General features: G+C 36.6%; 11 protein-coding genes and 1 long non-coding RNA gene across 31 annotated transcripts; 4 read left to right on the forward strand and 8 right to left on the reverse strand.

The window, feature by feature from the left end:
- Window positions 1–32,823: 32,823 nt before the first annotated feature.
- On the reverse strand, window positions 32,824–41,601 carry LOC110836691 (THUMP domain-containing protein 1). The gene is made up of 5 exons (XM_022078143.2): window positions 41,161–41,601; window positions 40,695–40,880; window positions 38,895–39,005; window positions 38,326–38,414; window positions 32,824–33,816 (listed from the first exon to the last, which is right to left on the reverse strand). Exons 1-5 carry the CDS (start codon window positions 41,350–41,352, stop codon window positions 33,228–33,230), a joined length of 1,167 nt encoding a protein of 388 aa, XP_021933835.1. The 5' UTR covers window positions 41,353–41,601; the 3' UTR covers window positions 32,824–33,227.
- A 543-nt stretch (window positions 41,602–42,144) lies between these two features.
- On the reverse strand, window positions 42,145–73,174 carry PMP34 (Peroxisomal Membrane Protein 34). 4 transcript variants are annotated; one of them, XM_022078148.2, is made up of 9 exons: window positions 73,035–73,174; window positions 72,641–72,705; window positions 52,653–52,713; window positions 52,455–52,521; window positions 50,458–50,609; window positions 48,659–48,787; window positions 47,231–47,478; window positions 45,896–45,963; window positions 42,145–45,576 (listed from the first exon to the last, which is right to left on the reverse strand). In XM_022078148.2, the coding sequence occupies exons 3-9, from the start codon at window positions 52,696–52,698 to the stop codon at window positions 45,432–45,434; spliced, it is 855 nt and encodes a 284-aa protein (XP_021933840.1). In that variant the 5' UTR covers window positions 52,699–52,713; window positions 72,641–72,705; window positions 73,035–73,174; the 3' UTR covers window positions 42,145–45,431. The 4 variants fall into 4 exon arrangements, with proteins under 4 accessions (XP_021933840.1, XP_087213994.1, XP_021933841.1 ...); XM_087357868.1 differs by lacking the exons at window positions 72,641–72,705; window positions 73,035–73,174 and adding an exon at window positions 54,391–55,076; XM_022078149.2 differs by lacking the exons at window positions 72,641–72,705; window positions 73,035–73,174 and adding an exon at window positions 54,136–54,264.
- Window positions 69,594–72,634, reverse strand: LOC110836692 (uncharacterized). Its single transcript, XM_022078144.2, has one exon. It carries the CDS (start codon window positions 71,957–71,959, stop codon window positions 70,637–70,639), a length of 1,323 nt encoding a protein of 440 aa, XP_021933836.1. The 5' UTR covers window positions 71,960–72,634; the 3' UTR covers window positions 69,594–70,636.
- A 250-nt stretch (window positions 73,175–73,424) lies between the features above and the next one.
- Window positions 73,425–80,612, forward strand: LOC110836695 (U6 snRNA phosphodiesterase 1). 2 transcript variants are annotated; one of them, XM_022078152.2, is made up of 5 exons: window positions 73,425–73,594; window positions 73,730–73,866; window positions 75,082–75,277; window positions 75,639–75,798; window positions 77,174–80,612. In XM_022078152.2, exons 1-5 carry the CDS (start codon window positions 73,425–73,427, stop codon window positions 77,366–77,368), a joined length of 858 nt encoding a protein of 285 aa, XP_021933844.1. In that variant the 3' UTR covers window positions 77,369–80,612. The 2 variants fall into 2 exon arrangements, with proteins under 2 accessions (XP_021933844.1, XP_021933845.1); XM_022078153.2 differs by having other exon boundaries at window positions 75,097–75,277.
- Window positions 79,469–92,365, reverse strand: LOC110836693 (uncharacterized). 3 transcript variants are annotated; one of them, XR_002545419.2, is made up of 8 exons: window positions 91,955–92,360; window positions 90,302–90,469; window positions 89,984–90,154; window positions 89,351–89,638; window positions 88,827–88,982; window positions 88,158–88,273; window positions 83,097–83,173; window positions 79,469–80,088 (listed from the first exon to the last, which is right to left on the reverse strand). XR_002545419.2 is itself a non-coding variant. In XM_022078145.2 (7 exons), exons 1-7 carry the CDS (start codon window positions 92,210–92,212, stop codon window positions 83,149–83,151), a joined length of 1,182 nt encoding a protein of 393 aa, XP_021933837.1. In that variant the 5' UTR covers window positions 92,213–92,359; the 3' UTR covers window positions 80,449–83,148. The 3 variants fall into 3 exon arrangements, 2 of the variants coding, with proteins under 2 accessions (XP_021933837.1, XP_087213989.1); XM_022078145.2 differs by lacking the exon at window positions 79,469–80,088 and having other exon boundaries at window positions 80,449–83,173; window positions 91,955–92,359; XM_087357863.1 differs by lacking the exons at window positions 79,469–80,088; window positions 90,302–90,469 and having other exon boundaries at window positions 80,449–83,173; window positions 91,955–92,365.
- Window positions 92,366–94,816: 2,451 nt separating this feature from the next.
- ND-24 (NADH dehydrogenase ubiquinone) lies at window positions 94,817–101,638 on the reverse strand. Of its 3 annotated transcripts, XM_022078176.2 has the most exons (8): window positions 101,260–101,638; window positions 99,070–99,135; window positions 98,913–98,975; window positions 97,347–97,534; window positions 96,226–96,433; window positions 95,673–95,749; window positions 95,182–95,318; window positions 94,817–94,952 (listed from the first exon to the last, which is right to left on the reverse strand). In XM_022078176.2, exons 1-7 carry the CDS (start codon window positions 101,413–101,415, stop codon window positions 95,225–95,227), a joined length of 852 nt encoding a protein of 283 aa, XP_021933868.1. In that variant the 5' UTR covers window positions 101,416–101,638; the 3' UTR covers window positions 94,817–94,952; window positions 95,182–95,224. The 3 variants fall into 3 exon arrangements, with proteins under 3 accessions (XP_021933868.1, XP_021933867.1, XP_021933869.1); XM_022078175.2 differs by lacking the exon at window positions 94,817–94,952 and having other exon boundaries at window positions 95,074–95,318; XM_022078177.2 differs by lacking the exon at window positions 94,817–94,952 and having other exon boundaries at window positions 95,074–95,318; window positions 101,331–101,605.
- A 332-nt stretch (window positions 101,639–101,970) lies between these two features.
- Window positions 101,971–103,676, forward strand: SmF (small ribonucleoprotein particle protein SmF). Of its 2 annotated transcripts, none has more exons than XM_087357874.1 (2): window positions 101,971–102,131; window positions 102,225–103,676. In XM_087357874.1, the coding sequence occupies exon 2, from the start codon at window positions 102,231–102,233 to the stop codon at window positions 102,495–102,497; it is 267 nt and encodes an 88-aa protein (XP_087214000.1). In that variant the 5' UTR covers window positions 101,971–102,131; window positions 102,225–102,230; the 3' UTR covers window positions 102,498–103,676. The 2 variants fall into 2 exon arrangements, with proteins under 2 accessions (XP_087214000.1, XP_087214001.1); XM_087357875.1 differs by having other exon boundaries at window positions 101,981–102,117.
- Window positions 103,411–117,992, reverse strand: Tgs1 (Trimethylguanosine synthase 1). 4 transcript variants are annotated; one of them, XM_022078171.2, is made up of 11 exons: window positions 117,724–117,991; window positions 116,495–116,657; window positions 114,585–115,797; window positions 113,906–114,416; window positions 113,270–113,524; window positions 112,413–112,686; window positions 110,631–110,770; window positions 108,134–108,564; window positions 107,135–107,266; window positions 104,196–104,494; window positions 103,411–103,813 (listed from the first exon to the last, which is right to left on the reverse strand). In XM_022078171.2, the coding sequence occupies exons 1-11, from the start codon at window positions 117,825–117,827 to the stop codon at window positions 103,706–103,708; spliced, it is 3,630 nt and encodes a 1,209-aa protein (XP_021933863.1). In that variant the 5' UTR covers window positions 117,828–117,991; the 3' UTR covers window positions 103,411–103,705. The 4 variants fall into 4 exon arrangements, with proteins under 4 accessions (XP_021933863.1, XP_021933862.1, XP_021933859.1 ...); XM_022078170.2 differs by having other exon boundaries at window positions 114,543–115,797; XM_022078167.2 differs by lacking the exon at window positions 117,724–117,991 and adding exons at window positions 117,014–117,172; window positions 117,341–117,690 and having other exon boundaries at window positions 113,906–115,797.
- Window positions 117,993–117,997: 5 nt separating this feature from the next.
- Window positions 117,998–125,722, forward strand: LOC110836701 (uncharacterized). Of its 5 annotated transcripts, XR_015537581.1 has the most exons (4): window positions 117,998–118,077; window positions 118,646–122,580; window positions 123,936–124,266; window positions 125,588–125,722. It is a non-coding gene; the product is annotated as an uncharacterized LOC110836701 (long non-coding RNA). The 5 variants fall into 5 exon arrangements; XR_015537583.1 differs by lacking the exon at window positions 118,646–122,580 and having other exon boundaries at window positions 118,012–118,077; XR_015537584.1 differs by lacking the exon at window positions 118,646–122,580 and having other exon boundaries at window positions 118,020–118,073.
- On the reverse strand, window positions 118,815–200,433 carry LOC110836697 (dynein beta chain, ciliary). Of its 4 annotated transcripts, XM_022078157.2 has the most exons (62): window positions 198,841–198,977; window positions 188,732–188,865; window positions 180,530–180,715; window positions 179,393–179,629; window positions 178,737–178,933; window positions 176,874–177,013; window positions 175,933–176,085; window positions 175,168–175,379; window positions 174,820–174,917; window positions 173,364–173,499; window positions 171,919–172,203; window positions 169,989–170,099; window positions 169,470–169,624; window positions 168,905–169,100; window positions 168,305–168,441; window positions 167,522–167,640; window positions 167,087–167,282; window positions 165,636–166,134; window positions 164,054–164,154; window positions 163,343–163,565; window positions 162,786–162,863; window positions 162,083–162,280; window positions 161,238–161,407; window positions 160,248–160,470; window positions 159,169–159,335; window positions 158,176–158,341; window positions 157,121–157,244; window positions 156,526–156,674; window positions 156,382–156,411; window positions 155,886–156,131; window positions 154,533–154,757; window positions 153,435–153,661; window positions 152,895–153,036; window positions 150,985–151,218; window positions 150,335–150,513; window positions 149,361–149,496; window positions 148,393–148,527; window positions 147,338–147,600; window positions 146,258–146,459; window positions 144,828–145,052; window positions 144,376–144,586; window positions 143,615–143,891; window positions 142,766–143,048; window positions 142,491–142,664; window positions 141,678–142,048; window positions 139,403–139,751; window positions 138,208–138,496; window positions 137,310–137,533; window positions 136,498–137,004; window positions 135,316–135,561; window positions 134,378–134,776; window positions 133,192–133,920; window positions 131,792–131,884; window positions 130,467–130,769; window positions 128,205–129,368; window positions 127,004–127,229; window positions 125,679–125,845; window positions 123,913–124,164; window positions 122,687–122,869; window positions 122,032–122,205; window positions 119,558–119,706; window positions 118,815–119,239 (listed from the first exon to the last, which is right to left on the reverse strand). In XM_022078157.2, the coding sequence occupies exons 3-62, from the start codon at window positions 180,674–180,676 to the stop codon at window positions 118,945–118,947; spliced, it is 13,926 nt and encodes a 4,641-aa protein (XP_021933849.2). In that variant the 5' UTR covers window positions 180,677–180,715; window positions 188,732–188,865; window positions 198,841–198,977; the 3' UTR covers window positions 118,815–118,944. The 4 variants fall into 4 exon arrangements, with proteins under 4 accessions (XP_021933849.2, XP_021933851.2, XP_021933852.2 ...); XM_022078159.2 differs by lacking the exon at window positions 188,732–188,865 and having other exon boundaries at window positions 198,841–200,433; XM_022078160.2 differs by lacking the exon at window positions 156,382–156,411.
- Window positions 185,280–200,583, forward strand: St4 (Sulfotransferase 4). Its single transcript, XM_022078173.2, has 8 exons — window positions 185,280–185,409; window positions 188,857–189,099; window positions 190,189–190,288; window positions 193,070–193,268; window positions 194,573–194,699; window positions 195,336–195,430; window positions 196,911–197,097; window positions 197,987–200,583. The coding sequence occupies exons 2-8, from the start codon at window positions 188,889–188,891 to the stop codon at window positions 198,088–198,090; spliced, it is 1,023 nt and encodes a 340-aa protein (XP_021933865.1). The 5' UTR covers window positions 185,280–185,409; window positions 188,857–188,888; the 3' UTR covers window positions 198,091–200,583.
- Window positions 200,573–205,296, reverse strand: LOC110836696 (brachyurin). Its single transcript, XM_022078156.2, has 7 exons — window positions 205,160–205,296; window positions 204,216–204,369; window positions 203,902–204,073; window positions 203,052–203,218; window positions 202,436–202,525; window positions 201,501–201,640; window positions 200,573–200,907 (listed from the first exon to the last, which is right to left on the reverse strand). The coding sequence occupies exons 1-7, from the start codon at window positions 205,205–205,207 to the stop codon at window positions 200,737–200,739; spliced, it is 942 nt and encodes a 313-aa protein (XP_021933848.2). The 5' UTR covers window positions 205,208–205,296; the 3' UTR covers window positions 200,573–200,736.
- Between the last annotated feature and the right edge of the window lie 1,434 nt (window positions 205,297–206,730).

Consider the following 206,730-nt stretch of genomic DNA (forward strand, 5'->3'; position numbering starts at 1 on the left):
TGACAGCATCACCAGCCCTCTGCCTTAGTCTCTTCCTCACAAGGTATCTGCCGGACGCGTTCTCTGCCTCACATTGTCTCTGTCGGACGTCTATGCCTCATCCGATCTCCGCCGGAAGCGTTCCTTGCAACGACGTAAGAAACACGGTCAAAGAGAGACCGGATGATCTAGAGACTGTGCACAGCAGAGTCCCTGTCCGTCAGTGAGATGGTACGTCAGAGACAGGCCACGCCAGAAAACGTGTCTGGCAGGTATCGGGTGGGGAAAAATATGAAGCAAATTTTCAAAAAATCATAAAATGCTGGATATCTTCCAAATGGCGCACAAAACTAAGAAAATTTGAAAAAATCTTACATTTTTTTAAAATTTTCGAAAGTTTTGGTTTAACGCGCGTTTTACACATTTTCCTGCATTTTTGGTTTTTTCGAAATTTTTTTTAAAATTCGCCTCACCCGAACCACACTAGAACAACTTCCTGCTAGATCTCGTCTCTGCAGGACTCGGTGACAGCATCACCAGCCCTCTGCCTTAGTCTCTTCCTCGTATCTGTCTGACGCGTTCTCTGTCTCACACACTCTGTGTCGGACGGCTATGCCTCATCCGGTCTCCGCCGGATGCGTTCTTTGCAACGACGGTGCGTAAGAAACACGGTCAAAGAGAGACCAGATGGTCTAGAGAGTCACTGTCCGTGAGTGAGATTGTACGTCAGAGACAGGCCACGCCAGAAAACGTGTCTGGCAGGTATCGGGTGGGGAGAATTTTGAAGCAAACTTCAAACTTTTTCAAAATTTTCAAAAAATCACAAAATGCTGGAAAACTTCCAAATGGCGCACTAAACTAAAAAAAATTGAAAAATTCTCACATAAAATTTTTATGAACATTTTTCGAAAATATTTGGTTTTGTGCGCGTTCTACACATTTTCCAGCATTTTTGGTTTTTTTGAAAATTTTCAAAATTTTTAAAAATTCGCCTCACCCGAACCTCACTAGAACAACTTCCTGCTAGATCTCGTCTCTACCACAGCAGGTCTCTGCAGGAATCGGTGACAGCATCACCAGGCAAGTCGAGGCAAGGACAGACAAGCCAAGGAAAGCGATGCAAGGCCAGCGAAGTCGAGGCAAGCCGAGGTAAGACCAGGCATGACAATCAAGGACAGGCAAGGCCAGTTACGGCCAAGCATGGCCATCAAGGCCAGGCAAGGCGAGGCAATTCATGCAAGTCCACACAAGGCCAGGTAATTCACGCAAGTCCACACAAGGCCAGGCAAGGAGAGGCAAGCCCAGGCATTGCCAATGAAGGCCATGCAAGGCTACGCAAGTCGAAGAAAGGCCAGGCAGTCCACGAAAGTCTAAGCAAGGCTAGGCAAGGAGACACAAGGTGAGGTGAGGCGAGGCAAGGCCAGGCAAATCGAGGCAAGGCGAAGCAAGGCCATGTAAAGTCAGGCAAGGCGAGTCAAGGCGCGTTAAGGCCGGCCTTGACTGGTTTTGCATTGCCTTGCCTGGCTTTGATTGGCCATGCCTGGCCTTGCCTGGCATTTCCTCGCCTTTCCCCTCCTTTCTTCGTCTTGCGTGGTCATGCCTGGCCTTGCCTGACCTTGCATCGCCTTGCCACGTCTTACCTCGGCTTGCCTGGACGTGCCTGGTCTTGCCTGCCTTCCCTGGCCTTCTTCGCCTTGCCTGAGTTTGCCGGGCATTGATTGGCCATTCCTGGCTCTGCCTGGCCTTGCAATGCCTCGCCTTTCCCCGCCTTGCCTGAACTTGCCTGGCTTTGCATGGTCTTTCTTGTACTTGCCTGGCCTTGCCTCTCCTTGCTTCGCCTTACCTCGAATTACCTCGCCTTGTCTGGCCTTGCCTGTTTTTTCCTGACCTTGAATCGCCTTACCTCGCCTTGCATGGACTTCCTGGCCTTGCTTGGCTTTGCATGTCTTGCCTGGCCATGTCTGTCCCTGCCTCGCCTTGCGCCGCTTTGCCTCGCCCTGCCTCGCCTTATCTCGTCTTGCCTGGCCCTGCCTGGACTTTCCTACCCTTGCCTGAATTTGCATCGGCTTGCCACGCCTTGCCTGCCTTACATGGCCTAGCACCGCCTTGCCGGAACTTTCCTGGCCTTTCCTGACTTTGCATCGCCTTGCCTCGCCTTAACTCGTCTTGCCTGGCCTTGCCCCGCCTTGGATGGCTTAGCATGGCCTTGCCTCGCCTTCCCCGCCTTGCTTCGCCTTGCGCTTTTCAGATAATTTCCAACATTTTTTGATTTTTCACAAATGTCTAAAAATTTGATTGTTCTTTCTAAACTCTCTCCAAGAGATGGCTGAGTGAAGGCATCAGGTGGCAGAATTTTGAAAAATTTCAAAAAGTCAAAAAATGTTGGAAATTGTTCAAATAGCTCACAAAACCAAAAGAAATTGAAAAATTTAAAAAAATTGAAATTAAACATTTCACAATTTTTTGGTTTTTCAGACAATTTCCAGAATTTTTTGGTTTTTCGAAAATTTTGAAAAATTTTAATATTTTTTTAACTCTTCCCAAAGGATGCCTGCTAAACTCGGTGAATGCCTCAAGCTGTCTCTGCCGGACTCGGCCTCTATCACACCCGGATGCTGCCTGCCTCGTCTGCACCAACCAGCCTCTGCAGGAATAGGTCTATGCAGGTCCGTGTCTGCCTCACGTGTTGCCTGACGTTCACTCTCCCCAATATCCAGGCCAGAACCGGTCTTTGCACGTCCCTTTCCCTGTCGGACGCGGTGTCTAACGGACTCGCTCTCTATGCAAGATGCGTTCTCTGTATCACCCGACATATGCCAGGCCGTCTGTGCAGAGACCTGGTTCAGCACAGACCTGGTGTGGCACAGCCCGAAACAAGCAGAGAAATGTGAGACGGAGAGAGTGAGGCGAAGACGCGGTGAGTCACAGAAAATGGGAAGCAGAGATCTGGTGAGGCAGAGACCGAGTCAAGCATGTACAGGCCGATGCACACACCGCATCAAGCAGAGACCGGTGAGGCACAGGACGAGTGACGCAGAGACCTTGTTAACCAGACACGGACGCAAGCACAGACCTCGTGAATCACACACCGTGTACAGCAGATACCGGTTGACTCACAGACTGGGTACGGCTGGGACTGTGTGAAATAGACAGTCCGGCGGAGTCTAGTCCTGATAGGGATGGGCCAGGTCAGATTTAGAAGAAATTTTTTTCAAATTTTTCGAAAAATCAAAAAACGCTGCAAACCCTCTGAAATGCGCACAAAACCAAAAATTTTCGGAAAATTCGAAAGAAAATTAAAAGTTGAAAATTTTCAAAAATTCTTAGTTTTGTGCGCGTTTTGGACGATTTCCCACGTTTTTTGATTTTTCGAAAATTTTCGAAAAAATTGAAATTTCTCAAAGGGGTACCCCTTTGAAAATTTTCAAAAATTGTCGAAATTTTAAAAAAATTAAAAATGGCTGCAAATGGCATGAAACGCGAAGAAAACTAAGAATTTTCGAAATTCTCGACAAAAATTTTGAATTCAGAATTTTTCAAAATTTTTTGGTTTTGCGCGCCTTTTGGACGATGTCCTACGTTTTTCGAAATTTTTTTATATTTTTGTCAAAAGTTTCTCCACAATATCCAGGCCAGAACCGGTCTTTGCACGTCCCTTTCCCTGTCGGATGCGGTGTCTAACGGACTCGCTCTCTATGCAAGATGCGTTCTCTGTATCACCCGACATATGCCAGGCCGTCTGTGCAGAGACCTGGTTCAGCACAGACCTGGTGTGGCACAGCCCGAAACAAGCAGAGAAATGTGAGACGGAGAGAGTGAGGCGAAGACGCGGTGAGTCACAGAAAATGGGAAGCAGAGATCTGGTGAGGCAGAGACCGAGTCAAGCATGTACAGGCCGATGCACACACCGCATCAAGCAGAGACCGGTGAGGCACAGGACGAGTGACGCAGAGACCTTGTTAACCAGACACGGACGCAAGCACAGACCTCGTGAATCACACACCGTGTACAGCAGATACCGGTTGACTCACAGACTTGGTACGGCTGGGACTGTGTGAAATAGACAGTCCGGCGGAGTCTAGTCCTGATAGGGATGGGCCAGGTCAGATTTAGAAGAAATTTTTTTCAAATTTTTCGAAAAATCAAAAAACGCTGCAAACCCTCTGAAATGCGCACAAAACCAAAAATTTTCGGAAAATTCGAAAGAAAATTAAAAGTTGAAAATTTTCAAAAATTCTTAGTTTTGTGCGCGTTTTGGACGATTTCCCACGTTTTTTGATTTTTCGAAAATTCTCGAAAAAATTGAAATTTCTCAAAGGGGTACCCCTTTGAAAATTTTCAAAAATTGTCGAAATTTTAAAAAAATTAAAAATGGCTGCAAATGGCATGAAACGCGAAGAAAACTAAGAATTTTCGAAATTCTCGACAAAAATTTTGAATTCAGAATTTTTCAAAATTTTTTGGTTTTGCGCGCCTTTTGGACGATGTCCTACGTTTTTCGAAATTTTTTTATATTTTTGTCAAAAGTTTCTCCACAATATCCAGGCCAGAACCGGTCTTTGCACGTCCCTTTCCCTGTCGGACGCGGTGTCTAACGGACTCGCTCTCTATGCAAGATGCGTTCTCTGTATCACCCGACATATGCCAGGCCGTCTGTGCAGAGACCTGGTTCAGCACAGACCTGGTGTGGCACAGCCCGAAACAAGCAGAGAAATGTGAGACGGAGAGAGTGAGGCGAAGACGCGGTGAGTCACAGAAAATGGGAAGCAGAGATCTGGTGAGGCAGAGACCGAGTCAAGCATGTACAGGCCGATGCACACACCGCATCAAGCAGAGACCGGTGAGGCACAGGACGAGTGACGCAGAGACCTTGTTAACCAGACACGGACGCAAGCACAGACCTCGTGAATCACACACCGTGTACAGCAGATACCGGTTGCTCACAGACTGGGTACGGCTGGGACTGTGTGAAATAGACAGTCCGGCGGAGTCTAGTCCTGATAGGGATGGGCCAGGTCAGATTTAGAAGAAATTTTTTTCAAATTTTTCGAAAAATCAAAAAACGCTGCAAACCCTCTGAAATGCGCACAAAACCAAAAATTTTCGGAAAATTCGAAAGAAAATTAAAAGTTGAAAATTTTCAAAAATTCTTAGTTTTGTGCGCGTTTTGGACGATTTCCCACGTTTTTTGATTTTTCGAAAATTCTCGAAAAAATTGAAATTTCTCAAAGGGGTACCCCTTTGAAAATTTTCAAAAATTGTCGAAATTTTAAAAAAATTAAAAATGGCTGCAAATGGCATGAAACGCGAAGAAAACTAAGAATTTTCGAAATTCTCGACAAAAATTTTGAATTCAGAATTTTTCAAAATTTTTTGGTTTTGCGCGCCTTTTGGACGATGTCCTACGTTTTTCGAATTTTTTTTATATTTTTGTCAAAAGTTTCTCCACAATATCCAGGCCAGAACCGGTCTTTGCACGTCCCTTTCCCTGTCGGACGCGGTGTCTAACGGACTCGCTCTCTATGCAAGATGCGTTCTCTGTATCACCCGACATATGCCAGGCCGTCTGTGCAGAGACCTGGTTCAGCACAGACCTGGTGTGGCACAGCCCGAAACAAGCAGAGAAATGTGAGACGGAGAGAGTGAGGCGAAGACGCGGTGAGTCACAGAAAATGGGAAGCAGAGATCTGGTGAGGCAGAGACCGAGTCAAGCATGTACAGGCCGATGCACACACCGCATCAAGCAGAGACCGGTGAGGCACAGGACGAGTGACGCAAAGACCTTGTTAACCAGACACGGACGCAAGCACAGACCTCGTGAATCACACACCGTGTACAGCAGATACCGGTTGACTCACAGACTGGGTACGGCTGGGACTGTGTGAAATAGACAGTCCGGCGGAGTCTAGTACTGATAGGGATGGGCCAGGTCAGATTTAGAAGAAATTTTTTTCAAATTTTTCGAAAAATCAAAAAACGCTGCAAACCCTCTGAAATGCGCACAAAACCAAAAATTTTCGGAAAATTCGAAAGAAAATTAAAAGTTGAAAATTTTCAAAAATTCTTAGTTTTGTGCGCGTTTTGGACGATTTCCCACGTTTTTTGATTTTTCGAAAATTTTCGAAAAAATTGAAATTTCTCAAAGGGGTACCCCTTTGAAAATTTTCAAAAATTGTCGAAATTTTAAAAAAATTAAAAATGGCTGCAAATGGCATGAAACGCGAAGAAAACTAAGAATTTTCGAAATTCCCGACAAAAATTTTGAATTCAGAATTTTTCAAAATTTTTTGGTTTTGCGCGCCTTTTGGACGATGTCCTACGTTTTTCGAAAATTTTTATATTTTTATCAAAAGTTTCTACACAATATCCAGGCCAGATCCAGTCTTTGCACGTCCCTTTCCCTGTCGGACGCGGTGTCTAACGGACTCGCTTTCTATGCAAGATGCGTTCTCTGTATCACCCGACATAAGCCAGGCCGTCTGTGCAGAGACCTGGTTCAGCACAGACCTGGTGTGGCACAGCCCGAAACAAGCAGAGAAATGTGAGACGGAGAGAGTGAGGCGAAGACGCGGTGAGTCACAGAAAATGGGAAGCAGAGATCTGGTGAGGCAGAGACCGAGTCAAGCATGTACAGGCCGATGCACACACCGCATCAAGCAGAGACCGGTGAGGCACAGGACGAGTGACGCAGAGACCTTGTTAACCAGACACGGACGCAAGCACAGACCTCGTGAATCACACACCGTGTACAGCAGATACCGGTTGCTCACAGACTGGGTACGGCTGGGACTGTGTGAAATAGACAGTCCGGCGGAGTCTAGTCCTGATAGGGATGGGCCAGGTCAGATTTAGAAGAAATTTTTTTCAAATTTTTCGAAAAATCAAAAAACGCTGCAAACCCTCTGAAATGCGCACAAAACCAAAAATTTTCGGAAAATTCGAAAGAAAATTAAAAGTTGAAAATTTTCAAAAATTCTTAGTTTTGTGCGCGTTTTGGACGATTTCCCACGTTTTTTGATTTTTCGAAAATTCTCGAAAAAATTGAAATTTCTCAAAGGGGTACCCCTTTGAAAATTTTCAAAAATTGTCGAAATTTTAAAAAAATTAAAAATGGCTGCAAATGGCATGAAACGCGAAGAAAACTAAGAATTTTCGAAATTCTCGACAAAAATTTTGAATTCAGAATTTTTCAAAATTTTTTGGTTTTGCGCGCCTTTTGGACGATGTCCTACGTTTTTCGAAAATTTTTATATTTTTATCAAAAGTTTCTACACAATATCCAGGCCAGATCCAGTCTTTGCACGTCCCTTTCCCTGTCGGACGCGGTGTCTAACGGACTCGCTCTCTATGCAAGATGCGTTCTCTGTATCACCCGACATATGCCAGGCCGTCTGTGCAGAGACCTGGTTCAGCACAGACCTGGTGTGGCACAGCCCGAAACAAGCAGAGAAATGTGAGACGGAGAGAGTGAGGCGAAGACGCGGTGAGTCACAGAAAATGGGAAGCAGAGATCGGGTGAGGCAGAGACCGAGTCAAGCATGTACAGGCCGATGCACACACCGCATCAAGCAGAGACCGGTGAGGCACAGGACGAGTGACGCAGAGACCTTGTTAACCAGACACGGACGCAAGCACAGACCTCGTGAATCACACACCGTGTACAGCAGATACCGGTTGCTCACAGACTGGGTACGGCTGGGACTGTGTGAAATAGACAGTCCGGCGGAGTCTAGTCCTGATAGGGATGGGCCAGGTCAGATTTAGAAGAATTTTTTTTCAAATTTTTCGAAAAATCAAAAAACGCTGCAAACCCTCTGAAATGCGCACAAAACCAAAAATTTTCGGAAAATTCGAAAGAAAATTAAAAGTTGAAAATTTTCAAAAATTCTTAGTTTTGTGCGCGTTTTGGACGATTTCCCACGTTTTTTGATTTTTCGAAAATTCTCGAAAAAATTGAAATTTCTCAAAGGGGTACCCCTTTGAAAATTTTCAAAAATTGTCGAAATTTTAAAAAAATTAAAAATGGCTGCAAATGGCATGAAACGCGAAGAAAACTAAGAATTTTCGAAATTCTCGACAAAAATTTTGAATTCAGAATTTTTCAAAATTTTTTGGTTTTGCGCGCCTTTTGGACGATGTCCTACGTTTTTCGAAAATTTTTATATTTTTGTCAAAAGTTTCTCCACAATATCCAGGCCAGAACCGGTCTTTGCACGTCCCTTTCCCTGTCGGACGCGGTGTCTAACGGACTCGCTCTCTATGCAAGATGCGTTCTCTGTATCACCCGACATATGCCAGGCCGTCTGTGCAGAGACCTGGTTCAGCACAGACCTGGTGTGGCACAGCCCGAAACAAGCAGAGAAATGTGAGACGGAGAGAGTGAGGCGAAGACGCGGTGAGTCACAGAAAATGGGAAGCAGAGATCTGGTGAGGCAGAGACCGAGTCAAGCATGTACAGGCCGATGCACACACCGCATCAAGCAGAGACCGGTGAGGCACAGGACGAGTGACGCAGAGACCTTGTTAACCAGACACGGACGCAAGCACAGACCTCGTGAATCACACACCGTGTACAGCAGATACCGGTTGACTCACAGACTGGGTACGGCTGGGACTGTGTGAAATAGACAGTCCGGCGGAGTCTAGTCCTGATAGGGATGGGCCAGGTCAGATTTAGAAGAAATTTTTTTCAAATTTTTCGAAAAATCAAAAAACGCTGCTAACCCTCTGAAATGCGCACAAAACCAAAAATTTTCGGAAAATTCGAAAGAAAATTAAAAGTTGAAAATTTTCAAAAATTCTTAGTTTTGTGCGCGTTTTGGACGATTTCCCACGTTTTTTGATTTTTCGAAAATTTTCGAAAAAATTGAAATTTCTCAAAGGGGTACCCCTTTGAAAATTTTCAAAAATTGTCGAAATTTTAAAAAAATTAAAAATGGCTGCAAATGGCATGAAACGCGAAGAAAACTAAGAATTTTCGAAATTATCGACAAAAATTTTGAATTCAGAATTTTTCAAAATTTTTTGGTTTTGCGCGCCTTTTGGACGATGTCCTACGTTTTTCGAAAATTTTTATATTTTTATCAAAAGTTTCTACACAATATCCAGGCCAGAACCGGTCTTTGCACGTCCCTTTCCCTGTCGGACGCGGTGTCTAACGGACTCGCTCTCTATGCAAGATGCGTTCTCTGTATCACCCGACATATGCCAGGCCGTCTGTGCAGAGACCTGGTTCAACACAGACCTGGTGTGGCACAGCCCGAAACAAGCAGAGAAATGTGAGACGGAGAGAGTGAGGCGAAGACGCGGTGAGTCACAGAAAATGGGAAGCAGAGATCTGGTGAGGCAGAGACCGAGTCAAGCCTGTACAGGCCGATGCACACACCGCATCAAGCAGAGACCGGTGAGGCACAGGACGAGTGACGCAGAGACCTTGTTAACCAGACACGGACGCAAGCACAGACCTCGTGAATCACACACCGTGTACAGCAGATACCGGTTGACTCACAGACTGGGTACGGCTGGGACTGTGTGAAATAGACAGTCCGGCGGAGTCTAGTCCTGATAGGGATGGGCCAGGTCAGATTTAGAAGAAATTTTTTTCAAATTTTTCGAAAAATCAAAAAACGCTGCAAACCCTCTGAAATGCGCACAAAACCAAAAATTTTCGGAAAATTCGAAAGAAAATTAAAAGTTGAAAATTTTCAAAAATTCTTAGTTTTGTGCGCGTTTTGGACGATTTCCCACGTTTTTTGATTTTTCGAAAATTCTCGAAAAAATTGAAATTTCTCAAAGGGGTACCCCTTTGAAAATTTTCAAAAATTGTCGAAATTTTAAAAAAATTAAAAATGGCTGCAAATGGCATGAAACGCGAAGAAAACTAAGAATTTTCGAAATTCTCGACAAAAATTTTGAATTCAGAATTTTTCAAAATTTTTTGGTTTTGCGCGCCTTTTGGACGATGTCCTACGTTTTTCGAAATTTTTTTATATTTTTGTCAAAAGTTTCTCCACAATATCCAGGCCAGAACCGGTCTTTGCACGTCCCTTTCCCTGTCGGACGCGGTGTCTAACGGACTCGCTCTCTATGCAAGATGCGTTCTCTGTATCACCCGACATATGCCAGGCCGTCTGTGCAGAGACCTGGTTCAGCACAGACCTGGTGTGGCACAGCCCGAAACAAGCAGAGAAATGTGAGACGGAGAGAGTGAGGCGAAGACGCGGTGAGTCACAGAAAATGGGAAGCAGAGATCTGGTGAGGCAGAGACCGAGTCAAGCATGTACAGGCCGATGCACACACCGCATCAAGCAGAGACCGGTGAGGCACAGGACGAGTGACGCAGAGACCTTGTTAACCAGACACGGACGCAAGCACAGACCTCGTGAATCACACACCGTGTACAGCAGATACCGGTTGCTCACAGACTGGGTACGGCTGGGACTGTGTGAAATAGACAGTCCGGCGGAGTCTAGTCCTGATAGGGATGGGCCAGGTCAGATTTAGAAGAAATTTTTTTCAAATTTTTCGAAAAATCAAAAAACGCTGCAAACCCTCTGAAATGCGCACAAAACCAAAAATTTTCGGAAAATTCGAAAGAAAATTAAAAGTTGAAAATTTTCAAAAATTCTTAGTTTTGTGCGCGTTTTGGACGATTTCCCACGTTTTTTGATTTTTCGAAAATTCTCGAAAAAATTGAAATTTCTCAAAGGGGTACCCCTTTGAAAATTTTCAAAAATTGTCGAAATTTTAAAAAAATTAAAAATGGCTGCAAATGGCATGAAACGCGAAGAAAACTAAGAATTTTCGAAATTCTCGACAAAAATTTTGAATTCAGAATTTTTCAAAATTTTTTGGTTTTGCGCGCCTTTTGGACGATGTCCTACGTTTTTCGAATTTTTTTTATATTTTTGTCAAAAGTTTCTCCACAATATCCAGGCCAGAACCGGTCTTTGCACGTCCCTTTCCCTGTCGGACGCGGTGTCTAACGGACTCGCTCTCTATGCAAGATGCGTTCTCTGTATCACCCGACATATGCCAGGCCGTCTGTGCAGAGACCTGGTTCAGCACAGACCTGGTGTGGCACAGCCCGAAACAAGCAGAGAAATGTGAGACGGAGAGAGTGAGGCGAAGACGCGGTGAGTCACAGAAAATGGGAAGCAGAGATCTGGTGAGGCAGAGACCGAGTCAAGCATGTACAGGCCGATGCACACACCGCATCAAGCAGAGACCGGTGAGGCACAGGACGAGTGACGCAGAGACCTTGTTAACCAGACACGGACGCAAGCACAGACCTCGTGAATCACACACCGTGTACAGCAGATACCGGTTGACTCACAGACTGGGTACGGCTGGGACTGTGTGAAATAGACAGTCCGGCGGAGTCTAGTACTGATAGGGATGGGCCAGGTCAGATTTAGAAGAAATTTTTTTCAAATTTTTCGAAAAATCAAAAAACGCTGCAAACCCTCTGAAATGCGCACAAAACCAAAAATTTTCGGAAAATTCGAAAGAAAATTAAAAGTTGAAAATTTTCAAAAATTCTTAGTTTTGTGCGCGTTTTGGACGATTTCCCACGTTTTTTGATTTTTCGAAAATTTTCGAAAAAATTGAAATTTCTCAAAGGGGTACCCCTTTGAAAATTTTCAAAAATTGTCGAAATTTTAAAAAAATTAAAAATGGCTGCAAATGGCATGAAACGCGAAGAAAACTAAGAATTTTCGAAATTCTCGACAAAAATTTTGAATTCAGAATTTTTCAAAATTTTTTGGTTTTGCGCGCCTTTTGGACGATGTCCTACGTTTTTCGAAAATTTTTTTATTTTTATCAAAAGTTTCTACACAATATCCAGGCCAGATCCAGTCTTTGCACGTCCCTTTCCCTGTCGGACGCGGTGTCTAACGGACTCGCTCTCTATGCAAGATGCGTTCTCTGTATCACCCGACATATGCCAGGCCGTCTGTGCAGAGACCTGGTTCAGCACAGACCTGGTGTGGCACAGCCCGAAACAAGCAGAGAAATGTGAGACGGAGAGAGTGAGGCGAAGACGCGGTGAGTCACAGAAAATGGGAAGCAGAGATCGGGTGAGGCAGAGACCGAGTCAAGCATGTACAGGCCGATGCACACACCGCATCAAGTAGAGACCGGTGAGGCACAGGACGAGTGACGCAGAGACCTTGTTAACCAGACACGGACGCAAGCACAGACCTCGTGAATCACACACCGTGTACAGCAGATACCGGTTGACTCACAGACTGGGTACGGCTGGGACTGTGTGAAATAGACAGTCCGGCGGAGTCTAGTCCTGATAGGGATGGGCCAGGTCAGATTTAGAAGAATTTTTTTTCAAATTTTTCGAAAAATCAAAAAACGCTGCAAACCCTCTGAAATGCGCACAAAACCAAAAATTTTCGGAAAATTCGAAAGAAAATTAAAAGTTGAAAATTTTCAAAAATTCTTAGTTTTGTGCGCGTTTTGGACGATTTCCCACGTTTTTTGATTTTTCGAAAATTTTCGAAAAAATTGAAATTTCTCAAAGGGGTACCCCTTTGAAAATTTTCAAAAATTGTCGAAATTTTAAAAAAATTAAAAATGGCTGCAAATGGCATGAAACGCGAAGAAAACTAAGAATTTTCGAAATTCCCGACAAAAATTTTGAATTCAGAATTTTTCAAAATTTTTTGGTTTTGCGCGCCTTTTGGACGATGTCCTACGTTTTTCGAAAATTTTTATATTTTTATCAAAAGTTTCTACACAATATCCAGGCCAGATCCAGTCTTTGCACGTCCCTTTCCCTGTCGGACGCGGTGTCTAACGGACTCGCTTTCTATGCATGATGCGTTCTCTGTATCACCCGACATAAGCCAGGCCGTCTGTGCAGAGACCTGGTTCAGCACAGACCTGGTGTGGCACAGCCCGAAACAAGCAGAGAAATGTGAGACGGAGAGAGTGAGGCGAAGACGCGGTGAGTCACAGAAAATGGGAAGCAGAGATCTGGTGAGGCAGAGACCGAGTCAAGCATGTACAGGCCGATGCACACACCGCATCAAGCAGAGACCGGTGAGGCACAGGACGAGTGACGCAGAGACCTTGTTAACCAGACACGGACGCAAGCACAGACCTCGTGAATCACACACCGTGTACAGCAGATACCGGTTGCTCACAGACTGGGTACGGCTGGGACTGTGTGAAATAGACAGTCCGGCGGAGTCTAGTCCTGATAGGGATGGGCCAGGTCAGATTTAGAAGAAATTTTTTTCAAATTTTTCGAAAAATCAAAAAACGCTGCAAACCCTCTGAAATGCGCACAAAACCAAAAATTTTCGGAAAATTCGAAAGAAAATTAAAAGTTGAAAATTTTCAAAAATTCTTAGTTTTGTGCGCGTTTTGGACGATTTCCCACGTTTTTTGATTTTTCGAAAATTCTCGAAAAAATTGAAATTTCTCAAAGGGGTACCCCTTTGAAAATTTTCAAAAATTGTCGAAATTTTAAAAAAATTAAAAATGGCTGCAAATGGCATGAAACGCGAAGAAAACTAAGAATTTTCGAAATTCTCGACAAAAATTTTGAATTCAGAATTTTTCAAAATTTTTTGGTTTTGCGCGCCTTTTGGACGATGTCCTACGTTTTTCGAAAATTTTTATATTTTTGTCAAAAGTTTCTCCACAATATCCAGGCCAGAACCGGTCTTTGCACGTCCCTTTCCCTGTCGGACGCGGTGTCTAACGGACTCGCTCTCTATGCAAGATGCGTTCTCTGTATCACCCGACATATGCCAGGCCGTCTGTGCAGAGACCTGGTTCAGCACAGACCTGGTGTGGCACAGCCCGAAACAAGCAGAGAAATGTGAGACGGAGAGAGTGAGGCGAAGACGCGGTGAGTCACAGAAAATGGGAAGCAGAGATCTGGTGAGGCAGAGACCGAGTCAAGCATGTACAGGCCGATGCACACACCGCATCAAGCAGAGACCGGTGAGGCACAGGACGAGTGACGCAGAGACCTTGTTAACCAGACACGGACGCAAGCACAGACCTCGTGAATCACACACCTTGTACAGCAGATACCGGTTGACTCACAGACTTGGTACGGCTAGGACTGTGTGAAATAGACAGTCCGGCGGAGTCTAGTCCTGATAGGGATGGGCCAGGTCAGATTTAGAAGAAATTTTTTTCAAATTTTTCGAAAAATCAAAAAACGCTGCAAACCCTCTGAAATGCGCACAAAACCAAAAATTTTCGGAAAATTCGAAAGAAAATTAAAAGTTGAAAATTTTCAAAAATTCTTAGTTTTGTGCGCGTTTTGGACGATTTCCCACGTTTTTTGATTTTTCGAAAATTTTCGAAAAAATTGAAATTTCTCAAAGGGGTACCCCTTTGAAAATTTTCAAAAATTGTCGAAATTTTAAAAAAAATTAAAAATGGCTGCAAATGGCATGAAACGCGAAGAAAACTAAGAATTTTCGAAATTCTCGACAAAAATTTTGAATTCAGAATTTTTCAAAATTTTTTGGTTTTGCGCGCCTTTTGGACGATGTCCTACGTTTTTCGAAAATTTTTATATTTTTGTCAAAAGTTTCTCCACAATATCCAGGCCAGAACCGGTCTTTGCACGTCCCTTTCCCTGTCGGACGCGGTGTCTAACGGACTCGCTCTCTATGCAAGATGCGTTCTCTGTATCACCCGACATATGCCAGGCCGTCTGTGCAGAGACCTGGTTCAGCACAGACCTGGTGTGGCACAGCCCGAAACAAGCAGAGAAATGTGAGACGGAGAGAGTGAGGCGAAGACGCGGTGAGTCACAGAAAATGGGAAGCAGAGATCTGGTGAGGCAGAGACCGAGTCAAGCATGTACAGGCCGATGCACACACCGCATCAAGCAGAGACCGGTGAGGCACAGGACGAGTGACGCAGAGACCTTGTTAACCAGACACGGACGCAAGCACTGACCTCGTGAATCACACACCGTGTACAGCAGATACCGGTTGACTCACAGACTGGGTACGGCTGGGACTGTGTGAAATAGACAGTCCGGCGGAGTCTAGTCCTGATAGGGATGGGCCAGGTCAGATTTAGAAGAAATGTTTTTCAAATTTTTCGAAAAATCAAAAAACGCTGCAAACCCTCTGAAATGCGCACAAAACCAAAAATTTTCGGAAAATTCGAAAGAAAATTAAAAGTTGAAAATTTTCAAAAATTCTTAGTTTTGTGCGCGTTTTGGACGATTTCCCACGTTTTTTGATTTTTCGAAAATTCTCGAAAAAATTGAAATTTCTCAAAGGGGTACCCCTTTGAAAATTTTCAAAAATTGTCGAAATTTTAAAAAAAATTAAAAATGGCTGCAAATGGCATGAAACGCGAAGAAAACTAAGAATTTTCGAAATTCTCGACAAAAATTTTGAATTCAGAATTTTTCAAAATTTTTTGGTTTTGCGCGCCTTTTGGACGATGTCCTACGTTTTTCGAAAATTTTTATATTTTTGTCAAAAGTTTCTCCACAATATCCAGGCCAGAACCGGTCTTTGCACGTCCCTTTCCCTGTCGGACGCGGTGTCTAACGGACTCGCTCTCTATGCAAGATGCGTTCTCTGTATCACCCGACATATGCCAGGCCGTCTGTGCAGAGACCTGGTTCAGCACAGACCTGGTGTGGCACAGCCCGAAACAAGCAGAGAAATGTGAGACGGAGAGAGTGAGGCGAAGACGCGGTGAGTCACAGAAAATGGGAAGCAGAGATCTGGTGAGGCAGAGACCGAGTCAAGCATGTACAGGCCGATGCACACACCGCATCAAGCAGAGACCGGTGAGGCACAGGACGAGTGACGCAGAGACCTTGTTAACCAGACACGGACGCAAGCACTGACCTCGTGAATCACACACCGTGTACAGCAGATACCGGTTGACTCACAGACTGGGTACGGCTGGGACTGTGTGAAATAGACAGTCCGGCGGAGTCTAGTCCTGATAGGGATGGGCCAGGTCAGATTTAGAAGAAATGTTTTTCAAATTTTTCGAAAAATCAAAAAACGCTGCAAACCCTCTGAAATGCGCACAAAACCAAAAATTTTCGGAAAATTCGAAAGAAAATTAAAAGTTGAAAATTTTCAAAAATTCTTAGTTTTGTGCGCGTTTTGGACGATTTCCCACGTTTTTTGATTTTTCGAAAATTCTCGAAAAAATTGAAATTTCTCAAAGGGGTACCCCTTTGAAAATTTTCAAAAATTGTCGAAATTTTAAAAAAATTAAAAATGGCTGCAAATGGCATGAAACGCGAAGAAAACTAAGAATTTTCGAAATTCTCGACAAAAATTTTGAATTCAGAATTTTTCAAAATTTTTTGGTTTTGCGCGCCTTTTGGACGATGTCCTACGTTTTTCGAAAATTTTTATATTTTTGTCAAAAGTTTCTCCACAATATCCAGGCCAGAACCGGTCTTTGCACGTCCCTTTCCCTGTCGGACGCGGTGTCTAACGGACTCGCTCTCTATGCAAGATGCGTTCTCTGTATCACCCGACATATGCCAGGCCGTCTGTGCAGAGACCTGGTTCAGCACAGACCTGGTGTGGCACAGCCCGAAACAAGCAGAGAAATGTGAGACATAGAGAGTGAGGCGAAGACGTGGTGAGTCACAGAAAATGGGAAGCAGAGATCGGGTGAGGCAGGGACCGAGTCAAGCATGTACAGGCCGATGCACACACCGCATCAAGCAGAGACCGGTGAGGCACAGGACGAGTGACGCAGAGACCTTGTTAATCAGACACGGACGCAAGCACAGACCTCGTGAATCACACACCGTGTACAGCAGATACCGGTTGACTCACAGACTGGGTACGGCTGGGACTGTGTGAAATAGACAGTCCGGCGGAGTCTAGTCCTGATAGGGATGGGCCAGGTCAGATTTAGAAGAAATTTTTTTCAAATTTTTCGAAAAATCAAAAAACGCTGCAAACCCTCTGAAATGCGCACAAAACCAAAAATTTTCGGAAAATTCGAAAGAAAATTAAAAGTTGAAAATTTTCAAAAATTCTTAGTTTTGTGCGCGTTTTGGACGATTTCCCACGTTTTTTGATTTTTCGAAAATTTTCGAAAAAATTGAAATTTCTCAAAGGGGTACCCCTTTGAAAATTTTCAAAAATTGTCGAAATTTTAAAAAAATTAAAAATGGCTGCAAATGGCATGAAACGCGAAGAAAACTAAGAATTTTCGAAATTCTCGACAAAAATTTTGAATTCAGAATTTTTCAAAATTTTTTGGTTTTGCGCGCCTTTTGGACGATGTCCTACGTTTTTCGAAAATTTTTATATTTTTGTCAAAAGTTTCTCCACAATATCCAGGCCAGAACCGGTCTTTGCACGTCCCTTTCCCTGTCGGACGCGGTGTCTAACGGACTCGCTCTCTATGCAAGATGCGTTCTCTGTATCACCCGACATATGCCAGGCCGTCTGTGCAGAGACCTGGTTCAGCACAGACCTGGTGTGGCACAGCCCGAAACAAGCAGAGAAATGTGAGACGGAGAGAGTGAGGCGAAGACGCGGTGAGTCACAGAAAATGGGAAGCAGAGATCTGGTGAGGCAGAGACCGAGTCAAGCATGTACAGGCCGATGCACACACCGCATCAAGCAGAGACCGGTGAGGCACAGGACGAGTGACGCAGAGACCTTGTTAATCAGACACGGACGCAAGCACAGACCTCGTGAATCACACACCGTGTACAGCAGATACCGGTTGACTCACAGACTGGGTACGGCTGGGACTGTGTGAAATAGACAGTCCGGCGGAGTCTAGTCCTGATAGGGATGGGCCAGGTCAGATTTAGAAGAAATTTTTTTCAAATTTTTCGAAAAATCAAAAAACGCTGCAAACCCTCTGAAATGCGCACAAAACCAAAAATTTTCGGAAAATTCGAAAGAAAATTAAAAGTTGAAAATTTTCAAAAATTCTTAGTTTTGTGCGCGTTTTGGACGATTTCCCCCGTTTTTTGATTTTTCGAAAATTTTCGAAAAAATTGAAATTTCTCAAAGGGGTACCCCTTTGAAAATTTTCAAAAATTGTCGAAATTTTAAAAAAATTAAAAATGGCTGCAAATGGCATGAAACGCGAAGAAAACTAAGAATTTTCGAAATTCTCGACAAAAATTTTGAATTCAGAATTTTTCAAAATTTTTTGGTTTTGCGCGCCTTTTGGACGATGTCCTACGTTTTTCGAAAATTTTTATATTTTTGTCAAAAGTTTCTCCACAATATCCAGGCCAGAACCGGTCTTTGCACGTCCCTTTCCCTGTCGGACGCGGTGTCTAACGGACTCGCTCTCTATGCAAGATGCGTTCTCTGTATCACCCGACATATGCCAGGCCGTCTGTGCAGAGACCTGGTTCAGCACAGACCTGGTGTGGCACAGCCCGAAACAAGCAGAGAAATGTGAGACGGAGAGAGTGAGGCGAAGACGCGGTGAGTCACAGAAAATGGGAAGCAGAGATCTGGTGAGGCAGAGACCGAGTCAAGCATGTACAGGCCGATGCACACACCGCATCAAGCAGAGACCGGTGAGGCACAGGACGAGTGACGCAGAGACCTTGTTAATCAGACACGGACGCAAGCACAGACCTCGTGAATCACACACCGTGTACAGCAGATACCGGTTGACTCACAGACTGGGTACGGCTGGGACTGTGTGAAATAGACAGTCCGGCGGAGTCTAGTCCTGATAGGGATGGGCCAGGTCAGATTTAGAAGAAATTTTTTTCAAATTTTTCGAAAAATCAAAAAACGCTGCAAACCCTCTGAAATGCGCACAAAACCAAAAATTTTCGGAAAATTCGAAAGAAAATTAAAAGTTGAAAATTTTCAAAAATTCTTAGTTTTGTGCGCGTTTTGGACGATTTCCCACGTTTTTTGATTTTTCGAAAATTTTCGAAAAAATTGAAATTTCTCAAAGGGGTACCCCTTTGAAAATTTTCAAAAATTGTCGAAATTTTAAAAAAATTAAAAATGGCTGCAAATGGCATGAAACGCGAAGAAAACTAAGAATTTTCGAAATTCTCGACAAAAATTTTGAATTCAGAATTTTTCAAAATTTTTTGGTTTTGCGCGCCTTTTGGACGATGTCCTACGTTTTTCGAAAATTTTTATATTTTTGTCAAAAGTTTCTCCACAATATCCAGGCCAGAACCGGTCTTTGCACGTCCCTTTCCCTGTCGGACGCGGTGTCTAACGGACTCGCTCTCTATGCAAGATGCGTTCTCTGTATCACCCGACATATGCCAGGCCGTCTGTGCAGAGACCTGGTTCAGCACAGACCTGGTGTGGCACAGCCCGAAACAAGCAGAGAAATGTGAGACGGAGAGAGTGAGGCGAAGACGCGGTGAGTCACAGAAAATGGGAAGCAGAGATCTGGTGAGGCAGAGACCGAGTCAAGCATGTACAGGCCGATGCACACACCGCATCAAGCAGAGACCGGTGAGGCACAGGACGAGTGACGCAGAGACCTTGTTAACCAGACACGGACGCAAGCACAGACCTCGTGAATCACACACCGTGTACAGCAGATACCGGTTGACTCACAGACTGGGTACGGCTGGGACTGTGTGAAATAGACAGTCCGGCGGAGTCTAGTCCTGATAGGGATGGGCCAGGTCAGATTTAGAAGAAATTTTTTTCAAATTTTTCGAAAAATCAAAAAACGCTGCAAACCCTCTGAAATGCGCACAAAACCAAAAATTTTCGGAAAATTCGAAAGAAAATTAAAAGTTGAAAATTTTCAAAAATTCTTAGTTTTGTGCGCGTTTTGGACGATTTCCCACGTTTTTTGATTTTTCGAAAATTTTCGAAAAAATTGAAATTTCTCAAAGGGGTACCCCTTTGAAAATTTTCAAAAATTGTCGAAATTTTAAAAAAATTAAAAATGGCTGCAAATGGCATGAAACGCGAAGAAAACTAAGAATTTTCGAAATTCTCGACAAAAATTTTGAATTCAGAATTTTTCAAAATTTTTTGGTTTTGCGCGCCTTTTGGACGATGTCCTACGTTTTTCGAAAATTTTTATATTTTTGTCAAAAGTTTCTCCACAATATCCAGGCCAGAACCGGTCTTTGCACGTCCCTTTCCCTGTCGGACGCGGTGTCTAACGGACTCGCTCTCTATGCAAGATGCGTTTTCTGTATCACCCGACATATGCCAGGCCGTCTGTGCAGAGACCTGGTTCAGCACAGACCTGGTGTGGCACAGCCCGAAACAAGCAGAGAAATGTGAGACGGAGAGAGTGAGGCGAAGACGCGGTGAGTCACAGAAAATGGGAAGCAGAGATCTGGTGAGGCAGAGACCGAGTCAAGCATGTACAGGCCGATGCACACACCGCATCAAGCAGAGACCGGTGAGGCACAGGACGAGTGACGCAGAGACCTTGTTAACCAGACACGGACGCAAGCACAGACCTCGTGAATCACACACCGTGTACAGCAGATACCGGTTGACTCACAGACTTGGTACGGCTGGGACTGTGTGAAATAGACAGTCCGGCGGAGTCTAGTCCTGATAGGGATGGGCCAGGTCAGATTTATAAGAAATTTTTTTCAAATTTTTCGAAAAATCAAAAAACGCTGCAAACCCTCTGAAATGCGCACAAAACCAAAAATTTTCGGAAAATTCGAAAGAAAATTAAAAGTTGAAAATTTTCAAAAATTCTTAGTTTTGTGCGCGTTTTGGACGATTTCCCACGTTTTTTGATTTTTCGAAAATTTTCGAAAAAATTGAAATTTCTCAAAGGGGTACCCCTTTGAAAATTTTCAAAAATTGTCGAAATTTTAAAAAAATTAAAAATGGCTGCAAATGGCATGAAACGCGAAGAAAACTAAGAATTTTCGAAATTCTCGACAAAAATTTTGAATTCAGAATTTTTCAAAATTTTTTGGTTTTGCGCGCCTTTTGGACGATGTCCTACGTTTTTCGAAAAATTTTATATTTTTGTCAAAAGTTTCTCCACAATATCCAGGCCAGAACCGGTCTTTGCACGTCCCTTTCCCTGTCGGACGCGGTGTCTAACGGACTCGCTCTCTATGCAAGATGCGTTCTCTGTATCACCCGACATATGCCAGGCCGTCTGTGCAGAGACCTGGTTCAGCACAGACCTGGTGTGGCACAGCCCGAAACAAGCAGAGAAATGTGAGACGGAGAGAGTGAGGCGAAGACGCGGTGAGTCACAGAAAATGGGAAGCAGAGATCTGGTGAGGCAGAGACCGAGTCAAGCATGTACAGGCCGATGCACACACCGCATCAAGCAGAGACCGGTGAGGCACAGGACGAGTGACGCAGAGACCTTGTTAACCAGACACGGACGCAAGCACAGACCTCGTGAATCACACACCGTGTACAGCAGATACCGGTTGACTCACAGACTGGGTACGGCTGGGACTGTGTGAAATAGACAGTCCGGCGGAGTCTAGTCCTGATAGGGATGGGCCAGGTCAGATTTAGAAGAAATTTTTTTCAAATTTTTCGAAAAATCAAAAAACGCTGCAAACCCTCTGAAATGCGCACAAAACCAAAAATTTTCGGAAAATTCGAAAGAAAATTAAAAGTTGAAAATTTTCAAAAATTCTTAGTTTTGTGCGCGTTTTGGACGATTTCCCACGTTTTTTGATTTTTCGAAAATTTTCGAAAAAATTGAAATTTCTCAAAGGGGTACCCCTTTGAAAATTTTCAAAAATTGTCGAAATTTTAAAAAAATTAAAAATGGCTGCAAATGGCATGAAACGCGAAGAAAACTAAGAATTTTCGAAATTCTCGACAAAAATTTTGAATTCAGAATTTTTCAAAATTTTTTGGTTTTGCGCGCCTTTTGGACGATGTCCTACGTTTTTCGAAAATTTTTATATTTTTGTCAAAAGTTTCTCCACAATATCCAGGCCAGAACCGGACTTTGCACGTCCCTTTCCCTGTCGGACGCGGTGTCTAACGGACTCGCTCTCTATGCAAGATGCGTTCTCTGTATCACCCGACATATGCCAGGCCGTCTGTGCAGAGACCTGGTTCAGCACAGACCTGGTGTGGCACAGCCCGAAACAAGCAGAGAAATGTGAGACGGAGAGAGTGAGGCGAAGACGCGGTGAGTCACAGAAAATGGGAAGCAGAGATCTGGTGAGGCAGAGACCGAGTCAAGCATGTACAGGCCGATGCACACACCGCATCAAGCAGAGACCGGTGAGGCACAGGACGAGTGACGCAGAGACCTTGTTAACCAGACACGGACGCAAGCACAGACCTCGTGAATCACACACCGTGTACAGCAGATACCGGTTGCCTCACAGACTTGGTACGGCTGGGACTGTGTGAAATAGACAGTCCGGCGGAGTCTAGTCCTGATAGGGATGGGCCAGGTCAGATTTAGAAGAAATTTTTTTCAAATTTTTCGAAAAATCAAAAAACGCTGCAAACCCTCTGAAATGCGCACAAAACCAAAAATTTTCGGAAAATTCGAAAGAAAATTAAAAGTTGAAAATTTTCAAAAATTCTTAGTTTTGTGCGCGTTTTGGACGATTTCCCACGTTTTTTGATTTTTCGAAAATTCTCGAAAAAATTGAAATTTCTCAAAGGGGTACCCCTTTGAAAATTTTCAAAAATTGTCGAAATTTTAAAAAAATTAAAAATGGCTGCAAATGGCATGAAACGCGAAGAAAACTAAGAATTTTCGAAATTCTCGACAAAAATTTTGAATTCAGAATTTTTCAAAATTTTTTGGTTTTGCGCGCCTTTTGGACGATGTCCTACGTTTTTCGAAAATTTTTATATTTTTGTCAAAAGTTTCTCCACAATATCCAGGCCAGAACCGGTCTTTGCACGTCCCTTTCCCTGTCGGACGCGGTGTCTAACGGACTCGCTCTCTATGCAAGATGCGTTCTCTGTATCACCCGACATATGCCAGGCCGTCTGTGCAGAGACCTGGTTCAGCACAGACCTGGTGTGGCACAGCCCGAAACAAGCAGAGAAATGTGAGACGGAGAGAGTGAGGCGAAGACGTGGTGAGTCACAGAAAATGGGAAGCAGAGATCGGGTGAGGCAGGGACCGAGTCAAGCATGTACAGGCCGATGCACACACCGCATCAAGCAGAGACCGGTGGGGCACAGGACGAGTGACGCAGAGACCTTGTTAACCAGACACGGACGCAAGCACAGACCTCGTGAATCACACACCGTGTACAGCAGATACCGTTTGACTCACAGACTGGGTACGGCTGGGACTGTGTGAAATAGACAGTTGGCGGAGTCTAGTCCTGATAGGGATGGGCCAGGTCAGATTTAGAAGAAATTTTTTTCAAATTTTTCGAAAAATCAAAAACGCTGCAAACCCTCTGAAATGCGCACAAAACCAATAATTTTCGGAAAATTCGAAAGAAAATTAAAAGTTGAAAATTTTCAAAAATTCTTAGTTTTGTGCGCGTTTTGGACGATTTCCCACGTTTTTTGATTTTTCAAAAATTGTCGAAATTTTAAAAAAATTAAAAATGGCTGCAAATGGCATGAAACGCGAAGAAAACTAAGAATTTTCGAAATTCTCGACAAAAATTTTGAATTCAGAATTTTTCAAAATTTTTTGGTTTTGCGCGCCTTTTGGACGATCTCCTACGTTTTTCGAAAATTTTTATATTTTTATCAAAAGTTTCTACACAATATCCAGGCCAGAACCGGTCTTTGCACGTCCCTTTCCCTGTCGGACGCGGTGTCTAACGGACTTGCTCTCTATGCAAGATGCGTTCTCTGTATCACCCGACATATGCCAGGCCGTCTGTGCAGAGACCTGGTTCAGCACAGACCTGGTGTGGCACAGCCCGAAACAAGCAGAGAAATGTGAGACGGAGAGAGTGAGGCGAAGACGTGGTGAGTCACAGAAAATGGGAAGCAGAGATCGGGTGAGGCAGGGACCGAGTCAAGCATGTACAGGCCGATGCACACACCGCATCAAGCAGAGACCGGTGAGGCACAGGACGAGTGACGCAGAGACCTTGTTAATCAGACACGGACGCAAGCACAGACCTCGTGAATCACACACCGTGTACAGCAGATACCGGTTGACTCACAGACTGGGTACGGCTGGGACTGTGTGAAATAGACAGTCCGGCGGAGTCTAGTCCTGATAGGGATGGGCCAGGTCAGATTTAGAAGAAATTTTTTTCAAATTTTTCGAAAAATCAAAAAACGCTGCAAACCCTCTGAAATGCGCACAAAACCAAAAATTTTCGGAAAATTCGAAAGAAAATTAAAAGTTGAAAATTTTCAAAAATTCTTAGTTTTGTGCGCGTTTTGGACGATTTCCCACGTTTTTTGATTTTTCGAAAATTCTCGAAAAAATTGAAATTTCTCAAAGGGGTACCCCTTTGAAAATTTTCAAAAATTGTCGAAATTTTAAAAAAATTAAAAATGGCTGCAAATGGCATGAAACGCGAAGAAAACTAAGAATTTTCGAAATTCTCGACAAAAATTTTGAATTCAGAATTTTTCAAAATTTTTTGGTTTTGCGCGCCTTTTGGACGATCTCCTACGTTTTTCGAAAATTTTTATATTTTTGTCAAAAGTTTCTACACAATATCCAGGCCAGAACCGGTCTTTGCACGTCCCTTTCCCTGTCGGACGCGGTGTCTAACGGACTTGCTCTCTATGCAAGATGCGTTCTCTGTATCACCCGACATATGCCAGGCCGTCTGTGCAGAGACCTGGTTCAGCACAGACCTGGTGTGGCACAGCCCGAAACAAGCAGAGAAATGTGAGACGGAGAGAGTGAGGCGAAGACGTGGTGAGTCACAGAAAATGGGAAGCAGAGATCGGGTGAGGCAGGGACCGAGTCAAGCATGTACAGGCCGATGCACACACCGCATCAAGCAGAGACCGGTGAGGCACAGGACGAGTGACGCAGAGACCTTGTTAATCAGACACGGACGCAAGCACAGACCTCGTGAATCACACACCGTGTACAGCAGATACCGGTTGACTCACAGACTGGGTACGGCTGGGACTGTGTGAAATAGACAGTCCGGCGGAGTCTAGTCCTGATAGGGATGGGCCAGGTCAGATTTAGAAGAAATTTTTTTCAAATTTTTCGAAAAATCAAAAAACGCTGCAAACCCTCTGAAATGCGCACAAAACCAAAAATTTTCGGAAAATTCGAAAGAAAATTAAAAGTTGAAAATTTTCAAAAATTCTTAGTTTTGTGCGCGTTTTGGACGATTTCCCACGTTTTTTGATTTTTCGAAAATTTTCGAAAAAATTGAAATTTCTCAAAGGGGTACCCCTTTGAAAATTTTCAAAAATTGTCGAAATTTTAAAAAAATTAAAAATGGCTGCAAATGGCATGAAACGCGAAGAAAACTAAGAATTTTCGAAATTCTCGACAAAAATTTTGAATTCAGAATTTTTCAAAATTTTTTGGTTTTGCGCGCCTTTTGGACGATGTCCTACGTTTTTCGAAAATTTTTATATTTTTGTCAAAAGTTTCTCCACAATATCCAGGCCAGAACCGGTCTTTGCACGTCCCTTTCCCTGTCGGACGCGGTGTCTAACGGACTCGCTCTCTATGCAAGATGCGTTCTCTGTATCACCCGACATATGCCAGGCCGTCTGTGCAGAGACCTGGTTCAGCACAGACCTGGTGTGGCACAGCCCGAAACAAGCAGAGAAATGTGAGACGGAGAGAGTGAGGCGAAGACGCGGTGAGTCACAGAAAATGGGAAGCAGAGATCTGGTGAGGCAGAGACCGAGTCAAGCATGTACAGGCCGATGCACACACCGCATCAAGCAGAGACCGGTGAGGCACAGGACGAGTGACGCAGAGACCTTGTTAATCAGACACGGACGCAAGCACAGACCTCGTGAATCACACACCGTGTACAGCAGATACCGGTTGACTCACAGACTGGGTACGGCTGGGACTGTGTGAAATAGACAGTCCGGCGGAGTCTAGTCCTGATAGGGATGGGCCAGGTCAGATTTAGAAGAAATTTTTTTCAAATTTTTCGAAAAATCAAAAAACGCTGCAAACCCTCTGAAATGCGCACAAAACCAAAAATTTTCGGAAAATTCGAAAGAAAATTAAAAGTTGAAAATTTTCAAAAATTCTTAGTTTTGTGCGCGTTTTGGACGATTTCCCACGTTTTTTGATTTTTCGAAAATTTTCGAAAAAATTGAAATTTCTCAAAGGGGTACCCCTTTGAAAATTTTCAAAAATTGTCGAAATTTTAAAAAAATTAAAAATGGCTGCAAATGGCATGAAACGCGAAGAAAACTAAGAATTTTCGAAATTCTCGACAAAAATTTTGAATTCAGAATTTTTCAAAATTTTTTGGTTTTGCGCGCCTTTTGGACGATGTCCTACGTTTTTCGAAAATTTTTATATTTTTGTCAAAAGTTTCTCCACAATATCCAGGCCAGAACCGGTCTTTGCACGTCCCTTTCCCTGTCGGACGCGGTGTCTAACGGACTCGCTCTCTATGCAAGATGCGTTCTCTGTATCACCCGACATATGCCAGGCCGTCTGTGCAGAGACCTGGTTCAGCACAGACCTGGTGTGGCACAGCCCGAAACAAGCAGAGAAATGTGAGACGGAGAGAGTGAGGCGAAGACGCGGTGTGTCACAGAAAATGGGAAGCAGAGATCTGGTGAGGCAGAGACCGAGTCAAGCATGTACAGGCCGATGCACACACCGCATCAAGCAGAGACCGGTGAGGCACAGGACGAGTGACGCAGAGACCTTGTTAACCAGACACGGACGCAAGCACAGCCCTCGTGAATCACACACCGTGTACAGCAGATACCGGTTGACTCACAGACTTGGTACGGCTGGGACTGTGTGAAATAGACAGTCCGGCGGAGTCTAGTCCTGATAGGGATGGGCCAGGTCAGATTTAGAAGAAATTTTTTTCAAATTTTTCGAAAAATCAAAAAACGCTGCAAACCCTCTGAAATGCGCACAAAACCAAAAATTTTCGGAAAATTCGAAAGAAAATTAAAAGTTGAAAATTTTCAAAAATTCTTAGTTTTGTGCGCGTTTTGGACGATTTCCCACGTTTTTTGATTTTTCGAAAATTTTCGAAAAAATTGAAATTTCTCAAAGGGGTACCCCTTTGAAAATTTTCAAAAATTGTCGAAATTTTAAAAAAATTAAAAATGGCTGCAAATGGCATGAAACGCGAAGAAAACTAAGAATTTTCGAAATTCTCGACAAAAATTTTGAATTCAGAATTTTTCAAAATTTTTTGGTTTTGCGCGCCTTTTGGACGATGTCCTACGTTTTTCGAAAATTTTTATATTTTTGTCAAAAGTTTCTCCACAATATCCAGGCCAGAACCGGTCTTTGCACGTCCCTTTCCCTGTCGGACGCGGTGTCTAACGGACTCGCTCTCTATGCAAGATGCGTTCTCTGTATCACCCGACATATGCCAGGCCGTCTGTGCAGAGACCTGGTTCAGCACAGACCTGGTGTGGCACAGCCCGAAACAAGCAGAGAAATGTGAGACGGAGAGAGTGAGGCGAAGACGCGGTGAGTCACAGAAAATGGGAAGCAGAGATCTGGTGAGGCAGAGACCGAGTCAAGCATGTACAGGCCGATGCACACACCGCATCAAGCAGAGACCGGTGAGGCACAGGACGAGTGACGCAGAGACCTTGTTAACCAGACACGGACGCAAGCACAGACCTCGTGAATCACACACCGTGTACAGCAGATACCGGTTGACTCACAGACTGGGTACGGCTGGGACTGTGTGAAATAGACAGTCCGGCGGAGTCTAGTCCTGATAGGGATGGGCCAGGTCAGATTTAGAAGAAATTTTTTTTAAATTTTTCGAAAAATCAAAAAACGCTGCAAACCCTCTGAAATGCGCACAAAACCAAAAATTTTCGGAAAATTCGAAAGAAAATTAAAAGTTGAAAATTTTCAAAAATTCTTAGTTTTGTGCGCGTTTTGGACGATTTCCCACGTTTTTTGATTTTTCGAAAATTCTCGAAAAAATTGAAATTTCTCAAAGGGGTACCCCTTTGAAAATTTTCAAAAATTGTCGAAATTTTAAAAAAATTAAAAATGGCTGAAAGTGGCATGAAACGCGAAGAAAACTAAGAATTTTCGAAATTCTCGACAAAAATTTTGAATTCAGGATTTTTCAAAATTTTTTGGTTTTGCGCGCCTTTTGGACGATGTCCTACGTTTTTCGAAAATTTTTATATTTTTGTCAAAAGTTTCTCCACAATATCCAGGCCAGAACCGGTCTTTGCACGTCCCTTTCCCTGTCGGACGCGGTGTCTAACGGACTCGCTCTCTATGCAAGATGCGTTCTCTGTTATCACCCGACATATGCCAGGCCGTCTGTGCAGAGACCTGGTTCAGCACAGACCTGGTGTGGCACAGCCCGAAACAAGCAGAGAAATGTGAGACGGAGAGAGTGAGGCGAAGACGTGGTGAGTCACAGAAAATGGGAAGCAGAGATCGGGTGAGGCAGGGACCGAGTCAAGCATGTACAGGCCGATGCACACACCGCATCAAGCAGAGACCGGTGAGGCACAGGACGAGTGACGCAGAGACCTTGTTAACCAGACACGGACGCAAGCACAGACCTCGTGAATCACACACCGTGTACAGCAGATACCGGTTGCCTCACAGACTGGGTACGGCTGGGACTGTGTGAAATAGACAGTCCGGCGGAGTCTAGTCCTGATAGGGATGGGCCAGGTCAGATTTAGAAGAAATTTTTTTCAAATTTTTCGAAAAATCAAAAAACACTGCGAACCCTCTGAAATGCGCACAAAACCAAAAATTTTCAGAAAATTCGAAAGAAAATTAAAAGTTGAAAATTTTCAAAAATTCTTAGTTTTGTGCGCGTTTTGGACGATTTCCCACGTTTTTTGATTTTTCGAAAAAATTGAAATTTCTCCTATGAAAATTTTCAAAAATTGTCGAAATTTTAAAAAAATTAAAAATGGCTGCAAATGGTATGAAACGCGAAGATAACTAAGAATTTTCGACAAAAATTTTGAATTCAGAATTTTTCAAAATATTTTGATTTTGTGCGTCTTTGGACGATGTCCTACGTGGGACAAGTGACTTCTCAAGACTTGGGACAAGAACTTCTCAATACTTGGGACAAGTGACTTCTTTTGGCTTGGGGCAAGAACTTCTCAAGACTTGGGACAAGTGACTTCTCAAGACTTGGGACAAGCACTTCTCAAGACTTGGGACAAGAACTTCTCAAGACTTGGGACAAGTTACTTCTCAAGACTTGGGACAAGAACTTCTCAAGACTTGGGATATGTGACTTCTCAAGACTTGGGACAAGTGACTTCTCAAGGCTTGGGACAAGTGCCTTCTCAAGGCTTGGGACAAGTTACTTCTCATGGCTTGGGAAAAGGGACTTCTCAAGACTTGGGACAAGAACTTCTCAAGACTTGTGACAATTGACTTCTCAAGACTTGGGACAAGAACTTCTCAAGACTTGGGACAGGTGACTTCTGAAGGCTTGGGACAAGAACTTCTCAAGACTTGGGACAAGTGACTTCTCAAGGCTTGGGACAAGAACTTCTCAAGACTTGGGACAAGTGACTTCTCAAGGCTTGGGACAAGTGACTTCTCATGGCTTGGGACAAGTGACTTCTCAAGACTTGGGACAAGTGACTTCTCAAGACTTGGGACAAGAACTTCTCAAGACTTGGGACAAGTGACTTCTCAAGACTTGGGACAAGAACTTCTCAATACTTGGGACAAGTGACTTCTCAAGACTTGGGACAAGAACTTCTCAAGACTTGGGACAAGTGACTTCTCAAGACTTGGGACAAGAACTTCTCAATACTTGGGATATGTGACGTCTCAAGACTTGAGACAAGAACTTCTCAAGACTTGGGACAAGTGACTTCTCAAGACTTGGGACAAGAACTTCTCAAGACTTGGGATATGTGACTTCTCAAGACTTGGGACAAGTAACTTATCAAGGCTTGGGACAAGTGACTTCTCAAGACTTGGGACAAGTGACTTCTCAAGGCTTGGGACAAGTGACTTCTCAAGACTTGAGACCAGTGACTTCTCAAGGCTTGGGACAAGTGACTTCTCAAGACTTGGGACGAGTGACTTCTCAGTACTTGGGATATGTGACTTCTCAAGACTTGGGACAAGTGACTTCTCAAGGCTTGGGACAAGTGACTTCTCAAGACTTGGGACGAGTGACTTCTATCTCTAACAGTCTGTGAAGGTCTCGGACTGTGCCTCACACTGTCTCTGCCTCACCCTCCTCGCCGGACTCGGTATGTGCTTCACTTGGTCTGTACCTCACTCTTTTTCAGCCGAACAATATCTTTGCAGAGACGGCACATAAGAGACAGGGTCATACAGAGTCCGGTGCCTGCAGAGACGTAGTCTGGCAGACCAGTTCGAAACTAAAGGAAATTGAAAAATTTGAAGTTAAAAATGTTTTCAATTATTTAGAGAATTTTTTGTTTTTGAGAGCGGGGTCCCTCCTGACCTGCCACCGCCTCCTCAGCCGATTCTTCATGCGTTATCTCATACTGAATACTAGTGGGCAGGGTTTGCCGCATGTCCACGCGGGGTCGAAGCTTGGGAGCAGACGCCGCTGTGGCCTCGAGTATTGCGCTGGTCAGCTCCTCGACGCACTTGTCGATTGCCTCCTTGTCGCTTCTCACGGGATTCCCCGGGAGTCTGCTTTCGAGGCAAGCCAGGAGTGCACCCCAGTCCATTCGCGCGAAGTCGGGGCGGTCATGTAGGTTCTGAAAGGATGACCGGCACGTGGTGTCGATGAGGACAGGCAGGTGATCCGAGCTGAGTGCGTAGCAGACAATCAGATGCACAGGTACGACGAAGTCCTTGACAACTGCAATATCATGGACGTCGGGGGTTCCGTTGTGTGTAAGAAGCCGTGGTTGGGGAGTCCGGCCCGTAGATCAAGCAGGAGTTTCTGTTGGCATAATCTCGCAGGAGCGAACCCCTCGCAGAGATCGGCCTAGAATTCCAGTCCCGGGGTTCAAGAGATTGGGCTTGACAGATACCTGGCATGTCAAAGGGTTGGCTTACAAGACACTGCTACTGACATACGTTTTGCAAGTCCATGATCCGGCTGGACAGGGACTCAGTTTCGAAGGACACGGTTTACCGAGCCTCCAGCTTACTAGGCACACTGGCCCTTTGGAACACTGGTGTGCCTGGACATAGGCCTGAAGGGACAAAAAATTTCAATATTAAAAATTACAAAAAATTAAATAATTTTTAAAATAATAAAAATCCTAATTAAAAAAATACTTTTGAATTTTTTTGTATAATTGTTTAATTATGAATTCTTTCAATTTGAAAATTATAGTTCCAGTAGGGTGGCTCCACGGCAGGCTGGTGGTCTCTGCGCTAATGTTCCACAAAGCCGTTGTACCTGCATATCATGAAAGGACATGCCAGGGGGGAGTCAAGCACTGGTGGATGTCACCATGGAGGCCCAGCAAGCCATTTTCGGTAAGCCTGCTCGGCAACCACGACTGGGAAGCCCAGTTGTCAACAAGCCATGGGGCTGGCATTCTTTGGCACAGGAATTTGGTGGCCCAGGAAGCCGACGATCAGGAAACCTGGAGGTGCAACAAGATGGGTGCCATGAAGATAGTGGAGAATTAAGCCAGGGGATTGTTTATGTTGGGTTAGATTAGGTTAGGTTGGATTAGGTTACATCAGTTTAGGTTTGCATAATTTAGTTTGGGGTAGGTGAGTTTGGCTATAGCTTGTTATTGTTGACTTGGGCTTATTATGGTAAGTAAAGTAAAGTAAAGCTGTCTCCCTATACACAGTGCGGCAACTGGAAAACGGGACTGATACAGATAGCTCCTACCCATTCTTAACCTCGGCAGTAGATGGGGGTGAGTAGTCAGCATCACACCCCAGCCACACTTAACCCCTGAGAAAGAACCCTGGTACCCACTGGATAGGAGGCTGGGTGGGCCCCAGAGCCGGTCCGGATGTAGAGCCTGTAGGATATTTCCTTATGTTAGGCTGACGATTCATCCAGATTGGTTAGCCTATGATGTTTGTTCTGGGGTTGGGTAAGATTTTACCTTGTTTTGTGAGTGAAGAACATCTTCTTGGTAAGTCACCTCTGTCTGATCAGGTGATTAAACTTCACTGTTGGGCACCAATGGAATCTAACTATTCCCACTTTTGCACGACAATGGGACCTTAGTTCAAACCAGTGCAAAAATAATCTATGGTCATTTGGGTAGATACTGTTGCAGAATAATGATTTTGGCTTGCATTACTGCAAAAACAGCCATCTCCACAATGGTCTAGTATACATTAGTGCAAGAATGTCCTTTTCTGCAAAAATAAACTAAGATCATTTTCGTGCAAGAGGACGCTGTGTGACGTGGCATGACAAATGCCTCTGGAATGTTGACCTACCCCAAAACAGTAAGTCCTTCCACTCTTGTCCATCTGGACTTCAGTTTGCTGCAGTGGTTCGACTGTTCTTGTGGTGGATACAGGGTTTTCATCTAGGCTGTACTAGTAATTCACGTGTTGGCACAGTCTTGAGTTTGTCATGGCTGTGAGTTCGTAGATGGCTGTGTTCTGGGTTGTAGCACCGTGTTGTTTGGTACAAGTTTACCGTTATTTCAGAGGTCCCTGTAGCCCCCATCAGGTTGATAAGCCTGCCATGAAGATTGAGATGGAAAGACCTCTGGAACATTTGTAAACAGCCACCAGACTACATGGTGCTACAACCCATAAGAAAGGTGGCATAGCTTAAAAAGAAATTAAATAATAATAAACACCACAATATTCAAAAAGTAATTGAACTTTGTTTTCTGAAGGACTTGTTGGAATAAAATAATCTGTAAGTGTAGATTAGAAAAACTGTTTTAATTACAGAACACAAAATCCATTTATATAAGCACGAATTCCAGTAAGAGCACATAAAAAGAAACTCTGATATTAACTTTCATATGCAACAGGTCGAAGTTTTTAAACAAAGAAATAATGAACACAGTATTATTAGTAAGAATAATAACATTACAACTATAAATATACATTTGGCTTTTATTTTCAGAGCTGCTAAAATCAAGCAGGAATACTTTGTTTATGAGAGGCTGGAAAACACTGAGACCAGTGAGAAACATAGACTTAAAGACAAGGACATGGTCATCACAATAAAAAAAAAACTTTTTTTAAAAAAATGGATTTATGAAACACAACCCTGTCAGAGTGGTTTACATTGTCCTGATAAACACAACTAAACAAACATTTTACACATCTGCTTCTGCATGTGCTACTGGTTTATCACTACTTTTATTTCCTGTTACATCCATCTGCTCCTCAATATTCACACCAATATATTTATTTCCCATTTCAGCCAACTGGTCCCCAACATTCACATGCCCAGGTTTTTTCTTTGGATCATCTACATCATCACTTACTTTAATTTGATTTGCTTCTTCTTCTAATTCTGAATCTACAATTTTACTTTTATCTCCTTCCCCATCTGGACATGTTTCTACATCCTCTTTGGCCACCATAACTTCCTCCCCAATCTCATCACTTTTCCCTCCTACTATTTTAGCCTGACCTTCACCTTCCCCTCCAACAACCCTTTCTCTCTTCTCACCTATTACCTTGATTCCACCCTCTGGAGCACACAGTTCAAGCAAGTTGTATTTGCGCAGCTCAAAATAATCTGGAAGAACTGAGAGACAGCACATGTTACGGATCACCTCCACAATAATGGCTAGCTGAGGGTGCTTCAAATCTGCTCGGTTTTCAGGGTGCCTCCTCAGAACCATCTCTGCCAAGTCACGAATCAGATCGTCACGATTGACACCGCTACTGTTTCGACGACTGTAACATATGATAAATCACAGTTACTAAAACATGTACTTCAAGTGTAAATGAGATTGAAGAATTAAATATAACATTTTTGTGTTGTGTGAAATACCACTACAACAGCTGAAAAATATGCAGCTTATCAACTACTGTATTTACATACCACACATGCCATTTCTCAAAGTTCGAGTTTCACAAAATATAAATTCAAATATGATATTCATCCTTGGTCCACTACATTTGCATAGTTATTTCACTGCAATAGACAAACACTCGCTTTTTCACTAAATATCACAATACCGTGTGGTAAATCAAATCATGATGGACAAAGCACATTTTGCTGCCAAAAACAAGACATTAAATATGATATACACCTGGGTCTTAATGAAGAAGTTTTAGAAGAACGTTGTACAAAAGAAAACTGTATGAAAACAACACTGTTATGAAGTTAGTAAACATTTTACCAATTTTTGCCTCCTAGAAGTAGTGAGCCATATCACAAGAGAAACACATAACCACCGTCAGACTTCTGAACAAATAAAGAATTCACTACGTCTGATGTACTTTGCAGCCATTTATACATTTAACTGTATACAATGTTCTTTCTCCTCTTACCACTTCCAACATCCAAGCTAGTTTTTCCTTTCCATTCCAGTATTAACTTTCGTTGTAATTTGAAAATGTGGCATCACCTATATTTTGTTATATTCTTTCTTATAATTTTCAGCTTCCATAACCTGACTACCTGAGTGACTTCAGACTCTGCTCCATGCATGAAGTTCGTTTCGAAACCTTATAATAATGACCACGAAAAAACTTTATGGATTTTAATTCTGCCTTCCTTCTTACACATGGGTTGGTTGTTTTAAAAGTGTGTCTGCATCTTCAGCTATGTGCACCTGTATAAAATTTGATCTAAAAAAAATTAAATCCGCCTAACCCGGTGACATTCATACTACAAAGAAGAAACCAGGTACAGCAGGTGCAGAAGTTCTTGGCCGGTGGAGGAGCTAGCGGATGGACCTACTCTGTGTACTTGAGGTGGCAAGGTCAGTGTATGTGTTTTGTTTGGCCATTCAGTCTGATAAGCTCCTCATCCTTCCTGGAGGCAGATGAAACATTATACTATCATACAAGTGACTCGCTCCTAGCCTTCCCCTTGAATATTCCACCGGCCAAAAACTACTGTGACCACTATAGTATAGGGATCTGTCATTCCCCTTTTATTATTTTTTTATTTAGTGTTCCGTCTGACGACAGGTCCATATGAACAGGATCCTTCCATCCTTTTCTCGGACTGGGACCTGTTCATATACGTTCTTGGCAGATGATCCAGAAGTGGTTTGCCATTGCCTTCTTCTGTGTGTGAATGGAGTAATTGTTGGGATGCTACGGAGAAACCGGGAAAGCCCCCGGAGGAAAACTCCGTGATGCCTAGACCACGGCCTTGCCCAACACAAATTATAAATTCGGGCACCGCCGGGAATCGAACCCGAGACCCCAGGATTACAAGGCCAGCGTTCTATCCGCTAGACCACCCCTACTCAATCTTAATCTCTGCACTAGATAGGGGTGAGTGGTCAAATTCACATCCTGGCCACGCTTTACCCCTGGAAAAGGACCCTGGCACCCACTTGACATGAGGCTTGGTGGGCCCCGCTTTGGGGCCCGCCAACCTTGCAATAGAGGTCTATGTCAGGTGGGTGTGTCAAATCCAAAATTGTCAGAGCATTACTTCATCCTTCCTAATGAAGCTGAAGGACTGTCACACTTCATTCAATGGCTTCACTGCCTGCAATTTGTTAATCTCTGTGTGATTTCATTCATCTTGCCAGGAAGTGAAGAGAGTATGATAAAGACAGGCTGCCTTTTTTATGGCTGTATTAGTGGCCTGTATGACCATGCAACCAGCAAAATAGATTTTAGTTCTGAGAATTATAATTCATCTCAAACTTCCAAGAAAATGCAAAATAATTCCTGCTGAACTTCACGTGGCTCATAGAACCATAATTCAAAGTCTAGTATGGACAAACTTCTCACAGCATGTTCCCAAGATCTGACAGTATCCATAAACAAATCATCTCATCTTCCACCCACAGGCAGGGAGTTTTTATTGTTGATATACAGACATATGTCCTATCTGCCTGGAGAGAAGCTACGGCTATAACGCCTATAGCTAGCTGCAAGGGATCATCCCCACTGGGCTTCAGAATGAGATACAGCGTATCAGCAATGTATACTTGGAATGTGATGCTGTTACTGTCAGCTAATATGCAGGTGTAGACAAAAGTACAGTTCCACTTGCCTGACATGTACCATGGTTCATTCGAAATGACATTTGAACGTATAGTTTCGGAAAGACTAACTGAAACCTCCCATGATAAATCTTGTGTAGCTTTCTTGTTCAGATAATGTCATGTGCTCCAGTGCAGTTAACACAGTGAAATAGGTTTAGAAATGGTGCCTCACCATGCCAAGTCTTGCCTATAATGTCACATACAAGGTCGGATGCACACTGCTGTATGTCCAAATTTTTGATAACAGAAGCATAACAAAGAGTGTAGCCAGACATTTTTGAAGGAAGTCAGTTTAAAACTTTAATTTTACAAAGAACAATGCGCTGGTTACTCAGCCTGGTGGGAATTTCCATTGGAGGTGCTTTTGATTCCCACCACCCCACGCCATAAATTGTTGGCGTCACTAACAGTCAATTCCTTGTCAAGAGCAGTCACATTTCAGTGTCGCTGTCTATTACTAAAGATTTCAATAAAGTTTTATAAGTAGTTTTTCCAAAACTGTGTCATGTTGAATGCATCCCAGTATCCCTTGAGAAGATCTGATTCTGCTGACCGAAAGCTAGCTGATAAGATTAGTGGAGGTGTTCGGGCGTATGAGATACAGACCAATTATCTCATCATTAAAAAAAATCTGATTATATGCTGTACCCTACTTTTATAGAGGATGCAAATTATGAAAAAAAAGTTAAGCTTATATTCATGTAAATATGAGAGACTATCAATGCTTGAATACAGTGAAACCTCTATCCATCGTTCCCCGAACTATTGTTTTCCCGGATGCATCGTCCGTTTCGTTCAGTCCAGATACATCCCATATAAAATAATGTTACATTTTCCTGCTTCTATCGTTCCTCGAACTATCGTTTTATCGCATCAATCGTTCAAAAATCTTAGTCCTGGCCCACAATTTTCCCGCAATGATCGTTTCTGAGAAATTATAACAAAATTTAGGCGATGTTTTTAGAATTTAAAATGCTGGGTTTTGAGATAAATTAATACTGAAAGACACACAATGTTATTGGAATACACAGTAGCGGTAACCTGTTATGTCGCCCAACCAGCACATTCTTTTGGAATGAGGGTCAGCGGTGCAGGGGTGATAGTTGGAGTGAATGGCGGTGCTCATTGTCAGAAATTTTATGAGTTTAATTAGGGTGCACTCATATTTCGTTCCAGCGATGCCAGATGGCATGTGCAGTGTGAATTTCTTCACAAATGCTTTTATTATAAGTACAAAGGAAAGGCGGGCGACACTTTTCATTCTTCTGGTTCATCTTGTGTCTTCTACAGCTACGTTTCGTTGAGTTCGGCAGTAATAGCATTTCCATTCTTCCTGTTATTGTTCGCGAAGGGGGTGGGAGTGGTGAGGAAGAGGAAGACGACGACGAATGCGAGCCCGAAGCTGTGCCAAGTTTTGCTGAAGCATATGCTGCATTGGCAAAAGTGAAGTCGTTCTTTTATGTGCATAATATTAGTGAATGTGACGAGGAAAACATTTTGAACATGTAAAGGGCTCTGTTTGGCCTAAAACGTAAAGTTTCGAAAAACCAGTTGTCCATTAAAGACTTCTTTGGTAAAAAGAAGTAACTTTGAAAGAGAAGCATTCAGCTTTTTTAAAAATTTTAATGTTTTCCCGTATTCATCGTTTTTATTTCCCACCCCCGCCAAAAACGATGCATCGAGGTTTCACTGTAGTTACAATGGTTCATAAAATTATGAAATTCACTGTCATAGGGGACAAATACAAGTTACTTGTACTTTGAAACTGCCTTCTTCATCCTGGCATTACATCTCACATTCAGCCCTCCACATGTTAGCCTCCAATGTCAAATATTTCCTCTCTGAATGTCTCTGGCAATACATCACTGCTTTTTTCTCTCTCTTTTTGGACTACTTCATGTTTTTTAAAAAGTATTAATAAATCTTAAAACCTTGAACATTAACTACCTTTTGTGAAGGATGGATCTTCATTCATTTCCAGGTAAAAGGGGAGAGACATTTGGTTGGATCCAGTACGTAGGTAAGGCCGAGGGCCTACTTGACACTGTAATTATTTTTGATAAATCTATTTCTGAGGGCCACACATATTTAAAAATCAAAATTTGCAGAGAATACAAGCTGAAACTATGCATTCTTGTATGGATTACACATTTCCAGTCTTGCTGAATGCTAAAGCAGGTGGTACATATATTGAGCATTAAAATGTTAATCACTATTTGTTACTTACTTGAATAGTACAGCAAATGTCTTCCCTTCCTTTGAGAAATATTTGTCCAATAAGTTATCGGCTGTCTGACGTATATCCTCCAAATAAGCCTAAAATAATAAATTAACATTAGTTTAATGAAATTAACCTGATCAGTTCTAGGTGTAACAAATATAATTAAAATTAGTTAACAAACATGTTTATTATAAAAAGGATAGAACATGTCTTATGAAGATTACTTTTAAAATAAGTCAGAGAAACACACATTGTACAAGTTTTCTCGCTTGCTTGCATGTCAGGCAAAATCTCCTTTTTATGTCATTTTCTTCCCCAGAGAAATATATGGAAATTATAGTTTGTCATATTCAACAGGTGGCCAGACTCTTTTCTTATTTAATAACTTTTGAACAATATGACCTAAAGCTATAAGGAACATCATACAGAACAGAACATAAGGAACAGAAATGAGCTAACAGTTTCTCAGCCCATCACAAGATCCTATCTTGATCCAGCTGCATACAGTCTACAATCGTGAGATTAAAATTTACACCTGTTACCTAAATAAAGTTGTGAACTTGTTGAATGCATACCTTACATGTAGCCTCTATTGGCAATAAGCGCAGCAAGAAGCGTGTTTTTTGTTTCTTTGTAGACTCCAGATCTTTCATAATGTAATGGGCCAGCTGAACAGGTTCTGGCACCTGTAATGGAATATGTATGGAAAACAGAAATGAGAAACTGATGCTCTCCATATAGCAGAGTAGTTCTTGAGTAGCTAACAGTTCCTCAGGACCCAAGAAATTCCCTGCCTTTTACATAAACCAAACATTCCCTACTGCCAACACAAGAGTCATTCACTGGCCCTTATCCTGAGCCAGATGAATCCAGTCCACACTCTTCCACTGTATTTAATTAATCTTTCATTTCCTCTTCTTCCCACATTCCAACTTTAACTGGGTTGTCTGACAACCAAGCATCTCCATTTAGGTCTATCTTCTCACAAATCCTCTTCCTCAATTTCTTCCTATCATTTCTAACCTTTTGTTCTGTATCAATCATCAACTGTGAAACCTGAACAATCACAACAGCCCACCAATGGTCTGTACCTTGAACCAGATAAATTAATTCCACACTTTCCCACCCAATTTATTTAAAGCCTGGTCTCAACTTGTCAAGTTATCTTACCAAAATTCTATACCAACTTCTTATCTCTCCCATGTGTGCTATATGGCCTGCCCATCTAATACTCCCTGATTTGATCATCCTAATAACATCTGGTAAAGGGTCAAATTATAAGTTTATCCTACAATTTTCTAAACTTCTCTGTAATTTCTTCCTTCTTAGGTTATAATTAAAAAAATGTTTCACAAAATGTTGCAACACATCAAATGGTCATGTGACAGGAATTGTTGGTACAATAGAGATGTAGACAATGATCAGACCATAAATGATGAAACTATATGAAGATGAAAAACAAAATATCTGCCTGAATATGCCTCTTTGCACATATAATAGCAGAAAATTAAAGTTAAAAAGGGCTTTTAATCTTTACATATTTTCAAGATCAAGGCATGGCATTTTTGAATGCCAAATGATTTCATGGAAGAAACAATAACAGTAAATTCTGGCAAAAACTGAACTTGCCAACAGTGGAGAAACCTAAAATAAGAGAGACCATTTGGGAAACCAAGGCTATGGGAGAAAGGATAATATTACAATGTACCTTGGAGAATAAAGTTGTGATGAATTAACTAGACTGAACTAACAGTCTCAGGATAAGTCCTAGTGATGACATTTTCTAGATAACAGTAATGAACCTTCAGGTTCCATAAGAGGGCAAGCTGACTCATTATCACCTCAAGAGAGGCCCTGCTGCAATTTGGAGTTACATGATGAAACTTCTTCCTTGTGTATTTATGTCTTTAGTTTATTTAATGGTGCTCTTTCAAAATCTAAGATTATTATTACAAATGATAGGATAATTATCTAAAAATAAATCTGAAATTATGTGGAAGGAAGCAGTTGTAGCCTAAACTTAAGGCCCTATCCTGGAATTCCAACTGGGGGTACTGAGAAAAACCACAAAGAACCTCAAGTTAGTACATCGGGTCTCTGAGTCAAGATAAGAAACTGAATCCTTCTGAACATGAAACAAAATTCCAACACCCAGCTACATAGTTCAGTCTGCCAAGCATTTTTAAGTGTCCAGCAGCTGTAAGTAGAACTGGCATATTCCTAGCTTAAGCACAAATTTCAAGAAAAACAGAAATAGTCTCTTTTAAAATATTTTCTTGTGTTGATTTACAATAGAACAGAAGACAAGAAGTTGTTTGAAGGTTTTCAGGCATTTAGAATTTAAAATGACTATATATGAGAATATGATTATTTACTGTAGTTTGGATGAATATGCAATTGTTTGCTCCTGAATCGACGGCTTGAAATCGGCATTTGCTTGGAACTTTCTTCCTCTCAGCTTTAAGTGAATCTAATTCCTTACTCAATGCAGTCTCAATGTCTTCATCTTCAGATTCATCTTTTGCAGTACCTCGAACTGCAGAAGTACCAGCAGAAGTCTCCTGTAAAGTTTAAAAACATAGTACACATACACATTTTTATTACATTCCATGGATTCATAAGATAGTCAGATGCCAATATGATGTGGAAAAAGTCATAATAACAATACAATACATATTATAAAGTACAATTCATACTATTATATAAATTTCACATAATACAAAATTGCTAACCATAGCCTATCTAAACATGGATTTGACCATACCCATTCTAGTAACATAATCTGGAAAAGAAATTAGATGTAATGTAACAACAACAGTAATAATTAACTCAACATCTAACCTTCTCTTCGCCATATAGACAGTCGGCATATTCGTTGAGAATGTTGTAGGATTCTCTGATGCAATCTTTTTCTCTGCTGTTGCAAGTGCAGAGGAAACCTTTAAGTCCAGGCTTCAATACGAATTCCCTTTTCTTTTTAGCTTTCTGTGACGTGTAAAAATTAGGCTTCTTTCTTTTCTGGTAAGAATTCATCCTGCAACGCAACACAATAATGTCCACCTAATTAACATTTGAAAATACTTCGCGTCCACCAATCAAATGTCAAATCTCGATCACTTTTTATGGTCGATAATTGTTAAATTAACATATTCACAAACATCTGCATGAAATGAAATATTTGAAAATCTAACTCAATATAGTTTTTTTAGACACACATAAATTATACAAGTCTTCTCTTTCGTGTCCAACTGACAGATGTACTGAAGCTATTGTCAGACTCATCACGCTGTCGTCGAGGATTTTCAATAAAAAAGTTTTGAAATAAGTAAAAAGGTAAAAATCAGTGTCATCTATATATTTCCTAACGCAAATATCATATACTATGTTCGGATTCGGTAGTTCAACCGGTAACAAAGTTCTTAACCTATATAGGAATCTTGTCTGAAATTGAGATTCTCACAGCGGTGAAGTGGCCAGGTTGATGGATACCAACATTTCGTAGGAACATACTGCTTCCACCTACAAATTTATTCTCGAAGATGGGGTCTGCATGTTCCTACGAAACATTAGTTCCATTTTACCCTCAATATCATTCCACACATGCTCCATCCTTACTCATGTATCATCTGAGGGATGGACAATGTACCTCTTTAATGGTCCAATTCCACAGAGAGACAGTCTCACCCCACTGCAACAATGACAATGGCAACAACCACCTGCTGAATAAGAACAAGTGTGTGCGATTAGCTACTGTTAATGGGGTCATGGAAAATGCGGACCTTCTAAGGAAGAAATAAGGAAAACCATTTCCACTAACCAACACTCTTAACAGGAACAATAACATCCAGGTTTACTTTGTACATATAAAATACAGGGAGCAAACTTCTGAGAATACAGTACATGAATTTCATAAGGGAACATATTTCAAAATGACAGTAAAACAAAAACTGTTTCATGGCTTAGCCATACAAATGCAATATAAACATAAAACCAATATCATCCATTACAAAATTCCACCATTATCACTAATACACTAAGACAATACTACAAATGCTAAGGAAAATAATTAGCTTCTTCACAACCAGCAAACTTACATAAACAGAAATCAATTAATGAATAATGCTGGACCTGGGCCAAAAATATTGTTTATAAGAATGAAAGCAACATACCTGTACCTCTCTGAACAGTGAAACTAAAATTGCAACACCACAGAACAGGTATAATTTATCTGTGGAATACGGACTTTAGCTTTACAGTTCACTTGACAGGTTCTTCCTCCTTTCTTCTGCCCATTCGCCAATATCTCATTTACAAAGTATTACGACACAATATATGTTTATTCTATGCCAAGGGTTTTCAACCTAAACAAACTTGGGTGCAAATTTGCCCTTCCTTAGTGACTTGCAAGCCACAAGATTACACACAAAGACAATTTACTGAAACATAATGGTAATACATTAAAAATGTGATTAATTAGGCCTACTATTGCAATCAAGTTCACATATCACTCAATAATTTTATTTAAGAAAATGAGTTATCAGTAAGATATTAAATAAAGCTTTTGCTTGAGTAATCTTTCAATATCAGGTTCAAGTTCTGTTCATTTACATTAGACCAACTAAATATAGCTATATCATAAAGATATATATTTACAAACACTTTTAAAACCCAACATAAAAAGAAATCATTCTCAAATTAAATTGTATAACAGTTGTTAATAATACATTAAAAATTAAATCCGAGGCGTAACAGCTCCAGAGCCAAAGCCGACTAGCCTGACTGCTGGCCTCACGTTCACATGCCTAAGCAGAGATGAACGATCATCCAACCAGATATAGGGTGACGTGTGGTCAGCACGACAAACCCCCAGCCATTGCTAGTTGTCCTGACCGGATTACGCTACTCATTGTAGCTCCCCAATTTCCTCACCATGCTGGGTTGGCACCGGTCCCATACACTGGTCGAAAGCTCATGAGAAAATTTCTTCTCCCCCAAGACTCGAACCAGCGTGCATTCCGTATCACCAGTCTGAAGCATGATGCCTCAGACCGCACGGCTACGGCGTGGGACTAATAATACATTAGACCATCTAAATATAACTATAAAGTAAAGTAAGTAAAGCTGTCACACTATATGCCATGTAGGCACTTGGGGGGAGAGGTGGTAGAGCTCCTACCCATTCTTAACCTCAGCACTACATGGGGTTGAGAGGTCAGTGTCACACCCTGGCCATGCTTTACCCCTGGGAAAGGACCTCAGTACCCATTGGATAGGAGGTTGGGTGAGCCCCAAAGCTGGACTGGACAGAGAGGCTAAAGAAAAAAATTCTCTGCCCCTGGTAGGGATCGAACCTCCGGTCATCTAGTCCATAGCCAGTTACTACACTGACTGAGCTACCCTGACACATCTAAATATAACTATATCATAAATAAATATATATGGATGCACTTTAAAGACTCCATATGTTTCAGCATATATCACCAATGATAATATAGAAATGTATTGGACAATATGAATCTAACAAATAATAATGAGAAAAAGATATCAATTACATTTATATATAAAGACAAATATGTCACAAGATTCAAAGGCACTAACATTAAAACAACATTCACATCAAATAACATCATTAACAAATTACTACAACATAAATTTGCAATCCCCAAAAATGGTACATGAATATATGAATTAAAATGTCTTGACTGCAACAAAGTATACATTGGACAAACAGATGGTAACTCTATAGGTGGATACAAAGAACATATTATATCAAAAATACACAAAATTCCAAATATGCAACCTATATAACTAAGACACTCATAGACACCAACATGAAACTATGACAAACACTGACTTTGCTAACAAAAGTTTGCAAGTTGAATATCAAAGAAAGCTGACATATTTATTACAAAAAGGGATAGACAGTTTCTTAACAAAAATATGATGAATGCAATTTATTGACATCTTCAAGGAAGTAGTAAGACATACTTATAACATCAGACTACAGCATAACAGTAAACATTTATATCGAGACAGCAAGTGCCCAACCACAAGGAGACACACATCCTTCTCCATTTCGTGTCCAAGCTACAGGTAAATTAAAACAATATTCTACGCCCATTATTCATATTATATATTAAATATCATAATAAGACTTCTCAAGAATTTTAATTTGGCCATAGCCAATACACAATGTATTAATTTACATATAACTCAAAATATGGATTTTCATACTACATTTTAATGACATATCACCACAACTATTTTATTATAAACATGAAATGAACTTTTATTTTGGTTATTTCATTACTTTAATATGTGTACTGTTAATCTTGTACTCATCAGGCAACCATAGTAGGAGCTGTTACGTACTGTAGTTACAGAATGTGTTAACCCCTGATGATGGCTAATATAAGCTGAAACAATGGTTTTTAAGTATACACCTTCACGATACAATTATACATTTAGATGGTCCAATGTGAATAAGTGGAATGAACATAACCGTAGGACATCCCTCCAAGTGTCCATCAGTAACATGCATCCTAGCTCTCGACATAACCTTTATTTCTCCAAACAGATGCTTGTAGTAATAGGTACTGCCAAACAGTGATGATATTAAAAAGTGTTTTTTCTGATATTAGGCAAGTGAAGGAGCACTATAAACTGTACTATGATGTTCAGTATAATGAAAACTGATGCATACTGAAAACTGAACTAATTTTAAAGCAATGTAATAGCCTTTGCCTAACATAATGAGAAAGACTGAATCAGTATAAATGCACTTGCATTTTGTACACTGACCATCCACACAAACGTCAAATGTGTCTGAAGATGGAACCTGGTAATAGTAATAGTAATGACAATTTTCTAAGAAAGCATGAAAGTATACAAGGAAATAATCAAGAATTCTGTTGAGAGTTTTTACAGAAGTATATATAATGTATATTGTTGCTTCCATCATACACACAAATTCATTTTATCTGTCACAACTCATAGAGTATAAACATTATATATATTTCAGGAAAGATATACTGAAAGCCTGTTTTTCTAGGTCTGGTTTGATTACAATACTCCACTAATTACACAAAATTCACACAAATTTTTTTTAGTTTTTAAGATACTTTTTGGTGATTCAGCAAGACTTTGAATACAAAGTTTGCTATCTTCTCATATGCTGCAAACATCAATGCTGCTGTCAGGATAGTTTGCAAGAGTTTAGCTTCCATTCCTTTGTACAAGCCGATAATACCATACTTCCTGCAACAAGTAAATTAATTATTCTAGGGTCAGTCAACAGTGGGTCCTAAGGCAATCTGTCAGGTTATGTTCCTCACTTCAAAAGTAGACTGTAAAAACAATATTTTCTATCATGCCTCATATAATTTATGTGAAATGAAAATTCACACTAGGTCAAAATGTAACTGGATGTAAATTAAATTTTGCAAGAACATAACAGAAAGATTAAAAACTGGTATACCCTTGTGTATGCTGTAAGGAACATTAACTCTGTGTCTTCAGCAATGCTCTTTTAGGAGCGGTTCTCGAACAACAAACGATTTGTTTTAGGCTGACTTACTTGAGAATGTAGACTGTCAGTTTAATTGTGCCAGCATTCTGAGGAAGATCCTGATAGTTGTGTCCATGCTGAAAGTAAATATATGTTTAAACTGTGAACACACTGTAATAAAGTCAAATATTCGGATGAACTAACAACAAATTAATAATCCCCAGACACTTTTAATTTGCACAACTGTTACTTAATGACTGCTACATTAACATTTTTGGTACTAGGGTCCAATACAGATCAGGACCTTGTCTACTATACTCATCATGTCTCAAGACAAGCGGTCAGATTTCTTGGGTGGAAAATCAGTCCATTGTTAAGGACTATACTTATGGGGGAAAAAAACAGACAGACACACCGGTCAGCCCAGAATACAAATGGCCCACAACCGTGCTCATCAATATTCAACCAGGATGTTTTAATTCAATTTTAATCTTTTCTTTGTTTCTCAAATTGAAAAGTGTGAGTTTATTCGAGGAAAATGCTTTAACATTGGTTTTCCTTGCATTTTGTCAGAAGCAAAAACACGTTTCCATGTAATTCAGGTTTTATTGCACTTTATCAAGACAGGGATATTGTTGAAAGGAACAACTGCAGAAGAGGTCACAGTGGATGAATTTTGACATACAACTTTAATATTCCACTTTCTGAACAACGCTGGCAAAAATAAGTGCAGTACTTCTGCATGCCACATTTTACATGGATAGCTTATATAAAACAGTGATTAAACAAATTACAGTTTTTAGAACTAATTTCATATGAAGTGACAGGTGTATATTTTAATTCTATAACCAAGTACCAGCCTGAGAAAATGCCAAAAGAAACTAAATCCACTGAATCCCAAATAAGAACTGGAGATGCTATACGTTGAGATATTTTACTGGACAGTGTTTACTGTTGTGCTGGTTTACTGGCATTTCAAAGTGTTAGTGTGTGACGGTGCCTGGCGCTGTGGCATAATTTATGCAACCAGGTAATATCTGTGACCATCTGGCAGTAGTAATGATAGGAACTGGCATTTTAAATGGGAGCACCAGCAGAGAAAATTTGTATTATGTACTCAATTGCACAACAGAATTTTGAAGATGAGAATTAAGGCTTGCAGAGGTGACCTACAGGCTTAATGTGGGATCTAAACTACCTCTCACCTTCAAATACTTGCCTTATCAATGGTGAGGAAAGGAGAAAACTTGCAGTAAAATCCACACTGGAACTAACCAGTCTCAAAAGGCCAGCTCCATATGCCATACATCACCAAGCTCCGTTGGTAATGATGATTTGTATATTTATAACTGAACCCACTGTAGATATCAAAACATCATAAGGGACAACACTCACGATTCTTACCCTTAGTTTGGTTTGGACTAGCTGCAGAGGATAGGTTATTATGGTGGCTACAGCTTTAGCCACTGCTCCCACAAAGAAATAAATCAGCGCAGACAGAGTCTGGTCACCATGCAGGGCCTGTAACCTTCTTTTAATTGCTTCATAGGTCATGAACTGTATAGCTGGATTTGACACCAGCATGAGAGATGGCAATGTACCATTCCACAGGCTGGCTACACCCTCTTGCTGCCCCATCTTCTTAAGGCCATCTGCACAAACACAAGTCAAGATGTCATTCTTTGTGAAAATAACTACCTAAGCCCATTAAGAATAGTCCTTCTTGAGCAACTGATTCAACTGGTAAAGATATTCCTTCCCTTTCTGGAACCTGAAGGCTCACCACAAAGTTCACAAGCCTGCTAGTGGATCCTATTTTCAGCCACCTTAACCCAGTCCACACTCAAACTATATATTTTTAAGATCCATTTTACTACATATATCCCATCATCAAGATCCTGTATCTCCTACATGGTTTCTTCCCTTCCTATGTTTCTGACAAAAAATTATGCATGCAATCTCCATATTAAATGGGTTTCTCATGATCACTGCATGGCACATCCTCAGGTTGCAGATGAAGGAGGTCTCCATATATAAAAGGTTGCTGCAAATGAATTAAATAAACACTCAGAGACAACTGACAAGGGTGGTCCTCCTGCTTGGGAGTTAGATGGAGGCTAACACCTTACTGTAAGAAGCAAGCCTTTTATGAAATGCTACACAGAGCCACAGTGTTTGGGAACAGGGTGTTGATGAGAACATACAGACGTAAGAGGGATGAAGAGACAGGAGGTTGGAAAAAACTGCATGATGAGAAGCTTCAGTTGGAAGACCTTGGCACAAAAAAAGGAGTATAATATTAAAATGGACCTTAAAATAGTGTGGGAAGGTGAGAACTGCATTAATCTTGCTCAGGATAGGGACTGGTGGTTGGCTCTTGTAAACATGGTAATTATTCTTCAGATTCTATGAGTGCTTGGGGATTTCATGACTGAGACACTATTAGCTTCTCAAGGAGACTATATGGAGTCGATTACTTATTTACCCCATGTGTACAGAATGTCCCGACAACCAAATGTCATGGTCAAGTGGCTAGGCTAAAAATTATGTTCAGATTGTGGTCTTCTGGGTTGTGACAATGTGCAGTGTAAGTGATTACCAACATATTGGAAGAACCTGTTGCCTCTGAAATGCTGGTAACCACCTATAAGAGTATTATCTTCTATTTGAAGGAAATCAAATTGTTATGTCTGTTATAATAAAAAATCACCTCTCTCTAGTGCCAAACATAGAGCTGTACCTTTATTTATTCCCCAGACATCTTCGTAGAGCATACATACTTAAAAGTGTTCTGATCCTCCCCCATAACTAAAACTAAACAATGACACATACCCAACAGGCCACTATACTGATCTGCCACATGCTCTGTTGATCCACGACCAGTTCTGGAGCCAAGTCCTTTCATCTTCAGGCGTGTATTCACAACCCAGAGAGGTGTGGTTGTCAACACATTCACGACACCTGCAAGAAAGACTGATAGATTCTTATGTTCTGTAACAATTTTTTAAACTGCAGAGTATACACTACGTCACATGAGGTGGGGAGTTGATCATAAAGGCTGTGTAAGAATTATTTTATATAAAATTTGTTTTGCTTTTTCATTATAATGATCATTATTCACATGGAGTCCAGTGACTTTATGTCAATAATTGAGGATCTTATTCCCCACCAGAAATATATGAACGTGAGTCCGATTCTCAACAGTTATGAAGCTGTGGACAGAAATTCTGAATTTTGTTCTGAATGACACAAAACATGATTACAGATGTACTTCCAGACTGACAGGGCACCCCAAACTTCAGATGGCATGTGAAAGCAATTTCTGACTGATAGACCAGATGTGGTGGTCCACACAAATGCAAATGCAGTCACTGGACCTCACTCCCTCTAGATTTTCACGTATGGGTTTACACAGAAAACATGGTGTAAGAATCAAAAATAAATAAAACAGAAGAACTACAACATGGAATTTTCAAAGTTGTAAGATGTGTAACTGGCCTTGATGTCCCACTTAAAATTTAAATCATCTTGAATTTCAAATAACTGTAGTAGCATAACCATTGAGAATTGCATATATTATCATATGACATTTCTGACTGGGAATGAGCTCAGAAAAAATATCTTGAAGCATCAACAAAGTCACCAGACAACCAGTATAATATTGATCTTCTATTGACCCAAATGAAATGGAAACAATTCTACAATAAGAGGTATTGAGTTTGGGATCATCAAGGGAGTAAAAAATATGAATTATGGTCTTCTGTGCTATGACACTCACTGTGTGGTCTTGTACGTGTTTAACAACTTTTTGGAGAAACACATCATCTCTATCTTCAAAGTAAATTTCACTGGAAACCAATTACAAGATTGCATGACTCTTCAAAATGGTGTATGACACTACCTTGCATGATAAAATTTAAAACATTTGTTTTCCAGTATTTTGACTTGACACTGAACACATTAAAGCTGGCACTTGTATGACTAATGGAAAACAAACTGTTTACTGTTTTAAATGGAACTGTTCCATTATGTGGTAAAATATGCCACACATTATCAGTGAAGATGTTACAACTTATGTAAACTGCTGTAACACATTTTATTTTTCAAGAAATTCCACAGAAAAGAAAAAGCGAACTGCAAGAAATTGATGACTTCCGAGATACAGCTACTGAATAAAAAAGAAATAAACTGCCTGAGTGAAATATAATATTACATGCATGCCAAACTCAGTCCTAATGATTTGTGACTAATTTGGTATCATGATGTAAGGATTTTGTCTGGAGTTCAAATTATGCACACAACCAACCTTTAAAAGGCTATAAACAGAATCTCAACTCAAGATAATAGAAAATGTCCATATATTACAGATGCTGAAATTAAATAAAAATGGTTTGGAAAGCCATGGTGTCACAGTCATGTAAAATTCCAGCATTTCAAAAGCTACTTCTGATTCAATCATGTGGACTGATGTTTTGATGCCAATAAACAAATGAAGAACTTACAGCCAATTGGTTAATTACCTATCATCAACACTGAAAGGATTAATTATTCATTATTTAGCCTGAAACATTAATATCCAAAGCTGTTCATCATTATCCTTACAGGGTTTCACCACTAACATATCAACCCACCAGCCAATGATGCCAAGAGAAGGTCCCTTCTAGCATTCTGATGAGCCGACGTTGCCCCGAGTGCCTTGAGTCCATGAAATGTGTAAAAGTACACAAAGTTGGAAGCACAGAGACTTTCCAGCACAGGTACCATACCCCGGTACAATGTGGTGCTGTGAACAAAAAGCACGACTCAAAGGTTAGATCATCTGACTGAGGTCTTCCTTTATGACGGATGGGCAGGTAATGCAATATGCGCAGGAGAAAATAATGATTACAAAATTTCAGTTGGAAACCTGTATGTCAAGAGATCACTTAAGAGGCCTAAGTAATAAGCAGAAGTCACTCATGTTTTAGCACTATATGATGGAGGAATGGGGGGGACATGGAAGTAGATTGATTTCAATACGAGGTAAATTCTTGATCAGATCAACTGCCGGGTATGATTGCATATGGAGCACAGTGATTACCTATCCAAGCATGGCATTCAGTCAGAGTTAACTCCTTTTTCTACCTTTTTGTGTTGCTTAGGTCCTGAGCACTCTCTCTCCTGTATGATACCTAAACATAAACCCATACAGAATTTCTGAAATGTTTGTGGTCATGAGTTCCTGACCTACTGCATACAAACATGGTGACACAAAGAAATAAGGCCAATGCAAGGCTGGGTCAAAATTTATGCTTATGAACTGTCACATTTTTTGAATAAATAACATGATGACAGTGATGAAATCCTGTCGGGCAACAAGCCATGTCAATTCAGAACAGAAGTCCATTTCAGACTCACTCACACTCTCTCTCTCGCGCGCGCGCACACACACATAAATTGCTGACCCCTTCATATGTGGTCAATGACCAATGAGGGAAAGAGGGTGGAATCATGTAAAACCCATCTTGAAACACTCGCTGAGAGCTGTGCAGTACCTGAAACTTTGGGTCTTAAGAAGGGTAAAAGAGAAAGAAAATATAAGAATAACAATGAAAGAAAGAGAGAAAGTCATTCATCTGTTGCCGTTCGAGAGGTTCCGTCATTCGCAAAGGCATTCACCCCTCCTTTGCAGGTAATGGAACCTCCTGACCAGCAACGCATGCCTGTTTCTCTCTTTCTTCATTTTCCTTTTTTCTTTCTCTCTTTTTCTCCTCAGGACCCAAAGTTTCACGTACAGCAGCTTTGAGCAAATGTTTCAAGATGGGTTTCACATGACTCTGCCCCCTTTCCCTCACTGGTCACTGACTGCACATGCAGGGACACCAATTATATATGTAAACAACCAACTGTGGTTACCCATCACATCATTCCCTGATGATGGAGACAGACAAGAATCTCTGAAATGTTAGACTTCTGTTCCAAACAGATGTGGCCGATCACCCTAGAGGATTTTATCACTGTCAGTCGCCATGAAAGCTTGAAGTTGAACATGATGATAGCTCACAAACTAGTAAACAATGTATAATGAAACTTTGTCCAGTACTGAAATTAAAGGTTGAACTTACTCCATTGTCCAATTATAAAGGGAATGAGCACAGTAAACTACACCACAAATTATGGTCCTGTTGAATTTTGAACTGTTTATAAACTCTACATTCTCTTCTAACTGAGCACAGCAACTTTATTAGGTGTTCTTCAAACCCTAGTTTCCGTGAAGATCACCTTATGGGCTGGTCATGTGTCAGTCTGTTTACATCATTCACTTCCACTGTTATGTTACAATGATTTAGGCTCACATTAGTCCAATAATGGCCTAAATGCAACAATGGCTTTGTATAACATAAGTACAAGAATGACCTAGGGCACAACAATGAACCAGAATAACATTAGTGGAAGAATGACCTACACAATGTGGCATAAAGAACACCTTTCGGATATTGGTGTACTCTAAAGAGTATACCTTTTCAATCTTGTATTGATTTTAGAATGAGAAGGGTTAAAACAATGGATAACAACAGAAATGTATGACAAAATTATACACCACTTACTAACAGAATACATCCAAGATAGTCTCAAATTCCAAACTTACAATCCCTCTTCTTTTGCCAGGTCAACAAGTATACTGAATGTGTTCTTTGCTTCTCTGCTTTCTTCCACTAGAACAAATTAAATACAAATAAGCATGAACATAAGAACTTTACAATAAAGTGCCCACATAATCCTACAGATAAATATGGAACTTTAGCAGATACAGATTTATACCTAACAATTACACTTTAATACATACATTGTAATCGTGACCTCACAGTGTCCAGTGGGAAGAATGTGGTCATTGCAACAACACTGCCCTGCAACATAAATTTAATGCAGATTAGACTGGATACTGAACCACACCATGTTCAATCAATAATGAATTAAGACCATACTCAGGGACTGAAATATTGTAGGAAACTTATCAATATGTGCTCCAGCTGAGGATGAACTAGCATTCTATTTCATGTTGTCGTTCTGGGTTTTGGCACTATGTACAATTCTACGTAGTAGCCAATGCTTAGTTGAAATGTCTTCATTTTCAGGGTTGAAGATGGCGTCATTATGTTTCTCTGAAATGTTAACTTCTACTTATGAGTCAACATGGTACCAAAACCCAGAAGAACATTATCATCCTCGCCACTACGAAAACCCCAAATCAAAATTACATATGGCTAGTTTTATTGTAATTTATGTAATTTTTAAACCAAATTAATACTTCAGTTTTGCAACACATATTTCTCTTGCAGCCAAATGGGCAGACATGCATTGCCATCTGTATATTTACTAACTTTAAAATTCAAGTATAAAATAATTCATACAAGTTATATATAATTGCATTGTATATTTACAAAAGATTCTACCACAATTTGTTTGAGTCAGAATATATAATAACAAATGTAATATTTAGCAATTAATATTAATCCTTCCTTCTATGAATTTTTAAGACAGAAAACCAAAGAAACCTACGAAAATTTCACACTGACAAGTTACATAAACTGCATTCTTCACAAAATATTATTAGGTTGACTAAATAAAAGAGGATTAATTGGGTAGGAGATGCATGGTGGAAATGAGAAATGCAAATAGATTTTAATCAGCAAATATGAAGGAAAGAGATTGCTTTATACATCTAGATGCAGATTAGAGGAAAATATTGAAATGGATCTTCAGAAAAAATATGGGAGTTCCATTTATCTATCATTAAAACAGTTAATCTGTACCTAACATGAAAAATGTTATTTATTCTGTTTGAGTACATCTGGAATACAATTGTACCTGTTACAGTATCATATAACAAAGACAAGAGCCAACGTTTGACAAATTTTATTTTTGGAAATATTACTTTTATGTCAACAACCATCATCTCTCCACAAAGTCCTGGCTAGATTACAAATGTCAATAACTTTAATGTCTTAGAACATTCGTATTGACACAATCATGTTTGTTCATTTCAGATAGAGATTATGCTGCAACACTTGATCAAAAATGACACCACTAGAAAATACAAGGTGTTTACAGGTTTGCTGAGGCAGTGTCACCTCTAATTACGCAACATATTTACTGGTAGTGTACAGGACAGGCCACACACAGGATATCGGTATAAAATGATAGTTCAACACAGATTCAAGAATAATTTCTCAGAAACTCAGGGCAGTCACAAGATTACCAAGTGAACGTCAGATAAAGTACACGAAGTACCGCAAAGAAGACTTAATTTGTTTGCACACAAAACTCACTTCAGGCTCTATAACCCATTCATTCTCTTAAATGCAGATTTCACTACTGAAACACACTCATTTGAAACAGTTAAAAATTCAATGTGTGGTATGGACTAATGCACAACATTGTGATTTGATTGGCAAATTAGCAGACCGTCATTACGATCATATCATGACAGGTGGAGAACATTATGGCTTCTCTGATGGAAAATTCCGTAAATAACATTCAGTAACCAAGAACATGTTATAACCTGCAAAACAATTTCTACTTACGGCTGCCCCTGCAACGGCATGCACAAGAGTCCGGTATGTGAACAGATCATTCAGTAAACTCATCTTTTTGGTACAAACCCAGGCAACGTGACTGAAGAATGCCCACGAGTAAATACGAAAGAAACTATACTTGTACAATTTGTACAAAGAAAACTCAAATTCGAGTGCGTTTGCAGAATTCTTGAAGTCTGACTCGTATAAACGACGTCATGATAAAACGTATTCAAGGCTGACCACAATATAATGTTTGCTTAATCACAGAAAACTTTGAAAAATTGATAGTCACGTTTCCGGCCATTTTACATTTTAATGTCACAGCGAGCACTTGACGACCCATTACCCCCACTACGCAAAGAATTACATAACGTGGTAGAATCATTATCCATCATATAACTGGTTGAAATATATTCCAGAAACTCGGTCCGATTTTTAAAAAAAGACGCCTGTCACATAACTTGTCCCGTATCGAATCCACGCTAAAACCAGTAAATGAATGCAACCAACGTACAGTGTGCAGTTTGCTCAAGTGGAAAAAATTCTGAACCCAAGAATGGCTTTTAATTTTAATTATTTTTTAGTGTGTATTTAAATACTTTCAATAAACTATTTATGCATTGCCAATGAAGTGCAGAAAATGAAAGCAAATGTCTTGTCTCCCCCTCCTGCTGCCCAGCTGTCTCCACATATTGCTCGAGAATTGCCTGTAGTATTTTAATTGGTTGGAGAAAGTTGCATAATGGGGAGCATCATAAGGTTTACTCCTCGCCAAATGAAATTACACTGCATAAGTCACGGATGAGATGAAATCGGAGCAGTTTAACGGGTTTTTTCACAGGAGACCTACATTCATTTTGGTATGAATTTGATAATTACTCACCACTGTGGTATTAATAGGCCTACTGCATTGTCGTTTACAAGACAAAGTTGTTCTGCTCTCAAAGCCTTCTTTGGCATACCCTCCAAAATGAATTTAAATTATAGCAAAAAACAATAAAAAGGGAGGAGTGAAAAATTAATAGAACAAAGTGAAGACTCTTCTTCACTACCTGTAGCAATTGTATAAGTTGTTTCCTCATCAGAACTAGTGATAGGTGCCACTGAGTTCAACAATATTCAGAACTATTTTGTGGAAGCTTTCATGCACAGATAATACCAACTGTTTTTATGGTAATGGTAATTACAGATGTTTCCTGGTATGCCCTTTCACAGTCTTTAATTCATGCTTCTTGAAGCTATTCAGACATCTGTCCTATGTGTAAAATGCATTACTTAATAAAGTTGGGCCTATGAACGAAAATGTTACGTCCTCTAGCAGCCAGGCATACATAACCCTGGATACAGTTTCATGTATATTTTTACAATGACCTTGAATACCACTGTTGCATTTTCTGCTCCCTGCCCTGCTAATGTCACCACACATGATGTGGTGTAAGAACACCTACATAAACTTCTCTGGGAAACTGTAATTCTTCTTCAACACCCAGAGAATACATTTGTACAAATTTCTCCAAAATGTCTAATTTTTTTTGCTCAACAATCATTAAGTTGTGGTGAAAACAGTTTCACTGCATTTTTACCATGTTTTAGATGAGATCAGGACAATTATTGAGGGCAAAATTTACTAATGATGTAATTAAAGAGATACTAATTTTGTGACTTCTTATAGCTTTGCAGCGGAATGCCGAATAGCTGTTTTCTAGAAAATGTAAATTGCACCACTGAAAAAATAACTTGAGTAGGAGCAAAAATGCCAACAGTAACTATTAATGACATTCACACAGTATAATGACACAAGTTTTTTGGTGGAATAGTATAGCACTTTTTCTATTTTTTCTGTGCAATTTTCAAGTCGCATTATATGAGTGTGTAAGCTGTGTATAGTAAAAAGTTCAACAACAAACTTGAGAACATACCTATATCTACAACTTTCATTTCACAAAGAAAGGGAAATAACATGTTTACTAAATTTTGCCAGTCTCGACTCTATGCATTGACTGAGCCTTCCCACACCCAGCCCTTCTGGTAAATGCTGTGAAACTCCTTAAAACAGGCCATGACTTCTACATACTTATAATTTCTAATCGTTCTGTTGTTCAAACACTACATAATATATGCAGTTGTAAGAATGTTATTAAATAAATTGAGAACCAAGAGATGGTGAGTAAAAAAACAACTAGTGTTAAAACCTCTCGAATATGGCCAATATGAAGATTAAGAATGACAGGAGGATATTGAAGTAGACATTAGGTTAAGGATTGTGTCTAATGATGGTGGTGTCAGTATTTGGTAGTGGAGTTTCCTTTACCAAAGAACACAGTTAAGAAACAAAACATTGATAATTCTCTCTTAACATCATCTAAGCATGGTTTGCAATGTCTTACACAGACATGAAACACTTTTATTGTTCTGTGCAACAAGTACTATAATGGGTAACACCATTGTCTGAACTTCAGCAAAGATGCTGGAGATCACATGAATCCATTTCCAATGAGAAGACATGAAGACAAACAGAAGTACCTTCACTTGTCTGAATGCTAGGTTACTGCCGTTAGTACTAAGCATGGTTACAGAATGGAAATTAGTGGGAAGCTTGAATACACCAAGTGAAAATAAAGATCTAGCAAGAAGCAGTTCTGGGAAGAATTTATGATGCCTGGCTTCCTTCAAAATTTTTCTACAGATGTTAGTGGAAATTATAAACTGACACTCATACAATTTTATATTCTATAATTCCCATTAATATTACAGATCATGTAAATTACAGTGAAAAACTAGTCATTCCAAGAAGTAATCATCCAAATGCTCAACACACAGAACATAAAATTGCACATCCATTTCATTTTGAATGACAACTTTCTCACTCATACATAAAAAAACACTTATGATTCATTCAACTTATTTCTATAATAATGTGATAAAATGTGAGCATATACAAAATAATCCAGCAATACTGAATTCATGCAAAGTAAAATTAAATGCTGGAATGAAATTGTGTAAAAGAATCAGCACTTGGTTGTTTGTACCAAAAAAGCACACACAAGGCTGTGAAATGCAGTTACAATTCAAAGAATAAGTTTGCTCATAATCAAAACCAGTACAAACTGAAGAGACTGATTCTATAATATATTTCTTGTTCAGTTTTATGTACATTAATCATATACAGTGCATTGTTCGTACACTTATTTTAAATCAGAGCTGGAAGAACATCTCGCTAATATCACACTAAAAGTCAACAGAGCAAACTGTTGGAAAAAAGTGATTTTGAAGTTCTTGATACACAGAAGTCTTATCCAAAGCAAAATATGAATTTAACACAACAAAAAATAAACATTTCAGAGTGGCTAATGAAAATATGTTCAGATTTTATAAAATTTCTTCCACATGTTTCTGTTGCCCAAACTCAACAATATTCCAAGACACTTCATAAAAGATTTTTTTTGCATCATAAGACAATGTTTCCAGCCCCAATCAGAATTCAAACAATAAGCACACAACTTCAGTTTTTGTACAAGAAATATACAAAACCACACAAAGAAATGCTGGCAAAGGAAGGGCTTTAAAATGGAAGAGGATCTATATCAATTTCATCTCCTGTCTGTTTCATTTTAGCCCATCAATATGACATACTTGTCTTTAATTATTTATGGAATAAAAACAAGTAATAAGTTGATGATACAAGAGAAATGCTGATTCTGGAAGGATATATATTTATTAATGCATAATATTAACAATATGAATCTCCTATTGACTACAACATTTCAATGACAAAGTAAACTAAAAACACAGTACGGGATTCAGTATTAACGAAGTGGTCAGTTTATCTGAAGTTACTTTAGTCTCATATGCCTTCAACAAGTGTCCTAAACATACTATTTTACCATCTATGGAAAGTTTTCTTTAACAACTTATCAGGTTATTCAAAAATGAAGTAACTTAATTTACTTGTAGTACAAGTTTGATCAAGGTTTTACCACATAAATGAGAGTTGACTGAAGCTTTTATTTATACTTGCATTTTAAATCTGTCCAACACACAGCAAAGTGCAGACAGTGTGCAATAAACAGGGCACATTATGAATGTTGTATAACACTGCATGTAAATTCCATGTGATGCAAAGGTGGACAAGTAAAACAAATGAAAGGCCACTGATCAATGTCATAACAGTATCTTTCAAAATATATTTCCCTCGAATCTATAATGCAACTAAATCGTTCAAGAAGCACACGAAAAGTACAAAATAACTTAAATAAACACACAAAAATTATATAAGAAATCCATGCATTCATATTTAACAGGGCTATACACAATTTTGAGGACTTTATGATGATCAATTGAAAGTGGTGGAACATACATTATATCTGAATCTGTATCACACATAAGGTAACAAAAAATGCAAAAGTTGTAGCATGATTCTTTAAAAATTATTTCTCACATATTTTAAATATAAAAATTATTTATGAATGACAAAAGTAGGTGTGATAAATTACTAACAAAATTGAACACCACCAGAAGACTCACCAAGGAAACCATATAACTACAAATTTGAACTCGCTGACTTACAGATATGTGAACTATTTCTGTAACAGGTCATCAATATGAACTATATAGCTCACAGGCCCTAACCATAGTCCTATCATAACATAATTTTGTATTTCATAATTTAAAATATTAACATGCAAGTAGGTGATATATAAAACCTTCTTGGGGGGGGACAAATTCTGACATCTTAACAATTGCACATTCTTTGTTACCTCCTATGTTATGTACGCAAATATTCCAAACCTGTACCTACTATATATAAGCCATGAAAATATAATGGTAAATATTAAGATTTCAACAAGTTCACTTACTCCCTCTTATCAAGTCGTCAAATATTCTGAACCTATACCCACTACAAGCTATCAGAACATAATAGCAAATTTAAGATTTTTAACAATTTCACATTCTTAATCATGAGACAAAATATTCTGTATTAATGCCTGCTATGCATGAGCCATGAAGAAAAAACAGTATATTTAAGATTACTTATGAAACCTACTATGTCCTCTGCTCATGACTAGCTCTCCTATAAAATTACTGGACTTTGGAGGTTTGGAAATCACCTACATGTGAAATAAAACAGCCAAAAAGAAAAAGCATCTGCCACAGTACACAAGAAATAATTGGTGAACTTCCACATGTGTCTTTGCAGATACTAGTTTTGGTAATGAATTTTGTCTTTTTTACATACTGAGATCTACACATTCATTCTGTGTTCAAAAAATACTATATTAATAACTTCATATTATTTAAATAAATGAAAGAGGACTTTTATACTTCAAATATGTACGAAGAAATATAGTTCCATGATAAACATCTCATTCAACCAACAAATTGCACAGATATTTATTTTTCTCTTCCAAGTGAATACAAAACATCATAGCAATTCATCACACATTAAGCTGTGACATAACTACATAAAATTATTAATAAGCAAACACACAATTCCAAATATATGTTTTCATAGACAGCATTGTACACGTTATGAAAACCTTACGTTTTCATTTGAAGATAATGATACTACTTGTTGCAGACTGTTCTTCTGGTCAAATTTTTTACATCATTGGCATCCATCCATAACTAAATATCATTATGTTAACTCAGTTTCCTCCACAACATATTTTGGTAAGTGACTGTCAACTTCAGCATAATTGCATACAACAAACAATCAACATGAACATTAATCAAGTTAAAATTGTTTTGCCAATGTTTAAGACAAATTAGCAGTTTCCATCTGGTGGGTACAGTGATAGCAGAGGACTGCTGTCAGTACAGTTTTATATCTTCCATCATTATTAATTCAGCTTTTGAAAAGAAGGGGCCATGTTACAATCATGAACATATAAGAATATGTAAATTCACTTGTAAAATAAAACAACAGTACTACAAAATAGCATACCATTCTAACCTGAATTCAAATACAAGCACATAAGTAAAACAATGACTTGAACTACTGTGCATATATCAGTGACAGTACTAGAATACAGCACCAGAACTTCAATGTATCTGACACACAGAATAGCCATATCAACAAGGGAACTTTATTCTATTTCTAACATATCATCAATGTTAGAAATGCTTCTAATGTGAGTGACTGTAGTACATAGCATGGCTGACAATTTTCATGGCTGTTTAAAGTTGAAAGCAATATGGGAGAAAGGAAATAAAGGTTCAGAACAGATAAAGGGAAGGATGGAAGGAGTTAAGGGATAAAAGTATGAAAGAAAGCACTAATAAATAGGATATTAGGTGACAAGGTTGTTCTGACTACTTCATTTGTCAGAATAATCATCATTCATTAGTGGCTATATCAAACACATTCTAACTTTGGTCCTGAGGTAATGTTCACTTTACTGAAGGCTAAATTAAAGAAACCGGCTTTCTATTTTTTAGACACAAACTGTGATGAATAAGTGAACAGTCATAAGGTATATGAATTCATCAAACAAAACATACAAAATAATGAGAAAACCAGAAGAAATTAGGAAACACAAATTCTTTGCATTTTCCTTATTTAACCCTTTAAAGCCCAGTGGTAACCACATGTACCACCTGCTTAAACAAATAGCGACTGTGCATTTTTATCCACGGGTTTTGTATGTTTCTCAGTGTACACAAATTACTTCCTTAAACAGCATTAAGAAATTGATCTAAGTAATGGAAGTGGTGTGTTTTCTTTGAGGTATAAAATTAATTTTTAAATATTATTCAGGCAAACTTTGGCTTCAACAACTGATTATTGGCCTACTTATTCACCACTGACAATGAAAAACTAACTTATCGGAATTTGAACTCTGCTGCAAACCATGAAGGGCAAAGGGAAATTTGCATTTTAAGATTTCTAAACCTGTTGGTCATTCTGCAGGTATCCTAAGCAGATGATACCACAATGCTGTAAATAGACCACAACCCTTCCTTGCTCATTCTTTGTTTCACTATATAAAATTAATATAACATTAATCAATTGCAAAAGCCTCACAACAAAAGTGTAGAATTCATAACTCCACACATTCACAAAAGAACTCCATACATGTACAAAAGAAACATAAAACTGAACAGTTCTTGAAATTCTGAACTAATTGTTTCTTAATAACAATATACAGATAAACATTTATTCATGTGGAAAGCATGGATTCTATAACTCATAATAAAAATTAGAAATATATCTTCTATAACCTTCATACACATACTCAAATTTGACAGGTTTTAGTTTTACATATTCTTCCTTGATCACTAAAACCAAACTTTTACAAAATGAAACATAGGCTTCAAACTTAATTAAATTATAATATAAAACTAATTAGATTTTTCAGATTACACTTTCATAACATATAGTAACATTAATGAATGCTTACATATTCCTCTTTGGCCACAAAAGAAGACAGATTGCTATCAAAGATATCCATGATTCTGCAACTTAATTAACTGTATTTAGAGATGAATGAAAAATATAGAAGCTATAAATTACCCTTAAAATGACATGACAGCAATGATGAGTGTCTATCAGTGCAAATTTTCCAGTTTTCCAAACCAGTGATCACAGATAAATCTGTTATCAGGTGAAAACAACAGTGAGGCCAAAGATCAATCCAGACGAGAAAAAGTTCTGAAAGCTTTACCAATAATAATCTATATAAGGATAATTTAATGCCCCTTTGTACATTACATCTTTTACATATGCTATGCAAGTTGAACTTTGTTACCATGTGAATGCAGTTCATTTCTAGGACTTATAAATGCATTAATCTTCGTATTTAACATTAACAACAACAACAACTAAGCATTGCACATAAAACCCTCTCCTCTTCTGGGGCTGAAGAGAGAAACATATCCCTGAATCAAACAAAGACAACAAAAACATTCAGTAACAGAAACTCCCCTGCTATAACAAAAACAAATACACATAAACACAGAAGTCATATATGGCACTATGTACTTGGCATACTGTACACTTTATAAGTGGTGTACATATAGGAAATGATGACAAAACTGAATATACTCATACTATTAGGAACTAAAATACAAATAGCATCTTCTTTATGTATTTAATTAACAATTCCTTTGGAGACAGCTATTGACTGGTGGGTGATATTCGGATTTACTCCACAACTTTTAGAAATAATAAATATATAATATAAACTGGTAACCTAACTTGTTGGGACTAGATTTACTATAAATGTAAAGCAATGGTTTTGGCAAGAAACGGCAGGCATTAAATGAACCCTGGGTTATGTTCTTGTACTATAGCAGTGGTATCAAAATAAAATTCTTAGGCCAAAAGTAACATGACAATTCAAATCCAATGTCCCAAAACTCAGAGGAATGATATTAAAACTGGATTCAAAAGAGTAAACTTGGAAAACAAAAGGAGAACAGAGACTTAAACAAAGTACCTATGAAACAGAAACAGGGAACTTCTGAACACAAAGTTTCTATTAATACTAATAATACCTTGAAAATTATTATATATAGTACAACAGAATTTATAAAGAAATGAATATACATATAATGAGATTTCAGGTTCTCACAGTGGTGAGTGCAATGACAGCTGTCTTCTGGGTTGAAGTGCTGTGTAATCTAAGAGAAATTTACCAACATTTCAGAGGTCCTTGCTGCTTTCATCACCAGAACTAATCACCCTGACGATGGAGGCAGTAAGGACCTCTGAAATACTGGTAAACTTCTACCAGACTACATGGTGCTAAAAGCCAGAAACATCCATTTTAATATTCATATCTTAAAATTCTTTGTCTATGAAAAATTTTAAAATGTTTAAACAACATTCGATCCATGGCCTGTTCCATTCATAAAACACATGCCTGCTGATAGCAAACCACCCCTCCTTCAAGATACCTGAAATTCTAATTGTAACTGGTTTTACTTTGTTAAAATGGGGTATACATTTGAACTGTGGAATGCATGCAATTTAATTCCTGTGAAGACTGTAGATACTGAGATCAAAAATCATGATCATATAAGGTTGTACAGTCACAGAGATTACAATTGACCCTCCATCATAAAACTTTAGACAACACTGGCCCAAAGATACCTGCAGGGTACATCTTCATGTGCAAACACCTGACAAGTTTAATTTATTCTTAGGTGGAACTATATTATTACAAACTTCTTAACAGAGAATAAATTAAAAAAGTGAACAGACCCCAAAAATAGGACATCATAAACTTATTTAAGGAGAAATAAATTCATGAAACATGTTAAAACAAGAGTCTTGAACCATGTGCTCCTTGGTACCCATGAAATTTTGAAAATATAACTATTTATTTGTTAGTTACTGATGACTGCAAAGCATATGGTGATTTCTGCTCTATGAACTGAATCTCTGTCCATTGCCAATTAGTACTAAATGTTTATACTGTGATCAGATGTCACATTAATTGAGGGATTCAGATATAAATAATGTTATTATTTCCTAAGAAAATGGTATACTAACCTGTTCCTTACGTAAGGTTATTTTTGTGAGATGGAGTGTGCCAAAACAATGTTTCAGAAAATGTCTTGATGTGAGAACAAAGGTACAAATATATTTATAAACTAATTATTTCAATTTGCATATTTGGAAGATTATTAATGTGCCCGCTATACATTTTAAGTTTCTCCTAGCTGCCCATCACCAAAAAAAAAAGTTTGTGATCCATGCTAAAGCATTTCTGAAATTAGATTCATAGTTACCCAGCAATCAGTGAGCCTAAGGAGAACCAAAGCTTATGATGGAGAATGATCACCTACACATAAAATTAAAGCATGCATAGAACAATCAAACCAACCAGAAAATGTTTTAGCACTCATATTTACAATAAATACATCTAATAAAATTCTTCCCTATGCTTCATCTGTATATGAAATATGGAATACTCTGCAAGTATTTCCAAAACAAGACATATACATATAATTTTTTCACTTGTATCCGAGTGAAAATTCTGTATGATTAATTACAAATTTTGTACTGACAATAGGCTTCTTTGATTTCCTCTAATAACATGGGACATGTGAGGGAACTGTCATGTGCACAGTACTTAAAAGTTAATATTTATATATGAATTTACTATAATTCTACATCCGCTTTACTATTATTCTTGTAAAATAGTCAATATGTGTTCAATACATAATGCAAATGTTACAAAAAATGTCTGATTCAAGCTCTATACTCTTTCACAAAAATTTCAGAGGAAAAATGTCATTTTGAATGGCAGGAAGTTTGATTAGCTCCAAATATAGATAATATAAACAAAGCAACAAATTAAAATGGCACACTTCATTCTTGTTAATAGCTCATATAATGCTGTGAAGTATTTTATTTTCGAATATTTCTGTCTCCTGGGTTGTTGCGCCGTGTAGTATAGTACATGTTTACGAACGTTTCAGAGGTCATACTGCCTCCGTCATCAGAGTGATGAATCGTCCTGATGACAGAGGCAGTATCACCTCTGAAACATTGGTAAACATCTACCATACTACACAGCGTAACGACCCAGGAGACAGAAATCTTCATACTCAACGCTGTGAAAACCACAAATCTTACATATTTTATTTTCCTAAGAAATTATTTGCAAAGCAAGAGACTGACATCAACTGGAGGAATACATAATCACCACCACCAACAACACTGGGTAAACAGATAAAGCTGTCCCTAGTACTCATTAAGCACGCAATCATGAAAATGTATTTGGACTTTCTTGACCTTAGCAATAGATGGGTATGAATTGTTAGCTTCACCCCCAGGGAGGGCCCAGCTGTCAGCCTGGACATGGAAGCTAAGGAAAAACTCTTTTGCCCCTTCAAGAAAATTAACACCAGACATGCAGACTGTAGACAGCCACTACACTGACTGATCTACCCAAGATTCATCATTACTAGAAGAAAGTAAAATATACACTACTGTATGACAAACAGATACAAAACCCTCAGAAGGAGTCAGAGTTCTGCATTTATTTTCTCAGCTTAGCCAATCTCTACCTCCACCCTTCTTCAGTAAGGCAGCAACAATATTGCAAGGATAAGCTGAGTTGTCAAATTGTACTCATGTTGGATTTCATGATGATTTTATAATGCACTGAAAAACAATTTTCCTTGCCATTACACAGTATTGTTTCTATCTTCACTGTTAAAAAATGTCTTCCACATGTTAATACAATGTCGTAACAATCACTCATTCATGTTTCTTTAAAAAACAGTATGACTATAAAGTGATGGTCAGCTAAAGGCAGTGTGGCTTAGCAATGGGGAAAAGATTTTTATCAAAATTATGGGAGGAGAAGAATTGAAATCTTAACTCACAGTTCACATATTATCCTGGGGTTAAGATGTGTTTGCCATGCTTTAATATCTAGTACCTTGCAACAACAGTAAGCCAGGAAATAGTGCACATAGAATGATACAATGTAGTTATGACACTGCTATAATTTGAGCTTTTCCGATTTGCATGTTTCCCTTTAACCCAGTGCCCCATTTAACATATCACCTGGTCTCCTCTCTGTTTGAAGTCAAATATTTTCACCATCTGCTGTGACAATGTGAACACATTAGACATGTTTCCTTTTCACAAAACTTAAAATAGCATCTTCTGAAAATGATAGTTCTGCAGACTGGTAACTATATCAAAGATGTGAAAAGTACAATCAAAACTGTTTGATGGCAGAGACTGTGCATGATAATGTGACATTTGACATTTCAAACATCAAAAATAATAACAAACATCACTGAGTGTTTTGTTCATTCAATACCATAATAAAAAGAATGAACAATTTTGTCTGGAAGACCATACCAATGTTTTTAAACATTTAATTTGGAATACTAATTCTGTAATTCTGCAGTCACTGGGTTTTACATCAAACTTAAAAGTACAACAATAAAAGCATATGGGGCAAAGGGTTAAAGAGTAATTTAAATATCAATCCAATTTTACTTAGAATTGTATACTTTGGCATGGATTTGATAAAACTGTTACTGATTCAGGGAATGACTCGAGAGTGGAGGCTTCCTCTTACTCCACACCAATTAATACACCTTCAAAATTTCTGTATAAACTTAATCTCAAATAATTATTTATGAGACCCATTCAAATGAAACTCATCCAGGGAACTGTTTTGGGCCAATGAGTAGGTGCTACTAAAAAGAGTCCCCATGGACAGTGAGACACAGATGCATGAGTTTATGGATGCCCTCTGCAAAGAACTTCCTAGGCTGCAGCTTGAACAATTCCACCACTGAGACCCTGACATCTATGACCTGAATGTATCATCTTTTAAGGCTCTCCTAAGGAGGCTGAATGCCTGGAAGTCACATGGTAAGAGATCCAGGCTGTATGATACCACTCGAACATCTGCAGCACTAGAAGGCAGACAGAAATATATTTCTGCACCCACTGTGGTGCCACCACATTTAACCTGTAAGAAATGCTGTCAGCATACAAGCACCACTGTATCCCCACCCTTAATGTTTTCAATATCAATGCCCCCAAGACCTACATGTATTTTGGCAATGAAGGGCTGCAGATTCAGGTTGGATGAAGATATCAAGGCTGTGGTGGCGCAGTGGTTCAAGAAGCAACCCAGGAGTTCTTTGCAAAGAGTATCCATCAGCTGGTGTGTCAATGAGATGTCTGCCTGGACACCAATGGGGGCTCTTTTTAACAGCCTCTACTACTTCACACAACACAAATTCCCAAACAGCTTTTTTCAAACAACCTTTATATTTGAGTGCACCTATTTATTGATGAGGTATTTAAAGTTAAGACATGCACCAAATGTTATTATTCTAGTTCAATTTTCATCCACAACCAATTCTCCAGAAATATATTACACCTCACCATAAATGAGTTAAAGACTGATAAAAAGTGTCTCTATGAAGCATATTGCACACTACAAGTGCATCTTCACATGTGTTTGATGAAATTAAGATGCAGGTTTTTCTGAAGCCTTACACACAAATTTCAGTAGAAATGTATCCTTCAAAATTTACAGTGAAGTGACTAATGAGGGTTCAAATTATATCTAAGCTATAAGTAAAATACCTCCACCAACAGCCCCAGAAGAAATTAACCATCACCATTAAAAGAGCAATCTAGCAACTTTCTCTAAGCTAGGCAATCTGCCAAACAACGTTGTGTACCAACATCAATTTTAGTACTGTTTTAATTAGTACTTACAGTGGCCCCTTGTCTCATTACTGCAACTTGCTACTTGAGAAGGTACAGCATTATTAATATTAAATCTTATTTAATAATGCAAACATATTTCCATATTTTACCTTAAATAACAATGACTAATTTCAAGTAGTACAAAACTGGCACATAATGTGATGTTTACATTGGACACACAAATACGTTCACTACCATGTACATTGAAAATATTTGAAGAGAACATCTATTTCTGAGGTGGCTCATGATTAATCCTTACAAGACTCATGATTATGAATGAATGTTTTGTGACATAACCCCCTCCCCCCAAAGGTTTAAAAATGTTTATGAATGGTAATAAAGCAAAACACAGTGATCAAACTCATACTAATCCACTCACTGGATGTGTTCTGACATTTGAGTGACCCAGGTGAAAAATAGAATAGATGGCTCAATCTCCGAAGCCCTAATGATAAAAGCATGAATGGAATTGTTACTGGAGTTGCACATAGCTGAAACCAAATTAGACATGACACTTTATCTCCATTAATGGTGAGAAAATAAAAAACAAGTGGATAAAAACTATATATTAATATCCTGAAAAAATTCAACACCAACAAGGACAAGTCACTTCCATTCTTCTGCCAACTGAAATGTGACATCTAAACACAAATTCTGAAACAGATGCACAAGGTATGGTGTGTTATCTGTGTATCAGACAATCCAGCCCTTGATTTAAGCAAATTTAGTAAGCTATTACTGGTGATAATGTCAGGATTCCATACCCAAATTCTTTTTCCCAGTGCTTTACAACAAAAGGAAAACAAATATTCACATACTTTAAACAAATGCCCAAATTAAAAGAAATATTCCAATGTTGATACCTCTCTCTTATAAAACATGAGAACATGAAACAAAATATCAGCGAACAGAACACAGCGCATCATTATTAGCATTTGATATAAATAACAAACTACAACAAAAATTATTTTGAACATCAAAATCTGCAGACACAGTACAAAAACTATGTGAATATCTATTAGGCAGTCAAGGTTATCATAAATTTAAATTCTCTTGAAGAGACTCCTGTAGTTGTTCCAATATTTACGGCAGTATAAGGTAAATGTGAGGGGAAAATCTACAGCCAACTTATCGTTTTAGCACCTACTACCATAACTTTCCCACAAGGGACCAAAATTACTAAAGCCACTGCAACTGTTAGTTGTAGTGCAATGTAGGCAGTGCCTAGATTTTAATGTGAAATGTGGAATGGTAGAAAGACTGATCAATAATGGAGGTTTTCACACCTAAGGAGAAACACTAGTGGGTCTACATATGTCACAATTTCTAAACTATTATGTGATGTTTTTCCACAGTACCCCATGTATGGACATATAAATTGACATAATCCTGCAAAAATCATTAATGCTGAACAAGCAGTACTTATAATAATTAAGCCAGTCCAATGTGCCAAAAAAATTTACATACAAATCTTTAGGAAATTCTTAAAAATCCCAAGAAAGCACAGACTACATAACAAAGTAATAAGAAAGCAAAGTAATTTACAAAATAAAAAAGTTTCAGAATTTCCTAGCAGTATGAAAAAGTTTAACAAAACACTGGTCAAAGTGAAAGGAATACATAAAGGCATGACGACTACACGATACTGTACATGAATTTCTACTTGAATGCAGAAATACTGGCAGAATTTATAACTGAAAAGAGAGAAAAAACTATTTTCTGGAAGTAACATACTACAAAATAAAAATTAAAGATATTGGCAGATATGCATCAACATATCAATATGCCTTCATAAGTTCATGAAACTATGTATGAACATATATTGTTACATACATTTCTTTCTATATCCAAATAACAGAAAATACTAAAATTTAAACTTTCCTTATCAAATTTGCATATTAAATTTTATATGTATATATATATATATATATATATATATATATATATATATATATATATATTAACAAGTATGTAGGTAAATAAAAAATCTGTAGCATGCAAATCAAAATAACAAAAATATTCACTATGTTTACCAAGGTAATTCCAGTTTCAGTACCGTATTATTGGTTGCTACATTTCATAAAAAGTAAATAAGATAACCTCAAAATATTGTCATTAATCCTTTGCACTTCCATACCCAACAGTGAAAAACACACTAATCCATACAGAATATAAATACTGGATCACAAAGGATTAGCATGATAAGTATAGTTACTGTCACATTTTACCTCATGGTATCAGTTCATGAGGAACCTAAAATTCCAAATAATTAATCAGTATGCAACTAGTACACAGTCTTAGCCCTCTGATTATTTACTATGGCTAAATCTGAAATTAAAAATATTTTGTCATACATCAAAATCAAAATGTACAAGCAGTGTTTTAACATTCCACGCTAAAATGTAAGTAAATACAATCAGCAGATAAATAATCCATTTCCTTGTAGCATTTCATTAAGAATGAAAGGTTAAGACAACAAATGAAATGTTACTAACTCCGGATGTTTTGTAAACAATCCTTCCTTCATAATATTTGAGGTTTTCACAGCGGTGAGTATGAAGCTTTCTGTCTTCTGGGTTGTTGCGCTGTGAGTCTGGCCCATGTTAACCAACGTTTCAGAGGTCATACTACCTCCGTCATCAGGGCGATTCATCAGTTAACATCGACCAGACTACACAGAGCAACAACCCAGAAGACAGAAAGCTTCAATCCTTCCTTCATTATAAATTGATAACGCTAAAATTCTTGTTTGGTTACCAGACAGGCAATAATGTTAATTGTGAGCACCGATCAAGGTGTACTAGCCTGACACTAGTAATTACTTATATCCAATTTTGAATGCAGAAAAAATCATACCACTGGGATTCTACATAATTAAATTTACACAGATGAAGTAACTTGTCTGATGATGGTAATCAAAGCTTATTATTATTATGCTGAGATCCGTGAACATAATTCATATTTCACAGCAAACCCAATCTGATTTCAACTACACTGATCAAGGCTGAATATTCTGTGAAGGCAACATTCATAAATAATAATTGAGATTTGTCACGATGTCAGTTCCTCCAATAACTCCTCTGTCGAACGACTTTCCCGTCGAAATCTCTCCATGTACTGTTTTGGTACTGTCCAATCCAGTAGGATTTCAACATTTTTACGTAAACGTTCACCTTCATCTGCAAGATCCGAACATGCCTTACGACCTGAGCTCTCTATAGACTCACAAAGAACTTCATCAATGAGTCGTCTACCAAATCCCAACGCATCAAGACGTGCTGGAGTTGATATGCGTTTCAGCAGTACAGCCAGAAGTACACGCATTCGGTTAACAGGCATGACAGGATCTATGGGGGAGTTATCTGTACCCTTGGAAGTGGATTCTGTTTTTGCACTGGAGGAACGGGCTTCTAGACACTTCAGTGAATTCTGCTCATGACTGTCAAGTTCATTTTTTGTCTTGAAGAAACTGCGACAGCCAAGACAAAGGTATGGCTTGTCTGTCTTGTGAATGCAGCGCATGTGTTTCTTCAAGTGCGGTAACTGGACAAATCCAGTGGAAGGACAAAGAGGGCAGCGGAATGGTTTCTCACCTGTGTGACGACGCAGGTGTAGCTTAAGGGCTGTAGAGTGGGAGAATGCCTGACGACACACTGGGCACCTGTATGGCTTATCGCCTGAATGAGTGCGCTGATGCACAGTCAACTGAGATCGTTGAGCAAAACTGGCTTTGCAATCTGGACAAGCATGAGGTTTCTCATGCAAATGGGTTCGCAGGTGTTGCAGAAGATGCCCTTTCAGATCCTTGCGACATACTGCACAATGGAAAGACCTTTGGTTTGCATGTAGACAAGCAAGGTGCTTTTGTAAACCATCACGCCGTGCAAAGGTTTTCCCACACTCATGGCACACATGATCACGTTGCCCCAAATGACGTTTAAGATGAGTTTTAAGGTTGGTTGCACAAGAGTAAGCAGCTGGACATCGGTCACAGCGGTAAGGACGTGCCCCGGTGTGAGTTTGTGAATGCTGGGCAAGCTGTCCAACACGAGCAAAGGTTTTTTTACAAAGGTCACAAGAATAAGGGCGTTCACCAGTGTGTGTACGCAAGTGCAGTCTCAGTCGTTCCTTTACAGGAAATGTCTTGCCACAGTAATGACAATGAAAAGTTGGGCCATCACTGTTATGACGACCCAGAATGTGTGTGCGGAGCCCACCTGCTTGACTAAAGGCTGCACCACATTCTGCACATGAGTAGGGTTTCTCTCCAGTATGCACACGTCTATGCTTTGTGAGGTCAGCACTTGTAGCAAATGCTTTGCTACAAGTTTCACACTGGTGGCGCTTTTCCTTTGTGTTTGATGCACTAATCATTTCTTCATTTCAATTACAAACACCTTGATCCTAAACTCAAATCTAACCCGTTCAGGACATATGTGTAACTACAGCTTTGGTGAAAAATAAAATTTACTACCTACAAAGCTACAAGGACTTAACATGTTCTAATATGGCAAGATCTTTGGTTCATGTGAACAAGAAGTGCAAATGTTTTCTTCTTTAAACATTTACTGTAGTCTAATTATCCTACATTAAGACATGTGAACAAACCTAACAAACTACATGTATAAATAACCTCCATATGTATATCTTAAAATCTTTTATATTTACTGTTATGACTTCCATGTTCTGTGTTTCTCCTTCATGCTTATGGCCAATTATTTTGGTAACTTACATGCTCAGGATTTACATCACTTATTCAGAATGAAATATGTCTTTGGCCTTGTAGGTGGGATGTTACAGCTTTTGTGGCACATTACTTGACTAGATACGTAAACTATTACAAAATTGTATTTCACTTCATTCTGAATCCATGTAAGAATATTATAATTACATTGCGCAGTACTTGTGTACTGAAAGACATATAACTAAATTATATCATTTTTAGGAGCATGGGAACCATAACTAAACATTCTTGTTTCATAACAGAATATAGATCCTTAAGGAAAGTTTTGATAACTGGAACTATAATTTATATTTACGACTAGTATGATGCACCTGCTTATCTTTGGTTCTGCAGTAATATGCTGTTAACTTCTCAAATGTTGAATATGCTTCTCAAACTGCAAGTAAAATAACGAAGAGAACATAATTAATGGTACATGTTTACTTCAACAGCACCGATTATTAATAAGACTACTAACAATTGCCATTGGTCCTAAGCTCGTTTGCACCCTTTAAGCTTTTTCTAATTTTAAATTAAATGCAAAAATTGCTTGACACACTTTGATAATTTGATTATTAATGATAGTGAAGGTGTTTCATTCAAAGCTCGAAATCCATCTTCAGTTGTTATTATAATGACTGGTACCAATGAAACTAATACCATATAAGCAAGATGCAGAATTAACCACGATAAAAAAAACTCTTCGTGAAGTACACAGAGCCTTACTTTTCAAGAGACTTGCATTCCATTACAAATTGTTTTCACAGTTCAGTAGTGACTTTGGGTTTCCAAAACCCTACATCTTAAATTTCCAGCCTTCCACCAACACATACTTTCCGTCCATTTTACCCAACACCACAATATGTTGTTAACAATTGCTAGTGCACAAGTAAACCAGCACTGTTGCAAACAACTTGAAGTCGTTTGCAACTACTAAACCTATCCCCCAAAGAAGACATAGTAAGTTTCATAAACTAAACGGTGCAAAAATAATATAAAATAATTGCCAAAACTATCCACCAGCTTCGCTACCAATATATGAAATTATTTCCTCCCTAGTTTCATTTACCACGGTTCCATCAGTTTCGTTTAATTCATTGGTACACGTGTAAAAGAATGGCGGATTGCTCGAAAAGTGCCTTGGCTTTTCTAAACGCTTATTTAAGTGATGAAAGCAGTGATGAAGAAATTCCTGGACCTAAAGTTTCCACCAAGAGACAGGCATCAAAAGACTGGCCTACTCATAATCCTAATAAAAGGAGATCAAATAATGAAGATAAAGAAAAGTAAGCATTCAGGGCTGTATTCTCATATAACCTACAAACACTGAATAACATAAAAATTATATCCTAGTGTTATTTTTATTGTTCAGACAAGTATATTAAAAATCAGTTTTACTTGCATAGTTCTGATGTGTGCAGGTTACCCCTTCCTCCAGCCCTGATGTCGCTCTTTCCAGGATCCAAAGACCCAGTGGACAATCCAGTGGAACACGACGGGCGTATTCGTTCCTTCCCACATGAGAGAGGGAACTGGTCAACATACATTTACATACCTTGTAAGTTTAAGTGATGGCCCTACAGCCAGTACAATAGAGACATCAGCATTGCATTAAAATTACTGTAGTAGGTTTTTATCCCACACAACAAAGTTTCCTAAGAAACTGAGCATAGCTTCCATAATAGCTAACGTTAGGTTTGGAAGCATTAATTGAAGGTCTTGGAGTCAAATAGCTGTCATCTTAAATTTTAAGATAACTAAGAAATGTATTTCAAATAGAACCAAAATTATAACACTATTTTGATTTGATTCATACTTCTTTGTTATACGTGGAAGAGTTTCAATACTGGCATTACATCTGCTGAGATACAAATAAGACTACTTAAAAATGTAGTTTTTATGCTTCTTGAATGTTATGTATGCCAAGAAGCAATTAGAGATCAAGTTCCTCAATAACCTGCACAGCGGGTGAGGTTTGATGACATATTTCATTGCTGCTGTCCCTCTACATGCCATGTAAGCACTTAGGGGGAGGAGATGGAGAAGATGTTTAGCTCTTATTCATTCTTAACCTTGGCACTCAGTAGGGGTGAATGGTCAGTTTCATCCCCTGGCCACACTTTGCCCCCAGGACCCAGAGCCAGTCTGGATACAGAGGCTAGAGGAAAATCCCTCTGCCCCTGTCACGGATTGAACCCTGGTCTTCCAGTGCATAATCAGTCACTATACTGAGCTATCCAACTCTTATTGCATACTGCTGTAAAAGATGTGGACATCTACATTTTGTTGGATTATTAAGCAACAGTTTCTGTATTTTTTATGTAATAGACTTTGACAAGATGCTTGAGTGTGCTTTTTTATAAGAAAATCACAAAAAAAAACTCCAACAGGCATGTATGAAATAAAAATGTCTTATTTTTTCTGGTTGAATCTGAAGGTGTAAATATTTGAAAAGTGAAGAATGTTCTCACCACTTTTAGCTTTGCAGTCTCATCACCATAACTGTTAACATGAAGTTGTATGTTCACACTCCATGTCTGTAAAGCAGGCTCACAGGATAGCTTTAGGGTAGAATAGCTTATTGCACGTCCATTGTTATGGATGATAATGGGGCTGCAATATTATAACCGTCAGGCACAAAGTTCATGCAAATAATTAAAAATGTAGTACCTACCTTAAAGAAACCCAACACATCTCCATGGCAGAGATTAGTTTGTTAATGCTACTTAGGGCTTCTTTTTTTTTGCAAGTTTCTTGCATGTTCTTTCGTAAGGGATTATAATTCCAGTTGAGCCTGGGCCAGCAGTCAGCTCATTTGTTGATGTTGTGCTGGAATGCTGCAAGATGTCAGTTCCTGTTAAACCTATAGATGATCATCATATCAGTTTAACACGGACAGTGGTGTTGAGGCATCATTGGATTAACTCGTTCATGGAGTCTGTGCAACATTGTATCAAGGAACTTCCAAGGTCTGTTATTGCTCCCTTGATGTTAATGTAAAATGTTTCACTGAAACTGTAGTAGTGAACATCAGTCTAACCCCTTTAATTCAGTAATTCTTAACCTAGAGATGAACTATCATGTTTTAGAGCTTTTCTGTAACTTTTCAGTTTCCCTGGCCATGAGCTATCATTATAAATAGAAATCAGTTTATCCCCACATTTCCTAATTATCCTGCCATTTATTCACAAACATCCAATTTGATGCCAACAAACCTATGTTGTATTCATGTTATTCATATTATGGAATATAGAATTGTAGACTTAAACCTGTTAAAAGCTTCTTGAATTTGAAATATTGTAAATATAATACTCTAAACATTTTTTATAGCTTTTCACTCGGCTTCAACAACGTTGGGGTGTACTGTAATGAACAAAAAACACGTACCTTCATCGGATTAACAGTGGCAGCTGGTCATAAGTCACTGATTGCAGCAGCTGACATACTAAACAAGTGCCTTGCAGATTTCAAACTTCCTCCATTCTACAAGGTATTCTTACAAATATCATTTGTTTCACCTTAATGATTATATTATTTATCCTGTTCCAGATCCAAATGGAACTATTAAGGTTTCATTTTAAAATTGTAAAAATATAAATATAGAAGATAAAAATTGGTCTCTCAATTGCATTATTGTCCTCATTTTCTTTCCAAAGATATTTATGTTTTTGGGATTTCCCATCCATCTTCAATATTCCAGCTTTTTCTAAAAGAAATATCCCTCTGTTATATGGAATACATCCTTGTTATAAAATACTCTCAGGTGATCAGCCATGTCGATGTTCAGTTAAAAACCAATGTCTCCATCATGGTCAGTGATGGTTAAAGATAGTTAATAAATGGCTGGCATGTGGAGGTCAGTCTACAGTAATAGAAGAAATACAAAGCATAATTACTAGGTTCAAAGTAGACGATTAATAAGAGATGTGGGTAAAAAGATGTTTTTAAACTTTGTGCACCAAAAATTAACTGCTTAAAAACCCAAAACTAGAAGTGAAATAAAATATACAACTGGCATGATAATTCCAGTCACTTGTGATTTCCTTGCATTTAGCTGTATGTGGGTTTTAAGTACCTTCCATTATTTATGCCAGATGCATAATAAGCAAGGGCACCAGAAACATGAATTGATGTTAATGATTTTTCTAAGACACATACTTTAGAATGGATTTTGTTTCTAAAAAGTATATCACACAAAATATAAATTAATATGTTAGCAGGCTGTTTCAAAGACCTGGTGTCTTTAAAATATGTCCAAATTCCGACATATGAGGTTGAAGTTTGTTTTGACAATTTGAATTTTGTTGAATATAAAGCTAGTCTTCTTGGGCATTTATGCAAAAACAAAATCTGCATGAAAAATCCTGATATTATGACTTGAACTAGCTTATTTAACCTCTGCGCCGTTGTAAAATATGGTGTTTAAACTTGACTGTCATGACTATTTCTAGAAATCAATAGTACATTCTTATGAACCATGCACAAGAACCAGTTCTTTGCCTCTTATTTCAAATAGTTAAACACAAACACCTTAAGACCTAAGTTTATATCTTGTCCATGTGAAGTGTAATACTTGAATCCATAGTCATCCATTTTGGAAAACACAGCACACGCACACCTCTGAAAAGAATGGTCTGCATGAAACACTTTATTTTCACAAAAGATTTTATTTTGTTGAAAGTAAGAGTATTAATGCTGATTTCTGTACCTCTTACCATGACAGTCCTTGCTACCATACACCTAATGACCACTCTTTATCACATCTGATTGTAGAATAGTAGCACTGAGTTCTTAAAGAAACCTACATTAAAAATTGTATTGTTAGGAAGTCTCCCTGCAAATACTAATTCTGTGATTTCTTTTAGGAACCATCATTTCACATGAGTTTAGCATGGTGTGTTGGCAATAATGTGGAACAAATTGAGAGGGATGTACTACCACAATTACAAGTGGCCTTCCAGCACTTCATGCATGCTCAAAATGACCAATGGACCCTTAATGTAGTCCAGCTCCAATGCAAGTCTGGAAACAAATTGTCCTCTTTTCAACTTGCCACTTGACTACAATGGTGATGACAGCAGTTTGTTGTCTGGCAAATAGATTAAAGCTCACTAAATCTCAGTGTGGAACTGTAGAATCATAGCAGCCACAAGCATCTTCGTATGTCTCTTGTCCTGTATATCTGAAATAAACAATTTAGCAAGACAAATTCTGCATGGTGCCAGTATCCAAAAGCAGGTTCAGCATCAACTGAAATAAATTAATACACCCCCGGTGGCCAATTTGCCATATGAATGATTTTTGCTTCCTTTTGTATAGTATTGTAAAGACATGCATTGTAACATGCAGAGATAAACATCTTAGCAGAATCAAAAACTGGCAACAGCAAAGAGCTGATAAAGTTTGGCTTTGTACAGTTTACCTCTTCTTTTATATGGAATAAGTGGAAATTAATACTGGTACCTTATAATACTCTCTTATCAGATTGTTAAGTGGATTGTGTATCTTACACACATTTGGATACAGTAATAAGAACAATAATACAAGTAGTTTCTGCTGTGATAATAAACAAAGTGGATTAGGTACAGTTTTTGCATAACCCAAATGAAATGAACCAAGTTGTAAAGGATGTTAAAATTGTATTTAAAGGTCGCTGAAAGTGTTTAAATTAAACAGAGTTCTGGTAAAGACCTTACCCCATTTACCTACTTTGAATGTGTGTCAGTCCATGCCATATAAAGTATTACATGACAAAAATAAAGATGGAACACATATTTATTAGCAGAAAATTTTGTACTGTGTAAGACTAATGTGTCCAAGGCACAAGCAGGGTGATGAAGGACAAGGAATGCAAGAGGCAGACTATAGGGTGCATACTAATATGACTACTATCAATGCAAAACATTTACCTGCTCATTTTCTGGTGAATGAAAGACCTCTTCAGTCTTAATATTCACCAGACATAGTGTGCTGCCTTCACTGTCATAACTGAGGCTGATGATAATGCTACCTCATCTGGACCACCACCATCCTTTTCCTTGTACTGTTTTACCAGAAAATCTGAGTGCTGGCAGAAACATCAATGATCTTCCTGAGTTACCTGTCTTATTGCATCACTAGTTGTGTGAAGTAATTTCTTTAATGACAAATCTGATGTCACATTGTGTTTCCTTAGTATCATCTTTATTCTGGCCCATGCAAGTTCTACTGGGTTTAGGTCACACATATAAGAAGAAAGCCAAAAAGATGCATGCTTATATCCTCAGGTGCTGTGAATATTGAAAACCTTCTCTTTTAACTTTAAAGGAATGGGCACTTTGTAAAGGCTGTCCTTCTATTTGGAACAAAACCATTAATGCCCCTGTATGGAACATGATAAGTTTGTTTCAGAGTTCACATTCATCTGGATATCCATAATGTCATCACTTTGCCAGAACTTCCTAAACATTAGATTGCTGTAGACCCATTACATACAATATAAGGCACCCCTCTTCCAAATACTGCTTTATTTTTATGAGATGTTTTAATCTCCATTCAATAGTATCCAACGTCTCAATCAAAATGTCGCATTTCGAATGGCATTTCCTCCTCTTAAATCCAAATCTTTTTATGACTCTGCCTGATAACTCTGGGCCCCCAATATGTTTTTTTCCTTAATTTGCAACAGCTTTGAGATGGCTGGGACTCTTTTCTTGGACACAGAAATCCTGTAATGTGTTCCTTATCACACACCTGTCTTGATTGTAGAGCAAGACACACCACTGCACACAGTTGCTTGTTTGCTTACTCTCAACAGTAGTAAAAGTAAATACTTTTGTTTTTCTTTGTCGAATTTCTCTATAATGTGGGCTGTTATTTTTCTCCCCTCACCATGAATGGATGTGTTTGTCTTTCAGGTCACTATAATGTACTACTTTCATTGCATACTACACACCTGGTTCAAATCTGTTTGTGGTAATTCTAAGATAGTCTATAAACAGTACATGCAACAACAGAACACATGACAAACTCAGGCTATCTGTACTTGGAACCAACAGTTTTTGAACTGAGACAACATTGTACAATCCATACATTATAGCTTCCTTGGCTGCACACCTGCTTACATCCCTCTCCCCCCCTAACCCTTCAAATATGGTCATATTTATCAGTCCCTTACAGTATTTTGTTGTTAAATAACATTTAATTCAGCACTGTAGTAACTCTTTGCTAATACATCCCACCACTGTCATTATTTTAACATAACCCAAACCCATACATGTTACAGTGGCAGTTGAAATGTATAAAGCAATACAAAACAGTTGGCTTAAGTAGACAATTTACATTAGCAAAGATTGCCTACTCTATTGAAAAAACTGCTTTTGGTATTAGAATTATTTTAAACCTACAAGAATATACTTATGGAGACATTTCCAAATTACACAGTTGTGAAAGTCCATAATTCATCAAAGTGTGTTTTAATTTCAAGAAGTTCTTTCCATCACTCTGTGTACCACATTTCACTTTTTTTCTTAATTTTTCTCATTATTCAAACCACCAATTTGTTACCTCTGTTCCAAAAATATCAACTGCCTCTGGATCCTACCAAATCCTACCATGGTCTTCAGTCACTCTGAGTGGGACATGTGTATGTCTTTTTTTTTTGCAAGGTCCCAGCACTTGAAGTTCTGAAATAACTGGTGACCACTCAGCACAACTGGCTACTGTTTTGGTGAATCGGTTGCAGACTTTTAAGTCTTTTTGGAAAACTGAGTCACATGGTGAGAACCGTTGAAAACTGAACCTGATTTAGAGCATAAAAGAAAAAAATTACATATTTCACCAATAACAGATTTTATACAAAGGTAAAAACCTTGCTGGAAGATTTACCTGTGACTGAATTTATAAAATTATGAACCTGAAGAAGATGCAATAACTATACAAAACGATGGAAAGATTTGTTTTTGTATTATCAATGAACAGGTCACCTAGGCCTATTCTGGGAAGGATGACAATCTTATCACATGTGGTATACTTTCTGAATCTAAATCAAGCAGTAACTGCTGTAATAGCAAATAATTATAAACTCGTAAACTATTATTATTTTTCTCGTCTTCTTAGTTAAGCCTAACTTGAATTAACAAAGCAATGTGTACTCAATACATCAAGGATGTTAAAAATATTTATTTGAAGATCATGAAAGTATTCCTGACTGACTGTTAAAAGTAATAATTAATCAATATTGGTAAGGACTGTTTTCAATTTCACACAACTTTTTATGAAATATTTATCTTACATTGTAGTAAAATAAAAATGTACAAACACAAGTGTGAACAGAGCCGTTATTTGTACTTTAAATATCATAAGTCTATGTGCGCATGTATAAAGAAAGTCACTTTTCGCACATGACACCTACATGACTTACAACACAGATTCTGTTTACATTCTTAAATCTATCTATAATACAAAGGACCTACATCTCTTCTAGAAAATTTGTATGCACAGAGAACAAACATAATCAACTAATATCCAGTTATAGTGCATATATTTCCAGAAATATCCTCCTGTCCCTTTTCTCTTTAACTGAAAATAAAATTGAGAGGATACCTTCCTGGCCAATAAAGAAGGGTATTATTGTAATGTCAATACAATGCAAAATAATAAATGGGACAAACTTTAGCACAAAAATGATCTTACAATCATAAAACGTGGCAATGCGACGTCTTGTAATTCCTTAAAAAAAGATGAGAAATAAAATAATTTTAATTCAAAAGCAAAATGTCAACTCAAACAACTGGGCTTGAGGCATTATCAATACACATATAAAACCATTACTTTAATTCAACTAAATGCTGCAAACCTGTTTTTCATAAACTGCAACTAAAATTGCCACATACTAAACCACAACATGAAAACTAACAACTGCAGTTACAAAAGATTCCACTTGTATTATACTGAATTTTGAAATGTTTTGTTATTTATTGCAGAGAATACCTAATATAGATAAATTATATATGTATTTTAACAATATATAATATAGAACAGAATATCTCTAAAAGAATACCTTTGTTTGTGGTTTCAATATTCGATATTACGAAGTACACTCAAGTATGCAGGGTGCCCACGTCTTAAAAAAAATTGCAATTTACAGCAATGTGTGTGTGTGTGTGTGTGTGCAGTTATACAGTCAAACCCCAATACAGCACCATCTATATACTGCCATCCTTGCACTATGCCCACAAAAGCCTTAAAACAGGAATTTTCTTTGTAATTTCAAATGGAATCCCCCAGTAAAGCACTACCCCCACTAATCGCCATACAATTTTATTTCTACCAGCTATGTAGGTAGACAACTTCCTGTAATATTCAATTGTAAAAATACTGTATACCAACAATTATACATTAACAAATAAAATCTACTTTGGTAAGAAACCACTTACAGCACTTTTACAGGAAATGAACAAGCTACTGGGAGGGGCACCAGCAACTTTAAAATAGAAACATTACCAAGAATAAGCTGAATATAGTAACAAGTAACATTCCAAGAAATCTGGCAGAACAGTTACAGATCGATCGCCCACCATTTTGCTGTTTGACGGTGTAGCGGGATCTTCAGTTATGAAAGTGTTCTCCACACACTTGACCAACATTCAGTACACAAACACACTTTAGTCTTGAATACAATCAGACTGGTCACAGTAAGGAAGTTAAGTACTACAGAGATACAAGTGGGTACTGTACAATCAGTCAGTTGCATATGACATGAGGAGAATGGCAGTGTAAAGTGATGGAATAGATGACATGTACTCCTATAAAGAAAAATATCCTTGTGTAATCCAGCAAAATATAGCCAATTATTTACCCCTTTCATGGGGTAAACCCATCAGTTCACTGGAAATATTCTGAGTGAAAAGAAAAGGTTTTAACTTTCTGCCACTTGATGGTCAGCAAAGTGTAGTGCTCCAACAGGGTATGGCTGTATATACACACAATTGTGTATACATAACTTTGTGTAAAAACACACAAAGTTACCTGGTGATGTACTTTTGTACCTCAAAAATGTGTTGAACTTCCCACAAATATCAGTATCAATTAGGCCACTCTGGGCAATGCCCCACTTAAAATATTAACTCGTAGTTTAGATATGTTGAGAGCATATATAATCATACATGTGTGTGAATACAATATCAGATTACATGGTGAGTCATTCCCAGATTATGTTTCTAATTTAATGTTTGTGACATCCCAAATTTTAACTAAGAAGGTGCTTTAAGCTGCAGACTTGTCACTATGCTATCCTGTCAATGAAGAAGTCTCCAGTTTAAGAGGTAGTTTGTGGGTATGGGAAGCAGTTTTACAAAAAATACTTAGCATTTACATGTTAGAACAACTTTAACATTATTAATAGTAACACCAGTTTCATTAATGCTAGAAACCTGATACTTGCATTTAACAATATTAAAATGTACCAGAATTTGGAAAAGTCATTTTACATTTTGTTTCAGAGGTGCCCCAGAAGAAAAGACATGAGCTACCACTGCTAAATAACAAAATAAACAAACTGAACTAAATATATTTTATAATATAAAATTTTAAAGCAATTAACAAGACATCACAGTAAAAATAAAGAATTTCCATGCTGGAAGAATACAAATAAAGGGCACCCAGCAAACTTGGCTCTAAAAACAATGTTCAGTGCTTCTACTCATATTTATTATTCAGAATGCACTTTCTGTTTGCTCCGAAATATGAATTAGTGTATTATATAAAACCTCTTTTGTGAAAGTGTAGCCACATATTTCAAACCCATACTTTCAGTTGCTTTTGTGTGTTGATAATCCATTATTCTTCACACCAGCTGCTTTCACATGTAGCCATGGTATGTTGCACTGCAACCAACACAATGAACCAACATAGTGAAAACACATCACTTTTCTAGAAGATCCTATGTTGTGCAAAGAAAAATTCTTAACGAGAACTTAATTTGAATCAGTAAGAAAAAGCAAACAGATTTTTCAGTGATAAAGTAGTTTTCCTCACCTATGCTGATATTAAACCAAGTCACCAGATATAATTCATGTTCCAACAAATACAGTGAAATTCTGTAATTATTTCACCAACCTCACAGAAAAAAAATAGTTTATTGGCACAGTACATTTGGAACACTTCTTGGCTGACCTCAAAACTCTTGCCAGTGAAGACAATATTATGGGGGAAAGAAGGAAATTAAAAAAACCTGTTGTAGAGGTTTGCATGGGCCTAGGACTAGTAGTGCAGAAATGATCAGGTCCAGGCCTGGTTGAAACTTTATATACAACATTTCAGGTTTTCTTGGGCCATTATTCTCTTTCTGCAAACGTGAAGTTATTCACAGCTGCACTTATTTTATGTTTGTGACATAGGCTCTGTAAACAAATTCCAACTTGATTTCCTCAGGGATTTTCATAGCTGTCCCTTCCAGAAATAGTTCAAGATGACACCTTACAAACACTAAAATAACCTCAGATGGTCTTAGAGCATCATCATATGATTCATTCAATGATTACTAGCATTTATGGATTGAAAGAAATGTATATTATGATATGATAAGGCAGACTGTAAATAGACTGGGCTTCATTCAGGCTGGAATGAAAGGAAGTCAGGCTTAGAAGCGGTAAAGGTAATAAACATTAAGATAAATTTCAGGCTTGGGCCAAATGCTCCTTGGGTTGGACCAGGTGAAAATTCAACATTTTTGGCCCACGCAGACCTCTGGATTGTTTGATGCTATACATGGTCTTCCATGAATCTAGTGACACTGGTTTAATTGTAGAGGAAAATTTATCAAGATCTAGATTATGATGATCTGCAAGAATTTTTCTAATGGAGAAATAAGCAAGTCAAAAAATTCTTGACATTGTGCTATGAGAAGCTTTGAAAATGTCAATGAAGAATTGGTACAAAGTCATGTGTGAACTAGGCTTCCAGCACACAACAGACATCAAATTGCTGCAAAACAAAAGGGAGAAGAGGGTGGGGAAGATGAGAGTGAAGAAGAAGAAAGTAGTGAATGTATAAGTCACAGAATGATGCTAGTGTGATGACACTGGGTTAGAGGGGGTTCAAATACAGTGACATTACTGCAACCAGGGAAATTCATACTGCTTTGACAAAGAATCTAAGGCAGTTCAAAAAACAAGTGACCATTACAACCTGTTTCTCAAAATAAACATCAGTTGTGGGGAAAGTGCAATAATTCATGCTATTTTGTGAATGTATCAAACAAAATATTTTGGATTAGCTGTGTTTCTTATTATCAATGCATCTTCACCCCTTAATTAGCCTGGATAATCAGGAGTTTACTGTGCTACAGAATGGGAATTCAGTGAAAAATTTCAAGACAATGCCATAAGAGCAGTAAAATTATCAAATTAGTTAGTTTTCCATTTTGTAAAGGTTCTAATAAAATTATAAATAAAAGAAAACAAATTACTTAACCATAGTGTATGTCAGTATTTTTTAAAGTAATAAAATGTCACTTGAAAACTGTTCAGTCAAAGATGTGTGACATTTAAATCAGAAAATATGTTGATATGTATGCACAAGCGAATCATTTCAAGCAAAATCTTTATTTCTGTCTGCTCTAGGTGTAAAACAAATGACAATACTTCAATAAATGAATGAGGTATGTGACTTTCTGCTAAAGAAGGCGAGGGAAACACTAAACTAAACTGAATGAACACAGAATAATATTCAAAGCATAGAAATTTTTTGTTAGTGAACTACAGCAATATTTCTACACTAAACAAAGTATTCTAAAACTCTCATGCACAGCTGACGGACATACCACCACAGGAAAAAATGTCATTGTGCTATGCCTATCAATTTGAAGAAACTGATACACTGACAGAATAAATTACAGCAGTAAACGTTTATTGTTTTTAATTTTTATTTAGTTGTTAATGACAACAGTAAGATAGATGCAAGATTACAGAAGGCTTCCAATGGTTATTTATTGTTTATTATGAGTTGGAATGAAGTTTGGAAGGAATGTTGTTACACATCTCTAAAATGTAAATTCTGTAGATTACATATCAAACACTGAAACACCATATGAACAGAAAAATACAGGGTGATTCTAAAAGGACTTTACAACTTTGAAAGTGTATAGAAATTTAATCAGAAAGCTTACAGAATCGGCTGAGGTGTCATTTTGTAGCAAAACAAATCAAGTTTGACTCACATTGTGCTGTAGTACCGAATTCCGTCACCGCGAGCGCAAGCGGCAGTGCATTTCAAAATGGCTACTTTCACAGGTGCGGAGCGCGCTCGCTGTGTGGTTTGGTTTGAAGAAACGAAATTTTCGACAATGCTTCAACGGAATTTTCACACCCAGTATGGCAAAGATCCTCCCAGTAGACCTACAATTTACTCTTGGCACAAGAATTTTGTTGAGACTGGTTGTTTTGTTCGTCATGACAACTCTCCAGTCGCCCGCGTGTTTCTGATGCTGTCGTGGAACGAGTGAGGGAGAGCTTTGTCTGTAGTCCTGCGAAATCAACGTGACGTGCGTCTCGCGAGACTGGCATTCCACAAACGTTTGCACTTAAAACCATACAGATTTACCATTGTGCAAGAAATTACTAAGATAAAGTGGCTCGTCAGGAATTCTGTGCAGAAATGTTGCATCGGATAGGGGAAGACGAAACATTACTGGACTACATAATCTTTAGTGATGAATCAACATTTCATGTCAGTGGTAAGGTGAACACCTGCAACGGCAGGATTTGGGGCAGCGAAAATCCACGTGCATCTCTGGAACATGTTTGTGACAGCCCAAAGGCGAATGTGTTTTGTGCCCTTAGCAAAGTTCCTTTTCCATGAGAGAACCATCAACGGTATCGTGTATCTGGATATGCTCGAAAATTTTCTCATACCACAGTTAGACGAAGATGACCAAGAAGGACACATTCACTTCCAGCAAGACGGCGCACCACCTCACTACCTCACATAAGTCCAGGATTTCCTCAATAACCATTTCCCAGGTCAGTGGATTGGTCGAACAGGGCCGATAGCATGGCCACCTCGTTCTCCAGATTTGACACCTCTCGATTTATTTCTTATGGGGTTTCATTAAAGATCGTGTGTTTGTTCCATCCTTACCTACCAATCTCACTGAGCTCAAGGCTCGAATCACCGCCGCAGTTGCATAAGTGACACCGCATATGCTGGATCGTGTTTGGCAAGAAATTAGATTTCAGGTGGGATGTCTGCCGTATCACATCGAATTAAAATGATTGTTTGAGGTAAAACTTGATTTGTTTTGCTACAAAATGACACCTCAACCGATTCTGTAAGCCTTCTGAATAAATTTCTATACACTTTCAAAGTTGTAAAGTCCTTTTAGAATCACCCTGTAGTTTTCCCTTTTAAACTGCAACATGTATTCCACTAACCAATGCAAGAAATAATTACTGTGCTACTGAATCAATGTTTATGGGAGCAAAGCAGCACTACAAATGTCCTATATTACATTTCTAAAGTCCAAGCATTTAAATATTTAATGTATAATATTTCCATGCACACAGATCTACTGAAGCTATGTAGGACCTGAAAAACTACTTTATTATGAATAATTATTAACTGCATTGAAACATCTGTAATATTCAGTTTCCTAAAAGATATGCATGAACAGATTAAAATTCAAACTCCAAATTAAGACACTTGTATCTTTGTTCTGTCCATGTTTACCAACAGCAACATCTCTCTCCCAAATGTACACAAAAAGCAAAACTGGTTGTTTTGGTTTTTAAAAATAAGTACATCAACAAATGCCTACAGTAAAATAAGGTCCAGGTTCTAAAAAAAGATATCCCCCATGTAAGTTTATATATCTTATTTTCTCTACATTTACTAATATAAACATTTTACTTTATCCAAAATGCAAATGAAAAGCAAATATCTGAACTAGAAATAAGATACAATTGTGTGATTTATTCTCAGAAAAAAAGTGCATTAATACACACCTAGAAAACATTTTTTGTTCAGAATTTTATCTTACACTGCAATGAAGATATGCTACATGTTAAGGTACAATTGTCCCTGGTGCTTAAATAAGTACATCATGCAGACATACTGGGGAGTGGATGAGTAGCTCCACAATTACTTAACTTTGGCAATAAGTATCACAAATTATATTCTGAATTCAAAATGGTCATAATGTTATAAATAATATGAAATCAATTTTTCAGCCCAAGAATAACATTACAAAAAAGACTTCACATGTTTCTATTGATACATTCAGAGGTACCATATACCATAGAAAGTTTCAGTGAATACAAGCAAATACAAGATAATGCAAATTTGAGGTTCTCACAGTGGCAAGTATGAAAATGGCTGTCTTGCGGGTTGTTGCACATGTTGTTTGATAGAAGTTTACTGACATTTCAAGGGTTCTTAATGCCTTCGATACACTGATAAATCTCTACCAGACTACATGGCTCAAAAACCCAGAAGACAGCCAACTTCAATATGTATGTTATTTTAACACACAAAGGTTTCTGACATGCACTGTCTAGTCTCATTATGAGATTAAAAATCATGAATGAATTAAGGCTAAACTTGAAACTTTCATGTTCACACAAGCCTAATTCCAATTTAACACACTAAATATGCACATAAATTTCAAGCCGATGTACTTTGAACATCTCCTGATGAGACCTCTTGTCTTCTGCCATTAGTATTACAGCAGATCTTACAGGCAACAAACAAAACTCATTGGTCTTAATCATGAATAATTTTGGTATGAGCAATACACATAAATATTAGGACAATCTTCATGTAAGGTTATAGACAGATTTATAAACCAAAAGACTGAGGGTGTTCACCACTCACCGCTGCTTCCCTTGATTCCGTCGGCTTAGGCGCCTTCCAGCCTGAGTCATATTCAGGGTGAATCGATCTGTGTGTTGTGGGTTTTCTCTCAATTCACGTGTATCCGTTGATTTGGCCTGTTTACCAAACACAACACCTTAGCTGTACATATTAATTCTAAATGATAATGGTTTCCCCAAAAATGTTTCATATTTTTGAAAATAATTCTATTCAACTTGACTTTTAATTTATCTATTAATGCGAAGCTAAACACACACAAAAAAAAAACCCTGCAGAACCATAAATAATTTTTGCTTTTACTTTGTAAAGTATTCACAACACCAAAAAGCAACTACAATGTAATGACATTAAACTGAAATGATATGTTGTACACTATTTTTCTCTCTACGATAAGCCACTTTTAAAAATCTGACAGAATTCAATATGGGAATCATGTAAAGGGGGGTTTATTAGTGACTAGTACATGCCAAATTATACTGAATTTCATAAAAATCTGCCTAGTAATTTCAGAGATTAAACATATAGACAGACATAGCATTCCAAATATGCACCTTGATTCTTTCATCACCTTCCAGAAGAATGCAAAAAAATATAAAAATCTTGTGGGATTGTATCTACATGAACTGAATATAAAATGAGAAGTTTCATCACAATCATAGGTTCACTTGCCTTGTTAACCTTTTCCATAAACTTCTCAATTAGATCTGGACAGTTCAGATTCTTCTCAGGTTCCCAAGAGTCCTCCTTATGAGAGAAGCCCTTCCAGTGAATCAAGAAGTCTCGTGATCCATTTTTCTTGAAATGAACCTCCATAACTTTGTCCACCTACATAAAAAGACCAATCAAACCACGATACTATAAAGGTGCATGTTTATTATGGAAATCAAAGAAAACATTTTGTTTTAAATTTAATGAAAACCGTCATCCTGGCTGGGAACTACATCGACAAGATGCTACCATTTGTGAGAATGGAATGGTCCATACGGTCAACAACAAAATTTCACGCAAATGGGGAAAACTCCAAAATAGTAAATTTGAAGATATTTTTGCTATAGCTCACACGTGTAGTGGTGGCAACTAAATGTGCAATGTGTAAGTTGAAAGACATGAACAGAAAAGAAAAAAACACAAGCAAATGCCCACTACAGGGGTAATACAAACAAACTTTACTTTAGATTATACACCATACTAACCTCGTATTCCTTAGTTTCATCCTCCCCATCAGATGACTCATCAATCTTCTGTCCCCCTGTCTTAGTCTTCTTGGGGATCCTATTATTACTGCCCTTCCCTGCCCGTTTCTTAGGTCTGTTCTCATTTGTTCTCTCATTTTTGTTTTTGTCTAGGAAGGTCTTAATAATATTTGGACAGTTCAGGTCTTCCTCATACTCCCATGAGTCATTACCAGGTCCATACCCCTTCCAGCGAATCTTGAACTGGCGCTTCCCATGGTTTTGCTTCATGTCGACAATGCTTTCCACCTTCAAACATAACACAGTATTACAGCATCTGTCTGGGGATGATCTGATTACAGGTCAACACAAGCATTATCACTGCTATCAAATTAACCTCAACTTTGTTGCTATACAGGTACTTCAAAATAGTCTTGAATCTGCAGATTCACATCACACAACTTTTCAAGCCACGGAAAAGTTCACTTCCTTGTGATCCAACTCAATATTCTGAATTTTTTGTACCGATCTACTTGTTCCAACAACCCAAAAGATCATCTACAAAAAAGTAAGTTTAATTTGCTATTTAGTGTGCAAGATATGACCTACAACACAGAAATTGCTGGCACAAAGACTACCATTAAATATACTCACTTCATATTGTACATTCTCAGATTCTTCACCAGAGGGAACATTTTTCTTTTTCTTTTTTGTTTCTGTAGCACTATCCTCTGTTCCTGCATTATTCCCTTTCTTTCTACCATATCTACTTTTCTGTTTTGAATCGGCTTTTGCATCCTCACTACTGGCAGATTCAGCCTCACTCTAGACAGATAGATGTAGAAATAGATTATGTGAAGTCTGTGGCAACAACCTCTACAAACGTATCATTTTAATTAGTTATTTTGTGTGCAAGATATGACCTATAACACAGAGACTGCTGACACAAGAATGAGCATTATATCCACTCACCCCATATTGTACATCCTCAGATTCACCAAAAGTAACATTCTGCTTCTTCTTTATTTCTGCAGTAGCACTGTCCTCTGTTTCCATATTATTCCCTTTTTTCCTACCATGTTTGCTTTTCTGTTTTGTATCAGCTTTTGCATCCTCATTAGAGGCAGATTCAACCTCACTCTAGAGAGATAGAGAAATAGATTATGGGCTGTTTATAAATCTACCTCTTATTGTTCTTTCCTCAAAAGTTCATACCCACTGCTTTCATTCTGCTTCTGTTTCTCTGTTTAAGGTCCATGTCACAACATTAAATGTTAAAATTTGTTTCAAATGCACTTTATAATTTCCTTTTCCTCCCTTGTTTTGGGATGTCACATATTATTTACATAGTTCAACTCCAACACCAGTCCTATAGGCAGGGGGTAACATCAGGTATATGAATGCTTGGTGTGGTGAGGTAAAGTAGCACTATGAAAGCTGAGAAGGCACAAAAGGAACCCTAAATATACTGGCTAATGGGAGTCTCATTATGCTGTGACAGGACCAGCAGGCTTGTGGTGGATAGTTATAATACTTTAAACAATTTTCATCAAGAAAGCATTTTTTGTACACAGTAAATTAGCAACTTCTCTGTGGAGATCTCATCTATGCCTAGTGATGACTTCATGAATCTATTCATTTGATTAAAAACTTAATAGTTTTCAGCTAAGCCTCATTAAAGCAAATACACACTCAAAGATAAGCACTGGTACGCAACGCTCTTAAATAAACTTCTACACATGTAACTTCTCTGAGCAACGGCCAAAATTCAAATTATTTTCTTCTGCAAAATTACAACTTATTGATGTTAGATGAGTTTCGCAGAAAACTGTACTATATGACGCAACTAACCAAAAATATGTAAACCACACTGCCTTTAAAAAGTTCTATCATAACAAAAAACTGAAGAAACTTCACTGAAAACTACGAACTTAATTTGGTTTTATCTGGTCTATGTAACTTTCCAATTTAATTACCAATTTTGGGACCAACAACTTCGGTGGTTTAAGCATCCTGTACAAACTGAGTAATGTACATATATTTATATCAACTATGGGTTTATTGTGTCATTGGCATTTAAGTCAGCACAAATTTAATTTCTATTGTTAGCGAGGTAATTCCACATGTACATCATACTACTTATCTCTCTTAGTGCATTCCAAATGGATTTTTTTTATACATCCATTATTTGTTGACAGTAGTCAGTTTACTTCCCACCAATCACACTTTGACTGTAATCAATGGTTTAGCAGTATGCTAGTGACACACAAACCTGGAACGTGTGTAAGATTCAGTGCAAGGGCAATGAAGGTTAATAACTTTGGCAGGAATTAGCTGTACTTTTTGTAGTGATCTTTTGTGTGCTGTATAAAGCTTGTGAACATCAGGACAACACTGTGGTTCATAGTCCAACGTGTTTTAAAACAAATTCTTTTCCACTTGTCTCGGCAGATTCTCATTTTTCATTGTCAAGGTAGCATTAAAACTGTTTGTTAATATCTTCATTTATTAATCTATTAATTCATTTCGGCAATAGCATGTTACCATCTGCCTCCACACCATTAATCATAACTACTTGGCCATCATAATTTGACAAATACTTCAAAAATTTCCACATCTACTTACCTCAATCTCAGCTGTATCGTCTACACCAACATTTCGCTTCTTCTTTTTAGCTTCTGTATGACCGTCGTCCCCCACATTACTTCCTTTCTTTCTACCCCGTTTGTTTTTCCGTTTCAAATCGACTTTCGCACCCTCACCAGAGGCAGATTCATTATCGCTCTCAGTGACATTTTCTTCGCCTTCTATATCTTGATGTGTGCTTTCACCGTCATTAACACCAACTTTTCCCTTCTTCGACTTCATGGACAGCCGCCTCATTTTTATTTATACGAATATATCGAATGCGTATAAACAATTCTACGACGCCAAACTGTAAACAGACGCTACGGAACAGAATAGCCAATATACTTCGTGGGGCACTTCAAAAAGCCTATACCATAGATGAGCGAGCGGCTATAATAACGCACAGCGGCTAACCTGTTCGAGCGGGAAAAATAATTGGAAGCTATGTTATGCGAGGTGTGTTCTGATTCGCTGTTCATGAATTTACAGTTTCAAATGTAATTTGTCGGAAATACAAAAGCCAAAGTTTTTATGAAAGTCTAACACTATTTGTCTTAGACTCTAAAACACATATTGGTCATTGCTAGGAACGTTCTCCGAACAGACGTCCACACAAATTAGTCCGATGGACATTTCATTTTGGAGAAAGATCTGAGGTTCTCACGGCAGCGAGTATGAAATTGGTTGTCGTCTAGGTTGCTTGCTGCCTCATCCTGTTGATGGAGGCAGCATATACCTTTGAAACGTCATGGCACTACAACTCAGCCATTTTAATTATAGACTTAACGGCCAGTGGTTTCGAACAGCAAAAAATCTGAACTAGGGGAAAGGTCTTTTTTTAATAATGCCGAACTAAATAAAACGGTAATGGAAGGAATGCTTTCCCTATATTAATACTTCTGTAGCATGGAGATTGTGCTTTCCTCAAAACGTTAATTTTCATCATTACTTCGCTGGTCCAAAGATTAAAATGTCTTGTAAGAAGTCAGCGATGGTAACAGTTACACAGCGCTATTAAATATGTCAATAAAAATAGGAAAATCCGAAAAGAGTTTAAAGACTCATGGTTCACGTAATTTCGTTATATCTGCATACTGCCGGTTTAACCAAATTAGGCGGTCGTCTACAGCGGCAATATTGGGAGAGCTTAAAACTAAGTTAATGAAAATAACGTAATGGAATGTTTAAGCCTTTTTATGCCCATATTCGCGTTCGTAGATTTGTAATATGTCGTAAACAAGACTGTATTTTATACATATGGTAGTGTTTTTAGTGGTCTACATGTGACCATTCGAAAAAGGGTGGGGGAAAGAGAGCGCAGACGCAAGGCTTAAGATTCGCCTAGAGCAGAGGTATTCAACATTTTTTTGTTCGCGTACCCCCAGGTATAATTTCTCTTCAACTTTGTACCCCCAAAGCTGTTGGTGTATAATTCAAGTTATACATATTATATAATCTACATCGAAAATAAATTACATTACTGATTATTCAGTGTTTATCATAAAATAATATATATATATTTTTTAAATCTCACGTACCCCAGGTTGAATACCACTGGTCTAGAGCGCCAAATATCCTTGAGCCGATCGTGCAATTACATTAGGATGCTTTACTTTGAAATCTAAAGCAATATTGTCAAAATAGGTGGAACAAATTTCTGTTATTTTCTTTCTCAGTGTCATTTGCAGCAATGGCAAATGTAACTGAAGGACTGTGTCTTAATGCACTGTTCCTATCGAATCATTAATAAAACTATTAAACAAAGACGCCCAAGAGTACAGCTTTGTGGAACTCCTGACAATACAGAAAGAAGAAAACTTTCCTAAGACACAAGGAAAGTAAGTTCTAATCTATAAACAGCCTGCTTAATGTAAAATAAAAACACTAAAAATTGTTTAGCTTATCCAATAAAAGATAGGAATTTTATCGAAGGCCTGGGTAAGATCAACAGGGTATGATACTAAATTAGTTACCATAGATTTTGATTTAATAAAATCATGCTGATTTAAGTGTAACTTAGATTTACTGTTGAAGGAATAGTGACCACGTATACTTCAAAAAACGTTGGAAATATTATTTAAAATTGAGATGGTTCAATATTTACCAATAAGACCTCCCTGTTTCCTTCTTTATGATAGGTAAAACAGCCACCTGCTTCGATAATGATGGAAAGTTCCCAATTAATAAATGGAGATTGGACAATACAGAATGACTGAAAATTGCCCGAAGTGAGTCAATTTTACACACTTTGAATTAGGAATGTACATTATTAATCATTTCATAGTTCATTGTTCAGTACTGTCAGTATGAATGGAATACTCTGTGATGACTGCCACATCATCTCTCCCTTGGCTGAAGCTGAAGTGGGAGCAGGATCCAGTTGAACATTGTAATATGATGCAGTGTTTATAATGACAACAGCAACTGGATGTAAATTTAAAATTATTTATCTTTCAGCCACTCAGTCGCCCATAGTTGGACTATTTCATGTCTTGGTTTATATCCTGTCTTCTTACACAACTTAAACATTAGAAGGGCACTATTTACAAATACTTTGGCCCCACTTGGGCAGAGGATTTTTCCTCTACTCTGCATCCAGACAGGATCTGGGGCCCACCCAGCCTCCTGTCCAATGGGTACTGGGGCACTTTCCTGAGGGTAAAGCACAGCCAGGGTGTGACAATGACCATTTGCCCCTATCTAGTGCCGAGGTCAAGAATGAGTAGGAGCTACACCTCTTCTCCTCACAAGTGCCTAAATGGCATGTACAGGACAGCTTTACTTGTTTACTTTATGAAGACTATAAGCTGTATAATAGCGACTGCAATCAATCAATCCTTCAAGAACATGAGCCCACAGTTTAACACTAATTTTTACAGTACCTTTAATTCACTTTATACAGCTACACCACATTCCATTGGTAGTAGCCATGTGGACAGCACCAATAACATGCATATTTAACTGTGTAATGGACAGAAGCAGTCTTTCTGCCAACCTGAAAGATATCACAAATATCAGGGACCTGTACACAAGGTATTACAAAAATTCCCAAAGCATGTATTTTAAAATAAATAACTCTATGCCTACATAGTTTAACAATAAATAAGGGGCCAAAATATGTTTATGTAAACATTCTGTATTTATAAAACAATACATGCAGTACAGCAGTTATGTTAATTACAAGCTAAAAATATTAAGTGAATACAAGAATGAATAACACCAACATTTCTTGCAGCTGGTTCTATTAAAGCCAATACATTTCTTTTATTACAAATCTGATCTCACACCAAATCCAGGACCTGGAGGTTCCCCTTTTAGACTAGTCAGTTCACCTATGGGTTCAGCTGCAAAGCGCCCATTTCTGAAACAAACAAAAACACTAAATACAGCTTCTTGCTGTATTTCAACGGGCTTTTCGCTCTAGTAGCAACTCATATTAAATGTCTTTTCTTTTCTTTGTTTCCTTATATATATATATATATATATATATATATACACAACATAATTAACCATCATATGTTTATATATGGAGCTAGATGGGGAATAAAATGCATTTTATAAATTTAAAGTATCAGTTTTCTCACAATTTTGCTGCAGTAAAATGTTAACATACATGCTCTGCATAATCTGGAATGATATCAAGTAAATGTTCCACATTAGAAATATTTCTGTTAATATTTGCAAACACAAGATTGTACACAACCCGTCATCATACCTGGGCCCTGCTTTGGGTATTTGGTCTTTCTTCAAATCTTCCAAAATTTCTTCAGTATCTTTCACTGTCAAATCCTCCTGCATAAAAATAAGTAATTAACAAAAGGATATCACACGCCATCTCAAACAAGCACTTTTCCTCCAAACAATTAAATAATGAGGGATTAGCTGGAATTATAAATTAATATATGTAAAAGTTAGAAATCCATTTCTATGCAATAATTTCACCCAGTGTACCAGTCACCTTAAAAAAATCCAGATATAACTTCAAAGTCTTGCACTGGGGACAACTATTACATATAATAATATTTCATTTAATACAATTTGTATATATAAATAAGAATGTGTGACATAAAATTCACAGATAAATAACTGTTTTTGCCATATATTTGAAACATATATCAACATTTTTTCATGTTCTATACTGATGTGAACAAAAATTAAATTGACTATCACATTTTTACAGAAAATAAACCAGAGCAAAGAAAGGAAGTAGGTGTAATTTAATGTATAATTATGGCTAAACGCTGAAAGATGTACAAAGGCAAACTTACAAAATAGTCATCATTGACTTGTATCATTGGAGCATTAACACAAGCACCAAGACATTCCACTTCTGATAGAGAGAATCGTCCATCAGCACTCATCTCTCCTGGCTTAATATTCAGCTTCTTCTTGATACAGTTCAAGATATCATCTGATCCACGGAGCCAACATGGTGTTGTGGTACATACTTGTACATGGTACTTGCCTGTTGGATTTCTGTCACAGCATAAAAGGAAACTATGTTGCAGTGCTTAATATTCTTTGATCATTTTCAGAACATCTGGGATTTGACCTTCATGTCATTCTATATCAAATCATACAGGCAAGTAACCTGATGTCTCAGGGTTCAATGAAAATTGTTACCAACATTGGGATGATCAGTGTAAGAATGGCTGTGAAGTTTTGCTTGTCATATTTTGTAATCAAGACCATTCATAAGAAGGGTTCAACTTGTCACTCCCCACATCAAAATGTCTTGGCTGACATGAAAAAATGCTTATTCTGACAAAATTTTGTTGACGTAAACAATCTAGTGACAAAGGAACCAGTATTTATATAGCTGATTTGTGACTGTATATAATAAAAGGCAGTAATTAAAAAATATATATTTTTCAAACATCCCCCCAAAATTAAATCTTCTGTCTTCCTTTCAGGTTATGTATCCATTTCTCATCTCTTCCATGCATGTTAGATGCCTGGTCTATCACACCCTACTTCATTTTATCTGCCTTATAACAAGACAACAGATAACATTATACTTCATATATATTTTTAATGTGTTTTTATAAAGCTGACAGGAAAACAAAAGATTCAGAACTGAATGGCAGTAATCGTTCCCCAAATTTAGTCTGCTCTTATTTTCTTCATTAGGGTAATTGTTATTTGTTACTTTTGCTCCCATATATTTGAACTTCATAATATTTTCCAAGGATGTACTAGCTATCTTTGTATTATGAATCTATCCTGAAGTTTGGTGAAGACATATGAATCTATTACTTGGTCTTCTCCGCATTGATTTTTAGATCACATTCCAAAATCCGAAAGAATTTCCATGTTATGCCACATCTATGCTGCAGTTTTAAATTAATTTCCACAGAAGTATACTTTCAAAACATTCAGAAAAGTGTACCTGTTGAACATGGTGTAGAAAGTTGCAACCTCATACACTCGCATTTTCGGCATATTAAGAATCTCAGCCACTTTATGCATTGCAGTAATTGGTAACCACCCATGCTGCCTCTGTGCTAAGTCAAGCAAAGGAATAACTGCTGCCTTCTTGTGGCCTTCAGGATATATAGCCATGATGGCTTCTGCACGCTTTAACATGGGATTATAATAAAACATGGAATAAAAGTGATAACCACTAACAGTGCACATAACATTAAGAAATACAGAAACTTTAAACAGGGAAAATAACTTTAAAAATTTTCATACAGTTTAATATCATTATAACGAGTATATTTATGGCAAATAACACATTTCAAATCCTCTGGTTCAAAGAAAAAAAGTTTAAAATATCGAACAAGTTAGGAAATGCAGATAAACAATAAGAACTATAGTTCACTCACCTGAATGTAACTTTGTGAATGGCATCAGTGACACAAAACATGTCCAGATGGCTGTGTATTTCACAGGTAACCATAGAAACTATAATAACCACTATAAACATAGTAGCAAAGTTAGTCTGAGGACTTTAACCCAGACATTGCCATGCATAGAAAGGTTTTTGGCCTTCAAGTAAAATGTCCAATTTTAGTCAAAATTGGAATTTGTTGACAGAATGTAGTATTATTCTTCAACCTCAAACTGAATAAAAATCCATTCAGCGATTCTCCAGTTGTTATATGTGTGAAAGCTAATAAACAAACATTTGCAATTTTTTTAAACTTAAACAGTTTACACATATTTCAACAACTATTATTTCTCAATTTTAATACAATTTTTAAATTGATGATCACAGGTAATACAATACTATAGTAAGTAAAGCTGTCCTATTATACGCCACGTAGGCGCTTGGGGGGAGTGGAGGTATAGCTCCTACTCATTCTTAACCTCGGCACTAGATGGGGGCGAGTGGTCAGCATTACACCCGGGAAAGGACCCCCGTACCCACTGGATAGGAGACTGGGTGGGCCCCAGAGCTGGTCTGGACGCAGAGGCTAGAGGAAAAATCCTCTGCCCCCGGTCGTCCAGCCCGTAGCTAGTCACTATACTGACTGAGCTATCCCGGCTCATATAATACTAATATGAAAGGTAAAAAAATAAACCTGACAAGCTTATTTAGTAAAATATTAAAATTAGTGTAATTGTGGAAACCATTCTACAAGCGAACATGGTTTAGGTAACAGAAAAGATATATAATATGTGGAGTATAATAGGAAAATCTTACAGATTCCCCATCATATCATACTACATGTTCAACTGTTCACTTTTACATATTGTTGATATAAATGACTCACATTTGAACATGCACATTTTGACTGATGTACAAGGACTGTACAGGAGGTGAAAAAGTATGAGAATTAGTATCCAGTTCTATAAGTCCATCAAGACACAAATCTAATACTGCAAAGTCTACAAAGAAGACTAGACCCAGTATGTTGCTAATGCCATTCAAGTTTCAGTCTCTTGCTAACAAAATAAAAACAGTTTCTTCAGTTATTACCAAGCATTACATGATAGTGTATTTCCTTACCTTCAAATTCTCTGAAGTAAATTCAAAATGCACATCAGGATTGTTCTCTTGTGTGTCTCTGTGCTGTAAGGAATGCAAATGCATTTTTTCATTACACAACTATAGATTCCTTTATAAGTTTTCAAATTGTAAACCAGAGTTAAATATAAGCACTTACCACAAACAAAGTATCGCTCAAAGCACAACACGTACTTTGCAGATTTCTTGTATTTGAATTCCGTAGCTATTAAAAGAAAAACCTTACATTAATTTCAGTATAATGCCTGCGTAGTAAAATTATGGGTTTGGATGCATATGAGAATGACATCGATTCATTACTATTTCTATGATGGCAGCTGTTCCTAAATATACTGTAAATACCGAATAGAATTTATTTACATTCCATAGATAGTTTGAGGCCTAAGCCAAGGATGTAGAACATGTCAAGACACAAATACAATACTTGTTTCCAATACTAATATAAATTACAAAGTTATGACAATAATTTACACTCAACTACAGTATTACCGCAAAAAATAATTACACAAGAAACATACCCACTATTATTTACACATATTTATAGTAGCTGAGAGTTTTTGGTTGAGGTAAATTCTTCTATGGAGTAGGAGCGAGACAGGAGATACTCTTTTAGTGCTGGCTTAAACATCTTCTTTATATTATGATTCAGACTTTTCATAGTGGGGGGGGGGGGGGGAGGAGGAGGAGGAGGAGGAGGATTGAATAGCTTAATTCTTGTACAATAAATTCCTTTTTGATATTAACTGAGTTTAGTGTTTGGCATATGATGGTTATATCTGTATCTTGCACTTATATTGTGGATATTTGAGTTTGTAAGACATTTTTCTATGTTGTCCACAACAAATTATTATAATGTGAGCAAGAATTCATTGGCTAGTAGAAGAATATTAAATTTCTTAAACAATTCCCTATGTGAGGCTCTCTCTTTAATGCCTGCCATTATTATAATTATATTCTTCTGGACATTAAATACTTGTTTGCTGCCCGTTGTTTCCCCAGAAAATAATTCCATATGACATAATTGAATGAATGTATGCAAAGGAGACTAATTTTAATGCTTTTGTTTTTATGACTGGTGTGACAGTCTTTAAAGTGAAACGTGCTGAGCTTAGTTTGAGCATAATGTATTGAAGATGTGTTTTCCAGTTGAAGTTATTATCAATTCAAATGCCAAGAAATGTAGCTGTTTCTGCTTCTTCAATTGTATTATCCTCATACCTTCTACCTAGATTAACACAATTTTTGTTGGTGGTACAAAATTTAATTAAATATATTTTGTCAAAATGTAATGTGAGTCACCTGGCTTTAATCTGTTTGTTCAAGTTAGTAAAGGCATCTTCATGCAGATTTGGAAAGTTTCTGGATGTGAAATAATAATATTAGTATCATACACAAAAAGTAAAGGTTTTGACTAATAGTTAATGGATGGCAGTAAATCATTGATATATATGAGGAAAAGCAGAGAACCAAGTATTGAACCTTGAGGAATGCCATGTTTTATAATGCAACAATCTGAATAGGTGCTATTATTTGAATCCGGTGATTTTATTTCTACTTGTTGCTTTCTGTCATGAACGCATAATTTAAACCACTGACCACATATATTTTGAATTAGTTCTGACAGTAACAATTCATGACTTACACAATCAAATGCTTTACAAAGATCACACGATATTCCGCTAATATGGAATTTATTATTATGAGCACTTAAGATTTCATCTGTAAAATTGAAAATGGCTTTATAAAGTGAGTGGCTAAATCCAAACTGTTCACTTGCAAGGGAATTGTTTAAGTTAGGACAGTCACCTATTCTCTTATACATGACATTCTCAAATATTTTGAAGAAAGCTGTTACCAATGAAATTGGTCTGTAGTTAGAAATTCACCATTTTCACCTTTCTTATTTATAAGTTTGGCGTTTCAATATTTAAGTCATTCTGTGAAAACTCCTACATTATTGAATGAATTATTGATTGAATGAAAAGATAACTTGAAGGAATTAACATAACCTGCACAGATTTTGAGTAAAGTTATTTCATCATAACTACATGATTTTTGTTTTTGATTTAGGAGAATTTATTGTACTTTTAAAGTAATTTACTGTTGTGAGCATATGATATGTGTTTAGGAAGGTTTTGTGAATTGCTAGAGTAAGGTACTTTGTTGGGTCTTCTGTTGTTATGGTTATAGTGTCATTGTTCATTCTTTCTATAATCGTTAAGAAGTACTGAAACGACTTGCTACACGTTTTTGGTATTTTAATACACAATAATTAGCCACAACGATAATAAAAGCAAAGTGTATCTACTAATTAAAAAGTTCATAATACCATTATAACATTACTCGAATAGTCAACCACACAGCATTTAATACAACATATGCAAACCCTTCCAAACTTACAAATATCTGACCGACTTTTCTTGTACTGGACAGCATCTTTATACGTAGTATATAAATTTCGAGGACTAGGAAGGTCTTGTGTCATAGATTACTGTACCAGCACCGTCGTCTGCTATTCTCCCACAGCCTTTCAAATTCGTCTTGAATGTTTGTAACACCCGAGAGAAACCGTATCTCTTAATATTTTTCAGAAATTTAATTTAAAGGACACTTCGGATTATATGCAGAAACTTGATGCTATATTAAGGGTAAAATCATATTATTATAAATAATAATTTTCTTCTTTGCACAAGCCAAGAAATCAGTAGAGACCACAGATCACAAATTTTAGTTTCAAAGAAAATTCCCACCCATTTCTTATCTTATTCTGTCTTCATAAATTATGTTGCAGGTTTTTCGTTTTCAGACGTCGCTTGGTCGGTGTTCCAGAATTTGTTTTAGTACTCAGTCGTCAGGCATTCGTTTTATGTGTAATCTTCATTTTTATCTGCATTTTATTTTATGTACTATTATACTAACTCTATTCCCAATTCATTTCTAATGTTTTGATTTCTGAACATTTTTGTCTGTCTTTGATTGACCTTAGGAAACGCACACCTGCTATTTCTAATTGGCTTATGCTTTGCTTATGTTCATGTTTCACCGTCTTACAAACAGACGGGGAAGGCCATGACGGAATACAATCTTTGCTGTGATGATTGTCTCTGATACTTCAGAACGTGAAACGCATTTGGTGCCTCATAGCGTGGTTTGTGTTGTGAGATAGTGCGGTGAACGTAACTAAAAAGTAAATAAATAAAGGTATTGTTTTCATGGCTTATCTTAAAAATTATTATATATTGTAAATTGACATTTTGGTGTGTTGTTTAAATTCGAATATATTATTTTTTATAGGATAAGATGGCGGCGGCAATGCCAATAAACCCCAAACCTTTCCTCAACAGTCTTGTTGGGAAACCGGTAATGGTGAAACTGAAATGGGGCCATGAATATAAAGGATTCTTGATTTCAGTAGATGGCTACATGAATCTTCAATTAGCGAATACCGAAGAATATATTGACGCATCACCAACAGGAAACTTAGGGGAAGTGTTAATCAGGTGTAATAATGTTTTGTACATTCGTGGTGTAGAGGAGGAAGACGAAGAAGGAGAAATGAAAGACTGAGAGTTGTAATTACGTTAACATTTAAGGCCCAAGTTTGTGAGTGTTTGTTATGCCTGTGATGAAAAATTGCACAAGGACAGCAGAGTTCAGTTTGAGAATATACTTTGTTCTTAATGTTACAGTGTGACTTTTAAACAGGCATTTGAATTTCTTTTGAGTATATTGTATTGCCATACACCTTTCACACAGGACATATTTCTGCACCTTATCCTTTATGTTGACAAAGTTTTATTTGAATTGTTAGCAACTCATACAGCCAGGTTATATATGTATATTTCTCAAGTGCTTAGGTTGTATGTTGACATCGATTAATTAGGAGCCTGCACCAGAAGAAGTATGTCTTCAATAAAACACTATCATAGTGACAGGCTTGTTATTTGTATTGTTCAAAAACCACAGCTTGTACTCAAATTTCTATTCCTTGGTTATGACTAGACAGATGACTGCAGGGAAGATCTTTGATCTCTTCTAATGTGTTTAGATGCAAGTGGTGGGTTTTCATGAAACATGGTATGAACATTATGCCACTTATGTGATACATTTGTATTTTTAAAGTTCATGCCTTCAGTTTCTTCCGAAAGTATTGTGTTTATACACACATTCTAGTTGGGTCCAACATGTGCACAAGACTGTAAGAGGTACATTTCAATACAAAATATTTTTATTTGTTGGAGTGTCACCATTAAAAAAAGTGCAATTTCCAAGCAGCAAGCATAAATTCATTAGGATGGCCTAATTGCACATCAAGTACTGTTTTTTTATCATTCTGCATCAGTGTGGACAGTGTTCTCATTTCTACAACTTTCATATTTGCTTACCTTTGCAAATTTCTCAAAATCTATACACTTTTGTGTGCGGCAAGACTGTTCATACACTACTTTCTCAACATCTCAAATGTCATGCCAAGAACAAGTAGGAGCCATAAAATTTTAATAAATACTTTTTTATTAAAAGTACATATATTTGGCTATAAAAGAAATAAAATGATACATAAAAAGCAGTACATGACTGTAATGAACATAAACCAATTAAGACACATTTATGCAAATGACATTGCATAGCTTGTGGAATATGTGAAGCTATGATGGTTGTCAATAAATAATGTATGTATGCAAGATGTAGGATTTTCTCCCGAGATATATGGGATTCTAATTAAAATATGTGAAATGAGTTTACCAAGCCTTTCAATGTTTTTATTTACCCTATACTTACTCATGTATTAATTCTCCATAATATGCAGTTATTGCAACCAACCTCTTATCTAGGAAGTTTTGTTCTATTTCTACCTGTCCTCCTGGTCCAGCTAGCATCACCAACTGCAACGACACAACAAAAAACATTCAAACTTGTTGAATTTGAGGAGATAAGCTTCAGGGCCCTGATGGAGGCAGAAAGTACCTCTTCTACCTGACTACACAATATTACAATCCAGAAGACAGCCATCTTCATACATATGGATGTTGATCTACAACTTTCCAATATGGTGAATATTTAATGAAATGCAATAAAAATTTCTGTGATTACCTTCACAACAGTTATAATCTGAATCAAGCCAAATAAGCAATGACAAAAAATGAGAAAGTTATATGTAACTCAAGCAAATTCAATGAGAATACAGCTTTAAACTTGTGTGTGTATGTATATATATATACACACACACACACACAGTAAATGGCCTTGGATGTTTAATACACTTGCCTGGTCTGTGTTGATATTGCGAGGAACATAATAAGCAATGTTCTCTGTGATGCTCAAAGAAACCTTGTACAACTGTGAGCCTCCAAAAGGTTGCATTATACTTTCAATGTCATAGGCATCTGTATTCAGGTATTGTGGTCCTCCCCAAGGAGGGCTGAGGAAGACCACATCGGCATGTAGAGAAGGGGCCAATCTCAGGAAATCTCCCACCACAAATTCTATTCGGTCAGCAACTCCATACACATCAGCATTATGACGAGCAAGAGCTATCTTCTTTGGGTCAATGTCTATTGCTATTACTGAAATTAATTGAAACAGGTGTGATATACACTGTTAGTATAAGAACCCATAAAATAAAGGGACCCCAATGTTAAGTCAGCCAGCTACCTCAGTGACACTCAGCAAGAAATTTTTTTTTCACTCATACAAAAATAATGCACTGCACTAGGGTTGTGAATGTGAAAATTTGTGACTTACAATGATAGGTCATCAGTCTAAAGTCAGGGATTTCAATGAAAAGAGGATCAATGGAAAGTAGACATAGCAAAGGGGAGACTTTTAAAGCATATATTTCAGAAACTAAGGCCCAAAGGATTAAAAGGAGAGGAGTATCTGTATTTTCCACCGATTTCTAGTGATCCCTCACCCAAGTCTGATAACATTGCCTTGTTAGTATCGTTATTGTAAAATTTTTTACAGTGACAGTGGTGAAGTCTTTCTAAGCAATCAGTTGTGCAACTAGTGTATGAGTTCCCACACTGACAGATGATTGCCTGAAATGATTTCACAACATAAGAGTACCTTCTTTGGACATTGACCACCGTCTGGATAAAGAAACGTGTGATGTCCAGATTGATGGTTCTGTTCTTGTCTTCACATAACAGAAAGGTTGCCTACCCAGTGTGACCATTAGATAAAGCTAGTTCTTATCACTAGGCCTAGGATGCTTTGCCTGTCTTCCAGTAAAACAAATGGGTACCGATGGTCTTCTGGGTTATAATGATTCCCCGTAGTCTTGCAGGTGGTAACCAACGTTCAGAGGAACATTTCACCCAGCAGACCACAGTTCACATTTTCACTGTCATGAAAACCTAATTTCAGAAAGGGTATTTGTTCTGTGGGATTATTAGATGGAGGTAATGTGAAGCATTAATCTTGTAATATGTTTCAGATGCTGGCTCTGCCTCCATTTTCAGTGACACAGACAGCCTGCGATATGTTCTTTTTATTCAGATGTAGACAGTGATGTTATCATCTAACTATGATTCTAAAGGGTTCTGATAACAGCATACTACATTTAAAATTACTGTGTTTCTGGACTTTACTGTTTCTGAAATGTGTTTTTAAATATCAGACAATAGACAAAGTCCAGAAACCCTGTAATTTTAAATCATCTAACTTGTTCAAAGAGTTATTTGTACTACATGTGGTGACAAACAGGCAGGCATTTCACTGTAAATGGTGGAAAGTGGATGTGGAACTAACAAAAAACAGATGTTTTGATTCTTATACATGTTAAAAGATGTTAAATTAATTAATAAGTAATCATAACACATTTGATAAAAAGGAAGTACAAATTATTTATAATGTGCTGAACTGTGAAATTTGTATTATGTTATCTATCAATAGCCACTGTTTACAAGATGTGATTTAAATCCTGCAATGCATGTTTCAATTTAATGTAAACAATGAAGAATAAATTATAGACATAATCAAGATCCAGTAAATTAGAACATATTATTAATAGCAAAATATAACTGCTTCAGAATAAAACTTTGTGAGACAGTTATTCTCATATATTGTTTACTAACAACAGGATGCAATCCATAAGATTAAAATATTTCTTGCTTATTTTGGCATATGGAGCATAAACAATGAGGGATGTAAAAAAAAACATGATAATGAAATACAATAATCTCTTTGATGCAATGTTTATGTGATACTACTTGATTACTTCAATGCATAAACAGAGAAACTAATGTAAGCTATATAAGTACCGGGTCTACAATTTATGAGGCTGTGGTTGTGCTTGCATTGTGTGGTTGGCCGGTGCTCTATTGATGTGGGCGGGAGTTGTGCGCGTTCTTCCGGTGGGTGACCGACAAATCAGTTTCAGTGCTGCTAGTAACAGCGAACTACGAATATTTCTCATCACTAATACATGTTATTACATTAATTGTTCTTATCTTAAATCACAAAAGATGTTCAAAGTGACTTCCTTGTGCTTGCAAGCAAGCTTCACATCTCGTTAAGATGTTTTGAAATACTCGACGAAGCTCTTCTTGGGAAATTCCCGCCCACATCAACAGAGCACCAGCCGACCATGCAATGCAAGCACGACTGCAGCCTCATAAATTGTAGACCCGGTATTTCATGGTGGTGATAATGTGGATCATGGTCTGCTGAGAGCACAACCCACAAGACCACAATTCAAAACTAACATGAACCTATCAGTATATAAGCCAAAATAATGGCATTTTCTGGATGTAGTGGAAATTATGTTTGGTATTTGAAGATTTAAAAAAACATTTAAATCTCTGCCATACCTAATTCAGTACAGACCTAACATGTCTCCAGTCACATTGAATTTGCCAAAATGTGGCATATAATTCTCAACCCAGTTCCTTTTAAACATTAGTGTGTGGTGCTATAGCAAAATTTGTCCAAGGTATTTAAATTGTAGTAAGATATCACTGTTTCCTTATATTGGAAGTGGCAGTTTTTTATTTTACTATGTTTTATGTTAGGATTAGCAAAGGGTTAAATTAACTGATATGATAGGGTCAGGGTACAGTAAATGGGATGCCAAAGTATTAAATTAATTGGTCTGCTATAATTAGGATAAAATATATTAAAATGCTGCAGAACAGTTGCCTTTTCCAAATAACAATCTAGAAGTATAATAATAAGTTGCTATAATACTGTACTAGTCTACTTACCATGAGCACATGTGAAAGCAAATTGAATTGAGTTGCCACCAGCACCGCAGAAAGCATCCACAACAATATCACAACGACATCGCTCTGCAATATGTTCTGCTATGCGCTCTGGTGTTACTGAAAACCAGCTCTCTGCAATCCAGGAAAACTGTTATTGAAAATACTTCTACTGTTACAAATAAGGTACAACAGATGACTTAAGAAACTGTCCCACAAAGAATGCAGGGTGGAATGGCAAGGCAACTGTGAATTATACCACATTTATCCACCCACTTTTCTGTAAAACTTTTTCATTAAACAGTTGGATGCACATAATATTTGAGGATTTGACTTGGAAAGCACAAAGTGTTACATGTGGAGGTTTTCAGGGCTGGTATGGTTAACTGTAATAATTTTGTCTGCATCCTTTATGACTTGGTATGTTACAGTTTGTTTTATGGAATGGGATGGCAGAGCATATATACTACATTGGTCAAAAACATTCTGTGTGGTGATGTTATTTTTAATGGCCATATTCAGAAAACCATTCACAAAGCATATCATACTAATCTAACTCCTTCCCTCACACTATTGAATTCCTTCATATCTGGACACATGGAGGAATGTTCACGCAGTTCATCCTACAGGAACTGATCTTACAGTGAGATTTATTTTTGCTGTTACAACTGCCAAAGCCAGCATGTTGTGGCATGTACTGCAAATACCATGCAACATAATACTGGCTACCTCAAAAAGCATGGCACTCTTTCAAATACATATTATAAGGTGCTAAAGAAAACCCTACAAAAATGGCAAAACCAGAATACAGTACTGGGAAGAATTTGGCATCCTTACATGCCATGTAGTTTATGTTGTAATATTCTTTTAAAATATCAACAAATGTTATAGACACAGACAGTGGTTGAAATACATTTGTTACGGTACTTTTTGATAACTACTGTGAACAAAGCAAATTGGTAAATCATATGAATATTAGGAAGGGTAATTCTAAAGCCTTACCATCATCAAGTTTAATTCCCTCATCAAACCTGGAGAAGAGCTGATAGCGTCGGACCCAGTATTTTCTAAGTATCTTGTTTGAGGCAACCTCCTCTGGTAGAGATGTTAGTGACATTCTCTTGTTCTGCTTCTTTTTCTTCTTTTTCTGCTGTTGTGATTTCTTGGTAACTTTCTCCTGCTCTTCCTCACAGAACTTTTCCGTCAAAATGGCATCATCTGTCTTGGATCTCATTAAAACCGAATGGTTCTCTTCTTCAGCAGGCGATGTTTCTGTCTTGACATCCAGTTTGGGTTCCTCCTTGTTCCCCATCAGCACACTACCCTCCTCATCTGGCAGCTCCATGTCCTCATATTCACTTTCAGCAAGGTCCATATCGCCATCCACACTGGGACATATCGCAGCTGCCACAGGTAACCTTTTCTCCCTGTGACTGAAACATTTTTATTCAGACTAAACCATGTGTTATTTCAAGAGGCACAAATTTAAAATGTGCACAAAGAAACAAACAAATTCAGATATAATTAGAAGCAGAACATAAACTGATAAGGCGTTTTTTTGTGTGTCTTTATCAATGTTCCCACCTTTACCATTAACAGCAATATTAAGGTAATTTCAAATATTGTAGTGGATCCATCACCATACAATTACAGGATTTATTCATTATAGTTTTCTGTGAAATCCCACACAGGATTGCCGCTTTCGAGACCTTGTCTATAAACAAGACTTCTTGTAGACTTTGTATGGCCAGGAAATTGACTTGACAGTAGTAAAAATATGAACACAAAGAGAATCAACTTTCCTCTAGTCAACAGAGCTGTACATGAATTCAACACATCATTACTATAACACACCAGCAAACAGGGTGGTCATGGTAGTGTACACTCAGAAATATAGGGGGGGGAAAAGCCAAAAACATTATGCTGGTGTTGATTTGTAAGTCTGATCCATCTGTCATTTGTGGAGAGTATATTCAGAGCAGAGATAAAATTAATGTAATGGAAAATATATGGCTTGACATTCTTTTCTATTCATATAATTTTGTCCTGTTTTCTGTTACCTGGGATCATCTAAGTTCCTTTCACAAATGTGAAAGCATTAAGGATAAATCTCAAAAAAGTATATGAAGAATACTCTGAATTGAGAAAAAACACTAAATGCAAGAGAAAACATGAAAATGTGTAATGCTTAGTTAAATCCAATCCTAAAATAGCAGCCAATGTCCATCATGGTTTACTGTACAAATGCACTGTTCGTGCAACACAGAAAAAATTGAAATTTAAGTTCTGAAGGTGGTGACTCTGGTAGCAAGTAATGCAAACAATGCTATGGTGGTGCTTATGGGCCTTGTAGTGTGTGCATAAAGTAGGAGTCTGGAGTCAGGCAGAGAGTTCTGTGTAGATGCATTTGGAATCTGGCTTCAGTTACCAAGAAGATGTTTTCACATTTAATTTACTTTATAAGACATATTATAAATGTATCTTCAATACAATTTGCAAAGATAATGCTGTAATAAAATATTATTGTTCAGCACAAAATAGTTCATTCCCATCAACTCTGCTAGACTATATAATAATTCATTCACCGTCGATACACAAACTTAAAATGTTGTTAAAATTTACTTAAAATTACATAAAATTACAACATTTTTTAGAATTAGATCTTGATACATTTCACATTTGACGACATGTTTCGGTGTATTACACCATCATCAGGTCAATCAATTTAAAAACTGTTTCAAAGGCTGTTGTACATCCTGCTCCGCGTATATTGATACGTTTGACTGTTTTGATTTCTTCTTTTTATGCTTGGATGTTTATATCTGTAAAATTAATTTTCAAATCATGATTTTTGGAATTGACATAGGAAATATAAATTTACAAATTTGAAATTTAAAGGGTTATTACCGTAATATAACGTAATACAATGCAGAAGGATCATTGTATTACGTTATATTACGATAATAACCCTTTAAATTTTAAATTTGTAAATTTATATTTCCTATGTCAATTCCAAAAATCATGATTTGAAAATTAATTTTACAGATATAAACATCCAAGCATAAAAAGAAGAAATCAAAACAGTCAAACGTATCAATATACGCGGAGCAGGATGTACAACAGCCTTTGAAACAGTTTTTAAATTGATTGACCGAAACATGTCGTCAAATGTGAAATGTATCAAGATCTAATTCTAAAAAATGTTGTAATTTTATGTAATTTTAAGTAAATTTTAACAACATTTTAAGTTTGTGTATCGACGGTGAATGAATTATTATATTGATTAAACACAAACATGACGCAGTTAAGATATAAATCTGCTAGACTAGTAGCTGAATCTGACTTTATATATGGATCATAAATACAATGGTTATATACTGCAATATTTTTATATAGAAGTACCTACATTAGAATACAAAACCTGTCTTAAATGGGAAAATGTGCAGGTCCTTAGAAATTCTGTCACAGGCAGGATTTACTATATTATCATAAGAAATACCTGGTTAATGAGCTGACAGGCCGAGAGGACTGAGCAAGCTGCTCCTCATCTGAGCTAGAATGATTTTCATAGCCTAAAGCTGCCTTTATAGATGCATCCTCAACAGAATATTGTGCTTCCAGCTCCAGAAATTGTTTTGCCTGCGCAATACAACACATCACCTTTCAATGAATAGTTACATACACTTTCCATGACTCAAAGCATTAGTTTTATTAAAAAATATTTTTTAATTCTCATTGTGACCGCTGAGAACTCCTGGCCCAACCAACTTTTTTAAAATAAAAAGTCACTGAGCCTGTACCCATTTTCTGATTATTAAGCTATTAAGACCTGAAGATTACTTACAGCAAACACAGTTTCTCATCTTTTAAAAATTATAAAATTATCTAGTACATCTTGGAGGTCACAGAATGGTTAAGCCCCTCCGCCAAAAAATTACAAAATTAGAAGCAATCTCAGTCATCTGATCACATTAACAAATAATTTGTCTTATGTGACAGTCAAATCAAAATTGTTTTTGTGATTTTAGGTTAACCTTTGCCGTATTATTTAAATTCACGATGTCCGTAATTACCCTCCACTCCACTCAATACCAAGGTCAGCCACCAACTTTTTACTTCTGCTCACACTTCCTTTTTCAGTTACTATTTCAAAATTTACTGAGAAGGTCCAAGCCAATTAATTTCTTTACAATCCCTACATCTTTTACAAGTATTGTATACCACACTTCCACACAGCTTAACTTTGCTGGAAAGCCAATGAAGGACCTAAAGAACTCTTATTATTTAACTATATTGATACCATGGAAAGAAGTCTCATCAACAGTGGGGATGATAATGCTCAAGGCTTCCCCCCTCTCTGTCTACTGTTGTGTTCCTCTCCAGAATACGTCAGTCACTCCGAAGTTGTCAGTGAAGGTTATCATTACCAGCATTCATGTCAACACAATGGGTAGAGACAGCAGAAGGGAGATGTCAAAACTCATGAGGCTTCTTACTGCAACCTCAATATACTGTTGTTTTTCGATAAATTTAAGTTGCATGCAGGCATATTGATATAGATTTCTTTACTATGCATTGAGTATACCGATATATACATATCAACAAAGAAAAATTCCATCAAATAAAATTGTAAATCACTTAGCCATTGGGAACAATTCTTTTTAAGTAGCCCTCCTACTGATTAGCATTCTGACAAATACAATGCACCAATACATTTAGTGTCAAGGTGCTGTATGGAGTATGAATGCATCTAAATGTTCTCCACTTTCTGTGTCCTGCAGTGTGTGAACATACAGTAAATCTTTGGTTTCCTGAGGATTGTAAGCTTCTGATATTTAATGGGGACTGATTACATATAGTTCATGGTTTATATCTCTCTTTACACCTATGACAAACTTCCTTTGTATGACTGCAGAGATCATAAACCAAATGTCAGTGAATAGTGACTGTTTGTCAAAAGTGGGATTTACTGCTGTGTAAAGACAAAGAGATGAAATAACAATAACATTAGAATCTGATACCTCACACTCTGAGGCAATAATACCAATGTTGACTGTATATTACACTTGTAGGAGTAAACCTGAACCAGACACAAATGACTTATGTTGGTAAAAGCTAGGAATGGAGGTGGATGGTGGAAATTAAATTCTGTGAAAAAAGGTAAAATAAACATTTTAACCAAAAATGGCATAAGTGACAGGATTTTATTGTAAGATAAACACACTTTAGTGGTCCCTACATCACTCATCAAAGGGATAAGTGATTAAGTCACAAATATTACCTTGGCAAGTGCAGAAGTAACTGTGCATGAAGCCAGTAACTGATGTTGCTTCTGTGCCCGGCGCTGGTGGATATTCATCTTTAGCTGACGATTTTGGTCACGAATGTTGCGTTTCCTGTATAAAACTGATCCATGATGAATGCTTGGTACCAAGGACATCCCACTTGATGCTTGTGAAGGAGTGCTTTGCTTGTTTGGAGCAAAGGCCAAACCCATGAGTGTAAATGCACTCTTAACACGACCCAGCCCAGACTCATCAGAGTCACTTTCATGACTGAAACAATATGGAGTTATGTTACAGATTTTGTGGTTGTCAAGTGTGTGTAGGATAGAATGCATGTCTTAAAAGACTCTCCTACTTTACTGCCAAAGTCACCTTTATAAACAAGGCTCAAAACAACTAAATCATGCTGATTTCACTGTTTAACTTTGTCTGATGTAAGCCTCTATTCAATTCAAGACCAAGTCAAAGTATGTAACTTGTAAATAATATGAAGTAAATATCATATATGTATGGAGGAAATGCCCATACTGAAATTTAAATTAAGTTAATTTAAGTGCAGTTTTTAACTTTGATTTTAATTTGTTCACAGTCATACATTTCAGGTAATTTTAAATAAATGAATAAAACTGGTCATTACCACAAATTAATGTGAATGAAACATACACAAAGTAATGCTAGTATAATATAGGTGTCAGGAAAACAATGAGAAATTTAGTTACAATACTTCATACTATCTACATCATGTAACCTAATGGATATCAAAAAGACAAAGTAGAGAAATGATAATAAAATTATTGGAATGAAGCAAAGGATGAAGGTAAAAATATTATGATGAATGGGAGTAGTCAAATACCTTCTTTTCAGAGTTACTGGTTTCTCTTCTAGGGGTTCATCTCCAGAGCCCCTGTGAACAGATATTCTCAAGATGGTGCTTCTATCCACATGTCTGTGGGAATCAGCATTTGATTCAAAGTTCCCATCGCTTTCTGTACCTGCTGCAGTGTTACCAACATGATCACTAGTGTCATGAGGTTCTATCACATCGGACGGATGAGAATCAAGCATGCTGAGACTCTCAATCAGATGGCCCACAGAGTCCATAAAAAGCCTGAATAAAATAACAAGACGAATGATATCTACTTTCCTTTATAAGGCTGCACTATGGAATACAGTTTCTTAAACAGTAAACTGATATTTGGGAATGGCAGTAACAAATTAAAATTTCTTTTATGAAGATTGCCAAGTTAATCTCTGTACTACTGCATCTGTCACAGTGTTGATTTTTACTATTTAAAAATGGCAGTTACAAGTGAACATTTAGTTTTCCTTCTTTCCACTTGCAGTTTAGATGATGTTTCTTGTGAACAAGTTTTTAACTGACTAAATCAAAATAATAAAAAAAATCCTTAAAGAGGCATGAAGCACAGGTACATGATAGGACCCTCAGGATTTATTACATACAGTTTAAACAGTAGCTGGAACACTGTACCTTGACCTGCCTCTTCTGCCCGAAGCCCTCTTTAATAATGGAAGTAGATGAGACTGTGTACTGACAATCTTTGATGATTCCTGTACATGTGTTACATTAAGTAACCTTACAGTGTCTTCTTTTTCTTCCACCACCATATCTGAATTGCTAAGGTGTTCCTTTTCATGATCTAATTCATCAAAACTGTGACATGTTCCAGCACTCGCTTCTAGCTTTCCAAAACTTGAAGAACATTCATCCACTGAAGCAGTTCGTTGTTTTGTATCTCCACACATTCTTTCCATTTTAAAATAAAGCTGTTCCTTTGTTTGATTAAGTTCCCCAAAACTCTGATCAGTTCCAACACCTAATTCCATCTTTCCAGTACATGAAATACTTTCCTCAAATGAAGGACTATGTGGGTGTTCAGTCACTGACACAGAACATGAGCAAGGTAAATTCTCTTCAGATTCTTTATTCAGATCCTCAACTTCAGAGTAACAAGACTTATGCTTGGATGAAAATTCTATTTCTGTAGAATAAGAGTAATCATTAGTAACAACAGCATTGGCAGTTAATGAAATATCATCAGTTGAATAACAATTTTCAATAAAATTTAAATTAATATTATCTTTGATACAACTAGCAGAAACATTACCTATATTAGGTTTTATTTCATGGAAATAACTCTGTTTGGCACCTGAAAATTCTTCTCCCACTTGAAATAAAGGATGATTGGTGTCTAACGTTTCAACTGTAGCGGCTTCAATTTCTTCATTAGCTTCCTTCTGTTCCCAAGCCAGAAAAGCATTATAATGGACATAGTATTGTTCACTGAAGTGTTTCTTCCATAGTTCCTGCCAGTACTGATCTGCTTCATCTGTTGTGCATGGAGCACTTCCAGAACCAGCTGAAGAAGATGACAAGGAACTGCTATGAACTGAATCTTCTGTATCACAGCTGAAGTCCAGTGATGAAATTGTGATCTTGGTCACATTAGTCATTGAATCAGATGTTAATGCTGTGTTAGCAACACTACCAGCTACAACATTATCATCTCCACTTCCATCTCCCGAAGAATCATCTGTACTTGAAGGTGATAATGGACTCCAGCTGTCAACTGCGTTTATGTCACTGTTGCACATTAACATATCCTGTTTGGCCTCTGTTTCTGGAGTTTCACCAGCTGATAAAATGAGCAAGTTTTCATCTTTGCTTGCAGCATTAGTCTTTATGATTTCTGGAAGCTGGAGTTCAAAGGAACCTTGCATATCAGTCTTTTCAGTCCTTGGACCTGAATATCCATCAACATCATCATCTAAGAAGTTCTTGGAAGAAAGGTCAACACCTGTCTCCACACTATCAGAATAAGGGTTATCTTTCGATACATCCTGTTCATCTTTGGGAAAACTGTTCTGGAATGAACTATGGAATGTACTTGAGTGAGGGTGGTAAGTAGATTCTTCTCCACGGAATGCAGTATGTTGTTCATCAATGAAACTGCATTGGTTTGTTTTACTTTTAGAAGAATCATCAAGAGGAGGATCCTTAATTTGAATGACTTGACCATCCTCTGGCAAAACCTTATTACTTTCAGAAAATACAGTACCATCAGCATTAGCAAAATAATCTGGATTAACATATTCACCATACTTGGTTATCCAGCTTTGCCATATAATTCTTTCCCCATTAGCTGACCAATATCGTTCCCAATCTTCGTGACGTGATGATGATGTATACTGAATGTCCCCTCCACACTCTGACAGATCAGCCCCACTGTCACTAAGCTGCAAACCACCACAGGCAATTCCTACCCCACCCATACCTTCTCTTATGCTGTCATGCTCATGTTCATCTGTAGAATAGTTGTTGTCAGTGTGAGATGCACTACAGTAGCAACTCACTGCTTCTTCCTGAAAGTACAAATCACACGTACCTCAGTATCTTTGGCATTTGTACAAGTACTGTTACTTGGTCTGTGGTCTTCTCTATAGTGTCATATGTGATTCCTAGGGTTTCAGAGGAACTTATCATCTCTATCTTCCTCTACCCTGAAGATGGAGGTAATAAGTTTCTTCAATCACTGGTAACCACCTAAAGTGCTATGTGGTGTCACAACCCATAAGGCCACAATCCAGATCTTCACCAATGACAACCAAAATTCTTACAACTAATGCAGATATATCAAAACATCATTGAAGCAAAAGAGGAATGCATTTCCTTGATTCTATAACATTTCTGTTAGGCTCCACATTTTTTAAAACTAATGGCAACAATTATTACTGAGGAATATATTCTCAATAACATCCTGGTATCCAGGGTCTAATTAACAGGAAAGAGTGAACAGACATACACTGGCAATAACTAGTCTTAGTGCACCAAATGCCACAAACAAATATTAAGAAATTCACACTCAGCTTACCATACAGCACAATAAAGTGAGTACACTTTGGTTCATATCCAGGTAATCCTGGGTATGAATTACAGTCCACAGGATAGCTGATCTCTGGACCAAGATTCTTATTTAAAGTGCTTCCATAAGACATTATAATTGAAACATAATTATATCCTTAAAACCAATATTAAAAAAAGTTGTGATAATGTACTTACTGTATCGTTCTTTCCAACTGTTCTGACAGGACGATTTTCATTTAAGGCAGTGTTAACATGAAAGGGTAAAATATTGGCCTCATCATATTCATCATACTGAGTGCTATCATCCTCACTGCCATCTGCCTTCTCACACATTCCTTTGGACAGGTTATTACCATCACTAGAAAGGGTTCATAATGAAGTTCACATGCCATATGATTAAACCACTCACAAACAATACACAGCTATTCTATACTACTGTAATCACTAATGAACAATAAAATTCAATGTTTTCTCAGACAGATCTCATTCTAACCTAGAACTTCCTCCAAACTGCCACAGAATTATAAATGCATGTTTACAATACAATGATCAATAACTATGAACATGTTGGATTCATTTATTTGGCCTAGTAACTGTAAACTGTCATAACAAGGCAAGCCTTTGCCTGTTCTAAGAATTAACCCTCATGTTTTCTTCTAAGATGTTATACAACTTTCTAACCTATTTTTTTTATATTAAAATTCTTTGGGGTACCTTGGGTTCATTCAGAGAAGATACATGCTACTTGTCCTCTTGTTCCTTGAGCCTTTTTTCCAGGTTCACTAAATAATGTACTTTTATGCACACAGTCATATCCAGAAATATGTGCTAAAATTTGAATATATTTCAATCATTCTCTCAGCTCTGTGGTCACTGAATATGGGTTTAATTAAAAACCAATGAAACCAAAATTCAGTAACAGGTTAGATGGTTAAGCAATTTTAAAATACGTATGTTAGGAACAATAACTGTAAATACAAATTAAATTCAGAAAGTTATAACTGGTTATACCATAGTAATAGTTCTCTTAATTTTACTTACGGTAACACGCCCTATAAGAATAGTCCAACCTATATAAATTCGGACCATTACACCAGTCCTGATATTTCAGTTACTGTGACTTGTAATTTCAATTACGAAAATAACTAATTAACTATTCCTGTTATAATATCACGACTTAAACACCAGTGAACGAAGTGAACTAAATTCTAATGATATGCCAAATAAACAATTTACTTATCGTTTTACATCGTTTTCGGTTATAATTTTTCATAACATATCTGAGGACTGACTTCATCACTAACATAACCTAAATGCAGAAAGGGCGAAACTGAAAATATCATCTGCTATGTCAGCAGACTTTCGCACGTATTATACTCAGACACTTAAACCATATTGCAAAACAATAAACGAAGCTACGTTACCGAATAAACACTCTGCTGCACAGACAATAGATGTTTTCGTCACTGGGACGGCCAGCTAAACTTAGATGCACTTCAGCGAGAGGTTCCCATAAATATTCACACATGTTAAGTAGTAAGCTTGTATCACATGCAGCTACACATCATGAAGAGGCATGTGTTTACTGTCAAAATGGACAATTTTCTGCTTTCATTGCATAAACCTGAAAATACATCTCTTACCCATACACACTACACTCCCTATCAATGTCGCCAAATAAACGGAAGAAATGTCCCTATTTGAGACAATTATTGTAACCATAAACTTCTTCTTCTTCGCTTCTGCAAGTGGATCTTATTTATTGCATGATTTTGTAGGTAGGACTTGTGGGTAGAAAAAATATGGAAACTTAAAATGAGATTCGAAACCGACATCGCGTTTTTTAAACGCCAAGACACCAGAATTGAGTCAGTCGTGCAAATTTCTAAACAACATTCTGTACAGGAATTATTCTTTATTCAGTGCAGCAACGATATGTATGAAGAACATTTTCCTTGAAAGATATTTGAAACGTGCTTTCCCACTGATTAACAAATTTTTCCGTCAAAACTAATTATGAACGTCTTTTGGGCAGACTTTATGAATAAAATAAAACGTTCTTATTAAGAACATGTTCATACTAACTTTAATAAAAGTTCATGAAATGTTTAAAGAAAGGCCTTCAAACATTGATGTAAACAACAATTACACAGCCACAACAATAGTATAAAATTAATTAAGAGTTCTTGCTAGTTTCACTGTATGTCAGCTCATAAGTTTAAATTTTATTTATTACTATAAGTAGTTTCCTGTTTCATCTGATGCATACTCTTCTGTTAACCTTTGTATTAACTTGGCTGCACATGACATTACTGGAATTGAAACTAACTATTGGTATTTTAATAGCATATGAAATACTGTTCAGTGGCTGGACCACCAGAAAATAAATACACACACACAAGGAGACCAATACAGATATCTTGATGCAAAATTGGGCCATTTTATGAATGAGGGAAAGGAAACAAGAAGTCAGCATGAAAGAGTATCCCAAATTCTGATAAAAATAATGCAAGTATTTCAACACTATTTAGAGACTATTATTGAGTAACACTAATATACAATAATTTCAGCAATAGATCACAACAACTGACAGGTACTAAGACTATAATTCTGAATGAAACAACTAATGATCAACAAGTTAGAATCTAAATCTGTAGAAGAATTGCTACTCCAGCCATTGTCCACTTAGCTGCTTTTTCTTTTGTTTTAAGATTGAAAGTACAGATGTATGTTGGTCCTCGAACACGTGTTTTGTAGACAGGACACTCATACATATTCCGCATATCCTGTTTGTCTTGTGTAATTGCTTTTATGAAAATCACAGGCATGACTGGGAACAAATCTTTGAGTCGAGACTCCATGATAGAACCAGTCTGAATGTCCCAGCGTGCACCTTCCATGAACAAGCCATGCACATATGCTCCTTCACGAGGAGCTGACCTGTAACATTTCAATATAGCAACGCCATTTACAGCACACATTCTTCATAACAACTAAACTAACTCCTTTGGCAGCAGAACCTAGATTTAACACCATTAATATCAAAACATGCCACTGGATGTGATCTGAAGCCGGTTCTATCCTCTGATCCTCATAACCTTGTCTCTTAAATGTTGTTGTAATGATATCATCCCACCTAATTGATTTAATCACCATAACATAACCAGGTGATGAAAACAAATTATGACATTCTGCATTATGAAACTTCACACAGTCTACTGTATCTGAATATTCTCCCCAACATTGCATTTTACTCACATAAATTCATCTTTCTGTTTCTTGGACACTTCACAGTGGAGACACATTTTGTCCAATGGCCACTCATTCTTACGGGCTGTTGATTGCTTAATAGCTGTCAAAAAAGACTGAGGATTGAAGAATCCTGCTAGCCATATAGTTGCTGGAAGCTGAAATAAAGAATAACAACTAGTAACCTACTACTAACTAACTAGATGGCTTACCGAACCCGAAGGTTCATCACCGAATTAACCAAAGCCCTCCAACGGACCCTGTCCTGGGCCAATGAAATCCAGTCTCCTTCAACTCCTATCTCCCATAGATCCCGCCTGAGATTATCCTCCCATCTTCGTCTAGGTCCCCCAGCGGTCTCTTCCCCTTAGGCTTCCCAACCAATACCCGGTGCACACCTCTTGTACCAACCGTGTGCGCTACACGCCCCGCCCATCTCATTCTTCTCGACTTAATCACCCTGACAATACTGGGGGAGGAGTACAGATTTTTAAGCTCATCATTATGCAGTTTTCTCCATGCCCCACTGTCTTCTCTCTTAGGCCCAAATATCCTCCTCAACACCCTGTTCTCAAACACCTGCAATCTGTGTTCCTCCCTCTGAGTGAGATGCCATGTTTCGCACACATACAAAGCAACAGGCAAGATTATTGTTTTTTATACTTTACTTTTCATGTTCTTAGAAATCAGATGGGAAGACAAAATATTTTGAACTGAGAAGTAGCAAGCATTTCCAGAATTTAATCTCCTCCTAACTTCCTCATGAGTATCATTTTGATTTGTTATTGTTGTTCCCAGATATTTGAACTTTGTAATCCTTTCAAAGGACTTATTAGCTACCCTAAGATAATTTTGCCCGTCTGTCTGCTGACGACGAGATACCAACATGTACTTAGTTTTTTCTGAATTCACTTCTAGCCCCACCTGTCTACTAGCCTCTAGTAAAACTTCTGCATTCCTCTATATTGTATTCATATCATCCCCCAATAAATTAACATCATCAGCATATGCCAATAGCTGATGTGTCCCATTCAATTGCAAACCCTCCTGCCTATCTTGGACTTTCCTGATGGCATATTCTAGCGCAAAGTTAAAGAGCAGTGGAGACAAAGCATCTCCTTGTTTTAGACCGTTCTTGATGAGGAATGTCTCAGATACATATTTACCTACTCGAATTTTGCTACAGGTTTCATTTAAGCACATTTTTATTAGACTCACTAGCTTCTTTGGTATACCAAATTCAATAAGAATATTATATAACACTTCTCTCTTCACAGAGTCATAGGCTTTTTTGAAATCTATAAATAATTGATGTACGGTCCCACCGAACTCCCATTTTTTCTCTAGTATCTGACGAATGCAAAAAATCTGATCAATTGTTAACCTGTTTCGTCTGAACCCACACTGATGATCCCCAATAATTTCATTCGCATATGGGGTTAATCTTGCCAAAAGAATGTTGGATAGAATTTTGTATGAGGTTGATAGCAGAGAAATTCCTCGGTAATTACCACACTCAGTCTTGTCCCCCTTCTTATGAATAGGAATAATTATGGATTCCTTCCATTGTTGTGGCATCTCTTCCTTATCCCAAATTAACTGAATAAGCTTATGGATCCTCATATGCAACCCTTTGCCACCTGCTTTAATTCATTCTGCTGGAATCTGATCAACTGCACTGCCACTAAATCTAACTTATAATTCTCTAATTCCCTACTCACTGATTTCAGTGTCCCAGCCCTATAGAGGCTCCTAATGTTCCAAGTACCAAATCTCATGTCCTTTTTCAGTTGCCTTGGTCATGCCAAAGAGTCCGTCCTGGTCCGAGGCTTAGTTAATTTTTTTCATAACGATGCTTTTTTTACGGTGAAAGGTTGTTAGCCTTATGCCCAACCCCCAACCTGGAGGACCAGGGTATCACTCTTAGTCTAGCACATCACCTTAGACTTGTCCGGCTTGGGTGACCCTACCATGAGCTGAAGCTCCGCCCAGCATAGCCCTAAGGGTCATTTGAGCATACAAGCCTCCTCACCCGGCAGATTGCCTTCGACAAGGTGGTGATACCTTCGAGAAGGAGTAACCTACTACTGTACATTAAAAAATGAAACATTCTCCTGAGTATACGCACTGCACCATGTACAGTTATAGAGATAAAGCTCCACACATTCATAATCGTAGCACAACTTTGAAGGAGGATCCAGAAGTGGTGTAGATCTCTGTCCATGCTGGGAATTTAACACTAGCTGTCTAGTCAGTATCCAGTCACTTTACTGAGCTATCCTGGCTCACATATTGGAACAATGTATTACACAGGAGGTTTAAATCTGATTTGAAATTTTGATTACAGCGTATATATTTACACTTGTCGCATCCCATGAAATGACTATCAAAAAATGACAGAGTTATGAAAAACAATTAAAGTTTGGGGACAAATTTCAGCCACCCTTGCATCTAAACTCAAGCAAGAATAAAAGACACCTCACATTAAAGTCTGATGACCAGGCTTCCAATTCCTTTAGTCGCAGCATCAGATCAGCAAACCAGGGTCCCAGGGTCAGCATAGATGGATATGCCCGTTTTGTCCAGTTGGGTGGTACTTGATCCAGAAAGAGGCATGATTCTAAGGCTTCCATTTCTTCTGTGATGGTCAGTTCACCCTATAATTGTATGTTAGTCAATTTAACCTTTCAATGCTGTAACTGGTACTTGTGTATAAACTGAAGGAAAAGAATATCAAGCAAAGGAAAACAAGCTTAGGAAGACACACAGAATAATGTAAGGACTCTATTTTGTGTACCTAAAACAGGCCTAAATAGGACAAATACCAGATTTCATGAAATTTGGTCAACTGATTCAAAAGTTGAAAGAAACACATCGTGATCTCATAAGCATACTTCTTGTCTTAAGAGAAAGATTTCTGCTATAACCCAGAAGACTACTACTACTACTACTACTACTATGGCGTAACAGCCCAAAATCGAGCCCTAGCCTCCTCATAACCCAGAAGACAGCCACCTTTTTAAACTCAAAAGGTACATGAAGAAATGTTACAATAAGTTCTGATGCACTTCCTGTCAGTCACTGCAAAAGTATAAACAGATGTTCTTGGGAAGGGGCAGGGAGATGTTATGTACTTACCCTTAACCCAAGATCTAGTTCTTTCAAGGAACGTTTCAGCTCAGCCATGAGGAAATTCATTCGTTCACATTCTTGGAATGCAACTATGATGTATGGAGTCCTTTCCTCAACCTTTGCCATAATCTCAGCAATGTTGAATAGCTCTGGAACTTTGTCAATTATCTCTTCCAACACTTGTTTTACCTGAGAAATTATATTACTAACTGATAATGACAGAAACAATCATCTTCAACTGAAAGCATCTGCTTTACAAATACAGGTAAATAAATGTAATTTCTGGCTTTGTAAAACAGAATCCTGTAAGTTGTTATTAACTTTATGGAAGAACTTGCTGCCACCTACATGTTCAAGATATAAGTAACTTTATAATGCAGAAGACAGCAAAAACATCTTTCACTTCTGTAACAACTTCAGATTTCATATTTCATGTGTTTGTGAAGACCTGTGATGACACCATGACAAGGAAGTTAGGTTGCCCAACATTTTTAAGTTCTACCCTACTGTATGATTTGGTACTATAAATAGGACTAGTCAGTTGTCCATAAATAGAGATTGGTGTTTCTTTTAAATTTGGGATACTGTGACATGGAGTCATCAGACAAACATAAAAAATGTGAGTTTCAAAGAATTTAGTATTTATGAATAAGTTGTAAACAAAAAGTTCTTTGAAACTCATATCTTCATGTTTGGGTGATTACACCATGTTATGGTCTTCCACATTTAAAAGAAATTACCAGTCTTCAGTAACTGATAGCTGACTAGTGCTCTTATAGGTCTTTACAGAGCTACAAATCATGACCATGACATTTTAACTCCTTCAGATGGTTAAGAAGTTGGCCACAGTTATTTGTGCTCAAACTATCACTGAAAGAACTACTGGACACATTTTTATACACCTATAATTGCCATCTTATCCACATAACAATCCTTCATATTATTTAACAGTGGTTTTCTAATTGCATACATTACACAGTGTTGAATGGGACATGATAGGAACATTATAAATGATGAACTGAAAAGAGTATTGAAGGAAACAGCCATGGTCTTTTTTGAGGTACAATCCTAGTAGTTTCCTGAGGTACAAGAGGAAAACCATTGGAAACTTAATACAGGATAGTCAGTCTTTCAGCCTAGAGTTAAACCCATGATCTTCTGATGATCTCAAACTGAAAATCCCTTATATTTTTCCCAAAATCATTAAATGAAGTTTACACTATTCTACTAACCTTATCTTCTCTTGTGATTGTAGTGGCTCCTGCTGCTCCAGAGTCCCGTGGTTGCATCTCAAACACTGTACGGAATAAATTTTCTGAGGCTGTGGTGAGGAAACCAATTTCTGCGTTTGGATGTAGACCATATAGACAGGGGGACTCATCTGGCAAGCTATCATCAATATATCTGTGATACCCTGCATAATCCATATTTGTAGGAGTGGGAAATCCTGATACTAGTAATAATTCAGTATCTAGTAGTTCATCCTGTGGATCAATACACAATGTTTAACATACAAGATGTTCTGAAAAATGCATATAATGCCAGTTTTTCTTCAAGTGCTTCAGACTTTAAGGTGAAGTTTGCAGGTATTTTAAATTAGCATTTACACAATTTATTTTTCACTTTCTGTATAAATTTCCACTTCTACAAAATTGCATTAAAATGTACACATATAACCTAAAAGTTTTATCCCATCATCATGTTTGTAATTATTAACATCACAGAAGTGATATATATATAATATGTGGGTACGCACACAGTCTATCTCCATAAGAGGATTCACATGGTTTATTAGTACCAAAAAAATTAAATTTAAATGAAAAAAACAAACAAAAACAAACAAACAAACAACAACAACAACAATTTCAGTTCCTAATTTAATGTACTACTAGAGTTGTTCCCACCACACAGCTTCACATAGCTGCCATATTGGCATTACTGATTGGGGAAATTAGTAAAAAGGGTGGGATAGCATCCAGTGACATGTTGTTCAAACAAAGCATTATGAATACCTATCAACTGACTCAAAAATCTTTACAGGGGATAGATAAATGCTTGGATAAATGTATGACAGATGGCCACATGAACATGATAATTATCCAAAGAAAAGAAACATTACTAAACTTTTCTTCTGTCTAATATTTTATCCAAGTTTTGAATTAATACATGATTTTGCCTTCAGCAGCTTATGGTTTTTCAGCTGATTAAAAATCTTCTCTATTATTGAGGAAGCCTAAGGTTCACCTCTGTTATCACATATGCCCATTGTTGGACACTATCCTAAATCAATTAAATCCAATTTGCATCTTCACAGATTCATAATATTCATTTCAATATTACAATAGAACCCCTTGATTTAAATTTTTAAACATTTATAACACTTTGGCTGTTCACCAGAAATGTTTGGTGTTTCCCAAGAACATCTGACTTTTTACATTCTAAATTTAATTTATTATGAAATCAATACAAGCAAAAGAATAAGCATATGAGAAATGTGATTGTGATACTTGGGAGCTTGACCATGCAGTTGAACAAAATTCCATAGATGGAACATGTACTCATACCTTAGCAAGTTTATCTCATCCAATATGCACACTAATGGAAAAAATGTGAGAGGTATCTCATCAGTTGCAGCCAGAGGGTTAATGATCAAAGTCAGTGTTCCTCAGTGAATAATTTTAGTGTTTAATTCCCTCCACTTAGAATTTTCTACAGTTTTACATGAAATTACTTTGTCCCCTACAATAATTTAAATTGGAGATTTCACTGTATCATGCATATGCCCAAGTCTCCTAAGTGGTCTCTTCCCTTGCTGTGTTGCCAATAAAAATCTCTTCTCCTATTATATTTCATTGTATTTTCACAACTTGATCAGATTGTACATTGCTGTTTTGGTTCTTTGCTCAGATTACCAGCTACTACTTTGTGAGAGCTACAACAGCAGACTTATGCCCTCTGTGGAAGAAATTATAGAAACAAGCACAAAGAAAAGGATTACCTGCAACCATTCCTGTAAGAATGTGCAGCACAGTCGTCTGTCCCAAGCATCTGTAATGTGTCCTCCGTACATAATTTCACCAAAAAGGTACCGCAAATCTTCCCAAGGAATTTTTGAGCTGTTCTCCAAGTAGTTGTACAAGACACTTATGCTAATAGTGAGATCGCCTAAAAGCAAATTTAAACACATTATAATTAACCAAATTAGTTTCACTGATATACTGAATTCAATGGAATGTGTTATAGTACCTCAAATGAAAACTAATCACAGGCTTTCTTCAAGTCATGCAGTATATTTATTCTCAGGCAACCAAGTGTTAATGTGGAGCAAAAGTGAAGAGCTTTATGAACAGTATATTTTGTAAATTTCTGCAGTGTATTATTCTTATTGTGGGTAGTTCTATAAATAATGAGCTGGGATAGCTCAGTCAGTATAGTGACTACCTCTGGGCTGGACAACTATTGTTCGAGGATTTTTCCTCTAGTCTCTGCATCCAGACCAGCTCTGGGGCCCACCTAGCCTCCTATCCAATGGGTACCAGAGTCCTTTCCAAGGGGTAAAGCACAGCTGGGGTGCAATGCTGACCACTCACCTCCATCTAGTAAAGTGAAGTTTGTCCCACTATACGCCATGTAGGCGTTTGGGGTGAGTGGAGGTATAGCTCCTCTCTTCCTTGACCTCGGCACTAGATGGGGGTGAGTGGTCAGTATCACGCCCCGGCCGGATTTACCCCCGGGAATGGAACCCGGTACCCATTGTAGAGGAGGCTGGGTGGGCCCCAGAGCCAGTCTGGATGCAGAGGCTAGAGGAAAAATCCTCTGCCCCCCATCGGGGATCGAACCCCGGTCGTCCAGTCCGTAACTAGTCACTATACAGACTGAGCTATCCCGGCTCATCACCTCCATCTAGTACTGAGGTTAAGAATGAGTTGGGGCTATATCTCCTCTCCCCCCAAGTGACCTACATGGCATGTACCAGGACTGTTTTACTTTTTAGTTCTATAAATAACTTTCATATTATTGGCAATAAATTAATATCAAGACCACGAAAATGCAAAAGCACAGACAACACATTTGGAATCTATATGTACTTTGTGACACATCATTGCAGTCTTATTTCATTAGACAAACAGTAGGTTTTATGCACCCTTTACTTTTAATCTTCCTGTCTCCAAAAGGTTTATAAAACAGTAAAAAAGTATATATATATTCTTCACTTTTATACTACTACTGACTTAATTTTGTTATGGTTTGTTTATATATACAACTTAAGGTCTATTAAAACTGTTCTCATCAGGATGTCTTGTATGTTTGTCAGATTCTTACCGACATTGAATGGATACACCTTGTTCCAGCCTTGGGCACCAAATTTTCTTCGTTCATTAACAACAGCATGGAAGTAGCAGAGTACAAACAGTATTGATTTAAATTCCGCTTCTTTGGTACACATTTCCAGTGTTTCTTGGTTGAAGTTGTCAAGAGCTTTGTGTAGATTCGCCAGCATACCAGAAGGTGGTTCATTCGTGATTTTGATGGATGACTCAAGCAAACCCTATTGGCAATAATAAACACATTGCAGTACTTTATATGCACCTCTTGTTTCAGATTTACAGTTTAATGTTTAAATACAGTTTTATTTTGGAGACCATTTAAAAAAAAGAATGATAAGAAATTACTTGCCTTATTTTATAAGAAAAGTAGGTTATAGTATCATTATAACCATGTGTCACCCATCTATGTCTGTCCCGCGCCGTAGCCGCACGGTCTGAGGCATCATGCTTCGGACCGGCGATACGGAATGTGCGCTGGTTCGAGTCTCGGGGGAGAAGAAATTTTCTCATAAGCTTTTGACCAGTGTATGGGACCAGTGCCAACTCAGCATCGTGAGGAAATTGGGGAGCTACAATAAGTGGCATAATCCGGTCAGGAAAACTAGCAATGGCTGGGGGTTCATCGTGCTGACCACACATCACCCTATATCTGGTTGGAAGATCGTTCACCTCTGCTTATGAATGTGAACATGAGGCCAGCAGTCAAGCTAGTCAGCTTTGGCTCTCTGGAGCTGTTACGCCACGGATTTAATTTAATTTAATTTAGTCACCCAACTATATGTATGTGTGTGTGGTTGTGTAAGCCGTATCACAAAATGTTTACTTTTACAGACATCTGGGTGATATTAGCTTTAGAATGAGTGGTTGTACACCTCACAGGTGTTTCCATTTACCACAGTTTCTGTTAACTTACAAATTTATATATTATAGATAAAAAGGCATGATGATAGTGCAAGAATGTATCTTAAAAATTTAGTGGAAATGGAATTTCTATTAGTGGAAATATTGCATAGAAATGGATCAGTAAACTGTATAAAAATAACAGTAATGAAAAATGATGATAACAGCAACAACAAAACACTATTTATGTGCTTGACAACAGCAAGACAGCTAATACAGGCAGAAACTAGAAAATAAAATAAATAAATAAACAAACAAACAAATAAATAAAAATAACAAAAATAACAACAACATACCTGAGGAATAATGTGAAACTCTGGGCCAGGAGCAGGTTCTGCACTCATAAATAGTCGATAATTTGGATGTGCTCCTTCTTCACACTGTTCCATCTTCTTCTCAAGTATTGGAAGCCATGCTTGAACTAAGTGTATATTCTGCAATATGACCCAATGACCATGAAGGGAAGCTACTTCCATAGCATGCTCTGCCACTGTTTCTTGTCCCTGTCCTAGGGACACATTGTGAAAGTTTCGCTTATCAAATGTGAAGCCCAACTTTTTGCCTAGCTTTTCTACATCTTTAAGTGGATCTACACCTGGTGATAAAATAAAGAATACAGGTATTGTGGGACTTGTCTCCTCAAATGACCTCGTGAACTCCATGGATCTAGATTCTGTAAACTTAGTGCCTAATTTCTCTTCTACAAATGCTTTAATGGCATATGTCATACGATCTGGGCGAAGAGCACGCATCATGCACAACTTCTGAAGTGCTGATTTGTTCTTCCATTCCTGAGGAAACTTTTCCTTCTCTGGATATTCAGAATCTACAAATTTCTTCCATCTTTTAGCTGAACCTTCAATGTCACGGTCCAGGTTCTTGAACTCGATCATTAATGACAGGCTCTTAATCCCACCCCAACTTGTACTGGAGAGGAAATCCACAGGACTAATCAGGTTTGTAGTGATGGGGAACCGCAACAGAAAATCCAGCTCAGTGGCATCAATTTCTTTACTTGTCAACAATACCTGGAAAGCCATCTGTGCCAGAAAGATAAGCTTGTCACATTCAAAGAGTCCCCTTGAAGTATACATAAAAACCATGTATGAGATTGAATCCAGGAGATTTGTGACACATTCTCCAATGTCATCAGACTTAACTGCTCTTGCTATGGCATTCTGGAAAACCATGCTGAAAGCTTTCAGTGAGAACTGGTATATGGGGTTGATTTTGTGAAGGTCATTAAGGATGAAGTATAACAAAGAAGCTCTAGTTGCAGCAGGACGATACTGTTCACGAGCTTCATCAATCCTTTTGGATGTTACTTTGGCTTCTTCTACTTTGATTTCAATTTCAGCTGCTGTTTTCTTGGTGGTCTCCAGATTAATCACCAATGCAGTATCACTCAGAATATCTTCACCAGCAGCAGCTAATCTAGTCAGTAAATCATCTTCTAAGGCCTGTGCAATATGATGGTTGATTAGTAATCAGTAGTATAACCTTCTCCATGCCACAACTCCTTGTTTTACAAAATGTTTGATTGTCTGCATGAAGCAAAGAATATGACTGTTTTCTGGGTTTCTGCTATTTAGTCTGGTAGAAATTGCTCATCACCCTAACAATGGAGGTAGCAAACACCACTGAAACGTTGGTAAACATCTATACAGCAGTAGTGCAACCCAAAAGACAACCATCTTCATACTCACTGCAGTGATAACCTCAAATCCTATTTGTCCATTAAGCAATCATTCATCAAACAGAAATTAATTCCACATTAATTTATAGAAGTATAAATAATGGTAAAAAAGGCAAATAAAAATATTTCAGTTATATGTAAAATGTAGGAAGACAAGATAATCTGATATATGTAAAACTAAAAAATGGCCAAAAACAGCACAATTTAATGGCAGTGGGTGGCTGTGCAAAAGGTGGGAGGGATGGTGGACAGAAATGAAAACATATAAGCAGCTGGGAATATTTTTATATCAAAATTCATTCTGCACACCAAAAAAGGATTGGCATTTGGTCTTTACAGTCATCAAAAAAAAAAAAATCAGTTAAATAAAGTTCAAATTGTGTTTTTCAGGACTGCAACACCATGTGGTCTTCCACGTGGTTACTGACATTTCAGAGGAACATACACAAATGTTCGAGGTAGAAGTAACTTCAATAAGCACCTTCATGACTGTGCTGTCACAACCCAGAAGAGCACAATATGACTTCTGATGAAAACTTCAAATCTCATATGTTATTACTTATGCATTTGCAAAACAAGGATTTAGTATAATAAATATTGATAGAACTAGTCATGAGATACTTTAGCCTCAAAAGACTCAGAAATGTCATGAAAGAGCTCAGACAGGGTAGTCAGTTTCTGTGCTAATCAGGAACCTGTGTATATGGGAAAACCACAAGAAAAGGAAAATGAGGAAGATGGAAGAGAAAGAGGATGTGGAGAAGATACACCCAGGATATAATGTTGTGACTTCTACCTTCCCACTTGAATTTGTTTGTCAATAGGAATGAAATGAAAATACAAATATAAGGCAGTAACCAACCTTCAATGTTATCTTGAAGTCATTTTGTTGTTTTGTTAATTCTGACCTTTGTTTTTCAAGGTCTGGTCTCTCTGCCTTTACCACCTCTGCCAAGAGCTGTTCTTCAAGACCATCTCGTGTGACTGTAAAGTTGATTAGAGTTGTCTGAGCCTGCATCTCAGGCTTGTAGTGGGGATTGGCTAGTTTTGTCTGTAGTATCAGGCGAAACTTTGGATTGAAGTTCATCTCCTTATCACCAATCTTGATGGCTCGACCCCTTTTGATGAGGTTACGACCAAGCAGGGGATCTAGCACGGCATCCACCTACAACAGCATTTGTCAATAATCTATTACTCAGAAGTACAATATTGAAGAAAGACAGCATTTCTCTAAAGCAAAAATCAATTAGACTACTTTCAATAATGTTCATGTGAAGACCTAATCTATGCATAAACAATTGTATGCAGACTTGTCTTAATTGTAGTGAAACTACCAGAACAATACATACATCTTTTATAAAATATGAGTAAGGTATTATTTAATATTTAATTCAACAAGGACATATGCACCCCTAGCTGATAATACACTTAGCTAATCAATAAAATCTCCACCTTTTATGGACACTGAAGGTATAATGTTGTGTTCATGAGAGTCAACTACTGGACCCCATCCTGGGCTATATAAGTCCAATCCACTCCCTCATATATTAGCCACTTAAGATACATTTCAATATTATCCTTCCTCATGTCTAGGTTTTTTGGTGACTTCTTTCCTCTAGATATTCCAACTAAAATTTTCTGTGCATGAATGTTTGAAATAACAAATATAATTATTTTGGGCAAAATTTAGTTGAAAAAAAAGACATTTAGTTATTAAGTGACTAATATTTATGGCTACAGTACAGCTGTTTCATGAACATAATAAATAGTATGCTTTGCTCAGTGATATTTAGTAAATATCAACATAAATGATACACATTCAATATTATTATTATTATCATCGTCATTGCAAGTAGTATTTTTTTTGATTTGTTGGTATTTTGGTATAAGGGTGAAAATACTCACAAAATGTTTATTTCATAAAATTACTGCTTAGAAATAACTGTCCAAAAACTATGAAAAAGAGGAACTTATATCAAAAAAAGTTTATTCTTATTTCAACTTAAATCCCCCCCCCCAAATCATTATTAACCTTTTATATTTTGTTTTCTTCCACTAGAAAAACTTCTGATTAACATCATTTCCATAACATATTTGCTAATTATGAGTGTTTTAATGAATCATTAAACACTCTTTATGTTCTTCTACCTCTACCTTTGGTAATCTCTAAAATTCAATCATACATACAGTTTCACCAATATTCTCCAGAAGAACTGTTGAACCATCAGAAAGAGCATTCTCAATGACTTCCAGATAATGTTTGTGGGAAAGTCTGATAACCTGTGTAAGAAATGTATGGAAACATAATTGTAAAAAATGTAAAATAAAGATATTTCTCAACTGAATAACTATGGTTACAGTAAAAAAAGTTACTACAATTTGAAACATCAATGACTAGACATCAGTAACTTAGACATTACAATTAAATAAATAATTATTTACTTATTTTGGACAGCTGGGATTATAAAGTAGACTAATGCATAAAGACTACTGAAATTCATTGAGGAACAATTTCTTTCATATCTTAGTCCACTGCTCTGTTTTTCCTTTTTATCTCATCCCCTCCTTCCTCTCACATTTCTTTCCTATCTTTTCCACATATCATTCTCACTACCCCACTCACTTTTCCGTGCTAACATAGCTCTCTTAAAATTTAATGCAGTTCTTTCTGTATCAGTGTTTCTCAACCTATGGTATGCATACCACTGGTGGTACGTGAGCCAATGTTGAGTGGTATGCGAACTAAGTAAGAAAAAGATAATATTAACATAAATAAGTTTTCCCCGAACACATCTGGTTAGTGGTACATTTAATGTGTTAAATTAGAATTAGTGGTATGCCAGCAAAAAAGGTTGAGAACCCCTGCTCTATATCATATGAATGTTGAAAGATTTGAGGTTTTCACAGCGGTGAGTATGAAGATTTCTGTCTTCTGGGTTGTTGCGCTGTGTAGTCTGGTCGATGTTAACCAACCTTTCAGAGGTCATACTGCCTCCGTCAGAAATATTCATATCAATGTTATTTATTAGTTCTTAGTCTCAAGCATTAGAATCAATCAATTTTTTCCTTAAAAATGCTATAAAAATTTGAGTGTATATCTAATTTGGGGCACATGCTTTGGAGAAGTAGAATATTTCTTTTGACCATTCTCATATCTGGCTTTAACAATATCTAGCATCCCACTGTAGCCTTCAGAACATTCCATTTTCCACATTTATGATGGGAAAAACTAGCATGAATTTTAATGCAGGCAGTAAAACAAACAAAATTTACTCATGAAAATTATGGTTTAAGTGCCACTGCCACACTATTAATATCTATAAAAGTAAAACCTATTCAACAAAACCCTTTACTTTCTTATGATGGAAAAATTTGAGTTTGGAATTTTCTGGGCTTGATCCCATAAACATTTAAAAACATCTAAAAACAACTACAAAACCTGCAAAAAATGGAAACAAATAGTCCAAAAATGATATTTCTCCCATAAATACTTTACAAAACCCCACAGCAACAAAACTTGAGGTGGTACATATATGCAAATATACATATAAAGACTACCACTGTTAATAATTATAGACACATCATACCTTGAGTTCACTGCCATATTTATTTTTTATCCATTTGATACCTTGCAGCTGTGGATCAATCATCAGTGGCCATCTTTCTGAGTTTGTTAGCACAGTCGCATTCTCAGAAGACATCCTGTCATTAGGAAGTCCTTCATTGTTCCACTGTGCAATTTGTGCATCATCTGTCAACAGCTTCATGGGATCAAGATCAGGGGTGACTGGTATGGCAGGGACCAGTTTCTTGAGAAATGGTTCCCAGTATTTCTTGAGTAGGTCAATTCTATACATACGAGTAAAACATCCCATGTAGGAGATGAATGCTGTTACCATCAGAATGTCCCCAGGAAGTGTTACTAACTGCTTCCTGTAATTGGCTACACTATCCCTCCAGCGAATGTTTTCAGAGGCCAATCCATTTACCAGCCGATTAGCCACGTCTATGGTCTTTTTAGTAGTATCAGCTTCAGCCTGACACTTCAGTTTGGCATTTGATGCTTCTTGGAACTCAGCTGTCAGTACAGCAAGTTGTTCTTCAAGGGAAGCAATCTGATTGTTGAGAGCTTTTAAACGTTCCTGGGCAGTAGACAGCTCAGAATTTGCCTGGAGCAAAGCTTGCCGTTTCGGTTCTACCACAACATAAACATCATAAAACTTTATGATGTTGATGACCCAGGCACACAATCCTGCTGCTGCAAATGATTTGCTCAAAACCTTCTCTGGTTTAAACTCAGGATCTTTCATGTATTCCTGGAGGGGAAAATAAGCAAACATACAGCTTCCTACATTTGTTTAACCACATTTTTTTTCTTAGGGAAACAGTTGCTGGATCCCTGATGTGACAACAGACCCAGTGCTTTTTACAGATGTAAACAAATCAGGTTAAGTTTTAAAATGTTCACAGGCATGTTTACAATCTATGTCCACACAGAATTTTACATGCATGTCCCAAAAGGTTAATTAGTTATATCCATGAAAAAGTTTCAAAGGTGTCACTCCCATCTCAGAAATTTGCATGGCCTCCACACTGGAATTACTGACAGTAAAAAACTAAAGAGTACAAAGATGGGGCAGTTCCTTGTGGAATGAATATTCCAGATTTTAAAAATGTAAGCTACAAGCAAACAATTTACACAAAGAAATATTGGAGATTTAATTATGAAACATAAAACTTCTGAACAAACTAACACACTCATTAATTTCTAACCTGAACAGCCTTGTACACATCAGGATGAATTTCTTCTTTAGCATAATGGATGAGGTTCTCTAGGAAGGCATCAACCTTTCCCATTATTAATTTGCATGCTTTCCAGCTACGATCCTTGGGAATACGCCCCTTACTAGACAAGAGGACAAGCACAGCAGCCGTCACATTCACCACTGCAGGTGGTGGGGATCCAAATGACTTCAGCTCTGTCAGGTTTGTTTTGTTTAATGTATTGAGCGCCTCCTGTGCTGCTGTGAGTGCTGGTTCTGCTCTACGCAAGTCTTCCTCACACATTTTTTGCTTGATGGAAACATCTTTTTCAATCTCTCGTACTTTCTTCTCCTCCTCTGCAGCATTTGCTTTCTCCTCTGATACATACATTGTCTTACTACGAACAATCTTTTGTAAATAAGAAAAATAAAATAAAATTAGGCTATGTTTTTGTACAGACAGATAAAATTTTGACTTACGTCATTTTTGGTATGATATTCCTTTATGAGATAAAAACTTGAAACAAATCAATCCAGAAGTTAAGTTGAATGAAAGTATTCTCTAAAAACTTCATGATTTTCATATGATAAAATCATTCAGAAATAAAAATGTATACATATACATACACATACACACAGAAGCATGCATATGAGAAACACAATCTGCAAAAAAAGTTTAGTTGGAATCAAAGGAACTAACCACTTGTGAAATGTAGGAACAGATGGAAGAAAAATATTAAAGTGGATCTTGGGTTACAAAGATGTAAATGTGATTGAACTAGTTTAATATTGGATTCTACAGCAGGATTTTATGATCAATGGTGATGAACTTTCAGGTTTGGTACATGCAAAGTTTTCATGAATAAGTAAAGCACTAACAGTCAATGACTCAAGGAAGATTCTGTACCAGTTAGTTCTACTGAATAAGCAAATAAAACAAATTCATACTCGAATTAGATCATCAGCAGCAATATTCTTCTCATTTAACTCAATTTCTTGTTTTGCAAGGACCAATTTCAAATCATCCACTTGTGCTGCTGTTGTTTTTAACTTCTCTAAACCATTTACTAGTCGCAAGATTCGACCCTTCAGGTCGTTTGTCTTTTCCGAAACAAGTTTCCCATACAGACTTATCTGCTCCAGGAATGTTTTTGGTGTGGTATAGTTGTAACGCTTTTCATTCTCCAGGTACTTCTACAACAATAACAACAAAACTGAGTAGAGATCATCTAACAGGGACATCTGTGGAACAAAATACTGCAGATGATTATAAGCATTGTAGTTTTGGTAATTTCTGTTCTTCTGAGTTCAAGAAATGATTGCTGAGGAGACTAAAGACTAAGTGGAGAGATCAAGTGACAGAAAATATACATAACAAGGTCAAGAAAGAGTGGACACAAGTGAGAAGAGCATTTGCGCAGAACAAAAATGAATGGAGATTACTCTAAAAAAAGAAGAAGAAGAAGGTACAATTATCAATGGCTAATGACAGTTTTATTGATCTCTAGAACTGAATTTATTATGATTAAATATTGGCCTGGATATCAATTATTGTATCTGAAGTTCTGAATGGCTTCCTCAGCTGATACCATAAAAATCCTCCAAAATTTATCATACACAATTATTCTGCCATTTTTTATTAAAGATGTATAAAAAGCATAATTAGCTTTTAAGTAAAGCTGTCCTGCTACACATCATGGTGGTGCTTGGGGGAAGAGGAGGTATACTGGTCTACTCATTCTTGACCTCAGCACTGGATGGGGGTGAGTGGTCAGTGTCATGCCCCAGCTAAACTTTATCCCTGAGGAAGGGACCCCTGATACCCATTTGCTAGGATGCCAGGTGGACCCCAGAGCCAGTCTCAATGCAGAAGCTATAAGAAAAGTCCTTTGCCCCTGCCAGGCATCGAACCCCACTCTCCAGTCCATAGTCCAACACTATGCTGACCGAGCTAACTCAGTCCACAAGGAACTTACATTGTATGGAAATAGGGAATTCAAACCCAAATACTATGAACTATATATGCCAGACTTTAACATTAGGGTGTATGGTAAGCTGGACCACATGTAAGCTGTGATGCAAGGCAGATAATGTTAAGCAAACCAAACAACAAACACATATGCAACTAACATGTGACATATCATTGACAGATGTATGGACATAAGCCATGAAGAGTGAGATAGATTGTTGAAGTTCATCAGGAATATCTTCAACCTCTTGAAGAAATTGGGCAGACACTGATTCAAGTGCTTCTTGAGGCCACTCATGGAACCAGTCAATAGCAGTGCAATTTGTGATTGATGGAAACTTCCGGGAACGCACTCGGAGTGTTGACCCAACTGGAGAGAAGCACAGAACTACCTTCATTTGACGACGTACTCTATCAATGAAAAATCGCCAACAGTTCTCTTTTGAATCTTGTAAACCATTGCTTTTTACTTCATTTCGCAGAGTCCCAACTATATTTTCCACTTCATCATCAGTAAACAGGTCAGGAATCTCACCAGATGCCAACATATCATTGATCAGAACAAGGAAACGTTCTTCTGCTACTTGTGCATCTGTCATTAAGAAAACAATCCCAACACTCTTCAGGCCAGCTTTAGTATATAATCCAGATAAATCAGTTTTCATATCCTGAAACATGAATCAAACATAGTAACTATGTGTTTTTTCCAAATTCTATCATATTATTCTAAATATTACTATAATATTCAATTAAATTCCATGGCTGAAATACCATAATCACCTGGACTTGACTGTGACCAGGTATCAGCAAAGAAATTATAAAGAGTAGCTGAATATCAAATGGTATTTGAGTAACAAAACAGAATATGTTGAGGTAGTGGTCAATTTACTGTTTATTAATTTATTCGACTGAGCTGTGTCAACTGAAAGCATTATATCATGTCAGTGAGAAATCACTGGATTACAGTTGCTACCTGTAAGGAATATCCTTTCCTCAGCTGAATCTGAAACACTTCAAGTGATGAGATGAAAGCTGACAGCCTGGACAAAGACTGCTTTCCAGAACCTCCTACTCCAACCAAAAGTGCATTACCCCGTGGCCCTTCCAATATGCGACTGATACGGCACACATGATGCATTGCATCCTCAAACAACACCAGATTCATTGCTGCCACAAGATCATTGTACTGAGAGAGAGCTGCAAGAAAACAATGTTTTGGTAAACCTTGTAAATTGCAAGCAATAAAGTCCATAATAAATAGGCTCTGAAAATATGAACTTCATGAACTAGAATGAAGTGGCATACAACCTAATTCAATAATATTTGTGAATATGGCAACAAACTTCTTGTCTTGTGGGTTGTAATGCCATTTGGAAATTCCTTAAAGGTGGAGGCAGTATGTTCCTCCAAACTATTGGTATCTATTTGAAAGTCACCATGGTATTTCAACCAAGAAGACAAACACTGACATTCTCAACACTGCAAGAACCCCAAATCTCATGTAAGAACAGCAAAGGAGGAAGACAAACAAAATCAGATAAAAAGATAAAAATAAAATAAATAAGGAGTTAAATAAAAGGAGAGAAAAGAAGAAACAAAGAATTGAAGAAAGAGAAAATGAATAAAGACAGACAGGAAGAAAGTCAAGAAAGGAAGTGAGAGAAATTTGGATGCAAAGTTAATCAGTTATGTGGATAAAACCAGTAAGAAGTAAGTACTGTAAGTTTGGGAGCTGGACATCATAGTGATATGAGTGTGTAAATATTATATGAAATACCTTATTATGTGCCTGCTATTGAGTAGGAATAAGATGTTAAGTATTTAACTAGGTAATTCCAAGATGTCCTCTATATGTGCAGAGAAATTCATACCTTCTTGTAAGAGTTTGTTCAGATGTTCCCATGTTTTGATGGGCATGTACTTGGATTCGCCAATTCCCTCTGCAAAATGACAGTATATGAGTGGCTTTGAAAAGAGCTTTCCTTCATCCAAATCTTCAAACCCTGCTTTTTTAATGGTTTCAATGACTATCTTTCCAAAGCTGTCAATGTCATTTTGATCAACTAGTTTATCTCCATATACTCTGTTGGCTTCGTGCATCCACAGTCGTATCAGCTCTGTCTGATTTGATATGCTCTCAGAAATACTGTGGAGCATTCCCTGCAAACATCAAAACAACTTAGTGACGACATAGGTTAGCAAACAAGAGTTCTTTCTCTAAACTTTATGTGGAAGCTACTTAGTTCAAATCTCAACCAGGTTACTGTCTAGTCTAACAAACCAACCAAATCTCTCCATGCAGCAGAGTCCTTGGCAAGCTGAGAGCATACACCTTTAGACAAGAAACTCACCATCTTCCACAGAACTTAATTGTTCATTACCATGTTCACAAGAGCACACCACCAGTTGCTGTTCTGAGTCAGAATGGTCCAGCACACATCCTTCCACACTAATTTCCTAAAATACATTTTAACATTACCCTCCAATCTATTCCATGTTCTTCTGAGTGCTCTTTTCCCTTCAGGCTTACCAACCAATATTTTGTACATTTTGCTCATGTTTGACTGTGTGCTACGTGTCCCACCCATCACATCCTCCTTGATTTGATCATTCTAATATTATGTGGTAAAAAGTATTTATTAATTATAAAGCTCCTCATTGTGCAAGCTTCTACAGCATTCTGTTGCTTTATTCTTCTGCACTCAAAATTCTTTCCTAAACACCCTCAATCCATTAATGCGACAGACCAAGTTTCACACTCATAAAAAAGTAATAGGTAAGACTATAGTTTTCATCTTTATATGATTCTGAATTGCATGGTAACAAACATTCCCAGATTTTAATCTCTTCTTAGTTTGTTTTCAACATTCCCAGCTACTTGAACTTCGCCACATTAAAAAGAGCTACTTTTACATTATGACTGTCCTGCAGTTTGGTCATGAGACATGAACATAAGCTGATGTGCCCCATTCATGGTTATAATGGTGAATGTAAAAGAAAGCTGTCCCCTGCTTTAGCACCATAGTATGGAGGTGTAATAGGGCATGGTGGTATGATTTAATGTACCTGGAATATATTGGACAAATCTCTCAAGTTGAAAATGTAGTGGAATTTTCGTGCAGTTGGCAAGAACAGCTGTGACATCCTTTGATGTAGAGACAGTGCTGCAGTGACCAGTAAAGATGATGCTCGTCCTACATTGGGTGGAAACTTAAGATGTGGGTTTGAAAGATGCTGAACCAGCATCTCTGTGTATATCCTTGTCAGTGGTTCACCTGTTGGAAAATTAACTGCAAACACGCAGAAGTGCCGCTGCAACCGAGGGTTGATGGTAAAGCTACCAGCAGTTGGGTTCATACAAGATACATACTGGCAGTTATGAATATCCTTCAGTTGCAGTTTAGCGCGGTCATACCTGAAACATACAAGAATGTAGATGTAAACTGTTATGAGTTCAAAATGGATTATTGGGACAGTAGATCTCTCCTAAGAGGTCAGTAAATCATCAATATGTTTTCAAAGCACCAGTTTCCCATGCCTCATATTATATGGTACAAATTATAGTCTATATTAACATTAGAGCCCTGATAATCTGACCTTTGGTTATCACAAATTCCATTTTATCTGATACTCAGAAGCAAGTATACTCATCAATAATTTCTTTAAAAAAAACTCTTTCATTTAAAATTTACGTTGTGCTAAATACTATTTTTATTTGTGAGATTTTTTCATTTGATGCCATATTGTATTTTCTTAATAATTTAATATCATAAACTGATTTGATATTTATCCTCATCGTTTTTAATAGTCTTCTGTATTATCTGACATTTTTGATTGTCTGCCCATCCTTTGGACCCATTTAAGTCAGACAATTAAAACACTATTGCATTAATATATCTATACATGTTTCTTACATTGGATTTCAGGTTCTCATGGCAGCATATATGTAGTTGGCTGTTTTCTGGGTCATAGCACTGCGTAATCTGGTAGAAGTTTAATGACGTTTCAGAAGTGCTTACTGCCTCCATCATCAAAGTGATGAGTGCCCTGATGATGGAGGCAGAAAGCACATCTGAAACGTTGGTAAATGTCTACCAGACTATACAGAGCTGCAACCCATTAGACAGCCATCTTAATGTTTATTATGATATACAAATTAATGCCTTAAGGTCATAACTTTATTAATGCTTAAAATGTCATTTGCAACTAAGAACAATATGTAAGATAATTCATATCGTGAGAAATTTTCCATTGATATATAATGAAAAGGAAGTTAATTAAGAATTGACTTACTTAGTAAGAATCTGTGCTAAATAAAGTATGAATAGTCAATAACAATTTTTTTAGTCTCTAAAAAAGCCAACCTCTTACGTGCCAATGTTGGCATGTAGGGGAAAGCAGGTATAGCTCCTACTCATTTTGAACCTCAGCACTAGAAGAGAGTGAGTGGTTAGAAGCATACCCCAACCACACTTTACCCCAGGCAATGACCCCTGGATGGGCCCCAGAGACGGTCTGGACACAGAGTCTAGAAGAAAATCCTCTGCCTCTATTGGGTATCAAACCCCAATCGCCCAGCACATAGCCAGTCACTCTACTGACTGAGCTACCTGGCTCACTTAGTTTCTAAAAGAAAATAAAAAAGGAGTTAGCTGAAAGCATTTGTTACAACTGTGATAAAATATTATTATTTTTTATTTATTTAGTGTTCTGTCAGACGACAGGTCCATATGAACAGGATCCTTCCATCCTTTTCTCGGACTGGGGCCTGTTCATATACGTTCTTGGCAAATGATCCAGAAGTGGTTTGCCATTGCCTTCTTCTGTGTGTGAATGGAGTAATTGTTGGGATGCCACGGAGAAACCGGGGAAGCCCGCGGAGGAAAACTCCGTGTTGCCTAGACCACGGCCTTGCCCAACACAAGTTTCAAATTCGGGCACCGCCGGGAAACGAACCCGAGACCCCAGTATTACAAGGCCAGCGTTCTAACCGCTAGACCACCGTGGCATCTGATAAAATATAACGAACATAATATTAATTAGAATGTATGGACTGACATACATTAAGCTGTGGACCAGCAGTGGTATGGTTAACAAATATTGCTTTGGCAGATAGCATTCATGGTTGGTCTTGATTTTTATTTATTGCAGATGCAAAGAAATTATTGACAAAGTTAATCATGTGTTAGAATATGAACTGGGATAGCTCAGGCAATAAAGTGTTTGGCTGTGGGCTGCAAAATCATTATTTACCTCCCCAGTTTAGTGTTAAAATTAATTGTCCTTGCAGAGAAGTGTTAAATGCATATTTTGCTGCAAGTAAAGAAGTAAACACACATACCAGTGACCATAATCCAGGAACTGCCTAATTAATGTATGTGGCTGCACGGTCCCATATGTGTCAACCTCAGGCATATTCATATCATCTATGAAGTAAACCATTGTTTTGTTGCCTGGTGGCCCATAGTTCCTGCCTGCCTTCTTCTCCAAAGGCTTCTCAAGTACTTTCTGTAACATTTCTGAAGTGGTGTAAAAATTGAATGGAACATTGGTTACTGCATATGAATCGGGTAGAGAAAGTAGCTTCTCAGCAACAATCACACTCTTCCCAGAGCCTGCTGGTCCAACCAACATCACAGGAAGTTTCTTTGCCATCAGTAGGTTCACGAAATAGCGAATACACGTTGTATCTGATGTGGGCACTAGAGTAGTCTGTAGAAAACACATTTGTTAGTTTTTTATACACTGTGATTTCTCTTAACCTACATTAGCCATTTATAAAAGCTTAGACTCTGTCTAGCTGTCTGTGTTCACACTATCATACTGCACAACTGTTAACCCCAGAGTTATAGTTCAGCCAGCATACCAGTAATAAGGGTTTTAAAATAGTGTCTTCTTTATAGTGTTAATAGTTGTTTGTGTGCTTATTTATATTATAGTAATAAGGGGTTAAAATTTCCTATTCTCACATAAAAAATGCTAAACTACCAAGCAGATTGAGATAGGTCTAATATGAAAAAAAACTTCAGACTTTCTATTGTATCTATTCTACTCATAGTTTTCCATTCATGTATAGAAAATCTCATGGAGGTAGGAAATTGTGTTCAGAACAGTACGAACTTTGTGGAGAACAGCTAAGAAGTTGCATGTTTACCTGAAGTGGAATTTCATAGTCCAACTCATAGGGCTTTACCATGTCATTCCATGGCAGGAAACATTTTGTTTTGTTATCTATGTAATAGTTAAACACAGTGCCTTGTGCTGGATATTTCACTGTCTTAAATTCATTTGTCCACCATTTGGAAAATTCCATCTGGTAGTCCATCAGCTAGAAACAATCTCAGACTTATAAAATTAATAAAATTAATGACCCAGAAAAATACCACAAAACTGATCAAAAGAGGACATACATCCCAAATATATACAAACCTGGTCTTGAAACGTGGCAGCTCCAAATGCCCACACAGAGGCAAACACAAAATATATTTCATACCATTCCTTAGGACAGTCAACTGGAGTGTTGGAAGGTGTGAGAAGGCAATCCAGTAAATGGCACAACATGTGAATGTGGGAGATTTCAGCAATGGGTGTAATTTTCTTGAATCGTGAACGACAAACTTCCAGGCATGGGGGCACATATTTGTCAAACAGGATGGTAAGATTTCCTTTCTCAGATTGCTGTTCACGCTGATCAATCCAACTGGCTACAAAACTAAAGGTCATCAGACACAAGAAAACTATTAGTCAAACACCAATATCAATCACATTTTTGGTGAAAATAATTTAGACATAAGCCATGAGGTTTAATCCTTGATATGGTGATACTGATAAACATTAATTTGCTGAGAAAATAACCTAAAGAACAGAGCTGGCCTGCAGTGAAATAAACCAATCTTCTCAAATGAATAACAGAAATATTCAAACACTACATGTACTTTGCATAGAAATATCTAATTCAGTTTCTTTTTTAATAAACAAATAAATATCAATAAAATGAAGGCCTGAAGATGGATCCATCGGTTCAAAACACGTTATAATAAATTAAATATTAAGGCATGAGTAGGCAGTATTAAAGGTGCGTAAAGAAGATCAATAATAATATACATAATTTCTTCTGCATGTCTCTCCAGCACAATATTAATAAAATATTTGTAAATCTATGAGAAAGAAAACAAGAAAGAAAGAGGGTAAAAGGAAGAAAATAGTATGCTAGGAATGTAATTGAAGTTTTAGGTGTTATTAAAATCTGGTAGCTTAAAACATTTTTTTGATACATACGGGCTCCAACCCAAATCCTGAGGGTTAATGTAGAGGATACCAGCTCGTGACACAGTGGCAGGGGTTGCAGTTCGCAGTGAGGCAATTTCAAATATGAGACGCATCATCTTTGTCAGAGCAATGCGTTCATTACTTGCTAGTGTCAACACCTTATTATCATCCATCACTGTGTTGAGAGACTCAATCCACATAGGGTCAATATCTCCATCTAATAAAATCCATTTTGGTCCATCACCTGACATATTAGCTTGATCTCGAAACAGTGCAGGTATTAGACCTACAAATTGTGCAGATATCATCATAAAATTATCTAAGATAACAAAGAATTACTAACGACAATAATTCATCAAGTTCTGTTTGTTTCTTAGTTTATTTAATCACACATTCTAAACCACTCAAGTTACAGAGGATTGAATGATTGGATGCTTATGAACAATTAATTGGAAAGTCTGTAGATGGAAGAGGTTGTAGCCTAGTATGAAGTATTATTCCAGCATTTGTCTTGAGAGACTGAGGAAAACCACGGTTATAAACTTTTGGGTTAGACACAGACACAAGAGGAATATTTATGGAAGGACAGAAATTACAGAAGACTCTACAATGCAGGTGGAAATATTTATGATAGTTATGACTCTGAAATGTTGGCAACCCCCTACATAGTATTGCAACTTAGAAGGTCACAGTCTAAATTGTTTGTTACAGTTATGATCCTTTGAAATATAAAATGTGAGGATTTGCTCTGCTAAGCAGAGTATACTTACCATCCTTCCATTCCCGTGTAATTGGGTTGATGATTCCAAACAGCTCATTGTTGGTGACTGCTTTAGGATTAAGGTCATTATACACAGGTTTCCTCCTCTGGTTCTGGTATGTTTTAAACAGGGTACGCCACACCATTGTCTTACCTGTCCCTGCATTTCCAACAATGAAGACAGAGTGTCTAACTTCTAACAATTCCTCAAGCTGCACAATCTACAACAAAAACGATATGAATCAAGCACATCATATTAATTCTGTGGCCTTATCCAAGTAGTTTTTAATTGTTAACATAGTAGAGAAAAGTAGCATGCAGAATCTGAATATGAGTTTAATATCAATCTCCATAAAAACGTTCACATTTCTAGCTTCAGCAGTTCTTCACTTTCTCCATCAGACTAAAATTATAAAATATGCAGAGTAGACTAATGACTCCAGAACAAAAAATAAGTAACACCTTTAGTATGAAGTTGTCCTCTGGCTGCAGTTTCAAATCAATAGCTGCCTGCCTGACCATCTTCTCAAAATCGAGGTCTCTCTTACGTGGGACATCAAGAGCAGGGAACAAGTCTCCAATTAGTCCCATAAATACAGGAACATCATCTGTCACAATCTTGGGGATATTGAAATCACGTAATGCCCGCATGAGCACCTGATCTTCAGGTCGTCCACGATCTCCACGCTGTAATGACATGATTACACACTGGTTTCTGGGTTTATCTGATCAACAGAAATAGGCATGACGCATTTTAAGTTGACACTGTACCAGTCTGAGGGTATATTTAGTAAGTAATTTGACTCACAACAAGCAGCCATCACAGCCATATAATCGTTTTTCTATGTATATATATTTTCAGTTTGAAGTTGTAAAGAAGGAAGAAGCATAACTGTAAGAAGACTTTTACTGCAGTAAGCATCATTTAATCTACCACCAACATGTTATAGCTAATGCTTTCAGTTATGTTCCTGTAAACAATCCTGATTTGTGATCATCCTGGGAGTGGAGAAGGAAATTAAGTAGGACTTGAGGTTCTCACAGTGGCATGTACAAAGATGGATGTCTTCTGGGTTGTAGCACCATGTAATCTGTTTTACCAATACTTCAGAGACTCCTATTGCCTTCATCATCAGGGCGATGTGTAAGCACTGTTCTGATGATGCAGGCAGCAGGGACCTCTATAACACAAGTAAACTTCTACCAGACTACATGACACTACAATCCAAAAGACAGTAATCTTTGAAAAGAAAAGTAATTTCTCTGAGGGCATGTATGGGATGGATTAAATTACGAAAGATGTTAAGACAATGTCAAGTATGATAGCTATAAGAGGGGACCTATAGCTTGGACCTTAAACAATAATGGAGCTTTGCATTAATCAAATTTACAAAGTCTTACATTCATTAGCATTAAGGCAGTGAAAATTAAATTAATTCATGTGGTTAGGCACACATCTTTTAGTACAGAAGTCCAGTAGATCATTTAATTTTATAATGGTTTCTTAACTAAGGGATTAAATTGTCATTGTGAGACTATCCTGGCAATTTCCTGAAGAATTTGAGGAAAATTAGAAAAAACCTCAGTCAGTATAGCCAGTCCTAGGTAATGAATTGAACTGGGTATTTTAAGAATAAAGACCAGCTAAATAGCTGATAAGCAGTACTTGCACAAACTGTTGCTGTAGTTGTCTGTATTAGCAAAACTTCTTTAATTGTATATACAATGTAAAACTTCATTGTGTAGCAGGATACACATGTTATATATTATTATTATTATTCAGTGTTCTGTCTTACGACAGGTCCATTGCTCTGCCCAAAAAGAGCTCTCCAGTTTTCCTTATTCTCGTTTTAAATATTTATAAGAGTCAAAGTGAAGTCATATGCACTTACTTTTAATGACCCTGCCACCACAAGGACAGACTTGATTGCTCTGAGTCCCCAGTCATAGTGATCCTGTTTTGACAGAAGTTCTTGACACAGTGTGTACAATGTGATGAATTTGCGGGCAAGAAGACGAGCTTCCTGGAAACCTTCTGCCACCAAATTGATTTCACATATCAGCTCACTATCTGGTACCACCATAGCACATGGCCTGGAACACAATAAAGATGAAGCCAATGCCATTTTTAATATGAGATATTTGTATTATATTTTGTGGAGTTTAAATTTCAGCCTTCCATGGTTTTAAGATAACAAAATTATCTAAAGACATACATAGAAACCTCTCACTTCCTTAAAAAAATCAGAATGTAATTTAAGAGCTTTCTAAACAACTGCATTCACCTGAATATAAGGCACACATTTTGTTTTTGAATATCTCTTGAAAGCTAACTGCTCATTATAAACACAAACACTTTTTTCAGAAGCAGCCAGTAAGACTTCAGATAAAATTAAATATGCATGAATATTATCTGTAATGAATTATATTGGATGTATATGAAGGAACAAATAAACCAAATAATTAATTAACTGACTGACTACCAAGGATTTATCTGACAAACTGAATATCAACATAGTAGCTAAATACATAATCAGCTGGCTGACTGACATGACTGACCAGCCAAATAGCTTACTTACTAATCAACGAATTGATCAATCAAATCTACTAAATTTCTAATAATGAATGTACAACAACAATTATTATTAAAGCCTGGCATAGGATAAGTTCCTGATCAGTTCAATCCAGATCGTATCATCCAGCTTATACTATATTTACCTAAGATCTATTTCAAAATTATCCTTCCATATCCTTCTCAATTTTTCAAATCATTACTTCGCAAAATGTTTTCCTTCCAAAATTCTGTAAGCATTTCATTTCCTGTACCTGAGCTACAAATACAGGCAAATTGATTAAATTATTACTAACAAAATGAATGAACAGTAAAAAAATGTAAAAATATCACATTGTGCCTATGAGCTACATATTTATGTATCTGGATTAAAATAACATATTGAAAATCGTAATTTTACCTGAAGAGAGCCTTCAGATTTTCTGGCAGCTCTGCTCGACCAGCATAGCCAGGATTCATGGTGATGAAAATTCCAACAGTTGGAACAAGAGAAATTATGTCACCAAAGAAGTTAAACTTAGCTTTCTTGTTCTTGATTGCATCCAGTACTGTTTTCACTTGCACAGACACCACAGATAACACTTCTATTGAGATGCGGTTGAACTCATCAAAACATCCCCATGCTCCAGTCTGCGCTAAGCCCTTATAGATGTTGCCACAGGACTGCATAATTGAAAACAATGTACACTAGAAAAATTGTTCCTTTACCTGAGTTTGATGTAATTTATATTGACTTTTTTACAACATATGTCTGCTTTGGTTTCAAACTATGCTAGTGTAAACTACAAGGGCAATGTAATGAATAAAGATAACTGAGGGTTCCACTTAACTGAATAGAAACACTAAATTCTTCTGTCTATAATTAAAATATTCCCAGAATTAACTAAACAGCAAAGGAGTTACTCTTTGAGTGGTAAAAATACATCTGGAAAGTGTCATGCAAGGAATCACAATAATGCTAATAAATGTCAAAATACTTCACATAAAATACTGACACTTTTACAGGAACTGGTTAACATATTTATCTGTTTTTACAAAAACAGATAATTATTAAGCATTCAATGTGCTCCACCTGTTGGATTTTCTGAAAATTGCAGCAGATGCTTGTGTGCCTCTCAGTGAGATGCTGACACTATAAGGGTTAATTTAGATATAAGAAACTAATAATTATTTCTTAATTTCAAAGTATGTCATTTTTGCAGAACCAAAGAAGACATGAGTTGTTTAAATATATAATAGACATACAGAAGATGGAATAAGCAATTACTGACTTAAAGAGTTCAGCGTATACAAAAATAAACAGGACCCTTCCTGATATCGTATAGATTTACAAATAAAGTCTACAATGAACAAAATTTGTCAAAATCACAAAATAACTTAATAAACCATAGCTTCTTAAATGTAATAAAATAAATTCAGCAGTAACCTCATCTTTTATATCCACTAAATGATCACCTTGTAATCCATCTGCTCTGAACAGTTGAACACATACACCATTATACCCATAGCTCTTCCCAAGTCCTTGGTTGTCTCTGTTTTACCTGTACCTGCAGGACCAGCTGGAGCTCCACCCATAATTAAATGCAGTGACTGCAAGAAAATGTACAACAAATGCAAATAAATGGCTGATTTTATGAGTTGCTAAACTTGTCAAGAAATTCCCTGTCTTTTATGCATCCAAATGTTCATTACCATGTTCAAACAGCCCACTTCAGGACCCTATAACGGGGTACACGACTCTAGAGCACATTATCACATGCTATTTCTTTAATATTATCATATCTATGTGTATATAACCTAAATGTTCTATTCCCTTTAGATTTTATGGTCAACATTTTACATGTATTTCTCATCTCTGTGGATTTTACATGCTAATGTTTTTAATTCCTGAAAAAAAGTTTCTTTTCTTTAAATCAGCAAATATTTCCAAATTAAATTACTTTGTTATAATAAAGTAAATATTAAGTTCAAACATTGAAGTTTAAATAGTATCCTTGAATTATACTGTTTAATTAAATTAAATTAAATTATTTAACGACCCGTTCTTCAAGTGCCTGAGCACTGTGGGTCCCAACTTTTCATTGGCTTGATCTATAGTCATTCGGTACGACTCCTTGGATGAGGGATTGGCCCGTCGCAAGGCCTCTACTTGTACACGGGAAGCACAACACAGAAAGACGCGGAAAAACATCCATGGCTTAAGTGGGATTCGAACCCATGGTCCCAGCGACCAAGCAGCACAAGGCCCACGCCTCAGAACGCGCGACCACTGCGGACCCTGAGCAACTACTGAAATATTTACAACAAACATAAAATTGTAATAAATTTAAAATAAGGACATTTATTACATACTCTGTGTTAAATTAATAGAAGTAGAGTACACTTCACATTGCTCTTTCTCCTTATACTGATTTAATGCTCACCTGTGTCAAGGTTATATAACAACGATCAGTGAGTGGAGTAATGACAAGACGAGTTGTGTTGCCCAGATATTCATGAGCATAACGAAACTCAGCATCACAAATGTTGCAGAAACAGTCTTTCATCTTCTCATCCCATCTATGAAATAATAATTACATGCAAATCATAAATTCACTGTTTTAAAGGCCATGAATTATGCAATCAGCTGCCTTCTCCAGGAACATATCTATAAACTGTTAATGACTGGTGTTTTTAACAGATATTGGTTCCATGATCATTTACTTAAAGATATGAGAATTCTTTAAATCTGTCTCTTATGTTCCTCTACCAAATTTGTTTTGTAAATGTTTTTTCTTGGTGGCTGAATGGGCATATTTCAATGACTGGAGAACCTAATGTGAAGTATGGCAAAGTTCAAAAAGTATTAAATATCTATTATTTGCACTGAATGAACATACTTTACAGGTATATTAAAACATATAAAAAGAGAATTAAAATATTTATTAATCCAATTATGGAATAGGCCTCGCTCAAGTTTCCTACACCCACTTATATGTATAGTAATTAATATAGCAAATTCATACAAAATGGACCCCAAAACTTGAGTGTCATCAAAGAATCATATTTTATTTACTGTTATGAAATTATTTTTTGTCACTATATTAATTCCTTTAATATATACGAAAAGTAAAAACTGAGAATTAAACTAACTTATTAATAATATCTAAATAATTTCTAAGATTATATGAATTTTTTGAAAGTTGATTTTTGCTCGTAGATGCCATTTTTGCCCACCCTGTTCTAATTAAATAAGGATTTCCTAAATTTAAACAGTTTATATACTGAAATTGCAAGTCAAAGTGAGTAGAAAATACTTTGTTACTATTTGTAAACAAAAATTCACTGAGGTAAGACAATTCAGATTGAATGGAAAGCTTCAATAATTTGCGTGGCTAAAGTTGATATGATACATTACCTATGTCGTAGCTGTGACTGCCACTGAAAAGCTGAAGCATTTTCCACTTTTGTCGCAATCAACTTGGTCACAACATCTCGTGAGTGCACATCAATGGTACAGATGGTCATTATCTTACGTCTGTCTCCATTTGTCAAGTCACCAAGCAGGAGTGAGATGAGTGTGTTCAACTGAGTTATCTGGAACATGTTATTTATTTTTTAACACATTCACAGTGAGAAAGATAGAAAATGCAATAAGGTGGTTATCTTCTGGGTTGTAGTATCATATAGTCTGGTAGATGTTTACCAATATTTCAGAGACCCTTGCTGCTTCCATCATCAGGGCAATGTTTACTCATCACCCTGATAATTGAGGTAGGAAGGACATCTGAAACGCTGATAAACGTCTACCACACTACAAGGTGCTACAGCCTAGAAGACACCATCTTTGTATTCAAAGCCTTGAGAACCTCAAATCCTACTAAGTGCATAATCAAATTTAGTCAGAAAACCTGAAAGGAAGAGCCCATATAGGAGACCTAAGGATAGATGGGAGGACAACAACAAAAGGGATCATAAAAGGAACAGGATGTGAAGATGTGGGCTGGATTCATGTAGCTCAGGAAATAATTCTCTTAAAATAATTTATAGGTAAAATGGCTTTAATACCTGCTTCTTGTTGTAATCTTTGATTGCATTCTCATAACCCTCATCTAGACGAGCGAAAGCAATATTAACTTCTGTAGTCCACCATATTTGTGTACCACATAAGGAAACCTGTGCAGGATAATCAAAAATCCATTTCTCACGAGGATTATCTTCATAGGAAACCACTGCTTCACCAAAGTAGTATTGCACTGTGCGTCTCATTGTGTCAGTTAATCGATTCAACCAAACTTCCACCTAGATGAACACAGAAGCATTCTTTAAACAAATAGTAAGTACACACATATGAAATAGTTATGTGGCACTCTATATTACTAATTCTGAACCTATAACATAAATTTGGCAATAGGTATGTAAAGCAATTTATTTCTACCTGAAAAAGGAGACTGCCAGAACCAGCCTCTGAAATGTGGAACACACATAAAATATTTATAATTTACCTGGGCAATATACAACATTCAAAGAAAACTATCAAGTAATGAAGATGGATGTTACATGTATTACAATATATTTTTATTTTCTAATGTAAGGTGATTAAGAGTTTTATTAAGACTGAATGAGCTGGACTGGTTGTTTGTGAATGTCAACACATTAAATAAATCAAAATATATCATAAAGAACATGGAAATGTATGCTCCAATAATGCAAATATGTCTTTTCCAAATGTTCTCTTCATGATTCTACATACTTCATTGGCATTAATGTTAATTTATTTAGATTCATATCTATTATTACAGATACAAATTTATTAAAGCAAATATGATTACACTACAGATACCACACAGTGTAACTGTTAATTATACTTGTCTCATTTTGTTAAATATACATAATATGAAAAAGTGTTTCAAATAATAGCTGCAGATCTTCATAGAATCTAAAGTTCATATTATGTACCACTTACTTGCATGAAGAGCCATTTTTAAGGAAAATGATGTTTGAATTTGGGTTGCAAGTAAAATAAGGGTTATATTAGACTTAAACAAATAAAAATTAAATAAGCTTGAAAATTTTAAATTAGACCCTCCAATACCAAATTTAATTAATATCTGTTTGGTACTTTTGGTGACAGAACATGTGGAGATATTTATAGGATCACTCCATCATGCAGAACACATAAAAACCGATTCTTTAACTGTGGAGCTTGCAATAATGTGAGATGCAATATAAGCCAGTGGCCCTGTGGATCTTGCAGTTATGCAATAAACTATTTCCTGAAGGGTAGGACATCTGTTAACAGTATGTAGAAGTTTTTGACTACAATAAATATATTTTTTCCTGCATGACTTTGCGAGATATAGCTTTGATTTCCAAGTTTTAAAAATTTGGGAGGGCTGTTATGATGTTAGGTAGTAGTCATGGCTCTTTTAGTTGTAAACAGATTGAGGAATATGACACTAATAAACTCTTTCTTGCAGATTGTGAATTTCAGGATGAATGTAAGGAAGGTAAGTAGATGAAGAAGTAAAATAAAATTAAAATATATTTTAAGCTTCATTAAACTGGAAGACATATCTCTTTCTTGTATCTCAAAGAACTGAGCCATGATATAAGTATGTTTTTTAGTATTTATATCTTATGGCAATGATATGATGTTATGCATGTCAAATTTACTTTGAAGGACAACAAATACATATGTATGTATGTTCACGCACGAACAAAGAAATTTGTTTCCTGGTGCATACATCTAGACTGAAGAACCCATTAGCTAATATCATCTTCACAGAGGGGCAAACCTGGCCACAACAAAAACTGTGTCATATGTACAGTCATACTCAAATACATCTAATTCTATTAAAGAATACAAATGACTATGCACGTGCAAGAACAGCATAAAATAATATCTGTCCATAGAATACTAACAGCAATAGACATAATTTCCTTTCTGTATAGATTATAAAAATATGGACACTTACCTTGCCTGAACAGTCACATGCTCCACTGAAGTTCACAAACTCTCCATCCTTTGCCCACATGGCAATTGCATTTGTGGTGTTCTTTCCTCCTGACTGCTCAAACTTAAGTTGTGAAATTGAGTCAAAGAGTTTGGTGAGATGCCTGAAATTAAAAATAATTGTATAATTTAATGATGTTTAAATTCTTGTTATATAGTATCAAATTATATGGGAAGACAATCATGTATGGTGAGCACAAAAGATCTGACAAGAATTTGTCAGTTTTCAGAACCCTACTATCACAACAAATTTCAGAATCCTGCATTACATGGTACTTCCACATCAGAAGTTTACAAGATCATTATGGCAAGAAATTAGAAGGGTAAAGTGATCTCTAGTAGCATGATAAAGTTTCATAAAAATTCATCAATTGATTTAAAAGCTACTGGGTGTTAATTTAATTTAATTTAATTTAAACTTTCTGGACTTTCATGCATTAAGTTTAAAACACACTGAAACGTAAATCACCAAATTATTTTCTGCACATGGTGTCATTATTACCTGGTAACTAACTCTGGTTGATTGCCATTGGATAGTATATCAAGTAGATCTGCTGATGAGATAAAGTAGAAGCGTGGATATGCCAATCGCTTAGTTTCCAGATACTCAGCTAGAGCCTTTTCACAAACTGTAAGGTCCTTCTGTAGTACCTCCAACTTCTCAAAGAGGCCAGGTTTGTTTGTTGCTTGCACCACATTTACTGTTTTCACCATATCTTGTAGCAGGACCTGGTGTTGAAATGTGAATAGACAATGAATTATAAAAATGACTACTATTCTGGACATCATTTACCATCTTGTTTTCTTCCAAACAAAATGTTTCAGAAGCAATCTGTTTCTGTCCTCAAGTGAAGAAGAAGGGAGAGGAAATGTTTCCACTCAGCTGGGCCCCTCTAATTTAACACTGACAGTGATCAAGACTTGCTCATTCAAAGGGACCCAGCTGAGTAGGAACCCTTCTTCTCCTGACTATTTCATACCTGAAGATGGAAACAGATCTAGTTTCCAGTTTTGTTTGGAAGAAACCAAGACAACAGATAACATGCAGAATATCAGTCATGTTTATTTTAGCCACTTCAACATCAGAAATCATGTATAAAGTGAAGCTTTGCGGGGACTGAAGTTGATAAAAGATACTTGGGTTACAAGCTGTGTCAGGTGGCTTATAACCCGAGAGTCTTTCATCGACATCAGAAACCATGTCAGATATTCAGTTTGATATAAATAAAACAAGTATTAAAAGAATTTGTGGAAAACTGGTGTTAGATAGACATAGTTTTCTGTGTAAAGAATTCAACTCAATACAGAAGTAAATGAGTTTTATGAAAACAGGTCAAGAAGACTACAGTAACAAGGTGTTAATCTTTAATAAGTTACCCACCAAGTTTCCTAACAGCAATGTAGTTATGCTTCTAGCATCTCCCACCTGAACTACACACCTAGTCCAACACAATCATTGTAATATAAATAACCGAAAATAGTAATAAGAAGAACCATCACGCAAGTTTCTCTATACCCTGCTTGAATTATGACATTTTAATGATATTAATCACATCTTATTAAAAACAGCAAATACTAATAAATGAAGTAATATGCTTACCCGAAACTGTCCGTCAACCTGATCAAATCGTTTAGAATCTTCTGGTAGTTGTTTACGAATATCTTCTGATCCAATAAAAATGGATTCAAGATGCATCCATGTCCTCTGAACCTCAAACCAGACTTGAATAACTTGATCTGCATTGGAAAGTTTCCTTTGCCAATCTGACACTTCTTCCAGAAAATAACCAATATACTTGGAGCTCATCAGATTCTGAAGAGCTACCTATAAAATCAATTATAGTGATGGATATGTTCATTCATAATGATGTAATATTAATTAAAATAATCTTTGACTCCAGACATATTACACATATTGATCCTTTCACTGTTGGATATTTCCCACATGCAGTGAGCCAAGTGATTATGTTCCTTCAGCGTGTAGGATTTTATGTTTTGCACAGATAGAGACAAGAAGTTGCTCTGAAACATTGGCAATCATCTGCAAGGCTATATGGTGTCACAATCTAAAACAAAATGATCAAATTTTTTTTCTCACTATTTTATGCTAAAAGGATGCATGTCATAAAAAATAGTTCAACAACAACATTCTGCTGTGGTACTGACAAAATTCTGTCAGTAACATAGAAATCACTAATGTAAAATTATATGAAGTAAAACTTTCATGTGGGAAAACTTAGAGAAATAAAACTATCATAATTTGTTATATAAGAGTGCATTGGATTATAGCCTTTAAAATATATTGTATTAAAATTCACTGGGTCCAAGATTGTCTTTATTATATAAAAGATACTGCAGAAGCTCACTGTATGAATGAGAACAAACAGTATCTTTAAAACAGGATTTATAATGTACTTTATACTCTTATTTATTAATTGCTTGTCAAACAACTACAGCGATGCAGTAGGGAGCTAAATGAATGAATTACAAGCACCTGTAAGGTTAATTACATGCAAAAAAATTAAATAGGTTAAGTATCATGTTATGAGTGAAAGTAAAGGTCAAAGCATTAACAATGGCACCAGACATAGGTGAAAGGTCAGCTTCATGCTTAAGCTGTTTCATCAGTACTAAAATAAGAGGCCGGGTGGGCTCCAAAGCTGATGCCGATAAAAAGAAATGCTCACTTATATGGGAAATTAAATCCCAGCTACTGATCCTGCAGCAAGCCACTTTATTGCATTATCCTATCAAAACACCAAAATATTCCCTGTACTTCATTACTAATTGTGGGAAATAATCCAATTTTTATAACAAAGTGAGATTTCAGTTTCTCACAGTGGTGAGTAAGAAAGCGCCTCTGAAACGCTGGTAAACTTCTACCAGACTACACAGTGCAACAAAACATTACAACAAACTTGTTTATAACTGTATTTCCTATATTGCAATGTACCTGGTTCTCTTCCAGTGTCTCGATCAACTCCTCACTTGCTCGAATCACTGTGCAGTTGGTTTGAGGATGAATCTCTTTCTCAAACTCCATGCCAGACCAGGTACCATTAAGTTCTTTCAGGACTTTCTCCATAGACATCTCTTTCACTCCCTGGTCTACAATATTCTTAACTTCCTCTTCATATTCATGTAGGTTCAGTGCTAGCAGATCAGCTAGTGTGGTTTTATTATCCATTACAAATTTAACCTTCAAAACATACAGGCATAATTCTGTGAGTTAAATATGTCACTCAAGATTACAAGAAATACCATCAACAATTCGTTAGCACTAGCAGTATTAAGAGACCTGTACTAAAAGAGGACTGAATACACCATCATGCAAAAGAGAGAGAGAGAGAGAAGAAAGAAAGAAAGAAAGAAAGTAAGAAAGAAAGAAAGAAAGAAAGAAGAAGTGAACCAGATAAACATTCTTGTAAATCACTTTCTCTACTACTCACAGTGTATTTTGGTCCAAGACGTTCTACACACTAGTAGCATGGAACAAAGGAAAGCCAAGAATAAGTTACAAAAAGTATGTTAATCTGCATCTACAGATTACAATCCATATGCTGCTGAAATGCTGAAACTATAAGATGTCTGACCTTGGTGGCAGCCATAAGTTGTTGCCAGTGGCGCTCCTGAATGGCTGGGTTCTGCAGTTCTGTGACAGCACGTAAGGAAGTTAGGAGGTTCTTGATCATGGCTTCTACCTTGATGTAAGTGTCCCATCCTCGCATGTCTTTATCCAAAACTACACAAATACAAATACAAATTATTAACTCCAAGAATTACCATTTACAAAGTGCACGCTGGGGCCACACAACCGTACAAAGTACGTCCGTTGTAACGCACATCGTAACGTCCGTCATAGAATTATGAAGGGGCATATAGGGTACAACACATGGAGCATGTGCGCATCGTGTGTGTTGTGACAAGCATGTATCATGAATTATTTTTATATGATACCCTAAATTTACAACCCATTCTGTCCCTCTTAGGCCCAACAAATTTCTAGAGGACTTTGTTTTCAAACATTAGTAATATATATCCTTTCCTCTTTAATATGGTATAAGCTCTAATCACCACAATTAATGTTCATAAAATGGCACAGTTAATGTTCTGTAATTAGGTAACTATCACATTTATAATTATTGTTCAAGTCATCACAGATAGGCAAAACTTGAAGTTTCTCTTCACCTCGGATCTCTTTGCTGAATTTCTTGCATTCTACATCCATATTTTCAACATCAATTTTCTTCCAAGGTGTTTTCTTCCATTGATTGACACAGGACTGCACAACATGTACGCTGTCCCACAAAGTCTGCAAATACAGAAAATATGCCAACTAGAAGACTTGCAAAGGATCAGAATGTGTTTATAAATTATGTTAATTGATTCTTATGCTATTTGTAGCTGTTATGTATTAACCCTGTAACTGTACAGATAATTTATTTGTATAAGCAGTGTGTATTTACTGGGGTGGTCAAGGCCTGTAATAGGCTGTAGAACCCATGATGATGAATGTGTATTTACTGAATATGACTGTCTTATGATCTGTTATGCTGTGTATTTATTAATATTAATTTGCAGTTTATTTGATGATGCTTTATTAGTAGCTCAGACTATATAACACCAAATGAGAGGTTGAACTGGAAAGGATGTGGTAGGAAGCAGTCATGGCCCAATTTAAGGTACTATCCTGGCATCAGCCTAGAGGGATTGATTAAAACCACGAAAAACCTCAGTCAGGATAGCCAGTTTTCTGGCCAAGATCTTAACCCAGTACCTTCCAAAAGTAAAGCAGGAGTGATAACCACTTGACTACAACATTTGTTTTTGTTGTGTAGTCTTAGAAGAAAACAAATATGTAGCACAACATCCCAGAAGAGAGTCATCTTTATACTCATTGCTGTGAGAACCTGAAATCTCATGCTTTGTATTCATTGCTAAACATTACTTTAAGTAAACTACCAGAATGTGTATACGTAAATAGTTTTGAATTATCTGCTTCCAAATAAATCAACAGCACAACATTCTCACTGGTTATATTTGCAATACTGAGAGTGTCAATGACAAGCACTGGTATGGTATGGGTTTGTGCTGCAAAGAAGGAGGTCATATTTTAATAATGTGTATGTTCAAATGTTGTAGAGCACAATGTTAATTAAAATGAGCTTACAAAAGTCATTGTTTTGTCTCATTAGTTGTATTGATGTTTAATTCATAAGCTGGTAATATAGTCTGTTTCAAACCTTAAGCATTTTAATTTCCTTGTAACACATCTTGAGCTGTTTGAAGTCAGGAATATTTACATCAAACAGTGATGCTTGTTCAGCAAGCGTTGTCATTTCTGCTTCTAGGGCTATGATGGCATTATTAGTTTCATCCAATGTTTCATATGCACCTGGGCAATCAAACCTGCATTGTACATAATGAAGATTTAGTCAATACCATTACAATAATATTTATGTCTGAAGAAATGTGACTTCTTTAAATATCAAAGAATGTGTGATAAATTTTAATCTCAGTTCAAAATGAGAGTGGAAAGGTGCATTCTCCAAATATATGCTTTACAATTTTGCATCCCTCATTGACATGATATTTACACTTTCCAATTGGTCTGTTCAATTGGGGTTTACAAACTAAAATTCTGTATGTAATTCTCAGTTCCTCCATGCTTCTTACATGACTCACTCATCTCATCCTCCTTCACTTTATCACATTAATAATATGTGATGAAGACAAAAATTTATGATCCTCTTCACTGTGCGCATTTCTTCTTTTTTTCTTCTCTTATTTCACTATTAATTATTTTCGGTTTAAATTCCTTCCTCACATAAAATCATGGCGTACTGGAGATGTGGATGATAAAAAAACACATCTGAACAAGGATCAGTATCATTGAATGACAATAAACAACTTACCCAACCTACTAATATATATGCTCTTAAAAAGAATGATATTTACTGAACCTACTGCCAATTACAAATATTACCTTTACAACGTTCTGTTATTTAAATGTACATTACATTATGAACAACAATTAAATCTTTAATAAAAGTACAAATATAGCTTAAGAAATAAAGCAGCTTTGTCTAAACAACATTCTCATCATCACGTTACTTTCAGATACTATAATTTCAGTATTAGTTCCTGTGTTTCATGGCAAAATATTTACTTTACAAAAAAGACAGGTGAGATTAAAGTTTTATACAGTGTTACTATAAAAGAATAAAAGGACTTACTTAAATAGAGGTGACTTGCGGAATGTCTCACGGTACTGTGTCTGACGAAATTCAAAGAATGTGATCCTCTTGCGGATGAGCGTTGCTTCTGCAGCCATAAGTGGTGCAACATTCTGCTTGACAGTGACAGCAATTTTCTTTGTTTTTGTCCATTTCTCAGGTAACTCCTATAATGACCACAAGCAACTCTGTACAGGCAACTCTCACTATGTACAGGGGTTGTGTTTCTGCAAATTGTCACATAAAATTAAAATGTATATAATAGGAAATGCATAACAATCAGCACTTTACTGTACTTTAAAAACTGAATTAGCAAGAGACCAAGTGTCAGATTTTGTACAGACAAGCTACAGCAAATATCACTAACCATATACTCACAGACACTTTGGCACCCTCAGAAGAGCCTTTGGTTGTCCAAAAGAATTTCAAAATATTTATAAGTGACATATTTTAAGAACATTACTTAACTCTATTATACATTAAATATTTTCTGTGAGACAGAATGGGCCAAAAGAGTGCTCTGGATAATACCTTGATGTAAGAACAAAAGATACTTGCTTCCTAATTATTCTAATTCAAATCTATTTTTTGCAAGACATGTGGTAATCATCACAAATTGTTTGCTTCTCTATTTACTTACTTATGGTTTTAATAATGCTATCAGTAGCTCAGACTATATTGTGTTGAATGATAGGGTGCTCAATAAACAATGACTTTGAAAGGAATGGAAGGGAGTGGTACTATCTATAATTTGCCTGAAGAGGCCGGTAAAAACCATGAAAATCTGATTAAGATTGCCTGTGTCATGGATGAGGTTTGAATCTGTGACTTCACAAATATGAAGCAGGAGTACTAACCAGTTGGTTAGGTGTTTGGTACACTAATAAACTTCTCACAGTTGCCCATCACCAAAAATAGGTTGATAACACCTCAGAGATTTAGTTTTTAGGGTATGCAGGAAATGACATTGTCAAAGAAGATGACACAGTGATGCTTAAATATGTCTACCAGAATAAAATTACAGATTTTGATGATTTACTATATTACTGAGCTTAACACATAGTAATAAAACAAATTACCTCCAACTTCAAATAAATTTCCTCTGAGAATTCAACATCATATGCTTTCACCATGTCCATTATCTCTTTGACTAGCTCAAACATTTCATCAGTAGTGACCTGACGTTCACGGACATGATACAAAAATCCCATTACTCTGAGTAAGCCTCTATAGTCACCTTCTTGTACTGGTGTCAACAAACTCTTGTCTGCTTCTGTGATGAAATCCTCCAGTTCTTGAAGACTGTTTTAACAAATATAAATTAAACAAAATGTAAACATATGGCTGTCTTCTGGGTTCTGCCATGTAGTCTGGTAGAAGTTTACCAACGTTTCAGAGGTCCTTGCTGCCTCCATCATCAGACTCATCGCTGTAATCCTGGAGGCAGAAAGGGCCTCTGAAACGTCAGCAAACTTCTACCAGACTAAATGATATAACAACCCAGAAGATAGCCATCTTCAAACTCACTGCTGAAACCTCAAATTGTACAAAATTTTAACAACCCACAATCAAGGTTCAGAGTAATAACAATGATGTATAAACTAAAAGCTGATATCACAGACACAATATGGAGTAACATGTTTGTACAGTCATATTACTTTATAAAGACTGCAGAATTTTGGATGCACTAGTGTAGTAATACTAGCAAGCATAAAAACATTGGTTTTATTTGCCACCAAGACCAAGTAAAACTAGAAACCAATATTGAGTAACCAAACTTAGGCGGCAGGCCAGTTAAAAATCTAGTGTTCAAAGTCCTGTGTAATTTTACAACAATAAATCTCATGGTAATTAACAGTTTATGTTTCCCAGCAGATCTATATTTTCTCCTTTCATTGCTGACAACAGAATTCATTATCTTCCTTCCCTTCCATTCTGTATCAAACTGGTCACAGGATACCGTGAAGTAGTAAGACAATATTGAAAACCTTAAGTGAACAAATCCAAGTGTTTCCTTGAACAAATTGCTTTTACAAAACATTATTACATGCAACATAATTCTCTCATACCTGTTAATAACATGATTTACAAGATGCTTTTTAAAGAGGTTCCCCCATTTGCAGACAGTGTTAAGTAGAGCTTGTTTGAATGGACGGACATTAACTTTGAACCAGGTGTCAAACACTTTTTCATTTTCCATTTTCTCAAGCTCTGCATACAGACTGTCATAATGATCAATCTGAAATTAAAACATAAGCTTCTTAAGCACTCACCAATGAGTTCATTAGTAAAAGCTGAAGTATTTCAGCCATTACAATATTTTCTATTTACCTAAAAATAGACTTAAAAAAGGTTTACATTTTTTAATGACATTCAAAGACCCTATATTGGATAACAATGTTGACCATAGCTGCCAAGCTGATGTCAAAGAATTAGAAAGAACTAATCTGCATCAGATCAGACAGTTTATTTAATGATGTAGCAGTTCAGACTATACAGTGTCAAATTATAAAATGATTATTGAATAATGAATTGGGAAGGGCATGGAAGGAAAATGTTATGCCTAATTTAAGGTACTAACTAGCACTTACCTGGAGAGACTGAAGAAAACCATAAATCTTCAAAATTCATAAAGCAGGAGTGTTAATTGCTCATTTATGATGTTCAGTTTATCTGATGGTACAATATCAATACAGAATATAGGAGAATCAGCAGCTGGAGAGAAAGATTACTAATTGGGTTCCTCAGAAAAAAGAACTCTATCTTTTATATGACTTGTATCATTGCAAGTTGTAGTAAAGCAAATGAGAAACGATATTAAGATTATTAAGACAAATAAGCATTCTATAAACTTATATTAATTCCCAGCAAATTCGAATATGTGCATTACACCTAAAGCTGTTGATATTATTACCTGTTCTTTGAACTGTTTTGTGGTTGGTGGAGTATCCTTCAGTCCAGGCAATTCTTTATTTGCTGTGGCAGCTTTCATAATCTCTAGTTCCTGAGGGGTTAGCTTGTGGCCATATAGCAAGAACTGCTTCAAGAAGACAGTATTATCTTCGAGCCACAGATATGAATGTTGGTCAAAGATTTTGCTGTAATCCACTGCCTGCATGACACAAAATTTCCTACAAGAATTTAACAGTGTATCTCAGAAACTACCTAATGTATTTAAACTACATTTGGTATTAGATGTCCACATTAAAAGTTGCTTTATTTTAGTACCTATCAGCCAATACAACACTTGGTATTTTACATGAACTTGCAACTGAACTTTATTACTTTCTCCCCTCCCAAAGAAAGCTCATATATATAGAATATTACACATAATACAAGGAAAAAATTAATTTATAACTCTAGGCAGTGTGTTATTTGTAATGTGATAAGCTTTGTAACAATGGATTTATACTCAAAACAATAGTTTTACAAGCAATAAATAAGTGTAGATGTCAATGAGGCATGAAAAACTGAAAAATGTTAATTTTTTAAGTAGGTGTTCTCCAAACTGGAGAACATCCTCTTGCTTTTATTAGATCCTTGTAGAATAAAACTGAAATAATGTATGTGCCTTTGTATGAGACTGCATAAAATAATGCAGCTCCAAAATAACTTACCGAAGTCATTGTTTGGCGGATGCAACTCAAAATCTCGGTTATCATATCCCTGAGGTCACTATTATTCTTCATATCCTTCTGTAAGATACATAATTTTCGCACTCATTCCATTCATCATTTACAGAATGTTCCAAAAAGATATATAGACATTCAGTGAATGAAATATACATTTTAATAAACTAAACCATTATATACATCAACAATGGTACTTAGTGAATTATAAGATCTAGTGTAGGTGTTCAAACCAACCACTGTCCATGCCTTCATAAATACATCACATAAAGATCAATAGTAAGGTTAATATTATAATGTGTACAAATCTTTTTGAGTCATTCTGTACAAGTATTCACTAACTAAGTGTCTGGTAGCAGAATGCAGAGAGCTTCAATACCACTAAAACTAATGCCAAAGTCTACAATAAACACAATCCATCTCCAATGGTTTTGAGGACGGAAGATGGATTTTACTCCAATGTGGAAGTTAAACATGTAACACATTCCTTGAAGTAGAAATCATGTATCTAGAGATTCTAACATTTGATAAAACATCATGATTACCTCATAATTTGCCTGTGAGAAGTGTCTTGCAACCCGCTGAACAAGAACTGACATCTGCATGATGTCAGTAAGGAGGCTGTCTACTAGTTGATAGAAACCTTTTGAATCAAAAATATTCATAGATGGCACAAATAAAATATCTGGTTCTTGCAGTTGTAGTGCCACCTCAAATAGTGGAGAGCTTGCATGTCCTGGTTCCATTTCATCCATGAACACAGATAAGCTGCCAACATGACAAGTAGGTTTAATTTATGAACAGACATATATGAAGTAATTTTTGGCCACTTCAGAAAATTATCTTATGACTTGACAGAAATTAACTTAATATGACACATAATGAATTAATTCCTTCTTCTTCTTTCTCTTCACCTTATGCCTCATGGCATCAGAGCAGGCTGCAGAAACGCCTTCCAACCACTCCGGTCGACTGCCAGCGCCTTCATTTCTTGCACGGTCTTCCCTCGCTGTTGGCCGAGATGAATGAATTCCAAATTTTCAAAATTAATTTTTCAAAATAGTCATAGAACTTCTGTACAGGTAAACGAAATGTGTTGTCCTACAAACAAACTTTCATCCAGTCACATTTCATAGCCATCAAAATAGCTGAAAGCATCCAAATAGGCAGATGTCCCACAACCCAAGAGTACATACTGCTGGATCATTTAATGTTAAACATCACATTATGAGAATTGTGCCTTGGCATGTACTCACCTGCATGCAATTGCATTGAAGAGCCCATTAGACACAATATCATCTACATACTCCTCATAATTTTTCCATTTAATTATCATTTCTGGATTCAATTGTGGGTACTGTAAGAAAACAAATATGAACATATAGGCAAAGATGTAAGAACTGGGAACAATAAAATTATACTTCCCGTAGCATTTTCATGAAGCCTGTGTAAATAAAATAAATGATTTTCATATGATTTCAATATGGCAGCCACTTTCTAAATATTTAAAAACTCTGAAATTGATTGCAGAAACTCCATATTGATGTGGATTGTGATGACATTGCCTTGTAGGTGATCAACATTTCAGAGGAACATATCACCTCCCTGAAGACGAAGGTGGTATGTTTCTCCTAAATGCTGGTAACCACCTACAAGAATGAATAGCATCACAACTTAGATGATCACAATCTACATTCTTAATGTTGCAAAAATTTCAGATCTCCCATTTGATATCATCATACAAAATGTTAATGTCTGGTATTTTTGTTCTAGCATATTTAACTCCATTAATAAACAAAATTATTGGCTTTAACAAGTTAAAATTCTAACATTACAGATTACATATTAATTACATTTTCTGTATTTGGCATTTAATTTTGAAAAATTTGAAGTAAAATGTTGAAGTACATCAGTTATGACAAATTATGAGAATATATGAACAACAGACAAATGTTAAGTTAAAAGGCAGAAGAGTTTTCTTTGACACTGTCCCTTAACTGGATTAGTCATCTAACTTTTGTGGCCAAGTGACTCGCTTCTCTAAAAGTTGGCGACCCACTGACAGAAACTTCGGCACATGAGCTAGGTGTCATAAATAGCTCTTTTTAACAGTATGAGATCTACAGGTTGAAACAACTGATGCTGATATGCAAGGTGAACAGATGTAACTCAACTTGAAATATGTACTTAAAAATATGATTTTTCATGTCTTTGGCGTTTGTGTACATATACCGCAGATACAAACCCGTTGTTGCAAAGTTAATCACATCATAGATTTCACAAAACATTGTCAGATGTTATTCTTCCTTGTGTGTTGTTAAAAACACAATGTACAGATACTTACCTCAAATAAAAAATGTATGAATTAATCAGATCTACATTTTATGACATGAATGAATTATTTTGTAAGAAGAGCCACTTTTGTTAGAAAACAAAACTAAATTCCCTTGACAACCTTTTGTGCAGACCTTGTACACCAAATTTAATTGAAATCTGTCAAGCAGTTTTGGAAATAAAATGCACAGACAAACAGAAGACAGGCATAACTTCAATAATATGCATGACAATGAATGTAATAATGAATGAAATATGGCAGAATGATGCTGTCTCCATTTTCAGGCAGAAGGAAAAGATGTCTACTTTGTAGGACAAATTGAATAATGATGGTCATTATCACTCAGCCTAGGATCAGTTTTATACCACATACTATGCATCCCTTTCTTCTAAAGCAATCTTTGATATGTCTTTCATCTTATCCAGACAATGAGTAATGTTTAAAAAAAATACTCCATCGCTATGCTAAACCACTATCACAACCTTTGAACAGTATGTACCTACCACTGATTGAATTTCATCACCAAATTTGATTTCCACCTTACCCCCGCTCTTTGTTTCTCCAGTTTGTCTTAATGACTGAAGAAACAAAGCAAGTCCTGATTCTGCTTCATCATCAGGTCTGGCTTCAATTTGAAACATGTGTTGAGCAATTCTTGGAATAGATGCATGACTTGTTGAAGTAACAGGAACAGTGAAAGGAGCACTGTGAGATTCCAATAGAATTTCTGTAACTAATTCACTTTCAGCACCAATGTGTTTTTCTGTCTTGTCTATAGATGGCATATTTTCTACTTCTATCTTTTCGTCATCAGTTTCAGTTTCTCCCAATGGCTCCTTCTCATGCAATTCAAATTCATTTTTCTCTCCTTCAAATATTTTTTTCTCATCATGAACTTCTTCCTCCAGCTCTATCTCACGTGATTTAATGTTAAAGAACAATCTATAATTCTCATTCATCAGCTGATGGATCTGTTTACCTACATTTCTTATTTCCTTGTATCTGCAGAAGAAGACATAAATTAGTGAGGTATTCTATGAAGGCTGAAAAGAGGGTAAAATAAAAAATTAAAATTATGCATGAACAATTGTGACATTTGCATGTGGAAGAAAAAAATGACTGAATCATGTCACTCTCAATCCTTAGCAAGTGTTTGCTCTTTACATACTTCACTTTATTATTCACTAGATCAGGGACCAAACATCATAACCAAGTAATTCTGTCATATATGGGAGATCCCAAGTTCAAATCTCTCTCAGGAGGCTGGCTATAGTGACAGATATTTTGTAGTTTTCCTCAGTTCCTCCAGGACAATATTAAGATAGTTAATTAAATTAGACCAATGTCCTTTACAGTTCAGTATTTATTAATCATCCTATCATCCAACACTACATATCCTGAGTTGCTGACAGCATCATTAAACCACATGTAAAATAGATCAGGCATAGCAAATTACTCTAACTTTGGGAATAACATTTAAAAGTGATCACATATCAGATAGCCTCAGAAGAAAAATTCTGCTGAACAAAAATTATTAAATATACAGAGTTATAAATTTTATATTGATTATTTAACACACTTTAATTTCTTCTTTTTTCCTTCTTAATTTAGGTGTGATATCCTATGCTGTGTCATTCTCAAGGTGGAAGCTTGTGTCCTTGTATACATCAGCAGCAAAATAAAATTTAATTTGAAGCCAAGTTTGTATCATTAAAGGACCTTTTTATAACACTGCAGTATTATTTCACATAGATAACCACAAATTTCACTATTGAAAAATATCTGCTTAAGAACATAACCCACATTTATAATGTTAAATCTATGAAAAAGTCTACAGTTCACACATTTTTACATTTTGCAGTGTGATTCAGGAAAAATGACTTAAATTGTGGTATACCTCTGCACACTCTTCAGCCAACAAACAGGAGTGTTGCCATTTGCAAACCAAACCTACCTTCGAAGGACACGTTCATCATGGTCATCTAAATATATCAAGCTGTCCTTCTTGCTGTCCTTACGTTCAAAGAGAGGTGCAAGGCTCCATGTATTAATCAGACTACAAATTCTGTTCACATTCTGGTGAGCCTTTGATACTCTGTTATATAGGTCCTCTATTATAATTCGAATTTTCTGCACATATGACCACACATCTGCAGCACAATACAGAAATATATTAAAAACTACTAATCTAAGAAATAATAATTATCATATTTTTTGGTTCAGATATAATAATATTTATTGTTTAAAAGTAACTCATAAAAGTTTATAAAAGTCAAATTTAAAAATAAATTTGAATAAAAACAATTATGAAAATTTACTGAGAAACCACAAATATAAGCAATTCTAAATGTAAAAGTGTTTGTAAACTAATGTGGATGAAACCACTCACTTTCTGAGTTCCAGTTGAGGTTCTCAATAACTTCAATGATGAGACTGTCAATTTGTTCAATTTCATGTACAATAAGTGCATACTCCACAGGCAAACTGTTTTGACGGATACTGTTGTACCTACAAGAAAATAACAGGCTTAAGCTAAACATGCATTGAGTATGTAGAAAGCAGGAAACACTACACACATGCATCACTCCATTTTATGTGTACAAATATAAAATACATGTATATACGAGTACATAAAATAAGACAGAAGAAATATTAAAAATCTTAAATGACCAAGAATAGTAAAGGTGGAAAAAGGATATATATAGATGGAATGGTCATTTTAAAAAGTTAATAATGCAGATAAGCACAAGTGAACAAAAATTGAAATGAAAGAGGATAAAGAAATGAGCATGCAAGCTGTGGGAAAGACAATTAGGAAAAATAATCATGGACAAGCAATGGGAGAAGATGAAATACCAACTAATTCAGTCTGTTTCAGTTCTGTCTGATAAGTTCAAGATGCTACAAACCAAATTAGTTCATTTACATCTAATTAAACCTGATTTCAAATTAGATACAGATATACAGACCAATGTTGATTTTAGGTTTATTCAGGGGCAGTGGATTTCAAAATTAAACTGAAGAAAATCTTACATGGATAGAGCTTAACACTAAGGTTATTGATCTGGGATAATTTAAACTGGAACTAAAATTAAATTGAACATTTAACTTAAGACACACAAAGTAGAGGTTCCATTGTTGCACTGTAGCATGCTGGATCAGATAATCTTACCACTTGATAGCAAGGTTCAAATTGCTAATCCATTGGTGAAGGGTTTCAACATGATCAAACAGTGTCAGAGCATCACTGGGGATTCCTTCCTTGTCCATCATCTTCAAGTATCGGACCTCTCGTAAAATTGCCACAAGCTAAACAGTAAATAGTACTACATGGTACAGCAACCCAAAAAAACAACAACAACAAAACAGCAAACTTCAAAAATCCATTATCTCGAACCACTTACAACAATATATAAAACTACATAACTATAATCTACCCCATATAAATCATCCTGCCATCAGTACTATACTATGAATGGCATTTGAACAACAATTTCCAACCACTCTGAGGTTACTTTGTATGTTATTTAACAATAATGTACTAACTGGATTCTTTAACATCAAATGAGATAATAAGGTATATTGTTAACTTAACTCTACTCTACTCTACTCTACAGGTTAGGGGATAAAGCAGTCATATGATTCTTTGATAGCTAACATCTCGGCTGTAATCCAGTCCAAGAGTCTCTTGAATGCAAAATGGGTGCTTCAACCTTGAACCAACCTGCATACTCAAACACTTTGAAACCTTATATATATACAAAAATCTTACATTGTCATCAAAGTTGAGGCTCAGTCCCAGAGTTTCTTCTGCTTGTAATATAAGAGGCTTTTCCAGATTTATGGAACACTGTTCTGGAACTTGTGCTGCCCATTTAGAGAAAATTTTATATTCCAGTTCATCCAAATAGCCTCTAATCTCATTATACTTTTCCAGTAGATGTTGGAAGTCTGGACTCTGTATAATGCTAATGAATTAATGCAGATGTTAGAGAACTCTACAAAGCAGCAGAACTTATTAGCCTGCCTTTAAGAAAGATAAGCTTACATATTTATTTATATGCTACAAGGGATCAGATTTATTATGCAGCAGCCCTGAGGATGAGAGCAGAGAATGTTCTCTATACGTCGGCAGAAGATATGGCTTATTCACCATTCAGCCACCTGCCGCAGCTTGTAACCCGAGAGTCTTTCATCAACTTCAGCTTCACTTTATAATTCTTATAGAAGTTAGACTCGTGGGATAAACTTTTGGTACTCAGTAAGAAGGATTCATGTCATACATAATTTGTACTGATTCAAAACCTTTTTACTAAGTGACAGAAATATGTACTTACTCAAGTTCTAGCTCCTTAACAATTTCAGTAGGAATCATAATCCTCTGCCTCAGTTTGTTGATGTAAAGCAGTGCGCCAGCCGTTGGAGGGAAGTACTTATCAATAATCATGTAACCTTTCTCACTGTAAAATTCCACTTGTTCATCAAGTGTGTTCTGCAAAGTTACATATTAATATATAACTAAAGGGTTTTATTACAAAATATGAAATAAGTAAAACATGAATAACATGTAAATTTCTATTAAAACTACTTGCTTCCAAGGTAGCTTCTCTTCTAAAATGTGAAACATAATTACACCAGTTTGGCTCTTAACATGCTAAAACAGGAAAATGTCCAGACTTTTCTGACTCGACTAATTTCAGAATTCACTGAAATTACATCAAATATTTTTGATTGGAAGAAAGTTTTACTCATAAGCAAACACAAGGATTCAAGATAAGTTTCTTCTAACTATGACACAAAAGAAAAATGGATAGTTGGAATTATATAACATGGGAAAAGTTAAATAAAAATATTACCTTGATCACATCCAGTTCCTCACCCAGCATTGTGATGAGAACCCTATATTTTGGAGTAACTTGCGCTTTTATGATAGGTCGTTCCAACAGTGAACTTCCAACATAAATCAACTATCAAAAATAAAAAAAGAGTATTAATATCAATTTCTGTATTTTCATAAATAGTAAATACATAATTTAGTGGAAAATGCTATAGCATGGGCAATAGTTCACTGCAATACCACTAGACTAAAACAAGAGTAACAATAGCTCTGATGTTTCACTTGCATTGTGTAGCTTGCATACCACTGTATTTCTTAGCTATGTATACACCAGGCCACAAAATCAGGTTGATTCATCATTCAACTAATGTCTCCATACCATGCTTTAGTTTATGTGCCACCATGAAAATAAGAGAGAGAATATGGTTCTATTAGTAATGCCAGGTTGTGTAGACTGAAATCTGCATGACCTGACTTATAGATCAGAATCTGCCACTGAATGAATTATTTACTAACATACTATGATTCTATATACTACAATAAAGCCCAATATTTATGATTCATCTCTAAATGTTACTGGTGATGGTGTTGAATTACCAATTTCAAATTTCTGGACTTCTTTAATTTTGCCATTGTGCTTCCTCAAACCACTATGTTTCAGGAGATGGCTCTTATAATATACTATTAAGACTGTTTTCAAAACAAAACATACCCTATGTAACGTATTTGTAAGGACCAAACCAAATATCAAGACATGACAGATTAAACAATGTATTTACAACATTCCCTGTGAATGTGGATGAAGTTATATAGGAGAAAGAGGCAAACTGTTGGAAGTTCATATTAAGGAACATACACAGGACTTAAAACAAGGACTACTTGAGAAGTTTCTGTTTACCATTTCCAGCAATGCATTTCGTACACAGGAATGGTGTTACCTAGCAAGAGACAATGTCTTGAGCTTGCGGAGGAATCCACCCTTAGTTAGCTTTTTAGTTGGTGGCTGATTGGTTCCAGTGTCCACAGATCAAGATTAGGCCCAACTGTGTAGGTTCACCTGAAGATGGGGGAAGAGCCATCTCCAAAAATGTAGTGGTTTGAGGAAGCATAATGGTGATTGAAAAAGTCCAAAAATTTGAAATTGACAAATATTTATGTCACTATAATACAGTGCTTAAATTTGGAAATATTTACTATTTAATATTTATTACATACATTTCTATATCTATTCTGATAGCAATGTATGTTGCAAATCAAGGTAAATTTTTATGTAGTGAGAAATGGAAACAGTGGCACCATGAGTATTTCTTAGCCAAACACTGAAATCAGTGCTCTTGTGTAGGTAATGACTGGCCTTGCATGTATTACACCATCTGCACATAAAACATTTTGTACGTTGTTTACTAATGAAATAAAAAAAATTGCTTCTATAAAATCACAAAATAATAAGTTCTGAGAAGAATCTATAACAGCTTCAAATGATTCAATCTGGTACATGGTAAGGCTAACAACAACCATCATAATTTCCACGAGTACAGATCCTACTGTTAAATTTTGTAAGCATAAAATCAAACTTCCTTATCATCATCATTATCATCATGTTTGTAATTATTAACACATAAAAATGTTTCCAGACAAAATTTCAATCTAGCTCCATAATCTGAAAAATAAATCCTAATTTCAAATGACCATCACATTGTTTCACAATCTACAAAGAAATTTGTTTCATATACATTGCATATTCTTTAAAGCTCTACATTAAAACCACACAAAACAGAATATGTGGTCTCTGAGGCATGTTGCTGTACAGTCTTGCAAGTGGTCGCTAATATTTTTGAGGAATGAGTAACATATCAAATAATTGTACAATCACCATCTAAAATTGAAACCTAGACTAACAACGTCAGTATTCAATACTGCAATACTGTAGTCATAAAAAAATAACTCACTTTGTATATACTCTCTAAATTGAAGCAATCATCAAATGCCTGGCAGAAGATAGCTGCAAGTTTGTGATCCATATCATCTATCTTCTCCATAAACACAGTATAATCATACACAAAACTCTCATCTTCTGGGTCAAGAGGATCATATGTAATGCCTCCAAATACTGTAAATGCTTCATAGAACTGACTGAACACTCCAGCAACCTTCGTACTCAGTAATCGTCCTTTCAACCCACCAATTTCAACTTTCTCCAATTTAAGAAATTCCATTGATGTAGCAAAGAAATTCTGAAACAAGATTTATAACCATAACTAAGCCTGGAAACCTCTGAAAAATGTAGCATTATTCTTACATACCAAAGATCTAATTAGACAAAACATTATCTATCTATAGCTGTGAAAAGAAGGTGGACTCATTGTAGAGTGAAAATAACTTCATCATTTTGTCCCTTGTGTAACATTCTCAGTGAGATTACAGAAACTACTTTTTGAGAAAATTTAATTCTGATGTCACTTTTCACTACGGGATAACTGCTAGTAGGTAGTATGATCCAGTTGTAAATTGAAGTTCTTATAGTAGTGTCAATGCCGATTGAGGATTCCTGGATTATGATGTGGTGTAGATAAACATACCACCTTTATTTTCAGGGAGGTTATGGATTCCACTGAAAACAGTGATAACACCTACAAGGCAAGCTAGTATGATCTAAGAGTTGTGCAACAACATAATACATAACAGATAATGGGAAAATTATTGGACTTTTGGCTGAAGGTCTCAGAAGCAAAACCTGATTGGATCTGTTGTGAATCTTTTCCCTTCGCTCTCACACTGGTTTAAAACTTTTGTGTGAATGTAAAGGATACTATGACAAGATAATGGTAAAAAGAACATGACATGCTGTAAATCCCTTCCATTGGACATCATTCTTAAATACAATCCTGAGTTTGCAATACAGGTGTTCACACCTCAGTAATGGACTCCTTCAGTACATATGAGGTAAGCAGAGGCCATGAAGGAGAAATATGATGTAGGAATTAGCCACATCATCTTAAACCTCTTAAACACTACATGAAAACTAAAAAAACAACAAAAAAACAACTAAGGATATGATGTAAAAGAATGCATTCAAATGTGTGACACAAATATAAAGACATAAACAATCTTGATTTTAAAATAAAAAACTATACTAAAATTGATACACAGGAATCAGTATACACATACACACAAAATATAAAGGAAATCTTCATATGAGGCCAAAATAAAATATTTATTGGCCTATGAAAAACAATACCTATCATTAATTCACTCTGTAATAATGTTGCTCTGAAAAATGTATGAAATTCTGTATTATTCATAATACTTTGCTATAAATAGTGTATAACTGTGGCATGTATTAAGCTGTATCTTAGGCTGAAGGATCAATACAATATTTCACTCTTATACGTACCTCTATAATTTTGAGCCTTTCAACATACTGGATCATTCGCTCAAACACCACTCTTGGGTGAAATGTCCACAGCACAGGTTCCACACCTTTTGGAAAGAATATGTGTAAGTTGGCTCGATATTCCTCAAAGATTGTCCTACAAAACACAAAGCAAGTTGGAAGTTATCTAGCTATTATATAATGCTGCATCAACTACAGAGATTGTACGTATAATGCTGGGTTTACATAAATATGATCAGAAAATGGAAGGCGGGCAGGGTGAGTGCATCTGCCCCATACCACCATTTCTTCAACCTTGATAATAAAATTCAGTTTTCCTTTCCTGTGTCTGAATCTTCAAATTTAGAATTAAAAAAATCTCTGAGTAGGACGATTATAAATTTTGAACTGGGAGAATACAGGAGGAAGAGGAATGTTCACATAATCACTGCTAAAATCATGGTAAGTCAATTTAAATATTTAGGTCTAACTTCTGTTTGAAACATTTTTCAGTGTGATTCATATTCAATTAAACACACAGAAAGAGACTCTACATAATGTAATATTTTACTATTGAATAGGTTTTGTAAACAATGTATTTCCAGCTGCAGGTATTATGCAAAAGACAGAAAGATAAATGTAAGATGAAAAAATTGCAAAAAAGAAAAAATATTTAGAGAATTTTTACTCTAAACAAGAATACCATCATAACATTAAAGTAATGAAAAATGTAAAGTGTTGTGTGTTCTTGAACATTTTTATTCATCTGTTTTCAGGGACTGAAATCAGCTCTTTCCAATGAACTCAACTGAATAAGTTGTATGGTTTTACTAGATGAAGGAAGCAGAACTAACTTCCAAAATGTCACAGGGTTTAACACCTGTTACAATTTTAAATCAACAGACAAACTAAAATGTCTAACAATACACATTTGTTTAATGACACACCTTAATCAAAAGCCTTAATAAATGATGTGTCTGTAATTGGTATAAATTACATAGGTTATAGCCCAACAACTTTTTACAAAACTCAAAATTTACAAACCAATCAAATCAGAAACTAACACAAAGGTATCAAACATCAAATTGTCTAGCAATGTGATATGCAATACCTACACAAATTTGGAATTAAATTTCTGGCAGTGAAATGCCTTCTGCTGGTGAATATGAAAAGCACAGGGATTACCATGGTATCTAGATCACACAGCTAATGGTCACACTGAATTAAAACATGCTAGCTTCAGGCAGTGAGACATGGCTACATATATCATAACACTATGATTTCTGGTAGAATTGTGTTAAGAGATTTAGTTATTATATAACACATTTGTCTCCAGTGATGTAACATTCTGAATATGAAAGGCCATAATATAGTGTTCTTTCTGATCATATGACATACAGAACTAAGAAAGATGAAGCCAATACAGCCACTAAGTTGCCCTATCCATAAGAAAAGAAGGTATGTCAAATTATATTACCTGAAAGACATCAGTTCTGTAATACAATTTTCAACATGCTCTCGAGTTTCATCCACTTCTCCTTGGAAAAGAGACCCTGGGTCCAGAAATTTGGTAGCCTGTAAGAAAATATAACTGTGTCATGTAAAATGTTACATCTCACTCACAGGTAGGTATCATTTAAAATTGGTTTGACACAGTTGAAAAGAATTATGAAGAATGCCAGACTGGGTCTAACATTGATGCAACAGTTATTTAAAAAAACCTACAAGTTGTAAAACTATTTACAGTTCCTGCAAAACAAAAGTAACAGGCTTTGAGATCTTTTCAGAATATTACCTGCAACTAATATAAAAATTCATCTCATACCTCTTGAATGAGTAGATTTGCAATCTCTCTCACAAGTGTAATGATCTTAGCAGAAGTGCGGTAATAGCGACTATTGGCCCACACAAGAGCCACACAATGAATCAATGGACGCAACAGTGGCTGCACATTTCTGAAGTCTGTGTTCTCCAGAACTTCAAAGTGTTTTACAAGAGGCTTCAGGTATAAAGTGATATCACGTGCTTCTGTTACAGCTGAAATGTTAATCAAAAGGTTTTACTCTGAGGATGACATATGATAAAACATAAAAAATTAATTCTCATGAATGTTTGGTCAAAGGGCACTGAATAAACTGCGTATGTTATTTATTACTGAATGAGATGATGAGATGACTATGCATAGTGAACTCAAAGTTTGGGGAGGAAACAATTGTGGCCTGTTTCAAGAAACTGTCCTTATATTTGACTAAAATATTTGAGGATAGGTGATAATTCAAACACTTTGAAGAGTACTACATTCCATCTTGAGGAAGTGTTCCTTTTGTATATAGTGAGGAGCTTCACAATTTCTACTCTTCATCTAATTGTTATTTTGAATAAATCAAGCAGAATGACATCTATGGAACATCCAGAAAGAAACTACCAAATTTTTGTTGGAAACCTTATGAGAAGGGACAACTGGAATCTAAACTTTATTAAAAAAAACCTCATTTCTCATAAGGACAAATTAATCCACAAACTAGGAAAATACAAAGAGCTTCTAATGTTGCATTTAGTCAGACATTATGTTTAACTATTCTATACTCACCTGCCACAATGTTATGGAACTGTAACTTAAAGCAAGAGAAGTAGACACTGTCTGTCAGTTTTAAAATGGAGGCCATCCTCTTAACCCTCAGATCACAAAGCTGGTCATAGATACATTCCAGGTTTTTGAGACGATTGTTCCAAAAGTCAATTTCTATTATAAATACATGAAAAACTATGTTAAACTACATACATTGTTGGCATATTTACTATGATAAGTTTGAAAAATTACACAATCTGTCTTTTTATAGTTTTCAAACACTGCGTACTGAATTTTTAAAGTATAACTTATAATGTACATAGCATCATGTTTCACAGTCTCAGCTCTTTGTAATCCTGATTTATGCGTTATTATGACTGACAAATTCTGTTTTAGAATGTGCTGCAAAGAGACAACATTCTCCGATTACATGTCTACACATATAAATAGGACTTTTTCTATTCTAATATTATAGAATAGTATGGTGTGTCAAAACATTTATGTACAAAAAACAAAAAGTAAAATATACTAAAAATCTTATCAGGCTTTAGAGGCTTTCCACCATTTCTTACATGTGTCCAACTTTCAGACAGAAATATCAGCACATTTCTTTGAACAAAAAGGAAAGCAGTGCTGTTAAAATTCCCACAACTCCCTCCCCTATTTTTTAAACATATATGCACACACATACACACACAAACATACACTCATTCACACACACATACATACATGTGTACAAAAATAAAAACACATACACATCAGGCAACAGATGGACAGACCTATACAACTTCCTAATAGGATTCTGAAGATAGAACTTTGTCTCTTCAGAACCCTGGAAACCAAAACAAAAGTGTCAGCAAACCACTATGAAAATGTTAAACCTTAAATTCTACTGTATTTGACTTTTACTTAAAAATAAGTACAAGATATAAAATGTTTTAACATAAAAAATGACTACATACCAAATCTTGGAGTTGGGTTTGCTTCTCTGACAAATGCGCTAGATGAGTCCTCCTTAAGAACTTCATCAATCTGCGTTGCCCACTTGATGATAACTCCTTCAATAGCACTTTTAAGATGCAGGTCTACAGTTGCACCCTTACTGTCACATGCCACACCCATGTTACAATCATGAAAAAGCTTCTCAAACAATCTTCTGATGATACATATTAGTTCAGGACATTGCACACATAATTATTTAGTGATATTTGTTTATGTACAGACAGATTATAAAGTGTGTACCTTATATAGCTCTGAATAACAGAATGCTTATAAATTATGAAATTGAAAGAATGTGACAAAAAATAGTTTTTTATCTATTTAAGAATAATATCAGGATTTATGATTGTGGTCTTCTGAATTATATCACAGTGTCATCTTGTAGATGGTTATCAATATTTGGAATAAATTATCGCCTCTGTCTTCAGGGTAGAAGTGCCAGTGAATAGAGACAGTTCAGTAAAAAGTGACTTTCTATAGGCCGGATGACTTGGGCTTAAAATCCAGTGGGATATGGAACATTTCCCTGTGCCACCATGCACACACTGTCTCTGATGCCTACCCAGTCTCCAATGCAACGGTACTGTGGGCTATTTTACCATGGGTAAAGAAAGACACTAACCATCCACATCCATCTGTAGTTAAGTTGGAGTTTTATAATTATGTGAAAATTATTTGGCACGTGAGAGACCATTATGGGTGGCTTGTAACTGTCATGGTAGAAGCCTTGGCCATGCCTCGCTGAAAACATATATCTCAAGTTTCCATTCTGGACAGAAGTTGTGCAGCCGAGTCCATAGTCAAACTCATTTTCAATTACTAATAGAATTGCTATCAATCTCCTAGAACTGTGATGTTACCCACACACCAAGTTGTTTGCCGATACCAGGCAAGTACTCGTGTACAAGTACAACAAATAAGGACTAAAAGACACTACAGAAAACATATCATGATAGTCTCTGTGTTGAGATTTAAGGGGTCCGCAGTGGTCTGAGGCGTGGGCCTTGTGCCGCTTGGTCGCTAGGACCGTGGGTTCGAATCCCACTCAAGTAATGGATGTTTGTTCGCGTTTTTCTGTATTGTGCTGTCCTGTGTACAGGTAGAGGCCTTGCGATGGGCCGATCCCTTGTCCAAGGAGTCCTACCGAATGTCCATAGATCAAGCCAACGAAAAATTGGGACCCGCAGTGCTGACGCACTTGAACAACGGGTTGTTCCCAGTACCCAGTATCCCAGTTGAGATTTAAAATTTGATTCTCCCAAATATGGAGTACACTGCAATGTTTGTCATATTAAATGAGTTTATTACAAATATAGTATGGAAGAGATATACGGGAGGTTCAAATTTCAGTCTCAATGCACAAGTTCTGTGAGGAGTAGGTTCTTCAGTACAACGTGATCAGTAAACTTTTCTCCTAATTAACTCACAAGTAAATATCTCAGTATTCTTCATAACAAGTCTGAAAATGGGAATTATGGTAAGGAAAGTTGGCAATGTGGTGACCTTAAATTAACAATAAATGCCAAAGTGGTAATACATTGTAAAAGCACAATACAGTGATCATGAATTCCATTTGGTTAAAATGCCAAATTCCAGGGTTAATTGCAATAAAAGCAGTGCAGGTGCAATCTTTCAACAATACAAACTTTTCTTCAGTAAATTTGTGACTTAAACTAAGCCAGGGAACCCCTGAGAGTTCACAGACTTTCTCATGTTTCCAGTATTTCTTGTTTTTTATTAATTAATTAATATTTTAATTAATTCATTATTATTAATGAACCTCTCACCATGTCATTAAATAATAAATCCAGAAATTATTTACTCACCTTTCTACAATAGTTTGCTCAACCTCATGCACTCTTTCTACACCAAGAGGCATTGGAAGTAGAGTTTGTCCATTTATCTTGCCACAAACTTCATATACAATGTTTTTCAGTTCATATACGTGTTTCATGACATCATCTGTCACAACTTTTGGCCAGTTATGTTGATTCTCTGGATTGGACAACAGTGGCACAAATACCTGTAGAAATGAAACAATAAAAACAGATTGGACAACCCAGCATCCCTGTTTAGTAGTTTATAATTAATACTTCTGTATGAGCCGGGATAGCTCAGTCAGTATAGTGACTAGCTACGGGCTGGATGACCGGGGTTCAATCCCCAACAGGGGCAGAGGATTTTTCCTCTGCATCCAGACTGGCTCTGGAGCCCACCCAGCCTCCTCTACGATGGGTACCGGGGTCCTTTCTAGGGGATAAAGCCGGCCGGGGCGTGATGTCGATCACTCATCTAGTGCTGAGGTCAAGAAAGAGAGGAGCTATACCTCCACTCACCCCAAGGGCCTATACGGCACGTAGTGGGACAAACTTTACTTTAATTAATACTTCTGTAAAATATATGTACTCAATTAAGGTATACATTTCCACTCATATTTATCTCACTTCAAGAACTGGTAATTAGTGAAGTAAAACGATCACACCTCTTGCACCAATACAGCCAACTGATCAACAGGCTTAGCAGCAATATCTCCAAATGTCAAGATATTACGAAAATTGTCTTTGGTGATTGGTTCTTCAGCTTTCCTTATGAAATAGCATGACTTTGACTGGATGGAAGCAGACGAAAAGTTGTGCATGGGTTGTATTAGTCCAGAACTGCTTCTCGTCAGCACAAGCAACCAGATATCTGGATTTTGCAAAAAGTCAAATATATATTTCTGAAACAAAGGAATGTCATTATGAGTTGTAAAATAGGTATAATACTTTATCAGAAGACAGGTAGATCTAATACTGACCATTTGCAGCGAAATTTGAATTCACTGTGTCCTGACATTTTCATACCACGTTCCTTATAAAACATGTTTCAGTACATTAAGCACAGCAGTGACCATTAATTTCACTTTTTTTTTAAAATGCCAGATGCAGTTAATATGAAAATTCTAAACATGTTACACCAATTAAGATGTAGAAATAACTTCCTAAATTTATTTTTGGAAGGTATCATCTTAAAATCTCAACCAGGTTATGGGTTTTTCTCAGTCCTTCCAAGGTAATATCTGAATAGTACCTTCAAATAGGCTACAGCCATCTAATTCCAACGCCTTAACTATTCAACATTCATAATTCCACCTCATTGAAAACTCTGTGTCTGTGACAAATGGTGTGTGTGGATACAGATTTAACAGAAAGTATTATTACATTGTGATACTTAGAAAATCATATCACTTAACACTGTGATGTCCACGTATTTTCATATTATGAGTACCACCAGTTCCAGTTAGTTTTGTTCGAACATTTAGCTCATGGACACAAAGTTCTTGTGGGAAAACCTATTGAAAAACGGTCACTTTGGAAACTCAGATGTGAGGACAATATTATCTGGATTTGACAAAATAGGAGGTAATGATATAAACTGGATTGAAGTGACTCAAGATTGTGTCCAGTGTTGCACTTTGATGTTGGTGGTATTGAGTCTTTTGTTTCTGTCAGCAGAGAACCAATCAGATCCCTGGCCTACATACCCAATGGTATGTTTCATATTCTGCAACTGAAACAGGGGCAAATTAGCACTTCTGAAGCTGAAGAAAATCATAAGAAATTAAAAGAACATTACTTACAGCTAATTCTCTGTTTCCTAGCAGTTTAGCCCATTTATCAGGCTTAAGGTGCATAGACAATTGTAAATAGCTGAACATGAATTCCAGGCGTGGATCGTCTTCATCCTCTGCAACTTGTCCCTTATCTGATTTTGTATCTTCTGCCATAGCAATATTTTTATTGTATCGTCTCTAATACAATGCGACCTTAAACAATCAATCAGTCATTTATAAAGCTGAGACCTCTGTACAGAAGGTTGTGTACATAACACCAAATTGTCCAATATCCAACGCTTAAATTTTTTTTTCCTGATTTCTATGCCATTTATTTATTGATAATCGTATCTTCCCGGTGTTATTTAAATAATGTACTAAATTTCTGGTGGATTTAAATTGCCTCTGATAAATGAAAATCACCAAATCTGGCAGCGAATGTGTTGAACCAGAGGTTGTGCACGAGAAGAAAGAATGCAGTTTAAATAAGACGATGGGTGTCTTCCGGGATGTTGCACCATGTAGTCTGGCAAAAGTTACCCGACATTAACCTGACGCCTTCATTAACAGGGTGATGATGGAGACCCAGATAATGGAAGCAGCAGACACCACGATTACTTCTAGCAGACTACCACCCATAAGAGTCATCTTCGTACTCCTCGCCGTGAGAACCTCAAATATTACTAATGCAGTTTGAATGTCTGCGTACGGAATGTTGATCATATACTCGTACCCTTTAGAACCATGTTTAGTAAACATCCATATGACGTAATGTAGCAAAAGTTACTGCAGAATTCTAGCCAGACGCGTTACATATGAGCCATCTCTCTCGGTCCCATTATAAATAAAAACTATACACCTTGTTATTTTAATCAGAATAAATGGTAAGTGTAGCCCCAAAAATTAAATTCTTATTTTGAGCTTATATTTAACCATAGTGCTGGTGAAGATAATTTTAATTTGGAACAATTACATTATTTATTAAATACGTTTAGTAAAACGAACACATTTCCAGCTTACTACGAGTGTTTAGATCGTTTTATTACGTCATTCACTTATACCAATTTAATGTTTTATTGCCGTTAATTATTTATCAATTATAATATTATTAGAAAAGTCAAAACCAGTTTTAGATATAAAATTGAATCAATGCAGAAAAAAAGTAAACAATGTGTGATCATGCATTTCGGCGAAACTTGCGTGAAGTGTATATATTAGATTACAATTCGCCCGTTTATATTGTTAGTAAGAAAATAAGTTTGTACGAGTCAATGAATGAATCTTGCGTTCAAGATAAAAAACTTGCGTTTTTACATTGTCTGAACTCTAATAGCGATTTTAAAAAAATTATCACCAACTAACAACATCTGTCTGTTGTATTTACATACACCAGCGTTTCTCAACTTTTTTGCCCTTGAAATAATATTCATGTCTCAGGGAACCCCTACATAAAAATTATTATATATCATTATTGATATTTTTCTTTCTTTTTTATAAACTTAAAGTTCATAAAGAAAACTTAATATATTTTTTCTGATAGCTGGTTTACGCAAAAAATTACTTACGTTTTTCTCAAGTTTATTGACAATACAAAAAAATTGAAATCAAACTGCCTGTTCAAGAGACCTCATATTGAGGTTTTCATTCACACAAAAAATTAACATAAATAACCAATATCGTATATAACACATATAAACAGAACGATAACAGATAATAACTACTACAATAACTAAATCGTTTATTGACAATGTTAAAAAGGCATAAGATAAATCAAAGTAAAATGTCATATGAAGAAATATATGTGTCAAGGAAATGTTATTTTTGGAGCCAATTTAAATAATAAAATTTACTTGAGTCACTCGATGATACGTGAATCCACCACGTAGAGCTCCTGTACACTGATTACTAAAGACGGTTTCACGCTGGCGCCGTATAGACATCGCTAAATATATTTCTTATGATTATTATATTTCTAAATGACATAACAGGTTGAAGACTTTATTATAATACACAAGAATTTCCCGAGAATATGTCGTAGGTGTATAGTAAAATTACGAATATGAAATTAAGCATAAAAATGACTCAAAAATACATTTACATATGATTAGCCTATTCATCACAATTTCTCGCGGAACTCCCGGCGATTGTTCGCGGAACCCTAAGGTTCCGGGGAACCCCGGTTGAGAAACGCTGAGCCATATATTTAAATTTCAACGGTTTTTGTAATAAATATTTATGCTACATACAAAAACGAACGCTTTAGTCAATACCAAATTTTCGTTTTCTCCATTGTTTAACTTTTAAATTAATACAAATTCGCAGTATGTAAACATTTTCTTCTACACAGTACATTTTATTTATAACTTACAATATCACAGTATAGACCCTCTTCGTCTCTTGTTGATAATAAACGACTATAAATCGTATACAACAATGGATAACGTCAGACCATTTGATTTTATAATGGTGTGGTGTACCTTGTTAAATTCCGTACTAACCGTTGCTATGGGAAGAAACATACGACGCCTTAGGTGTTGAATTCGGCGCAGTGTCGAATCGATCGCTTTCCACGCCATCTGATTCGCAGGTAGCAGAGGCAATCGCATATTTATTCAATACAAACGTAAAACACGACGTACAAACGATACCAATTTCCAGAAAGTTCTGTGTACTTCATTCCAATCTTTAAGCGATGCGCCGTTGTATACAACTTTCCCTAATTTTCAAAATTAAAAAAAAAAAAATTCTCGGGACTACGTATCTCTAAAAAATAACCATTAATCGGCCTTATTAATCGTTTTAAATTGCACAAATAAACAAACTGTATTATTATATTATGATTTACAAGAGTGATCACTTAACATATAAACCGTTTTGCGTAACTTTTCTGTGACGAGGGAATACTTTGAGTTTTGTTCATTCTAGGAGCTACTGTTGCTATGGCCAGTCCTGTTGACAATGAATGACTCTATAAATAGCATATAACAATGGATAAGGTCAAACCACACGATGTTTTGAAGGTATAGTGCACCTCGCCAAACTACGTAATAAACCGTTGCTATGGTAGCGAGTGAATAATGCCTTAGACATCAAAGAATAGCCACAATGTCTAATCGATCGCTTTCAACGCCCACTTGATACAAAGGAACAAAGAACAGATGAGAAATTTATTTTGCCCAGGCTGCGTTGAAAAGCCTAGGGAAAAAAAACTCCGTCGAATTCGACGGATATTACGGACGAAATGCCTGCACCATTATTATACAAGACATTCATTGCATCTTTCCTTAAACTTTCCGAAGTGCTTTTAAATAAATTCGTACTTCACACGGAATAGGTGGGATAACACGGGTTCAGAACTTGCAGCTTCTACGATTCGACTACTTTTTATAAAATTGTTGAAATTCGATTTAAACTTCATGTAAAATATGTTGAAACTAAAATTGATTCGATAAATTGTAATATAGACTCCCCGTTCCCCAGTACCAAATTTGATCAAAATTCATACAAAGGTTTTGAAGATAAAACATGCAGACAGACGGAATAAGGCAGCCCCTTCCCCATATTAGCAATTATTGGAAATAATGTATAATATCTATTTATTTGAGAAGCATTAAAGTAACAATAAAACAATAATTTTTCATATTGTTTTACACTTGCTCTAAGGCAGGGGTTTTCAACCTAGCACTGACAAAGTGTATTTTCTGATATAGTATTTTTAGTTATATGCCTTGTAATCCTGGGGTCCCGGGTTCGATTCCCGGCGGTGCCCGAATTTATAACTTGTGTTGGGCAAGGCCGTGGTCTAGGCAACACGGAGTTTTCCTCCGGGGGCTTCCCCGGTTTCTCCGTGGCATCCCAACAATTACTCCATTCACACACAGAAGAAGGCAATGGCAAACCACTTCTGGATCATCTGCCAAGAACGTATATGAACAGGTCCCAGTCCGAGAAAAGGATGGAAGGATCCTGTTCATATGGACCTGTCGTCAGACAGAACACTAAATAAAATAAATAAGTACACAGTACAGTAGACTCCCGGTTATCAGGGGGTGGATTAACCGGCGTCTATCTGATTTACACGAAAATTAAAAATTAATTTTAAAATTCTGTTGTAAAAGTTAGAACATTTCAAAAGAAAGGAATAAATACAACAGTGACATTATTTAATGTACCAACATAAATCAATTGTTGATAAAACTTGAAATTTACGATATTATAACGTTATTACTATCCGTTGGGATATGGTATACTAAGTTCGTTTATTAATACAGTGACAGTAATTTCTCAGAACTTCAAGTGCTGTATTAAATTTCGTATAAAATCCTGTTATTAGTAAATAATTAATACTTTATGTAACTCATGTCTCTAATTAACTTACGTAATTATTACATTTGCGTGTTTTCTTTTAATTATTGTGAATTATCTAGGAAAATACATTTACAACCAACCCGGACAATCGGGAGCCTACTGTACTACAGAAATATACGAACGCGTTCTCCCCCCCCCCTCCCCTTTCCAAAGAAGTTTTTCAACTCTGACACGAGCTCATTTGAACAATGGCAAACCTTCAGATTTCGTAACTACGAAGGTAATTTTTTTTATTATTATTTAGCTATTGCGTGTCTCGATGTAAATACAAATACGGAATGTGGTAATTGGGCACATTTAAAAAGTTCTATGACGACATATAGTTGCATGCGACACTCGTAAGTATTCATCAACAGGCTTAATTACATATTATAAGTTCAGTTACAAGAACCTGTATCGTCTACCTCTCCTCTCTTCAGGAATATATAAATGCTGCGATTTTTAATGCGTTGTATTTCAGTGTGTCGTAACTAGGGGACACCAGCCACTTTTTGGTAACAAGTAGGCCTACGTTATATCTGCGAATCTGTACTGAATCGGTAAGTATCTGATGCTGAGTCGATTATACAGTAGTATTACAGTCGATTAATTACCTTATAAGCGTAAACACTACAGTAAACGTTCCAACGAACCATCTTCGATAGCCTAAACTACAGCATATAGACACATGTCATGTGTGCGTTTTTCGACGTCGAAAATTCAACACTGGTGGATAAAAAAACTCATTCTTTATTCAGCAATCCTATATCGTGGATGTCAACAGGCGCCCAGACTGTGTACACGAGATGATGGCAAATGCGTGAAATCTCGACCACTCTTTCCACACGTTTATACCAAGCTTTAAAAAAAGAAAACTTGTAACGCGTTTGTATGTAAAACAGCCGGAAGTATTGCCTTACTGGAATGGAATGCATGAAGACGATCTGGCGTTAGTCAAAATCAGTCCTCCGACAATACCAACACAAATAACCGACGAATATACAATACTTTGCGTAGGCCCCACCCAATTTATTTTTAATACAGATTTATAAAATATGTTGACTGTTCTCGTCCGTCTTTAGAAAAAATACCTATCTTGTAGGATCTACAACTTCATGTTGAAGATGTTAAGTCTATAGCAATAGCCCTACTAGCTTCATTTACTTACAGACGACTAATGATTTGTGAAACTTCGAGTAAAGGTTTTTAGTGCATGTTAGTACCATAGAACCGCTTAAATGCATGCCTGACTTGCAAATTAGTGTGAAAGGGTTATTCTACTGTGACAATTCTGTGGTCTAGCTACAAGAATTGTAAATACTAAAAGTAAGACTATTACGTAATTGTATTCTTCGCTTCATATTAAACAATGGGAAGCTCGCGTTTGCCGTCCCACATTTTAGCTCCGAAACTACTCAATAGATTTATATTAAATGTTATATTTGTGGTCTTAACTTGGGGTAAATCTAAATTAATCTATTTCTTCCGAGGCACTGTAAATAACGTTTTTAAGTAACCAAAAATATCCTATGTTATGATCTAAAACGTTTATATTTGCACCGATTTTCAACACGATAAATATTTAAGTACCCAAAAAATCCTATCTGTATGTAGATTCTGTCTGTATAGTGATTAGGTTTGTAACAATCGATATGTATGAGCAATAAATTAACATCAAGCTCAACGAGGTATGCACAATAATTAAAACCAAACACACACATCTGGGAAATAAATGAACTTTATATGGACTACGGAATACCAGTTTTACTTAGTTGTTAAAATAAAATGTGCAGGAGGAAATTCTTCGATGTCAGGTTAATGACACAAGACCAAAAATTATAACTGAAATATAATGTCTGCTTTATAAATATATTTTATATTGCCTGTAGTTTATAAGAAATCAAGTTCAAGTCTACCATGTGCATTTATATTTGTATATTTTTACACAATAAACCAGGATTTGTGAGGACTTTCCTAGAACCGTTTTTCATTTTATCGTGGCACCGACGAATTAAACTGCACTTTTGTGTGTAAAGTAAAGTAATAGAAAGTAGACAGAAGCGACAATATATTCGGCTGTGCTACTTTTTTAAGGAGTACGCTTTCACCAGTAGCAGATATAAAATATAATGCCAGTCGTACCAGGAGCTGTCTTCAGTCCACACTCACAGCCTAGCAAACCATTTTGTTGTCTACAGAATCACAACTTTCATTTGCAAGTATGTAAATTAAAAGTGAAATAATTGTTATTATTTTATATATTCATAGCATTCACGCTTGTTTTTTTTCCGCTCACTCGTAGATATATATATATATATTTTTAATTATCTTATATTCAGCCTGTTCTTTATATAACATTGTCTCTTCTCACGAGTCCTCGAAGCCCATTTAAAGGATAAGAATTGGTGTCTGTGGCCATTTCTAGGTCTTTCTATATTATCTTCTTCTCCAGTGGTACATAAAGTCTATATGTCCTTTTAGAAATTCCATTATTATGTTTTCAGTACATTTGTTTGTCTCCATTATAACTCCCATGTTGCAACAAGTTATAAATTTAAAAATTAAACAATAGTGACTGTGTCTTCATGCATTTACGCCCAAATAGGGTGCACCTCCATTTTATTGTACATTTTATTTCGATTCAAATCATGTTTCTCTTCAATCTGCGTAGTTAATTATTAGCGCAGTATAAATGTGTATGTCGTCTAATTGAATCTCTTAAGTAGGGTTTTGTTAAAAGCAATGTTGATGGTAATAAAGGATCCAGAAGCCAGAAACGTTTTCGTGTCGATCAATCAGTCGGACCAAAACCGAAAACTTCATATTATCCAAATAGGCTTAGTCAATTACACACGCAGAGTACAAAAAAAATATTACTGTAAGTTTTGTGTGAGTTTGTGCTGGAATTTTACGCTGTATCAGACGCTACAAGGGAGATAGTCTCTAAGTAAAAGGAGAGAAGAATATGTTCATGTCTCGTCACCAGACTTCAGGAAACAATCATAATGTAAACACAATAAATAAATCATTCGAAATTATTTCAAAGTAAAAACATTTTCGTAGCATGGTAGCAAATAGAAATTGCATTTACTAATAAACTGAGAACATGAAATTCCGGGAATAGTTACTACCATTCAATTATGAATCTTTCGCCTTCGAATCTGCTATCTACGAGGCTCGTCCACAAAGTAAGTTTCCCTGGGGCCGTTTACAGAAACAAAACACAATTTCATGGAAATATTTATTGCAACAGATACAGCAAGTGTCCAGCTATTTTTCAACATATTCGCCACCGGAATTGAGACATTTGTCATACCGTGGGACCAATTTTTGAATACCTGTGTCGTAGAAGTCTGCCGCCTGGGATTGGAACCACTGTGTGACAACCATCTCCGCCTCTCTGTCATTCTCAAAACGCTGACGCTGACCGGACAGGAATTTTTTGAGGTGTAGGAAAAGATGGAAATCACTGGGAGCGAGGTCCGGGCTGTAGGGTGAATGATTAAACACCTCCCAGCTGAACTCCTGCAGGAGACTTGCTGTCCGTCGAGCCGTGTGCGGCCTAGCGTTATCACTGACCGCACTTCACAGTCGGCGGGAGCTGGAATAAGAACCTCCATCTTCAACAGCTGCAACGATGCTACTGTGAGAACGCGGGAAGTGCCGTTAGTGCATGCGCCATGCTACGTCATTGCTCTATCACGTACGCACAGTCGCTTCGCGCAATATAAGGTTTGCTAGCTGTGGGACGAGTGGGAAACTTACTTTGTGGACGCGCCTCGTAAATCTGTAAAATAAAAGTGTACAAAACTACATTTTTACCTATTTCTGTATGTGTATGCGACAAATTTTTAATTCCATAAAATGATATTTATTGATTACCTGAATAAATTCCTTTCCTTAAGAAAGATGCTGCATCATTGAATCTGTCAACTAGTTAATTATTTACTTCTGTTAAATTTCACTACTCTTCTGATATTCATAATTTTTCCAATATTTGCATGAAGGGGAAGATTCTGAAAAAAAAAAAAGCATTGTGATGTCATCTGAGTACCCACTAGAAATCTTTGATATTGATGAAGAACTCAATGTGAGGCTCCTGCACGACTTCACTGGTGAGAGAACAGGATTTGTACAGGTTGGACCTGATAAGTGGTTTCTCCCAAGGAAGTACAAAGATCAGGCAGCCAATTTTTACAACCTACAGGTTAGACCCGATGATACGTGGGTAGTCACCTACCCAAGATCAGGTATACCAGTTTTCCTCTATAGTTTTATATATATGATAATATTCTATGACTGTTATGGATATTGCTCTGGATTTATACCAGTTAAACATCATATTATTCTTATTCTATATTCTACATAAATTTCTCAAGTCTGTTCTGACTCAGTTTTCTTTTATGTATTGAAAAGAAAGTTTTGGGATAGTTCACTCTTTTAAGATAGGTTTGCTATGTCTTTCTGTCCATTTATTCCTCCGTATGTAAAAATTTTAAAACAACTGAACAGATTTTCAAAATGTATAGATGAATTGAAAAAAAATAACAAATTCTTTGCATAAAATTATTTATGTGTATTTATACAGATACCTCAGTCATATTATATTATTAAATATTTGTAGTAACAAAAAAGGTTCATAACGAAAGTTCTAGACAGAAACGAAATTCACATTTTATGTCCAATACAATTTCTTGACAAGTCTTGTGGTTTTATAGACAATTAAAAAAGATTTTTATACTCTCATCTCATACCTCAAGAACTGTGTGACTCATTCTAATAAAATTTATATTGAAGGTCTTTGTCCATCACAGGTCATTAAAAGTTATCCTCCACTAAGTAAAAATCTAGCAGCAATAACAGAGTAAACATACCAGAATTGTTACAGTATGTGTACAGTTTTAAACTTGTTTTTTTCAGTTCACCTGTAGTCTCATTAAAAATAAATAGTTTCTTACATATAAATTTAACTTTAAATTTTTGTTTAATTTGGTACATCCCTTCGCATTTTTAAAAATGTAAATTTATACTGACACTTTACCAACATTTTTGTCCTTCTCAATCCAACTTCACTTTCGTATCATAAATGTATGTTTACTACTATACGTTAAAATTTCAATTTTATCATATACTTTCCATATCACTATTTCATTGAGAAATAAGACACTTTCATTAAAATAAAATGTTTATTCTTATGTCAATCTCAATTATTCTTAACATATTTTATTCAGTTCTGCTTCATTAAAACAAAGGCGTCAATATGTTTTACCATTCTATACCATTAGAAAAAGAAACGATGTGCAAATATTTTTAAAACTGCATCATTATCTTATTCCTAGGAACAACATGGACCCAGGAAATGGTTTGGCTGATTGCCAACAACCTGGATTACGAGACAGCAAGACGCATTCCTCAGACTGAGAGGTTTCCTTTTTTTGAGTGAGTTGCACCATGAAGTAAGCAATTAGATCCATAAATACAGTCTTTATACAGTAGCCCGCGGAAGACCACAAATGTCACTTAACAGGAAGGGGAGGATGGAAATAAACTATAATTTTCTGTATGTAATCGGAAAACAAGCATGTTTCTTTATAAACAAGAACTATAACCACCTGAAGCCAAGGCTAGTCTAAATAATACAGGCTATACCGTTAATCGTTAGACTGGATCCAGCGACTGACACGTAGACCCACCGCGGTAGCTGGTTATTCACGGCTAGCTTTTCCACTGTAGTTTAACTTACCTTATTTAGAAAAGAGTCTCGAACTGCTTCTAAGCATTGGTCACATCGTGAGCATATGTTCCTAGAGATACGTCGAAGTTGCTATTCGTGAATAGCGGAAATTTCATGCCTAATATTTTCCTGAAGTTCTTAAGACTGCCGATTGCTTTCAGCGTGAGCCACGAATAAAATCACAAGAATTTACGAGGGTGAGTCAAATGAAAACCGTAATTTTTTTTTTAAATTTAATTTATTGAGTGAAAGCGGTACATAACTATATCATTTTTCTACATAGTCTACATTTCGTTCAATACAGGCCCTCCAACGTTTACGAAGTGTATGGATTCCTCTAGAAAAAAATTCTTGTGGTTGTCTGCGCAACCACTCATGCACCGCCTGCTGTATCTCTTCGTCAGAACGGAACTTCTTTCCTCCCATCGCCTCTTTGAGTGGCCCAAACATGTGGTAATCACTTGGGGCTAGGTCTAGTGAGTATGGCGGATGTGGAAGACACTCAAAGTGCAAGTCTTGGATTGTTGCAACTGTTGCACGGGCAGTATGGGGCCGAGCATTGTCATGTCAAGGACACCTCTAGTCAAAAGTCCACGTCGCTTTGATCTGACTGCAGGTCGAAGATGATTCTTCAAGATTCTTCACTGATCAAAAAACGAATTACAGAACGTTGTTCTTCTTTCGTGCACGTAACTAGTGGAGCAGCCATTTTCAAATTGGCACTGTGATGGCGATATGTTTGTCTGCATTATACTACCACCTATAGGATACTCTTTATAGCATTGGTAACATGTCTGCCAACTTATAGGACAATGGCGCGATATTTCGAATTTTTATCTCAGTTTTACGGTTTTCATTTGACTCACCCTCGTAAATCGGGTGATCGAGGAGGCCACAATCTCCGCTCACGAATTGCACACCGAACCCCAACTTTTACATCACGCAATGGCACTTTATGAAGGGCGTGATTTTCTTCTATGCTCCAGTACCTGTTATTTTGGTTGTTTACGTAACAACTTAATGCAAACAACGCCTCGTCAGAATAAAACCAAGTTCTGGGTCAATAAATCCATTGAAAACTGATTCCTGAAACAACCTAGAGTATCGAATTCTTGTTTCGCAATCTGGAGGCAAAAGGCTGTGTACGACAGTAGTCTTGTGAGGCCGTAACTTCAACAATTTTGTACCAGTGGGAGCTGTACAATCCATACCGAAGAGCAAAAGATACGACTTCTTCGAGCTTTCTTCTAATCGCGCCCAAATGTCATTAAGCTGCTCTTCAGTCAGTGCGTCTCTTGCGAGATTTCTTTTTGTCCAGCACCGATCCCGTTGAACGTAATTTTGTTACGATGTTGTAAATCGTTGCTTTACATGACATTGTACTGTCAGGATACTTCCTACGGCATACTTCATTTTCGAACTCTTGTGTTTCACATCACTTCGAACTGTACTTGTACATATCTCGAGGTCAATTAACCATGCTAAACACGCAGCGATATTGAAATATGCCAGCAAGCATCTAGTGGGTGGCCAGCAGTGGGCAGGCATAAGTGAATAGTTTTCTAACCGGATAGTCTTCGGACAAATGAAATTTCCTGTATTTAAGATTGCAAACTGTGCTTAAAAAAGGCATTGCACTTCACTTCACCACAAACAACAACTGGTTGTTCTGTTCAAGGAAATAATCCCTGTTTACAGTGAGAATCATATAGTTCTTACAAATCCAGGTGAATGCTGGTATAATAGCTTGAAACAGTCCATGACTACCTCATTCTACATCTAAGATGGCTGTCTTCTGGGTTGTTGCGCTGTGTAGTCCGGTAGATGTTTACCAGCGTTTCAGATGTCCTTGCCGCCTCCATCATCAGTGAGGACCCTGGTGATGGAGACAGCAAGGACCTCTGAAACGTTGGTAAACATCTACCGGACTACACGGAGCAACAACTCAGAAGACAGCCATCTTCAAATTCACTATCGTGAAAACCTCAAATTCTACTTACATCCTTACTTTGTCAGCGTTCGTAATTAATCCAAATCTCAAACAGTCGTATGTAACCTGCACATTTAAAAAGCAGTTTAATAATCTGAAAATTAACCAACTGTAATGTAAAGCCAGAAAATTAAACTGCTTTCATAATAAGTCTTGAAGTTTTTAAATCATGTATTTGCCACTGAGTAATGTTACTTCCCTAATTACAAAGATTTACAAATTTGTTCAATGTAAAACAAGTTTTAGCTCACTAGCTCCATCTCCTGTTACCACAATATGATACATTCTCAGGTTCCAGAGAAGAGGGTCTTCAGATATAAAATGTTTACAAAGTCTTCATTATTGAACGGATACTTTAGAATGACCCAGGTGCCGTACCATGTCTTACGACAGGCCTTTTTATTAGCAGTGTTGAACCTCTGGGTTACACTAACAAATTTAGTTAATATTACAGTAGGAGGCATAACATATTAATACAATGACATTTTGCTGGCAGGTTCAGTTTATTTGTTCACGATGAAATTAAGTCCGAGCTTCTCAAACTGAATGCTGGTAATCCTGAGAAACTAAAACTCGTGGAGCAGATAAGTCGACCTGGCTATGAAGTGTTGAATGAAATGAAATCTCCACGCTTCATCAAGACACACTTACCCTTCAGTTTGCTTCCGCCCAACTTACTGGATGTTGGTTGCAAGGTTAGCCTACAACTTTCTTTTTGAAAACAGGAGTCTGATCTTTATGGTTGATGTATCCTATTAGAAACTGCCATCAAGCACTGGTTAAAATCTAAAGTATTTTTATTAAGAAGTTTAACAAAGCAGCAAATAGAAATTATAATTATTATTTAACTTTGCTTAATGAAATGTTGTAATATAATTTAATGTAGAGAAATACCTGTTTTACTGCACTGTATAGAACTAAATGTACATATTAGGCCATGAATGAGTGAACAGTCTTTTGTTTCAATGTATTATCTTCACAAAGCAGCATATAAAATTAAAATCACTATCTTCATTATACCATATAATGCAAATAATGACGTGCCATGGTAAAGTCATAAAAAACATCTAATAATTAATTATTACATTTCCATGGATATGTATGCATTAGGGATGATATGACAGGAGTTTGGAGAAAATTGTATAATGAGGAATCCACAGTTTGTACTTTTCACCAAATCTTATTAAGATGATCAAGTTAATGAGCATGAGATGATATGAGCACGGAGAAAGCATTGTGGGATGAAAAATGCACACAGAATTTTGGTTAGAAAGCCTGAAGAGAAGAGATGAATCAGAAGACCTAAGCAAACATGGGAGGTCAATATTTAAATGATGTTAAAAAAATAGGATTTTGGGTATGGATTTGACAGGTGGCAGGCTCTTGTGAATGCGGTGATGAACCTTCAGTCTCCATAAAAGGCAGGGAATTTCTTGAACAGCTGACTGAAATACAGTCTTTTCAGGGACTATGTTCCATGGAGTTAGTTATAATTAAATTGTTTAGTTGTTATTATTATTAAGTATTACCTGCAGTGGTTTTTATAATGTCAGAAATATTTCATGTCAAGTTACAATAACACATCAATTATAGTCATGGAAATGAAAATATTTTGCATGATTGCTACGTTGTTATTTTCCTGTAAATTACTCGATAAGAGTTTAATAATTATAAAAGATCTAGACTCTACATTAATGTTACTTATTTTGCTATTCCCATCTCATAAATTTGTAAGCTACATCTGATATGTTGGTATTACTAAAGACAATGAGTTACAAAGTACAAAGACTGGGTGACATCTGTTGCCATGACATTCAGTATCATTTTTTATGAAGGGTCTTCAGTTAGTGGCTAAAATATGGATCTGTGTAACTGACACACACACACACATACACCTCATTTAAACAATTCTGAAGAACATAAACAGGAAATTAAATTTAGTTGTATGTTCTTGTGGGAAGGTGCTTGAAGCCAGATTCATATTTGCTTGTTTCTACAGGTTGTGTATGTGGCTCGAAATCCAAAGGACGTTGCTGTGTCATTCTACCACCTAAACAGACTGATTCGTACTCAGGGCTACCTTGGAGACTTTCCCCGCTACTGGGATTATTTTGAAAACAACTTGCGTGAGTAATCCAATCAAAATTTGTAAAACAGAGACAAGCAACCAGAATATGGGCTAATATATGTTTTCATTTTGGCAAAAAATATGTCAAGATACCTCACCATTTTGTCTTATATTTTTGTGATTTTGAAGCATTGTGACAGTGGTCTAATATTATAGGATAATTCTCTTTAGACGCTTTTAAATGTAAGGACAAAATTATATATGCTTCAGTCTCTGTCTCTAAATGAAAGAAAAAGTTAAGAATTTGTCATCAGAAGTCCAACATTCATCTATAACAGCCTAATCCATTATGTTAGCTGCTTTGTAAATAACGATACAAATGCTACTAACATATTCTACAAACTAATAATATTTGGAAGGAAAAGTTTACAAAATACTGTTATGATCATTTCAGCTATTTAGTGTATTATTTTCATTTATCCCAAGGTTTCTAAAGACTGTGAAGGTCATAAATATAATTATAATAATTAAGTTGGTAACAACACAAGAAAGCAGTTAGCATGCTTTTTCAGGTACTAACCAGTCTTTATTGTAAGAAATGAGGATGGCTATAGAACATTAGTTTGGACAACTAGATTGAGTTCAGGCATTGAAAAAAGGGGTGTATTTTAAACCAAGATATTGGTATCCACAGATCCATGGGCACCCTACTGGTCACATGTCACTGAAGGATGGGATCATAGACACAATCCCAGTGTGCTATTTCTGTTCTATGAAGAGATGAACAAGGTAAAAGAAACATTGGTAACAAGAAAACTTTAGTACTTTGAGTGACACTGGAACAATTGTCTGGGTGATATATTATAAAATCCTGTCATATAATAAATATAATGACCATCTCTATTCAGACTACTTTTATTAACTCTTTACTGTAAGTAAATTCATACTAGGGATATCATGTACAAATACATCTTTTTCTTCCAAAGCATCTGACAAATGCGGATTAAATTTTATATATGGTCTTTAATATCAGTAACAAGTTAAATCAAGAATCAATACTGCAGGATGGATGTTAGAAGAGAATAGCAGATTAGTAATATTACAAACAGAATATCATAAATACATAGCAGGAACTTGATAAAAAAAATGGAGGAACATTCTGTCCCACTACGAAAAAATTAATTATAAAGATACAACTTTAAAGTTCATCAATATTGTCTCCTTATACCCTTACCATTAAGCTCATATAAATGTTTATCAGACTTCTAAAAGTGGCTAACTGCATAAAAATTCACAGGCCTGCATGACATACATCCTGCTTAGAAATATTTAAATATTAAAAAAAATTAATGAAGATCTTCACTGTTTGGATAGTGGTTTTTAGCTATGACTTCTGCCCCAAATATGTGGGTCATATGTTCTTATAAAACACTGGTAACCATCTACCAAAATACATGATTTTCTAACCCAGAAGACCACAATTCACACTGAGATCTGTTGTTCAAATACTGCTCATTTTCCAACCTAAAGACAGTTAAAAAATAGTAAAAACCTAAAATTTGTTAAGGCTATGAAATTGTAATTAATTATTTAAATTATCCAAAAAATTATCATCTCTAAAATATCTACATATTTGGAAATAACTCATAGAAACATTTTTATTTTATTTACATAAAATATTATATAACACAATACTGCATACTAGTACCTTTTTTATAACACATATTACTAAAGATGAGCAAGTTTAAATGTGGATAACTATTCATTTTAACTTCAGATCATGGTTTTCTTTTCTTTTCTTCTTGCAAGAAACTTCATAAAATCACTCACTCCAGTATCACATTTTAGTACTTACTTCTACATTCTTATAAAAAAGAGCACTGTGTAATAATAACAAAACTTTCTTTCCCAATAATGATGATATGCAATGTTTGCTTACTATGAAACAAGAAAAAGCTACTTTTGGAAATAAAATAATAATTTTTGTTTGTGTTATTACTGAAACTGAATCTCATAATTGTTCTGATTTCTATTTTCATTTAGTTCAAAATTGGTATGTGTCAGATACTAAAAGCCTGAGGTCTAGTCTTCCATGAACATTAAAAATGTCAACTATTTTCTTCTATGAATATTCATCTATCTCATAATGATCCTGGGACTCTAAAATGTGTCACGTCACAGAGAACACAAATAACAACTGTCAGTTTTTAATCTGGTTGAGTTACCTACCATAAAAATAATTACAATCGTGTAACTTCTGTTCATTCAGAATCTACCAGCAACCATCAATAAAGTGGCCAAATTCTTGGAACGTGGCCCATTAAATGATGAACAAGTATCATCTCTGGTAAACTACCTGAATATAAAAAATTTCCGCAACAATCCAGCTGTTAACTTTGACTTACACAGACAAATTGGACTGCTGAATGAGGGTGAGGAAGAATTCATCAGGAAAGGTACAGGATACAAAATATATCAAAACTTTATACAATGAAATCTCAGGGGATCTGAAAAATCTCGTGTTCCAGATAGATTTTATTTGAAACAAATAGACTTCTTACTTTCAGACAATATAGCACAGTACATGCTGCATGTATTTAGGATCCAAATCACAATTCAAGAAAATTCATGCCTTGTGTACAATATATTACAGAACAAAATTATTTATACAAAACCAATAATCATGAAAGCAGTTTACTTTGTATTATATTCAGTTTATTTGTTTCATGTATTATATATAATTTCTGTTTAATTCAGATAAAATTGTAGACAGATTTTACTGTAATTTAGATTTTCCTTTAACATTTCAATGTGTATATATTGCTTTCCTACACAACAAAAAATACAGAGCCAGTGTAACTATTCAAAACTTAAGGTGGCTAACTCTGAGGTCCAACAAGTGTAATATATATAGATGGAAAAAATGGTTAAGTGGTAACGGCATCATTTCATTGTCTGTTTCTCTACTTCTGGTTCTGCAGCAAGATGATCAACTTTCACCAATAAATTTTAGGAACAGTGATCAATATTCATTTCAATAAAAATATATTTAATAGGTGTGGAATGTTCTCATATGTAAAGAACGTCTGACAAATAGCATTTTTCTTTGAACTTTAAACTCAAAGTCTTGCTGAACAGGACCCATAAAATGCTCACACATAGTATGAAATAGTCTTTAATGCTTATAATTTACACATGTCTTTAACACAAAATGTTACTCCTACACAATAAAAACAAGTTAATGACTCACATGATCTTAATCTTAACTAACGAAGTAACAGCATGAAATCAGTGCATTTCTATTATGTTTTCATAAAGGTAATCTTAGAATTCTATTTGGTGTAGGTAAAAATGGAAGCTGGAAGGACGAATTTACTCCAGAGCTCAGCAGACGTGCAGATCAATGGATCCAGAGAAATTTGGAGCATACAGACCTACGATTCCCATAGCACAACAAGGAAGGAATTGGCTCTGGCATTTTTTGTAATGTCTATCATAATATATCAGGTACCAATCTGAGTTCTGAAAACAAGCTTTTTTATTTCAGAGAACACTAGTTACAATAAAGACTGTTTCCTTTGTGTGAGCACAAAAATGGACCTTCGGGATTCAAAAAGTCAGCAACTATTAATTTTTCAAAAAGTATTCTACTCTCCCGTGTAGTTATAAACAAATTTAAATAAAATAAGGGATCAACATTTATTGCACTTAAATAAATGATTTACTGTACTGAATTTGTACATGTGACATGTGTTGAGCTAGAAGGTGAAATAATGTAATATATTTTTGAAATTGGTGTATTTATTTCTGCAAAAACACACGATTCCTTTTTACCTTAAAATGTTTCACATCTGTAAATAGACAAGAATAATCTATTAATTAATAATTTTATTTAACTTGGTAGTCCATTAGAGAATATCCATGATTTCTGAAAGTCACCAGACATAACCTCAAATGTCTGTAATGTTGTCATGCTTGTAATTTGCAGTGTAACAATAAATTCTTCTTATAAATCTAGTTGGTACGCTTAAAATAATTTTCAATGCCATATTTTACATACAATTATAAACCAGAAATTGCTTTTAAGCAGTAAAGTAAATATTAGTTCTGCATACATTTCATATCCTATCTAAAACTGAGTTTATCAAAAGTTTCAGATTTCAATATTGTGTCAATATACAAAAATTTCGGAACATTACCTTGAATAGCACCACTCTTGCCTATCTTCATAAGTTGTACACTCAGTGTTGGTCTAGAAGATGATATGGAACTAACAAGATATGAAACATGAAACAGCACCACTTACTCAGGCTTCTTTGTGTCAATGTACAAATTATACTGTACATTTCAGTCTGTGACTGAATGTTGTCCAGTAGTGCTATCTGTGAAAAATAACATATTTTTTAGTCTGAATATTTCTGAAGGCACTAGGTAATAGAACTTTCCAGTATGGGAAGTTTTTTTCCCAAATGAGGTTCCAACACAAATCAGAATCTTAATGCTTATTACAATATTATTTTCAAACTGACAAGTGCCTAAAGAGTTGAACCTACTAGGTGGAACTTTCTGTTAATGGCTAATTTAAAGTCACAGCAAAAAATATTTGGGAACCATTATTCTAAGACTTACATAAGTTCTTTCCAGAAATCTTAAGAAACAAATTAAACATTTTAAATTTTGTTTCCATGTATAATGTAATATTATGTAAAACACACTATGGGCATCAATTGCTGCAATGTAATATTGCTTAAATTTATCTTTTAACCCATTGCAGTTACCAGTAAATGGCTTGCTGCTTAGTCTGGAATATTCTACATAAATGGTCATATAATCAGATGGCCAGTTCTGATAACAGGTAGAAGGCAGCAGAAAGGAACATGACCCATGGTGGTATAACTATAAATACCATGGTCAGTGACAATGTGAGCAAAATGAATAGGTGGCACCGTCCAGTTAAAGAATATGATTGTTGTTGAGCTGCAGAAGAGCATAATTTTCCAACATGTCCGGGAATGAATTGCTTGTAATGCTGTCCATATCTTTTATGTGTCAGTGCACTTTAGGACTATCCCGGTCATGTTCTAAATGTTCTCTGGGAGGCTCACTGCCCCAAAGGACACAGTTATGCTGATTAACATGCCCAGATATGTAAAATTTTGTCTCATCAGTGAAGATAATATGACTTAAGAAGTTATCATGTTCCAAAATTTGTGCACACGTGGGTCGCAAACTTCTATCAAAGCTATTTATCACGTGCTGCAAGTTTCTGGACTACCTATAATTTGTACGGATTAAGACATAGGCTCTTCCAAAGAATTCTGTAGACACTTGTTTGCGGCATCTGTAACTATGCACTTGCTCGGGAGATCAACTTCTTGTTCATCCCAAGAATCCACAATGGTTTATTCTTGCAGCACTTCCAAACACTGTTCTTGAATAATACAAGGCGTTTCATTCTTCTTTGTGCCTGTTAAGTATTAATATGTGTTCTCTTGTCATGGATGTTATCAGATGGTATCATGCCCTATGAATGGAGAGAATTAGAAAGGGAAAGAGAGTGGCATATTTTAAGAAACTGTACTGTAATTTGCCTAAAAGATGCATTAGCACACAGCAAACCTACATGGTCTCTGAATGTGAAGTGATAGGTTGTTCGACTGTTGATTCAGTTTCAGTCATAGATTATATAGCATCAAACAGAATGAAAAGATTATTATGAATGAGACAGTCATGTACTCTTTGACTACTACCTTGTGATATGTTTGAACAGATAGAGGAAAACCATTAAGAATCACAGGTACCTTCTCATATAGTTCTAGGTTATGCTGCTATCATTTACTCTGTGAGAAGCACATATATAACCATTTTATGACAATGTACAATAAATAATATTATCAATGGTTTCTTTGATTCTATGAATAAAAGAAGAAATTGTCAGAGTTCTTTATTGAGTCATACAATTATCTCACACTTCTTATTGTTTAGTATTCATGGTAAATTCATTTAATTTGTAGATGGAAAATCAAACTGATGTTATTGTTTGAGCTAATGTGATTCCATGCCAACTTTCTGTATCATTGTGGTTATGTTTGACATTAAAGAATAAGGCCAGTGTTTGATGATATCCAGCTCAGGTAGCTGGTTACCCTGGTGAAAGCAGCAGGGTAACCCCTCTGGCAACCTGCTGAAGAACCAAATGACACAATGCCAACCTGGGTGTAGCGACCATCACTCTCCAGATATGTAAGTGCACCACCACTGTCTCCCTGCAACACAAAACAAATTCAGTGCTGATGTGTGAAAACTTCTATTTGATGTTAGAGTTGCCAATGCAGAGGCCCTTTTTGTGATTACTTAGATATTACAGGCGGGTGGTAACCGTATTTAAAGTTTTGGTTAAAAGTATTGGACCTCTTTTTGTGAATATTTAATTATAGAAATGGAAATAAGAATCATTTTATAGGTTTTATATCAATATGGTATGCAGGCAGCCATCATCATCTACTGACATTTTTATCGGGATGGGCTATAGTTTGACAATTTCTCCTCAATTCTTGCCTGTTCTATTTGCAACTTCCAATATTTATTGTAAGTATTAAATTTCTGTTTCACTTATTGACAATTACAAAGAATAGGTGACTCAAATTTAAACAACTGATTATTGTGTTTGGAAGCCACAAAACACTAAGCATTTATATTTACTTTTGTACGTTTGTATATAGGTTACAGAATGGTAGATGGTAGTTATCTTATGATTTTCATCATTAAATCCAGTTTCCATTAACAAAGGCCAGCTATAACTCAAAATTGGTGTCTTCATTTTGGACTTAAGAAAACTACATATAGTTAAAACACTTACATTGCAGGTGCTCTGGCCATTGGGGGTTGAAACACAGATCTTTGTGGCAGTGATGATATTACCATAAGTGTTTGCACACACTGTGTTGGTGATGACTGTCAAGTCCACATAGTTAAGTGTGGTGCTAATACTGTTAGAACCTGAAAAATGTAACAGTTATTAACAATATAAGATTTGAATTACAATAAATACTACATGATTTTGCATTTATCAAGAGAAACCAGGAAAGTAATTTGAGATATTTGAGACTTATATAGAATATTATGTATTGTTGGCGCAGTGGCCACGCGGTCTGAGGCATGGACCTCGTGCGCCTGGCCGCTGTGACTGTGGGTTCGAGTCCCACTCAAGGCATGGATGTCTGTCCGCGTCTTTCTGTATTTGTATAGGTAGAAGCCTTGCAGATAGGGCTGATCACTCATGCAAGGAATTCTACCAATGTCCAAAAAGTAGATCAATCATAAACCTCCAAGAGAGGTAAAAACGCAGATTGCAAATGTGGAACAAATGCGAACGAAAAAAAGAAAAATAGAATATTATTTATGAAGCTAATAATTTTGCAAAGCAATATAACAACATTATGAAAAAATCAGTAATAAAATAACGTATTTACTAAATGTATATTAAGTGACCTTTCTTTGCAGTTTATGTGCTGATGAAATTTCAATTATAAAAGCATTTCTGGTCAAGAAATTAGACTGCAACAAATCCTATAATGTGATGTTTGTTAGGTTATTTCTATTCATTTTGCTACACATAATTAATGTTTAAACCACTTATAATGCTGAACAATTTATATAATTAATAAATATGCATAATTTGGATACATTTATAATGACTGAGAATTTTTTCTGCAGCCATAAGTTCTTCCTGTTTGTAATGATCCACATACATTTTTAAAATTAAATACTGAAATAATAAAATGCTATACTAACTGTCAGAAGTTTTGCCCCATCCACTGACACGCGTACTTTCACCAGCAAGGTCTGAATTCAAATTGCGAAGTCTCACAGGGCTGATGTATGCTGAAATATTAAAGGATTCATTTTTTCTCAGAGAATCAAAAATAAGTGTTAAATGTATATTAATATAAATAATATTTCATATACACAGAAGTCTCCAGGGTAATTCAGTCTTTAACTTCCTTGTCATGTCCACTGCTGCAAATTAAACTGTGCCAGAATTTCCAAGCTATATTATAAAAACTGAATAACACTCAATTAAAATCATCCATTAAATTAAGTTATCTTAAACAAAAAACACCAGGTTTTTGAAGTCCATAGTTCTAATATCTTTAATAATGTTATTCTCCTATAGCAGTAAGTTTATCTTAAATCCAGATGAGTTCAAATACCCTGCCTTTCTCCTACCATGTTATATTCTAGAATGTTGCAGTTTTAACTAAGATGATTACTGAGAGTTAATGATAGTGGTAACACCACGATAAATGCAAGACAGATGAATTAAATTTCTAGGGAAGGCCCCAGCTTTAGATATGGTTTCTAACAAAGGAATCTTTCTGTTGTATTTATTATGTAGAAAAACACTCACTGCTGAGGCTAACAGCTGCGGTAAGCCGGATGACTGCAATGTCATTGTTGATGGTGTTTTCATTGTAGCTGCCATGGACAATGCTGTTTCTTGAATTGACTACCACTGCGCCACTCTCAATACTATCAACTCGATTAGCTCCCAGTCTCAGTTCGTATGTGCTTCCACTGAAACAATTATATATTGCCAACATCACAGTAATTAAAGTTATAAACTACAGGGCTAGTGTTCAATCCCCAAAGAATTTTTCCTCTAGCCTCTGCGTCAAAACCAGCCCTGGGGTCTACACAGCCTCCTACGCCTCCTATGGGGGTAAAGCACGGTCAGGGCATGATGCTGACCATTCACCCCATCTAGTGCAAGGGTCAAGAATGAGTAGGAGCTATATCTCCACTCCCCCCAAGCGCCTATATGGCATGTAGCAGGACTGCTGTTCTTTAACTTTACTTTCAAAAATAGAAATGGGACATAATTCAAAAGACAAAGCACCCAAAAACCCATATTTACAAAAACTATTTTTGCTGTTTTGCATCTAGCATCCACTAGAACGGTAATGTATATCTTAGAAACACCACATATATTAATCTTTTATATATATTTTGTGTGATGAGGAATTTTTAAAAAGTGGAAAGAACACATCTATATATTATATAGTAGTTTGTGTGGATAATCTTAAAAATTTAAATAAAACAAAAATAATAAAATATTCAAGTGCTTCAGAGTTGTTGCTGGCATAAGTTATTTTGTTATTTCTAGTAATTTCTATTTATATTTTACATGTGCATGTTTCCATATTCTATTTTAATATAGAAAAATATGTGAATAAAAGAATATTACTGTCTATACTTACGCACAATGTGCAGCAGTTAGGACCCATAGTTCATCAATGAGAGAACCACCACAAAAATAAGCATCATCAATTATGAGGGCAACTTGCCACGGAAACTGACCACGACTTGCGGTACTACCTCCAGTGATACGGTGTTTATCATCCAGAGGCACATGGACCTTTCCGGCAAAGTCTGCATGAAAAATAAGACATTTTAATATTTCAATGGAAATCAGTATGTGAGGGTAATCATTAAAATATGTGACATTGAGACAATCCATATGAGCAACTGATTGTCTTCTTAGATAAAGAAAAAATGTTAAGTAACTCATTACCTGGTTGTGGTTTGGTGCCCTTCTTGTAACCGGTGTTATTTTCAGGGCTTGATGTCTGTGCTGCCATAATTTCACGCCATTCTTGTGCTGTGTATTTTGGGTTAACAGGCATCACAATATCACGGGTTTTCAAGTGCCCCAGGTTGGCCTCAGCCTGCTCAAGCAACACAGATGTGATTATTTGTTTATCTGCACTACAATCTCAACAAATTTCATCTTTCATCAGACGCTGAGCACAACGAATTAGTAACTTTTTTAATAGATAATGAGAATTATGAATTGATAATGCTTTTGAATTTTAAAGTATGAACTGACAACAACTTTTTGGATAATAAGTGATTTAAATGTGGTCCATACTGTAATATCCCTTAAACCTTTAGTATACACTTGAACATTTTCTGCCATCTACAACTAGGTCTCCCAAGCTATCTCTTTAATTCATCCATTCCAACTAAAATATTGTGCTCATCTCATCGTCATTGAGTTTATCACCCTAAAAATGGTTACCCGTAACTTAACTGTACAAAACTACAAGAAATCAGTAATTTGTGTTTGATTATTGAAAGATTTCATTCATCTAGTAATTCTCAAATTATGAGTTTTGCCTCTTGTCATTCATATAGCCTATATAATAATCCATTATTTGTTTAGAAAGGCTAAGTATAACAATAAATATCTCAGTAAATTTAGTACATCTCAGTGTCAAAATATTAGTTTGTAGCCTCACTGTAACTACATGAAGCAGGAGTGCTAACCACTGCACCACAATGCTGAGATAGGAAATATAAATTATAAAGAGAGGTATTTAAATGCACTTAAAAACAAAGATATCAGATACACTGTTGAATGGAATTGCTGGATACTGATCCAAAGTATATAATGAACATATGAAGCTGTCATCAAAGGAAGATAAAAATTATTGTTTCAAACTGATCATAACTTACCAAAAGGCCAAGTGTTGCCAGGAAAGCCACAGCTAGGAATGCCTTCATTGCTGTCCACAGAAGAAACGAAGAATACTGTATTAAACCTGATATTCCAATTTATACCAAAAATCTGTTACTGTAATCACAAAAATCTAATATAAAAAAAAGCACTTAAGATATACCTGACATTGATTCATCATGTCTTGCCATTGCTGTAATCTGTAAATGATAATAGCATTATAGTACAGTAGGTTAAAGATTTATTTTAAATAGACATAATCTTTAACTATATATACTCTTGGTTTGAGATACTGATAACGTTAAATGATACCTACTTCAACAAAGGAGATCACAGGTCAGCATGGGAAATACCACTGTAAAGTGACTTTCACTTCGCAAAATTCCAAGTGGTATGTCACATGATGAAGCATGAAATTAAAGTGTCCTAAAAATAAAACAAGATCACCCTTAACAGTATTTGGTGAAGACTACAAGTGATGAGGCTCTTCTTTAAATAATTTTCTTCAGCATCCACTTTCTGACGTCCATGTTCCTTTTTCTCAGCATCCTGTTTTTAAACACTGTCATCCTCTCTTCTTCCCTTAACGTGAGATGGTCTTCATCCTGAGCCAGATGAATCTGTTTTTAGATAAGAATGGAAATAGTAAATTAAAATGAGGCTACAACCACCATCTCATGCATTATTCACAATCACACCATCACTTTTAGTAAACCATTGTAGTTGACATGGAACCATTAAATAAGCCAATAATGAAAGATATTAAACCCTTTAACACTGAACCTCACCTAAATAATTTTTCAGAATTCAGTCTGTGCTCCAGAGAAAACACAACACTTTTACTTTACATAGATCATCTGGTTAATGCTATTTAAGGAAGTAATAGCTGTTTACACTGAAATCATTTGAAATCAACAAATACAAAAGGCAGAGTTATTGAATGTTAAAACAAGTGGAACATATAGTTATCATTAGGCTTTAAATGGTTAGTGTGGACAAAACATGGAGAACAGACAAGTGCATCATTCTTCAACCGGTTGCTTTTGTTAGGTATAAATATTCAGTATGATGACTGATTTCTAAGAGTACATATTCTTAGTTCAGCTAGCCAATGCATCAACTTCAGAAGAAGAAAAATGTTAAAAATAAACTGAAGTTTCATTTTTAAATAGATGAATGTTTCACTAATCCTACAAAGATTATAAGCAGAGCTGAAAAAGGGCACAGATGCAGGAAGGTACTGTCTGCTTGATTTCATAGCACTTTTTAATAAAGTTATTTTAAAAGTCTGTAGTCAACTATTATTCCGAAGACTGTGGAATTATATTAATGATAGAAAACTGATGGAATCAGAAAAACCTGTACCACTGCCATTTTATCTATCACAAATCCACATGGTCTGCCCTGGAAGTAAATATGATATGTCTTGGTCATTTCGCTGGTATGGAGCATCTAACTAGTTCTGAAAAGCAATTTCCACCCATTTAGAAGTACTGTTTCAGATCTGGCCATACTCTGTTTTGGTATTCTTTTGTTATTCTTTGATACATTGTTTCCAGTTAGTTCGGTA

The sequence above is a fragment of the Zootermopsis nevadensis genome, unplaced genomic scaffold (assembly GCF_977971745.1).
Source record: "Zootermopsis nevadensis isolate Lab colony 2312 unplaced genomic scaffold, Znev_1.0 Znev_ptg000028l, whole genome shotgun sequence".
In the NCBI taxonomy this organism is placed as follows: Eukaryota; Metazoa; Arthropoda; class Insecta; order Blattodea; family Termopsidae; genus Zootermopsis; species Zootermopsis nevadensis.

Bases quoted from the DNA above. Each gene is read 5' to 3' on its own strand.
- ND-24 (XM_022078176.2), bottom strand. From the start codon at position 101,415: ATGACACAAGACCTTCCTAGTCCTCGAAATTTATATACTACGTATAAA. The intron at 98,976-99,069 runs GTAAGTGCTTAT...CATTCCTTACAG, and splicing joins TGAGCGATACTTTGTTTGTG to CACAGAGACACACAAGAGAA. The intron at 96,434-97,346 runs GTACACTTTTCT...ATGCTGTGACAG, and splicing joins TTCTACACCATGTTCAACAG to AAATCCAACAGGCAAGTACC.
- LOC110836693 (XM_022078145.2), bottom strand. From the start codon at position 92,212: ATGAGGCGGCTGTCCATGAAGTCGAAGAAGGGAAAAGTTGGTGTTAAT. The intron at 89,639-89,983 runs GTGAGTATATTT...TTATGTTTGAAG, and splicing joins CTGAGAATGTACAATATGAA to GTGGAAAGCATTGTCGACAT. The intron at 83,174-88,157 runs GTGAGTGGTGAA...TGTTGGTTGCAG, and splicing joins CGGAATCAAGGGAAGCAGCG to TGCAACATACCATGGCTACA.
- LOC110836692 (XM_022078144.2), bottom strand. From the start codon at position 71,959: ATGATTAGTGCATCAAACACAAAGGAAAAGCGCCACCAGTGTGAAACT.
- LOC110836697 (XM_022078159.2), bottom strand. From the start codon at position 180,676: ATGGCAGAAGATACAAAATCAGATAAGGGACAAGTTGCAGAGGATGAA. The intron at 163,566-164,053 runs GTGAGTACATGC...TCATGTTGGCAG, and splicing joins TTCAATGCAATTGCATGCAG to CTTATCTGTGTTCATGGATG. The intron at 162,281-162,785 runs GTAAGTTATTTT...TGTGTCATGCAG, and splicing joins TCCGCCAAACAATGACTTCG to GCAGTGGATTACAGCAAAAT.
- LOC110836695 (XM_022078152.2), top strand. From the start codon at position 73,425: ATGGCGGATTGCTCGAAAAGTGCCTTGGCTTTTCTAAACGCTTATTTA. The intron at 75,278-75,638 runs GTCTGTTATTGC...CATTTTTTATAG, and splicing joins TGTATCAAGGAACTTCCAAG to CTTTTCACTCGGCTTCAACA. The intron at 75,799-77,173 runs GTATTCTTACAA...GATTTCTTTTAG, and splicing joins AACTTCCTCCATTCTACAAG to GAACCATCATTTCACATGAG.
- LOC110836691 (XM_022078143.2), bottom strand. From the start codon at position 41,352: ATGAATTCTTACCAGAAAAGAAAGAAGCCTAATTTTTACACGTCACAG. The intron at 38,415-38,894 runs GTATGCATTCAA...TTATTATTTTAG, and splicing joins CAATAGAGGCTACATGTAAG to GCTTATTTGGAGGATATACG. The intron at 33,817-38,325 runs GTAAGTAACAAA...CATATGTTACAG, and splicing joins ACATTTGCTGTACTATTCAA to TCGTCGAAACAGTAGCGGTG.
- LOC110836696 (XM_022078156.2), bottom strand. From the start codon at position 205,207: ATGAAGGCATTCCTAGCTGTGGCTTTCCTGGCAACACTTGGCCTTTTG. The intron at 204,074-204,215 runs GTAATGAGTTAC...TTTTTCATGCAG, and splicing joins GGGCACCAAACCACAACCAG to ACTTTGCCGGAAAGGTCCAT. The intron at 202,526-203,051 runs GTGAGTGTTTTT...TTAATATTTCAG, and splicing joins CGCAGCTGTTAGCCTCAGCA to CATACATCAGCCCTGTGAGA.
- SmF (XM_087357874.1), top strand. From the start codon at position 102,231: ATGGCGGCGGCAATGCCAATAAACCCCAAACCTTTCCTCAACAGTCTT.
- St4 (XM_022078173.2), top strand. From the start codon at position 188,889: ATGTCATCTGAGTACCCACTAGAAATCTTTGATATTGATGAAGAACTC. The intron at 194,700-195,335 runs GTGAGTAATCCA...TGGTATCCACAG, and splicing joins TTATTTTGAAAACAACTTGC to ATCCATGGGCACCCTACTGG. The intron at 197,098-197,986 runs GTACAGGATACA...TATTTGGTGTAG, and splicing joins GGAAGAATTCATCAGGAAAG to GTAAAAATGGAAGCTGGAAG.
- PMP34 (XM_087357868.1), bottom strand. From the start codon at position 54,453: ATGAGTTTACTGAATGATCTGTTCACATACCGGACTCTTGTGCATGCC. The intron at 52,714-54,390 runs GTAAGTAGAAAT...TTTATGTTGCAG, and splicing joins ATGCCGTTGCAGGGGCAGCC to GGCAGTGTTGTTGCAATGAC. The intron at 47,479-48,658 runs GTATGTGTCATT...GTGTTTGTGCAG, and splicing joins TCAGTATAGTGGCCTGTTGG to ATGGCCTTAAGAAGATGGGG.
- Tgs1 (XM_022078165.2), bottom strand. From the start codon at position 117,827: ATGTGTGAATATTTATGGGAACCTCTCGCTGAAGTGCATCTAAGTTTA. The intron at 113,525-113,905 runs GTACAGTGTTCC...TATTTTATTCAG, and splicing joins GGCAGAAGAGGCAGGTCAAG to GCTTTTTATGGACTCTGTGG. The intron at 108,565-110,630 runs GTATTTCTTATG...AAAATGTTTCAG, and splicing joins CCTGTCAGCTCATTAACCAG to TCACAGGGAGAAAAGGTTAC.